This window comes from Phyllostomus discolor, chromosome 2, assembly GCF_004126475.2.
Source record: "Phyllostomus discolor isolate MPI-MPIP mPhyDis1 chromosome 2, mPhyDis1.pri.v3, whole genome shotgun sequence".
Lineage (NCBI taxonomy): Eukaryota > Metazoa > Chordata > Mammalia > Chiroptera > Phyllostomidae > Phyllostomus > Phyllostomus discolor.
This window is the reverse complement of record NC_040904.2, coordinates 176,996,426-177,272,819: the sequence shown is the minus strand read 5'-3', so window position 1 is coordinate 177,272,819 and position 276,394 is coordinate 176,996,426. Positions and strand designations below refer to the sequence as shown.

General features: G+C 41.7%; 2 protein-coding genes, 1 long non-coding RNA gene and 2 pseudogenes across 8 annotated transcripts; 3 read left to right on the top strand and 2 right to left on the bottom strand.

Annotated features, from left to right (window-relative positions):
* Positions 1 to 44,119: 44,119 nt before the first annotated feature.
* Positions 44,120 to 212,134, bottom strand: DENND5B (DENN domain containing 5B). Of its 4 annotated transcripts, XM_036019194.1 has the most exons (24): positions 211,654 to 212,134; positions 140,212 to 140,277; positions 137,248 to 137,357; positions 128,401 to 129,067; positions 107,105 to 107,292; positions 101,705 to 102,241; positions 98,820 to 99,051; positions 94,828 to 94,978; positions 87,425 to 87,518; positions 86,495 to 86,605; positions 82,945 to 83,076; positions 81,556 to 81,708; positions 80,573 to 80,651; positions 71,488 to 71,569; positions 62,737 to 62,865; positions 62,037 to 62,158; positions 58,924 to 59,069; positions 57,325 to 57,443; positions 56,117 to 56,304; positions 52,838 to 52,920; positions 52,500 to 52,626; positions 50,423 to 50,597; positions 45,670 to 48,925; positions 44,120 to 45,637 (listed from the first exon to the last, which is right to left on the bottom strand). In XM_036019194.1, exons 1-23 carry the CDS (start codon positions 211,778 to 211,780, stop codon positions 48,742 to 48,744), a joined length of 4,002 nt encoding a protein of 1,333 aa, XP_035875087.1. In that variant the 5' UTR covers positions 211,781 to 212,134; the 3' UTR covers positions 44,120 to 45,637; positions 45,670 to 48,741. The 4 variants fall into 4 exon arrangements, with proteins under 4 accessions (XP_035875087.1, XP_035875086.1, XP_028387687.1 ...); XM_036019193.1 differs by lacking the exon at positions 86,495 to 86,605 and having other exon boundaries at positions 211,654 to 211,780; XM_028531886.2 differs by lacking the exons at positions 44,120 to 45,637; positions 86,495 to 86,605 and having other exon boundaries at positions 47,863 to 48,925; positions 211,654 to 212,132.
* On the bottom strand, positions 88,048 to 90,588 carry LOC118499110. Its single transcript, XR_004901628.1, has 3 exons — positions 89,493 to 90,588; positions 89,327 to 89,329; positions 88,048 to 88,061 (listed from the first exon to the last, which is right to left on the bottom strand). It is a non-coding gene; the product is annotated as an uncharacterized LOC118499110 (long non-coding RNA).
* On the top strand, positions 115,080 to 119,959 carry LOC114512882 (annotated as a pseudogene).
* Positions 188,529 to 190,132, top strand: LOC118499109 (annotated as a pseudogene).
* A 55,396-nt stretch (positions 212,135 to 267,530) lies between the features above and the next one.
* Positions 267,531 to 274,664, top strand: ETFBKMT (electron transfer flavoprotein subunit beta lysine methyltransferase). 3 transcript variants are annotated; one of them, XM_028533420.2, is made up of 4 exons: positions 267,531 to 267,745; positions 269,154 to 269,579; positions 272,320 to 272,450; positions 273,250 to 274,664. In XM_028533420.2, the coding sequence occupies exons 2-4, from the start codon at positions 269,254 to 269,256 to the stop codon at positions 273,591 to 273,593; spliced, it is 801 nt and encodes a 266-aa protein (XP_028389221.1). In that variant the 5' UTR covers positions 267,531 to 267,745; positions 269,154 to 269,253; the 3' UTR covers positions 273,594 to 274,664. The 3 variants fall into 3 exon arrangements, with proteins under 3 accessions (XP_028389221.1, XP_035875085.1, XP_035875084.1); XM_036019192.1 differs by lacking the exon at positions 267,531 to 267,745 and adding an exon at positions 267,757 to 268,276; XM_036019191.1 differs by lacking the exon at positions 267,531 to 267,745 and adding an exon at positions 268,571 to 268,837.
* The last annotated feature ends 1,730 nt before the right edge of the window (positions 274,665 to 276,394 follow it).

The window sequence follows — 276,394 nt, the reverse complement described above, 5'->3', positions numbered from 1 at the left end:
CTTAGAAAAAGTAAAATTACTGATAACAAAAGTAATTTTATTTTAAGAAGGACATTGACAAACTAGAATGAGTTCACAGGAGAGTAAATCAGAATGATGAAAGAAGCTAGAAACCACAACATAAAAGCAATAATTAAAGAAGGGGCTGTGTTTTGATTGAGCAAGAGAGCAGTCTTTGACTATCTGAAGGACCATCATTAGGAGAGTGAATGGGCTTGTTCTTTTTTATGCTAAGGAGCCAAATTAGTCTTGAAAATCAAGAGAATGTAGATTCTTGCTAAACACCAGAAAAATGTCTAAAAATTACAAACAGTCCAAGGATGATTCAGGATACTTCAGAAGGCAACTTCCCATCACTAATGATGATATTCACAAAACTAAAACCAAGAATTTTATTTTAATAAATTACATCATTTACAATATAAAGCTTGTACCTCTAAATTCCCATTGAATGCTACGAATCTGTGATTCTAAGGGATAAATGAATGGTAAACAACAAATGCCTCAAATTCAGAAGAAGGATTTATACCTGTGGCTGGAGAGGTTAGAACTATCTTTTTAAAAAAGATAGAATTTAAGCTTGGACATGAATTCATTTGCTCACTCAACAAATACTTAGTATCTACTAGTTGCCAGGCTCTGATAATAAAATAATAGCAATGCAGAAACAGTTTCTCACTCAATGTGGGAGGCTGGCATTCCAAAGAACCATACAAATATAATTACGGACTGTGAGAAATAAAAGAAAAAACGTCGTATGAACCTGTCCATGTATGGCAGAGGGATCTGATCTAATCTGGAGGTAAGAAAAAGCATCTCTGAGGAAAGGAAGTTGAATTATCGATTAGATGGAGATTTGGAGGGTGGAGAGAGCATTGAACAAGTAGTAACTTCAGAAACAAGTTCTTTGTAACAGCCAAGTACTTGGGAGTGGTGGGAAAGGATATAACTAAGAAAGAAAAAGGTTTTTGGTTGAATAAAAGTCATACATGAATCCCGATTGAGGTAAAAAAAATGGTGTCAGGTGTTGGGTACCAACATAAAACAGGATTTAAGCCCTCTGATTTTGCAAGTACCTACAATGAGTTAAAAGTAGCTGCACACCAAAAATACTCCAGAGGCAAAACCCACGGTTGGATTATAATTGATTTAATCAATGTGTGTTTCTTCCATGAAAATTTGTTTTTCTAAATGTTAATAAGAAATTGATCCACAGCCATAGAATCCACTTCCTGGAAGAACCCCTGTTCTAGTTATTCAAATCATTACTGAAGGCAAGCATGCCACATCATCAACACCTGAATCAGTGAACAAGCAGACACATAATGCAGAAAGTCAAAGAAACCTGCTGGGTTGCCATTTCTAAGAACTTTGAATACAAAATATCCAGGAATCTAGAAGAATTTAGTATTTTGCTTACAGTTAATTTAAAAACCTTTTAATATATACTTTTTAAGAATTTGAATTTTTTAAAAGATATTATTTGTTTATTTTTAGAGAGAGAGGTAGGGAGAGAGAAGTGTCCATGTGTGATCGGTTGCCTGTCTCACACCCCCAACCAGGGACCTGGACTGCAACCCAGGCATGTGCCCTAAATGGGAATTGAACCGGCAACCTCTCAGTTTGCAGGCTGGCACTGCACCCACTGAGCCACACCAGCCAGGGCAGAATTTGAATACTTTACATGAATTTTTAAAAGTAGAATGAATTCTCACAGCTTAGATCAGCAAAGAAGAGGTATTGGTTTCAATATTTCACATGGTACAGCCATTAATAGTTTATCTAGGTATATTATTAATATAGCATTGCTTTAGTTTCCAGAAATGGAAATATAAAGAAAAGCAGACAAAACAGAAGTAATCAATGTACCATACTACATTTGTGGCAATTGTTAGAGAAGTTGGTATTATCAGAGAGTATAACATATTGCATACTATCTAACACGTAAGGTTTGGTATCTGAACATAATTCAAATGTCTTTGTAGGAATAGAACTAAGAAACATATCCTCAGGTTTGTTGAAATTAGGAAAGGATGTTGAAAATTAAAATGCTACTGTAATGCCAATCATATAATCTATACTTAAACTAATAATTTACAAAATAAGATTTTGCGGAAGAGAATACAAGACTCCAACTATTTTCAGAAGCTATTTCTGAAAAAATATGCATTCTTCAAAACTTTACCTCCCATCAGTTTTTTAAATCAGAGCAAAGAATGCCATTTTTGCCAGAATGAATTTCATATATTAAATAATTGTTTTGTCCAAATTCTTGATTTGGGGAACTGAAATAAACCAAACACATTCCTCTTAACATTTATGGTAACAAATGTTATATTGTCAAAAGAAAAAAATGTATCAACTTTTTCCTATTTTAAGCATGTCATGAATATTAGTTTAAAAGGATATGGTAATTAAAACATGAAATTAAAAATTTATGTAAATAATGTTTTAGTCCTGGAGTGAGGCAACTCAAAAGACTAAAAAAATTAATAAATTTAACTACATAAAATTTAAAAATTTATTCATAGGGAAAAATATCACATAGTCAAAGATAGAAAGTTGAACTGAAAAAATCTTGCAGAATATAAAGATAATTTCTTAATATGAGTAAAAACATGAAAAGTTAATTCACCAAAATGTAAATGGATAAGCATATAGAAAGATGCTATATAAGATTGCTTATTTATAAATTTTATAACTTTATTAATAATTTTAATTTAAATAGAAGCAACCACTTTTTATCTAGATTTGATTGTAAATAAATTTATTTGATAATATCTAGAGTTGGTGACCATGTAGGAAAAGAGAAACTCTAATACTCTATTATTGGGAGTATAAATTATTCATTCCATTAAGATACCAGTTTGGCATTATCTACTGAAATGTAAAACTTTTTGTTTGGTTCCACTCTGGGGATTTCCCCTAAGATATTGTACATTCACACAGGGCACATGAGGTATGTGTATGCGGATATTCATTTTGGCATTATTTGCAATGGAAATAACCCAAGTGTCCATCAATAGGGAACTGGTTAAATAAATGGAGCTTCCATAAAATGGAATTCTATACTGAACAAGAATTGAGTTGCTTTATATATACTGACATGGAAAGATATTAACACTCTAATTAGTGGCTAAAAAGCAATTACCAGAACAGTAAGTATGATTTTATCTGAGGGGCAAAAAGGAAGTGCATTTGTACATGCATAAAATGTGGTTGCAAGATGTACTCCGGTATTAATCACCATTACTTCTAAGGATAAAAGTGAAAAAGTGGGAGGAGTGATTTTTATATTATATAATTTTTATATAATGTTTTTCATTAAAGTTTTATGAGCATCAATTACCTTTATATAATAATACAAAATATATTAAAGTAGAAAAATACCTATTAAAACACATGAAGCACATTAGGAATACAAGCAACATTACTAAAAGAAAATGTGTTAGTATAAGTTTAACAAACGAATTACTGAAGTAACAGCTTCTATGACTCAAAATCTATGCATGGTTTGGCTTTAAAGCTTCCAAAATATTTTCTATCGTACATGCATATAAATGGCTATAAAACCATGCAGTTCATAAAAGCTCTAATTTCTTCTGCCTGGAATTCCCATCCCCCTCATCTCTGAATGTTTAAACCCTACCCATCTTTCAAGTCATGATTCAAATGCCAGCTTAGGTTCAGACATAACAATCATTTATTGATTGCCAGCTCTGGATCTAGGTAGCATTACTCCATGTGCTTCCACATGCTTTATCTCCCTTCATTGTTTAAAATCTTCACAATAATCCTGTGACATAGGAGTGAGTCTTTCTCATTTGCATATGAAAAAATGGGCCTTAGCAGTTGTGAGGCTTATTCGGTGTCATGGGTGTCAGAGTAAGTAGTGGAGGTGAGAGAAGAAAGCAGGTCTCTTGAGTCCAAATTCCAAATTCATTCCACTTTATTCCTCCAAGGGTTTTCCCCTGATTTCTCAAACAGAAAGTAATATTTTCCTCCTCTCCACTCTACCAACACTTTGTCAGTGCATCGTAAGGTGCACATCAGTTTATGCTTTATGTTTAAGTTACTCATGCACAGCCTTCTGTCTCTGAGTGATGAGGAGACCTAAATCGAATAGTTTTAAGCCTTGGAGGACATGAATATCACCCATGAATTTTTTCCCCAATTTTCTTTTATTGTGGTAAAACACAAAGTTTATTATCTTAATAATTTTAAGGGTACAGTTCAGTGGTATTAAATATATTCATAAGGTTGTGTACCCCTTACCACTCACTTCTACAACTCTTTCCATATTAAAAAACTGAAACTCTATACCCATTAAACAATAACTCCCGTTCTCCCCTCCCCCTAGCAATTAGCCTTCTACTTTCTGTCTTTATAATGTCGACTACTTTAAGAACCTCATATAAGTGGAATCATACAGTATTTGTCATTTTGTGATTGGCTTATTTTACTTAGTGTAATGTCCTCAAGGTTCATTCACATTGTAGCATATGTTAGAATTCTTTTCTTTTTTAAGGCTGAATAATATTGCATTGTATATATGTCACATTTTGCTTCATCCATTGATAACACTAAGATTGCTTCCACGTTTTTACAACCGCGAATAATGCTGCTATGAACATGAGTATACAAATATCTCTATAAGGCCCTTTTTTTCTATTCTTTTGGGTATGTACCCAGGAGTAGAATTGATTAATCATATGATATTCTCTTTTTAATTTTTTGAGGAACTACCATACTGTTTCCCACAGGAACTATACCATTTTGCATTCCCACCAATGGTATACAGGGTTCCAGTTTCTCTACATCCTCACCAATATTTGTTACTTTCCCACATTTTTGCTATTAACCATACTAATGGTTGTGAGGTGGTATCTCAATCTAGTTTCGATTTGCTTTTTTGCTGAAGATTAGTGAGGCTGAGCATCTTTTCATGTGCTTACTGGCCATTTGTATATTTTCTTTGGAAAAAATGTCTACTCAAGTCCTTTGCCCATTTTTTAATCAGATTGTTTATTTATTTATTTATTTAGTAGTTGAGTTTTAGAAGATATATATATATATATATATATATATATGGTGCATTTTAGTCCGTTGTCAGATATATAATTTGCAAATATTTTCTCCCATTCTTTGGGATGCCTTTTTATTCACATAATATTGTCTTTTGATGCAGGATGTTTTAATTTTTATGAAGTCCATTTTGCCTATTTTTCTTTTGTTGCTTGTGCCTTTAATGTTGTATCCATGATCATTGCTACATTCAATGGCATGAAACTTTTGCCCTGTTTTCTTCTAAGAGTTTCATAGTTTTAGGTCATACATGTAAGTCTTTGATCCATTTTGAGTTACATTTTGTATATGGTATTTGATAAGGGTCTAACATCATTCTTTTGCATGTGGATATCCTGTTTTCCCAACACCATTTGTTGCAAAGATTGTCCTTTCCCCATTAAATGGTCTTGGTGGTACTCTTGTCAAAAATCACTTGACCATACATGCCAAGTTTATATCTGGGTTCTCAATACTTTTTCATTGGTGACTGTCTTTATTTCCATACCACACTGTTTTGATTGCTGTGGCTCTGTAGTAAGTTTTGAAATCAGGAAGGGTAAGTACTCCAGCTTTGTTCTTTTTCAGGAGTCTTTTGGCTATTTGGGGTCCCTTATGATTCCATATGAATTGTAGGATGGGTTTTTCTATTTCTGAGAAAAAAAGTTATTGGGATTTTGATATAGATTGAATTGAATTTGTAGACCACTTTGGGTAGTATTGACATGTTAACAATATTGTCTTCCAATTAATGATTATAGGACACATTTCCATTTATTTATGCCCCCTTTAATTTCTTTCAGCAATGTCTTACAGTTTTTATTGTATAAGACTTTCACTTCACTGGTTAACTTAATTCCTATGTATTTTATTCTTTTTGATGCTATTTTATGTGGAATTATTTTCATCACTTCCTTTTCAGTCTGTTTATTGTTGGTGTGTAGAAATGTAACTGGTCTTGTGGTTTCATTTTTATATCTTGTTACCTTGATGATTTTATTAGTTTGAATAGTTATTTCTGTGGAATCTTTAGGGTTTTCTACATATTGGATCATACCATCTGTGATGAGGTTCAAGACATGCTACCCCAAAATACGCCACTGTGGCTTAATGAAATTTTAAACTAAAGAGTTTAAGAAAATTGCAGAAACCAGAAGATTATTCTTATTTTCTCCCCATACCCTTCTCTCCTGAAACAGGTCATAAAATTCTCATGTGAGTGATGTCCTCCCTATACTCATAGGAAAGGGGCAAACTTATGTCCAAGATAGGGATAAAGTGATGCCAAGAAGAATCCAACCAAAGAGAACTTGATGATTTTCATTCCATTTACTATGCTTCATATTCTTTGACCTATCAAATTTCTTCACAACTGTCCACTCTTCATCAAACCTGGCATAAAAATACTCAGGTTTAACTGTTTCTTTGGGTCTTCATTGCCTTATGAAAGCTCTGATGTTTGTAAAACTTAAGTAAATCTCTTTGCTTTTCTCCTGTTAATCTATTTTGTCCATTTAATTTTCAGATGCAGCCGGGGACTCTAAGAAGGTTGAGGGAAATCTTTTCCTCCCCTAATCTGTGAATGAAGATAATTTTACTTCTTCATCTCCAATTTGGATTTATTTTATTTCCTTTTCTTGCTTATTTTGTCTAGCTAAAACTTCCAGTACTGTGGGGTCTTTTTAAATTTATTTTTTAAATTATATTTTATTGTTTATGCTATTACAGTTGTCCCAATTTTACCCCCTTTGCCTGCCTCCACCCAGCCCCCATGACCACTCCCTCAGGCAATCCCCCCACCATTGTTCATGTCCATGGGTCATGCATTTATTTTCTTTGGCTACTCTATTCTGATGCTTTACTTTACATCCATGATTATTTTCTAACTACCAATTTGTACTTCTTAATTCCTTTACCTTTTTTGCCCATTCCCTTAACCCCCCTCCCATCTGTCAACCATCAAAACATTCTCTGTATTTATGACTCTGTTTCTGTTTTGATTGTTTGTTTTTTAGATTCAATTGTTTTTTTTAAAGATTTTATTTATTTATTTTTAGAGGGGAAGGGAGGGAGAAAGAGAGGGAGAGAAACATCAATGTGATTGCCTCTTGCACACCCTCCTAGGGACCTGGACTGCAGCCCAGACATGTGCCCTGACCAGGAATCAAACTGGCAACCTTTTAATTCACAGGCCAGGACTCAACCCACTGAGCCACACCAGCCAGGGCTCATTTGTTGATAGATATGTATATATTGTCATTTTATTGTTCATATTTTTTAAAAGATTTTTTTTTTAGAGAGGGGGGAAGTTTAGGGGAGAAACATTGATGTTCGAGAGAAGCATCCATCCATTACCTCTCGTGTGCCCCTAACCAGGGAACTGGCCTATGGCCCAGGCATGTACCCTGACTGGGAATCAAATTGGTGACCCTTCTATTTGTAGGCCAGCACTCAACCCACTGAGCCACACAACCCAGGGCATATTATTCATAACATATGAACAACAGAGGCTTTAACATTTCTTATAATACTGATTTGGTGGTGGTGAACTCTTTTAGCTTTTTCTTGTCTGGGAAGCTCTTCATCTACCCTTGGATTCTAAATGATAGCTTTGCTGGGTAGAGTGACCTTGGTTGTAGGTCCTAGCTTTTCATCACTCTGAATATTTCCTGCCAATCCATTCTAGCCTGCAAAGTTTCTTTTGAGAAATCAGCTGACAGTCTTATGGGTGCTCCTTTGTAGATAACTAAGTGTTTTTCTCTTGCTGCTTTTAAGAGTGTTTGCATTTAACCTTTGGCATCTTGGAGTGGGCCTCTTTGGCTTCATCTTGTTTGGGACTCTCTGTGCTTCCTGAATTTGTATGTGTATTTCCTTCTCTACATTAGGGAAGTTTTCTGCCATTATTTTTTCAAATAGGTTTATAATTTCTTGTTCTCTCTCTTCTTCTTCTGGCACCCCCATGATGTGAATATTGGTGTGCCTGAAATTGTCCCAAAGGCTCCTTATACTATCCTTATTTTTTTATTCTTTTTTCTTTTTTTCTTGCTGTTTTCATTGGTTGTTTTTTTCTTCCTTATGTTCCAAATCACCGATTTGATTCTCAGCTTCATCTACTCTACTCTTGATTCCCTGCAAATTGTTCTTTATTTCACTTAATGTTTCCTTTGTTTCTGACTGAATCTTTTGTATGCTGTTGAAGTCCTCACTAAGTTAATTGAGCATCCTTATAACCACTGTTTTGTACTCTGCATCTAGTAGATCACTTGTCTCCATTTTGTTTAGTCCTTTTTCTGAAGTTTTATTCTCTTACATTTGGGCCACTTTTCTTCCCCCACCTCCTCAATTTGGCAGCCTTCCTGGGTTTGTGTCTATGTATTAGGTAGAACTGCTACATCTCTCAAGCTTGGTAGAGTGGCCTAATGTAGTAGGTATCCTGTAGGGCAGTGGTCCCCAAACTTTTTGGCACCAGGGACTGGTTTTATGGAAGACAATTTTTCCATGAACCATGGAATCATTAATCATTAATAATTTTTACAAATCTAAATTTAGAATAAAAGTGGCCTCTTATTCTAAAGAAAAGAAAGTTCAAGTGATAGGGTGATAGGGACACTGTGAGGGTCAGGTGGCATAAACCCCAAGGGTATAGCGGACAATTAGAGTGGTAGGTGAAACAACTGAGACACAAAGGTGTGATCAAACACCCCTTTGATGTTGACCTAGAAACAGCTATAAGAAATGAGGAGAATATGCACTGACCTGTGTGGCTCAGTCGGTTGGGTGTCATCCAGCAAAGCAAAAGATCACCAGTTCAATTCCTCGTTGAGGTGCATGCCTAAGTTGCAGGTTCGGTCCCCAGTTGGGGCACATATGAGAGGCAACCAATCAATGTTCCTCTCGTACATCAATGTTCCGCTCCCTCTCTCTCTCCCTTCCTTCCTCTCTCTCTAAAATTATATATAAATAAAATCTGTTTTAAAAAATGAGAACCGGTTTATTAGGTCATTTCCTCAGGCTATACATTGTCCTTTTATGATGGTTCTGCTCTTTCTCTTCCTTTGAAAGACACCCTTGTCCTAGCTGGTGGGGCTCAATTGGTTGGATCATTGTCCTGTAGACCAAAAAGTTGCTGGTTTGAGTCCTGCTCAGGACATATACCCATGTTATGAGAAGGCAACTGATCATTGTTTCTCTCTCTCTCATTCTCTCTCTCTTTAATTAAAAAAAGAAAGAAAGAAAAGAACAACTTTAAAAGAAAGAAAGAGCCCTGGCTGGCGTAGCTCAGTGGATTGAGCGCGGGTTGTGAACCAAAACATTTCAGGTTCGATTCCCAGTCAGGGCACATGCCTGGGTTGCAGGCCACAGCCCCCAGCAACCACACATTGATGTTTCTCTCTCCCTCTCTCTCCCTCCCTTCCCTCTCTAAAGATAAATTAATTAAATATTAAAAAGAAAGAAAGAAAGGAAGAGCCCTGGTTGGTGTTGCTCAGTGGATTGAGCACTGGCCTGTGAACCAAGGGGTCATTGGTTTGATCCCCAATCAGGGCATGTGCCTGAGTTGTGGGCCAGGTCCCCGGTGAGGGGGTGCACCGGGGACCTGGCCCACACGTTGATGTTTCTCCCCCTCTCTTTCTCCCTCTCTAAAAATAAATAAATAAAATCTTTAAAAAATAAAAGAAAGAAACCCATCCTTATTCTATCCAGACAACCCATGCACAAAAGTGTTTATGCTATGCTGGAAGAATAAAGAGTCTGCCTTGGCTCTTCCCCATTCCCCCAAACCTGTAAGGCTGCAAAAGAAGACTAGATCATGCTGACAATGCTCTGAAAAAGGAAGCATTTGTCTAAAATGAGGAAGGGCCTTCAGGACACCTCACTAGGAATGTGGTTGAACAGGACTGACGACATATGCACCATAAAATATGGTGTTTCTTACCCAAGGAATTACCTTTTAAGGGAGCCCATTCTGTCAATCTCTGCGTGTTAGCCAGATACTTTTACAATAACAACAAAAAGAAATCTGTCTGTCTATATGTATGTGTGTACGATTACCCGATGCCTCATTTTTCTCAATCTTTTACATTAACTATCAGCATAAGAATTTAGAAACCTTGTTGGAATTTGTGGTAATTAGATTTGCCCTAAAATGGGCCACTTTATTGCACAGAGATGATAGAGCTGGCCCAAAGTTATTAGAGTATATACTTGAGTAGTTTTTCATAAAGTTGATAATAATGATTAATAATAAATATCTTTGTGTGCATAATCTGCTATATGCTAAGGATACACAGTGTTACAAAATATACTTCCTTACCCTTAATGGGCTTCCAGCTCCATGAGGGAGACACAACAGTTACATAAAAATTAAATACCCAAATATTCAAAATAAAGTGATGAGATCTGTATTAAATGAAATATACTCACCGCTATTGCTGTGGGAGTTCAGATGCTCTGTGCCCTTAAGGAGCTTGTAAGGGGATCCAGCAAGTAAATAAATAATTTCAGTATAATATGACAAAGTATGCACAAGGTACTAAGGGAGCACAAAGCTGGATTATTTAGCAGCTGGGTGTTCAGAGAAAGCTTGGAGAAAATGCTGCCTGAGTGGATCTGGAAGGACAGATATGAGGTTGACAGGCGAACAAACAGGGACAGGGCTTTCCAAGCTGCATGAACAGCAGAAGCAAAAACCCGTCAATGGGGAGAAGCACGCCACGTCGAAGCAACACGCAGAATCACTACAGTGGTAAGTGCGTGGCTGAGACTTACAGGGCACCAGTCTGGTCAGGGCGTGGAAGCCCATGAGCCATGTTAATGAAGAGCTTGGACTTAGGTGGGGGGAGACTATGGGAATCGTAAAAAGCATGTATGCAGTGGAGTGACATGATTAAATTCATATTTTTAGGTATCTGATTCTAGGTGCAGTATGGATAGAAAGGAAGTAAGACTGGAGGCAGACTGATGATCAATCACCTAAGATTATAATGCTATATAGTTTGGGCAAAAAGTCCTTAAGGGCCATAACTAGATAAGAATGAACAGAAGAGGACAGATTTGGGAGATTTCAAGGAAAGAAAACAACAAGTGCTTGGTTATTGACTGAATGATGAGGAGAGCACAAAGTCTAGGTAAGTCCCATTTTTCTAATTTGGATGGTGATCACATGAACTGAGATTGAGAGAACTGGGAAAGGAACAAGTTTAGAGAGGAAGATGATTCAATCTGATTTGAAGAAGGGAAGGGAGAAAGAGTAGAAGCTAGAGAGGGAGGAGAGAAGAAAGCTTTCTGGCCCTGACCTGTGTGGCTCAGTCGGCTGGGTATATTCTGGCAAAGTAAATGGTACTGGTTTGATTCCCACTTAGGGCCCATGCCTGGGTTGCAGGTTTGGTTTCTGGTCAGGGCACAACCACGAGGCAACAAATCAAAGTTTGTCTCTCTCATCGATGTTTCTATCCCTGTCTTTATCCCTCCCTTCCTCCCTCTCTAAAAGTAAATAAAATCTTTTTTTAAAGAAAGAAGATGTAATGCAAAGAGAGGATGTTGGAGAGAGAGTGGTTTAAACGATTAACCATGCTTGGTTGGAGGCAAGGAAACCACAAAGATGGGGCGATGTGGTAGGCTGAATAATGACCCTTAAAGATATCCTAGTCCACAGAACCTGTGAGGTTACTGTACCGGCACAGGGGACTTTGTGGATGAGATTAAATTAAGGGTTTTGAGATGGAGAGATTATCCTGGATTATCTGGGCGGACCCTAAATGTCATCACAAGTGCTCTTATCAGAGGGAGGCAGAGAGATTTTACCACAGGAGAGAGAGAGAGAGAGAGAGGGAGAGAGAGAGAGAGAGAGAGAGAGAGAGAGAGAGAGAGAGAGAGAGAGAGAGAGAGAGAGGGAGAGAGAGGGGAGACCACACAACAAGAACAGACAAGAACAGAAGCAGAGACTGGAGTGATGCACTTGGAAGGTGGGAAAGGATCCACAAGCCCAGGAATACAGGTGGCCACTAGGAACTGAAAAAGGCAAGTTACCAGGTTCTCCCTCAGAGCCTGCAGAAGGAACCAGCCCTGCTCACATCTTGACCTTAGCCCAGTGGAACTGATTTTTGACTTCTGACCTCCAGAACTTTAAGAGAATAAACCTGTGTAGTTTTAAGGGAAATTTGTGGTCATTCGTTAAAACAGCAATAGAAAACTAATGCAAGCAGTGAAAGAAGATGTCAGAAAAGCTGGGTCTTGGAAGAACAGCAGGCTGTATATAAGCAAGATGAGGAGACAGGGAAATAAGTGATAAAAAATGCAGATAGGAAGAAAACGACATACACAGCATACTGAGGAACCAGCAGACTGGTTTGCTAGGAAAAAAAAATAATGCTGAAGTGTGAGGCCAAACTGGTGGGGTGAGCCAAAGTGCTGAGGGCCTGGATGCCTTGTTATTGAGGTGGGCCGTGTCCTACAGGCTTTAGGAAGCAACGAAAGGAAGATGAACTTAAAGTTGATTTATAAGATTTTGGAGCAGAAAAACACTTCAAATACTAGCTGTTTCCAATAGCACAAATATTAGATGATAAGATCCTTGATTGAGGATAGTGGCTATGTGTGTGTGTTTAAGGGTTCTCTAGAGAAACAGAAACAATTGGAGAATATATATATGATCTGTCCAGAAGGTATGCAGCCATGTAATATAAAAAATAGAGACATTTACTGAAGAAGATACAAGATACAAGAAATACTGTACATAGGACAATGACACCTCAGTCCCCTTCAAAGTAGGCACCTTGGGACCTCACACAGTTCTCCCAGTCACCATCAGCTGCCCTGTCATATTTTCCTGAATCTCACTGAGGGTCTGAAATCTCTTTCTTTCAAAGATGCTTTTAGTTTTGGAAAAAGCCAGGAGGTCACAGGGCACCAAATATGGGCTGTAGGATGGTCAAGTCACCTAAGTCATCTGATGTTTCACAAAAAAACTTTGCACAAGACATGATGCCTGAGCAGGCACGTTGTTGTGATGAAGCTGCCAATCACCAGTTGCCCATAGCTGCAGCCTTCTGAATCATCTGAATAGTTTCTGTGGAGGAACGGACAAATTTAACACAAGTTTGATGCAGATTCATTGCTCTACTTGCTCAGTCATTTTGAATGCTGCAGCCACATAGTACACATGCTCATTCAATGGCATCTACCATCCCCTGTACTGACTAGTACTCACTAGTACTGACTAGTACAGTGAAGTCATCATTGTTCACACATGCGCATTTCAGTCCACTCTCCTTGGCTGCCCGGTTACATCGATATTGCACAAACTGTTCTTGTTATATTAACAGTGGCTGGACTTTTTCCATACAGATGACACAAATACATAAAATCCATTTTACAGAGGAAGGTTCTTTCTGGCCCTGAGGGAGAATGGAAAACTACTCATACTTGTATAGATTAGTATTATCACAAACATTCTTATCTCCTGTTTATTCTCCTGAAAAACCCATTTATCTTTCCCAAAGATCATTTGTTTTCCCATCAGTACCTTTCTCCCCCAACCCCCACAACCTATTAAGATGGTATATAAGCCCTAAATTCTAACCACGCCTTTGAGTTACTCATGCCTGAGTTCTCCTGCTATAAGCCCGTTGTGTGGGCAAACAAATTTTCTCCCTCCTTTTCATCTGTCTCTGTCAGTTTACTTTGCAGCTCTCATTCACACGACTTGAAAGCGTACAGAAAGGTTTTTCCTCCCCTGCACTTTCAACTGATTGAATGAGGTCCACCCACGTGATCAAAGATAGTCTCCTTTACTCAATTAGTTACAGGTGTTAACCACATCTACAAAACACTTTCACAGCAACACACATTTTGATTAGTAAATAACTGGGTACTAAAGCCTAGAGAAGTTGATACATAAAACTCTCAAGCAAGTGTAAAGAAAAATGGGTAACATCAAGAATAATTAAGAAAACATAAGGATTTGGTGATTATGTTGATGTAAAAACATCAAAACCTGTAAAGAATTTTTTAAAAGATTTTATTTATTTATTTTAGAGAAGGGAAGGGAGGGAAAAAGAGAGGGAGAGAAACATCAATGTCCACATTGCACGAAACCCAGGCATGTGCCCTGACTGGGAATCAAACCAGCGACCCTTTGCTTTGCAGTCTGGTGCTCAATCCACTGAGCCACACCATCCAGGGCACAAAGCCTGTAAAAAAAATTTTTTTTAATTTTATTGATTTTTTTTGAGAGGGGAAAGGATGGAGAATGAGAGGGAGAGAAACATCAATGCGTGGTTGCTTCTTTTGCGCCGCCTACTGGGGACCTGGCCTGCAACCCAGGCATGTGCTCTGACTGGGAATCAAACCAACAACCCTTTGATTAGCAGGCCAGCACTCAATCCACTGAGCCACACCAGCCAGGGCTAGAATTTTTATAATATTTTATTTGAGCCCAACTGATAACAATTCCTGGGAAGCAACATCTCAAATGCTCCAGAGAATGACAGTTTTGCAGTTTCTTTTATGCATTTGAAATTAAGGAGGGAACATAGGACAAAGGTGGGAGAAAGTAAGGCAGGGATTGGATTGCAGGAGAGTTAACAAGGTCTGTGCTCTCTGGAGGGTGGGTATTCCAAGGGTGTGCTTACCTGGATGAACAAAAACAACGGACAGGGCTTGCTTAAGGCAAAATGAAAACTTTCACTAAAAAAAGTTTTAGGCCTGGGGCTTAACTAACCACTGTGACCTGTCCAGTTAGGAATTTATGATCAGCTCATCCTGTGAAGTTACTTTCTGTGGAATTCCTTTTTTATCCATAACTCGGGTATGGAGAAAAAGAAAAGGAGGATTGGAGGTAATGGTTTGCAATTATCCATCTCACCCAAGTCCTACCCTTCACAATGGCAAACATGTTTCTAACAAGTGATTGTGTTTACAGATGCAATGGTGGGGCGATGTAACAAAGGTCTGCAAAGGAATCATCAACAAGGACCTTGGCCCTGCAGGTAAAATGCTTAGGAAAAAGTAATCCCACTGGAAATAGTAACCTGGCTATTATAGAAAGAGCAGTCTGTTCCCTAAGAATTGAATAATCACCTTAGGCAGGAGGAGCAAAAAAGAGCAAGAGCAAAAGAGCGAGGAAATGTTCTGAAACACGAGAGAATTGTCACTTTCCTCCGGGCAGTGACACGCTGACTGGCTAATGCACTTGCTTCAATCAATTGAAATGTAAGCAGCTGGTGCGACCTTGAGCACAGGCTCACAGGCCTCCTTCCTACCTTTGACATAAGCTTTCTTTATCTGGGCTGGTGTTTTCCTGAGTTTCATTCCTATTTTTAGGTTTGGTTTTCTTTTTAAGTGACACATGTGTAGTACTTGTAAATTATAAGCTTGGCGTTTTGGCAACTGTAATAACGAAAACCTGAAGCTTGAAGATTAAAAACCCTGCTTGGCCAGGTTTAAAATTGAGTCTGGATGTACTTCACTTACTTTGTTAGACTGCTAACTTGTTGCCAACAGAAACTTAAAGAAGCACTCTCTGCAATTAATACATTAACTATCATTAATGGCTTTGTTTTCTCCAGACAAGCTAACAGCACAGGCATTAGTCTTTCGTCTTGACAAACTGGTTCTGAGAAATGAAAAGCACGTGATTCTGCAAAGACGACCATCAGGCAGTGAAACTAGCTGCAAAACGCTTTGGCCCCTCCAAGGTGGATTAGAACTTTGAACTTAGAAGCCAATATGACAGACTTTGTTTACTGTGTCCGAAATGACTGGGGACACAAGCTTTTTGGCCTCCAGTCCAGTCACACTCAACGAGCACACCACTTTGCAGGGCCCCTGAGGCACTGAGCCTCCGGCACACCCACAGCCACCCCGTGGTCCAGATCAGCGCTTTGCCCACTCCGAAGAACCCGCTTCCAAACCTCACTCGATTCCTCATAATGCCCTCAGAGTGTCTGTGGTCCCATCTTCCTATATTTCTGCTGCGGGACCATGCTGCTGTAGAGGTTGCGGGGGAAGGGAATTAATATTGGATATTGGTCCCTAAAACACAAACCACCAGGCATTTTATCTACTTTATCTCTTCACTTCCCGCTACCCCTGTGAGCTAAGCATTATTATCATCAGAGCCATTTTATCCCCGAGCAAAAGGAGCTTGAGAGGAATGAGTTAAAGTCTCACAGTGAGTAAGGGATGGAAATGGGACCGTACCCTGCTCCTTTTTGAATCCGAGTATTGCACCTTTAATGAAGCTGCATTACTAATTAATTATCATTTTACCTACTCGGTTTACACAGGATAATTTCCTGAGACAGGGATGCCTCTTCTCAGTTTGTCACAACGTGAGTGTGGAGGAGTGCGACGGCTTACCTGCACAGTGGACATTTCTCAAAACATTTGCTTACTTAGTACAAACACGGGGGAATCAACATGGCTGCTGAACTGTCCTTGCAGCTTCCAAAGCACACTGTTTCTTCCGTTTTAATCTCCCTGCTGCTGCGAGGGAGGGGGTTGGGGGCCAGGCCATGCAGTGGATGGAGCACTGCAGCTGAGGGCCCAGGGAGCCACAGCAGCCTACACCACCTCGTGCTCACTGATGCACAAGGTCCTGAGCTCTGGATAACACAATGACTGTTTGGTTCCCTTCCAACACTGCCAAAAGAGCATCCCACAGCAGCACGGCCGTGCCACTTTCAAAGGGATTTCATATCCATTATCTCATGCCATCTTCAAACACCATCCTCAGCAAAATGAGTTGCGGGAAACTTTTATTCTACCCCTTACTCTGTGAGTTGGAACCAGGAGAGTAATGATATAAGCCTGTTCCTGGTTAATTGCAGGTAATAAATGCGTAATTCCCATCTGATTGTCCACAGGTACCAGATTGCTTCTCAGTCTCATTTTAACTTGTAAGAACATGAGCAGAAATTTGTGGAATGACAGTTGATCTGTGAGAGATTCCCACATGATGAACTCAAGGCACTCACTAGTGCCTTTCAGAGGTAACTCGACATTTGTGCTCAGAAGTAGTCTGCTTCCATTCCTCGGACCCCACCCCTGTTCCTAAAGGCTCCTCATGGCTAAGGAGTGTGCTCAGAATTTCTGCAATACTGAAATTCACCTTCTGCATCAATCTCAGGGCCATAAAACTACATGTGTAAAAATATCCAGCTAGAGCCTCTCTTGAAATTTGGGGTTTAGACGACCCAGGATCTGCCATTTCTTGGCTGTGGAACCTTGTAAATCCCTTAATGGTCACAGTTACTTCACTTCTACATGGAGACAATAACAAAACCTACCTCTTCTTATGAAGATTAAATGAGGTAATATCTATGAAATTAAGATGCTTATTAAAGGTAACTCCTGCACTGAAGGTAATTATTATTAGTTTTCACTAAATGATACTGTGGGGCAAGGATAAATTTTACTGGGTTGTCCCAATCACACCTCTTAGGCCATTGCCTACCAAATAGAGTTGGCACACTGAGAGAGAAAATTTCTCAACAGTATAGTACCTGAGAAAGAGAGCAGTACTTCCCAAAAGACTGAACTAAAAAATCAAAATGCGATTGAACAAACAGAAAGATGTTCTGCACCTTTCAAGATTCTGGCCCACAGTTTAAATGAAGAAAGTGAAAAACATGAACGCAAATGAAGCAGGTTTCTGTCAGAGCAGGAGGAGGAGGAGGGAAGCTTGCTGGTCAGCAGTAACAACAGCAAGGGGAGGAGAGAGCCAGGCGTTGCCCACCGCGGCTCTGTCTTCTCGAGCCTTTTCTGGATCCTGCCTGGTTCGCCCGTGCACTTACATCCCCCTGTGTGGTTGGCATCGTTCCCGTTTGCATTCGGATACGCTCTGGTATCTCCCATCGTTAAGTCCTACCTCTCTTGACCTCACATTCTCTTTCCAGCTGCCATCTCATTTCTTCGGTCCCTATCATGGGGAGAGGTTTTGAAAGCACATCTACACTTCCTGATTGCACTGCCCTCCTCCCGTTCACTCTTCAACCCATCCCCGTCCAGCTCCCCTGAGAAAACTCTTGATGAGGTCATCAAAAGCCTTTCTGTTTGCGAGCTCCAGCAAACACGTTCGATTCCCATCCCACTGGACTTCTCGGCAGCTGATACATGCGACCGGTTAGAACTCCGTCTCTGGGGTCTGTGGCACTACACTCTCTCAGTTTTTCTGCCACTGCTCGTTGTACCTTTTCAGTTTCCTTTGGTGACACATTGGCTTGTGCCCAACAACTAAGAGTGAGGAGTTCCTCCCACCAGAGCCCTCGGCCCTCTTCTCAGGCAGCGTCACCCATCCTATTGTTCCTTCCAGTGATTCACAGACTGACACCGCCAGCCCGCATCTTTCACGTGTCCTGTGAGACTCACATATCCGACTAGTATTTAGTATCTCCACTTGGAAGTCCTACAGGCATCTTACACCTAGCATGTGAAAGCCAGTATCACCCTTTGGTCTTCCTTACCCGTTCTGCAACATCTTTCCTCACTATCCTCACTTTAGTTAATGGTACCACCAACTAGCAGCAGCTCAAGCCAATAACCCGGAAGTCATTCTGGATGCTTCCCTCTCTGTCACCTCCCACGTCAACACCAGGCCTAGTGCCATCAGTTCTACCTGCAACGCATGTCTCACATCCAGAGTCTCCATTATCGCCTAGGCCAAGCTATCATCTCCTCTGAACGAGCACAAACAGTCTCCTAACTGGTCTCTCTTATCTCTCTCGTGCTTCTTCAATTAATTCTTTTTCAAAAAGGTAATTTGGAGCATTAACTAAAATTCTTCAGTGGCTTTCCACTGCAGTTAGGATAGCATCTGGAACCCTGACATAGGGCCTTTGCCTAGCTCTGTGTGCCCTTTTCAAGCCACTCTCTCCCCTCCCTAATTACGCTCCAGCTGCCTCTCTTTCATTTCTAGGCAAGCGCTCTCTGGCTGCAGGCCCTTCGCATACACTGTTTTCTTTGCATGGAGTTCTCTTTCCTTCTCTTGCCTTGTCTTATCATTCCTTTCCCCCATGTACTTGTTGCCTGGCAGACTTATATCCACCTTCAGGTCTCAATATTCTTTCCTCGAAGAAGCCTTACTTAACCTCCCAATCTCAAATAGACCCCTTGCCCTGGCCAGGTAGCTCAGTTGGTTAGAGCATCGTCCAGACACACCAAGGTTGTGGGTTCAACCCCTGATCAGGGCACATACCAAAGTCAACCAATGAATGCATACATCGGTGGGACAACATATCGATGTTTCTTTCTTTCCCCCCACTTCCACTCTCTTTCTCTAAAATCAATAAAAAATAAGATAAAGTAGGTCCCTCATTATACCTAAAACTAATACAAAATAATATTGAATGTAAACTGTAATGAAAAAAGTTAACAAAGAATGTAAAAAAAAGTAAATTAATAAAGTAGGTCCTTCATACTTACTTCTAATAACCTTTCCTTTGTACTATTTACAACAATTTGTAATCATACATTTACCAGTATATTTGTTAAATGCCTTTTTTACCACAGACTGAAAAGCTCCGCTGGAGCAGAAGTCACCTGTCTTTTTTGTATCACTGTACTCATCCTTACTAAAGTGCCTGAGACTGAATAGGCTTAAAAAATATTTGTTGAATGATAAATAAATTAATGTCCTCCTGATAGGCATACTTTATTGTACAAACAAACATTAGAACTTCATGTCAGTAAATATTTCAGTGTACATTATGTAGATTCCCCTTGCTAGGATCCTAGCCTCACCAACTACTCTTTCAATAATTGACTTCTTATTTCTCACTCAAATAGCTTCAGCCCTGGCCAGATAGCTCAGTTGGTTAGAGTGTCATCCCCATATGCCAGGGTTGTGGGTTTGATCCCTGGTCACGGCACACAGAATAATCAACCAATGAATGCATAAATAAGTGGAATGACAAATCGACCTCTCTCTCTTCCTCTCTGTCTAAAATTGAGTTTTCCAGACACGGTAAAGCTAAAGGAGTTCATCATCATCAAGCCATTATTATATGAAATGTTAAAGAGACTTATTTTTTTAAAAAGGATCAAAACTATGAACATGAAAATGGCAATAGCCCTGGTTGGTGTGGCTCAGTGGATTGAGTACTGGCCTGTGAATCAAAGGGTCACTGGTTCAATTCTCAGTCTAGGGCACAAGCCTGGGTTGCAGGAGAGGTTCCCAATAGGGGGTGCGTGAGAGGCAACCACACATTGATGTTGCTCTCCCTCTAAAATAACTAAAATAAAATGGCAATAAATTCACAACTACCAAGCACTGAAAATAAAAAACAAACTAAGTAAATAAGCAGAACAGAAACAGAATCAGATATAGAGATCTTTTGGAGAGTTATCAGTTGGAAGGGAGGAGGGGAAGAAATGGGAGGGAAATGCAAGAATTAAGAAGTACAGATTGGTAGTTACAGAATAGACAGGGGGATGTTAAGAACAGCATAGGAAATGGAGAGCTCAAAGAACTTATAGGTATGACCCATGGACATGAACTAAGGGGGGATTGCTGGAGGGAATGAGGGTACTCAATGGAGGGGGACAAAGGGGGAAAAATAGGGACAACTGTAATAATATAATCAATAAAGTATATTTTAAAAAACCTTACAATTTTATCAATCATAAAAAAATCATATAAATCAATTTTTAAAAATTCAAGTATCTTCGGGTCCCATGAAGGCATAATCAAGTCCAGCTGAGCTTTAACACCAAAATTCGTAACTCAGTGGCTCCCCTGAAGAGTCTCACGCCTCAGCCTCCAGAGTGCCTTCAAGTATGTGTCACAGTCCACTTCTCCACCCAGTTCTTCCGCTCCCCTGGGCAGATGTTATCCTTCCCAAGGGGCCTTCCTCAGGGCTTTCCCAAGAGGTAAAGCCTTCCAGGATCCACTTAAAGCTCTGTCTCATTTGCCTTCACTGTTTGTGTTCCAAGTGATAGAACCTGAGTGTGGGGAGCAGGCCCGAGGCCGTGTTTAGGGCATGGGCAGTAGAGCAATGACTCAGGGGGATGATGCGGCCCCTCGGCATGCACAGTCCAGCGTGGCAAACAGCATGTGCTTATCTGGAGGGGGTAACACCCCCGTCTCAAAGAGCGACCAGTGACCGTCAGAGCCGATGGAAACCAACACAGGCCCCTCAGAGCTGACGTATGCACAGTGTGTGCCTGTTGGGTCAGAGGAAAATAGCATGTGTGTATCCAAAATCAGAAAACCACGTGCACGAGAAATTGTGGAAAATCAACATGACTTTGCAACCAAATGAGCATAAAAGCAGAGAACTTCAGACAGCCCTTCTGACTCTGCCTTGCAAGATGCTGACTGCTTGCTGTTGCCTCCGGGACCCTGACCTGATCTGGACCAGTCTGCACTCTTGGGACTCAGGTTCATTATCCCCCAACTCTCTTGTGCAGTGTTATTGCTGATTGTTTCTGAGTGATTATTATTGTTATTAGGTTAGCGTGGATTTGGATTGAATCTGCATTGATAAAAGCTGGGTCAATAGCACAGTCACCTGTGTTGACTCACTGTCGTCCCCCAGTGCCAGTGTCATCTAGGGCTGGTGGTCATATAGGCAGCCTGGTGCTTTTGCTTCATAAGGCCTGGGTCAGCCGACCTGAGCCTAGACTGAGGGCTGACTTATAGGAAAGACTATATTGCAAAACACTCTCTCACAACACCACCTCAAACTAGTTTGAGCACAAAAGAAGCCTGATTGGTTCTCGTGACCCTGGAAGGGCCAGAACTGAGCCCCGGGGGAATCTAGGAGCAGGCTCTCCCAGCTCGCTGGCGCTCCTTCTCACTCACTGCTCATCTCAGCTCCTCTCCTCCTGTGCCGTAACATTCATTGTCTCTACCGACAGACAAGTTCTTTCCATGTATTGGGTCCATGTATTGGGACCTGCTGCAGCAGGTCCAAGATTTCAAGCCTGAGTTCCGCCTCCCAGAGGGAAAGAGCTTTGTTCTTAGAAAAATCCGAGGGGAGAGTGTTAGTCGGCCAGCCAGCCGCATGCCGTGCTTGGGTGACATTCAGTCCTGTGTGGCCGGGGTGTGGGTTCCCAGGTTTGGAGTGGTAGGGAACACAGTCACGTGCCACTTAACAGCAATGAAAAAATGCATCATTAGGTGATTTTGTTGTTGTGTGAACATCAAAGAGTGCCCTCACACAAACCTAGGTGTTATACCCCCTACACACCTGGGCTCTCTGGTACAGCCTGTCGGTCCCAGGCTACAAGCCTGCACAGCATGTTACTGCACAAAACAACATGAGATTAAATCAGGCATGAGAGAAAATGATGCAATCAAGAGATGCAGTAAATATGAAATGTATGAGGCTGCTGCCTGCAGCATAACACAGCACACGGCAAACTTTTTTTATAGGTAGAAAGAGGGCCCTTTAAAAATAACCATATAAAATGTAGTACAGTAAATACATAAACCAGTAACATAGTCATTTATTATCATTATCAAGTATTATGTACTGCATATAATTGTGGGTTATACTTTTATATGACTGGCAGTGAGTAGGTTTGTTTACACCACATGCCAGCAAACATATGGGCAACGGCTTGGGTTTTGAAGTCACAAGGGCTCCTTCATCACCAGGCATGGGGGTTTTTGGCTCCACTACAGTCTTACAGGACCGCCATCGTAGGTGCTGTTCATCGCTGACCAGAACATTGAGACATACGACTACAACCTCCCACGGGCCAGGAAGAGGGTGGTGCACTACCAGAAGACGGGATAAAAGTGTATGAGGCGACATTAGAATGTCTGCTATCCTACGTTTTATGCAGAAGTAGCGAAGCTGCCTGCCATGGGTTGAATTGCATCCCCCCAAAACATACACTGAAGCCCTGACCCCCAGTACCTTGGGATGCAGAAGAATGCGGATGTTACTAGTTGAGATTGGGTCACACGGGAGCAGGAGCAGGGTGAGCCATTAATCTAATATAACAGGTATCCTTACAGAAAGGAAATACTCAACCCCACTGGTGTGGCTCAGCTGGTTGGGTGTCACCCCACAGAGTGAGAGGTCACCTGCTCGACTCCTGGTCAGGGCACACATCTGGGTGGTGGGTTTGGTGCCAGGTCAGGGCACACACAAAAGGCAGCTGATCAGTGTTTCTCTCTTGCACTGAAGTTTCTGTCCCTCTCTTTCTCCTTCCTTTCTTCTGTCTCTAAAAATAAAATAAAATCTTTAAAAAAATGTTCACAGCCCTTGTTAAGCAGTGGTAAGGTGGGTTTTATTCAGGGGTACTATGGAGACAGGTTAGGGTAGGGGCCCCTGCAGTGGGGTTTTGCAGTAGAAGGGAATGACTGGCCTTGACTTTAAACACAGCCAGGAAAAGTGGGAATTTATATCCAAAGAACAGGGTGGGGTCAGTGGATGGGAAACTCCTAAAAGGAAACAGCAGGGTAAGGAGGGATTTATTGGGAAACTCCCTTAACAGGCCTCTTGCTGAAGGCAGGGCGGGGTGACCAGACATTATCTGAGGGATGGTGGTGGTTGAGGAGCCCAGTAGGATTCTGAAGGTAATCAGATACTGAGGGTAAGGGATTCTGGCTGAAACTGGGTAAGACAAAGGACACAGAACTCCAAAAGTCAAGGCCACCTTTGAGCGCAGAGTTCAGAGGAACCTGGCTGGAGTAGGTCAAGGACAGACTCTTTGTCAGGAAGAACACCATGTGAAGGTGGAGGCAGAGGCTGCGGTGATAACATCTGCAAGCCATGGGATGCCACGGATTCCCAGCTGTCGCAGGAAGCCAGGAGAGAGGCACGGACAGACTCTCCCTCCGTGCTCTCAGAAGTGACCACCCTGCTAACGCCTCGACTGCACACTTCTAGCCTCCAGAATTGTGAGAAGAGAAATTCTATTGTTTTAAGCCACCCAGTTTGTGGAAGTTTGTCAGAGTAGCCCTAGAAAACTAAAATATGGCCCCTTTCCTAACTCTAAATGGCCGTTTATCTCCTGGGCTCAGAATCATATCTACTTTCTCATGAAACCTCCCTGTGTCTTCTGACCAGCTTCTGGCTATATACCTCACTCTGTGGGGGTTCAAAACCTAGTCCCTGCGTCTGGAAGGAGAAAGCGATGCCATCAGATCCACTCCACTGTGCAGGTTCCCCTGTACCCAGCAACCACATGACCCCCAGGGCACATGACCCCGGGAGAGCTTTGGCCCACGCAGGAACACGTTGCTGTGGGCCTCTCTTGCTGACAGGGAGAGAGTTCTCTGACTACCCTGGCTCAATACCCGTTAAGTTGGGCAGGTATGTTTCTCACTGGAAATAAAGAATGTGGCATTCTATTTTATGTGTTCCCATCTTTGCGCTTTGCTAGTGAGTTAGTATCTGAGTCCCGCCAACTGTGGGCTGCTAATTGATTTAAGATTCTGAATCTGCGAAGGTAAAAGCCAAACCTCTTGGGCCTGTCTGGAGGGGCTGTCAGGAGGCCAGGTGACACTTGGCTCCACGACACCACATTGCTCCCGTCCACTGACCTGTCTCCCTGGATGAAATGGACTTTGGTCACAGCACTCTTCCTGCCCATGGACCCCACTCTCAGTCCCACTGGGGAGCAAGGACTAAATGTGGCTGTTGTTCTACTTTATTTCTAAAAGCTGCTCTGATTTTATTTGATCTCTAATTAATTGTTATCCTATAGAAAGTAAAATACTCCCAACAGATGAACTCTACTGTAATTCGGCGGTCATTTCACATTCCCAAGAATACTTGTCCTTGGGCAAATGTGCCCGCACCACTAAGTAGTTGTGAGTGTCTGTCTGCGTGCATGGGTGCTCGGCTCCAAATGAGCTGCTTTTACGACGTGATAACCTTATGCCATATGTTGGGCAAATATCTTGGCCATAATTCACAGGCAACTGACACATTAATAGATCCTCTGCCGTGCTCATTGTGGAGACCGCATTGGCGGCCTTTGTCTACCGCGGGCCTGACGGAGGGGCAGGATTAGCTCACTGACACTGGGAACACAGTTGACGAGGGATTTCGTGAAAACAGAGCCAAACAAATGAGGCTGCTTCCACAGGCACCTGGCTGAATACATTAAACTTGATTGAATCCTCTATTATAAAGATGACAGAAAAGGAGGTAAAATAACGCCTTTCTTAATGAATGTCTTTACAATCATTTACTGTTGAAAACTTGCTATTCCAGGGGAACAGCAACTCTGTAAGACACCTGCAACTGGGTCTCTAAGGCCCTCTGCCAGGATCTGGGTGCCCAGAGGCACTGTGCAAGCTTGCTGCAAGCACAGCCACTGGACAGCGTGTCTTCGAAGCCAGTGCTAGCAAATGGGACCAGTACCCTCTCCCCTTGGTCTGCCCTGGCTCCTGAGTGGCCACATGGGGAGGGCAATTATATGTGCCCAGGGGAGAAAAGACTGACTTGAAGTAACAGTCTTAAAAAAAGAAAAAGACCTATGAGAACAGAGCAAAATAAGTCCAGATTCTACATGGGAGAAGAATATCAAAACAAGGTTTACTTCTAAGCTTGATGTAAATAAACACTGTGTTACTGACTTGGGCATTATCTGTGGGTATCATTTGCTACAAGTGGGCACTACCAGTCAGCATCAGACACCCAAATGCAAAAGTACAAAGGAAAAAGCATTTTTCACTTTGTAAAAACAACCACCCTGCATAGTGTGATTGTAATAGAGCCATGTGTTTCCAAATAGAAGTTCCCATCAACCTGCCCTCGTGCTCTCTTTCCATTGAGAATGCCCACCAACACAGTCCTTCGACAAAGAGAGCAAGGAAGGGTAAACGGGGTAAAAATACAGAGATTAAAGAATGGAGTTGAAATGCACTGACATTAAGTGGTTACCTAGGGGAGAAAGGAGTAACTGAGGTTAGCTTTCACCCATTAGTCAACTGCAGTTGACCAGAGAATCAGCTCCCCACCTAGGCAGATGTGGGGCTGATGTTTGATTTCTGCGTGGGAGCGGGGTGCCCACCCCAAACAGGAAGTGGCCAACGGTCATACAGAGCAGAATAAACAGAGCAGGGAGGCCGGCGCGGGGAGGCAGTGTGTGTGTGTGTGTGTGTGTCTGAGAATGCCTACTGGACCCACCCCAGAACACTGCTATTCCTGCCACTTGCTAAACTGTGTAATTGTTCAACACATTAAGTTTCGTGGGCCCTAGTTTCCTCATTTGTAAAACTAGGGTCATAATAGAAATATCACAAGATTGTTGTATTAATTAAATAAGCCATTTGTGTAAACACAAACATATGAGACACAGTATGCATTTCAAAATATAAAATTCTGTCCTGACAGGTGTGGCTCAGTTGGTTGGAAGTCGTCCTGCAAAGCAAAAGTCACTGGTTTGATTTCCAGTCAGGGTGCCTGCCTGGGTTGTAGGTTCAGTCCTTCCCTCTCTTTCCCCCTCCCTTCTCCTCTCTCTAAATATATATATATACACATTTCTGCAGGATAAGCTGCAATGGCGAAGCAGACAGTTTGGGGAGGGCAGTGGAGCACGGAGGGAAGGTTGTAGAGTGTGGCCAAAGGTGGAAACTGCTACATTCATTGGTTAATAAAATCCTGTCTTCATATAACCATTATAATCACTGCTGGACCTCAACTGGGGCTCTGGCAGACTTTTTATGTCAAGGGCCAGAGAGTACATATTTTGAGTTCTGAAGTTCATACGCTGTCGCCCTGCCCATCCCAGAGAAGCATCCCCAGACAATACGTAAATGAGTGGCGGGGTCCCGATAACACTTTCTGTTTGGACATCGGCATTTGAATTTCATATAGTTTTCACGTGTCACGAAATATTATTCCCCATTTGATTTTTTCAACTATTTAAAACTGTGAAAACAATTCTGAGCTCATGGGCCATAAAAATCAGGGGGGAGGGGTGAACGTGGCCTGTGAGCTGAAGTCGGCCGATCCCCTGTGCTGGACACTGGGCTGTTTCCTTCACATTCAGTATCTCCCTAAGTTCACATATCAACCCGACAAGCTAATGTCAGGAAGGGAACTCGTGTTATGAAAAAGGACACTGACCTTGGAGTCAGCTGTGTGACCTTGGGCAAGTTTCTTGACATTTTTCTGCCTCCATTTTCTCCTCTACTTTGTAGTCTTGTTACAGGATTAAATGAGTTCAGATACACATAAAGCCATCGAACGGTGCCTAACACATTCTGGCACCTCAGATATTAACTGTTAATATCTGCTAACAGTTATTAACTGTTACTTTCCTGAGCATTCAAAATTTTTCTCCAACATTTTAAATGACTGCATAGAATTTCACATAGATTTTCATGATTTATAGTCTCTAATGTTTGTTGGACATTTCATTTGTCCTTTATTTTCTTTCCTCAAAAGGAACTCATAATTATTTTGAGGAAAAAATTTAAAGTGGAGATAAGAAAAAAATAAGGAAAAATTGCTCGTGATGCTATTATCCAGATTATAACTGCTGTTATTGTTACATGTTTTCCAGGTTTATGTTTACCTTTAAATAAAGTTGGGCTTACACTGTGCATGCTGTTCTATAACTTGAATTTTCATGTATGAAAATAACAAAGGGTCTCTTGATCTCTAAGATCCTGGTCTTGAACTCTGGCCCCTGACTTCTATTGCCCCAGTATATCCAGTGCCTTCCTGGTGCCTGACGCCCAGGCTACAGGGAAACTGTGCTGACCATCTGGTCTTCTCAGCAGTGCTTGTCTTGCCAGGAAACTCCAGATTGGCAGCTGGCTCACACATCAGTCCCTTAGGCGTTTGGTTACTGTTAGCTCCCAGGGTGAACCTCAGGGATCACCTCCAAGACAGCAAAATAAGGGACTTGGGGATCTTCAAAGCAAAGAACCTTGGACTTGTGACCTAAATAAATTAACACAGTTGTGTGTGAGCAAGCAAACACTGTCAGCCTCTTCCCTGACATCTTTATTTTGCTTTCTTCAAGTGCCTCACCAATTATTATACATGATGACTGGTATTTATTGGTTTAAATGGCAAACAGTTCTAAGTGGCTCTGGCAGAGGGCAAGTTCAGACATCACGATGGAGACTGGCTGAAAATAGGTGCCCCTTTGGAGTATTATTTGAAAGGCTGACTTTAGTTTTACAAAATGCCAACTTACCTCTCCCTCTGTCAAAATGTTTTTTTATGCTTCCCCTTCCTGTTTGTGCTATCAGGGGGGAGTGTGTAGACCTCAGAACTCAAATTTTGATGGGCTCTTGATTAAACTGCAGTCTACAGAACTATGGTAAAATTTTTTGCACTGCTGAGAAAAGTTGAAATGTTGCTACAATGGGTTTTCTGCAGGTATAGAAACTTCTCTTATTGATTCTAATATCTAAAAGTGTCAACAAAATGTGCCCGTGTCCTCTCCTGGTTACGCTTCAAGTCAGGGCACTAACACACACTAGACCGAAACTTGACTGATTGGAAAGGACCGCTGAAATCCATGACTTGCTATCCTACCACTGTGTCTCCTCTGGGCAATGAGAAGAGAGCTGGGTACATGTAATTCTTAAAGACAAGTGTTTGTTGATCCGGAAAGTTGAGCAATCCGTGCGGGCCCCTCTACCTGCTGCTAATGGCAGAGCACGTGCAGCATGTCAGCCACTGCATTCAGTGTGCTCTCCGTGACGTGGGCACTTCCCTTCCCTCTGTCACAGGGCCGAAGCAGAGGCGCAGAGACCTGAACGCAAATGTGAAAAACACCTTACCACTGGGAGTCCATGCAGGTTCAGACACATCCATTCCTCAGGCATGCGAGCAGCTGCTTTCCAGAGCATTGCCCCGAACGGCAGAGGCAAGAGAGCCAGATGAAAAACCGATAAGACAGTGGTCCCCTAACGTCACCCTCAACCTTCTCCTCCTCTGTCCCCTGCCAAACAAACAAGAAACTTAACGTGGCACTTTGTCAACATTTTAGATATGAAATCTTCTTTTGCTCCAGCTTCTCCAGCCTTTATATTTTCCAAGGGAAAAAATTACAAGGATTGCTCAGGACCTTTTAAAACAAACACACAGAAAGGCCCTGGCCAGATAGCTGAGTTGGTCAGAGTGTCATCCTGATACACCAAGGTTGTGGGTTTGATCCCCAGTCAGGGCACATACAAGAATCAACCGATGAATGCATCAGTAAGTGGAACAACGAATCAATGTTTCTGTCTGTTAAAATAATCAATAAAAATAATACAAAAACACATGACAAGAAATGTTTATTGAACACTCACTACTACATGCCATGCACTGTCATATTTGTGGTTGTTTTAATCTCGGGACCATTGGGGAAAGAGCTCATCAGCAGACCCAGTCCATAGCTAGGGTGGGGCCTAGCATGGCCAGGCAACACAACCAGGGTCAAAAGCCATAATGGCAGAACTCAAATTTGAAAGCAGATTTTGAACTCAAATTTGAAACCTCTGGCCTTCACCTGTCTAGAGCACAGTTGATGGGCATAACCTTCCCAGCAACAGGGAGCTGCCGAGCAGAAAGCAATTGCGGGGGGGGGAAGGACCAAGAGAAAGCTGCTGAGAGTGCTGGAGCAAGGCGGAGAGGACAGGAGCACGCACCATAGGGTGCAATGTGATCTGGAGGCTTTTTTCTCAAAGAGACAGAGGTGTGTTCATACCCTGGCATGTCTCTCAAACATTCATTCATCCTACTTGGGCACAATAGACATGCCGGCAGGTTGTGGCCACGGGGGTGGGGGATTGGGAGCAGGTGGGGGGGACACTGGGGAGGTTGCCACAGTTGTAGTGTACAGCCGGCACAGGGCTGAGGGCTACCAGGCCCTGTGCTGAAGCACAGAAGGGCCACCAGGAGGACACAGCGGCCCTCCCCCTAGCGACGCCCAGGACAGTGAAGCAGGGCCGCAGGACAGTGCTGCTGACCTGTCCTGGGGGAGGTGCCACCAGATACTCCAGGAGCCCCAGGCGGCACCTTACTCAGATCTCAGGATTAGGTCAGAGACGGTGAGTGGCCTATAGGTTGAGTCATCAGAAAATGAAAGCAGCAAGAAGTACTAGAGTACTAGTGCTTTTTTCTTTTTCAGGAACTCCTTGAAGAGCTCTGTTGGCTGGAAATAAGGGTGGAGGAACCGGGCCATTCAAAGGTGGAAGGCTCAGTACTTGGGATGGTTCTGCCTCCCCATCCTTCATACAAAAAAGTCATGCAGTGTAGGGCAGGGGTGTGTGTGAAAGGGGCAAGGAGTGGCTCTACCCACTCTCCTCCCAAGGAAAGGGCAGGGGCCCGAGTGTCCTGAGTGTGTGCACACCTTGTGTGCAATGTGCGTTGCAAGGTGTGTGTGTGTCTGGAGAGGTAGGGGCTGGGAGACTTGGCTGGAGCTGGCCTGTGGACTCTGTGGGAGGAGTAAGATGAGGCCAGTAGCAGAGCAGGGATTCAGTCTTAAGAGGGCAAACGGTGACTTCCTTTCCCTACAGAGCCTACAATCTGGGGGTGCAGAGATATGGACGAATCCCTAATTATAGTGCTCAGGGCAAAGTCCTGGGATGACGGCGGGGTGGGGGGGGGGGACACCATTGGCTCTAAACTCAGAAGCGCACCCAAATTTGGTGTGGAGGATGGGCAGGGGTCCAGAGGTAGTATTGTGTGTCCATTTCCATGTAACAAATTAACGAAAACATAGCTGCTTAAAACAACATATGCTTCATCTCACAGTTTCTTTGCAGTCAGGAATCAAGGTGTTGGCGTAGCAGGCTCCTCCTGCCTGAAGGCTTTCCATCTCAGCTGCAGGCTCAACTGGTGCGGGAGCCCGTTCCAAGCTCCCTCACACAGTAGCTAGTAGATTCAGTTCCTCCAGCTGTGGGCTGCAGGCCCTCCCTCTGTCCCTTGTCACGTGGCCCTTATCACAGGGCAGCTCACCACGTGGCAGCTGGCTTACCACAGAGCAAGCAAGCGAGAGAGAGCCCGAGAAAAGAAGCCACAGTCTTTAGGGAACCTGATGTCAAGAGGGACATCCCCTCACTCTGCACAATCTGTCCTTCAGAATCCCATCAGGAAACCAGTCACACACAAGGACAGGGACACTAGGAGGCAGAAATCCATGGGGCCATCTTGGAGGCTGACTGGAAGAAAGAACGGGAGTCAGCCGGGCAGGAGGGGGCGGGAGGCGGGGAGGGCAGGTGCAGGGACTGCAGCCCTAACTCAGTGTCCCTGAGCAGAGCTCAGTTCCTGTGGGTGGAAGGGCCGCAGGGCCCAGAGGCTGTAAAACCTTCCAGCCTGGATTTGCGAAGGTGGACTTCATCTGGGAGGGATGGAGAGCTAAAGCTGGAAGATAAACTTTAGGATTTGGACTTAGATTATACTGCTGTGGACTGGAGGAAGTCAAAGAGAGGAAGGGGAAGGCCATGGTGGGGGGGGGGTGGATTTTAAACTACAGCAGTGACTAAAGAGGCAAAATGAAGTGTAGCAAAATTAAAGACTAGGATCCATTAGATTTAAGGACTGATGGGATCCCAGTAGCCTCTGGGATCACCAGTGCACAGAATACTGGCTTTAAAAGAACAAATGTGTTACCCCCAGATTTCTGGCCATTCTCTGAGGTAAGGCAAAGGATAAACATGGCAGTGAGGGGAACCCAAGTTTTGCCACCCTGCAGCTACTTTTGGGATATTGATTTTAAGCTGTTTATTATGAAACAAGACTCAGAGGGAGCCGTTGACCCTCCCCCTTCCTGCCCAAGAGATTCAGACAGAGAAAAATGCTTCAGGAAAGAAATTTTAGGATGTGGCCTTAGTCTAATTTGAATTAAGTCAGGTAAACAAGAAGGCTTCAGGCAGGTGCCTGTTGGTGAGGTACCAGCTGTGTCCCATGGTTTCCGAGCCACCCAGCAAAAATTTTTCTGCCCAGTCTGTTGGGCCCTTCCTCTACTACCTGTAAATTGCCCACTCTCACTTCTGAAACCTAACACCACAGCCCCCACTCCCAGCCCCTGCCTTTCTCTCCTTTGTCCAAAAAATGTCTCCATACCCTATGTTGCCCACCCATCTGTGGAATTTTCATGCCTACCTGAATTGCCCACTAGCATGTGTTAAACTTTGATTTTTCTCCTGCCAATCTGTCTCCATTAACTTGTTTGTTAGCCCAGCCAGAACTTAGAAAGTGGGAGGAAAGTATTATTTTTTAGCCCCCAGACGAGAAACTTAAGATTTGAGAAATACTGACTTTGAAGTGCCTTGTGGGACACCCAAGAGTAAATGTTAGCAGGCCATTAAAATGTGGGGATCGGGAGAGCTTCCCAGAGAAACAGTGAGTAATGCAGGTTTGAGAGGCTTAAGCACCCAGATGACAGTTGTGGGGGTGGATGACATGGCCCAGGGTCAGTGTCCCCGAGTGTCCCGACACCCCGAGCAGCGGCAGTGCTGTGAAAGACAATACGAGGAGAAAGACCAACTGTCATTCCTGCAAAAGGAAGCCTGAGACACGCTGCCGGAGAGGAAAACCAGGAATCACGGGAACCGGAGTGAACCCTGGGGAGCTGGAGCAGCGGCACGGAGTGTTCAGCAGGGACCGTGAGCCCAGGGGGGCCGGGGGGGGGGGTGGAGAGGTGGAAAGGGATGGCTTCCGGAAATGCAAAACATCATTTAATATGTCAGAAGTCACAACCGCCACTTCCAAACTCCATTGAAAAACAAACAAAAACACACGCATTTAGACATCAGTGCCCCAAAGTGTAGCAGCAACGTAGGAACCACCTGGGAGGCTTTTGAAAAACACCAGTTCCAGGGTGTGTGTCTTGGCCCCCATGGAGTTAGTCTCCCCAGAGGGAGTCAGGGAAACTGATTTTTCAAAAGTCACCAAGTGATTTTCAAGTGTGATGAGGTTTTGAAATCGTTCACGTAAGCCTCTAAGAACTACTGTTTCATATTTGACTTAAGCTTTTTTTAAAGAAGAATTAAAGTGGCAGAAAATTCAGATTGTTAAATTTCAGGCTTTAATAGGAAATTTAACACAGTCAATAAAACACACTCCCCCGCAAAGTCTAAAAACAACAACTATAAAACACATCCTGTCTGTTTATTATCCAGCAAGTGCTGATGACTGTGAGGAGGCCCATACGTTTGGTTCAGAGTAAATGAGAGCTAGATGCGTAAATGAAACTGTCTGTAAACATTTCCCTGGGTATGGTTTGTAGACGACCCCAGTGGCTACTTGCGATGCCAGGGGACAGTTCCTGGCTCTGGCCAGGCAAGAAGTCCCCGCCGTTTCATGGCCCAGAAGAGGCCTGCGTCACACCTCTTCTCTGGGAAAACGCCAGATCCACCTCCCCGCCACTCCTGGAGCCCGCCTGGAGCCCCGCCCGAGCTGCACCGAGGCCTCCGCTTCCTCACGACTTTCCTTTGTCTCTGGCAGTGTCACTTGGATCCTCAAAAGTCCACTAAGAGCTCCTTCAGGGTCCTCAGGGGCCGCTGCCTCCTATGCTCCGCACAGAACAGCAGCCCCCCCCCCTCACTGGTCTGCCGGGCTGAGAGCAGGCCCCCAGGGACTCACCTCTCATCTTCTGCCAGTATCCTCCCAAGTCCACCACTCCCCCTCCTGCTTCTCCAGGACTTTCAGTTGAAATCATTATCCCACGTCTGCCTTTTCTTGCTGTCCTTAAAGACACGTATGAAGGGTTTTCACTTGGTCGATAACATTTAGTTGTCATCAGGAAATGAAAACAAACACAGGAGAAGCAAGTAAGCCACAGCTCTCCTCCCCGGCTGGGGAGGGGTTGGGGGCCCTCTCTGGTGAGGCTCAGGTGTTTCGGTCTTCAGGTCCAATCGCCCCAAACAGGTGCTCTTTGGTTCCCCCTCACTGGCAGAAGGTGCTTAGTTTCACAGGCCTGCCCCACAGGGGCTCTCTGGGTTTCCATAGTGTTTCTTTAAAATGAGTTCATTCTCCACCTACCACAAAGGGAGGCAAAGAAAATATCAGTTTTATTCTGTCCAGGTGGTAAAAAAGCAAAATAAAAATGAAGCCTGATAATACCCAGCTGGGGCCAGTGTGTGCTGACTCATTTTTCAGCTGCTGGAGGTTTTCTCAATCGAGACCCTTAAATGTGTGCATAGCCTTCAACCCAGTAATCCCAGTTCTAGGAAAATATCCTAAGGAAGTAATCAAGAGATGCAGTCAAGGATTTATGAACAAAGGATATTCATGGCAAAGCCATAATTGAGAAACACTGGAAGGGACTTAACGCGCCTCCCAGGTGTCTCTCCCAGGCTCCATCTCTGTGACGAAGCGGGTGCAGCCAGCCACTCGGGCCTCCAGGTGGCACAAATTCAGTAAGTACCCACTCGGCATTAGGCACTTGGCCGTGTAAACAGAACAGGCACGTCCACAGCACCCCCGGAGATGTACTCACTGAAATTCATGACCTTGTAAAGCCATTTAAAAATTGTACACATGATGTTTTTTTTTCTCGGGGGTGGTGGTGGGGGAAGCAGGTTGCACACAGCACCGCCCCTTTCTCTCATCCCCTGCAAGAAGCAGTCACCAAATCTGTGTCAATTTCCCTTCACTGGCTCTCGGAGGCCGACCTCTTCTTTCCTTTTCAAAAGCAGAGCCTGGGGCTCCGAGGTAACCTGATAACAGCGGAAAGAACAGCAACATGGAAATCTTCCGATTGGTTTCTGGTTCCAGGAAGTTGCACGACTTTGGGCAAATCACGTCACCTCTGGGACTGTTTCTAATCAGAATAATGAAAGAAGGGGCTGGGCCGATCTTTCCGGTTTTCTCAGTCCAGTAATTTTTGGCTGCGTGACAGGACCATCCATAGATGACGGGGTCATAACCCGTGGCTACAGGGAGGGAGCAAGTGTGAGCCCCTGGAGCGTCTGAGCATTTCTGTTACCGGGAGTTCCAGGGCAGAAAAAAAGGCAAGGGGCCATCCACACCGGAGCGGGTGAAAGCATCCGGAGACAGGCAGGCCCGTGGGTGGTGGGGAGGTGGGGAGCCCCGCAGGCTCAGCCCTAGGCCAGCTCCCTGCACCCTGCTTTTCTTCCCCCTTCACAGACTCCAGGCCCCCTGCTGGCTTTGGCAAGCAGGCAATATCCTTCTTCGAGTTACTTAATATTAATAAAGAACAGCTAGCAGTCAGTGGGTGCTTCTAGGCGCAAAACACTGTGGAAGCAATGTACACTTTCCTTGTTTTCTCACAAAACTACAAGGTCCATTCTGCTGTTCTCGTTTTTTAAGGCAAAACGGAGGGCCACGGAGTTTATGGGACGCCACACAGCTAATTGCCAGGCCCAGGGCTCCCCACCTTTATCCTGAGCCGTCCCCCTCTTTCCCAGAAAGGGCTGGGAGACAGTCTCTCACTGCACCCTCCTCCTGCAGCGGATGGCAGGAACCTGAGTCCTCCAGGTAGCCCGGGTTTGCTGGCTGCCAGCTGGGAGGCTGAGAGCAGGAGCTCACATGCACGTAGGTTAGCAGGGCTACGGAAGTTTACAAACGGCTGTAGAATCTACTGGAGCCCCCTCCCCACAGGCCTCGTACCCCATGGTGCCCTTCCTACCCCATGGGCACCCCATGGTGCCCTGGTTCTGAAAATGCAGTCGGGAAGAACAATGTGGGCCCTTTCAGCAAAAGGGAGGGAGCCATTTGCTTCTCTGAGGAGCCCAGTTTGGACTCTGACCCTTGCCGCCAAGATCTGCTTGAGGAGTTTCCCGTGACCTGTTGAAGTCTGCTGGTCCGAAACAATGAGGAGACTTTGACGTTAATGTCCACTTACTCCAGGAATCTCAAAAGCCAGTTTAGTGCCAGGGCTGTGTGGGCTCCCTGGAACGGCACACTGGAGCGTCTGTGTGTGCACGCACAGGTGCATTCTCTCCGGGAGCGTGTTTCATGGCTTTTCCTGGATTCTCCAAGGGGCTTCCGCTGCTCAGAGGTTAAGACCTTCAAGTGACTCGTGCGACTAAGGGGGAACAATGGTGCAAATCCTGTGGAAGAGGAAGAGGGAGGAGGGAAGAAGAAATGACTTAACTAACCGGGAGGTGGGGGTGGTGGAAGGGAAGAGGCGCAGGGAAGACTTCACCAAGGGGCCGGGTTTTGAGGGGGTGACGAGAGGGAGCTAAGGTATCTTGCGCTCTTACTGTGTGCCAGCCTTGTTCCAGACTAAAATGTATGAGCATTCTTTAATTCTTATAACAGCCCTATAAGGTAAATAATAAGATTATCATTCTGGCTTTGCAGATTCACTCATTTAGTAAATAAGTATTGATGCTTGTCACTATGTATTAAGCACTGTTTCCAGAGCTGGGGATACAGCAGTTACCAAAATAAAAAACTCGTCCTTTCATGGAGCTTCCATCCCGGGTTCACAGAAGAGTTAGTTAAGTGATAGACAAGGGCCCTCAGCTGGTAAGCAGCAGAGATTTGAAACCAGGCAGTGTAGCACCAGAAGCTGTTTTTCTTTTTTGAAAGGACTGGATAAAGAGTTTAAACAACTGAAACTAAAAGTATCTGTGCAACCGCAACAAAACACCAAAAATTACAAAGAAAATGAGAAAGTATTTATAATTGTATAGAGCAGATGGAATAGCTTAAAAATGTTTTCAAAATATAAATCCAAAGATGCATATTAAAAATGAAGAAATGGGCAAAGATTACTAAAATAATTAAGAAGAGGAAATATAAATGATCAATGCTGTTGATACTGGCTTCCAGACTTAGCATCAAAACAGTCTGTGGGCCCTGGCCGGGTACCTCATTGGTTAGAGAGTCATCCTGCTAAGCCTGTCAGTGCACAGACAAGAGTGAGTCGGTGAAACAAATGCATACATCGGTGGGACAAATCAATGTCTCTCTCTCTCAAATCAATAAGTAAATTAAAAGAATCTGTTTAGTTACCCAGTAGAAAGGAGCATTACCTTATCGGAGGACAAGGGCAAAGTCTGGATATTTTCTGAGGTTTGAAGACAGGTCGAAGGTAAGTTTTCCAGTGGGGAAGGGGAGTTTGGGTAGGATTGTGTGGGATCATGATGTAATAGTTCAGGATTCATAGACACAGCCAGGACAGGCTTTTAAGGGGAGGAGCTGAAAGAGTCACAATAGCATGCCACAGGGAAACCCAGAAGCTCAAACAGAAGTTGGCTTTCCTCTGGAGGAGGCATTGCTGCGGACCACAGGGTGTGTGTTGCAGGGCTTCAGAACAAGTCTCCCGGAAAATGCCACTTTGGCATGCAGGCTATTTTGAGCTAAAAAGACCAACAAAAGTCAAAAAGACCGAGGAAGAGATTATTACCCTCCCCTTTAAACTACCTAAAAGAATGTGCAGATAGTTGGCCTAGCCCAGGAAGGAAGCTACCTCCGGGGATAACTACGAGAGTGAGGGCTGGGTGTGGAGGGTGGCTGGAGGCAAAAGAGGCAGGACCTGCAGGTCCAAGCCCTCTCCCCGCCCCCATCTCCCTGGCCCCCTGGTCTCTCTGCTCAGCATGGCAACGTTTGTTTAGCAAACATTTGCTCTTTCCATCTCCTGCAAACTGCCTTCCTGGTCTTTGAAGCCCTGGATACCCACTCCCTTCTCAGCCAGAATGGCATATAAAACTATTTTTTTAATTTTTGCCAGACCGACAGTGGATCTCATATTCTTATGGGTTCTTGTGCATACACAATTAAATTGTTTTTTCTCCTGTTAATTTGTTTTATGTTATTTGATTATTAAACCAGGCCAAAGAAAAAATTTTTTTTCTCCCTAGCAGTTTCTTCATACTAGGCATTTCGTCCACTGACCCCTGAACACTGTATATCTGATGTAAGGAAGTTTACTAGTTTTTTTCTTCCTAAGACCTTTTTTTATCATTTTTAAATTTTTTTATTTTAAATTGTTGCAGTACAATTTTCTATCTTTTACTTTCCATCCCAACCCACCCCTAGACATTATTAAATGTTAGAATTTGTCAAGCTTTTTGTATCTGTTGAAATGAGCACCTAATATGCTTTCATTTTTCAGTCTGGAGATGTGGTGAATTTATTGCTTAATTTTTTGAATGTTAAACCAATTTGCATTCCTTGATAAACTCCAATTAGTCATGGCATATTTTTATCACTGGATTTGAATTGATAACATTTTGTTAAGAATTTTGTATTGCCCTGGCTGGTGTGGCTCAGTGGATTGAGTGCCGGCCTGCAAACCCAATGGCCGCCAGTTCAATTACCAGTCAGGGCACATGCCTGGGCTGGGGGCCAGGTTCCTAGCTGGGACATGCGAGAGGCAACCAGTCGATGTTTTCTCACACATTGATGTTCCTCCCTCCCCATCTCTCTGAAATAAATAATTTTAAATTCTTTAAAAATTTTTTTTTCAAAAAGAAGTTTTGTATCTAGGTTCACAAGAGTTGTTGGTCTGTATTTTTCTTGTTATTTGTTTGGTACTGCATCCGGGTAATGCTGGCTCATGGAATGAGTTGGAAGTATTCCCTTGTTAGGGCTGAATTGTGTCCCCTTGAAAGTTGTATGTTGAAGTCCTAATCCTCCAATACTTTAGAATGTGACTGTAGCTGAAGATAGTCTTTTTTTTTTTTAAGATAGAGTCTTTAAAGAAATAATTACGGTAATGTGAGGTCATCAGGATGGGCCCTAATCCAGTATGACTGGGGGTCCATATAAGAGGAGGAGATCAGGACACAGACAGGTACACGGAGAAGATCACGGGCAGGCAGAGAGCAGGCGGCCACGTACAAGCCAAGGGGAGAGGCCGCAGAGAACCAGCCCTGCTGGCACCTTCGTCTCAGACATGTAGGCTCTGAAATTGTGAGAAAATACGTTTCTGTTGTTTAAAGCCTCTAAGGTCTGTGGTGCTGTTGTGACACCCCGGAAAACTAGCATGTACTTCATCAACTTTTGGGTTTGTATAGAATTATATTTCTTCCTTAATTTTGATAGGACTCACCAGTAAAAGATACCTGGGCCTGGAGGATGGATGGATTGATTGACTGTGAGGTTAATTACAATTTAATTTAATAGACACAGGCTGTTTGGGTTATGTTTCTTCTTTTTAAATCCTCACCCAAGGATATGTTCATTGATTTATTTTTAAAATATTTTGTTTGTTTTTAGAGGGATTGGTTGCCTCCTGCACACCCCCACCTGGGGACCTGGTCTGCAACCCAGCTAGGTGCCTTGAACTGGGAATCGAATCGATGACCCTTGGGGTTTGCCGGATGACGCCCAACCCAATAAGCCAACACCGGTCAGAGCTATGTTTTATTGATTTAGGGGGCAGGGAGGAAGGGAGAGAGAGACATCAGGTATGAGAGAAACATTGATCATTTGCCTCTCATACATGCTCCAACAGGGGACTGAACCGGCAACCAACCCTTTGGTGTACAGGACAACGCTCCAACCAAGTGAGCCATCCATCCAGGGCTGCATTTCTTCTTAATTGAGCTTTGGTAGTTTAGGTCTTTAAGAAACATCTATTTCATCTAAGTTGTAACATTTACTGCCAATGAATTGTTCATGATATTCTCATATTATCCTTTAATATTTGTAGGGTCTGTATTTGTATCACGTTTCATTCCTGATGTGGACAATTTGTGCCTTGTCTTTTTTTTCCCCTAATCAATCTAACTACAGTTTCATCTGTTTTATTGCTTTCTCAGAGAACCTGGTTTCATTGATTTTTTTTTTGTTTTCTATTTCATTGATTTCTGCTCTAATCTTTATTATTTTCTGTCTCCTTTTAGTTTCTTAAGGCAGAAATACAGGTCATTGATTTGAGACTTTTTCTAACATAATTTTTAAAATGGTATTAGTTGAGAGAGAGAAAAACATTGATTTGTTGTCTTCCTTATTTAGGCATTCATTGGTTGATTCTTGTGTGTACCCCAACTGGAGATCAAACCCGCCACCATTGGCATGTTGGGACAACACTCTAATGGACTGAGCTACCTGGGTAGTAAGGCTCAAGACTTTTTTCTAACATAGGTGTTTTAGTGCTGTATCTCTTTAAGAGCTGCTTTATATTCATTCCACAAATTTTGACATGCTTTGTTTACACTCAAAATATTTTCTGCTTTCACTTTTGATTCATTTTTGGACCTGTGTGTATTAATAATTTCCAAATATTGGAGATTTTTCAGATACATTTTCATTGATTTCTAATTTAATTCCACTGTGGCCAGAAAACATATTGTGTATGATTGAACTCTCTGGAGACTTGTTTTATGGACACAAATATAATTATTCTTGGTATATGTTCTTTGCGTACTTGGAAAGAATTGTATTCTGCCATTGTTGGATAGTCTATAAATATCGATGAGGTCAAACTGGTTGTGTTTTTCAAGTCCCCTGTGTCTGCTGATTTCCTCTTTATCAACTGCTGAGAAAGGGGTGCTGAAATATCCTACTACAATTAAGGATTTGTCTGTTTCTCATTTATTCCATCAATTTTAGTTCCATGTATTTTGAAGCTCGGCTATTTTTAAATAGGATGTGAGAAACAGGGGAAGTTTTGGGGCATTTAAGAACCCAAGTTACGGATGTCGTGGACCTCGGGATTACGTCATACTGGAGTACAGGGAGCATCTGGCCGGTGTGCGCGCTCTGACTAGTGATTTATTCTCAGGTGCTGCAGCCCAGAGACTGACTGCTCCATCTGGGTGTCCAACCTGTGGCCCTTGGGCCACATGCAGCCCAGGATAGCTGTGAATGCAGCCCAACACAAAATTGCAAATTTACTTAAAACTATGAGATGTTTTGATTATGTGTCACAATATATTTAATGTGTGGCCCAAGACAACTCTTCTTGTAGAGTGGAGCAGAGATGCCAAAAGGTTGGACACCCCTGATAAGTTATGGAATCTATTTTAATTATAGTACAGTCATGATAAAGGATCAAAAGAATTATCAAATATATTAGGTTGAATCATACGGAGCTGTTGACATTAGCCTTTGTTCGACCAGCAGAAACGGTAATTTCTCACAAAGCAAGGATGTCTGTTCTTTACAGTATTGTCTGGAGTAGTGAGACCCTGGGAGCTAACCAGGTGTTTTTCATCGCCACATCATTCAAAACAGGGATGAAATCTAAATGTCGACCAATCATGCCGCATCCATATTGTGAAATTTAATTGTTTTGGGAGGTTATTCAGTAACTCACTCCCTGTGTCCTCACCCAGTTTTAGGACAATCAATTCCATCTATAAATGCTTGCAAACTTCCCAATTTATATCTAAAGTCCAATTGCTCACAAAATCCAGATACATTCAGTTGCGTTCGCACCATTTCCATCCAGATATCCAGTCAACATACGAAATTTAACACACCAAACGGAACCACTGATCTATCTCCAAAGCCTGTTCTCCCCACATCATCACTCACCTCAGTTCACGGAAGTTCTAGCTTCAGCCTTCCAGTCGTTGGGGTCCAAATCCTTGGAGTCGTTCTTGATTCTTCTTTTCACTCATCCCTCACAGTCACTCCAGCAGGAAATTCTCTGGCTTTTGTTTCAACATACACCAGAACCCAAGTCATCAACCCCTTCACTGCTAGCACTGTGGTCGTCTCCCAGATGGCAAAAAGCCTCCTAACCTTTAGCAACTGCACTTACTCAATATTTTAAATTAAAGCCAGTATTTTAAAAGGCAAGTGATGAAAACTGTATACGTCTGGACTGAGTTCAAATGAACATGACAATGTCTGCCCTCAGCCACCGCCTCATGAGGTTCAGACAAATTTGCTCCACCTTATCTCTTCCTCCTGCACTTCCCTACTCCTCTCCTCCGTTTCCTCCTTAACAGAACATAAGGAACTAAACTGTTGGGCGGTTATCAATTTACGGCCTCTCAGCTCCAGATCTACCCTTGATCGCCTGCTCTGCAACATGGAGCTAGACCCTCTCGTAAGTTTCTCCTTTGCCAGCTGGCACAACTGTCAGCTGGGTGCAGTGAAGAGACACCGGAGGAGGGTTTCTTTTCCTGGTTCAGCTCTGCTCCCCTCTGCAGAGTCTTGCAAAGTGCAGTGCCTCATTCCTGTGCTGCTGGGCAGCTAACCTCATGCTGCACCTTGCTGGGTGGCTCTCCTGGTATACAGCACCTCTCCACGGACTTCTTCCCTAGCACCCCCTCCAGTGGCTTTCCAGCAAGCTCTGGGGTATGGCACCTCCCCAGGATGCCTCTCTAGGACCTGAGGGCAGAGCCCAAACACAGGCCAGGAGTGCAGCATCTCCGTAACTTCCTTGCCATCCAGTGGGCAATCGTTGTAACCACTTGAATAAAGCCTGGCTCTCAGCCTCAGGAGGAAGGAACTCTCTGGTTTGTCATGCCTCAGCCCTAGGGTTAGTGGCTGCTTCCCAAATATGCTATTCTTGTACTCTTCTAGTGTTCTTTTTATAAGTGCCGATCACTTATCGGCAAATCCTCCATTATTACAATTTTTTTTATAGTTTGTGATGGTTAATTAAAAAGATTTTATTTATTTTTAGAGAAGAGGGGAAGGGAGAAAGAGAGGGAGAAACACATTGATGTGCAAGAGATACATCGATCAGTTGCCTCTTGCATGTCCCCAGCTGGGAACCTGGCTTGCAACCAAGGCATGTGCCCTGACTGGGAGTCAAATCAGCAACCTTTCGGTTCACAGACCAGCACTCAAACCACTCAACCACACCAGCTAGGGATGTGATGGTTAATTTTATGTGTCCACTTGGTTGGGCCACAATGTCCAGATATTTGGTAAAATATTATTCTGGATGTTGTTGTAAAGATACTTTTTCTTTTTAAATGAAATTAACATTTCTGCCAGTGAATATCGAGTAAAGCAGATTACCCTCCATAATGTGGGGGGCCTCATCCAATCAGTTGAAGGTCTTAATAAAGCAAAGACTGAATTTCTCTGAGCAAGAAATTCTGCTAGCAGATTGCCTTTGGACTTGAACTGCATCTCTTCCCTGGGTCTCCAGCCTGCCCACCACATGGATTTTGGATTACTAAGCTTCCACAATCACTTGAGCCAATTACTTAAATCGAATTTCTCTATATTTGTATACATATGCTACTGGTTCTGTTTCTCTGAAAAGTTCTAATACACAATTCTTTACATTAGAGTACTCCTGTTCAAAATGCTTTGGTTTCTGTCTCTTGATTGGACCCTAACCAATGCACCACTGTTCTCCCCTGAACTACCAAGTCACGCGTGCAACTCGCTACTCAGCCTCTCTACTTGGATGTGTAACAGGCATTCCAAGCTTATGTCTAAAAGCTCTTCATATTCCTCCTGCAAACTTATTTCTCCTATATTTTTTTCCAATCTCAGCTAAAGGCAACTTCATTTTTATTTTATTAATTTTAGGCGGGAGGAGAGAGAGAAACATCAGCCCACTGCTCCGCTCACCCATGCATGCATTGGTTGCTTCTTGTATGTGGCCCGACCAGGGTAAAACCTGCAGCCTTGGTGTAACAGGACGATGCTCCAACCACCTGAACTACCTGGCCAGGGCAGACAACTTCATTTTTAGTGAGACTTTCCCTATCTAACAAACACACTTATAACTGCAGTCCAGCTCCAAGGAGCCCCAACCATACCTTCAATCTCTCTTCTTTGCTTGTTATATTATTACATTACTTATGTACTACTTATTTACCATGTTTATTGTGTAACTCCTCCATTAGAATATAAACTCCATGATGGCAGGCATTTGATGTAGTTGTATGTTTAAACTGATGTATGCCCATAATCTAAAGCAATGCTTAACACATAGTGATAATCAGTGAATCTTTGCCTTCTATTTTCACCAGATTATAATGCTAGTTATTCTTTGAGTGTCTCATTTAAAAAATCCTTCACTTTCCCAAGTTTATAAATATTCTGTATTTTCTCACAAAAATTTTGTTTTGCCTTTTAGGTTGAGGTTAAACCACTAAGAACTGGGTTTTGGTATGATGTGAGTTGGAGACCCATGTCTGTACCCGTACCTACTTCTCAGCCCTTCTGCATAACCAACCAGCTGCCCAGCAGGCTGTGCTTTGACTACTTAATGGTCTTGGTGTTCTCCCTGTACTCTCTGACTTCACTTGCTCTGTCAAACAGTCAGTACTATGATTCTACAATAATGAAGCAAAACAAAGTATCAATCCCACAGTTTTATTGTAAAGAACAAAGCATGAAAAGTCATATTTAAATGTACTCTAAAACCTGAAAACCCCACGTCAGTTCTCATCGTATGTATGCTAAAGTGCTTGATATCACAATACTCTTTAAGTTTCATATTATGTTCAGATGAGGAACAAAAATCCAGTTCTGATGCATTTGTTAATAATACACAGAAAAACAATATAATTTAAATGCAGAAATGCTCATTTGTTAAAAAGATACACAGGGTACATTTATACATGGTTCAAGTATAACATAGAGGATTTTTTCTGTATGTCTAACACCTTCGGTTGATCGACAGCAGGCATTCCTTGCCACACCTCTGCGTCAAGAAGACTCGGTGTCTGGAGTAAAGCACGGAGCCACACAGAACACATTCAGGAGACTGAACCAAGCACGATCCCGTCCCACGTAACCCAAGGATACCCTGGATTCCTGCAAATGAGGCGGATTACTTTTTCAAAGGAGAGAGGTTTTGGTATTTTTCACTCTGGTGTTCATTGCTCAGTGTCACACCTTTCCGGAGTCGATCTTTACTTTGTCCTTGGAGGACGGTGAATCAGTTCTAGAAAGATGTGAAAGGATGAGGTTCTCCTTGAGTTGTTTTGAGCACACTCCACCAACACTCTCCAAAAAGCTTGGAAATCGGTTTGAATGAAGAGATTTAGAAATGTATTTTAATAGGAATAAGGGGCCTCATAGTTTATTATTTGTTTCTGTCTCCTATGCAGCTAAATGGTAATGTGATGAATACTTAACATAAGAAACAGGAACTTCAAAAGACAAAGATGACCCTGAAACAGGGTTCACTTTAAGAAGTAAAGAGGAGCGGAAGACTGCATTCTCAATCCGTGAAGGTGTCTTAATACTGAAACATAAATAGCGAAGGTTCAGATTGTCCTTTCAACACGGTGAAAAGGATGGACTCGTTTCTGTAAACCTCACAGAGAAAACACTCACAGTTCTCAAAATAAAAATCTTCTGAAAAATCATAATTCTTAGCAGAGAGATGTTCATTATTAAGAGTTACACTCCCACTGCTATCAAATAAGTATTTCCCTGGGGATCTGAGGTCCTCGCCTGTTGCCTCAAGTTTCGAAACATCTAGAGGTGTCAACATATGCTACCCATAAACTGTTATGTGTCGCCTCTACCCCTTTCACTTACATTTACATACAATGGTGACTTATTGCCAAAAAAGGAAATATAAGCAATTCAGTATTTCCCCCATATCATTCATAGAGTGGACAGAAGCTCATGAAAATAATTTTTAAAAAAAGCCACGTTAAAGTAAATACCACAGGGTTACAAAAAGTACAAAAATGTGTGAAACATTTAAAATGAATTTTAGAGGGAAATCGTAAACTTTTGCAGGTTTTAGGTCCCTTACACCAAATTCTTGCCCCCAGTGGGAAAGAGGATGGGGAGGGCGGGGAGGCCGTACTTTTTTCCCCCGGTAGCCTGTTTTCCGCCACCTGGAGCCCCACTTTTCTCTATGACCAGTACGACCGACCGGCCGACGGACCAACTGACCGGACCCTGTGCCCCTGTCAATGTCAAGGTGCTAATGAGCCCCAACAGGGTGCAGCTGTGGGGTCTCACGCGTGACACCAACATCAACATGGGGGTGAGGCTGCTGTGCCACAAAGGGTCAGACTAGGAGCTTCAGGCCACTTGAGAAACACCTAAAAAAGGTTTCAAGAAGTACTATTTTTGGCAATGTAATTTTAAAAACAATTTCTTTTTAAGCCATTATTATGCAAAAATACTAGTTATAGTTCCAGGCATTACTTCTAATTTATTTTGAGGGAAAAATGTCAATTACAAAACTGATTTTTATTTATCTTTGAGGTGTGATTATAAAGCCCTGTACTAACTTTAAAAATAAACATAACAGAAAGGATACCTCTTAAATGGATGTGGCCCTTCCCAAGGTCAGCGTGCGTGGAACGCTGTGCACATTTTTCTGAGGATTCTGCTGTTGCCCTGCTCAGAGTCACTGGGTGTTGGCTCAGAGACAGGGAGGAGCCACGCAAGAACTACATCTCATTTCTTTAGAATTGTGTTTCTTGTGTGACTCAAACTCTGCTAGAGTGTCTTTTTTATTCATCGGCTTGGATCCCAGGGGCTGCAGGCCTTTCATGCAGCTCACGAAGAGGTCCTCCCATGCTAGCACGAGGGCTGTTATCACCGCACTGAGATAAACGGGTTCCCAAGGCGACCACTTCAAAGGGCCTGGCGTGGTAGAGGGTGTGTCTCTTTCTCTTGAAATCGGTCACGTCATGGTTACAGTGTAGTTTTACTACACAAAGTGGGATAAAACTTTAGGGATAGTAACTCTCTGTAAGGTCATGGTTTTATTCACAGACCCCACATTGAATTTTCTCCCAGTTTTTTCTACTTGTGAACAATTTGTTAAAGTAAATATTAATCCTCGTAAGTGATTATTAGACACGAATATTAACCCTTATCTCCTGTCTGTATGGGTGAATGTCTGAAGAGCCGAGGGCAGAAAGGCTACTCGGATGAGTGCTCTGCAGGTCGGCCGCGTGCAGCCTCGGGTAACAAAGAAACTGGATTCTAGACTGTGTTGTCCCTGACCAGCTGTGGGAGTACTGAGTCTCTTTATCTGTTAAGTGTTCCCACCTATAAAATGAGAAGGCTGGACTAGACGGCTCAATCTATCTAAGCGGTCCCCCTGGCTGCCCGGAGTGTGTCAGAAGCATGGCCTCATGGAAAGGGCAGTAAGAACAAATCCCTGGATTGGATCCTTCTCTGGTTCCTGATCACTGAAATGCACTAAGGGCCTGGTGTAAAACAGGCTCTCAATGCCTCCCATTATAAGAATTTCTGTGTCCCTGAACAGCCACACCGCCACAGACATGCTTTAGCCTCAAGCAAACCAACCTCTGGTCTCCCAAGTCACCCAGAACCACCGTCTTAAACCCTTTCCATGGTTTCTAAATTCTTCAACCCCTTCCCCTGCTCAAGAATGAAGTCACACACCAGAAGGAGGCGTGCCTTGGCTGCCCTGGCGGAAGAGTTACATGAAGGGAGCGAGGTCCTTGTTTCATGAGTTTCTTCCTGCAGGAAGTCAAGGAAACACGGCTGCTGGCTACAGCCCAGGGTCCTCAGGTGGCACAAGGGTCCTGACAGGCCATGGCTTTGCGTCTTGGCCACAACTGGGAACAAAACCCAGAACTCTGCTCAGGGAATTTCACTGCTAGCAATGTGCAAAAGCCTAATTACAGGACCTCCTGTATGATGAAGACGTAAGGTAACTAGCTAACACCACATTTATTTAACTTTCTCATATAACACCAGACTGGAAAGTTCCTCATAATATTTGGTCTTTGAAAACTGCGCGTCTTGTTTCGCTTGCCTTTCGCCGTCCGTGCCGTCCTGGCTCTCCCCCACCCCTGTGGGCCGCTCGTCTGACATCACCAGCCCTTCTCACAAAGGAACGTAGAGCTTGCCCCCAACACCCAGAAAGGGCTGTTCTTTCTCTCCCCTTCTGTTATTTGCATTATCTTGGTCAACAAATACTTTCACAAAAACATTCCAAGCCACACAGAGCCCTCCTCCTTCTCTGAAATTCCTTCCATTTCCTGAGAGGGGGATGGGCGCTGGAGAGGGGAGGGGGTGTTGGGAACCAAACAAAGGCAGGGTTTATGGTTACCCCTCAGAGGTAAGAGGCCACTGCAGGGTTTAGATGGCCAAATAAAAAGTAGAGGATCACACTGCTGTTTGCAGTTGTTATGACTATGAGGCCAACGCTTTGAAATTCACATCTGCCCAAAGTACCTCAAATTCCAAGAATAAAAATGCTAAGAATGAAGTTAGTCTAGGCTAATCTTTCCGAACTGTAAAGAAGTTATAATCCCACAATTTAACACACTTCTCAAGGCTTTGTGTGTTCTCTTTCCAGTTAAGCCAAGCTCCTGGGGTTCAGTATTTAAAGTATTTGAATTATATCTTCATCCTGTGGCGATAAAATTTTTTTTTCCCAAAAGACTGGAAAAGTGACTCAACTCATATGAATGAAACTATTTGCAACTTAAAAGATACAAGTGAGGACCGCCCCGTACAGTAAGTAGGGCTGCTTACATTCACGATGCAAAGGGCCGCCACCAGGGTGGATGGCTGCGGCACAGCAGTGCATCCTGGGTTCCTGTGTGATACCTGGAGGGAGAAAAGCCCGGCTGGGCTGCCCTCTATTTACACGTTTACTGGCTTCTTCCTGACTAGCACCACTCTTCCCCTCAACTCCCAACGCTTTTAAGCTACTTATTTTAAATCACAGGAATATTCAACCTAAGAAAAGTATCTCATTAGAGTAATATAATTTCTTAAAGAAGATAGCGTATTTACACACATCTAACACATGAAAATACTCTATTTGATACTAAATTCCTGGTTCAAACGAACTACTATACAGCATTTTGCCTTGTCTGTGGCGTGAGGACTGCTCATGTGGGGGGGCGGGCAGGGTGTGCCGCCCCCGTGCAGTGGCCCACTACCTGTCAGACAAGTCCGAATGGGTCCCAGATGGAGAGGTCAGGAGCAGGGGTCTGGACTGAGTGTCTAGCCAGCTGGCCTACACGTCCACTCCTTTGATGAGGGATCCTTCTAAGACTATGGTGAAGTCCTGAATGGTCTGCAGAATGCGGATGAGGGAGTTGACGGTCATGCGGTCCCGCAGGAGGGCACTCTCTTCGTACATTCGGGTGATGGCAGGGCACTCGGCTAACAGCGGAATCCACTGCGGGAGCAGGCGGTCCCTGCGGGCCCAAACAGAAACAAGTCCTGAGTGTGGCTGGCGCCTGGCCCCGCTGCGGAACACGGCACATACACTGGAGTTTCCACGGGGAGGTGCTGGCTTCCTCAGCAGAGAGGAAACCCGAGTCAGGAAACTGGGTATTCACCGGTCAGAAAGGTGCAGTAACGAGACAGCGTGAGCCACTGGGAGTACCCATCACATTCTAAAAGCAGGCCTGGGCAGACTGGCCACGAGGATTCCTGCACATCAAAGAAATTCTCTGTTCTCGTTTTACCACTTTTAAAAAGAGGCAGAGTGAAATTTTGTACTTCCTTTCTTCTGGGGTGTTACCTGAATGTCTGTGGCAGGCATGCAAACTACACTGACCTTCTGGGAAGAAATACTACATTAAATAGTAGGGATTAGCTTTTTCTTTTTTCAAATAACTTACACAAATAACAAGGTAAAGAACAAAATCAAAGCAGAACATTAAGCAGATTTTGTAAACCAAAAGAGGGGCTGCGCTGGCCTAAGAAACCAGAACAGCGGAGACGTGAAAGACGATGGGGATGAGGCTCTGAAGGGACTCTGAGGGCACAGCTGAACCTGGGCCCCTTTCATCAAGAAGAAACTCAGAACTCAGTTCTAGACACCAGTTGTTTCAGGAGGAGGACAAAATCTCAGTCTCCAGTGTTTCTTGATTAAACCCTGACATTAACTGTCACTAAGGACCTAAGACGTCCTTACTGAGCAGCTTTCAACATGCCTTCCGGAACAAAGACCACCGTAACAGGACCATCCTGCACCTCTCCTCGGGGCTCTCCGGTTCAGAAGAAAACGAACAGTGTGCACACACACACACACACACACACACACCTTCTAAAGGTTTGTATGCTTCATTTCTTACAATTCTGAGAGCCATTTTAAGTTTATATAGCTCATATTTGTCATTTTCAAGAAATAAAGGGGTGGGAAATTGTCTTCAAGAGAAAACTATACAGTAAGAATTTTGCAATGTTATTAAATTCACTATGGTGGTGTATGTACACCACACAAGCTCTACACAGTAAACACACGTGTGTGCACAACTATCTACCAACCTACCCACCTATCGTGGGAACCAGGAGACTGCACTGGTTGAGAGCCTGGGCTCTGGAGTGAGACTTGGGGTAAATCTTGGCTCACCTCTTTCTAGCTGTGTGGCCTCGGGGAAATTTGTTAACTTATATGTGCTTCATCTGTTTTCTATTTTCTCCTCTACACAATGAAGATACTGGTTGCTACTTCAACTAGTGGTGATGGTGAACAGTAAGAGGATTCGATGAAATAATGTATATGAAGTACTTAGCACAGTCTTTACCCAATACATAGCAAGTACCCAATAAACAGCAATCTGGTAATGAAACGTGGAATGAAAGAAACCCTGGGGAGAGCTTTGGGAAGGGCATGGTCTGGTTTAACGCTTTCTCTTGTTCAACATGTAAACAAAGACAGTAAAAGTCAACAACTGGCTTTATACCGTGTTCCAAGGCAAACTAAAATCTGGAATTTGCCATCCTTCCCAATGTTCCTGGGTGCAGTATTAATAGCGTTCACATAGTGGCAGAAGGTTTTGCAGGACGATTTCTGAATAAGGACATCATCTTCGCTGTCTAGGATCTGGTCAGTGGTTTCAAAATAAGCAACCGCTTTCTCTGGGGAAGGAAGTCAGAATCACATCACAATATACATCAACACTTCATAATAGAAAGATTAATCACTGGGTTTATTCTTGAGACACGAATGATGTTTTCTTTGTATCACAGCCAGTGCTGAAACCAAAATCATTACTTTATCATTGGTTTCACAATGAATTCCAGAGGTCCCTGGTTCACTGTGGAGTAATATGCTCCTGGGAGTTTAGTTTCTAATTTAGACTGAATTTTAGAAGGCTGGAAAATGTTTACTTCTCTTTAGAATAACTTTAAGAAATGAAAATTGGCAAAAAAGAAGGAAAATAAAAATAGACTCCTCTGTTAAGGCTGGACCCTTGTAGGAGTAAAGCAGCAACACCGTGGTGGCCACAGAGACGATGCCCCGTCCCAGCTACCGAATGGCAGGCTAACACTCTGCAGCAACATCTCTGAAGTGAAACTGAATCAGTTCACCTGAGAAAGAGGGGTGCACACATATCAGAAGCAGGATCGGTAGTCTATGCATTCCAGAAGAAAAAAAATATCATTTCCAGGGTCCTAATCTGTCCCTTTTCCTTCTTTCATACAAAAACTCTAAACAAGATGAAATCGACTACTTTATCTAGGCCTTATTTACAAAACACAAGTGATTAACCACCCCTTTAAAGAAACTGGCAATTCTAGAAGAACTGCATACCAAAGTAAAGAAACAGTTTAGCAAGCTTGAGCAGCACACTCCTGTGGAACTTTCTGTGATGATGGAAATGTCTCCATCTGTAAGGTCCAACAGGCAGCTACAGTAGGGCTGGGTGACGAAGGGAGTGAACTTGACATTTAAATGAAATCGGTGTAAGTTTAAACAGCCACATGTGGCCAGTGGTTACCGCATCGGACAGCACAGAGCTAGAGTCATGCTTCTAAAACATGTTATACGCAAACCGTCCTAAAACAGCTCCCTATCTTATTCAGGGTAACAACCCAGGCCCTCCCAGTGGAGGACTAGAGGGCCCCACCTAACCCGTCTGGCAGTAAACACCCCTCTCCCCAAATATCCTTTCTCTCACCCTCACTCTGCTCAGTCCCCTGACACCCCTGCTCCTCCATGAAGAGGCCAGGTGCACTGCTACCTGGGGCACGTACCCTGGCCCTCCCCACAGCCTGCGTGCTGTCCTCCCACACGTTCCCATGGCTCACTTTTCACTTCCTCACCGTCTTTGTTCAGTGTCGCCTTGTCAACCTTAAGCCTCTAACCACCCCGGTAAAAAGAGCTCTTGCCACTCCATTTCCTCTCACCATGTTCTATTTTTTTTCCAGATATCAGCGATCACCTTCCACCATACTAGATGAACTGCATGTTTGTTATGTTTTTGTGTATTATTTGTCCTCCCTGATTGACCACAGGAATTTGTGTTTTACCTTTTTTAAAAAAAGATTTTATTTATTTTTAGAGAGAGGGGAAGGGAGGGAGAAAGGGAGACAAACACTGACACGCGAGAGGTACATCGATCAGTTGTCTCTTGTTTGCCCCCATCTGGGGGCCTGGCCCACAACCCAGGCATCTGCCCTGACTGGGGATCAAACCGGTGACCTTTGTGTTCGCAGGCTGGCACTCAATCCACTGAGCCTCACCAGGCAGGGCTTGTTTTGTTACAGCTTGATAAGTATCTTGAGCATCTAGACTAGTGTCTGGAATATGGTGGACACTATAAAATTTGTTAACTAAATGAAAAGCAAGGATGGTACTTATTTGATATTTACTAAAAAACAAACAAACAAACAAACAAAAAAACAAAAAAAAAAAACAAACCAAAAACCCAACACAGTCCCTTATCACTAATCCTTGTTTGCTCAATTCCTGGATTTTTGAGTTTTCTAAGAGGCATCTCCATGACCTTATAACAACATCCATCTGCTGAAACTTACCTATGAAGTCCCAGATGAAGACATTCTTGTGGAAGATGCGGGCAGATTTGAACCCGTGGTGGAAAACTTGTTCGAGTGCTGCCACCAGGCCATTCTCCCCACACAGCAGCACCGTGAGGCTTCCTCTCTGTGGGACACAACACACGGGGCCAAGAGTCATCTGCCGCGCCCGCGTTTCAGAAACCCGCTAGAGAACCAAGTGCTGAGGGCAGCTGGGAAGCACGGTTCTGCAGCTACTACCTTACAAATGAGAACTAAAACACCCTGTATTGCCTGGTGTATCATGATTAAAAGTGGTTTCAAAACCCTACTGTGCTAAATTTTACAGCTCATCGTACCTCTTTTTCGGGTTTGTGAAAATGTTTCACAATATTGTTCACGGCTTCTCCGATCCCTTCTTGGATCTGTCCAGCATTGGGTTCTGAAAAATAGTAAACACTGGCTGAATTCTCATGCAACGGAGATAAACCAAAGAATGATGGGTTATCAACTGTGTCCACCTACGCAGGCAACACTCCACCAGCGCAGGCTGGCCTTGCCAGGGGCTCCAAAAACTTGCCTTGGGTCAGTTTGGCCAAATGAGAAGCATCTTGGCACAATGAAAAAGAATCCAAGAGACCCCTAGATTTAAACCCCAGTCTTACCCCAGTAATCTATAACCCTGGTCAAATGTCTCACTCCGAGTTTGACCTTCCTCAATCTAAACAGGGAAAACACACCCCTCATGCATGGGTAACTGGGAAAACTGAGTGAGATATTAGGTGTAAATCTCCTGGCATGGCACCTGTCAAAAGTGCTAGCGTAAGCTTTCTCAAAACAGCACTACCGCATGAAACTGGACTGATTCAGAAGTTGTATAATTGGATAGGATGAGGTGGAACCTATTTTTAAGTTTTAAATCAGCATAATTAAGGTATTGCACACAACAAATTCAACAACTTTAAGTGTGCAATTTGGTGAGCTTTGATAGTGATGCGGCCATGTAACCACCACCACCACCACAATCCTAACACAGAAACTCCCACTACCCCAAAAAGCTCCCTTTGCCCCGAGTCAGCCAGTCCTGTTCCCCAGTTCTCCACCCTGGCAGCTGCGGATCTGCCTTCTAGCACTATTACATTGCCTTTTTTAGAACTTATTATAGAAGGATTCCTATAGTACCTAGTCTTCTGCATCTGGTTTCTCTCACTCAGCAGCATGTTTTGTGATTCACCCACGCTCTTAGATGCATCAACAGTTTGCGCACATTTACCCACAGCTGGGAAGTATCCCCTTGAACAGGCATAGCACAATTTGTTTATCCATTCATCAGCTGTGGACAGTGAGGCTGTGTTCACTTTTTTTTTTAAACATCAATGTGTGGTTGCCTTTAGCACGCCCCCCTACTAGGGACCTGGCCTGCAACCCAGGCGTGTGCCCTGACTGGGAATCAAACTGGCGAGCCTTTGTTTTGCAGGCAGCACTCAATCCACTGAGCCACACCAGCCAGGGTGGGCTGTTTCCATTCTGACTACATGAATGAAGCTGCTACGAACATCTGAGTGCATGCCTCGGTGTAGATATCTGTATTTGTTCCTCTTGGGTAAATATCTAAGAGTAGGACTGTTGGGTCAAGTATATGGTAAATGCATGTATACCTTTGTAAGAAACTGCCAACTGTCTTCCGTTCTACATTCCCACTGGCAGTGTGTGAGCACTCCCCTGCCCTCCATCCTCAGCCACATCCACTTTCCCAGTCTCTCACATCTGATCTGTTCTGGTGGGCGCATGCTGTACGTTTTACTTCTGACTTCAGAAAGGATTTACGGATCAGAGGAATAATTTAAGAAAGAATAGGGGGATTTAAATTTATTTTTATATTTTTAAAGATTTTATTTATTTTTAGAGGGAAAAATAAATTATTTATTTATTTTTAGAGAGAAAATTTTATTTTTAGGGAGAAAGAGAGAGAGAGAGAAACATCAATGTGCGGTTGCTGGGGGCTGTGGCCTGCAAACCAGGCATGTGCCCTGACTGGGCATCGAACCTGCGATCCTTTGGTTTGCAGCCTGTGCTCAATCCACTGAGCTATGCCAGCCAGGGCTGAATTTTTAGATTAATATAATTTTACTACTAAATATATTGCCATGTGTTAACAAATGGACTAGGACTAAAACTAAGGAAATTGCTTTGTTAATAAACTAAGGACCTCTTAGGTGATTTTGTTATTCTACTTACAGTTATTGTCCATAGCTAAAACAAAACCACTTCACTGATAAACTTTTGTAAGTTTCCACTAAATCACACCACCTCTACATTAGTTTTCTGTGGCTCCTGTGACAGAATGCCACAACCTTGGTGGCTTAAAACAGTGTAAATTTATTCTGCCATAGTTCTGCAGGACAGAAGTTGGCATGAGCACGGCCATGCTCCCTCCGGAGGCTCAACGGAAGAACACGCTCCTTGCCTCTCCAAACGGTGGCCGCCAGCGTGCTGTGGCTCCTGGCTGCGTCACTCCAATTTCTGCTTCTGTCTGTACGCCTGTCTCCTCTGTGTCTGATTTCCCGCTGCCTCCCACTTACAAGAATACGTGTGATGGTACTTAGGGCCCACCTGGATAATCCAGGATAATCTCTGTATCTCAAAACCCTTAACTTAATCACACCTTTTCCCAAATAAAATAATATTTACAGATTCTAGGGATTAGGGTCTGATATCCTGGGGAGACATTATTCAGCCTACTAAAGCCCAACTTAGAATTAGGAGTTTACTGTATTAGTAAAAATGGCATGTGAACACAGTATCCTACCCATAGAACTCCTTTATATATAGTGTACCTTGTGTCATCACTTCCATATGAAGCTGCAGGGAGGAGAGGAATTTTTAGAATCTCTCTTAGAATAAGGGGCTCTAGATAGCTAAATGTGGCTATCTGAGAGCACTGTAATACAAAACTGTCCTTATTCCTCTTTTAGGTTTCAGGCAAAATATTTATTCATAATTGAAACAAAGCTTGCATTTGTATTGAATTTTAACATCTAAATTCTTTAGGCTTTTAATTATTTCTGATGTCTTGTCTTATTTTTTTCTCCTCCTTCCCTTTCTAAAGTCCCTTCTCCCAAATTAATTTTGTTTAGCTTTTTTCTTTTTTCTTTTTATTTTTTAAAAAGATTTATTTATTTATTTTTAGAGAGGGACGGGAGGGAGAAAGAGAGAGAGAGAGAAACATCAATGTGCGGTTGCGGGGGGCTGTGGCCTGCAACCCAAGCGTGTGCCCTGGCTGGGAATTAAACCTGCGATCTTCTTTATTTTTAAAAAAATTTATTTATTTATTTTTAGACAGAAGGGAAGGAAAAAAAAAAAAGAGGGAGAGAAACATCAATGTGTGGTTATCTCTTGCACACCCCCCACTGGGAACCTGGCCTGCAACCCAGGCATGTGCCTTGACTGGGAATTGAACTGGTGACCCTTTGGTTCACAGGCCGGCACTCAATCCACTGAACCACCTTAGCCAGGGCAGCTTTCTTTTTTTTAACCTCCCCATTATAATTCATAAATGTGACAGTTTTCTGTGAAATGACCATATGACACCTGCAACATTTGAGACACGTTGAAAAATTAAAAACCCAACTACTTACTGGTGACTTTTCCTGTTAGTGAAGTGATGCTAAGTCTCCTGGCCGTGGTGGGGGACTTCTGCTGGGGGGGCGTCCGGCACTGCTTCACCAGATCCTCATCTGCCGCCGATGCCATCAGCTCTCCAATAAGGATTCTCTCCAGGCTTCCGTCGTCGATGCCCTTCCCCAGCCACCGCCCACAGGGGAACCTAGCAGGACAAAAAACAAAAACAAACAAATAAACAGACAAACACACTCTTCTGAAACACCACTGGTTTACTAGTTTTAATCAAAAATTTAAAAAATGGCACCATGGGTAAAGCCCATCATTTTAATGCCTGTGGGTTGTTTCTTTTAATCATGAAAAATTTCAAACACAGAAAAGTAGAAAGAATAGTATAACAAACACCTATATTCTTATCACCTAGATGTAACATTTTGCTATATGCTTCATTTTTTGTTGAAGTATTTTAAAGTTACATACACTAGCATATTTTACCACAAACACTTCATTTTACTTAAAACACTTCAGTATAAATAAATAACGAAGGCATTCTCTTTTATACATCCTTTATGTAGCTATAGATTGTTATCACATTGAACCTAATTAAAATAATTTAATTATTTTTATCTCATACCTAACATATTAAACTTATGTGCTTCATTCTAGAAAGAATACTCTCAAGAGGCTATAAACTAAGGTCAAACTTAAAAGTTGCAGAAGAGGAGAAGGTCCCCAGAGAGCAGTGTTAGCTCTAACCAGCACAGTCCGAAAGAGCCCTTCCTCTTACTGAACTCGTTTTAAGCTTCTCTTTTTTCTTTTTTTATCAGAGTTACAACAATCTTTTTCAATACAATAAGAAACACCTGTGATCTAAGGATTAGCAGGAAACACAATTTGTTTTTGTAAAGTGTTTTGGGGGCAATTTTGTATCATATAAACCAAACCATTAAATAAAACTGCTCCCAAAACGAAACTAAGATACTGAAGGCAGTGGAAAGGCTTTAGAAGGAAAACAATTCTTAACCTTTTCTTGTTTGAAGAGTCTCAAAACAAGAATTCTGAACTCCTAAGGACATTTACTTACTTGTATGTATGTCCTGTGATTTCATTTCTGACCATGACGCAATCCACCAGCCACTTGGCTAACAGCCCCGAGTTATCGTGCCCAATATGCACAGTGGTCAGCTTCCCCAAGAATTCTGAACTCCTAAGGACATTTACTTACTTGTATGTATGTCCTGTGATTTCATTTCTGACCATGACGCAATCCACCAGCCACTTGGCTAACAGCCCCGAGTTATCGTGCCCGATCTGCACAGTGGTCAGCTTCCCCAAGTTCTGGCACTGCAGGGACAGGACCACAGGTTACTCAGCACCCGATCCTATCCTGCTGCCTTGCAGCTCTACCGAACTTACCCGCAGACAACACACGCTGCATGATGTGTGCCCTGCTATGCCCCAGAGAAGCATATCTGCACCTAGTGCATCCCATCTGATGAGCAAGGAGACAAGTGGACCTTAGCTACCTAATGAGGGGACTGCTAGACGAGAAATGTGAACAGGTGGTAGAAGAACACTGGGGAGGAATGACAATTTCTAACTGGGGAACCCAGAAACATCACACAGACAGCGACTTGTGCCATAAAGCATGAGAAGAATTCCAAGAAGCAGAAAAAGAATACTATTTAGATTCAGTTACAGAGAAATCAGAAAAACAACTGCAGATATTAAAAATCACTGACACAGCTGTTTTTCTGCTTCTAATAAAATACTAAGGTGAAGCTGACCTCAAACTTCACCTACTAGAGGTCTTTGAAGCTGTTTTAAAAAAAGCATAGTTATCAACATCTTTCCTGGCAAGAGAGTGATAATAGGAATAGTAAAAATAAATGCCGATTAAATTCTGATAAAAGATCACAGACCCCAAGCGTCTATGGAAGGCTGGGAAGGTCAGGGCCATGAGTGCTTAAGGCCCCTGACTTCTCCGTATCTCAGTGAGAGGGCGCCTCAGCGACTCAGGTGAGGGAGGAGGCACCTTAAACTAGTGGGGACCTCAGAGATGGAAAGAAGCAGGCGGATGTGACACAGAGTTTGGAAACAGCAATGATGGGACTTACGAGGCAGTTTATGTTCCCTACTTGGAAGTCCAAGAAAGGCTGAGGGTTTTTATCTTTTATATACAGATGGCTGAGAGGTCACTGGACAGACAGGGCCCCAATGAGGGTCTGAGTGGAAAGTGCTGTTCCTAGACCGCACGGGGCACGCGAACGGGATGTCTGGGTAGACCACTGCCTTCCTGGAGCAGGAGCAGGTACTGTCTTCCTCCAGCGGGCCAGGGTCAACCTGCACGCCAGCTCAAACACACAGGAATGCTTCACCAAGTGAGCTCAGAATTACAACACTGAAAGGCATTTTTTACAAAATACTTCAGAAATGTCACCATGTGGTCTAAATGCCGTAAGCATGGATGTCAGCTCTCCTGTCCTGTCCTGTCCTGTTGGACACTGCAGTAAGGAAGAGAACCACTGTGGGGGGAACATTTAGTGCTGAGGCACGGGAATCTTGGAACAGAACCTGGAAAAGGCCCACCGTGCACCATTACAAGTAGAAAAACACAGCTTAACAATGAAAATAGTAACAAAAATACAAAATAAATTTGCATGTTTATGACAAACTTTAGGAATATGATCACAAAAGTGTTCTGGCATGCCTGCATGTTCCTTTATATTATCCAACTTAAGGAAAAATGAAAACTTGCAACTGGAATCCTTGTGCAGAATTACACATGACACTTTCTGCTAAGAAGGGTATAAGCCGAACCTACCTCAAAAGTCATTTCAAGGAGGTTTTTGGGAATCTGCATTACTCCTGTGTCTCCTAGCTCTCCCGACACACAGATCCAGGGGTTCGATGTGATGATGGCATTGCTCAGCTTTTTGATGGGGATGATCACTGACCTATACGGAATCACTGGAAGAAAAAATGCTGAACTTAGTAAAAAATTACAATAAAATTCTCTTGATAAAACAAATCAGTATTAAGAACTGTTTGCTTTCACAGATAATTCACTTTTTATGACCCATGAAGATGGACTTAGACAAAAAGATGAGATCACAACCTCTCCTCGTCTAGAAAACGAGGTCCCGTTTGTAAGCCGTACGTCCCGACACTTGTGGTGGTTTCCCGGCATATACATCACCCGTGTGCAGGGCACGTGTGCATGGTATGCGTGCTAGCACGGTGATGTCCATCACCACTGCAGCTGTAAACAATCCAGGCCTCAGCCCCAGGATACCTGAGGGCACGAACACTAACCGTGCTATATGGCATTTTTGTTGTTTCAACATTTTTATTAATTTTTTACAAGACCGAGTACAAATGAGCAATGGTCCTGGGTAGTTTCATGCGAAAAAGGGTGGATGACTACCCCTTGTGGCTATCTTGGACAATGCTCCAAAGCACTGTACTTCTGAACTTTCCCATCCCAATTTTATAGCTCTTGTAAAGCCAAGAATAACAATGGCGGGCACTCCATTCTGGGCACAACTTGGAAAGCTGTTAAGGTGACTCACGGAGAGGCCCCAGGAAAAGGAGCAAGACCTGGGAAGAGAGCTGCGTGAAACCGGTTCTCCTGAAGGCTCTTCAAAGGCACGCCACTAGATGTCACTGTGCTTCCACCGTCATTTGCTCAAATGGGGAAACACGGTGCAGTTAGATACTACAACCCTCCCTCCATTTTCCTCCAAAAAGTGGGGATGGCTCCAGCACAGGAGCACATTTTTATCCTTCAGGGTCATACATTTTCTTTTTCAAGAAGCAGAGTAGGATATTTTTTGTTGGTATTGTGATTTCTGCTGACCCAGCTACAAGAGGGCATATTAGGAGCTCTCCTCGGAAGCACTGCAGGCCGGATGGAAACGTACACTGGACAAGGCACCCAGACACCGCCCCACAACGGGGCTGCGGTCCAGTGCGTTCTCAGATGAGGAAAACAAACGGGAGAAATGGTTCATTTCCCTAATTTCATGCAGGTGCTGTCTTTATGTTGAGTGGATAACCTCCCTTCCGGCCTTTTTTTTTTTTTTTTTTTTGGCTGAAGGAAAGGAAGGTATCAGAGTTAATGCCATACTTTCATAGTTTAGTAATCACAAGAATCAAATGGTTTTGAAACTGAAAGCAGAAGAGTTAGTGCAAGAGTATTTTAGGGGCCATGGGCCCCTGCAGTTTCTGTCATGGACAGGGTTAGAAAAGCTGCAGAGGAGGCCTACTGGGGCCAGCAGTTCTGCGCCTGCAAAGGGCCGGCAGAGGCTCAACAGTGATTTCTTCAAGTGTAAAAGTAATACTACTACTTGAACTCAGAGTATGTCTTTTATGAAGTACCTCCATTCTTCAAACTGAGTTTCTTACACAAAGAGAAACTGCAGATATAAGGAGGACCTTTTATTTATTTATTTTATTTAATCTTTATTATATACTTTTTCCATTACCATTCAGACCCCTACACCCCACTCCCCCCAGCAATCACCACACTGCTGTCCACGAGTCTTTTGTCCTTTTTTGCTCAATCCCTAGCCCCCAACCTCCCTCCCATTAGCTGTCATCTGCTCTCCCTCTATGTGTCTATCTATACTTTTTGCTTGTTAGTTCAGTTTGTTCATTAGATTCCACATATGAGTGAAATCATATGGTATGCATCTTTCTCTGACTGGCTTATTTCACTTAGCATAATGTTCTCCAGGTTGATCCATACTGATAAGGAGAATCTTAGGAGTCCTATTTCTTCTCTTTGGAAACTGTATATGACATTTTAGCTTCTCATACCTGCAATAAACTAATAAGCTAACAGTAGCTTGACAGATATTATGGGTTGGCCCAATAACCATTTCTACTCCAGTTTTCCCTGTCTGTCTGTGCCGGAGACTGGAAAACACTGCCTGTGCCAGAGACTGTGAAATTTAGTGCTGTTCACCGCTATTTCTTGGAAATTATGATTTCTAGCACAGATTCTGACCTTTGTCCTTGGCATTCCTTCCCTCTCCCCACTGGAGGGTGGGCTGAGACCTTGTGACCATGAGGGTTGCCTAGGAGGACAGGGACAAAGAGCCTGCATCCGCGATGGCACTGCGGGCTGCCTACCTCAAGACTTCTTGTTATGTAAGAAAAATAAAACTACTAATTTGCTTAAACCAATGTTTTGCAAGTTTCTGAAACTTGCAGCTGAACGCAACTCCAAACTGATACAAGTAAAAATTCTCTAAACTAAGGAAAGGGACCTAGTGCTAATAAGAATTAGTAATGGGGAAGAGAATAAATCCTTTAATTTAATTAGCCCATCTCCAAACAGCATTCCTCTCTCTGTGGACCTACACTGTCCATCAAGATCCCGATGTCTTTGTGAATCATCAGAGTTTAATGATGCTCAGTTAGACATTTATTTGTGTCATATACTGATTCTTTGAATTTATGTGCTTTGGATAAGATGTAAGAGTTCTGTTTAGTAAAGCATTCCTTCTCACGTCCACCGCATTTCCCACCGCAGACTGAGTGCACCGGGAGGCACACGCTGAGCCAGAAACTGGCATGCAGAATGTTGCTTTTGGGATCAACCTGACAGGAAGCCAGCAGGCCTGGCTGACCAGCAGCTGAGCCGTGAAGCTGTTGTAATGAAGTGCTCAGCAGATCCCCCGATGAGTTCTGCGCCAGCTCTCTGATCAGTCCCAGAGGCCTCCCCAGGTGAGGCACTCCCCACAGGGCTGGGGCTGAGGGCCGTCTTTCAGCAGCTGGGGACCCAATCCTCACTCTTTCAGGGAGATGGGGTGGGGGCATCCCAGTGCCTAGCTCTCTGTACTATGGTGTGTGTCGCTTTTAAAAATATGAACTCTCATTTCATCAGTCACTGAGCAACTCTTCACTTAAGAGTCAACTCTCCAGACTTACTGATAGTGGTGAACACACTGGTGAAGCAGAAGTAGTCCACAGCATTGAGGGAAAGGAGATGGTAAAGAAACTGTTCTCTCTCTTCTTCGCAACGTAGGAAAGCATAACGCTTATAAAGCTTCCTAGGAAAGAGCAAGACAAGCACAAAACAACAGTATAGTATGTTTTTCATTACGCCTTCCATTAAAAGTAAACGCCTCTACTTACACAAGCTGGGTAGAAACGCTAATCTGGAAAGAACAGACAATTCACAAAAATGAACATATGGACAGCTGACATTTTTAACCTGGTCCATAACGAAGGAAAAACACCCGTGGATCCATTCTGTTTATCACACTAGCAGAGATTTGAAAGCGACACCCACTGTTGACAAGGGCGCGAGGCAATGAATGGCTAGCTATTCTGACGGAAAATTTCTGGAAAGCAATTTGCTGGTAATGCTTATTTTAAACCAGTCAAACCCTGACTCACTGACTTTACAAGAACAGCCTTCTTGCGACCACAGGGTGGTCAGCACATACCATGGGCTACCTAGTAGGGAGGGACAAAGAGCCCGCGTCTACCATGGCACTGTGGACTGCCCATCTTGAGACCTCTCGTTACGTAAGACAAATTAAACTACAGTTTGTCAACTTACGCAATTTTCTTTGTAAGCACACAGGTCCCAGAAAGAGAAATGCCTCAAGAGGCGACCCCTTACCTGGTGAGGGGCTGGTTGGAGAGCAACTGCTTGAGGTGCTGGGACAAGAGCTTCTTTTCTAGAGACAGTCTTATCCACGCCCGGGCTCGCCCAACGTCAGTCTTGATCTCGCTCATGTTCTGAATATGCCTAAGGAATGGTAGCAACAGAAAAGACGTAAATCCTGAGAATGACCTTGAACCGGAAAAAAACTCAGGGGTACAGCACTTTGTACAGGTAGGTTCTTTTATACTTAAGGAAGCAACAAGTCGCACACGATTTACATGGGTTCAGGTTCCACCTGAATCACACGTTTAGTCCCACATCAGAATCACCGTCACAGCACAGGCAGGCAGGCCGGCCGCCTCCGGTGGTAGAGCATTTTACACCCATTTGTTCTTGCAGGTTTTACTATGTTCCTGTTTCAGCTCATAGATACCTGTAAACTGTTACCTGGTTATTCCTGACTCTCAGGAAAATAAAATAAACAGGCTGAATACTCAAGTTTTTATTAAAGATATCTGTTCTACAGTTTCATTAAGTATCTGGCATGACTTTAATCTGCTGAATTATTTGCAAGCAGCCCCAACAACACGTGGAAAATATGAAGTCTTACTTTCTGTGGCATCAGAAGACAAGCTGTATTGTACTGACAAATTCAACATTTAAAAAATCTGAAACACTTGGAAAATTATGTGGCTACAAATAAATACTGTATGGCCAAACCCCTAAGGAGTGTTAGATAGATGGAGAAATCAGTATTCCGTGCAGAGGTCAATGCTATCCCCTGAAGGACTGACTTCATCTTCCTTGTCTATCATCCCCCTAAAGGGGAAGAAGGACTGGCAGGAGGCAAGCCTAAGGGAGGGGCAACTGTAAATCCACTCCAGGGAGTCACTGAAGTCTTTGTGACTGTGACCCACCCTTTCCTTCTTTGACTTTTTTTTGTTGTCTAAAATGACTCATCCTAGCCATAATAAATATTGCAATAAAACCTTCTGTCTGATGATTCTAAGCATTCAGAATAAGGAGCAGCCTTACTCTGCAAAAGGCACACGTGATTCTTTCCCTTTCATCCTTCCCCTCCTCCCTCTTTCCCTCCCTCTCAGTCTTTGGATCTGAAGATTTAGGCCATCACTCCTCAGTGCTGATTTACAATCAAACACTCTTGAAAAACAGGATGTAAAGCATTACATCACACCACACAGGCGCACTGAAGAGGTGGCATAAAAACAAGTCAGAATGAGATTTACGACAGACTTGTTTGATTTCACTTCTAAAGGGCCAATACCATTACGTATGGTCACGAATGGAGAAAGCTGGTGACAAGCAGCGCCCCCTTAGACCCTGGTTCTCACTGGTGGCAGCGGCAGCAGTGAGGCATTTGGCAACCCAAGTGCGAGCCCACTGAACACCACTGGCTGCCCCTCAACCTTGCCGACAGTCCGGCACTGCCAGGCCGGAGCTGACGTGATCCAGGAACACCAAGTGGATTCAAAGTGAATTCACTGAAAACAAATCTATATGAGGGTTAAGCACTTAGGTTGCATAATTTTTCCCTGTGTATCCTTCCTATTCTAAAACAGTAAAATATACTGAAACTAGTTTTATCAGCTGATCTTAAACAAGTATCTGGACACGTGGTAGAAGGTGAAGAATGACAAAGTGGAAAACAACTGTAATTTGAAAAACAATCACGTTTGAGGAAAATGGGAAGACCTGGGGTTCACGAATTGAAACCTATTTTATTTAGGTGGTGACCGGCCTTCCCACCATAAAAACATTTGTGCTAGTTTTCTTCGGGGGGAGGCAGGGGTTTGGGAGAGGAAGGCACCAGACTCTCCTCCTCAAGCCCTTCATGTTGACTGTCACCGGGGAAATTACTCTGCCTAAAATATTGCCTCCTTAATGAAATTCCTCGTTCCAGAACCCTGTAAAGCTCACAGGATATAGGCTGAACTGCTCACTCCTCTTCGGTCTCAGTATTTCTTCCTACTGAAAACGGTACATTCTAGGCAGTTGACTTGTAAGACTGCATTCCATTACTTAACACACTTCCTCTCCACTACCTTCCCAGTTTAAGTCTATTCGTGTTGGAATTCCACCTTCTTCTGAAAAGCTTTCCTTGACCATGACAGCCTTCAATGACCTCTCCAATTTATTAAATTCTATAGTCTAACTTACATTTGTCATGCACTGCCTAGTACTCTTATCATTTTCTCTTGATATACATTTTTCTCAGCCCACCAGGTTCCCTGAGAACATGGACCCAATACTTCTTAGCAGCCCTGCATCCTTCTTTGTACCTTGTAAGACCACACACCTATTACGAGCTCAAAAAAAATCTCTGTTGCTTTGTATATCAATATTTAATTCTATGCTTTTAAAAAAAAAGATTTTATTTATTTATTTTTAGAGAGGAAGGGAGAGAGAAAAAGAGGGATAGACATCAGTGTGCGAGAGATACACTGCTGTCTCTCGCATGCCCCCAACTAGGGACCTGGACTGCAGCCCAAGCATTTGTCCTGACCGGGAATCAAACCAGCAACCTTTTGGTTTGCAGGCTGGCACTCAATCCACTGAGCCACACCAGCTAGGACTAATTCTATGCTTTAAAACGATTTATATGTGTTGTGGTATTAAACTTTAATCCAAATCTAATATTAAACATTTTCTGTGTAGTTATACCATTTTGATCTATTTTTAGTTGGAATAATTTATTATAGGTAATTATAATGGCATTCGGTGTAATATTATATGACTTCCAAAATAAAGCCTGCTAATTCACAGAAAAACATACATGGTATGGTTTAAAGAAATCTACTTGGTTTATTTTTTAACCCTGATACAAAGCTCTCTAATTTAGAAGAGTTTTTATGTACCTTGTCTAATTGGATCACCACAATAACTAGTGAGAGGGAGATCACTGTTTCACTGTGATGAGAACACTGAGACTCTTTCAGACTCAGTGATCCCCCAAGGCCACAGATAACAAGTATTATTCTAGAGGAGCCACCCATTTTCCACCCATCACTCTTACTGGTGCTCACGTTCTTGGAGAAGCAAACTGCAGGCCCCCATGGTGTCCCAGGGCCCGTGCTCCTAATCCCTCAGCTACAACTGATGGGGTAAGAGGCACATGCCTCATCTAAGTGGAGCAATCAGGGTTTGTTTGTTTTCTCCCCCCTCAGAAACTGTGAATTAGTACACTGGAAAACCAAGTTAGCTTTTATAGAGTACTTAAAATAAGAAAGGCTGTTACAGCCAGGGCCTGGGCCAGCCTGTGCACAATAAAGCAGAAAAGGAAGGGAAGGGTGGGGAAGGGAGGAGCGGAGGGGATGTGCTTCCTGTGAGACAGACAGAGACCATTTCCATTCCAGCCACAGTTCTTGGTCTCGGATTCTGGGAGATACCCTTACACGCTCCAAAAAACCGCTGTTTTTGCTGAAGCCAATTTGAATGAGTTCTGTTTCCCCAAACTGAATGATATGTAAGATTGGCAGCACCTAAATAAATTTGAATCTACATTTTCAGAGTCCAAACCTGGTGCTTATTTTACTGTATCACCAGCGAAACACAGTAATATTTAGTAGAGAATGAAAGAATTAACCGATTTTACTATAAGCTCATATTCTATACAGTCATATAAATTTCTCAGAATATTCCTTCCTAGGGTTAACAAAATCACTTATGACCACTCAATTTTAGTGTAGAATAAAACCAGTTACTCATAAGCACACAGGTATACATTATTTATAAAAAGATAAAGCGATTTGCATTTACTCTGAAGGAGTTTATTCCCATCTTTAAATGTAAATAGAATATTTCTACGATTTACCCACATCCTGTTCATTTGTTACATATTCAGATTGTCTGTACTTAGGCTGTAGTACACACCATGTCCTAGATCACACAGTGTTCTTCAATGCCCTGCATCATTATATATTTTACCGTTAAGAATAAAAGACTCTGTCCTGGCCAGATGGCTCAGTTGGGCAGAGCATCAGTTGGCTCAGCGGGTTTGATCCCAGGTGCGCGCATATACCTAGGTGGGGCACGTATAGAAAGCAACTGATCAATGTTTCTCTTTCTCTCCCCCTCCCTTCCTTTCTCTCTAAAATCAATAAACATATCCTTGGGTGAGGATTAAAAAATATATATATGAAAGTCTCAACAGCTAGCTGATATGTGTGTAGCTACTTTGGGAAGAAAATGGCAATAATGGTAATGCCATGATAACATTCCTCTTCCATATGTAGATCATCTGTAGTTACTGACTGTCCCCAGCCTTTCTCTTTGGAACAAAAAATCATTCTACAACTGACAGTGTGGTGATACTTGGCAACTATGAAGGTCTGGGGAATTAGCCTGAGACACTAGCACAAAGAGGCTGATAGCCTTTAGATGTGTCTGCCCGGACTCATTACATCTGCTAAGCAATCTGGGGCTAAGACCCTGGGCAACTGTGAGAACTCAAAGTCCCTAAACTGCCCATGTATTGCCTCAAGAAATAAACATGGGAAGACATGAGGTAACAATAGAGGCAATGTGCCCATAAGAGAGCATGGACTCAGAGGAATATACTACCTAAGCTTTAGAAAATAAGTTTTCAGTGGATTGAGCATGGGCTGCGAACCAAAGTGTCACAGGTTCGATTCCCAGTCAGGGTACATGCCTGGGTTGCAGGCCATGACCCCCAGCAACCGCACATTGATGTTTCCCTCTCTCTCTCTCCCCCTCCCTTCCCTCTCTAAAAATAAATAAATAAAATCTTAAAAAAAAAAAGAAAGAAAGTTTTTCTTTAATTGTCCAGATTTAAAGAAATCAGAGTTTAGAATATTACTTGGGTATTTTTCTTCAAGGGAAAATCTACTACATAAACTATCTAGGTAGCAACTGGGAATTACAATGAAGTACTAGCCAGGAATTTGGAAATAGGGAAATAAACCTTTCCACTGAGAGTTAGACTCTAAAGTAAACATATCAGGAATAAGAAAAACAATGTACTGTATAAAAAGTCATCTCAAAAAGGCAGAAGGGAGCCAAGAAAATAGAGCGACAACCACAGGCAGCATTTCTGCAGGGCTTTTCAGAGGCGACCTCAGTCCCATGAGCATTAAGATCACCAGCGCGGAGCCAGATGGCCCGGCTTCCACATCTCTGCAGCTGTGCACAGGAAGCCTTCTGATTTTAATCTAGCTTCCAGGCAGGCCCTGCCCGTATCAGTGTAAGAATATCAAGTTGTCTGGGTCAGGAAATAATAAATTGGTTAACCAGATTCCTGTGACCGCACCTGTACCTGGTCATGGCAACGAGACAAGAGTAGATGCCCATTATTTTCCCACCTCTCTTAGGTATTTAAGGAAGTCTGTTGGGTTAGTAAAAGTCAGTACCTTAGGGTCTAATTACATTTTGGTTTACTTATGAATTGGTTCTGAGCTTATAAAGCTCAAGTCTCTAGTTACATGGGCCCATAAAGACCTACAGCTTTGCATGCCAAGAGAAACCGGAAGCCATACCCATTAGGATGGCTATCATCCAAAACAAAACAAAACAAAATAAAATTAAACCAAACCCAGAAGACAACAAGTGTTGGTGAGGACATGGAGAAGCTTAACACTTGTGCATTGCTTGTGGGAATGTAAAATGGCACAGCCACTGTAGGAAATAGTATGATGGTTCCTCAAAAAATTAAAAATAGAATTACTATATGGTCAAGCAATTCCGCTTCTGGGTACATACAGAAAAGAACTGAGGCAGAGACTGAAACACTCATATTCACAGCAGCATTCTTCGCAATAGCCAAAAGGTGGAAACGACTCAACTGTCCACTGACAGACAAACGGACAACGAAATGTGGTATATACATATAGTGGGGGACTCTTCAGCCTTAAAAAGGAAGGAAATTCTGACACATCCTAGAACATGGGTGAACCTCAGTAACATTATGCTAAGTAAAATAAACCAGGCGCATAAGGCATGATTCCTCCTACATGAGCTAGCTAGAATAGTCAGATTCACAGAGACAGAAAATAGAGTGGTGGTTACCAGACGCTTGTGGCAGGGGAGAGAATGGGGAGCTATTGCTTAAATGCCTACAAAGTTTCAGTCTGTGGTGACAAGAAAGTTCTGGAGATGGACAGTGGAGATGGACAGTGGAGATGGTTGTACACAGTGCAAATGCCACTGGCTATACCCATAAAAATGATTAAAGTGGTAAATATTATGGTGTGTTGTGTATTTTTACCACAACTTTTTAAAAAGCCATAGAAAAACATAAATGGTAGAACCTAGGTGATGGGTATATAGATGTGTTTACAGTAGAATCTTTTGACTTTGCTGTATTTATTTTTTATTTTTATTATTTTTTAAGATTTTATTTATTTATTTTTAGAGAGAGGAGAAAGGAGGGAGAGGAACAGAGATCAGTTGCCTCTCTCAAGTCCCCAGCTGGGGACCTGGCCCGCAACCCCGGCGTGTGCCCTCACTGTGAATTGAACCGGCAACCTTTCAGTCTGCAGGCTGGTGCTCAATCCACTGAGCCACACCAGCCAGGGCTGACTTCGCTGTCTTTAAATTTTTCTATAATAAAATGTTAGGAAAAAAACCCTGGGAAGTCAGCTTGTCTTTTCTGGGCATTGCCTTTCTACCTTACGGAACATCTTTTGAAAGTAACCAACCAACCAAGTTTTTATTAAAAGCATCTATCATTTGGCCAAAACATCACTTTAGAATTCTCAGGGAGTCTCTCAGACTTTTTTTTTTTATAGAACAGAGTCTGAAGATTAAAAGCCAAAGTAACCCTTAAATGAGAAATCACAGGACATCAATAGTTTAATTGCGTGTCCTGAGCCAATATAGATTATCCACGATTACACTAAACTATATTTAGGCTGATGTGCACCCACCCACTACTGCCAGCCAGGGCAAATGATCAGGACTTCATTCTAAGATCACCATATTACCACGGGGAGGTTAAATTACAGGAAGGCAAGCACAGAAATGTGGGGACCATGATGTAATACAGGTGAGAAAATGTCGGGGCTTAGGCTAGACAGGTCACAGCTCATTCATCTGACTTTCAATGGAGCACGTGAGCACTAGCTGTGCCGAGATTTGTACCTACTTGTCCCTAGGTGACGATAGGCTGTCTACCCTTGCATATCTATAGTAATAACAGCCTTTATACATTTGCTTTGTACCAGGCCTGGTTAAGCATGTTTTATTTTGAAATAATTTACTTATAAAAATGTTGCAAAAGCAATACAGAGTGCTGTAAACCCAGGTTCCCTTAATGTCAACATCTTACATAACCAAACTGTTTTTTTATGCTTCTGTTGAAAAAGCTGGAGATTATTTTCCCCTCAGAGTTATAACTATTCCTTTTATGCTGACCATCAAAAGGAATCATAAGCCACATAAGGACAAATACATTGCATCTACCAAGGAATAATGACTTTTAAGATGTAAGTATATAAACTGTCTCAGATAACAAAAACCAACATTTACTGAACTCTTACTACGAGTTAAATACTTCTTGAAACGTGTAACAATAATAGGCTAGTTCATTTCATTCTCATTACAATCCTGTAAGGTGACTTTTTAAATCTCTGTCTGAGAAAGGGGGAACTGAGGCAAAGAGAAGTGACAAAAACCGCCTGAGGGCACAGAGCTGGTCAGTGGGGAAGCCAGGATGTGCTACCACCACACTATGCTGCCACTCATCCAAGTTATGCTGCTCAGCTGCAATGGCAGACAAATCAAACATTAATAATTAGTATCTCAATATTAATAAAGCAATAAACCATAAAAACTACAAGTGTTATAACATCCACTTTAAATCCACATATTTAAAGAGCTAAGTATTGTACCTGAAATGTTTAAAAGAAAAAAGCCTCTGCCTTCCTCATTCAATAAATTATTTTTTAAGATTTTATTTATTATTAGAGAGGGGAAGGGAGGGAGAAAGAGAGGAGAGAAACATCAATCAGTTGGCTGCCTCTTGCACAACCCCAAATGGGAACCTGGCCTGCAACCCAGGTATGTGCCCTGGTGGGAATCAAACAGGTGACCTTTTGGTTTGAGGGATGACGCCCAACCCACTGAGCCACATTAGTCAGGGCCAATAAATCTTGTTAGATATCCTGATGCCTTCTAATGATTTCTAAGACCAGTAATTGCAAGTGATAATTCTCATATTTGCATTTGCTTCAAATAAAATCTACTTGACATTAGTTTTTCTGCCAAGTAATATTATTTGCAGATTACTTTTTTTTTGAACTGTGTGAGTGGGTAGCAGGTACTTAAGGAAGTTTTAAAACACTGAACAAAAAGCTTCAACTGGCATGGCTCAGTGGGTTGGGTGTTGTGCCACAAACTGAAAAATCACAGGTTCAATACCCTGTCAGGGCACAAGCCTGAGTTGCGGGCCAGGTCTCTGGTTGATGGTATGTGAGGGGCAGCTGATCGATGCTTCTCTTCCTCTCTTTCCTCCTCCCTCCCCTATTCTCTATAAAAAATAAATAAAACCTTAAAAAAAAAAAAGAACAAAAAATTGTAAAATAATTTAGGGATGCTTTAAAATTCTTCTCAGCTGCATTTTCCCTTTGGATTTAATGTCAGGAAAAATATAGTATGAAAGTAAAATAAACAAGGTTTTAAAAAATGTTTTTAAGAATACATAAGCAAAAAATACACATAGACAAAATGATTAGAGTAAAAGCCATTACTATTTCAAAGTTTTCGACATATGCTAGCACACAGAACAAATACCTCATGTCCTGGATAAGGGAGACCCTGAGTGTTGGCAACATAACTCCCGAGTCAGATTTTCTCCTTTCTGGTCCCAGGGCAACTGTGTAGAAAAATATCAGCAAAGTATTAGAAAGATAATAGTAAGAAATAAACATCTTTGTGGTTCACATTCTGTCAATAAATACTTTAAAATTACTTTGATGAGAACAAGTTTTCCAGACAAAAGGAAAGCTCAGGTTCTTTTCCCTCAATGTTGCTACTTTATTAATACTGTAAACCAGCTATTTTCCTTGTAGTTAATCTGGGGCTATGCTTGTAAATTTGAAACGAATCACAATAGCCCACTTTGCAAATAATGCAGTGTGTGCCGAGTTTGGCCGGTCATTTTCTAAAGTTAGTCGTTCTAACTGAACTGGGTAATTACATGAAAGCAATGCCTATATATTAAGCCATTGAGCATGTGAATCATCTCTGGCGTCATGAATTGCAATTTCCCTATATAGCAGGACTTCACAACACTGATGAGATGCCATAGGCATCAGGTTATACCAATCAGCCTGTGGTAGCATTAGTTTCACTATTATGTCGTTTCACTTCGAGACTCAGAACCTACCAACAATATTATGTGAGGATTTACTGTACTCTAAAAGAGTCCTTAAAAAGGAAAATCTAAGAGTTTGGGCTCTCTAGTCTAAGTTTCTACTTTGAAGTTCAGAATCCAAACTATAGTATGTCTATCATGCAAAAATCTAAATGAACATTTGGAAATACATAACATCCATGAGTCTCTTATGAAACCTGAATAGCTAATATTTACAAAAAAAGGAAAAATTATTCTCTTATATATCAATGGCTCGAGCAATCAATGATTTGCTACTGTGCTGTAGCTGGGGCGCCCAATCTCACTTTAAGTGAGATGCTGGGGGGTTCTATACTTTGTGTCTGTTTTCCCATCTGCAAGTGAAAACAAAACGGCAACACCACACTTAACAAATACAGCGAACAACATGGGTTTGAACTGCATGGGTCCACTTACACATGGATTTTCTCCAATAAATACACTGGAAGAATTTTTGGGAGAGTTCCTTACTATTGTGAGGCAATCATACTGATTACATTAGGCTACCATAAAGCAATCGTATTGTTGCTTCATTATCGACATGAAGCATTATACTTGTACATATGTATGAATTTGCTTTTCGCCTTATCTTTCCATGTTTAATGTCTAGTGCATTAGTAACATGTATAACATCTACAGTGCTTTGTATCATGTAAGACAACAGTGATGTAGGTACTAAGATACAGATGGTACATCCTATGAACAGGTGACAAAGTAGTACTCAATACAGTATAGTACTGTTAATGTACTTTCTTACTGTTTTCTTAATACATTTTCTCTTCTCTAGCATACTTCATTATAAGAATATGTATATTATACATACAGCACTCCAGGTATGTACTGACCCTTTTTGTTACTGGTAAGGCTTCCGGGCAACATTAGGCTATTAATTTATTAGTAGTTGAGTTTGGGGGACTCAAGTTATGTGTGGATTTTAGACTACACTGGGGGGCTGGTGCCCCTAACCCCCATGCTGTGCAAGGGACACTGTACATTTATTGATAACATCACAATTTAGGATGTGAGTTTTGCTGTATGTTGAATGGCATTTTCTTAGATTTTGGACCCACCCTACTTCGGGGGGCTGGGATGTAGTATCCGAACACCATCTACCTGACACAGGTGGTGAAGGCAGACAGACAGGAACACTGTGCTGTATCAGCATCTGCATGTTCTGGCACTCGTGGAAGAGGCTGGGCCGACACTTGGCAGGGACAAATGAATACTGGTGGGGCCAGGCCAGCCTAAAGGCAGTTCTCCTGAGGCCTTCTCTACCAGGTGGGTGGCAATAGGCCATTTGTTAGGGCAGTTTTGGGAGGGAGTTTTCAATGGGTCACTGGAAACACCTGTTCATCTTGATACCCAGGAGGTAAAAGACCTGAGGAAACTGTTCCAAAGACTGTGTTGTGTTAGTCTTCCTGTCTGAAGCTACTAGCACTTGAGTGTGCTTTTAGGGAAAGCACATCTCTCTTTTTTTGAAAGAAAGTAAAATACACTCCAGACGACTGGACAGCATGAAAGAGGGAAGCATGAGTGGTAAGAAATAGGTTAAAAGGGGAAACTAAAGATCATGAGGCCCGAGAACAGAGATGAAGCCATAATCAGGAAGGTGGTTAGAGGGAGACATGGAAACAAGAAGGAATCATGTCTCTGGGGGCAGAGAACAAGTGACAGACTCAGTAAGAGAGAAGCCTGTCATTTAAAAAAGCATCCATAGTAAGAGCATCCAGAGGCCTGTGCATGTTCTGGGAATCCTGTTTCGGGATGATACATTCAGCCACCCTTCTCTGATTGACGTTCCTTCAACACGCGACGTACTTTCATGTCTTCGTGCAATTCGATGGTCTTCAGCCTGCCCTTCAGCGCTCTGCATACTTCTCCTTGTTTGTAGCCTCTTTATCACTTCAGACTGAGAGCAGTACAGCTTCATGGTTAAGAAAATGGCTTTTTCAGATCCTGCAGAGGGAACTTAACAGCTCACTGACTTTGAGTGAGTGATTTAAATTCTGTGGTCTGTTTGCTCATCTGCAAATTGGGAACAGTAACAGTATCTACTTTATTCAAATAGATGGAAAGCACTTAGAATAGTGTCTGGCACAAAATAAGCCCTCAATAAATAAACTTTAGCTTTAATTTTGCCTCTGAAGTCTTTCCTGAATATTCTCTCTGCCCTAAGTACACTATTAGGTGTCATTCTCTCTAACAGGACCTGTAAAACCAAACACCTATCGTAAACTTACCACAATTTAACATTCTGTTACTCCTACGATCCTACTCATCTATGCCTCTTGACGCTCGGTCATACCCTGTTTTTAGAATGCCCACAGGGCCTAGCAGAGGCCCCACACAACATACATGCTCAGCAAATACTCACTGAGGAAGATGAGTCTGTTTAGGGCCAGATGGTAGAATCTTAAAAAAGAAGTTAGACATTTACAGGAATCCTAAAGACAGGGGAGGGATTTGAAAAAAAATGATATGCTCGTGAGTAGTTTTCAGTTATTAACTAGAGTGACAGTGTGATGATGTAAAAGACGACGAGAGATGAGCCAGAAGTTCTTCCAAAGGCCAGTGGATGGACTCGGACAGTGGCAGCCAGTGAGCACCATGAGGAGGCACACACGCAGCAGTGGAAAACACAGGACCTCACAACGCCCAGAGGTAAAGGGTAAGCAAGACTCAAGAGTCAAAAGCGGTGTTAACTATGGATATAAAAATGTCTACATTACCCTAATTATAACGACCCTCTGAATTTTTTCAATTTTTAAAAAGATTTTATTTATTTATTTTCAGAGAGGAAAGGGAGGGAAAAAGAGAGAAAGAGAAACATCAATGTCAGGTTGTTGGGGGCCTTGGCCTGCAACCCAGGCATGTGCCCTGACTGGGAATCGAACCCACGACGCCCTGGTTTGCAGCCCGCACCCAACCCACTGAGCCACGCCAGCCAGGGCGGTCCTCTGAATTTTTTAATCTTCATTTTGCAGATGAAGAAACTGGGGCTCAAAGTTGGTAAGGGGCAGGGTGTCCTGATGGCATGTCCAGCGGGCTTCTGGTACATTACAGATGACGTTCTAGTTTCTAAACTCGATGGAGAGCAGGGGGCTGATGCCTTCAAACAAGGTGGAGAGAGAAGACCTGATAAGGACAGGAGGGGATGTGCTGAGATGATGAGTTTGACTTAGGACCTGTTGGGTCTGAGGTCCCAATGGGCCACCCGAATGGATGGGTAGGGACTAGGGCTGGACGCAGAGGTTCGTGGAGAATCTGCTAATGGGGTACTGGGTGATGACACTGCAGCAGGCAACAGTGGTTGTTATGGTTTGAATTATGTCCCCCAAGAGGATGCCGAAGTCCTAACCACCAGTACCTGCAGATCTAACCTTTTAGAAACAGGGTCTTTGTAGATGAAGTTACGATGAGGTCATTGGGATGGGCCCTAGTCCAACATGACTCGTGTCCTTACGAAAAGGGGAAATTTGGACACACAGACAGACATGTGTAGAGAAATGGACAGGCGACGACCCAGGGAGGATGCCATCTACTGGCCATGCAATTCTTGGGACTACCAGAAGCTAGGAGAGAGGCATAGGACAGATTCTCCTTCACAGCCCTCAGTAGGAACCGCCCCTGCTGACACCTTGATTTTGGACTTCTGGCTGCCAGAACCGTGGGACAGTAAACTTCTGTTGTTTGAGACACCTGGTTTGTGGTGCTTTATTACAGCAGCCCCAGGAAACTAACACCCTAGTTTATTAGGGACTTTGGAGGGAGCAGTTCAGAAGGCTGTGAGCAGAAGGCAGGTAAGAGTTAAGAAGGAAAGCCATACTTTTAATCCACAGACGTAAAATCTAAGGTTTCCGTGGAGTCTACTCCAGAAGAGAAATTTATAAACTATTTAAATGTGTACTCCTATTACTGTTCTTAATTCAATATACGTAAATGCAACAGGCCACGTTCTCCTCCAGTAAAACCGTTGTGGATTTCCACTTCGCCACAGGAATCTCTTCTGGGTACCTGCGTGCATCAGTGCTGCTGCAGAGAGGCAGGTGTGCAGAGGGCGGAGGCTGTGCATTATTTTTACAGAGTCATCTACAGTCTAGATGGAGGTAAGCAATTAATAGAAAATTTGGGTTAAGACCAGATGATTGAAGAATGACTCAAAATTCTCAGGCTAGATCCAGAATAACTACTTAAAAGCAGTATTTCTTCCCTTTTGGGCATCCTGCCCTACCTCTTGCCAACTGACTTAAAAATCCATTTAAAGTTTAGTGGAATCTTGCTAAGGATTCAAGGTTTAAGAACACCCATGTCTAAGCTGGCCAGCATTTTTAAAAGTAGACACTTTGGGTGATATGTCAGGAACAGTCCCCTTTCTTAGGATCGGTTACATCCTGAGATCCTGTCTCTGCAGCAGGACTTCAAACTACAGTGTGCAGGGACTTGGTCAAAACTTGACTAGGTCACAATTCAGATCGTCTGAAAGACATGGAGGAACCTCAATGCATATTGCCAAGTGCAAGAAGCCCATCTGAAAAGGCTGTGTACTGTATGACATTCTGGGTAAGGCAAAACTATGGAGACAGTGAAAGGGTCGGTGGTTGTCAGGGGCTAAGGGAGAGGGAGAGATGAACAGACAGAGAGGGCAGAGGATTTTTAGGGCAGTGAAACTATTCTGAATGAAACTATAATGGTGGCTACATGTCATTATAGATTTGTCTAAACTCACAGTTCAACACCAAAAGTGAAGCCTAATGTAAACCATGAATTTTGGGGTGATGATGTATTGGTGCAGGTTCATCAACTGTAAGAAATGTACTACGTTGCACTGGCGCTTGTGGCTCAGTGGTTTGGGCATCATCCTGAAAACCGAAAGGTTGCCAGTTTGATTCATGGTCAGGGCACATGCTGGGTTGTGGGTTTGGACCTCAGTAGGGGCGTGTACAGAAGGTACCCAATTGATGTTTCTGTCCCTTTCTCCCTCTCTTCCCCTCCCCTGTTGGGAACTGCCCTGCCTGGTCTCAGGAGCTGTAACCCCGCCATGTCTAAGGCTGAGTGACCGACCTTTGGACCATAAGCCACTAAGGAGACAAAACTTATCTTCCTGGCAGGGGCGCCACTTCTGCCTCTTTTACTTCACCCTGCCTGGCCCCCAATGCTTGATCAGTTAGCCAATGATGGGTAAGATCTCTCAAGGGAGAGACAACCTAAGACAGGCACAATCACAGGGCCCCCAGGGAAGGACTTGAAGGCTACAGAAAAGGGGTGATGAATCCTTGCCCCTTGGCTTTGGCACAGCCTGAGTCCTCCTTCTGTCTGCAAAAAGTCTCCTAATCTCTTGGCTGCCTTACTTCCCCTGCCTGATTTAAGCTTGAAACAATGCCTTAAGCCTGAAACAATGCTGGATGTGGGTGCCACCCTGTGTTGGAAAGGGTAGGTTCCCTAGGGCGATCAGGCCTAAGAAAGAATACATAAAATCCTGTGAAACCTGCTTTGTTTAGAATGCTTTGAACTAAATGATAAGGGTCCCAGCAGGAAGTGAATTTGTTCCCCAAAGTTCTATGGTCCTTTAGCTATCTGACCCTGACTCAGAATAAGCTCTCAGAGTTCTCTGTATGTTATCTATTATTTGATCCTTACTGCCTGATAATGATTAATGAGCTTTATGTATACAACCTGTATTCCTATGCAAAATGAATTCAATAAAAGCCTCTCAAGGCAAGGGTCGGGGTGCTCTCCTCTTGAAGAGGGGGGCGGAGTTGCTCCGAGGCTTGCTCTCCCCTTTAGAGAGAAGTCGTGCTGTCCCTTTTCCTCCACAGGACTCGGTGGTCCGTGTGAACTTATTTCGTCTCATCCATAATGCCGAGACCCTGCTGGTGTCCACATCATTCCCCCTCAAGAAAAGGGGCAGCGGCGGGGGGACGGGGAGGAGAAGAAACATACCACTTTGGTGGGAGATGTGGATAATGGGGGAGGCAACTCATTGGAGGCAGAGGATATATAGGAAGTCTCTGTATCATCTGCTCATTATTGCTGTGAACGAAGAGCTACTCTAAAATATAAAGTCTGTTAAAAAATTAAGACAGGCTACCCTGCCATGGTCCTCTGGCTGAGACAGGCCTTTCCCAATTTTCAGCAACTGTTACAAAGTCTCTGGCGCCTGACAGGGCCGCTTCTGAAGGAACGGGACCGGCGTGTCACCTGGTCTCCTCCCGGCTCCGGTCAGTGGACCGGCGCTCACCCCCGCTGTGGCTCTCCACGGACTCCGAGGGTCTGTCCTTAACGTGAAAATGCAGTCTGTCTACTGCCATTAATTAGGAAGCCTAACAGTTGGCAAACAAAAGTGTTTCTTTTTGAAAAACAAAACAAAACAAACCACCCTGATTTAAAAGCAGTCAATGTACTCAATGCTCATTTCTATATAATTAGAACACATTGTTTCTCAATAATGAAATATTTTATTTTTATGTGTTTTTACACATATTTCACAGTTACATTTTTAAATCCTAATTTCGTGGGCTGAATCATCAGAAGTGTTAGAGCAGTATTTATAAAACCTCTCTCTGCAAACAGACAATAATTTGATTTCAAAAGCTGCGGGGCTTACACGTACCCTGCCGAGGGTCAGTGAAACAGTGAGCTCCCACTCATTTCTGTCCCACTGGCCCTTCAGCACTTGAGAGTGCAGCTGCGCCAGGCTGTACACACCCTGTGTCTCTTAGCCTCGACTTTAGAGTTCCGCTGGTCCCCAGGGGACTGACCGCAGGCCAGCCGGCCAGCCCAAGTCCTGAGGCTGCTGGTGTGGCCAGGCGCTGCGGGCTCTCCCGGCTGGGCACTCTCACACACCTCATGGGCACCTGCGGCAAAGGCTTCCGCCTCCCTGCCATAACTGAGCTTGGCTTTCCAACCTTTCCTCCTAAAGATGGCTAGTTTTTCCCGAGGAATTTGTTTCTTCTAATTAGGGTAAGCTACTTTGGTCTTATGGGCTGAAAGCTTCCATTTCTACGAACACAATGTTATAGATAGTTTGAGAGCTGAGATCTCAACAGGTCTTGGTCTCAGTCTTTGTAAATATAGTTACATTTTGAGACATTAGAACCATAATACTCTGTTTAGAGGGGCTCCAGGGCAACTTAGTACCAAATTCACATTCCTCGCTGTTTCACTGGACACATTTGAAAACTAGGTTTCCAATGACAGGCGCCCTGTGTAGGCAGTATTGTGCTCTAGCAGCAGCAGGGCGGTGGAAACGGAGTGCTTCGGTCATGTTTGCAAGGCTTCATTTCTTAAGCCGGTGGTCAGTTTATTAGCTACTTTTTTTTCCCCTTACTCATTTCTCATTTTTTTTAAAACCCCACAATTTTAGAAGAGGTTTCCAAATCAGTATAAAACATTCTATCTCTACTAGGCTTTCCACTGTCACTTCTACTTTTTGTGAAACAGATGGCTGTTTTACATACAGAAAATCAAGCTCCTTGTTGTAAAAGAGAAAATACACAGCAGGTAGCGTGACTAGGGACCTCACATAAGTCTAATTAGCTAAAGAAGTCGACACTTCCAACTTAAGTGTCCTATTATAAACTGAAGAAAAAATCTGACTCGAAGATTTTGGAGACATAGATGCATTTTTCCCCCCTGAAAGATTAAGGATGTTTATAAAATTTTTCTTTCAGAAAAAAAATCAGTATATACTTCACCACAATACTGGTGAGAGTAAGGCATATATAGAAAATCCTCACTTAATATTGGCAAGTTCTTAGAAACTGCAACTTCAAGCAAAATTATATCTGACAAAACCCCTTTCATCATGGGCTATAAAGAGTTAAGTACTTACAGCATACTTCTGGTCACAAAAATATCACCAAACTTCTAAACAAAGACCCGAAACACTTCTAATATTAAACAATGAAATATATGTGATTTCAGGAAGATTAATAAAAAACAAGATGATTTTCCAGTCTGCTTATTCTGGTTCAGGGCGGCAGGTGGCTGGAGCCTCTTCCAGCGGCTCAAGGGGTAGTAAGGTGGGAACCCACACCGGACAGGACACCCATCCATCGCAGGTGCACGTACAGCCACATGCACTCACGCTGGGGCAGTGCGGACAGGCCAGTTCACCTCACAGGCACATCTTTGGGATGTGGAGAGAAACCGAGGTTCCTGGAGAAAACCCCACACAGACAGTGGCCGTGGCCAGGAACTGATTTTCCCTTCATTTGATCAACATGACAGTCTTGGCACGGCTACTATTTCTCTCTCCTGTCTTGTGAATGGGGAGACTGAAGATCGAAAAGGTCAAGTGACTTTTCCCTGGCCTCACAGCTAGTAAGCAATAGTGCTGTGCTCCCTGTACTTGACTCCACTACTGACGAGATGGGGCAAGTTTCAGCTTGAGAGAGAGGTAGAGACAAAGCTATATGGTATTAATTCTTCACGTGGTCCAATTCTGCCAATTCTGTAGAAACAATCAAACCAACGAACTCTCACCTGGTGATTCTGCAAGGTGCTCTTGTTTCTCTTCTCTATCCTGAAACTGAATTAAATGTGACCACAAAGCCGACTTCCCCTGAAAGTACAAGGTATATAGAATTTTCATTTTATAAGAAATAATACATCAAAAAAAATAAATTTGCATCAAAAACATTCATGATGAAATGGCCATTTTGAAGGCTGAAGAACCAAGCTCATCCATGTCCAGGTGTGTGACATCCTGAGCGCGTAGTGACTCTCCGTGTAACAAGGGTCACACTCTGCTTCACAGAGAAGACTAGCAACAAACAGCCTGGGGAGCAGCAGCTACTAAGCAAGCGGCCAGAAGCAGAGGTACACAGATTTCTGACTTCGGCTTGGTTGTTACCTAGCTGCATATATTCAGGGCTGTCTATATTAGCTGACACCAGTAGCCATGGAATTAAAAGGCTCTAGCAGCACAGGATGAATTTGTGTGCATCCATATGCAAAATACATTTGATTAGATGGAATGGCAAAGAGGGAAGAAAAGTGGGGCAAGAGGAGAAAGAGAAAAGGGAAAGAAGAAATACACACCCAACTGGGGAAAAAACAAAACAGAGAGGGAGATGAGAGCGACAAAAGCAAAGAAGCCATTTGAATTTTTCCATCCTGAGTGACTAGGCAACTTAAAATGATACAGAACTGTTACTTCTGGCTGACAGACTTTTTTGCTGGACAGTGACAAAAGCAGGCACTTAATGGAATCTACAGGGGACTCAGTCTCTGCAGCGAACGTACTGCTTCACCCTTTCCTGTTTACCAGGAAAGAGCCCCAAACCGCCTCCTAATCATGGGTTGTATTTTCTTTTCCTGGCATTAAAATGCCTGTGGTGCGTTCCTAGTCATCCTGTGACAAAGAAACGTACCCTTTAATTTTTATGATACTCTTTTCTCCTTGCTATGTTTCCCGACAGGGCTCCTAAAGCAGCCATGTCACTGAGGGCTCCTGCGATGGTTACCTGCTTGACCTGCAGGCCGTGGCTCCATATCCTTTCCAGGAGGTCGCAGAGGCTGGCGATCAAGGTGTTCTCCTCCAAGCCCGTTATGTTCGCCTCCCCGTGGCCCAGCTCCACTGCTTCGTGGCCCATCTTCTCCACCAGCATGCGTTTTGTCTGAAAACATCACGCGTGGCCACAAGTGTTATCTCAGCAGTGCGGCCAAAACTCAGCGAGTCCATTACTGGGTCCGGGGACTGGGGTTCCCGAGTCTCGATTTCTAACTGCAGATCTCCAGTCACCTCAGAAAGTGTCTTAATCCCTGTGGTCAATTAACTGGAGTGACATTATGTATACGCTTACTATTTTGTCAGAGAAACAGAGGGTCACTAAAGAGACATTATGATACTGAAGTGTCCTTACATAAATGTTTACGTATGACAATTTTCAGATTACTAACTTGAGTAATATTGAGAGATTACACCAGGCCTAGAAAAGGTGCTGTCAGAATCTAAAACCCTATCTTGCCACCGAGCTAGCCCCACTGCCCCTCGTCTTGGCGTACTCAAGTCTCTGCACTGCCGCAGAAAACACAGTACAAACCAGCAGCTCTGATTTCTTTTTGGAACTCTCTAATTTGTGCGTGAACCAGTATTTTTTTCCTTCTTTCTTTCCTTTTTTATTTCTTGTCTGCTCATGAGTATGCACCAAAAAATGGAAAGGAAATGGAAATCAAGTTTCAGGTAGGTTAATTTACAGTAGTCTTAGCTGCTCTTGTAAAATGTAAAGTGACAGAGAATCTAGTTCCTAGGCAGAGACCTAGTCTATGATTCAGCCCTATCTGTGGATGCTAAAAATAGGGCTTTTATAGAGTACACAGAACAGGTCCTAAAGAAATGACTGTCAAATAAATGAATAAAACTGTTGGCTAAAATGATGTTCCGGGGTTTGTCAATCTGTACTGCCTATCAGAGGGGAGACTAGTGTGTAATATACATGAACCAGCAATCTCCTTCCTTATGTGTACACTCACACATGTATGGGCAGGAATAAAATTCCACACAGATGCACAGACAAATACAAAAAGTGTGCTGCCTTTTGCATAAGGTGACAACATCCCTGACACAATTTCTCGCTGGCTTAATATCTGTTTCTGTTGGAGGGGAAGACAGCAGTTGTTGAAAAGGTGACAAAACTGTGCAGGGCTCCCACGTCACTGATTCTGTGGGCAGCGGAGAACTCATGGAGGTTTACGACCTCAGGAGAAAGCACACAGGGTTTATTGGGGCCTAAACCCTGTGTGCTTCTAGGGAAGCTACAGGCTCAACTGAGGGTGGACTCTGGTCATCTCAGCCTCACACATGGAGTGAGCATGAAGCACACTGCCCCCTTGCATCCATGAGCAATACATACCTTCATTCTGCATTCCTTTAATAAGCCTTCTACAAATTTCCAGTTGGTCTGTGCAATCACTGCGGGAGAGAGGTCTGACAATTTCGGTTGCCTCAGGTTTTTTCCTAAACTTCGTGCTTCTTGCATGTATTTCTAAAAATCAAAGAGCATTTTTAATGCATAGACATCTGACACTCTTCTGACCGATTCAACCTTAAGCAAACAAGTGCAGGAACGGTGTAAGTGTACATGTGCAACAGGAATTCAAGTTTTAGTGTGCCGAAAGACAGAGGACGTTCCTTCTCCCCCCAGCTGTTAACTGCTGTGAAAACAAGCATGTAGAAAGCCCAGCAGGTTAAAACTCATTCAAAATGAGACAGCATTTCAACTAGTTTAGTCTTTTTACTGGGAAGGCCCAAGGTTGTGGTTAGTCAGGATCATGGTTGGAATGACAATATTTGGTGTCTGGATTGCAAATCCAAGGTCCCGCAGGAACCCAGTGATTCTCAGATCACTGGTTTCCGCCACACCTCTCCCCACAGATCAAGAGACTTAACACACTTCTAGCCTCTGGGGCACTGCCATCAACACAACCCTTTCCTCTAATCATGTCATAACAGTAAAATCAGGAGCTCTAGGATCTGGGCACAACTAATTTTATGACCTCAGGTGCATCTGCTTCTTTATAAAATGCGCATAAAACATGCCCAGCCACCTCATAAGAAAGGCTCTGAGATCACTCTCAAAGTATCATGTGCTGCACATGCAGGAGGCCTCTGTGATGTTCACTACATCCCCTCTCTGCTTTCTTCCACAATAAAGAGGAAGTGAAAATGTCCCATTACTCGTGATGGCTCAGGCAGCAGCACAGAAACCCAGTGCGCTGTGCTTGAGCTCTTTGGTTCGTGAATGTTCAGGGGGAAAAAATAGCACTACATGTGATTTGCACAGGACACCTGCTGTCTCTTTCTATGCCACCTGCAAAAGCTCATTCAGGTAGTTTCTGTTTGCATCAGGACCACAGAACAGAACCCCCCAGAAGTCCAAGTATCTCAGAACAATTTTTAGAGAATAACGACTCTAAATTATATAGTAAAACTAGCAGTTTGTTGGAGAGACTGCAAGCCAGCGCGTCCTCCCACAGACACATATGTGAAATCCATCTTGCTATCTTAAGAGGAGAATTTGAAATTGTAAGTGAAGATGTGTAAAATTCTTTGCATTCTTTAAATAAAAGGGTATTCGTACATTTAATACATTTCCCCTCTGCCAAATCTGGTACAATTTTTTTAAAACTCCACTGATTAGGGATTCAGCTAATTAGTTTACTGCTGCTCCCCAACTCTCCTGACAAAATGCCAAATTAACGAAATAATCTGTTTCTATTCCAGTGTAATCATTTTAAGGACAGATTTACAAACCAAACAAACTCCACAAGCATTCAGTGCCCGTAAACTTGCGCATGCCTCTTTCTGCTTCAAATCCTTTTTAGAGGCTCAAACAAAGAGGGAAAACTGAGAATGAGAGAAAACGATCACTACGAGGAAAACTAAAACAGGTCCATTGAAATATCCCCAAGGTTAGTGTTCAAGTAAATAAAAGCAGGAAATGAAGTGTCAGCAACACTAACCTGAGACAGAGGCAGGGACCCTATGTGAGAATTATCTGAGACTTCTATTATTTCAGGTTGTACTAATGTTACTTGGAATATTACAAATCAGAGACAAAAAGTTGATAAAAAACAAATGCTAACTGCTGAGTGCTAATAAGGTTCTATTTCCAACCCTCAGTTCCTCTGTCTCTAGGACTTTTGCAGATACAGAGGGAACCACTACAAGACTCATTCTCAAGAAGAGTTAAGTGTCGAACTTGGCTTAGGAAGAAATGCTGCCTGGAAGGGAAAGCGTGAGGTCAGGCAAGAGGGCACGGAGGACAACTCACTAATTGCACTAACAAGTAAGCCCTCTTTAAAGTTTATGTCCTATTACATAAACGAGAACAAGTTAGAATGGGCTGTGCTTTGAGTGGCCGTAAACACTGAGCACCCAGCCCTATACCTATGCGGCCGGGAGAGTCAGCAGCCAAGACTGAACTCCACAGGGACCACGTGTCACGTCTCCTTCTGAGCAGCTCTGCAGGAGCACAGAATGAGCGACATCCCAGGGACATGCACAGAAAGGACAGGCAAGGCAACACAGGCCCTTCCTCACAGCAAGAAGTAAGGTTGCTTGTGTATACTGCAAAACCAAGGGAGGAGAAAAATACAATTTTCTTTAGGACAGCTGGGGGAAAAGGTATATTTTTAAATGAAAATAGAGAAGAAAGAAAAATCTTTCCCAAGAAAGGGTTTTATAATAAAGCCATTTCACTGCAGAGGGAAGTCACCTTAGCTTTGTTCTGCGATTTCTAATTTGCTTTTCTTTTTTTTTAAAGGTTTTCCATTTTTTCTTTCCTTTTCTTTTTTTTAAAGATTTATTTACTTTCAGAGAGAGGGGAAGGGAGGGAGAAAGAGAGGGAGAGAAACATCAATGTGTGGTTGCCTCTAACACACCACTACTAGGGACCTGGCCTACAACCCAGGCATGTGCCCTGACTGGGAATTGAACCACCAACCCTCTGCTTTGTAGTCTGGTGCTCAATCTACTGAGCTACACTAGCCAGGGCTAATTTCCTCTTCTTCATTTCTGTCAAAGTCAAAAGCAACAAACCACTAGGAAACACCTATGAAAATATATCCTACTAATTAACAATCACTGAACTAACTACTCCTCAGTACAGGCTCTCTCTGAATTTTCTATTAAACATTTTGTTCTTCTAACTGGCACTGAGGTTGTGAAGAGAAGACCATTATAAAAGTAAGTACATTTATGCTAATATCATGATAGGAACAAAATACAACCAATAGTCTCTTGCCCTCAGAAGCAGTTTAGAGCCACCTGGTGTGCGGGGTTACTGGGAAGAGGACAGGCCTGGAAGTCAGGAGTCCTGGGCTGTAGGCCTGGCTCTGCCTTTGTGCATCCTTCTATCTTTGGACAAGTCTCTTGGGGATTTCACAAGTCAGTGAAATCATGTCAAGTTACACAAGATGATCTCAAAGGTTCCTCTTAGCACTAATATTCTGTATTGATGACCTGATAAAATACAGACCAGAAAGGGTAAATAAACTAAAATGCTGTGGAGATAAAACCTAACCAAAAAGCTGACTGAAAATAAATCACTTCTGTGAAATGCTTACATAAAAGTGAGCTTGAATATTTAATATATATCCCTTTGGAAGGAAAATAATTTGCTAAATCTGTTCTCCATCCCCCTACCAATCCCACTGATCAGGAATTGGAATGATCCATTTTACCTGCCAACAGTACAGAATTATTGTGTCAGCACACACCACCACAAAAAGATACCAAACACAAGAGGAAGTGAAGAGCAAAAGGGAGAGGCTGAGAGTTTGCGTCACGGGGTGGTGTGAGGCATTCTGGAGCTATGTGCACTCACACGTGTGGATAAGTCAAGGAACACCAAAGACAAGATTCAGGAACATCTGCAAAGCACCTTCAGGCAAAGAACATACCAGGCAGCACTCAGAGAAGGACTTTTTGGGAAGTCGTGCGGGAGGAGGTGTACCCTGATCCCACTCCCAGAATGCCATGGAGTTCTGACAGACCAAAAGTTCCCCGGAAGGCTAAGAGGACAGAGAAGGCCAACGACAGAAGAGCAAAAGAGAAAAGGATATGGGGGAAAGAGACAAGCAGAACAAGCATGCATATGATAAAGTCACGGCAAAAGAAAAAGGAGAGAAGAAAATACAGTAGCGCAAAAAAAAAAAGAACTACGTATGTTATGCTTTGGTTCTTAAGAAAATATTTAAAATCATATAGGTATGAACACACCAACAAGAAGCAATATATATTTGGAATCATGCTTTCTGCCATACTTCTACACATTTGAGTTTAGAAAATAGTTAAGAGGTTCTGATTGCATTTTTTTGTTTTTGATCACAAGAAATAATCAACTTATTTAAAATTATTCAATATATAATTATTATTTTATTTTCAAGTAGTACATATAATGCATGAGATCTTAATTTAAAAATAACTTTAAGAAACTTTTAAACTGGTTTCAGCAAGACAAAGACAAAATACAGGCAAGTACATCTCAACTTATTAAGTTTAAATTATGCTTGAAATAATGTCTATGCTTCTTATAAATTTTTTTCCCCACAGGAGACATATTGACCAAAGATTTATCTTAAACTTGACCTTGTAATCGTGATACACAGGGAGACTTGTTTTAGATGTACTGAAATTACAAAAATGGAAAAAAAGGTGTTTTCTGCTGTAGGTCAGTACAAAAGGACGACTCTTAAAATATGACGGGACGGTTTTTTAAAAGAACGGGAAAGGGCCCACACGACCATGACCCCTTCGGGCTGAGTGAGCCTCCGTGAGGGCTCCCGCATCCGGGCTCCCGCTTCCGGGCTTCCCAGCCGGGCCGCACTTACCTCCCTCACGTCGCTGTCCAGGCCCACGTGGTCCGGGTGCTGGCGCAGGCGGTCTTTCCTGCGCTGTGTGGTGGCGCTCCGACTTACCCAGCGGCTGAAAAAATAGAAGGGGTAGGTGAAAACCAACCAACCAAAAAAATGCAGTCACTTACCTTTAAAATAGAATGAAGGAACTGTTCAAAACAAAAGACTGACAATACTTGCCTTTTCTTTATTAAATACGTGACAGCTTTACTGAGATGTAATTTACAATCACCCACTTAAACCATGTAATTCAAGGGTGTTTAGTATATTCAGAGATACATAATCATCACCACAATCAATACTTTTTTAAAAAAACTGAGGTTAAAAAATACATACTATCCTCTCTGTAATGATCCTCTCCTTCCCATCCTGCTTGTCCAACAGAGCTCAAAACCCTGGATGGATTCGACCCTCTGCCTTCCTCATCCTCATACCCATGAGGGTTAGTTCTTGATTTCACTCGACTGCCGACAAATCACTTCACCCACCCTTTATCGAATCTCCCAATTCCCGCAAAGACTATTCCGCATCTTTCACTTCAAGTACCTCCACTCAAATGATGACCTACCTTGCCTCCTTCCTCTTGCCCTTAATGATGTACACACACAGACACCTCACCATTCTTCTAATCCCAAAGTATGAAACACACTGGCCAGGGCTCAAAACTGTTCATTCCACCTGGATCCCTGACCAGTTCTCCCTTGCTTTCTTCAGCCTGCTCTACTGGTCACCTCCTTTGCTGTCTTTCCAATTCTTCTTTCCCAACTAAATATTTCCTTTCATCTTACAGGCAGGCTGGTGTCTCTCTTGACTTTATATAGTTATGTCTAAACTCCTTTACTCTTCTCATGTAAAATTCTGAAAGTGAAAAGTGTAGATGTAAGGCCTCTACTTATTTACCTTTGGATTTCAGTTTATCTCATGAAAATGCTCTTGATGAAGCCACTGGCACCCCTACCTGCCACATGCTACAGCTATTATTCATTCAATTCTTGGCTTACTCAAACTCTCTGTTGCATTTAGCGCTGCTGATCACTCCTTGAAACTCCAGCTAGTGTCAACTGCCTCAGCGTCTCCAATGGGTTAAGCTCTCTCACAGTTGAGCCCTTTCCATGAAGTCTTCTCCCAACTTCTATTCCACTTTCAGATAGCTTGGACAGCACACACAAGGTGTTCTGTGATTCTTCCAAATCCAAATTAGCCACCTGTTTTATACTTCCCAATTGTAGTGCTACTTATCATAGTTATTCTTACCTCCACTTTCTATAAAATCCTCTCTAATATAAACTCTTGAAAGGCTTGTAACATGTCTGTCAGATACTTTATTGGCATAATCTATGATGTCACCTGACTCTTCTATAAATACACCTTAAAAAAATAATCACAGATGCTGCCCTGGCCTGTGTGGCTCAGTTGGTTTGGGGTCATCCTGCAAACCAAAAGGTCACAGTTTGATTCCTTGTCAGGGTACATGCCTGGGTTGCGAGTTCAGTCCCCATTCGGGGCACATACAAGAAGCAACTGATCAATGTTTCTCTCACACTGATGTTTCTCTCCCTTTCTTCTTCCTTTCCTTCCCTATCTCTAAAAATAAAAAAATAAAATCTTAAAAAATCACAGATGCAGTCTGACATTCAGGTTTACAGATGTTCATCATGGCAAATATGCAGCAACAGATTTTGTGTTTCCTTTATTCCAAGACACATTTTGGCTTATAAATGTTCCTGAAATTAGGACAGATCTTTAACTCCAAAGTATGCTGAATGCATAATTTTTCCAAAAAGCTCTTGAGTAAATAGCAGATCTTACACCCAGCAGTTATTAAGTAAACATGCTCGAAAAAACCTAACTATTCAACAGCAGGGGGTGCTATACAACACACTGTCACATAATCATTAAAAAAATCAAATTTCTAGTAATATTAATAATAGAGGAGAGTGTTCCTGATACAATAATGAATGAAAAAGCAAGACACAATGCTGTATAAATATTCTAATTTCATAAAAGAGAAGAAAGTGTGAACACGTGCGTCCCCCACCCCCACCCCCAGGATCCACACAATGGGAAAAAAACCCTACCAAATGTTAACATCTCATGATTTGGGCATCATGGGTGGTTTTAAAATTTACCCTCTCATTTTCCAATATTTAAACATTTTGACTAACATGTTTTGTTTTATATTTAACTGTTTAAAAAAAATCCCCCAGGTCTTGACTATTTATTAAAATGAGAAAGCTGCTTCTTTTGTTTCTTACTAAATAATTTATACATGCCTTTGGCCTGAAGCTTCTATATCATCTCATTTCGGTCTGCTAGAGGAACACAAATAATTATAATAACAATAGTAGCAAGAAAAATAGCAGTGGACTCTTTTAAAATAGTTTTTTGTTTTGTTTTGTTTTAAAGGATATAGATAGGTTTGTATCAGGGGAAAAATGTGCAAAGAGAGATCCAGTGAGAGATCTCTGAAGTGGAATTCTGGGGTATGTCCCTAAAGCAAAGAGAGGGTCGATGTAAGACTGTAAAAAGGATATCAAGAAAACGGGGGAAACAGAAAAGACCCAGAAAAAAACACAGTAAGACACTGACAAAGACTTTTGCTTGGCCAATCTACAATCAGCCTCCTGAACCGTCTCCTAGGCCCACCTGTACACATCCTTGTAAAATTCAGTTTTAGTTAAGAACCCTACTAAGTCAGTTTAGAAGAAACCCCCGCCCTCAGGATACGTGAGCTCTCCCATCTGATCTGGTCCCTCGTCCTTCCCCAGCCCCAGGGGACGCCGAACCACTCTGGCCTGCCTTCAGCAAGAGTCCCGTTAGGTCAGTTTAGTCAGGTTCTCCCTAACCCCTAACGTTTCCACGTAGTGGTTTCCCATCCACTGACTCCCACACTCTGCTCCTTGGCTATAAATTCCTCCTTGACCATCATACATTTGGAGTTGAGTCCAACCTCTCTTCCCCACTGCAGAACCCCACTGTGGTGGTCCCTATCACCACGGCCTGTCGGACCATCTTCAACAAGTGTCACGAATGTTTTTTCCTTAACAGCTCTGAAGCAGAATATCAACATCAGCTGATAAAGTTACATACTAACTAAAGGGGAAGCGTAAAATATAAATAGCAAAAAAAAAATGTATAAGACTTGGAGGCCTTGGAAATAGCCTAGGAGCAGTGTAACATAGTAAAATTTGTCCAGGGTTTTAAAAAAATTAGGGCTACTGGGTAGAGTGGTTCAAGTAAGTAGCAAAAACGTGAAACAGAATATAAACACCAGCTAAAGAGTTTACATAATAAAAAGAAGAATACAGCAGAGCATTTGCCTTGGCAGACAAAGCGAAAAAGACTTTAGGTAAAGAAAAGGATAAATATTAACTTAGATAATATAACTAGCATCTTACTATTCACTCTGTGGGACAAAATGCCCTAATTTTATTGTCAAAACAGGTACATGAGTACCCTGGTTGAGTGGCTTGGTTGGAGCATCACCCTGTACATCAAAACGCTGTGGGTTCGATCCCCGGGGAGTGTTAAAGGAGGTAACCGATCAGTGTTTCTCTCTCCCCTCCCTTCTCTCTCTCTAAAATCAGTGGGCATGCCCTCAGCTGAGGATTAAGAAAATAAATAAAATGGAATGCTAACTATGTTACATAAAAACTTAAAAAACAAAACAAAACAGGTAAATGAGCACCTGCTTAAAAAATTACTATGAAGTGCATACATTTCTGGTCTGATTAAATAATTACTGAGTTGGCCAAAAAGTCTGTTTAGTTTTTTTCCATAAAATAAGACATATTTTTCACTTTTATCAATAACTTTATTGATCTGGATATTCTGAGTGTGTTGGCTATCTCCTGTGTGATGTAACAATGATTGTTCTCAATTAATGTATCAATTTAATGGCTGTCAACTTCAACTGGTTTACCTGGCCATGGAGCATCAACCAGCAAGAAATCTCCAGCATGAAACTTTGCAAACCACTTCTGACATGTTTGATCAGTCATAGCACCTTCTGCATATACCGCACAAATCTTTTTTTTTGCTTCAGTTGCATTTTTACTCTTCTTGAAATAATAAAGGATAATATGCCAAAAATGTTGCTTATTTTCTTCCATCTTAAATATTACAATGGCTACACAAAAATTAATCAATTTTAATGTCTTTTAAAAATGCACACCGATATGATAGCTGTCACAATACAGTCTAACAAAATTGTTTCAATTGAAGTTAAAGACAGCTAAGCACTATTATAGCCATCTTAAGGAAAAAAAACCCCAAAAGAACTTTTTGGCCAACCCAATAATTTATTCTTTGCATTATGAAGCCTCATTTATTTTTAAGAAGATTTTATTTTTTTTAAGCCTGGCTGGCGTAGCTCAGTGGATTGAGCGAGGGCTGCGAACCGAAGTGTTGCAGGTTCGATTCCCAGCCAGGGTACATGCTTGTGTGGTAGGCCATGACTCCCAGCAACCGCACATTGATGTTTTTCTCTCTCTCTCTTTCTCCCTCCCTTCCCTCTCTAAAAAATAAATAAAATATAGTCTTTAAAAAAATAAAAAAAAAAAAGATTTAATTTTTTTAGAGAAGGGAGGGGAAGGAGAAGGAGAGAGAGAGAAACATCAGTCAGTTGCCTCTCCCACACCCACAACTGGAGACCCAGCCCACAACCCGGGCATGTGGCCTGACAGAGAATTGAATAGATGACCTTTTGGTTCTCAGGCCGGTAATCAGTCTACTGAGCCACACAGCCAGGGCTAACCCTCATTTACTAAGCATAGTTTTACCAAAGATAATCACGTTTGCTCAATCACTAAAGACTGCTTATTCACTTCTGCCTTGTAAGAAGCACATTAACGCAAACAGTGAATCAACCATTTATATGGGCATGGTTATCAATCCCTTTACCCTACAACTATTTCTGAGATCTTTTTTCTTTCTGACTACAAACTACCTGAAAATATAATGCTTAGGCTCTGTATGCAAATGGAAAACCTTGAGATTATATATAAGATTAAAGGCAAGAACATATGGCAGTAAGACTTAAAATTTAAGATTAAATTTAAATGCTCCTGAGCATTCCCTACTTCCTCTTCTTGCTTTATTTTTCATCACGAATCTTATCACTGTCTGATAGGTTACTTATTTTACATATTAAGTTTCTTTGTTTTTTCTTCCTACTTAGAAGCAGGAATTTTTGTTGTTTTGTTTATTACTAGGCTTCCAGTGAACTAGACCGTGTCTTACATTTAGGAGGGGATCCATAAATATTTGCCAAATAAATGAATGAGCAATCTAATGCTATAAAAAAAATAAACACTATTACAATTAATAGCCTACCTGTATCACAGTGATCCAAACAGGGTCATTGTTTATAATTATAAGAAATAGTGACTGAACTGTTGATGATGGAAAATTCTCATCCACTTCTGAGAAACAGCACATTGTTTCTAGTATCTGACCTGGAAAGTCTGAACCCCAACAGTCAACATCTCTTATAGTAAGTTCAGTGTTTATCAAAGTAGGAGCAGCTCTTCAGTGGAGGGGGAAACTTTGCCAATTAACCACACGCATCACTGTTTCTTTTCTTTCAAAGTCTAGAATTTATCATTATAAATCTCTACCCCACACAATCTCAAGTCACAAAAATTGAAATTTTTCATCACTGTTTTATTAAAAGCACCTTGGGAAATAAAGGGTTAAGTACCAAAAATTCTGCAACATGTAGTTCAGCAGATCATTTGAAAGATCAAAGCATCATACTCTTAAGGCCATCTTTCAAAAATCTTCGTATTAGTTATTTAGTTTGGGCCACTTAGGTCAAAAGGTGTAACTCCACCTTTTTTCATTGCTGTCAAAGACTCTACGCTTGCCTTCTGAGCACTCCGGCGGCTCAGTGCCACTTCCATTCCGTGTGTCCAGTCTGTCCTTCAGGCTCCTGAGCCCACTACTTTGCCACGGCACGGCTTCTTTCCTCCTCCTTCTCTGACTCTCTTAAGATCATGGATGTAGAATGTTACTTTCAGATGAGAAGAGAGGAAGGTGATTCCAACTTGTCCAAAGTTCCTAAGTTGGTTAGTAGTTAAGGATGAACTAAATTCCAGAAATGCTGATTTCCCATTCAAAACAAAGCTCTTTCTAACTTACTGTCTTCCCCATTAATAACCTTTTTTGGCATCTTTTCTTGTAAAACCCCCTTTTTTATTACACACTTGTTAATAAAACACTTGTATTGGCCTAAAATCAAGGAGTCCCCTAAACCCAAATAACTGTTTTCATTTCTAACTATATTCAGATATTTTCCAAATGGAATCATCTTCCATAAAGAATAATAGAGTTTATTTTCAGGTTTGTTTGTTTTGTTTTGTTTTGTTTTTTTGCAATTTTCACACTATATACTTAAAAAAGTATAAAGATGGTATTGTGAGTTGAATTGTGTCCCCCAAAAAGATATGTTGTAGTTTTAACCCTAATACTGTGAATGTGAGCTTATTTAAAAATAGGGCCTTTGCAGATATGATCAAGTTATCCCAACATTACTGGTGTCCTTATAAGAAGAGGAAAATCTGGACACACACCACAGAGATGACAGTCATATGAACAGGAATACAGAGACTGGGGTTATGCTACTGGAAGCCAAGGAACGCCTGGGGCTATCAGAAGGGGAAAGGGACAAGGAAGGGTCCTCCCCTAGAAGCTTCAAAGGGAGCATGACCTTGCCAATACTTTGATTTTTGATTTATAGCTTCCAGAAATGTGTAAATATTTTTTAAAGATTTTACTTATTTTACAGAGAGAGAGGAAGGGAGGAAGAGAGAGGGAGAGAAACATCGATGTGAGAAACACTTATCAGTTGCCTCTCATGCGTGTCCCAACTGGGGAACCAACTTGCAACCCAGGCACGTGCCCTGACCGGGATTAGAACTGGTGACTTTCTCTTTGCGGGACAACGCCCAACCAACTGAGGCATACCCCCGGTCAGGGCAATTTCTGTTTTTAAAGTCATCAAGTTTGCAGTATTTTCTTATGGTAGCCCTAGGAAACTAATACAGGTAGTGAAATAAAACAGATAATGAAAGTACAACTTTTAAAATTCCATTAGGCAGTATCGGTATTATATTTAAACACAGTGATTGAACATAGGCTATTTCTAAGTGCACAGTACCTAAAAAAGAAAAATCTCTAGTGTTTGATTTTTTTTTTACATGATCAAATCAAAAGTCAAATAGAGAGTCAATCCGTATCTCAAATGAATTAATTTGGTCTTCGGAAAAAGTAATCAGACAGGTACGATGTTTAATGGCCAAGCACTACTCCATTAGAGCTGCAGAGCACTGCACCCTCATCATGCCTCAACCAGCTTCTCAAGTCAAGAATGTGCTTACTTGTTATTCGTTGGTCCTGTTGCCAGAACGTCAGACTGTAACTTTGGAAAGAACCCTTGCTCATATTTGCCTTGACCAATTTTCATATCAAGTAGATGTGGGTGGATTGCAGTGTGATCCATTTTCATCAGCCGCTGCTCAATTGACTGGGCTATAAATTAAATTTATAACAAATTAGAGACATTTCATTGGCTAAGCCTTAAAAAATAACACTTCCTCTACTCATGCACCAACAAGGAATTCAATCTTTCTGACACTCTGAATGGATTTTTTACTAAGGCTCTTCAGAGATCAGCATAATGTAAGTACAAAAAGGTTCATTTTAAGCAAATACCAGATAATTACTTTTCACAATATTTCTGTCTTTCTCAAAAGCAGGGCAGTGGGGTTTGAAAAATCTATAATTTAGTATTAAAACAGTTTCCCTTAAGTGGGAAATTCAATATTCTTAATGAAAATGTGTTTCTAAGAACAACAGTAAAGAATATGATGGCAAATACTTCCTGTGAGCTGAAAGACAGGTGAGGAGAAGGGAAAAGCAAGCACAGAAACCTTAACCGTATTAACTTTATTTCGTTGTACAAAGACCCCTTAAATATCTGTGGTTCTTTTTGCAAAAACAAAGAATTTGTAAAACAAGAAATTGTGTGAAGTTTATTCCTTTTAGTGACAATCACATTCTAATTAGTAGGAGTTATTTAGGAGTGTTTATTAGATCAAGAGGAGTAATGCAGAGAAAAATTAAATAAGCAGGCATTTAGAAAATGTCTAGAGGGTAAGAAACTGACCTTTTAAAGAATAAAAGAGGACAAAGTTAAAAGACAGGAATTACTCAACATCCCTATTTTTAAATCGCTGAAATTTAGAGGATGTGGCAAAAACTCAAGAAATAGTGAATTATGTTTCTGGTAAAAAAAAAAATCTGATGCTGAATGTTACTATTAACTGAATTTTCAAGAAGAAACTGAGAATACTTGAGACTGAGAACAGGAGAACAAGCAGTGACTGACTGCAGTTGTGCGATACAGAACACACGGTGGGAACTGCTGATCTTGTGAGTTAAGGGAAGTAAAAAGGCATTTTTATAAATATTTCATCAAATCAGTTTATTTTGCCTCTGTGAACACCAGCAGATTGAGTACTGCTAGGTATTCCCCAAACATGGTTTAAAAATATTTTTTGGGGGGGAGGGGCCTGTCCATGACACATCCTACTGTTGTCAAAAGAACATGCTCGATACCACCTCGTGTGGGATCAGTGCTCCACCCGCACCGGCTGCCTGTGTCTGACGCTGACAGTGCTAGGGAAGCTTTGAGGAAGTCGTAATTACCCTTTGTGACTTAAATTTCTGAGTGCAAAACTGTTCTAATTTTCTTCATAGGAATTGCTCCAAAACTTTTTGAATTTCATTTTATTTTTAATGTGTAACTTGTTATCTTCTCTTGAAACATAATCCATTATGTTCTATGCTGGGGAAAAGGATGCCATGTTTTAATGTGAAATGAGATTTCATTTTCAACAATGCCCCATGGCTCTCCAAAGCCCTATCTACGCTCTCAATGCTTCCTAATATTTATAAAGCACAATTAACAGATGGTTTAGGCAAAATAATGCTTAGATTCATGGCATGGAATTTTCTGAAGTTCCTGCCAATTTTATGTTCCATGAAATACTACAAAATTCCATCTCTATCAATTAGTGCCTTTGTCCTCACAAAGGGAAAAGAGGAAAAGTAGCTTCAGTTTTTCCATTGGATTTAAAATGATAGAGAAATCCATCTGATACTGAGTTATTCTCCTTTAGTTAGGAAGCTTTGTGAAAACAAAAACATAATTCAGTGACTTACTCTTGGGTTTACAGTTAAAACTGCCCTAGGGAACGTAATACAATGTTACTTTTCAGTGATATGCCACCAGTGAATGCCGAACATTCAGAGATCATTAAATGCCTGCTTTGAGAGGTCATGGGGCTGTTGTTACACTTTTAAGGGTTGGTGCCCATGTTCATTTCTGTGATTGGTGAGGGGAAAGAAAACTCCGCATTACTATCAACTTGTTGCGTTTCTGCACAGAAATCACGAGGTTCTGGTGCCGCAATGTCAACAGCAGATCGCCTCTGCCTAAAGAGGTCACCTGTAAATCAAAATTCTTTTCAGTTGCGGGGGGGGGGACCCCAAAAGCAAAACAACCAAAGACAAAAACAATACACAATAAAAACCCAATGTTCACAACAAAACCCCAACCTCTACAGCTATTGCTGGGGGGTGGGGACGATTTTACTGGATAGTAGAAATAACTACACCCTTTGAGGGATAGACAGTTACAGCCATCTGCCTCCTTTTACTTTTTAAAAAAGTCTGGTAAGTTCCTGAGAGACTCCTTACTGCTTTAGCTGAATCTCACATGTGTTAAAACTCTAATAGTACACTTTCTAGAGTATTATATAAGTTCTGCCGTGATAGTGGGAATATTGAATTCCTTGAGAGGCTGAAAGAAACTCTATTTTAATTGTAAGAATTTTCTGGAAGCACACACAGGAATCAGTGCTGAACTCCATTAAAAAATGTGTCAGGAAGGGAGGAATGACACTGGCCCAACAAGGCACTGTACTATTCACGTGGCCGTCAGGGCACTGAGCACCGTGCTACACATACTCTGACAGGCAGAGGCAGTTTCATTCCTTCTCCTCACTCACTCTTCCAGAGTCACAGCGGTAACTGCCACTTCCTGAAGGGCTCCGGGGATCTACCCTCAGGACATACAACAGGACGATGTTCCAACCAGTGACCAGAGACCGCTAAGGCTACATAAATGACATTATTTACATACTTCTTTCCTTAAATACACTACAACTACAGCGGCACAACACCTGTGACTTTGATCTATTTACATAAAGTGAGAAAGACAAGTAACAGAGGCAGAGCCATTTGCTGCTTCCTTTTTCTCCAGAGGAAATACACTGCTTTCAAATAGCCCCTGCATTTGAACAGAAAGAAATCAGAGGGGAGGGCACTCAGGTGGTACATATGTTTGTCTGGCAAAGAAAGAGTTGGGAACCAGGTATGAATGCATAAAATTGTGTGAACTGGTACATTCTACATGTTTATTGAATGCACAGCTAACACCGTAGTCAGGCTTCGGGGGCCAGAAACAGTCACACCGGGTTCACATCACGGCTCCACCAGTCGCTAGCTACCCAATCCTAAGAAAGCGGCTGGACTGCTCAGTTTTTCTCAACTGTAAAATGAGGACAGCTACAAAACAGAAGTAAATGTGCCTACACCCCCCCTTCACCATTAAGAACAAATGCAAAAAGGCATGTAAAACATCTCGTATACTAGTGCAGCACATAGTAAATACTCAGTGAACACTGACTATTAACATGACTATTTAATTAATGGACTACTAGAGCGCATTGCCTGATGAGACTGGCCAAAACTCATAATTATCGGAGGGAAACTGGTGTCCAGGTTGGGAAACCTCTAATTTGAATACAAGAATCCAGAGACGTAATTCCAATAAATAAAGCTATTATAATTAATGGTACCACTAAACAAATAAATATACTATCACAATTATATAAATTAGGCAGCATCTCAGATTTACTATTTTAAATCAATACCTACCTTTCCCTGGATAAAGAGAAAAGAGGCCAGAAGTAAAAAGGCAACATAAGCAGCAAGACAGAAATGAACCTTTTTTTTCCCATCAAGGTAATAAAGAGAGAAAGACAAAAATCATAGCAACCTTGTAGTTACACTCGTTCAGTTTGTTACTGCTTTTCCTCTTCCACAAGAACAGGAATGTCAAGTAGGAATGGGATAGGCATGAACTCACAGAAACAGAAGGACACAAAACTAAAGAAAGCACTATTTCTGGCTACACAGTACAAGGATTAACCATAAAGTGACCATTTTGTGGTTCGTAAGGTCAGCAATGTGCAAAAAATAACCATGACTTTTTAGTTCATTGAAAAACGCATGGCAAATGTACCTGCTTCTTTTAAAGAGCTGCACTTCTGATATATAGACGTCCTCAAGGTGGGCGCCCTTACATTGTACAGTCTGATCTTCTCAATCCGAGAGTCAAAGACTCGAAGCAAAGGCTCTTTCTCCTCCCACTGAGACATAATTTTATTATCGATAAAGGTGGCAAACATCTGTGTTTCAATGAAGCGTGAAAGAAAGGGCAGGTATGGCTCAGGCTGGTCAGACAGAAAGGAAGCCTGTAATGAGATTAATTAAAAAGTTGTTAGTGCAAGGAGATGCATCTCGACACTAAATGATATATCTGAAAATTATCTGTTGCTAAGGTCTTTCTTTTTTTTAATCTTATAACACACAAGACTGACACTTAAAATTCAAAAATCCTTAAAAATGCCCTTTTCCTTACTTTCTTTTAAATTTGTGGAATTTGGGTCACTTAGTTCTTTAGCACTGATCCTATCTTTTAAAACTGATTTACAGTCTGATCCTCGTGACCACTACATAGAACAGAGAGCATCACTAATGAAAGTTGGTGGATCAGTTGCTACAGGATTGTCAGCCCTCTCCACTTAACCATTAAATCTGACCCCATTCCCCAGTGAGCTGTGATTTCTTCTGCTCTATTTTTAGCCTATGCGATATACCTCTAAGTCTTGAGGCAGTGAGGTGGTTAACTGATACAATACTGATATATATATATATATATATATATATATATATATATCAACCTTAAAAACAACATGGAATTTGTCTTTATGGGTGAAATCTTTTTACTCTTCAAGAAGATGTTTCTTCAGGCACCAACACTGAGATTGATGGGTGAGTGTTAATTCAAGATCAAACTCCTTCTAGACCTCTAAGGACGGAGTAGTCTGGGCCTTAACAACTATAAAAAGCATTGCCTGAAAACCCACCAGAGGTAAGCCGAGTCTTTGGAAAATGTGTACAACACATTCGTATTACCAGTTGGTCTGCTGCAGAGAATGATTTAGTATATTGTAATCAGTTTTTAATTCAAAATGTTTGTGTGTGTGTGTGTGTGTGTGGTTCTTCAGATCTATGTGTCTAGCAATTGTAGTTGCCGTTTGGTACTGGCTGAAATTCAGAGGTGAATTACTATTTCAGCTGCTGAGCTGGTTCGGCTTTTCCTTCTTCAGAGTGGATGCAGGAGACGAAAGGGAAAGATGGAAGGGTAACTTCTGACATAAGGTTCCTCTCCTTCCTAAATTCCATTCTGAAATTTAGGAAGCCTTTTAAAAACTTCCTTACAGAAACCCACTTACTCAAGTTAAATGCTTCCATAGTTCAGATGTGTTTACACAAATCCAAAGAGCCAGGAAAAGGTTCACAGTAGTCTCTAGAAATCAGTTCACCTCTTTAAAGGGCATTTTACAAATACACATGAAGCTTACTTTTTATAGAGCAAAAATCTTTTTTTTCTAAATGGGCCAAATGCCTCACTTTTGATATTCAGACCCTTGGGGACTACAAGTTTAAGGTCAGCAAAAACTTGGCTTACAGGACTAATACGTGATAGACCTGTATATTTTCCTGGTGAAAAATTAGATGATTACAAGCCTTTTGGAATGCGACATGAAACTTTCATTTCTCAAGGGATTATATAGAAAGATTTCCATTTACAGTCTGAAGCGACATAAAGATTAAAGAGGAAGAGAGTGCCAGTGCTCGATTTAGATAAGAATTTCAATTGCCCCCAGGGCAAATCATGAGTGTACACAGTAGTTCCAAGCTGAATAGGAAAATAATGGGGAAAAATGGTCAAGCTTAATGAGAAAGGAACCTAAGAGCATGAATACATTTGGAGAACTGAAGGCTTCTGAATGTATTAAGGAAGTTTTCTCAAACATAATGTGCACCAGAACTTAACCGTTCAACATAGTTTATATCCTCAACTTGAAAAAAATATCTGATGAAATCAGAAAATAATCTTTCATACTTCTCACTTGGACAGAGTTTTGTAATTAACATTTATTGTCGGGTGCTCCAAGACTGCAGATTAGGCCCCTATAATGGATTAGCCCCTTTAAGGGGTCTTTAACAACACAAAGATACCATTTAGTGAGAAGTCATGATTCATTCTGATAGCAATAGTCATGCCTCAGTCATCAGAGGCAGGGAACTGAATTATACCCTCGTGACCTGAAAGAGTTAACGCCCAATCCCCTAAGTGCTTTTGTCTAGAGGGGAAATCTGTGATGGATCTGCCAAGAAAAACTGGTAGAACACTTTATAGTACTCCTTAGGAGCTTCAACATCAACAGGACAATCAAAAGCTGGTGCTATTTTCTGTCTTCCTTTCCTCCAAACTGGAACAGAACCTTAGGCTTATAGTCATAAAACCTAATTCATTCATCTTTCTTTTGACCCTATAATGAGATAAAAATCTGGCTTCTAAAACTAAACTGTTTGTTACCTTTACATGAACAAATTGTGATTTTATTGTATTGAAGACAAATATAAAAATAGGATTTACTAGAAAGAAATAGACCTTATTTAACTAGACTTGATCCTAAAATAAGAGTAAATGAAACTTTTACGAGGTCAGATGGTGTTAACAGATTTGAAAAACCTGTGAAATTTGAGTTTCTCTAATTTTTAAATCTAATTTAAAACCTGTGAAATTTGAGTTTCTCTAATTTTCAAAGTATAGAAACTTAAAAATGAGATGATAGGCAATTTAATACACAATTCAATGGCTGGCTTACGAGCTTGCTGGTTTGCTTTCCTGTGAGGTTGTTCTGCCTAGTGTAAAATACGGATAAAGGTCTTAATGGAAGGGAAAGAGGGGAATCTGTGTTTTAAAAAGGTTAACAAAATCAAGTGATATGGTCCACTATGAGCCACAAAAAGGGAAACTATGGTTCTTTTTACTTTGTCAAAGTTCTGCATCTGCTCTCGGTTGGTGAGCCAGGACTCCAAGTCCTGGGCGCTCTGAATCACGAATGCTTCGTAGTCTGCAAACATCTGCGTGAAGCGGTTAGCAAACACTTCTCGGAGCTGCACGTTGAGCTGGTAGTCCCTCAGTTCTGCCTCTTCACACTGCAGTTTCAAATCCTTTTCTTTTTCACTCAGAGAGGCAGAGAGGTCCATTTTCTCCACAGTCACACCGGTCCTCTTGGCCAGAGCCTGGAGGCGGGCTATGGTCTCATTGCCTTTCAGTAACTCATACATGCTGATGTTATTAGCGGAGACATTGCCATTCTTCTTGTCATTGACCAGGTCTTTCAGGACCAGGTTCTTCAGTTTGGTGGCACTCTCACTGCAATGCAGGCTGCCCTCAGGAGGGATCCCAAACTGAAGGAGAACTTCAGAAAGTTCCTGGATAAAATCCACTTTATTGGGGAACTGTGGAAATTCCTCAGGCAACTCGATACAATGGTTATCAATATCCACAAAACACAAATTAGCCTGAAAGAGAAAAAAGAAATACAAAGGTTTTAAAATAAAGGGATTTTAAGTTCTAAAATGTTTTTGCCAACTATCATAAACAAAATCACAAATTACACAGCATTTCATGTTAATCTTCTCAAGGTTAAGAATTTTTTATTCTTTAGAAATAAACCTCTGTTGCCACCAGTATTCCCCACATAAGTATTTTACACCACATTTAATGTAAGCGAATAATTTTCTCTGGGTTTTGTTAACTTATAATAATTGAGACATGCTTCTGTTATATCATACATCAATTATGGCAGCCATTAGGCATTCCTAAATGAGTAAAGGTGCACGGGCTGGTTGTACCTTACAAACAAAGGCACTGGATGAACTTGAACTTTCCATTCCACTGCTCTAACACCATTTGCAATTTAAAAAGAACTGCTAAAATTTAGCAGCTACAGTAATCCCCCAGAAATGGGATGAAACTGGCAAAGAACAATCCGATTCACAGAAAATCCACACATTTTCACTTCATCCAAAATCTGCTTCAACCTCTCGGACAACACAACCACTGCAGATGCCATTAGACACAGGGCAGCGGGCAGAGGGAGGTGGGAGAGGTGGTGCTTAGAGAGCCATAAATGCCTAACCCTCGGATAATTAGGAGGTGACTCAGGCGAGATTTCTGAGTAGAGGGAAAGAGGAGACAGAAATGAGAGGACTTGGTTTTTTGACTTTGCTTATACTGTAGATTTTGAATAAAAAAGATTTTAAAGTATTTTTGAAGTAGACAGGGAAAATTCAAGGGGCCAAGCACCTGCATGAAATTCTGATTATCTCTCAGGTACTTGATTATAGTAGACTCCAAAACAGTATTTCACTTTTACTGTTCAGACCCTCTCAATCTGAACAAGGTTGTCAGGATAAAGGAAGGCTGCTCCCAGACTACTGGAGGGTGGGGTGTACAAAGGCGAAGCCCTCACAGGAAAACTGGCCCTGGCTGCAGTGCATTAGGGATGGAACACACAGCACGGTGTGGAAGTCAACAAACAGAACAGGAAGCTTCCCCTTGTGTTTCCCCATCTCGCCCCCCACTCCAGGGCCCACACCCCACCCCACCTTCCAGGTGAGCAAGTGGAGAATTCACAATGTTCTCTGACCCTGAAAGTCAAGGAAAGGTGAAAGAAAGCAAACAGCTGGATCTCCGTTTTTCTTTTCATGTTAGATAGTGATGAGCACGAGGTATATCAAAGTTCCAAACCAACTTCAATAAAAACTCAGGCATTCCACCACCCAGAAACAGAGAACGACAATGGTTTCTTCAAGGTTGGTATAACCTTTGACTCCAACCCATTACTTCTGCAGATGAAGCTAGTGAAGCCCAAGAAGGTAGGGGACATCCTGCCACCTGTCTCAGATATGCATCCTCAAAGAGCATGGTGGCTCAAGGGATTTTTCCCCTGCAGTTTTCCTCTTCTCCAATGTCAATAGTTTTTTTTAAATAAAAAGCTGAAGTCACAATTTGTTGAAGACATAGTGCTGCCTACAGCTTTCTTTAAATCCACATCTTTATATATGTTTCTACAGTCTCTTTTAGAAAGCAGCACATATTAAAAAGCTTAAGGGGGCAAAAGTAGGTCACCATAATTCAAATGGATGTTTAATATCTTTAAAAATGAGAGAAAAAAATCCACTAAGTTGCTAATCTAAATGGTAATTGGCAACTTCCCACCACTAACATTTTGTACGGTCTCCTTCATTAATGTCTTCCCGCCATCCTTTTCTATACTTTGCTTTCTCCTATGGAATAAAACAATGCATCGGGAAATGTTAAAGCTCGTTATGCTATGTAATCACTGCTGAGCTGAAAGTGCATGACGAGGTGGGTTCCAGCACCAGCTCACACCCCCTATGTCTGCCCAGAAGAGCCCAATTTGGGGCTTTGATTATCACAAAGGTGAAACAGGAAATATGAACTTGTGGTATAAAAATTTATGGAAGAAAAACCAAAAAGTTGTTTTCTAAAACAAGTAAGAACTCCATGCAACAGAGTATTCTGATAAGTCACTTTCTCACTTAACACTTAAATTTTAAATCTATGAGAAGAGCTCAAGAAGTATGAAAAAATACTTGACATCTCAATCAAAGGTTGTTTTAAAACTAAATATTTCTGTACTGTTACTGACTGACAATGCCCAGAAACTTTCATGACATGTAATTACTTCCAATGAAAAGAACAAACATTCCTTCAAAAGGGAACAAACTTGAAACTTAATCATCTCTTCTGCCAAGAGGCCTTCTTCCCATGTCCCTATCCCAGAGGCACTCTGATTTCCTTTGTATATATTGTTAGTTCATTCACTAGTTACTAACATTAACTTTTAGCATGTGTTATTGATAACTGGTAAATTATTTATTCTGAAAAGCAGAAATCACCACTCATTGATCTTGATGTCTCCCAATGTATCCTACACACACAGTGTATGAGGCAACTATTTGCTGAAAGAATGGACAAGGCTCAAAGAGACGTTTCCATTGTGAGGAAACACGTAAGTGCAGGAAGGAGTGGAAGTAGACAGGACTGTGAGGCCAGGGCAGCTCTTCCCCTGCTGGGTGAGGGATCTGGCTTCTCCATGGCAGACGTGAAGTGGGCATAAGCGTAAGCCAGAAGAGAACATTTAAAACATTCCCACGGAATTTCAGGGCGAGATATGGCAAAACCAATTCCTCATTTTTCTCTGGATTTTTTTTTTGTCCACCATTTACTCTAAAGATGAGCAAGAATGGTCAAAAGTGAGGTGTCACAGTATGCAATTACTCCTCGGGGCTGTATCCTTCCACATCACTGACTCCACCCCACGAGAAAACAGCACAACCAATGGCTCCCTGTGCCGATCCTTTGGGAATCATGGGGAAAGTGAGTGGGCGGTTAATTATGAGTCTACGTAGTTACATTAGTCAGCTAACAACTAAAATCATACCTTCTTAAAATAATCATTTCGTAAACATCATTTTCACAACTATTCTAAGAAGCCCTGTAACTACCTTAGCTATTATTTTATTTTACAGTTTTCAGACAAAGGGGTGGTGGTAGTGGTGGCGGTGGTGGTGTTACTAGTTGAGTATATTTAAGTCACTTTTTAAAATGGCTATTTTAATACCTATCTCCTCCAAATTATATGAAGTCGATTACTTCATGTCGTTACAAAATGATACCAGAGCAAAGTGATACACTCTTCTTCTAAAAGTCATATACCAACTTATACTAGCTATGCAGAAGCGCCGGTGTTTTCACAGCTGATTCAAGTAACTTCATATTACTCTACTTTATGAATAGGAAATGGGTAGGTGTATTTATTAAGTAGTATTGACTTCATGAATAAAAATTAGAGAATCACAGACATTACTGTAAGAACTTACGGAATTGTAAAGTTTGTTTTCTTTAGAGTCAGAGGACACACACAGGCATAGAAACAGAAAAATTTCTTGACTCCAGAAAGATGGTATTTTTAAAACCCTCAACTCTTACTACTCATGCAAAATTGAAAGATATTTGTATATCTAAATAAAGAATCTTGTAACATATCATCTGATTAACATACAAATAGACCAGGTACTCAAAAAACTAAAACTTGTCACCGTTTAAGTCTTTAAAACAAAACACATTTGGCTACTTTATTTCTTTTTCCTTGAAAATTTACAGGACCCATGTCTTTGCACTAACAAGATAACTTACAAGAGAAAACAGAAAGTGTTCAGGTAACAGAAAAAAAGAGATGTAACAGGGAGGCAAAAGCAGAGAACATGCACAAGCTCATTAAAGACCAAGACAGTCTGTATGTGTATTTTATATGATCTGAATCAAGCTATTTCCCCCGGAACAAAAATGTTACTTTTGGCAGGAAAATGTTCATTAGAAATTGTTACAGGAATCATTACTGGGTATAATAGCTGCAGCTTAGTGTGTTATTTTAAATTCACTTATTAAAATTAGACTATGGGGGGGGTGAAGCAAAACATAAAGATTTTATTAAGAAATGTGTTAATTAAACAGCTAATAATATAATGTAATTAACCATTTTATGTTTTTAATAGGCCATGGCAGTCTCAGCAATATTTCACTTGAAAGGCTTAACACTGTAATTCTGAGTACCATGAACAACAGCTAGAAACCAGATTCAAAATGCTTTCAAGGATTCCTGTTTATTTTCTTCTTAAACAAGACTTGAAAATACAATACACTGAAGGTATAGTAAACCGAAGATGACCTAAAAGTGAGGGGTTAGAATTTTTATCTCTACCTTCTAGACAAGTTGATATTTAGGAAAAGTTGATAACTAGCCTTATGTCTGAAAACAAAGAATATTAAATATCCCCAGCTTGCTGAAAGATGTCACTTTTCATTTGATGGAGGTCAAAAATCAAGTTCACCTCAATGAATTAAAGGATCTATGTCTCTGAACCAACAAGGTAACTTAAACTAATCTAATAAAAGGGAAAACAAAGTGTTCAGATAACAGCAAAAAAGAGATGTAACAGGGAGGTAAAATCATAATACAATCCTTTTAAAGGATGTTAAAATTGGGCTGCCTCATTTAAGAAACAAAATTTATAATGTGAATGGGGAAAAAGAAATAAAATGTTATTAGAATAATAAAGAAACTAGGTAAGGCCAATATTATCCCATCTTCAAGAATTCATGTTCTGTCAGTGGCTGTCACAGTCGCCACCAGGAGTCAGGGCCCGCATTCTAAGGCTCGGCGCGGCCCTGGACCTCCTTGGAGATTCAGAACACAGAGACCCAGTGTGGACAAAGACAGTTCTATCTAAGGAACATACCCTTGACCTAAATCAACACACAGCAAATGTTTCATCATTCATTACAACTTTTACCTCTTGAGGAAGTTCTAGTTTAGAACGGTCAGTTCCTTCTTTTGACTGAAGGCCCATCAGATAAGGGACAGGAGCATCAAGAAAGTGTAGCAGAGAAGCAGGGAGGATGGGCACATAAACATGCTGCCACTGAAATGGGAACAAGAGGGTGGTGATGCCTTCCGCCACAGTCATCAGGCGTTGGTAATCTGCACAGAACAGGGAAAAACGGAGGGGGAGATTCCAAGTAAAAACATAATCACTGCATTGAGCTTGAAAATATCAATTTCCAAAAAACTCTTGTTCTAATCAATAAAATCTTTCTTTATGACCATACAGAAAACGGGTCATTTTTATCCCACCGTAATGAAAGAGTTCAATGGCTTCATTTGAATGCTTTTAAGAGGGTGTGGGCAGGTGGGAAACATCATCATACTCTGCTTCTGAAATCAAGGGTATGTGAATTTACATTCCCTTCGAACTCGGAGGAAACGAGAAGTAATCAAATGGCTCTCCACACTTCTCCCATTAAAAATGTACCAGAATATCACTACTGATCACTTTTGGTGTACATGTATACCTATACAATTCCCAAATTCAGGGGCTTTTTTCCCCCCTGTATATATGATTATCCTGATTACATCTGTGTTAGCCTTCATTTTACAGGTGTAAGAAACCAGCAGATACATGCTTTCAGAGTCCCATTTTCTTTCTATATTAACCCCCAACTATAGAACTATCAAACCTGGGGACAAGGTGAAAGTTACCAGACAATTAAAGGTTGGGTTTTTTAAAATTGTTTTATTTACACAAACTGATTTATCAAAACTAGAAACTGTCTACAATATTAAAGTGCCCTTCTCCTCAGTTTTGAGATACAGTTGATATGTAACACTGTATTAGTTTTATGTGTACATGATGATTAGATTTATGTGTGCATGTATACACTGCAAAATGATTACTGCAATAGATTTAGTTAATATCTATCACCTCACCTAATTACAAATGAACTATCCTCTTAAACCTCTCTGCCACAGATGCCTTATACAAACATATGCCTGTAATTCCTTGGAGGGAGATGTGTTACAGAAATCAGACCGTTTCTGTTTTTAATTTAGAAAGGTCATATTGTGCATATAGCATGCACATGAATCTAGGGCAGCACCGTGCAATCTAACACATTAATATTTCTGCAGCAAACCATGAGGGTCCCAAGTAGGGCAGGTAACTGAAGAATAAATAGGTTCACTTTGGTTCAGGTGTGGTTTTGCCAATACATGAGTCACAAAAAAGAATGTTTGGTTTTCAGGATTTTTTTTTTTGTATTTGAGAATTAAAGAGACAGGATATTGTAGTTGTAGTAATCTCTCATGGAATTTATTGTGTTCAAAAACAGTAAATCTGGGGGAGTAACACTTTGGAGAGTCTTCTTAAAAAGGTTAAGCATTCATTTGAATGCTTTCAAGAGGGTATGGGTAGGTGGGAAACATCATTATACTCTGCTTCTGAAATCACTGGTATGTGAATTTACATTCCCTTTAAATGTGCAGGAAGCAAGAAGTAATACAATTGCTCTTCACACTTCTCCCATTAAAAATGTACCGGAATTTTGCTACTGATCACTTCCTTATTTGACTCATTATTAAGACAAATCTTAAATGAAAATCTGTTTACAGGAATACTTCTAAAAATCAAATATCAGATGGCCTGAGGTGTGGGTCAGTCACGTGAACTCATGAAGCTGACCCGCTTGCCTGAAGTGGTGATGCGGGAACACAGGAGGCAGACAAACACACAGACAGACAGACAGACACAGACAGATGGACACACTACCCTGTGAAGCTGGGGTGTTGGAAGGGTGGTCAAAGGAGATCAGACAGTTAGTTAGCTACCTATCACCCTCCTAGTAATCAGGCTGATGTCTGAGCTTAGGAGACAAGGGCCTTACATCACAGGTGTGGAGTTAAGGTTGGGGGGCTGATGTGAAACCTCTGAAAGCTGTTTAATGTTCTAGGTTTAGAAACTGTGGTACAGTCAGAACTAACTGCAGCTCCCTTCTGGCACTTGCCCCACAGGCTCTCTCCTCCACTGTGGGCTTCCTATGGGCAGAGCAGTATCTTCTAAAAAATTTTTAAAAATTACTTTTCCACCCTGGCTGGTGTGGCTCAGTAGATTGAGCGCTGGACTACAAAACAGAGGGTCGCTGGTTCGATTTCCAGTCAGGGCACATGCCTGGGCTGCAGGCCAGGTTCCCCAGTGGGGGAGCACAAGAGACAAACACACATTGATGTTTCTCTCCTTCTCTTTCTTCCTCCCTTCCCCTCTGTCTAAAAATAAATAAATAAAATCTTTGGAAAAAAGTTCCTTTCCTGTTACAGTTGACATTCAAAATTCTATTAGTTTCAGGTTCACAGCATAGTGGTTAGACACATCTACAACTTAAGAAGCGATCCCCTCAATAAGTCTAGTACCCACCTGACACCACACACAGTTATTACAATAGTATTTACATTTCCTGTGCTGTACTTTACATCTCATGACTACTATTTTGTAGCTATCCATTTGTACTTCTTAAATCCTTTCCCTTTCCACCCAGCCTCCCCAACCCCCTTCCCAGTCTGACTTCTGTATCTATGGGTCTGTTTTGTCTGTTCGTTTCTAGTTCTTTACATTCCACAGGTAAGTGAAATCATATGGTAATTGTCTTATTCTGTCTGACTTACTTCCTTAGCATAATACCCTCTAGGTCCATCCATAATGTCACAAATCGGTAAGATTTCATTATTTTTTATGGCTAAAAAAGATTCCATTACATACACACACACATACACACACACCTCATTTCTTCTTTACCAACTGTCTACTGATGGACACTTGGGCTGCTTCCATATCTTGGCTATTGTAAATAAAACTGCAATAAACATAGGGATGCATATATATTTTCAAATTTCTTCAGATAGATATCCAGAAGTGAGACTGCTGGATATGGTAGTTTCGTAAATTTTTTGAGGAACCTCCACATTGTCTTCCACAGTGGCTGCACCAATCAATGTGCATTCCCACCAGCAGTGCAGGAGGGCTCCCTCTCTCCACATGCTTGCCCACACTGTTTGCTGACTTTTTGTTATGGCCACTCTGACAAGTGTGAGGTGGTATCTCACTGCAGTGTTGATTTGCATTTTGCAGAGTGGACTTTTTTAATCTCGTTTTGCCCACAAAGCACAGAGCCTAGTTCACAGCCACGGCTGATGAAAATTTACTGACATTTCTGAATGTAACATTTTTCTCCCTTCCCCAAAAAAGAGAGACCTAACAAAACACACACACACACACACACGAGTAGAAAAGTACATAGATAAATAACTATAAAAAGGCCAAATCCGGGGAAATGTCCTTAAGATTCTCTCTGTGTATATTCACTTCAGTCAAGGACTGGAGTCCTCGTAACCACAGCACTCAGTGTACTACTATCTGGCATATAACAGATGCTCAAAAATATTTTTGAATAAATAGGCTTATTCATTTAAGACTGTGTATTTTTGGTTATACACAACTCAAATACACTTGATTAGATTTTGTCCACATGAGATCAAAGCAGCACTAATTTTTCAGCAGGAGAAAACGGTAGCTCCTCAGACAAGAGACTATACACTCAAAATTCACCTTTCCTGAATATTCATATATTCAGTTAATTATGTGCAGGCCCAGGCACAATATAAAGGAAATTCAAACATTCATTTACTAAGCTGCAGATACTGTGTATTATACAGAGAACTGTTACTAAGTGATTCATTCTAACTACGTATAAGGAGATTTTATAGGGATCAAGACTATTGTTTAGAAACAATGAACACATTTTAATGTTTTTCTTCCTGCATATTAAAACTGTAAAGATTTTAAAGGTGAAACAACTCGGGCTTCCTAAGGCCTCTGAAGAGAGTGGGAAGGGCTTTCAGGAAGCTTCCACAGCTTTTTGGAAGTGACGAGAGGATGAAAACGCAACTGTCTCCCCATCAGGGAGACGCAGTTCACGTGTCCCTCCTGAAGTGTGAGAACAGACTCACTGGAAAGTGAGAGAAAGGAAAACATAACTGTATTCACTCCATGTAAGTATTTTATGAGTTGACTGCCTTCAGCAAGTACAGTATGTCCTATATAGATGGACTATCATAAAAATAACTTGACCATTCTTATCTATACTTGCTAACTTTTAAAAATTATTAGTAGTATTACTCTGGGTTTCTATGGAGTTTTGTTGTTATAAAAATAGTTATAGAAGCCCTGGCTGGCATAGCTCAGTGGATTGAGCGTGGGCTGCGAACCAGTGTCACAGGTTTGATTCCCAGTCAGGGCACATGCCTGGGTTGCAGGCCATGGCCCCCAGCAACCGCACATTGGTGTTTCTCTCTCTCTCTCCTTCTCCCTCCCTTCCCTCTCTAAAAATGAATAAACAAAATCTAAAATAAAAACTTAAAAAAATAGTTACAGAAATAAACTATTATCAGTTTTTTGGGAGGTACTGTTAATTAAAAATTAGCATTCTATGACAATCACTTCCTTAAAGGTTAATGTTTGTGACTCAGCTAGCTTCTTAAAAAAAAAACACCTAAAATCTAGGTTTTGAAAAAGAATTATATTTTTTACAATAATAAATGGGAGGAACAAACTACTTAATAATCCTTAAGTAATTTAAAGTAAAGGAACAGTCATAGTCTACCTTGCCTATCTCAAACTTCCAAATACCATTTTTTTTTTTAAGGAAAAGGAGTAAGAATATTCATTTGGTTAAGCTATACTTAGTTTTCTGGTCAAGACGACAGCACAGGTAAATGTGGTACTTGCATTCCCTCACAATCACATCGAAATTACAACTAAACTACAGAATAACCATCATTCAGAACTGCCTGAAATCTGGCTGAACGGAAGTCCTCCAACTAGGGATTTAAAGAAGTCACACTGAGACTGATAGAAGGGGTGGAGATGCAGAATGGGATGGTCCCAAACCCACGTGTGGAGGATAAAAATCGGCAAGGGTATCTCAGCTGCAGAAAGTCCCCTCTGGTGACCGAGGGTTCCCAGCCCCACATTACACCTTCCGGCACAAGATTCCAGTGCCACCAAGTCCCTATAACTTCTGGCTGTAAAAACTAGCAGGGATCGTAGATGAGCAAGGAGGGCTCATGGAATCCCAGGCAGTTCCTCATAAAAGGCCTACCCACGGACTTACTCACAGACTCATTCTTTCTGAGCTCCAGTGCTAGGGCAGCAGCTCGAAAGGCACCAGGGACATTTGGGGAGAAAGTGAATTGTTTGACCTCAGGGCAAGAGCTGTAGGGGCAGCATTCTCCCAGACAGAACTGCTGGCAGAGGCCAGTGTTCCTTTGCCGAACCCTTGCCCCACAGAGCCAGCAGGAGGGCACAGCATCTGAGTCTCTAACAATCTAGCCAAGGCTCTGTTCCCCAAGACCCCACCCCATGCAACTTTTGGGCCCAGCAAGGCTATTTCCAGTGGCTTTTCCATACGAATGGCCTGTCTTGGCTCAAGCTGCAGACTTTCCTAAAATCTCTTAAATAAGCAGCATCTGGTTCAGTCTGCCCTATATCTCCTACTAAGTGGCCCCAAGCCTGGCACTAGTGGTAGCTGGCCTCGATTCACAGCTTGGCCTCTCCTGGGCACCTGTAAGCTCAACACACATAGCAGCCACCTGCAAATTGTTTTGTAGCTCACATCTGGAAGTCCCAAGCAAGACACAGGCAGTGGATAACCTTGGCCTACACCTCCTGGGATGCCCCAGAGCCAGCACACCTGGAAGACAGCTTCAGACCACACTGAAGCACCACCCAACCATTGTCACAAGCAACATACTCAAGGGGCAGGCTCAGCATGCACCAGAGCCCTGCTGAAGTGTCCTGCTCCATCAGTGAGCCCCTACACTGCCAATCCTCCACAGTGATCCCAGTCCTTGAAGCCCATTGAACAGGGGTTAAATCTCTCCCACTGACATGCCAATCAAAGCTCAACTACAACAGGAGGAGGTACACAGTCCACATGGGGTGGATGCTGGTTTGCACTGGGATTGCCCAGTTTCGGTAAATGGGGAGGCTGTGCCAGCAGACCCTATAGGACACCTACTACAGTAGGCCACTCTACCAAGCCCGGGTCACATAACCACGGTACCTAATACACAGAAACCACACAGGGTAAAAGCAAAAATTAAGAGAGAACAGGTCTCCAGTGAAAGAAGAAAAAGAACTAAATGAAATGAAGGTAAACAAATTAAGAGATAGAGTTCAAAACAAAGGTTATAAGGATGCTCAAGAACTTAGAATTTCAAGAGCACCAAAGCAGATATGAAAACTATAAAAAAGAATTATTCAGAAATGAAAGATACACTACCTAAAATGAAGAGTAATTTATAGGAAATCAACAGCAGTGAAGATGAAGCCTAGACTCAAATCAGCGATTTGGGAGATAAGGAAAAAAAGCACCCGATCAAAATAGTAAAAAGAATCCAAAAATAGGATAATGCAAGAAGCCTCTGGGACAACTTCAAACAAAAAAAATTGCATACAAATGTTTGTATACAAACATACAAACACCTTGGGGGTGCTGGGAAGAAAGAGAGAAAGCAAGAAACTGAAAACCTATTTTAAAAAGTAATTACAGAAAACTTCCCCAACCTGGTGAAGAAATCAGACATACAAATCCAGGAAACGCAGAGTCCCAAGAGATGAAGAGCAAGGATCTGTTGGGAACCGCCCTGCCTGGTTTCAGAAGCTGTAACCCCTTGTGTAAGGCTGAATAAAAGGACACTGGGACCATAAGCCACTAAGGAGACAAAGCTTATCTCTCTGGCAGGAGCATGCCCCCTACCCCATTTTACTTCACCCTGCTTGGCCCTGGGTGGATGACTGGTTAGCCAATGATGGGTTAGATTCCTAAAAGGATGGATGACCTAAGACAGGCACAGTCATGAAGGGGCCCTCAGGGAAGGACTTGGGGGGCTATAGAAAAAGGAGGTGGTGGACCCTCGCCCCTTGGCTTTGACAAAGCTTGAGTCCTCATTCTGTCTGTAAGAAGTCTAATCTCTTGGCTGCCTTTCTTCCCCTGCCTGACTTAAGCCTGAAACAATGCTGGAGGTAGGTGTGGCCCTGTGCTGGAAAGGGCAGGTTCCCCAAGGGCGATCAGGCCTAAGAAAGAATGCATAAAACCCTGTGAAACCTACTTTGCTAAGAATACCCTCAATTTAAATGATAAGGGTCCAAGCACAGAATGAGTTTATTTCCCCAAAGTTTTATGGCCCTTTAGCTATCTGACCCTGACTCAGAATAAGCCCTCAGAGTTCTTTGTATATTATCTATTGTTTGATCCTTACTGCCTGACAATGATTGATGAGCTTTACTTGTATTCCTATGCAAATTAAACCCAATAAAAGCCCATTGAGGAACAGGCTCCTGGCCCTTCTCCTTTGAGAGGTTGGCCACCTTTCCTCCCCAAGCAGAACATGTCTTAGTGGACTTATTCTCATCTGTGGTGCCTGCAGAGCTCCCCCCACAAGGATCTACAACCTAGATTACTATACCCAGCAAAGGTATCATTTAGAATTGAAGGACAGATAAAGAGAGTCCCAGACAAGGAAAAGCTAAAGTAGTTCAACACCAAACCAGTATTATATGAAATGTTAAAGGGTCTTGTTTAAGGAAAAGAAAAAAAAATAAAAAATATGAATAATGGCAAGTAGAAATCTATCAACAATTGAATCTGAAAAATAAAATAAATGAACAAGCAGAACATAAACAGTCTCATAGATACAGAGAACATGTTGACAGTTGCCGGGTGGGAGGGGGCTCGGAGGGATGGGTGAACACGATGACGGAATTAAGAAGTACAAAGTGATAAAAACAAAACAGTCATGGGGGTGTAAAGTACAACATAGGGAATATAATCAATAACATTCTAATAACTATGTATGGTGTCAGATGGGTGCAGGATTTATTGGGATGATCACTTAGTAAGTTATATAATGTTTCATCAGTGGGTGTACCTCTGAAACTGATATAATATTGTATGTTAACTAATTGAAAAATAAAAAATGACTTAAATAAGATAAACTTAGCAATCATTCATTCTGTCAATGCTCTTCAATCAAAAATCCCAAGACCACACCTGTATTTGAATAGCTGGGTTTATTGTTCATTGCAGAGAAGAAGAATGCACAGCCTGGGGAAATATGAGATGTCTTAGTAAGAGGGTTTAGAGAGGCTCTATTACAGGATTTGGGCTTTGTTGGATAATTTTGGCCAGGCATAAGGAAGTAGAGACCTGCTTTGAATTGGATGCTGTCAGAAACCCAGGCAGTTCTATCACTGGGTATCTCAATAGAGCTGATCTGCAGGAAGGGCAGACTGAAGTGGGGTAAAGCTGTGACTGGTAAGGAAGGGAAGCAGCAGTTACTAACTTAGCGAGAGAGGAGGATGTCTGGTATTTTGTGTGCTTCACAGTGACCACGCTTGAAGTGGATGTGCTTGGGGGACTGTTTATATTCTGTAGCTATCATGTGACCGGTTTGCAGTAACAGTGAGATGTAGCTGCGAGAGCTAAATCAGCTCCTGGTTGTCAGGGACTGCTTTTTTTTATTTCTTTCTTGATTGTAAGTCAGACACAGGTGAAAGGCTTGGGGTTTGAAGCAGTCAGTTCCTGTGCCAGTGATCTATTTACTGCCTCTCAGCTCCAAATTTACTCAGCACATGATGTGGGACCATGGACTGGACTATAAGCACTTCTTCTGCAGGGAGCACAGCGTCACGCTTCAGCAGTACACAGCACCAGAGAGACAGTGCAGGAAGAAGGGGCTTCTCACTTCAGGTGTGCAGTGTTTTGTTTGTTCTTGCTCGTGTTGCACGGTTGATCAGTAGTGCGGATATGTGAAGACATCTGGTGGTACACTTTTCCAGCCACATGCCTGAGGTAAGCAGTCTCAGTGATGGGCCAGTGGTCATCTTCACATGACTCTCCTAACACAGGTATTGTTGCACACTCAGCTCTCACACTCACACTGGTGCCCTGACAACTTCTGTATGCCTATCTATTCACCACCCACAGCTCCCCTGGGCCTTCGAGGTCTGTCTTCTACTGGCCTGGTGACTGAGGACTAGCTCAGGCCCAGCAACCCACAGACCTTCTCCACCATCTAGTGACCTGCAGTCACACCTCCCTCAATGAGGAATGACCCTCAGTCTTGGGAAGTGGGGCCCCCACTCCAACTTCGTCCTTCCTAGGGTATCCTTTAGAGTTTCCTTCATGTCTTTACAGTTACTTTCCTAGTGTAGCTTAATAACTCTTCATATTACACTCCGTTGTTTAAATTATTGTGTAGTTTAATCTGTCTCCTGACTGGACCTAGGCTGAAAGGCAGAGGGTTTTAAGTAGTCAGATCAAACCTGTAACAGCTTAGCTACCGTATTTACAGTTGATGGAAAAAACATTCAATCTCATAGAAAACACAAATTCTTAAATAATGGAAACTAGCACCCCGGGCTATTTGCTTGCTTTGACAAGGGAAAACCTACACATGGGAAGTAAAAGTCAATTTTCCCTTCTCCTACTAGACACTGCAACACTGAAAGGCTGACACATAGGGCTTATTTTTCCCTCACCACAGATAGAGATCTTCTTGTATAAAGCTAGAACCCAAGGAGGGTAAAAATCTCAAGGAAAAGAGATCAAGAAAGGAAAAAAAGAACTTTACCACCAAGGAAAGCTGTCTGTCCTGGTCTAACTCTGGGAAGAAAAGGAAAAAAAAGCCTCTCTGAGAATTCCTGTTTCCTGAGATTCGATCTGTCATCCCTTGGTCAGCTATCTTTCAAGTATGTCCGGAGCCCAAACTCATGCTACCTGTGTGGCCCGAGGAAACATTGAGTCGAGTATTCTGACTTCAAGTGACGCCGTGTCGCCGGCGAACTCAGCTGCCAGGTGAAAGAAAACATAAAGCCTTCACGGCGGAACAGATCCTCAAGACACAACCAACCAGATACTGAAAATTACCCGAGACAGAATATAAACTATGCATGCTTTATGTTTAAGGAAATTAAAGGAAAAATTAAGGAATAAAACTGTTAACAGGGTCACTGAAATTAAAATGTTGAAGGAAGGGTTAGCTACAAATTAGACACAGGTAACAAAGAGAATGGGAGACAGATACGGAGAAATCTCCCCAAACGTAGCAGAGACAGGGACAGAAGAACAGGCTGAGAGAGGTGGGAGACTGAGCAAGATTTACATGCTTAACTTCTCTTTCAGAAAGATTTTTTTAAAAAGATGAATGGAAGTAGTATTTTTAAAAAATGGTTGAGAATTTTCCAAAATCGGTAAAAGGAGTTAGATTTTTAAAAATGCAATGACTCACAAGCAGGACGAATAAAGAAATCCTCATCTAGATAAATCACAGTCAAAATACAGGACACCAAAGACAAAGAGAAAATCTTATATACAGCCAGAGTGAAAAGACAAATATTTGGCTAAGGAATGACAGATAGAGTTATTGTGACATGATTTCTCAGCAGCGAAACTGAAAACTGGAAGATTTGTCGAATATTATTGTCCAAGTGCTAGGAGAAAAAACTAACCTAGAATTTAATACAATACAACCATCTTTCAAAAATAAGGACAGAGCCCCAGCTGGTAGGCTCAGTGGACTAAGTGCTGGCCTGAAAACCAAAGGGCTGCCAGTTGATTCCCAGACAGGACACATGCCTGGGTTGCGTGGGCCAGGTCCCCAGTTGGAGGCACATGAGAGGCAACCACACATTGATATTTCTCTCTCTCTCTCTTTCTCCCTCCTTTCCTCTCTCTGAAAATAAATAAAATCTTTTAAAAAATTAAAAAATAAGGACAAAATAAACACAATTTCAGATGAACAAAATCTAATAGAGAATGCCATCTCACTTAAGAACTTCTAAGAATAAACTTTAGAAAGAAGACTGATCGCAGAAGAAATACCTACAATATGAAATGTTAATTATCCAATAATTACAATGATGGGTGAATTTTAATAAAACGAAGTATATAAAATAAAATGTCTAAGTTGAGGGATTATCAAAATCCTGAACATAAGCTTTCTATAGTATCTGTATTTTACAGATTCTGGTTAATATAAGACTAACATGAGATGATATGTTAATATCTCAAAATTTACCATTAAGAAAAAGAAACTGAGCACATAACATCTACACTAAAAGGAAAAGCTGCAATGATAAAAAAAAAAATTTTCAATTATCTCAAAGACAGGAAAACGAAAAAAGGAGAAAAGCAGGACAAATAGTTAAAACAAATCAAAATTAAAATTTTAGAACTGAGTAGTGGAAATATCAGATACTAAGACTTGTGGAGTGAAGCTAACAAAAACCTCAAATGACTAAGATGCTAAGTTTAGGCAGTGTATGTGTAAAGTAATATGCCCAAAGGAAGTAGGAAACGAAACCAGAAATTAATAAATAGAAAACAAAGGTACAATAGAAAGTACCAACAAAGGTAAAAGTTATTTAAAAAGAGAATATGACTGACACCCCTTTAGGTAAGAAAAATCAAGGGGAAAAGAAAGTAGTAATAAGCAGTATTAGGAATGAAAAGGGGGATTAAACTACAGACATAGCAGAGATTGAGAAGATAGGGATATATTAAGACTTTATGTCAATAAACTGAAAGTTTAAGAAAATTATTCCTATATATGGTGTGTGTAGGGGAACTTATTGTGATCATTTTGCAGTGCATAAAATCATCTTAGGCTATATACCTGATACTAATATGTTATATGTCAATTATACCTCAGTAAAAATAAATTAAAACGTATAAAACAGGTCTGCGCTTCGGCAGCCCTGGAGCCGTCAGGTGCTCAGGGGAACAGGGCAGCGTGGGGTCCCAGTCCCTGTGCTAACCAGCAGCTACAGCCACGGGTAAAAGCCCTGTGCTCTTCAGCTTCTCCGGGTTGTCCCGTCCCACAGCCCTCGTCGGTGCCCCACAGCACTTGCTAGGAGCTGCTCACCCAGAAGTTCCTCAGCCTGTAAGGGGACCAGCCGACCTGCCAGAAAATTCATGGTGCAGCTACTCGCTTGCTAAATAGTGGGGCAAGTCTGTGGGCCTGCCCAAGGGTTTCACGGTGAGCAAGCAGGGCAAGGCGTACCTTGCTGCTGCAGATCCGGCTCACTCCCCCGGGAAATCTTACATCTTCAAGCGCTGTGTTTCTCTGCTGTGATATGCAGGGAAGGTTCAGACCAGCCATCGAGTATTTGGGGGAAATTATCATTGTGAAACAAAGATTGTTACAAGGGGCTCAGATTTTAGGAATTCCAGTGATTGTAATGGAACAGTATCACAAAGGTCTTGGAAACACCATTCAAGAAATTGTTTTGACAGGTGTAAAACTGGTACTAACAAAGACCAAGTTTTCAATGGTATTACCAGAAGTAGCAGTGGCATTAGCAGAGATTCCTGGAATTAGGGGTTTTGTGTTAGTTGGAAGAGAAACACCCAAAAAACACTCTGGAGCTAGCAGTCCGAGGTATTGAGGTTCATATTGTTTGCTGCCACCACATCCAGAAGCATGGTGGACAGGGTGTTTGATCTCCAGCATCTTGCTCAAACCGGGATCACAGTGACTACTAGCAAGGTTGTTCTGCTACAGCTGAGGGCTGATAAACACCATCCAAAATTCAAGGAAATTCAGAACCTAGTTAAGGTGAGTGCTACAGAGTTGGATCTGCTCTCCAAAGTACAGACATCTGCAGGACTGGTGTCCTGGGTTGCGGGCCAGGTCCCCAGCTGGGGGCGTGGGAGATGCAACGAATGGACTGATGTATCTCTTGCACATTGATGTTTCTCTCTCTTTCTCCCTCCCTTCCCCTCTCCCTAAAAATAAATAAATAAAAAAGAAATCAGGTGAAGAAACTAAATATTGATAGGAAAAGAAAAGGTAAGTGCCAAGAAATTCGATCCAGCAGGGTATCTTTAGATGGTTATTAAGAAATGGGATGAATAAAACAAACAGTAATGTGATTGAAACAAAGGTCTTAACCTAGCACTTCTGTGTAAGATTGGGTAAACCAAAGGGGACCCTGATGGTCCCCATACTATAAAAGGTCCCTAAACAAATTTGGTCCAGTTTGGAGAAATTTAAAACATGGGCAAGGCAAAGAGTACAATGAGAAATCCTACCCGGGGTAGTCTTGGCCGAGTACTCAAAGACAAAAGGGCCAGGGTCTTTTGGCTCAACCCCCTGTAAGGGGACCCGAAACCTAATGCACATAAGTGGGTAAAATAGTCAGGGGTACAGATGCTGGACCCCTTGATCACTGAGCCTCACACACTGCAGTGCCCCAAACTCTTGGGTGAAGTCTTAATGCAGGCTACAATTAGACTGACAGAGTAGAAAATTGTCAAGGTTGGTAGGACTAGGGTGGAAGTTTGGGTGAAAACTGGTATGTTTAAATAGACTGTGTGTGAATGTGTTATGGGAATGGATTGGGGAACACCTCCCCCAGAAGTAAAACACAAGGCATGTACATCACCCTTCAAGCAGTATTAACTGGACTTGCTGCATGGAAATAAGACCTCCTGGGCTCACAGTATAGAAAAGAAGCCAAACTTTGTTCAGTAGCCCCATGGGTAGCACAGTTTGGGGTTTATGGCGAAAGCCTGTGAGCGCCTCTCAGTGACAACTTTTGGGCTGTTGGACTAGAGATTTGTTTGCCCTTTGAGAGGCAATTACTAGCTTGCAGTTGAACATTAATCTAAACTGCCCCTATGCCTGAAAGATATAAAATAATCTTGAAACCTGAAATACCCATGATGTCTTGGATGACATCAGAAAAACACTCTAATGAGAGAAGGTGGTGCTCAGAAGAGTCATGTAATAAATGGAAATGGTTTACACTGGAAACCTGTTGCAAGGGGAGTGCAAGGAGATACAACCAGGAGCCTCTTTTCCCACAGGACTGTCTCTGGAACTGAGTGACGGGCTGCTAGGGTCTAGCATCACTTGGACCGTGCCCCATACACACTTCTCAAATGGCCAACAAAGAGCTGTTTGGTTTATAAACAACAGTTCCAAGGTAAAAGGACAATATCCTGGTTGGACAGTCCACACTTGATCAAGGAAGGTAAAAACAGAGCAGCTCTATGGGCTGATTAGCAGGCTGCTTTCCTAGCAGTGATGGAAGAACTGAACAATGTTAAAAGCACACGTTTGGTTTTTTTTTACTGACTCACGGGCAATGGAAAACTGGACTTCTAAAAGGACGCCTTATAAGGGAGGCTCAGCCCTATGGAAAGCACTCTGGTAATGTACAGGGCACAGTGAAGTAGGACATGCTGTTGTCCATCATAAGAACCCCCTTCCAGGTTCTGGAGGTGAGTGCAACATCCAAGTGCACCTGTTGGAGGGGCCACCTGGGTCCATGAAATGAGGGGACATGGGGGTCTGCAGCATGCAGAGATGAGTGTAGTCCAGATAGACTCCTCTTATATCCTCTTAGGCACAAAATGCCAACAACTCTTTTGTCTGCCAGCAAGAAAGACAGAGGCTGCAGAGAGTTGTGAAGAAGATTCCCTGAGGAAAGCACCCCACCCTCAGCAGGCAAGTGTCTTATACTGGATCAATGCCAGCAGCCCTGGGTGGGGGGGCAGGGGGCACTATAAATGAGCCCTAACAGGAATAGACACTCACTCTGCATTAGCTGTGCATCTTTGGTGGTAGATGCAATTGCTCAAAATACCATGAGGGGACTGAAACAAGACACTCTACCAATCTGGGTGGGTGAGTTACATTTCTTCAGAGGACGGGATGCACTGTGCACTTCACAGCATACAGTATCCAACAGTGGGCAAAGAGATATCACACCAAGTAGACATATCATGTTGCTCATCCTCCTCAGAGTAATGGTTTAACAGAGAACTGGAACAGCCAGTTGAAATATCTGCTCTCTAAAATGGGTGCAGATAAAGGCATGAAGGGCTGACCCACATGCCTTCATGAGTCATGTTCACAACTCGACATGGAGGTGCTTAAGGGCGGCTCCCCACTAGATAGATTCCTTTGTTCTTCCGGTGCATCTGGGGAGACGGCATAGAGACGGATGCTGATATGACAACCAGAGTCTTTATTTTCCTCCTCATACTACCTCGACCTTCTCTTTCCACCCTGATGCAGGACCAGGACTACAACTGCCAGAAAGCAGAGATGATTCCTAAGCAAGAAACGGCAACTCTACTATTAAACCTTTACATCCAAATTCCTAAGGGCCTGACTGACCTGCCTTCACACTATCTGGCAAAATTGGAGTTAGCAGTGAATGCAGTTGTACTGCTAAGTGGTAAAAACAGCCCACTAGTCCTGTACCCATGTAACCTCACCCTACATGAATGGTGATGAAATGAAGGGGTGGTACTTGCTAGACCAATATTGCTGCTTCCAATTTAAACCAACTGGCTGCACCTAATAACCCTTCCAAAGGTAAAAATGTTTGTTTGGGTATACATGGAAAGAAGGTAGGATAGTAGCTGAGGGTAAAGGAATAAACAAATGAATTGTATAATAAGGTAAATCCCACATTACATTAACACCTTGAAAGAGGCTCAGAGCAAGAAATGACACTCTTAGCTCAATATACCAGATGCCTTGAAAGGGCGAAGCCATACATTGCTGAGACCATCCCTGCTCTTGGAACCTGACAAAGTCAAAAAGAAACCTGCAAACCTCAGGGGCCTCGCCCTGGAAGACATTTTCATACAACAGGATGATGAAATGAACTAATTATTAATGACCGAATAAGACTAGTAACATGCCAGCATCTTGTAACTGTTAGGATTCTTTTGCTACAAGGATCCCTAGTCAAAGACCAGGGGGTAGCCTGTGGTATAATAAAAAATATTTGGTCTTTGTCCTCAGTCGATGATGATGGTGGTGGTGATGGAAAAGGAATGGAGAAGGAAGAGAAATAGAAAAATCAAACAAACCATTAAGGAACCTGAACTGTCACTAACATCTTCCCACAGACCCGTTTCCAGTCAGGTTTTCTCATGTAGTCACGGAACAAAGCAGTCCGACCTTCAACACACTGTTCCCCATGTTATCTTCCAGAGGAAAACGGGGCACCTTCTAACTCTTTCTGTGACTCGAGAATGACCTCAATACCAAAAACCAGACAAGATACTACAAGCAATGAAAATTACAAGCCAAATCATTAAAAAACACAGATGCAAAAAATTCTATTAAAAATATTAGAAATCAAGCATATATTGATATGGTAATAATACATTATTGCACGACTATAAGGATAAAATGTGGATTTTTCACCTTACTAAATGATTAAAAAGAGAAAAATATGATCATCTTACTTTATACACAGAGCATTCAATAAAATACAACACAGAGACACGATTTTTTAAGACTCTGAAGAAACTAGAAATAAAAGGAACTTCTTTAACCTGGTATGAGGCTACTTCCCAGAAACACTAAAAGCATTCTTGTTAAGGTCAGGAAAAAGACAAGAATGTCTGCTACTGTGAATCTCACTCTATACTGTACTGCAGAGCCGGCGTTACAAAGCAAGACAGAGAAATAAATGTGACAAAGATTGGAACAGAAGCAACAAAACTGTCATTATTTGCACATTATTATCTACTTTACTATGATAAAACCTTACTAACAGACATTAAAGGAGATCCTTAGAAATGGAGGCATGTATCATTTTCATGGAAGAGGAGACTCAATATTTTAAGTGTTAATTGTCCCCAAATTGAATTCAATAAAAGGATGGTGAAGAGAATTGTCCTATCAGATACCAAGACCTACTGTAAAGCTACAGTAATTAACACAGTGTGATTTAGTGCTGAGACAGAAAGACGCCCTCACATACGGGAACCTAAACATAGCCCGAAGGGACACTGCAGATCAGAGGGAGGAAGGACGGTCTACTCACTAACTAGCACTCACAGAACTAGTTATAGATACTTCTAAAACATTAAATTTGATCTCTTCCTTACAACATAAACAAAAATCAATTTCTGATGTATAAATTAAGGCATTAAATACTAAAGGTAGTTTTAAAAGATTTAGAAAAAAATGTAGAATATTTTTATGATCTCAGAATAGAGAAGTATTTCTTAAATAAAGTGAGGTTAAAATCACAAATTTTAAAAATTGATAAACTGAAATTCATGAATATTAACAGTATTTTAATCCATGAAATGATCCCTGAGAGAAAATAAAGAGCCACAAACTCAAAAAAACGTTACACATAAACTGACAAAGGATTAGTTTCTTGAATACACAAAAAAATCACCTAGAAAATGTCGTAATAGTGAGATTCCATTATCACAAAATAAAGCTAACAGTATAAAAATATTGGCCAAAGCTGCTCATATTCTCCCGTGTTTAAGATACAGATCATGGGAACCTACTTTCTGCCATCAAAATATCAAGTATGCTTTTACGATTTATAAACTCCATAACCAATAAGCTATGACATTCAGTTGAGCATGATCAGCAACTTGTGAACAGAAGACTCCCAACTTTTTAAAGAAAAAATCTCAAGCAGCTTCTACTTTCTGACAAGGTTGTTCCACGCACAACTCACAGAGGGAGGGGGAGGAGGACTGGGTAAGGCAGAGGCGGGCAGTGCAGTGCCGGCTGTGGGTAGCTGCTCATTTCCATAGTGAAGAGTCAACCGGAGATGTTCCTGAGACTTTAATTATTGGTATCAAAAGTTAGACACTGGTGTTGAAATTCTCCTACTTCTTATTCCTCCACTATTCCTTTGAAAAGAGGATCGCATTCCAATCTTCCCTGTCATGTGGTCCAGGTATTTCCAGGCTGCAGAAGAAAGTGCTCTTTTCTGATTTGGGGTACCAGAAAAAAGGTTTGACCTCCTGGGTGCATTTTCTAGCTAAAATTTCTAGCTAGTTAACATAGCAAAGTGATTGTGATGTATATGCTCTCTAAATAACAGACTGAATCTGTTTAAATGGGCTGTGACTAGAATTTCAAATCACTCTAGAAAGACAATTTCTTCATTGAAATCCATCTACCTTGATTCACTTTCAGATTTCATGGTAATTTTTTAGCACCTGCAGTATTTCAAAATTTTATGGCATAGCTTTATCAGTGAACAAGAAGTGAAGTATCAGATATTATTAAAACCCCCTAACACAGTCAGGGAGAATGAAGAAGGGCACCAGAGTACAAATCAACATAATGATTTTTTTATTTCATTCATTTAAATGAAATGTCTTTCTGTAATGGGAAAGACACTGTCAATGTTAAAACTTGCATTTACAGAGCTTTCATTTTTTTACTCTATAATTACTTAGCGTGGTACCTTTACAATAGATGTGCAGAGTGAGCTTATAAAAATATTGAGACAGATACAGAAAGGTTAAGTGCAGTGCCCAAGACAGTTAAAACAGCGGTTAAGTGCTCTGTGGAAACACTCACCTGAGTCCTATATTTAGCTCCACCACATTATGTAATAGCTGTGCGATCTTGGACAGATTACTAAGCTTCCCTGAGCCTCCATTTCCTCCTGGATAAAACACTGATATCAGCACTAACTCACTGTTGAGAGGATTAGAGGTAGGGATAAGTAACCAAAGCATACAAGGCATTTTTATAGTATGATTCCTAACATAGAGTGATTACAGTAAATAATTATAAAATTATTCTGAGACTTTTTTGTATAACACAAATATGCACACACACATACATATTTCTATAATCTCAGGAATCACTGTTGTTCTTGACATGTTACCAAAAAAAAGAAATTGAGTACAAAAACATGCTCATAAATAATCACTCTTCACTTGAAACTGAAATAAACAGATATATATTAATCAACTATGAACTTTCAACAGGCTCCCATTAGCCAGCTGTGACAAGGTAATTAAACAGAGCAGAAAGATGAGCGCCCAGGACAGACCACAAGCAATGAGACATACAGTGAGTGCTATTTAAAACAGAAAATGTCAGCCCTGGCTGGCGTAGCTCAGTGGATTGAGCGCGGGCTGGGAACCAAAGTGTCCCAGGTTCAATTCCCAGCCAGGGTACATTCCTGGGTTGCAGGCCATAACCCCCAGCAACCGCACATTGATGTGTGTGTGTGTGTGTGTCTCTCCCCCCCCCTTCCCTCCCTAAAAATAAATAAATAAAATCTTTTAAAAAATAAATAAATAAATAAATAAAACAGAAAATGTCATAATGGAAGGTTTTTTCTTAAAAAACAAACAAACAAACATGACATTCAGTAAAAGAGAACATTTATTAGGTTCTCAATCTTGAATAAGGGTTAAAGTTACTTTAAATACAGTAATATATTTAACCCTCATAATTCAAAATATCATAATTTATAGATGATTAGGTAGGACTAGTAAAACTAATAATTGCAATGACACTGGATATCATGTTATAGTCAGCCAATTATGCCCAAAGTATTCTGCACATGTTTTCTTAGTCTTCACAGTCAGTGATGAGGAGGAGGAATTAAAAAACAAACAAACCCTGTTATCCCTACAGACATGAACTGAAGATTATGTAACTTGTCCATGGTTCTGGTCAATAAGTGACAGAGCAGAGATCTGAATCCAGAATTGTTATGACTTCAAAAACCAATATTCTTCCAGGCAGAACATCAGGACATTGAACTAAATGACCCTGCAGATGCCTTGTGTATCTAGGATCTAAAATTCTCTTTCCTAGTGGGTGAATACAGCTGAGGGTATTAAGCTCCAAGCCCCTGCCCCTTTCAGCAACTCTCCAGGCCTACCCACCCACTTCAGAGAATAAAGCAAGAAAGGAAGAAATAGAAAGGAGGGAAGAGTTAAATCTTTCAAATACAAAGGGGTGATCTGCAAGTAATGATGAGCTCTAAGAAAGTAAGAGCTCAAGGAAAGGAAAGAACTTAGACTGGCCATTAGAGAAGAATTTCCTGACAATAAGCATTGAAACACTGGAACTCATTATCCAAGAACATTATGGAGAATAAACCAAAGAAAATACAGCCTCGTGAAGGGCTGTCAACACACAAATAGTGTCAACATACGCACAAGATGGGTAAGTACAAATATAGCCTACTTGGCTCAGTCTCACTTATAGCTTAAAATAGAAAAGAAAAAAATGAAAAGTGGTAAAATAAGCCCAAGAGCAGCAGTCAGGAGATCACACTATGATTCTGCCAGCCTGAATTAAGTTAGCAAAATGCTAACCCAAATATTTGTGCCTCATTTCTCAGAGGACTCATCAATGCACAGGTACTGTTTTATACTTTCCTTCAATTCATTATCCATTAAGAAACAACATTTATTTCCTCTGCAGAGTCATATTCATACTAGTAAAATAAAACCCAAATTTTGTTAATTTTTTAAGTACATGTTGGGAGAACTCTGAATGAAAAATAACATCAAGATAAATTCCTTCTGGGGTTAAAAACAAAAGGGAAAAAACCCCACACAAACCTGGTGGCACTGTTAAGACTAGCGGAGTTGTATTTGTGTCAGGGCTATATCCCTCCTCTCACCCACAGGCAAAGGCTCAGAGTCAAGTGCCCTAGGACAGCCAGCGATCTTCAACAGTGCGCCACAAGACTAAAAGACGCAACACCTGACTATTTAGTCAGGGCACTGACCGCTTCCCTTGGACTGTCAAATAAAAAGATGATGGAGGCCAACACAAAAACAGCCGTGTGGTGTGAATAATCAAAATTATACTTATTTGTTTTGTTAGATCAGCAAAAAATACATATGTTTTGGTGTGCCAGAGAATTTTAGGAATTACTTTGTGTGTGCCATGAGGTGAAAAGGGTTGAAAATAGCTGCCTTAGGAAGCTGCAGGGTTCTAACAATTTCGCTTCTCCCTTTCGATGTCAGCTGAGTTTTGATGTGAACCTTTTCTAATCTGTAAAAAAAGAGAAGTCTACACGTTCCTGGTAGCAACAGGATTCTCTTTACTCTCATTATGAAAAGAAACATTTCTTTTAGGATAATTACGGATTATCAGGAAAGGGAGGGATTTTTCCACTAAAAATAAATAGACTCAAGTAAGCCAAGCTGGCACTGCTTCTGTATTCTTTCCTGTTTTTCTCTGCCGTCACCGCCACCCTAGAGAGATGCAGTGTGTCAGCCTCTGGTCCCACCTACACCTGCTCCTTTCACCCAAACCAGAAAAAACTTCTGACCATTAATAATTTAGCTCTAATAATATACCCCATGGAAATAGAGCAGTAGAGCTTAAGTCCTTGTTTCTAGGAGACTTAAAAATCTAGGGCAGACCTACCTTGTGAGTAGAGAAGGATCTGCATCTCTAAAAGAACACAGGTGAACACCTGCACCAGGTTCTCCAATCCCAGGAACTCGAAGGCCTCTCGAAGAGGATAATCGGAGAGGGGGAGTTCACTGGGCCCAGGCCTCTGGCAGATGATGGGTTCGTAAACACCATAAAATTTCAGTGATCTCCCTGGAGGTGGAAGGGGCACTTCATAGAGAATATTATGGATGTAGCTCTCCAGTGGCAAGGGTGGTGGCTGCTGTGAGGTAACTGCCTTGTAAAGCTGGATAAGGAATTTCTTGCAGGCCTGCATGAAGGGCAGTGGTGTGATCAAACATATACTTTTGGAAACATACAGGGTGTCCCTGCTGATGTCATAGGAGTTGTATCGCTGGAGTTTCAAAAGGGAAGTTGTGTCTCCCTCGTCGATGCTGCTCGCCAGCGAGTCCATGCTGCAGGAGGAGGAGGCGCAGACACTGCTGTAATGCTCCGCATTGTGCATCTGGTAGAGCGTCTGCATGGCCGTGCAGATCTGCTTACTTGTAACTTCTTCATAAAAAGTGAGAACAAAACCGTAGGTACGAGAACCATCTTCCCGGGTAATTATAAACGAGTGGAACTGAGGGTCTCTACTGTCAGTTTGTGTTCTGAAAGACAGCCCTTTCGGCATGCACAGCTGTGGAGGAAGGGGGAAAAGCATGAGAATGCAGTCCACCACGAATAACCTCAAACCAGAAAAGAAGCTTGTGAACCTCTATCCAAGCTTGTGATCTTCAGCAAGTCACCTAACTTCTCTGAGCCCCAGTTTCTTCATCTCCAATATTTGCTACATCAGTGACTTGACGACAATCTATGCAAGGGCACCTGACAAATATTTAATATTTAAGTACTATTTTTGGAGTTATGTGATGTTTCGAAAGAATAGGGAAATAGGTAAAGGCTTATTTGACAAATAGAAAAAAAGTTAAATACAAAATACTACGTTATTTTCTCTATTTTGAGCAGTATGATACTTCTTCATCCTTGAAAAATAAACCAAAGGTGGAATGTTTTTTTGATTTACTGACGCAGAAGGGTAGAAACCAGACATTTTAGATTATCTTCAGTAGACTCAGGGGTGCTCAACCTTTTGGCATCTCTGGGCTACATGGAAAGAAGAGTCATCTTGGGCCACACATTAAAAACACTGTGACAAGTAATCACAAAAAAAATCTCAACGTTTTGAGATTTTGCATTGGGCTGCATTCATTGCCATCCTGAGCTGCACGTGGCCTGCAGGCTGCAGGCTGGACACCCCCACAAGGTCTGGGGAACTGGCTAGGATTCAGTCAAGTCTGGGAATAAAATTACTCGAGGAGTTAAAGATGTTATATTTAAGACACTTAAAATGCATAGGAAATTAGAATTGATTCTTTGAGACTCTTCTAAAAATAGTTTAAAAGAAATAAAACAAATTCCAGAAAATTTGAAATATACTAACAGAAACAAAATTTATAATTCAACTACCCTAACATGATCATTATTTTTATATATTTTTTATTTTTATATTACAATATGCTTTCTGCATAGTAATAATTTTACCATGCATTATTACATTACACCCCCCTCCCCTGCCCCCAGAGTTGATCATTGATCTGGTGTAAAACTAAGAGATTCTCCCAAATCCATCCTCACATTACCAAGAAAGCACTTTACAATTTACCTTGAAAGTTACACACACTTTAATCAAACTGTACACTAATTGCTTTCATCAGCCAAGCCCTTGATGGCGACACAAGCTGAGACAGACAGACACAGTCCTGGATCCTTTGGAGCTTCCAGTCCAGTAAGAATGACAGATGATTAAAAATTATAAACTATAAAGTATTGGAAATACTATAATAGGGTAAATACAGGCTTGTTATAAGAAAAACATAGCGTAAAAACATACATGAGAAAAGGCGAGCTACCAGGAATAAAAATGAAGAAAATCCAAGCAGCAAGCTGAGCGGAAGTGTAGGTCTTAGATGAGGAGAGGCAGCGAGGACACGTGCAAAGCCCAGGAGACAGAACACAAGGGCCAGAGGAAGCGCGACTCATCGCGGGTGGGGAACAGGATGTAAGGTGGAGGGAGGAGAGAGAGAATGCAGGAGAAATAATTAGGGGCTTGGTCACGTAGGGCCTTGATGAGTCATGTCAGAAGTCTCAGGAGGAGGACGGTGGGAAGCCTCGGGAGGGTTTCTGGCAGGAGAGGGACAGAACCGGGCATGCCATTCAGCTTTATCAACCTTCCTGCACTGAAGGACAGTGGTCTTCAAAGGGGTCCCAAGGAGGCATCATGAATGCCTCAGGGCCTTGGGGTCCTCTTTGACTTCTCTCTCTCTTTTTCAAGATTTTATTTATTTATTCATTTTTAGAGAGGGAAGGGAGGGAGAAAGAAAGAGAGAGAGGAACATCAATGTGAGGTTACTGGGGGCCGTGGCCTGCAACCCAGGCATGTGCCCTGACTGGGAATCGAACCTGCGACGCTTTGGTTTGCAGCCCGTGCTCAATCCACTGAGCTACGCCAGCCAGGGCTTTGGCTTCTCTTTTTCTCCCTCTAACCCTTCTAACCCATCCTCCCTCCTCCCATCTAACCCTTTGTCGATGGGTTAGAACCCATTATCTAACCCATCAACAAAGACCATCAGTTCTAGCTTCAAAAATATATTCAGAAACAAATGACTTCATTCTACCTTCATTCTTACCTCTCTAATCTAAGTCATACTCCTCTCTAGCATGATAGCCAGTCTCCTGCTTTTGCCTTTGTTCCCCCTAATCTAGTCCCCCTGTGTAGCCAAAGGGACCCTTAAAAAACGTAAGTTAGATCTTGTCACCTTCTCAAAACCCTCCAATGGCCTCTCATCTCCCTAAAAGCTGAAATCACTCTTGCTCTATGCTAAACTCAGACTTGTTGAGCATGGTGCACGACACATACTATTTGTTGAATGAATGAATGAATGAATGAACGAACGAACAAGAAAACAAACAAAAATAAAAGCTGGGGGTTACAGGATCAGACTAAATTCATCTCTTGATTCAGCCTGTAGTTTATCTTTTTACATCCAGTGGGCAATAAAGAAACGATGACTCCAAAGTCAACATAAAGATTAAATTTAATCGATAGGCTTTCCTGACACCACAGACCACAAGATAACAGCTTGAACTCTTTTTGAACAGCTGCCAAATAGTCCCTTAAGGGTTTGTAGCTTTCTTGAGCATGCACTCAAACATTTACAGGGAAACCTTGCCAAAAGTTGTGTTCGAAGTAAAGAATGACTTTCTAGACTACAGACAACAGATATAAGAATTCTTAAATTCTCTTCCTACAAGTCAAAAATAGTAAAACTTGTATTTCTAATCTGAGAATCATGGACTGGAAGATTGCTTTGTCATTTTTAGAAGTAAGAATTGTTCAATTAATCACCAGGTTTACTTTTTAGAAAACCCACAGCATTCAACAATCTCTTGTGGCCCCTACTGCTGCCATTCACTAACAACAGCTACCCCCTGAACATTGAAAGGGTAGTGGAAGGTGGTAGTTAGGAATGGCGTTTTTGAGGAAAGCATGTTTAAAATGAAATCTGAAGGATCAGAAAGAAGAATTCACTATGTGAAGAAGAGCCTCCCAAGAGAAGCGACAGCACAGGCAGAAGCTTCAGTGTGAGGAGTGGGAAGGACAGGAGCAAGAGGCCACCTGGACAGTTTCTGTACAAGAGCCCGGGTGAGAGAGCATGGTGTCTAGACTATGATGGGTGTGTGGAAAGGGAGAGAAGTAGACAGATAACTGATTGTGTGTCTGCGGGGTGGGGGAGGCGCAGGTGAGAAAATGAGAACTTTCATGGAAGACACTACAGTTTTGACTCAGGCAACCAGATAAGATGGTTGTACTGACCACGGTCGGTGGAAAGATTGTGAACTCAGCTTGGACATGCTGAGTTTGAGATGCCAATGTGAGAGTCTAGCTGTAATGTTCAGAAAACAAGTGGGCTTCCCCAGTAATGACTGGATTAGAATCCCATTCCTATGATTTTATAGTGAGACATAAACCTGGGTCAAAAATCAGTGCTTACTCTCATTCTAATGTCAAGCCTATTAATGTAACTAAGGATTATCCATTTCAAATTCCCGCCATGTCTGAAATATATATAGCACCTTTTTCCTTTGAATCTTGCAAGATGGGCCTCTGAATAGGCTTTCTCCAGCCAATGCTTTACCCTTTACTCTTTGCTCACCATTCCATTCCACCCTTCTTCATGATCAAAGTAAAATGTAAATTGTAAACTTACAGCTTTATAGATTGTAAAGAGCTGTATAATAGTTATTGCTCTTTTAATTCCTGGAAACACCACATATCAGGTATTTCATTTAGGACAGATATACAAAACAAACCTTGCTTAATAGGTAGTGGCCATATTTTCTTCCTGCCAACTCCCAAGTTTACTACATTCCTAAGGATAAGATTATCTATCAGAACGTTACATAAACAGCCATGGATGCCAAGGTACATTCTCAAAGAGATCTGAAATGTAGGCAAAGGCAGGGAAGCTTCAGCTCTATTTGCAATATTTTGTTTCATTTAAGAGGAAAGGTATGGATCTGAAGCAATTTGTCAATGGTGACATATGTTAGTTCTAGGTGGGTATAAGATTGTTTGTTGTATTGTTCTCTGTTTTATAATACTTCGATTTTTTTCTCATAAAAACTCTGAATCAGTAACTAAGAGATATAAAAAGCAATTAATTCACAGATAATTTCACCTGTCACTTTTATCTATTTTCTATTATATTTGCATTGCACTCATACACATGAAATTTTTTATTTCATAAAGTTCACTGCTTTGGGGTACTGTTTCTGTGTGAAATTAGTGACTTTTATTTCAAAGCCCCACTGTTGCTTTTTAGAGGAATGACTGATGTTACAGAAGGTGGTGACTCACTGGAATGGGGTTTTGCTAACAGCAAGAACAAAGCTTTATACCTTTAGGTGGGAATAAATTATAGCTTCATACAAATGCACTTACAATAAATCAAAGAGGAAATTAAGGGCAGTAAATCTATGACCCGAATGCAGACTAATTTGATGGGATGCTTTTTAGAGATTTTCAAGGACTGCCAGAAAATCCTTTTAGATTTGCAGCAATAAACGAAATGCTGTGCCATGCTTCACCATCAAAACACATGCCTATGTGAGGCAAGGGGTAAAGAAAATATCAAAGATAGAGCAAGAAAATGGAAACTAACTTTAAAAAGGAATGTTCTGCAGATGGAGGCAAAAGCTATCACAAATATCACACTTTTTAAAGCCATTTAAATGATTAAAAGAAAGAAAACACATGGAGTGTGGTATTTGGTTCCAAATGTCAGTGGGTTCACATTATTGTTCAGACCCTCCTTTTGGACACCATTCTGATTCCTCACAGAATGATTTATACTTCAAAATATCTTACTAATTTAAGAGATTAAGTGTTAAAATCTACTTGCATTCCCATCCATTTTCCCACTGCTTCATTTTGACACTACTTTCTTTAATAGTTTTCCTTTAATTTGCTGTGTTAAGCAGCTGATAAATTATTTTTTTATCACTGCTGTGTGTTGACTATTTTAGTCAGAAACTTGTCTGTGTTTCTCTAAATCTCATGAATATAACAGTTGCGTTCTACTCACTACCTGTAGTTTTGTCTTCAAAGGTGAGGCGGGGCTCCACAGTACTAACTTCCAGCAAAACGGCATCTCTGATCACTTTGGTGTTGGGAGGCGGTTTAGAGAAGTAACCACCCTGTGCTCTGCACTGGATCAAAGTCAAGGTGCCAAGTGGCTTAGGCATCTCCCCTTAGAAAAGTTAGCATGCTATTTCCTCACTGGTGCACAGGTTTACTGTGGTATAGGAATACCAGTGGATCAAGATAGAGGCGTAGGTAAACATGGCTCACCTGCTCGCACAACCACAGCAAAAATTACAGCTAAACTACAAAACAACTATCACCCACAATAATCAGGAAATCGACCTGTATGGAAGTCCAACAACCAAAGAATTAAAGTACTAACACTCATCAAGATGGGCAGGAAGGGCAGAGACATGGATTCATAGTGAGTGCTCCCTCACCCACGTGTGGTGGATAAAAATCACAAGGGGCACCTCGAGAGCAAGGGATCCAGCCCAGGGTTCCAGTGCCAGGAAGATAAGTCCCCATAATTCCTGGCTGTAAAATTCAGTGGTGGTTGGGACAGCAGAAGAAAATGCAGGATTCCTAGGTGTCTCCTCTTAAAGGGTCCACAATGGACTTAAGACTTCTGCAGACTAATTCCTTTGGGGATCCAGCACCCGGGCAGTAGCTGGAAAGGCACCAGTGACACATGGGGAGAAACTGAAGTGTCTGGCACCAGGGCAAGTGCTGGGGGACAGCTTCCTCCCAGACAAAACTCCAGCAGCCAGGCAGCAGCAATTGTCCCTTTTCTGAGCCCTCTCTGACACAGAGCCACAGAATGGCAACACCATATCTGAGATTCCATCAACCTGGTTCACACAGGTTGCCCCACCTAAGGAATCATCTAAGGCTCTGCCCTATCCAAGTAAGGGGTGTGCTTTTCTGCAATAGGCCATGCTACTAAGACAGGGAATCAAAGCTGCTCTACCTAACACATAGAAACAAACACAAGGAAGCTGCCAAAATGAAGAGACAAAGAAATATGGCCCAAATAAAACTCCAGAAAAAGAACTAATCAAAATAGAGATAAGGAATCTATTAGACACAGAATTCAAAACACTGGTTATTAGGATGCTCCAGGAACTCACTGACTAATTCAATGGCATAAAAAGACCCAGGCAGAAATGAAGGTTACACTGAGTGAAATAAAGAAAACTTCACAGGGAATCAACAGTAAACTGGATGAAGCCAAGAATCAAATCAATGATTTGGAACATAGGGAAGAAGAAAACATTCAATCAGAACAGCAAGAAGAAAAAAAAGAGAGAAAGAAGACAGACAAAGGAGCCTCTGGGCCAACTTCAAATGTATCAACATTCTAATCATAGGGGTGCCAGAAGAAGAGAAAGCCCAAGAAACTGGAAATCTATTTGAAAAAATAATGAAAGAAAACATCCCCATTTTGGTGAAGGAAATAGACATACAAGTCCAGGAAGCACAGAGAGTCCCAAATAAGACACAAAGAGGACCACTCCAAGACACATCATAATTAAAATGCCAAAGGTTAAGATAAAGAGAGAATCTTAAAAGCAGCAAGAGAAAAGCAGAGTTACCTACAAAGGAGTTCCCATAAGGCTGTCAGTTGATTTCTCTAAAGAAACTTTGCGGGCTACAAGGGACTGGAAAAGAGTGTTCAAAGAGATGAAAAACAAGGACCTACAACCTGGATTACACTATCCAACAAAGCTATCATTTGGAATGGAAGGACAGGTAAAGTGCTTCCCAGACAAGGTAAAGCTAAAGGAGTTCATCATCACAAAGCCCTTATTATATGAAATGTTAAAGGGATTTACTTAAGAAAAAGATCAAAACGGTGAGCATTAAAATGGCAATAAATTCATAATTATCAACAATTGAATCTAAAAAACTAAGCAAATAAGCTGAACAGAAACAGAATCATAGATATGGAGATCATTTGCAGGGTTATCAGTTGGGAGGGGGAAAGGGAGAATGGGTGGAAAGGTACAGGGGACTAAGAAGGACAAATGGGTAGTTACAGAATAGGCAGGGGGATGTTAAGAACAGTGCAAGAAATGGAGAAGCCAAAGAGTTTACATGCATGATCCACAGACATGAACTAATGGAGGGGAGTGCTGGAGGGAAGGGGGGGTACTGGGTGGAGAGGGGGCAAAAGGGGAACTTTTGGGGCAACTATAATAGCATAATCAATTAAATGTATTTTTAAAAAAAGAAATACCAAAAAGGTACAATGTTATCCATACCATTTTGGTGCAAGTCAAAACTTTTCTTTGGGGGAGATAGCATGCTAGTAGGCCAAAAGTGAGCTAGAGGGGAAAATGGTCTGAATCTAACCTCTGAGACTCCCTGCACAACTCTGGGAAAGCAATTTACCCTCTATAGAATGAGTTAAGAGTACTTACTGGGTACATGTGAGCATGTATGTGAATGGAACACCCATGAGGTATCTAGCAGGCATCCATACTGATCAGTCTTAGTCCAACTTTAATCGTTTCTATACTGATCATTCCTGATCCCTAATTTGCTCACTTTGGGGCCCCTTACTTTTATAATGATGGAGTTCATTAGGTCCAAAATATTATTCAGGCTTCTAAACAGGACCCTCCCTAAATGATCTGAAAACATGACCTACTTATGTCCAAGAATCTCTAAAGGACTTACAATCACTACTGGTAATTCATTACATTAATTCAAATTTCTTATAAACAAATTCCTACTGCCTAAATGCTATACATGACTTCCTTTTCCTATTTGTGATTATGATAAATTACAGGCCCATCATATGACATTCCTTGAAATATGAAAACTATAATCATACTCCTTCCACCAGGATTCTTTCCAGGAAAACAAAGTAATATCACTGTTTATCAAAGCCATCTATGTATTAATTAATACAAACTCACAACACAGCTTAATAGTAGGAAAAGAAATGAGCTTAGAGGGTCTGTTGTATATGCTTATTTGCCATGCGGGCCATAGGCAAGTCACTAAAACCTTCTGAGTTTCAGCTTTTACATCTGTAAATGAGGATATACTCATATAAAACTATAAAGGATTAAATTAAATGAAATAATGCAGGAAACTCAAAATAGTCACTATTATCATCTTAATAAAATAGAAAGACGACTAAGGAGGAAAAGAAAAACACATACCATGTTCACCGCATCTTGATCAAAAGGGTTCCATTCTATATTCTGAGGATAGTGGGCCAGAACCTTGGATTTGAATGTTCTTCTCAAAGGACTCTGGTCAAAGTTTTCACCTATAACAAATAATTAACAATTAGTTAATATCTAGATTTTTTCGAAAGCACATCATAGTTTTATTTTTATTTTGTAGCTACATTAGTTGATAATGTTGAAATCTAATTCGACTTCTACCTCCAACAGTTTACACTGTAAAATTTTCAACGGACAACAGAAAAAGAACTGTTTATTAAGAGGTCTGCATTTAAGAATTTAGAATTTGAACTTTACTTGGCTAAGACAACCGATACTAAAAATCAGATATGATAAAATAATCCTTGCTGTAACCTAATTTTATTGTCCTCACTCCGATATGTGGTGATAAAAATATCTACTTGGGAACATTTATTTCATTAAAGAAGCATCCTGAATTAAGCTGATCACACCTCTTGTGATCCCAAAATTTTGTACATGGTACAATGCTCAAAGGAGGCAACGGACTTAAATTTTCACAGAACTCCCTGATAAATGTGACTGCATTTCCAAGCTTTTACCAGTAACAGAATTAACAGAATTGGAAACATCATGACTGAGCTGTCTGGTTTAGTAAACAAAACACATTAAACACACGAAACTCTGAAAAGAAACTATGTATTCCAAGCCAAATTCATAACCTGTCAAAATGTAGAAAGGAGAGTAGGCTACACTTTATTATATGTAAGAAAATTTAATAATAGCTGTCAGCTCAGCTCTTTATCTCCTTGACCAAATTAACCCTCATGAGACCTGTTACCTACAAAAGCTTTAGTTTCATAAAATATTTTAATGTGGATGGATCTTAAATTCTCAATGCCAGAAAGTTGAGGTTAAGGAATTAGAAGACCTTGGAGCAAAATTATTCTGTCTACTGTGTTTTTTGTATTTTTTAAGCTTACTTTTTAAGTGGCAAACATGACCTGTTATATCAAAAGATAAATCTGCCATTTACCAGTATTTATTTGTACAAGTAAAAATATCTTAAAGCAATTTATGAGTCACATTTGGACATATAGTCAGACTCAGTTTCCATTTTTTGGTAAAAATACAAAAAAATGAATATTAAAACATCTTTTAAGTACAAAACTTAATAGATCACAGAAGGAGGGAAAAAATCACACTCTAAAGTCTTGTTGGAGAATGCAATATAAAATACACAGGAACTTTTTTGAATAAAGGCACATTATTTAAATAGATTTGCTGTAAGTAACCTACTGTTTCTAATTTAAGCCCTTGGCTAAGGATCACTTTCCTTTGGGTTCCTCTTACTTGTTTCGGCAAGCATTTCATCTCTGTACCTTTCTACCCCAGATTTCCATCTTCTGAGAGATGGGTAGCTTTCACTTCTAGAAGAAAAATGCCAAAGGCATCCCTAGAGAATGTTCATCACTTTTTGCACAATGCTTCCAGGGTGTGTAAACATCAAAAAGTCAATGGAAAAACGTGAAGCTGACCGTGAATTAATGTGTCTGAAGAAAAGAGTTAGGGTTCAGAGCGGTTCATTTCAAGAAGGGCGAATGACATCTTTAGGCTCATACTGGGTTCTCATGCAAACACTAAGATTTTTAGATTGGTCACGTCTTCATTAAAAAGAAAATGTTTACTTTTTACTTCACTTCAAGCCAGAGAAAAAAAATTTTAAAAAGCTCCCTCCTGTTTCTAAAGGTCCATCTGCTGACCGTGCTATGGACACGGCAACAGGACATCCTCAGAAAACACACAGCCGTCAAGAAACCCCTTCACCCACCCGCAAACACCCAAAATGCTTGTGTTTATTATCCAGAAATGTAAATAAAATATGAAACACCACGGGGCAGAAGAAACAGCACATACACAGGATATAAAACTCCTGGAAACACTTACCTTTTAATGAACTCCTGCCTGAGTTCGGTTAAAATAGTAACAGTATCTTCATTCATACATCAAGTTATTAATGGGACAGGAGATAAATCAGAAAATTCATGACAGTGCCATTTTCAATATAATTGTTCTCTTAACTAAGGAATACCACACCCTCTTGAGGCCCAATTAGTCACCAGAAGAGAGAGAAAGAAAACCACCTCCAGAGAGAAAAAAATTTCACAAAAACAGAACCCAAAAAAGCCCATGACACAGAAACACAAATCTAACAAAAGGAAAACAGAACCACCACCACTTCTGATTAGACTGCTAAAAAGGGGGCAGAGGGCGGGCTGCAACAGGAAAGATCATTGCTATACACACAGCTGTCTTGGCAAATATTATTTTGAAGGAAATTAGGGTAAGAAACAACCATGTAGAGATTGCAGTAACACTGTTAGGGATTTGAAAATGAGTGGATGCAGCTACTCCGACTGGTACATGCCAGAGAACTGGAGATGCGAGATGGGCAAACAACCTTATTTTCTCATTCTGAGTCCATGTTTCATAAACCTCTCACTCAGACTAGGACTTAGCAGGAGATTTAAATCAGTTTAAGAATCTGGATTCCCAGGAATTGGAAATTATATATAAGCATCCTTTACTTAACTTAAAATTCATCTTTCAAACACTATCCTGAAAAGAACAAGGATTATAAATTTGTGCAAATATTAATATCCCCCACTACAACTACACTAGAGTTTATTTCAAGTAATACTGTCAAGTAACCTCCCACTAAATCTAAGCTGCAATGAAGTCTTGCCTTCTAAGAAAATAGGACATATCTGCCAAGAGAGCTTAAAGAAAGGCTCATGAATAATTTTTTTCAAGGCTTGAAGCAAATGCTGTCTTTAGGAAAATTAAAATGCACATGAGAGAACAGAAATACAAAACAATACCTATATTTTGCCTGAGCAAAGCTGAATAAAGAAACAATTATGATGGGCGTGGGTGAATTAGAATAATGATTTCTAACACCTCGACTTTTGTTGTTACCTGAGGTCGTATTTGCAGCACCTTGGCTCTTGCCATGACGATCTGCTTCTAGCCATTGGTACAAAACTACATAATGTAACAGAAACAAAAAAGCTTTATGAACAAATAAACAAACAAAAAAGCAAAAAATTGACTTTGAAGAATGGAAAATGAGAATAAAAAGTTAAACAAAAGCAATTAAACATGAGACATTACCATCACTGGAATGTAACACCAATAGCAGGCAGCTTACAAGCTATTAGCAATAAGAAAGCCAAGAGAATGGGTTACGCATTTAACTGTAGTAAGTGAAATGTTATTCAAACATTGCAACAGTTATTTAATGGGGGCAAAGCACACACATTCTTAATGCTAATTTGAAGAGAAATATCAGGAGAAAGCTAAAGTTTCTATAGTCAGATATAACACAATGATAGTAAGACTAAATTAAACAATTATATCCCAACCTATCAGAATGTCTGAAGTCCAGAAAAACCGACTCCCTGGTAAGTATGCAAGTGACAGAACTCTCATCAATTGCTGGTGGAAATGCAAAATGGTATAAACACTCTGGAAGGCAGTTTGGCAATTTCTTACAAGGCTAAACATAGTCTCATCATATGATTTTTACAGCCCCAGTACAATCTGGAGAAAAACATCAGACAGATTCCAAGAGGAGGAATCTATAATGCACCTCATGGATACTTGTCGAAATTGTCATGGTCATCAACAACAAGGGAAGTCTGGGAAACTGTCACAGCCAAGAGGAGCCAAAGGAGACGTGACAACCGAACGCATGTAAGTGGTATATCGGATGGGACCCTCCAATCAGCAAAGGACATAAAATAAGCAGAGAAAGAACATAAAGCAACCACAAAGGACATCTGAATAGAGTACAGACTTTAGTTAACAAAAATGTATCAAAAATCATCCATTAATTGTAATACGCATCAGTCTGCTGGAAGATGTTAATGCATAAGGAAAACTATATGTGTGGATGGTGCTGGGTGATCATGAGAACACTATTATCTTCTCCATGTTTCTGTTCATCTAAGACTGCTCTAAAAATTACATTCCAATATTATAAATAGTCTACCTTTTGTAAATTACTGTGCAAGCACAAGCTGAAGTTTACTCTACATCAAGACTCCACTTAATCAACTATCCTCAAGCATTATTATGTTTTAAAAGTTGTTATTTATTTATTTTTAGAGAGAGGGGAAGGGAGGGAGAACAAGTGGGAGAGAAGTTGGTTGCCTCTTGCCTGTCCCCAACTGGGAGCCTGGTTTATACCCCTGGCATGCGTCCTGACTTTCGCAGGCTGGTGCTCAACCCATTGAGACACACCATCAGGGCTAACAACTTAAGCATTGTCAACTAACAAGTGCCAACGTTTGGAGGAAAGTTTATTATAGTGAAGACCAGGCTACTAAAAAATTCACACCAGAGCTCTGTAGCTTAGCGGCATTGATTAGTGTTAAAACTTCTGGATGTCTTTTATGGGTTTCCTAAATATCTACAACTTTTAGACATCTTTAAAGAGATGTCAGCCATGGCTAGTGTGGCTCAGTGGACAGAGTGCTGGCCTGCGCATCAAAGGCTTGCTGACTGCATTCCCAGTCAGGGCACATGCCTGGGTTGCAGGCCACAGCCCCAGCTGGGGGTGTATGAGAAACAACTGATCGATGTATCTCTTGCGTATTTCTCTCCCTCTTCTCTTCCTCACTCCCTTCCCCTCTCTCTAAAAATAAATAAAAAAATATTTCAAAAAGAGAGAGAGAGAGATGTCAGAGTCTCCTTTAAAGAATCAAATAACCATAATACAGGGTCTTAAATGGCCAAGGAAAGTTGCCTATAGAATTCTTAAACTGATGGAATAAAGAAACCAATTCATTATAAATGACTAAAAGCACCTTGAAGTCACCAAGTAAGTTATTTGGATCTTTAGGGACAGCCAGAACTATGAACTGATGACCATCATCAGAGACAGAGGCCCAAAGCAGACCTCTGAACAGCCTCCCACACACGCAGTGTGTAATGTCCCTGGCTAGGGCTGCCCCAGTGGGCACAGGAGTCAGTATGCACCTCCAGGACACTGCACACTTCAGGGAGGCAAACAATCGTTACAATTTGCACTAGCATGAAAGAATTCAAGAAGGAGACTGCACTCATTAAATATACAGTACAGTATTTCCGCTTTCTAGTTTGCATAGGTAACAACTACTCACTAGAGTAGCAGCAGAGTGTAGTAGTATTAGAACATGACTCCGAAATGTCCCCATCTGGAAAAGCAAGTGTCAACTTTACAAATGATGCTAAATATCTCTCACAAAAATGAGACACAAGTAGGGAAACTAATCCACTAACTGGTCTAACAATTCTGCCAAGCTCTTATCTAAAGTATGCCCTGCCCTGACGAAGGTGAACACTCTTGGCTGTGTTCAGGGTATTCCTAGGAATATTTACCAGTACATTTCCAAGTACTTCGAAGAGTGTTTGTTTCTGATTTCATCAGAGAAAAAAGCAAATGTAAGTCACTCCAGGTCAATTTACTCTGACCAGTTACACGGAGAACTGTACATAAGCAATGGTGCTAAAACACAGGGAACATAGCTCTGGTCACGGTGGCTGGGAGCATGAGATCTGGCCTCGTGCCTCCTCCATGCTTCCTCTCCATTAACACTAGGACTAAGGACCCCATCCCCCGCTCCAAGCCACTGTTAAGGATCTCTACAGCCTGTGCATGAGGTTTTGGGTAGAGGGGAATTGGTGAGATTTGTGAGCCTTGGAGCAATTTCTCAGCCTGGGAGGCCCTGTTAAATATTTCTTCACTCATCTCCTCTCTGAGCCTTCTCACTCCAGGGCCCCAGCTGAGTTCCCTCCCTCATTACCCACTTCCACCACAGACTACTTCTGACCAGGGTGTTTCTCTGCAAAACAAGCCAAGTCCACAGTATTTCCCCATCCTCCTGTGGCTGACAGACACCGCAGAAGTCTAGGTGTTTTAAAGTTTGCCGATAGGAACAATGAAAACAGATGGAAAGTTTTAAAAGGTAATTAATTTCTTCTGCTCTGTCCCTTTTACGTTTTGTTCCTTTTCTCTCTAAAAGGAAAGTTAAAACACACAATACAACACAACACAACACACACACAGGTACTAAATGGACACAGCATTCACAGAAAAAAAGTCTTCCTCAGCCCTTTGATAAAGGTGAGGGGAAGAAATGGAGAACTCTGGATGCTGCCCATGAAGTCCTCGCTGAGGAAAAGGAAAAGGAAGGATGCTCGTGGTGGTGAAGTAACTCCTCTGTCTCCCAGGCCCATCCCCACAGGTTTCCAACTGTCTCCAAAGACTCGGCCTGAACTGGCAGGAGCTGCAGCTGGGAGAGGAACTACTGAGCAGCAGGCAGCCCTGTAAAACAGGCTGAACAGGGAAAGAGAGAGCGGTGGGCCGGGGGTGTAGCTACAGGTTAGAAACTAAAAGGAGGGGCACGGCTGTGATGTTCGCCTGTACACAGGGACTGTGTTTCCATCACAGTGAGCTGTCCTCTTCAAAGCACATCCCCCTAGGAGGCACAGTTATCATTTATTCTGATGACTCCACCACTACTTAAATCTTCTCTGAGCAGGTGACATATAAGTAGAGAACTGTAGTAGAGAACGAAGTAATAATTATCATCACAGCTAACACACAGAATTTACTATACGGCGGTGTTAGTCTGAGTGCTTTACATATATCAACCCATTTCATCCTCATAATCACTCTAGAACTAGGTACTATTATTATTCTTGGATATGGAAACTGAACCACAATAAGGTTAACTACCTTGTCCAAGGTTAGACAACTAGAAAACTCAAACCTAAGCAGCCCGATTCCAGAGTTTGTGCTCGTAATTCTATGTATGAGGTTATCTCAGGAAAGAGTATTTCAGGCAGAGGAAATAGCAAGTGCAGAATCCCTGAGGCAGGAAAGAGCTTGTCACAGCTGAGATTCAGCAAGGAGGCCAGCACACTGCTGTATCTGGGTGAGGTGGCAGAAGATGAGGCTGGAGAGGAAACCAGGGGCCAGATAAAACAGGTTGCCTTGTACGCAGTGGTAAGAACTTTCGACTTTATGCTAAGTTGTCATGGGAAGTAACTGGAGCGTTTTAAACAGAACAGACTGTAGTGGGTAAGAGTGAAATCAAAGAAACCAATGAGGAAGCCTCTGCAATAATCTAGGCAAGAGATGATGGCAGTATGGATTCGGGAAACAGAGTTAGGGTGGTGAGAAGTAATAAGATTCTAAATCATTTTGAAGGCATAAAAGACATGATTTGCTGACAGATTAGGCGTAGAGAAAGAAGCTGTCAAGAAGGACGTAATTTTGGTGTGAGCATTGGATAAACAGTGTAATTACCTATTCACTGAAAAGAGGAACAATGGAAGAGGAGGGTGTTTAGGGGTGGGCAGTCAGGGGCTGGAATAGGAATTCAGTTTGAATATGTTAAGTCTGAGACACCTATTAGATATCCAAGTGAAAAAAATTTTTTTAAAGAGAGGGAGAGAAATATAAGTGTGTGGTTGCCTCTCACATGGCCCCTACTGGGGACATGGCCCGCAACCCAGGCATGTGCCCTGACCTAGAATGAACCAGCAACCCTTCGGTTCACAGCCCACGCTCAATCCACTGAGCTACACCAGCCAGGGCTCCGAGTAAAATTTTTGAGTAAGCATTTAGATACATGAATTTAAAATTTAGAGGGTCCCTAACCAGTACGGCTCAGTTGGTTGGGCATTGTCCTTCAAAGCAAAAAGTCATGGGTCTGATTCCCAGTCGGGGCACAAATGAGAGGCAAACATTTGATGTTTCTCACATGAATGTTTCTCTCCCTCTCGTTCTTCATTCCTTCCCCTCTCTCTAAAAATAAATAAATGTTTAAAATTCGGGGATAAAGTCAGAAATTCAGCGGTGAATATCACATAGATGGTATTTAACATCACAGGGTGGGATAAGATCACCTAGTTAATGAACATAGATGAAGACAGGAAGGCCGGTCGGAGCCCTAAGGAGACTCACATAACAGTAAGAGGTTGGGAAGAGGATGAGGAGCTGGTACAATGGTAAATGAGAAAGAGCAGCCAGGAAGGGAAAAAACAGAAGCATGGCCATCATGGAAGGCAAGTGAAGGAAACAGTTTAACAAGGAGGGAGCAGACAGCATGGAAAACACTGTGACCTTGACAAAGAGGTTTCTGTGGAATGCCGGGGGGTGAAGACCTGTGTGGGGCTGTTCCAAGACAGAGTATAAGAGAGGAAGGAGAGGCAGAGAGTGTAAATAGCTCTTCTGAAAGGTTTTTCTGGAAAGATGAGAAATGAGTAATATTGGAGAAAAATATGGCGTGGAGGGAAGAGTTTGGGGTGTGTTTTTTTAAAGATAGGAGATACTGACTGATCCATGTAAATTTCCAGGAACTCAGGACAAAGATCAGTCAAATTCTAACTAGGCACTGTGCATCCTACCACCAAGGGCAGAACACAACAGCAGATTGTTTACTTGCAAATATTACCTTATAATGAATCTAGCATCTACAGTCCTCTGATTATGAGAAATAAACAAAGCATGTTGCTCCTAATCCATGCCTGTCATACTATCCCTTTTGTAGAAAAAAACATGAAACAAGAAAAAAACTTTTAAAAGTCATTGAAGTAGTATAACTGGTATCATAAAATTCTCTAAGAGGAAAGGTTCCATAGTTTTTTAGGTTAATGATCAAATAAATACCATGTGTTCATCGGTGCTTACGAAATGATTTTTATTACTCTGAAGAATATATAAGTAATTTTCAAAAATTAATTATAGCCAAGAAAACAAGGTTGTAGGTCTGGCTAAAAGGCCTGGGAGTCTAATAACATGGGACAAATCACAATTTCTTCTAAGCAAAGGTTCCTGCATATATAACATATGAGTTATTTTACTACTGTAATAAAGTAATAACAGTAGTAGTAAAAGTATTAGTAATATTAGATATCTATCTTTTATGACATTCATTTATCCAATTATTTATGGTAGAGTATATTAATGTTATTATTGATACTGCATTTTTATCATACATAAAACAAATCTCCTATTGCTAAAGAATTCATTCTCTGCTAAGCCATCTGTTGCCTTCAGGAGCAAAAGAAAGTCACCTACCAATAAAATATTTATATTTGACAAATAATACTATAGAGCTAGAGTTCTAAGATGATTCAAACTGAGACTTTTCTGCTGCATGACTCAAGGAAGCAGTTATTTGCTATAAAAGACCTTTCCCTCCATTTCCATTCATTACTTTTTGCTGACAATACTCTCACCAAATTTATAAATATATATACATATGCATATAGGGAGTCAGAAACACAAGGAACTCAGTTGAGTTTACATAGGGATACCAATTAATGTACTCAAGAAAACCACTTCCTTGTGTATGTTTCCTCTTACCCTTCTCAAAAAAAAAACCAAACCAACAAAGCTCTCTAAAAGAAAGATATAAATTACAAAGTAGGGAAGGGGGTACATCTATTTCACTAATGCTCCTACTTCATGGTCTATGCAGTTATTCTAACACAAGCAAAAGAGGACAAAAACAGCCTCTAAGTCTCTCTGCATTAGTGCGACTTTTAATTTTAATGTAAAAATCTAAAGAACAGTAAGGGCTTTAAGACTTATCACTCAAGGGGAACTGAGGAGGAATTGCAGTCTGCGCAAGCTCCCACAACCCTGCCAAGTCGGGGTCAACGCCTTCCAAGTCCAGACGGAGAGAATGAAACTCAAGAGAGGCTGAGGAATTCCCCCAAAGCCACGCCACTGGGAAACAGCAGAACTGGGAAGAAGCCAGGACCAGTCGCCTGGGAGCCCCGTCTCCTCACCCCGGGGACCTGCCCACAGGACGCAGCACAGCAGCCACAGGGGAACCTCTCCGGCCAGCAGGAGTGAGGGAAAACTCTCAGGCACCTCAGCATCCCCTCCCAGAACTGGATTAGCCTCTCCAGGAGCACCAGCACTGAGCAGTGGAGGGTCTAATTCAAAGTAAAAATAGCTTGAAAGCATAAAGCTAAGAACCGACATGCACGGGGTCCAGCACAAATAAAGCCCCCCCCTTTTTATTACAAATCATAAGCATATACTTCTGTAACATAACAATATCACACTCAAGCACACCATGTGACATTTTAGGTGAACTGTTCGAATTAAAACTATAAATTATTACACCCATATTATTACTCTACCAACCACACTCAAGCAGGTGTTACTTCTGCCAGACCCTGTATAATAAAAGTAGAAGAGCTTCTTTCTTAAAAAAAAAAATTGTTTTCCCCAGTTCTCACTCTACTTGGCCTTTCTGTAACGTTTAACACTGCAATCTCCTGGTTCCCTTGTGTTCTGTGAAACCAGTCTCTCCAAGTTCTTGTACCTCAGTGATCACTGCAAGAGTCTCTCTGCTATAGTACGTGTTTGTCTTATTCCTCTGCCAGACAAAGGTATTCTGAGATGGTTACCCATGAGTAAGGTCATACCCTTGTCAGTAAAGGGTACTGTCTCTCTTGAAGAAAGCAGACATTCCCATTGTCAATCGCCTTGAGAAAATATATCTTATGACATGAAAAGAAAATATGGAAGATGGAACTTAGACCAATAGGAAGGTGGTCTTTCCTCTCTCTAGACCTGACTCCCTTGAACCCACACTCCCAGCAGCCCAGAGAAGCTGATGGCACTCCTCACCAGTGGGAGGAAGAGAGTCTTTGCCATGTGGAGGCAGGTCCTGGTGTCAACAAGGAGGCAATCCTCCCCCTGGGAAAGACCACAGCTCTGCACAGGGCCCTAAAGGACCATCTGATTCCAAGAGCAACAAAGGCAGCCACACACATATTTTCCTAAACTGGTTATGTTACTTTCCATTTATGATTTCCTTTTGTTATTTGTAAGAATTTTGTGAAGTCTCACACTCTCAGCTGTAAGAAACAAGAGCCAGCACAGTCGAGAAAGAGAGAGGGGCATTCCCCCAAACCAGTATAGTGGTAGCAGCAATGACTGTTGAGACCCCCAAGGGGGAACAAGATTTGGAGTTGGGAAGTTCTCCCATATCCAAGTTGGTATTTTCTCTTTTCTACTAATTCTCATGGACTGGGCAGTTATTAAGGGGGCTGGCTGGCACTCACCTCCAAGGGTTTCTCTTTTTCTACTGTTCCCTACATATTTGTCTGCCACTGGGCTCTGGCTGCTCATTGGCTCTTACTCTGCACACTCCAGCAGCTTACACTACCACCTATATCAATGACTTCCAAATATACACTTTAGGCTGATCACTCATCTCTCCAGGTCAACATTTCCAAGTGCCTACTGGAAATCTTTACCACATGCTGTTAAAATCAAAGTATCCTAAACTAAACTCCTTATATGTCTCTCAGGCTGCCTCTTCTTCCTCTGTTTCTTGTGCCCATTAATAATACCAAGACCCACCCAACTCCAAACCTGGAATTTACTCACCCTTCTCTTCAAAAAGACTGAGGAAAGTCAAATGGAATGAAAGAAGTCCCTTTGAGCACACCAAGTGTTTTCTGTAATAAGGAGGATTCAGTATTCTCATAGTGTGGAGAATGAACCTTAGCTTCTCTGTTGCTGGAGCATTAATACAGTATGACTAAGTCATAAGTGACTTTGGGTAAGCTACATCTTTCTGTGTTTTCCAGAAAGAGAAGTGGCAATGATGTGTAAACTTATGTCATAAATATTAGAAAGTTTTTTTCAAAATCCTCCTCCAAATGTTAGGAAAAGTGAGCATGACAGCGAGTATGTTTAACAGCATTCCTGACTCACGGTCAGTTCACCATTTGCTTGTATCAATTTTTCATTAAAAAAAAAAAAAAATCCACCAAACTATTCAGAAACACAAATCTATTTTTAGGTACTCACTTGCAGTTGGAAGAAATACCCTATTGCTACTAATGCAAGTCAACAGAAGCGGTATTTCCAACAAATATTGTAAAAGCCAGCAGAAGGTATTTGTGCACATGTGTGGGTGTGTGTCTGAGTAGAAGATGATCCTAGATAAACGATGATCCACGCATCATTATCACCCCAAGTCCACAGTTACAATAGGGTTCGTGCTCGGTGATGTAGAGGCTAACAGTGTTGACAAATGTGTAATTGAACTGTAGTACGGTACAGAATAGTTTCACTAACCTAAAAATAGTGTGTGCTCTGCCTATTCATCTCTCCTCTCTAACCCCTGGCAACCCTTATCTTTTTAAATGTCTCCATAGTTTTGCCTTCCCCAGAAGGGCGTGTGGTTGGAATCATACAGTATAGTCTTTTCAGGTTGGCTTCTTTTATTTAGCTATATGCATTTAGGCTTCCTCTATGTCTCTTTGTGGCTTATAGCTCATTTCTGTTAAACACTGAATAATACTGCATTGTCTAGATGTACGACAGTTTATCCATTTACCTACTGAAGGTTGCCTTGGTTGCTTCCAAATGATGACAGTTATGAATAAAGCTGCTAGAAACATCCCTGTGTAGGTATTTGTGTGGATATAAGTTTTCAACTTCTCTGGCCCTGGCCAGGTGGCTCAGTGGGTTGGAACCTCGTTCCGTACACCACAATGTTGCAAGTTTGAGCCAGCCAGGGCACGTACCTGGGCTGCAGGTTTGAGTCCCAGATGGATGCATACCAGAGGCAACCAAATGACGTTTCTCCCTCATATCGATGTCTGTCTGTCTCTCTCTTCTTTCTCTCTCCTCCCCTTCCTCAATCTCTAAGATCCATAAACATATCATCAGGTGAGGATAAAAAGAAGTTTTCAACTCCTCTGGATAATATCAAGGAGAGTAACTGATGGACTGTATGGTGAAATACGTTTAGTTTTGTAAGAAATTGTCATGCCGTCTTCCAGAGTCACTGCACCATTTTGCTTTCCCACTGGCAATAAATGACAGTTCTTCAGTGTTTACTTTTAATGACTATTAATTTACTCAGATATTATATCTCTGTTGTCAGCTTCGACACCGGTGGCTGTTGTCGTTACAGTGATTTCTGAGTCATCTAACACATGACTCTATTGACTATCAGAGGCTACATATACCTCATGCAGGCCTGCAGAATGGTCTCTCTACTTTTACAAATATGTGATGAGTCCTAACAATGAATCTTAACTATTATTTTGAAGTCTGAGTAATCAGGGATACAGACATCTCAGGAATGAATATTTATATATTTACCTACATGGCAGTAAAAATGGTCTTATCTGTAGGATACAAAATGAGTTTTCTTTTTAAAAATTATTATTTATTGATTTTGAGAGAAAAAGAAACACTGATTTGTTGTTCCACTCATTTTTGCATTCACTGGTTGATTCTTTTATGTTCCCAGACTGGGGATAGAACCAGCAACCCTTGCATATCGGAATGATGTTCTAATCAACTGAGCTACTACGCCAGGGTCAGAATGAGTTTTCTCAATCAAGAACCACAAATTCTTGGACTCACAATAGGAAGAATTCTCAGAGACCAAAAAGGAATCACTTCCAACACCCCACCTGGTAACCTGTCCAGCTCGATGAGTAGTGCAACCATTCACCCAGCAGCTCAGGTCAAGTAGCTGGAGTCATCCTCGACCACTCTTTCCCTTCTACTCCCCACATGTAGTCACTACCTTCATCCTATTGACTGAAACCGGTATTTTTCTTAAATCTATCCAACTGTCTCCATACCTGCTGCCATTGCACCAGTCTAGTCCAATGTCATCTCCCATCTGAATTATGACAAATGTCATCACCTTTTTACTGCCTCCAGGCTTACTCCTGCCAATTCCTACTCCATAAAGCAGCCAAGAAATCTTTCTAAATACAAATCTGATGTTACTCCACTTCAAAACCCTTCCACACTGCTTCACTATTCTAAGGACAAATCTCAAATTCCTTAACAAAGCTTCAAAATTTTTCACAATCTAACAGCGTATGCTTTAGCCCTTCTTGTAGAATTTTCCATATCCTGTGTATTCTGCACTCCAGCCATGCAGAAATCACTAGCTGTTCACCATATGTACTATGCTCTCTCAAATTGGCTGACTTTTACATATGCTGTTCTTTCTGCCATAAATATTTCTTCTAGCATTGCCACACCACCCCCCATCCCACCTGCAAATTCTTGGCCATCCTTCAAATCTAAGTTTATAGGAATTTCTGCTGGAAAAGTCTGCTGCTCTATGAGAGTCAGAGTGGCATCTTGTTCACCAATGAACCCCAGAGCCTACACAGAAACCACTTACTAATTAATTAGATAAGTATGAACACAGGATTGCTACCGACTGTGTAAAGATTTTTATCTTGCATGTACAAATTCTAGGATAATACTTCTATAGTGGAATGAAGGTCAGTTAATAAGCATTTATGATTTTCAATTATAATTACAATAAAATTCCAAATTGAAATAAACATTACTATTATTGTAAAAATGTTTCTTTTACAATATGATATAGAAATAGCTGAGAAATAAAAATGGAAGATGCATTATGGATTTTGTTCTCCTGCAAGACCATTCCAGATACTTACAGTAATTTTGCAGATATACTTACATGGTGGATCGATTTTATAAATAAATAAATAACATTTTAATAAATATTTGTTAAAGACTTCAGGCCAAGACAGAGGCATAGGTAGAAATGCTTGGTTTCCTTGCACAACCAAAAGAAGGTTCTAGTTGTTAAAAACAAGAAAATGAACTAGAACGGCCAGAAAATCAAACTGCATCCAGCAACCTAGGAGTTAAAGAAACATTCATCCAGACTGGTAGGAGGGCGGAGACCAGGGGCAGAGAGGACACATGGCAAGGCAGTGGACCACGTGGGTGAGGTGGGGTGCTGGCTGGCCAGAGGGTCCAACATTCCCACACAGATAAGTCAGGAAGAACAACAGGGGAGTGAGAGAGACCACACAATCCAGGGTTTCAGCACAGGAAAATGAAGACTCAAAACCTCTGGCTGTAAAAACCTGTGAGGTGGCAGAAACTCCCAGTCTCATAGGACAGTCCATTGGAGAGGCCCATAGGGTCCTAGAACATACACAAACCCACCCACCTGGGAATCAGCACCTGAAAGGCCACAATCCACTTGTGGGAAGTCAGGGAAGTGACAGAAAGTGGGGTGAGAGCCAAACAAGCAGCAATGTTCCCTCTCTGACCCCTCCCCCACAGACAGTGCCACAACACAGCCAAGAGGATTTCCCCGCCTGGTGAATACCTAAGGCTCTGCCCCTTACATGTAGCAGGTGCGCTGAGACAAAGAAATATGGCCCAAATGAAAGAACAGATCAAAGCTCCAGAAAAAGAACTAAGCAACAAAAAGATAGCCAACCTATCAGATAGAGAATTCAAAACACTGGTAATCAGTATGCTCACAGAAATGACTGGGTTCAGTCACAAAATGAAAGAAGAATGAAGGCTACACAAAGCAAAATAAAAGAAAGTGTACAGGGAACCAACAGTGAAGGGAAGGAAACTGGGACTCAAATCAATGATTTGGAGCAAGAGGAAGAAATAAACATCCAACTGGAACGAAATGAAGAAACAAGAATTCCAAAAAAATGAGGAGAGGCTTAGGGATCTCTGGGACAATTTAAAGCACTTTAACATCACAATCATAGGGGTACCAGAAGGAGAAGAGGAAGAGCAAGAGATGGAAAACTCACTTGAAAAAATAATGAAAGAGAACTTCCCCAATCTAGCAAAGGAAATAGACTTTCAGGAACTCCAGGAAGCTCAGAGAGTCCCAAAGAAATTGGACCCAAGGGGGAACACAACAAGGCACATCATCATTACATTACCCAAGATTAAAGATAAAGAGAGACTCTTAAAAGCAGCAAGAGAAAAGGACACAGTTACCTACAAAGAAGTTCCCATAAGACTATCAGCTGATTTCTCAGAAGATACCTTACAGGCAAGAAGTATTCAAAGTCATGAAAAGCAAGGACCTACATCCAACATTACTCCATCCAGCAAAGCAGTCATGAAGAATGGAAGGGCAGATAAAGTGTTCCCCAGGTAAGGTCAAGTTAAAGGAGTTCATCATCACCAAGTCCTTATTATATGAAATGTTAAAGGGACTTATCTAAGAAATAGAAGATCAAAACTATGAACAGTAAAATGACAACAAACTCACAACTATCAACAACTGAACCTAAAAAACAAACAAACAAAAAAAAAAAACAAGCACACAACTAGAATGGGAACAGAATCACAGAAATGGAGATCACATGGAGGGATATCAGTGGGGAGGGGGGAGAGGGAAAATGGGGGGAAAAGGTACAGGGAATAAGAAGCATAATTGGTAGGCACAAAATAGGGGGAAGTTAAGAATAGTATAGCAAAAAGAGAAGCCAAAGAACTTATATGTACGACCCATGGACAGAAACTAAGGCGAGGAACAGGGGGAATGCTAGAGGGTGGGAGGGTGCAGGGATGAGGGGGAGAAAAGGGAGAAAAAATTGGGACAACTGTAATAGCACAATCAATAAAATATACTTTTAAAAATAAATGTTAAATTGTACTTCTGTGAGAAAATACAAGGATTCAAATTCTTTTAGAATAAGTATTTTTCAAATTTTTTATTGTGGTAAAATACATGTAACATAAAATTTACCATCTTAACTACCTTTAAGTGTATACTTCTACTGATTGTATACAGAAGTATACACATTCGTAATGTGCAACTATCATCACCATCCACCTCCATAACTTTCATCTTGTAAGACTGAAACCCCACACCCACTAACAGTTACTCCCCATTCCCTCCTCTCCCTAACCTCTGGCAGCCACCGTTCTACTGTCCTTCTAATTTTGAGTACCTCACAGGAGAATCATACAGTGTCTCTTTGTGACTGGGTTTATTTCACTTAGCATAATGTTCTCAAAGCTTATTCACGTCGCAGCATACTGAAAAATGTCATTTCTTTTAAAGCTGAACAATATCCCATTGTATGGATAAACCACCCTCTGCTTGTCCATTCTCCCATCACTGGACACCTGGGTTGCTTCCGTGTTATCGCTATCACGAGAAATGCTGCTATGAACACTGGTGCACACGTGTATCTTCAAGATTCTGCTCTCAGTTTTTCTTGGCACATACCCAGAACTGGAACTGCTGGGTCATGTGGTAATTCTACTTTTAATTTTTTGAGGACTCCAGACTGCTTTCCACAGTGGCTGCACCATTTTACATTCTAACCAACAGTGCACAGGGGTTCCAATTTTCCCACGTTCTCACCAACATCTGTTGTTTTCTATTCTATTAATAGTAGTCATCCTAGTTAATGGGTGTGAGATGCTTTTAGGATGAGTTTAAAAGGCCTTTCCATTTTGTATAAATGAGTCAAGAAAAATCCAACAAATTCAGACTTTGTTCAATTATATTTAAAAGCAGTAAATTGTGATCAACAAGACTATGTTACATAGAAATACTTTTTGCACTAAGATTAAACTTATGTATTCACTAGAACGGAATATTGCTGGTAGTGAACAGACTGTTCAAAATTCTATATTGTTAACAAACAAATACATTCAGTTCTTTTTATGAGCTTAAGCATATTAGAAATATAGAAAAATTATTAGTAATGGTCTTCCCTCACTGGTTATAGACAAAATTCTTGGGAAGGTAATAATTCAAGCTGGCAAACAGAAACAATTATACCACAAAAGAGAAGCCATACAGTACATTTTTTAAAAGAATTTAAATATATGTATCAAAGCCACTCTTTCAGAAAAACAAGGCTTATGCTTTTTTTTTTTTAATCTTCACCTGAGGATATGTTTTTCTCTATTCATTTATTTTAGAGAGAGAGGAAGGGGGAGGTATAAAGTGGGGGTGGGAAGAGAGAAATATTGATGTGAGAGAGAAACTTCAATTGGTAGCCTCCTATATATGCTCTGACCAGGGATCAAACCTGCAACCTTGGTATATGCCCTGACTGGGGATCAAACCTGCAACCTTGATATGTGCCCTGACTGGGGATCAAACCTGCAACCTTTCACTGTAAAGGATGACCCTCCAACCAACCAAACCACTGGGCCGGGGCAGATTATGCTTATTTTTCACATAGAAACAATAGTGTGAAAACTATGTTTACAGGTTAGTTAGCCTTCTTTATTGTGCAGTATTCCTCAACTCATGTCTTTTTATAAGTGACTAAAATGTCTTTTATTTATATTCATTTCCTGTAATGATATACAACATAATTTCAATTTCTGTGTATTTCTCATTTCTAAAAGATGTAGGACCCTGGCTGGTGTGGCTCAGTGGACTGAGTGCCAGCCTGCGAACGAAAAAGTCACTGGTTCCATTCCCAGTCAGGACACATACCTGGGTTGCAGGTCAGGTCCCCATTTGGGGGCATGCAAGAAGCAGCCCATCCAATGTATCTCTCATATATCGATGTTTTTCTCCCTCTTTTTCTCCCTCCTTTTCTCCCTCCTTTCCCCTCTCTCTAAAAATAAAACACAGGGACTTCCGGCCAAGATGGAGGCATAGGTAGACACACTGTGCCTCCTCGCACAACCAAGATAGGGACAACAGCAGTTTACAAACAGAATAACAACCAGAACTGACAGAAAATTGAACTGCATGGAAGTCGAAGCACCAAGGAGTTAAAATAGACACATTCATCCAAACCAGTAGGAAGGGCAGAGTCAGGCAGCCAGGCGCGGGTCCCGGAGTGGACAGCAGAGAGTAAGAGAGCAATTATACCACAAAAGAGAAGCCATACAGTACATTTTTGTACTGAGTTGGAACCAGAGTTGGAACCAGGCAAGTAAGGCATCCAGGGTGCAAAAGACCGCAGCTGGCAGACCCCAGCTGAGAGGTGGCAAACAGCAAACCAGCGAGGTGGGAATTGTGAAGCAAGGCACTGTGCGCAACCCAGGATCACAGCGCTGGGAAACAGAGCCTCAGGACATTGACTGAAAACACCCATGGGGGTGCAGGGGGAGACTGCCAGCCTCACAGGAGAGGTCCTTGTAAAGTCCCACAGGGTGCACAAGCCCACCCACACGGGAATCAGCACCAGAGGGGCCCAGTTTGCTCGGGGGAAGCAGTGGAAGGGACTGAGGTCCCACGGAGAACGGAGCAAGCGCCATTAGTCCCCCTCAGACCCTACCCCCACATACAGTGTCACAACCCAGATACTGGGGTGCCCCGCCCTGGTGAACACCTAAGGCTCCGCCCCTCATACACAACAGGCGTGACCAGACCAAAGGAGGGGGGAAAAAGATGGCTCAAGCAGAACTGAAAGTCCCAGAACCAGTACTTTTAAGCAACCGAGACTGAGAGATAGCCAGCCTATCAGATGCACAGTTCAAAGCACTGGTGATCAGAATGCTCACAGAATTGGTTCATTTTGGTCGCAAATTAAATGAACAAATGCAGGCTACGATAAGAGAAATGAAGGAAAATGCACAGGGAACCAATATTGATGGGAAGAAAACTGGGATTCAAATAATAGAGTGGACCAGAAGGAAGAAAGAAACAACCAAACAGAAAAGAATGGAGATATAAGAATTCAAAAAAATGAGGAGAAGCTTAGGAACTTCCAGGACATCTTTAAACGTTCCAACATCCGAATTATAGGGGTACCAGAAGGAGAAGAGGAAGAGCAACAAGTGGAAAACTTATCTGAACAAATAATGAAGGAGAACTTCCCCATTCTGGCAAAGGAAATAGACTTCCAGGAAGTCCAGGAAGCTCAAAGAGTCCCAAAGAAGTTGGACCCAAGAAGGAACATACCAAGGCACATCATAATTACATTAGCCAAGGTAAAAATGAAGGAGAGAATCCTAGAAGCAGCAAGAGATAAGGGGGCAGTAACCTACAAAGAGTTCCCATCAGATTGTCAGCTGATTTCTCAAAAGAGACCTTACAGGCAAGAAGGGGCTGGAAAGAACTATTCCAAGTCATGAAAGACAAGGACCTACATCCAAGATTGCTCTATCCAGCCAAGCTTCCACTTAGAATGGAAGGGCAGATAAAGTGATTCTCAGATAAGGTCAAGTTAAAGGAGTTCATCATCACCAAGCCCTTATTTTATTTAACCCTTTATTTAAGCCCTTATTGAAATGTTAAAGGGACTTATCTAAGAAAAAGAAGATAAAAAAACATGTATAGTAAAATGACAGCAAACTCACACATATTAACCACCACACCTAAAACAAAAACAAAGGCAAACTAAGCAAACAACTAGAACAGGAACAGACCCACAGAAATGGACAACACATGGAGAGTTAGCAACAGGGGAGTGGGGGCGGGGGGAAGGTACAGAGAATAAGTAGCATAGATGGTAGGTAGAAAATAGACAGGGGGAGGGGAAGAGTATTATGGGAAATGTAGAAGCTAAAGAACTTATGACACAAGGACATGACCTAAAGGGGGGGAATGTGGGAGGGAGAAGGTGTGCAGGGTGGAGGGGAATGAAGGGGGGTAATGGGACAACTGTAATAGCATAATCAATAAAATATATTAAAAAATACACAAAATCTTTAAAAAAGATGTTCAGCACAAGCCATGAAGAAGCTTTGGTCTTTTTTATTTTGTCCACTTCTTCATTAATTTGATCTTTCATATGGATGATGAGTCACTTTTCAGTTCCTTGGTTCCAAAAAAATATACTATTTGTGTGTTCCATGACAGTCTGGTAAAATAACTGATTGCCATGAACATCTGCCTACTCAATTGCTGGCTATCGACTTGTAGATTATTTTAGTTTTCCTTTGTCTCTTGTGGAACTCATCCTTCACTGTGCCTTTCTGTCTTAGGCTGTCTCCTCTGTGTTTGCTTTTCTTTCCCCTTTTTCTTCCCTACCTCTCCTTCTTAGCCTCAGCAATTTACTCTGCCCATGCAGGCTGGTGGAGCTGTGGGGGCCGTGGGGAGGGAAGGGCGGAGCTCCTTCCCTCAATCCAGCTCTGCCTGCATTGTTGGGATGAGAAGCCTGGGTTCCCAAGAGAACCTGTGGGCAGGCTCTGCCATGGGAGTACTGAGAAGAGGGCAGGGAAAGGGAGGCTGGCTACTGAAGCTTGGGGAGTCACACGTCTTAGGCTCCAGGTTCCCCCATTACATAATTTATCTTACCTCCTATTCTAGACTGGAGGTCCCTCTACCAGAGATGACTCTATAAACACATAAAATCTGATTCAAATATTTTAGAAAATGACCCTGCATTAATGAGTAATTCACAACACACTAGACTCATATAGTCTTTAAAAGATTATGCAGTCCATTCATCCTCCTTCCCCACTTACCACAAACAGATCTTTCAAGTGGCTTTTAATTGAGCTTTTAGCACAGTACACTACCTTCCCTTCTCAAACTAACTTAAAATCACCCGAATTACATACTCACAGCATCATACTCAACTAGCAGAGCTAGTTTTCTATTTCTCTCTTTTTATCTGCTTTGCTCTGTGCTTTGCTTATTTAACCTTGTCTTGATAAACAAGAAAATGGTCCGCATCTGACAGACCCTAGCTGCAGCAACTGCAGCTGCTCTGCAGGCAAACCAATTCTGTGCACTCTTTATCCTGGCAGGCAGCCCTAACCTAGAATCGTTTGGGGACTAATAAGCATTAAACCTGTGTCAGAAAGGTTGCTGAGAGCAGGCACAGAGCAAGGCCAGGCAGCAAGGCTGTTCCAGAGAGGGACTGGGACAATCGCAGCAGCTGCGCCCCAACCAAGGCGCTGCGCTCGTGAGGCCCTGGAAGCTGGGCGCTGCTTCTTCTCTGGGCCTTGGCACTTCTCTAGAAATGACTTGGAACGAGGACTGGGAAGAAAAGAAATGCACCAAATTTGCTACTGAGATGATGGGTGCTTGGTGACTAGCCAGAAAAACTTACTTCAGATGGTAGCAAAATGGGAAAGAAATCAATGCATCCTTGGCCACTCTCTGTAGCTGAAAACTGTGTGGTTTTCCCTGGGGTATCTACTGAGTTAGACGGCATGATTTCCTACAGGATGAACCTGAGGTACAAGAAATGGGAGATATGCCTAATAAGACCCAGAGTATATATAAACAACTCTAACCCTGTCTAAAAACTTTGTTAAAGAATGAATTCTTTAACATCAAATAGAGGGGTTTGTTTGTCAAACTGACCTGCTGGATTCAGTCTACATCTTTAGTGTGTCCCATTCGTTTTGTATAGAACTTGAATGAAACTGAAGTGTACTCCATCTTTCAATCCTGTTAGCTAAATAAACACTGTTTAATAACTTCACAAGTGTCCACCCCGAAGAAGGCCACTCGGCTTCCCTAAACCCTGCCAGATCTGTGGGGCTGGTCCGAAAGCCAAAAAAAGGGCAGTCCACTTTGATCACAGTAATTCTTGAATATATGGCTGCTTTCTGTGAATCTGTGCACGTAATTCTCATTAAATAACTAGCAAGTCAGTAGCTATAACAGATGTACATGTAGAGACTGAGCTTTATATAATAGCTTAAGATAGAGTTCATATACACTAACATTCACCCTTTTAAAGTACACAACTCAGTGCTTTTTCATATATTCAGTGTGCAACCATCACCTCTGTCCAATTACAGAACATTTCATCCCCCAAAAGAAACCCTGTACTCACTAGTAGACAGAACTTTTGATATAGCAGCCACCTCTATTTGCTAGGAGTGTTTTGTTACCTGTACAGGCATTTCTTGTCCTCTGTCAACTGGAACAACGCAAAAAATAAAAAATAAAAAAAAAATAGAGTGTTCAGACTATGCCTACAAAGTCTCAAAAACTGTTTTTCAATCTTATCCATGAAGCAGCTTGGGAACTTGCATTGCAAAAATAATTTATTTGCAGAAGAGTGAATAAACACTATTCAACTTACAGGTTTCAAAGCATATTTGACCTCATCTGCAAAAGCCACTTTCTGGCAGATATTCGGTACTGAGGCTCTTATTAACAAAGTTAGCTGTAAGATTACATCAAACTGTTCAACCTTGTTTCCCAATGATATGAAGACAATTTTGCATTATTGCAGACACCTATTATAAATGAAACTGAAACACTGTGTAGTCAAATGGGTAGCATAAAAGGCAGGTGACTACATTTGCAGGCAGGTGACTGAAATGAATTTAGTCTGCAATGAAAAAAAGGGAACTATAATGTGAGCTATATATGTAATTTAAGATTTTCTAGTAGACACATTTTTAAAATAGTAAAAAGAAACTGGGAAATTAATTGTAATGATATACTGTATTTAACTCAACGTATCCAAAACATTGCTTCACCTTGTATCATCAATATACAAAAATTGTACTGAGATACCAAGTCTTCGAAATGTGGTGTTTTACACCTACAGCACAATGCATTCTGGAACAGTGAAGTTTCAAGTGCTCAACAGCCACATGTGGCTAAGTGGCTGTGACATCAAGCAAGACAGTCTCAGATTACTGAAGGTTCTTTTTCAATGCATCATAACCAATGTCCTTAGGTTAGGTACTCATCATCTCTTGTCCAGAGTATTCCACTGGCTCCTAACCAGTCTCCTTACCAATCCAACCTCTATACTACTGCCACCCAAATCATCTTTTCCTAATATGCTATTGTGCTAGTATGGTCATTACAGTCCCCTGCATAAAATCCCTCACTGGTTCTTTATGGCTGAATAAAAATCCAAATTCCTTAGCTTTTAACATAAAACTTGTATTTGGCCTGTGACTACTTCTCCAGTTCTACATCCTACTTTTCCTCTTCTCTCCCATGTTAGCTACAGTAAGTTACTTGCAGTCATATTTTTACCCCTTTCTGCCTTTACAAGTGTTTTCTCAGAGTTTAAGACATCCTCCCTTCAACCCTCAACAATTTAACAAACATCTGCTCCTACTTCAGTATTAACACTATTTATGAAAGTTTCCCTATTTCCCACCAGAGAAAAGAAAGCTAGATGCATTCCTCCAAACTCCCTTTGACAGCACCTGTCACATTCTGCGGTGGAGTCAGTTTTTATGCAGATTTGGCTCCAATGTGACCGTGTCAGGCTAAAACCAGCCAATTCCCTTTGGAACACCTTGGGAAAGCAAGGCCATCTTGGGAACTGAAATCTGCTGTACTCTGCAGTCCTAAATGCATCTTCCTCTGGGAATCAGGCAGATCTCCGCCTCAGAGATGAGGAAAATGTCAATGAAGTTATGACTGTATGAAATTTTAATTAGTAAGGTTGCTAACATTTTCCTTAGTGTATCTCATAATCATCAGGACTCCTTTTCCAACTATGGGTTTAAAAAAGGAGGGGGGGTACCATATCAAAGGAGGTTATTTTTCTCTTAAATCTTCTTGCTTCCATTCTCTCATTCTCATCATTGAGATAGTGCTGGAATGGTCTATTCTTCTAGACAGACTGTTTCTTTTTCCTTCCTCCCCCATCCCTCCACCACTTTTTAGGTCAAGGGAAATGGTAGTTAATTCTTGAGACTGTTGCAGGTGTGTGAGGGAGAGTATAGAAAAAAAATTTAAAGCCTCTTTAAGTCTCTAAAAACTTACTGTATCTGTCCAGTTCTTATTTGATCCCAGTAAAGCACCAGTGACAAAAATACCCAAATGCCTTCCCATTTTTAGGGAGAAGAGAGCAGGGGCCGCATGCAGCCTGCAACACCCAGTTTGTGAGGGTGACCTCAGCCCTTAGGCCAACTTGTGCATCAGTCACTCTGCACATGTGGAAAAGGACCAGCAGAGGCTGATGGATGGCCACAGTCTCCACTTCCAGGGAAAGGGCTGTTCTCAGGTCTGTAATGGGTCTGTGAAAGTCCTAGGACTTGGAGTTTGGGGACCAACACGGCGGATTACCTGAGGACGCTTACCATCTCTAGAAGAAGAGGGAAGGTAAGCCACAAGTGATCTACTGCAATTCTGGAGAACTTAGGAAGCTGGCAGGAGGCAAGGAGGAGGCTGCTTAGCGTAGGCCATCCTGCTGCTGACCGGGCACTGGCAATTCAGTGGGCATGCACTGGCCCCAGAGCGTCATTCCACCAAAGATATGTTGCTTCTGAGATAATGCTTGGACATCTTATTAGTCTGCTTTGCAATAATTTTATTGCTCTTCATTCCTGTGAAAGTAAATTCTTCCTTCAAAAAGTATGAAGAGTTGTGCAAATTGTGAATGTAGTAATGTCACTAAACTGTATACTTTAAAATGGTCTGTGGTTACCTTTGTTATGTGAATTTTTGCAACTCAATTTAAAAAACAAAAATACTACAGGGTCACTAAAGCCATTACAGTTTCCTTCCCTGTGAGCACATGACTCTTGTGGTCCCACAGTGCTGCCCAGGATCGGATCTGGAGCCCTCAGACTGCTGAGATGGGCTGAGAGAAGAGCACGTCATGTCCATGCACTGAGCTCCTGGGGTGTGATGAAGCTCATCTTGTTCGTCACTAAAGTGGCATCACATTCTTTCTGGCATATTAAAAGAAATGAATCCTAATTAACATCTGTAATAACTCAGTAAGCCTTCTTGCTATCTTTTAAGTGAAAACTACTGTGAGTTTTTAAATCTCCAATTTTGTATTGTTTCTTAGAAACACTGCTGGCAGAATGTATGAGGTAAGGAATAAACAAATGCATGGAATAAAAAAAGAATTGGGCCCTGGCTGGCATAACTCAGTGGATTGAGCGCGGGCTGGGAACCAAAGTGTCCCAGGTTCGATTCCCAGCCAGGGTACATTCCTGGGTTGCAGGCCATAACCCCCAGCAACCGCACATTGATGTTTCTCTCTCTCTCTCTCCCTCCCTTCCTTCTCTCTCTAAAAAATAAATAAATAAAATCTTAAAAAAAGAAAAAAGAATTGGAAAGAAGCTGCGCAATACACACAGGACTGACTTTTAAATTACATATTTTTTAATGAAATTATCTTTTATTAGAAAATTCTAAGCATCTATTCCCCTGTGGTAAAATGTTACAAAAAGAAATGGCCACCAAAATGTCTTCCCTTCCCTCTGTGTGCATGCCACCCCTCCACCAAGAGGAGGGGTCTGTTTTCCTGCCCTAAATCTGAGCTGGCCGGGTCTACTGTGCTTTAGCTGGTAGAGTGTGACAGGAGTGTCACTGTGCCAGTTCTAGGCCTAGTCCTTAAAAGCCTGGGCAACTCCTGGTTTTTTTTTTCCTGTCTCTCTCTCTCTTAAAATATAATCACCATTTAAAGAAGCTTGGGCTAAACTACTGAATAACAATGAGATGACATGGAGAAGCAGAAGAGTCCAGCCTGCCCCTGGTTATGACAGCCACCCAAGTCGAGTGAGAGAAGCCATCCTGGACATCGGGCCACACTGGTGACACGCTGCCTGCCCCCACCACCCGCCCCCAGTGAACACTATGTGAAGCAGAGTAACTGCCTGGCTGACCCAGAGAACTACAAGAAATAATAAATCACTGGTGACTTAAGCCACCATGAAGTAGTTTGTTACACAGCAGTGGTCACTGATAAATTCCACATAACCCCTAACTGATGTTCTTCTAGAACCCTAGATTTAAAATTGGAATTAAATTTTAGTCAATAATAAATTGACTAATCACTCTGATTCCCTCAAGATCTTGAAACCTCTAAATTGAGTATTTTCTTACTGTCAAAACCAAAAGTCCTTATCTGACAAAGTTTTTAACCAGAATAAAGAATTCCTATAAATCAGTAACAAGAAAGACAACCCATTTTTTAAAATTGATTTTGAGACACAACACAGAGAGAGAAACGCTGATTCGTGGCTCTCTACTCATTTATGCATCTGTTGGTTCACTTTTGTATGTGTCCTGACTGGGGATCAAACCTGAAACCTTGGTGCATTGTGACAATGCTTTAACCAACTGAGCTACTAGGTCATGGCAAACAACCCATATTTTAATGATTAAAAGATCTGAACAAGAGAATAAAGAAGATATATACAAATAGCCAATAAGCAAATGAAAGAGTACTTAACATCCTGAGTCATCAGATAAAATACAAATTAAAATCACCTGAGACACCACTTTGCACCCACTAGATTGATGAAAATTAAAAAGACTTACAATAACCCCCTGGCCAGGTGCTCAGTTGGTTGGAGCATCGTCCCATACACCAAAAGGTTGCAGGTTTGATCCCCAGGCAGGGCACATACCTAGGTTACAGGTTCAATCCCCAATTGGGGCATGTACAGGAGGCAACTGATTGATGTTTTTCTCTCACATCAATGTTTCTCATTCTCTCTAAAAAAAATTCAGTAAACATATTCTTGGGTAAGAATTAAAAATGAAAAGAAAGCTTACGATTCCAATAACAAGTGTTGGTGAGCTTCTGGACCAACTAAACTCTCACACTTCGCTGGTAGGAGTATAAAATGGTAATACCAATTTAGACAAGTGTCAGGCAGTTTCTTATAAAATTAAACATATATCTAACTCGTAACACCTACGATTCTCCTTAGAAAGCATAGTCACAAAACTATTTGTACAAGAAAGGCAGCTCTGCACATGATAGCAAAAAAACTGGAAACTCAAATAATGTCTATCAAAAAGCAAAAGGATATACAAATTGTGGTACATTCATTTAATGGAATACAACTGAGTAATACAAAGCAATAAACTACTGATGCACACAACTACATGGATGAATAGTAGTAACATTTGGTTGAGTAAAAGAGCCAAACAAAAGATTCCATATAAAGTTCAAGAACAAATCTATGGTTCTTTCAGGTGGAACCACCATCTCCCAGTAATTTGTCAGTATGACAAACAGGGAAACAGGAGAGTAGGTACCCGTGCTCTCTAGGCCTTTTAGAAAACATGGGGTTGTTCCTTTGGCCACATATGTGTGAATCTATAAAAAAGGTGATATTATAGACATCAAGGGAATGGGTAGTGTTGAAAAGGAATATCCCACAAATGAACTTCTGGCCAAAATGGAGGCATAGGTAGGCATACTTTGCCTCCTTGCACAACAAAAAGAAGGAAAACAACAAATTTAAAAACATAAATTAACCAGCCAAAACTGCCAAAAAATTGAGCTGTATGGAAGTCCAACAACCAAGGAGTTAAAGAAGAAATATTCATTCATACTGGTAGGAGGGGCAGAGACAGGTAGAAGAGCAGAGGCAGGCAGGCAGCCAGGGTGGAGAGGACACATGGCAGGGCAGCAGCTGGCAGACCAGGTGGTCCCACGTTTGCATGGAGATAAATCGGGAGGAACAACTGGGGAGTGAGACAGATTGCACAACCCAGAGCTCCAGTGCAGGAAACTAAAGCCTCAAGAAATCTCTGGCTGTAAAAACCTGTGGGAGTTGCAGCAAACAGAGAAACTCTCAGCCTCACAGGTAAGTCTGTTGGACAGACCCACAAGATCCTAGAATGTACACAAACCTACTCACCTGGGAATGGGCACCAGAAGGGCCCAGTTTGTTTGTGGGTAGCAAAGGAAGTAGCGAAAGCCAGCAGAGAGCTAAGCAATGGCACTGTTCCCACTGACCCCTCCCCCACATATAGCACCGCAGTGCAGCTGCCCCACCCTAGTGAATACCTAAGACTCTGCTTCTTACAATGTAACAGGTGCACCCAGACAAAGAAATATGGCTCAAATGAAAGAACAGATCAAAGCTCCAAAAACAGAACTACGTGGTGAAGAGATAGCCAACCTATCAGATGCACAGTTCAAAACATTGGTAATCAGAATGCTCACAGAAATTGTTGAGCCTGGTCTCAAAATGGAGGAAAAAGTGAAGGCTATGAAAAGTAAAATAAAGAAAAATATACAGGGAACCAATAGTAAATGGAAGGAAATCGGGACCCAAATCAATGATTTGGGGCATAAGGAAGAAACAAACATTCAACCAGAACAGAATAAAGAAATAAGAATTCGAAAAAATGAGGAGGCTTAGGAACCTCCAGGACAACTTTAAACGTTCCAACATCCAAGTCTTATTAGGGGTTGACAGAAAGAGAAGAGGAAGAGCAAGAAATGGAAAACTTATTTGAAAAAATAATGAAGGAGAACTGCCCTAATCTGTCAAAGGAAATAAGACTTCCAGGAAGTCCAGGAAGTTCAGAGAGTCCCAAAGAAGTTGGACTCAAGAGGGAATACACCAAGGCACATCATAATTGCATTACCCAAGATTAAAGACAAAGAGAAGCTCTTAAAAGCAGCAAGAGAAAAGGACATAGTTACCTACAAAGGAGTTCCCATAAGACTATCAGCTGATTTCTCAAAAGATACCTTGCAGTCAAGAAGTATTCAAAGTCATGAAAGGCAAGAACCTACATCCAAGATTACTCTATCCAGCAAAGCTATCATTTAGAATGGGAGGGCAGATAAAGTGCTCCCCAGGTAAGGTCAAGTTAAAGGAGTTCATCATCACCAAGTCCTTATTATATGAAATGTTAAAGGGACTTATTTAAGAAAAAGAAGATGATCAAATATGAACAGTAAAATGACAACAAACTCACAACTATCAACAACTGAACCTAAAAAACAAAAACAAAAAACTAAGCAAACAACTAGAACAGGAACAAAATCACAGAAATGGAGATGACATGGAGGGTTATCAGTGTGGTGGAGGGAGAATGGGGGAAAAGATACAGTAAGTAAGAAGCATAAATGGTAGGTACAGAACAGAGAGGGGCAGGTTAAGAATAGTATAGGAAATGGAGAAGCCAAAGAAATTATATGTATGACCCATAGATGTGAACTAAGGGGGGGTTGGAGATACTGGTGATAGAGCAGGGTGCAGGGTGGAGGGGAATAAAGGGGAAGAAAAAAATGGGACAACTGTAAAAGCATAATCAATAAAATACACATAAAAAAAAGAATATTCCACAAATGTTACCATGGCAAAACTGGAAGAAATCCACCTGAAGAAAACAGAGGAGGTACATGAGCAACTAAGCTTTTTGGAAGTTAGGTAAAGAGATAAACTATTTTATAGGTATGTATCATAGGTTTAGGATAAATAAATAGATCATTAATTAAGCCCTATTGACATAATAAATTAATAAGGTAGTTTAATAACCATGGTATCTGAACCAAAATACTTTTGTTTTATGAAATTTTTGTAAAACAAAAAACAATTCCTCAAGTAGGTTCTTGGCTTTGTAAGGACTCAAGAGATTTTCCACCCTTTAACAAATATTTATTGAACAGCTTATGTAAACAAGATACCTGCTAAGTGCTATAGAAGATATGAGGCAGTGAAGACCCAAAAATCCATATTTCTATAGGACTATCTCCTAGTTATATCTCACAGAACTCATTTATTATAATATAAATATGGATTATATATCGTATGTAGGAGTATAACGACATCTTCACTCAGTAAATTCAACAAACATTACTGTACTATCAGTAATCTGATGCCAGATTAATTCACACAACCATCTGTACACCTAGTGAATTAAGGAATTAGAACTTTTTACATCTTTATGATTTATCAAACACCAGTCCATCAAAAATTCTGGACTACAAGAATACTATTAAAATTTTTTTATTGTAATAAGATAAAATATGTTTCCCACCAAACTTAAAAATTGTATGGGGAATTAAGAAATTTTTATTTTTCAGCCCTGGCTGGCATAGCTCAGTGGATTGAGCACGGGCTGGGAACCAAAGTGTCCCAGGTTCGATTCCCAGCCAGGGTACATTCCTGGGTTGCAGGCTATAACCCCCAGCAACCACACATTGATTTTTCTCTATCTCCCTCCCTTCCCTCTCTAAAAAATAAATAAATAAATAAATAAATAAAATTTTTTTAAAAAAAGAAATTAATAAAAAAAGAGAAATTTTTATTTTTCTTTAAGGTCATAATACCTACATAACTTATATGACAAATGACTGATAAAGAATATTACTGCTCTGGAAGACTGATGTAAGAGGTTAGTATTCACAGGACCTGGATTAGGATGAATTTTAGAGTTTGTCTAAACAGACTGATCTCATACCTCATACAAAATTTTACACTTTTACATCCCTAAAATAAGTCATTAAACTTGTTCCAGTGACTCATGAAATTACATTGTATTTTTTAAATGGTATTAATAATTTAAAAAAATTTAAGATGCAATCTACTTTCCTATAACATCCTCTCTAGTCCCAGTTCAACTCTCCAGAACTACAGAAGTCCACATTCTGTTCTACGTGACCAAGCCTCAAATTTTCAAAATTGGCCGATATATTCCATAACTTCTTCTAAGGATGCATACTCTGTTCATTTTAACATTTCTCAAGAAACAGGAAAGAACCTTCACCATTCTATTCCATATTCCCTGGATTCAGTAATTTTAAAAATGCAACAATCACCGACTGTCTGGCATTAATATTCTTTATTACAAGCACTAGAGAGGCAGCAGTGAATGAAAGACAGACAGTTCTGTGAGACATGGTCTCTGTCTCACAGAATTAACATTTAGGGGATGTTCTACAGTTAATCATTGTGTATCTTAAAACCTATCTTGCAGTCAATTCATTTTTTATAGGGAATATGTAATTATATGCTAAGTATATACTAGGAACCATGCATAATAACAACAAGGGAGTACAGTGTTGACCTCAAAGAGTATAAGACCCCAAAAGGAAAACTAATGAGTAGACAATTGCATAGCAGTGAGCTAACTGTCATAAAAGAGGCATCTACACAGTGCTTGGAGAACACAGTGGAAGAGTACTTAACTTGGCATATACAGTCGAAGCTTTCCTAACCAATTTCTTCAACTACTAACCTGAAATGAACTAATCCTTCCTGTAATCCTAGGGTTACTAATCCCCTGTAAAACACAAAGGCTGGTATCTGTGTTTGGCTGGAAATGCCGATGGCCAGTAGCTCTTCTGCTTCCACTACCTGAATTTGCTTGCCACAGACCTATTCCCAATCTGTTTATGCAGTTGTACATCATGCTGAATTCATAATTTAATTTATTAAGTAAACCCATGAAAATACAATTATGAAAAAAACTATAATTTCTATGAAAATGAAGTTGAATATGGATTGGGTTGGCCAAAAAGTCCATTACATTTTTCCATAAAAAATACATTTTGCATTTTTCACCAATAACTTAATTGATTTGCATATTTTGAGTATGTCAGCTATCTCTCGCTATCGGCTTCTAGTGGTAGAGGCCAGAGGTGCTGCTAAACATCTTCCAATGTATAACGCAGCCCCACAGCAAAGAATTATTTGGTCAAAATATCACAGTATGAAGAAACTTCACAAACCATTTTTGACACATTCGATAAGTCATAGCACCTTCTCCATACATTGCGCAAATCTTTTTTTGCATTTCACTTCCATTTTTACCTTTCTTGAAATAATAAAGCATAATATGCTAAAATGTCACATCTTTTCTTCCATCTTCATAACTAAAATGGCTGCACAAAAATTTACCAATTTTGCTAAGTTTTTTTTAATGCATACTGATAATACAGCTGTCACAATGTAATCTAACAAAATTGTTTTGAATGAAGTTAAAGACAACTAAGCACCACTAGAGTCATCATATGAAAAAAAACCTAACAGCTTTTTGGTCAACCCAATATATAGGCATGTTGCTAAAATAAATAAATAAATAAAACAGCTGTCCAATTAGATATAGAAAGAGTAAAAATCAGGGTAGAAAAATCATAAAAATCTCAAAGGACTTTACAATCAGATATCTTTGAAATGGCTTTAAATTCTCACTCCACTGTAAAGAAATGGAAACTAAAAATCATAGATGATTCATTACCTGTGGGGTTTACATAAGAAACATCACAAAAAAATTATGGTCAGCAGATCCCTATTCAAAGGAAAAGTCTTGGTGCTAAAACAAAAGATTTATGAAACAAAGGTGTGTATGTATGTTTTCAGAGAAAATGTTTCTAATACGCATGCAACTTTTCTTTATAGTTTATCAGACTTTTTGATTAACTGGTACCAACTACATTGGAAAAAAATAACTTTACCTACAAGAGTCCTAAAAAGAGAAACAAGGAGGCCAAGAAGGATTTCATGCTGCTGCTGTGTGAAGGGAGACTGAGGATTAAAATTTAAGTTGGAAAAGGTGAGAGCTGAAAGGGGCCATGACCCAAGCCAATAAAATCAGCAACAGCACGAACAAAGTAGATCTGATTTGTTTACTGACCCCTAAAATGCTGGGATAAAGACAGTCTCTAACAAGACTTTTTTACTGGTACAAAATAATCCCCACTAATAGATAAGCTCCATGAAAAGCAGGGAGCTTGTCTGTTTTTGCTCACTGGTCCACTCCTCTCACTAATGGGGCCTAGAAGCCCTGGAATGAAGTAAGCCCTCAGTAATTCTTACGTAAGGTTGAATGAGTCTATCAAATGAGCTAACCACAACACTATCTGACATTTACAAAAGAAGAAATATCCTTGAAATTTGAGCAATGTAGGCCTAAGATAAGCAGAAGACAGTGTGAGTTGACCCATCAAAAAATAAACTTAGAGACCCGAACAGTTTTCCGGAGTCCTCTCTCTCACGCCCTTCCTCTAGGGACCCTACTCTCTCCTTTTACTGTCTCATCCTTCTCAGGCCTCTGTCCCTGTTCTCTTAAGACACAGTGCTCCCTTCCCTTTCCCTTTCTTCGTCTATTAAAATTCTATGCCTCTAAAGAAGGTATATAAATGGATAATGAGCACATGAAAAGATGCTTAACATCATTAGTCATCAGGGAAATGAGAATGGAAACCACAATGAGATGCCACTTCACACTCACTAGGATTAGACTAAACTGAAAGGAAAAAAACCCCCAGTAACTCATCATGTTGACTAGCAGTATGTGAAGAAACTGGAACCCTCATACATTCATTGCTGGTGAGGATGTCAATGGTACAGCTGCCCTGGAAAATAGACAACTCCTCAACCCAAGAGTACTGAGAACACGTCCAGACAAAAATTTGTACATGAATATTCACAGCAGCATTACTCCCAATAGCCAAAAACTGGAAACACCCATATGTCCATCAAGTAATGAACGGAAAAACAAAATGTAGTATTTTCATACAATGGAATTGTATTTGTCAATAAAATGGAATGAAGAACGGTATGTACTACAACATGCACGAACTTTTAAAATATCAAGCTGAGTGAAAGAAGTCAGACACTTATTGTATGATTCCATTTCTTTTTAATCTCACCTGAGGATATATTCATTGATCCTACCAAGAGAGGAAGGGAAGGAGAGACAGAGGGAGAGAGAAAACATTGATGTCAGAAAGAAACATGGGTCGGCTGCTCCCCACAAGCCACACACCCTGACTGAGGATCAAACCCACAATCTAGGTATGTGCCCTGACCAGGAATTGAACCCACAACCTCTTGGTATATGGAAGATGCTCCAATCAACTGAGCCACCCAGCCAGGGCTTATGATTCCATTTACATGGAATGTCCAGAAGAGGCAAATCTATAGAGATAGAAAGTAGAGCTGCAGTTGCCAGGGACTGAGGGGAGGAGAGAATAGGGAGTCGACATAGGTATACGGTTTTGTTTGAGGGATGATGAAAGTGTTCTGAAGTTGATTATAGTGGTTTCAAAACTGTGAATATACACTCTGAAAATACACGAACAGCCAATGAATTTGTTCACTTTAAATGGTACATTTGGTATGTGTACTGTATCTCAATTAAGCTTTTATTTATTTTTAGAGAAAGGGGATGGGAGAAAGAGAGGAAGAGAAACATCTATTGGTTGCCTCTCACACACCCCCAACTGAGGACCTGTCCTGCAACCCAGGCATGTGCCCTGACTGGGAATCGAACCAGTGACCTTTAGTTTGCAGGCCATTACTCAATCCATTGAGCCACACCAGCCAGAGCATCAATTAAGCTGTTTTTAAAAAGTTCTGCACATACTTTAAGGGCAAGTTCAAATGTGATCCTCCCCCATTTCTCACCTCCCCCAGTCAAAACGAATACTCTCTATGCTATCAAACCCATTGTACTATTCTCTGTTAGTTAACATATAATCTGTATTAGAACCCACTCCACTAAACCATAAAAAACCTCTTATTCTTATTTGCATCCACATTGCCATGACCTAACAGTGCATACTCACAGTAGGTACTCAAGTATCTGTACTGTAACACAAAATTAGTTACCCTCAAAGACTGATGTAGGCAGGTAACATGAATGAAATCAAATTCATTTTGTAAAATCTACCTATGAAAAAAGATACAAATAGTTAAGAGTTATTCTAGGATTCACCTCTTTGAATGATAACATGTCTCAAGAGGGTCAGGAAGTTCTGGTGGCAGAAGAGAATGGACTAGACATACTCTGCATCTAACCCAGAAAATATGTCAAATCCTATAACCATCTTGTCTCAAGTTCAACCATGTGTAACTGTGCAGAAACTTCATTTCTCTAATATGACCTTTTCTCCTTCTTTCCTTCTGATTCAAACTGGCCTCATCCAGCACCCTGACTCACCTGCCCCCATTCTCCCTTATGTGACCTCTCCCTTAATCATTAAGCCCTCAGGACAATGAGGTTCTGGTTGGCATCAAATAACCTCAGAAAACAAAGCCTCTGGTCTACTGACCACAGAGACAGAGTTTTGGTCAAACTACACCTAACATCTAGGCCTCAGCTGTGTTTTAGCACCAGGCTGAGAAAAGCAGGGAAACCAGACAAAGCGATGCCACGGGCTGACATCAGGGCCAGCCGTACTGATAACTACCCCTACCCTATCACTGACCAATCAGCAGAAACTACAACTATGACCATGACCCTCACTCCCTTGATCACCACGATTAATGACTTTTCCTCCATATGATCCTCCTTTGAAAGCCATCAGGGAGCCAGGTCTTTGAGCATTAGCTCACCTGTGACTCCGGGCATAGGCCACTTCCTGAAAATAAACCCTTCCTTTCTTTGCTGGAAGATCCTATTCATGTCTTACTGGGCTTAGCTGCACGCAGACAAACAGACCCGTGGTCCAGTAACAAACACATGCCCTATGGCTACATACTAGTGCTACAGAGTTTTACTATCTTTCTTTCCTTCAGAAATAGTCTCTTGCTTAAATAATGTACAAGTTACAAGTGTTTACACAAGCTAGTATTCTTAGGAAACATTTAGTCTTTTAATAATCAGTCTCTCCACAGATTACAGGACACTAATGAGACATAATCAAATGTAATGTGGTACCCTGGAGAGGCCAGTGACACAGAAAAAGGACGGATGTGAGAAAATCAGTTAAATCCAAATACAGTGTATAGTTTAGTCAGCAGTATTATTCCAATGTTAGTTTCTTAGTTTTGATAAAGGTACCCCGGATATGTGGAGTGTTAACATCTGGAGAGCTGGGTGAAGGGTATACAAGAACTCTGTACTATCTTTGGAATTTTTCTGCAAATCTGAAGTTATTTCTAAATAAAGTGCTTTTTTTCTTTTTTAAGCAGAGACTCTAATGTTGCAAAATGTTATCAACAGGTGAATCTAGCAGGAAGGGTTTACAGGGTTTTTAAAAATATTTTATTTATTTATATTTAGAGAAAGGGGAAAAGAAAGAGAAATAGAGGGAGAGAAACATCAATGTGGGGCTGCCTCTCACACGCCCCCAACTGGGGACCTGGCCCACAACCCAGGCGTGTGCCCTGACTGGGAATTGAACAGGAAACCCTTTAGTTCACAGGCCAGCACCCAATGCACTGAGCCACACACCAGCCAGGGTGGTTTATGGCTGTTTATTAACCACTCCTTCAACTTTTCTGTGGATTTGATGTTTTTCAAAGTAAGAATTTATAGGAAAAAAAAAACAATTTTAAAAAACTATGTACTGAGGGAGTGGAGCAGGGCGAAGGCAGAAGCAGAAGATGATGGAAGCTGCAATCTAGGCAAGAGATGACAGTGACCCTGACCAGGGTGGGTATAGGAACCTGGGCCCAGGAACTGAAAAATATCAAGTGCCCAGGACGGCAAGTGAAGACCAGGAGACTAGAAAGAACACAAGAGCATCACCACTCCTCCACTCCCTACTCAAAAATGCAAAGGTTGCTGCTTTTATCTCCCTTCTAACTGCTTGCCTAAACTACTGACAGGCATGTGCTATTGGTCAAGGTTTGACCGCCACAGGACCTTGCTTGGGAGGCACTAATGAGCAGTCCGCCATCTTGCCCCCACCGTGGAGGTGGGCACACAGTCACCAGGCACGGCAGCTGGAGAAGCAAGTCAACAAACCCTGAAACGGAAAATTCTGCAAACCTACCTTTTTCCAAAAGCTCGCCCCTGAAAGCCAGCCCACTTTGTCCCCAGCTTACAAAAGCAGCCAAGCTCCAAACCAGTACAGAGGACCTTCCTTTCCTCTGTGCTGCCTCCCTGGTGCTTGAGCATAAGCTTAACAAAATCTGTCTGGAGATTTCTCCGGGGTTCCCTCTGGATTTCAATCTCGGGGAACCCAAGAACCCCAATGCTGGTAACAGAAGCAGTGGAGTTAGTGAGATGTAGTTGGATTCTGGATATATTTAAAAGGTTGAGGCAACAATTACTAATAGACTAAATGTGGAATCTGACAGAAAGAAAGGAATCAGGAATAACACCAAGGCTTTTGAGAGATGGACAATCAACTAAAAAGGGTAAGATTACTTCTGGGGAGAAATAATAGGAATCCAGTTTTACACATATTGATTTTAAGACACTAATTCAAAATGGAGATGCAAAGAAATTAGTTACACAATGAAGTCTGAATTCCAGGAGAAAGGTCCGGCCTAGAGACAGAAACTTAGCACTCAGCAGGGGAGTTTGCTAGTGGAGCACATCAACGTCAGGACAGCGGAGTAGATCACCAAAGAAGATGGTGTCAGCAACGTATGAAATCACAAGGTGATGGACATCAGGACAGAGAAGAACTAGAGAAAACCTGATAACCTCAGTCATCCTAAGGATGAATGGACCTAGCATTTATTTAAAAACATTGCAACCCCTAAAGAAGCCCAGACTACTTAAAGGTCTTCAAAGATTTTCTGGTTCCCCCACATTTTAAAATATATACAGCCAGTCAAAGGCAGATCCAGAATCCCTGCAATGGGGGGCTTTGGACCAAGATTCCACTTAAGCATTCCACAACAGCATTTAAGACCCACAAAAAGAATTAAACAACCATCACTCAAGAAAATATACTTTAAAAAAGGCCCAACAAAAAATTATGTAAGTTTTTAAAAAGAATCTCTCATGTTACATTTTAAAAAGACAAAATAATAAAAACAAGTATAGCTAGCTATATTTGCCATATCAGTAACTATCGCTTTGAATTCTTTTCTTCAAAAAATCACTTAGCATAACTATCCCTCCTGTTTTATTATTTCTTCCAAATAGAGGCTCTAGAACTTCGGTGTTATGCAAATAAAGTACTATAGCACTGCAGTTCAATTTCAATGAAACTGAACACAATGGGACACGTTATCCTGAATGGAAATAGACTAATAATATATCTAAGGAGAAGCAACAGTTCTTACAAACAATAAATGGGTAAGTTTCAGGATATTTGTGAAAAGTCTGAAATTGTACACACCATCTTGAATGCACATACATTTTTCTTTCTAAAGAAGGTTCAAACATTTTATTACATTCTGAACGGGATCTATGATTTCACCATAGTTGAAACTTTCAAGTTTAAAAATTAACATTGCTAGAGATCTGAAAGTCAAACCACAAACTATGTCAGACTTGAGAAAAAATGAATTTTTAAGCAACAGAATACATGTTCACACCTTGAAAAGCAATTACATTGGTGATAAGAGAGGAAATTGGTCAAGTTCAAGCTTTAAGTCCAGACACGATAAAAAGCCTTTAATGAGAACATGCTTCAAAAGAATTCTCTAAACAGAATAAGTATATTTACTTCTGAAAGCTTTAAACCTTAGAGCAATACAAGCCTCAGACCTTAAATCTAAGTTGCTACTGTCAGTTACCAATGAGGTGATTCACTAATTCCTTCTGCTTCTAATAATCAGCCAAAATTCATCTATTTTACTCCAGGCATTTTTTAAGGCTTTTAAGTTTTTAAAAATGGGTAAAACTGAGGAAGGTCCTCAGTTCAATGGGTAAGACACAAAAGGGAAGGAGAGGCAGAGACAGATTTAATCCTTATTTTCTATTTGGTTCAGTTTATTCAGTATTCAAAGAAACTCATGCTTTCCTGAATTAAAAAAAAAAAAATCCTGATACATTTAAGAGCAGACATAAAAGCTGCCCAAAAGTCCTCAGTTCTACACCACAGTGCCACTAATATTATCATTATGTGGTAAGAACTGTTCTTCTCACTTCATTTGCATTAGTTCACTTAATCCCTGTGTGTGTGTGTATACATATTTTCGGTTTGGTTTTGTCCTTAAGGACTACAGTAAACTTGTCTCTTTTTTTTAATGGGAACTGTGGGGGGTTTTTTTTCTAATTTTATTTTAATCATTGTTCAAGTACAGTTTTCTGTCCTTTACTCCCATCCCAGTCTACCCACCCTAAACTTGTCTTTAAGTACTGTGATTTTTGTGAGCTTTAAACTCCCTGGAATGGCAAGAATTACCAGTATCATACTCCCATTCTCCCCCAAATTTCACTTTGGGGTTTGATTCAGACGTATGACTTCCACAAGAGCCTTCCAGGTTCTGAGTCCTGGCATCAGAGCTAATGCAGGTCTGGACTAAAGGTCCTATGAGGCTCTGTTCGACCTGGGATTGCATTCTTTCCAGGGCAAATACAAGAATCTTATTCAGCTCAAAACGTACTCAAATACTGGATGGACCCTGCAGCCGTCTTGGTCTCCCCAGCTCAAAATGACTCCCTATCTCCATTCTACTCACCGTAACAGACAACCTGGATCTGGCCTAAAAGTAACGTCAAAGTTGGACACTACTTCTAGACTACCTATCTGGGGACTCTGAAGGTCTTCACCTAGACCTGACAAGGAATTGTTTCACTCGGGTAATATTTACAAAACAATGTATAATAATGAAAAGTAGTATTTTACAATGTTCAGTGAATAAACGGGTTAAAAGAATATATAAGGTAGAAAAAAAAGTATATCAAAGCACATTAAACACTGAAAGGAAAAACAGTGAAATGATAATAATGGTTGTGGGTGAGAATAATGCTTCTGAAATATTTTACTTTTTTCTTTATTTTCTAGTTTTGATAACCAGACATTAATTTGTGCTTTCAAAATATTCTCAAAATATAAACTATATGTAAGTTGGATATAGCTAATCCACATAGGTTAGCTTTTTGTTAGAGTGTATTTATTTATCCCGTATCACAATATTATTTCCTGCCCTGACTGGGGTGGCTTAGCTGCACACTGCGCTGCAAAGCAGAAGGTCTCAGGTTTGATTCCCCATCAGGGCACACTCCTGTGTTGAGGGTTCGCCCCCAGTGGGCATGTGTGCGATGGGCAATGTTTCTGTCTCACGTTGATGTTTCACTTCTCTCTTTCTCCCCCTTCCCTTCCCCTCTCTCTAAAAATAAATAAATAAAATCTTTTTTAAAATGCTATTTCCTGAACAGTGTCATTCTATAACTGTTTTGAACATTTTCCCAAATTCTTCCCAAAACAAAGCTTTCTGCGCTTTCTCCATTTTACGTGTGTTCAATTCCTGAAAAATACACATTTAGTTAGAGTCAAATTTTTGTTTCATAGACTGTAAAACCACTCTGGATTTAAAAGCATCAATATAACTCCACATCTAAAATCTCCTGTAGTAGCAGGAAATATTTGTGACAGATGCACTTCCTGTCCCCTATTTTAAGTAGCTTCATCCTATTCAAAAAAATGGTAATATTTGATTGATATATTCAACACAGCAACCACGATCTATTCTGAGGTTACAGTTTGCAAAGTGAATTTCCAAAAATATCACTAACACATTTGAGTTTAGTTGGCATAGACACATCTGCAATGTTTAACAGAAACAAACAGCCGAAGTCTCGCACATACAGAATGGCAGCTGAGTTTCTCTCTTTGCAGCAAAATGTGCTTCATTAGACATCATGCTTTTTTCCTTCAAAGAGTTTCTCCCAGGTCACTGCCATCTTGCACCCTATGAGACAAGTCAGCATTGAAAAACCAGTGTCTGAAGCAGAGAGAGGGAGATGAAGAGGGAGAATAAACATACACATACATAAATAGCTCAGTCTGTGACCCTGGCAGATTCACATTTCTTGGTCTTGTGTGTTTCAGTTTTCTAAAATACATTTTCAAACACACACTTAAAGATAGAAAATAAGGGAAAAGTATAATGAACCCTTCTGTACTCATCACTCTGCTTCAACAACTACCAATACTTGGTTATTCTCATTTTATCTACTCCCCTCCCAATTTTTTAAAGGGAAACAGTGAATGCTGGAATATTTGTTTTTTATAATGATCTTATTTGTTTATTTTTAGAGAGAGGGAAAGGGAAGGAGAAAGAGAAGAAGAGAAACATTGATGTGAGAAAAAAACATCAATTGGCTGCCTCTTGTACATACCCCGACTGACCTGTAACCCAGGCATGAGCCTTGACTGGGAATTGAACTACTGACCTTTCACTTTGTGGGATGACACCCGACCAACTCAGCCACAATGGTTAGGATGTGCTGGAATATTTTAGGACCAATCTTAGACATTATCAGACAAAAAAATTCTCACTAGCAAACTTTCAAAAAATATTTTTAAATGTTAAAGTATTTAAAACTTAATGTCTAGAGTAGTTTAACACAGAATAAGACTTTTAGAACTAGAAGGAAACACAGATACCTACTTCCTTGCGATTCTAATTGTGACACCCCAGCCAGCAGCACTAGCACTACCCAAGAGCCTGTTAGAAATGCAGAATCTCAGGCCCAGCCCAGATCTACTGAAGCAGACTCTGCATTTTAACAAGATACCCAGGCCAGGGCATGTTCATCAAAGTCTGCAAAACAAAGCTGAGAAAACTGAAGCCTAGAAAGGTTAAGCAGCTCTCCCAGTAGCAGTAAAACCCTGAATATCTGCTTCTGAGAACAGGTTTTCCCTTACATAATACACTGCCTCTCTACAAACCTGATTCCAATCACAAGACCCTCTTAGGCATTCACATCTTTCTGGAAACTAATTCAATTAACAAGGTAAGTGAATTTCCCATATAACTTTTTTTAATTCATGAGAGCCTGACATTTTCCCAAATACTATATTATATGCTTCGGCAGACCCGTAAATTAATCAAACCCCTTCCTTCTTTGTGTAAAAGGATAGACCTTTTCAGCAAGAGTACCTTCAAGAGGACCAATTAAATTAATTAAATGCTATGTATTTTTTCCAAAGGTCAGTTTGATAGTCTCCATATGGATGGAATATATTATTGGGTGCAGCTGAAAACTTGGGCCTTTTAACATAGAATCAATAAATACTGTCCTGAAAGCCAAGCTCATTTTCTAATTGTGGCTTCACTAAGAAAGTTCAGAAATGATTTAAAACATGCTGTTCACTCCTATCGGCAATGAAAACCACGTCCCTGTCACATTAAAAAGGCACTGCCTTTTTTCTTAATTTCAAGAAGAGAATTATGATTTTTTAAGGAAAATTATATATGAAACCTAAGATTATTAAACTTCTTTTAAGAGACAAAATATTTTACTTATGATATATACTTATTTTTTAAGAAAATGAATGTCTTTGGTCATATGGAAATCCATGAGAGGGCCATTCTTAATTTTCAGAAGAGAGCTCTATGACATATGGGAATTCCAGAAACTTTGCAGAACACTAGTAAGAAACCTATTGTTTACAGAATAGAGATTCTAAATCTTTCAGTGGGGTGTCTTTTCTTAACAAAATACACACTGGAGGGTTAAAAAAAAAACACGTCAAAACCAGTAATATTCCTTCAAGAATACTGGCAGAAAAACAAACCAGCACAGCCTTTGTGGAGGGAAGTCTGGCAATATGCATTAAAAATAAAGTAGGCATGCTGCTTAACTCTGTAGTTCCCTCTTAGAAATGTCACCTAAGAAAAGAAATCACTTCACATGTCAGCAAAGATTTTCCTAGTTGAAAGTTCTGTGCAATACTGTTTACAATAAAAATTTCTAAACAACCTAAGATCCTACAGGGAGACAATATGTAAATAAGGGTATACCATAAAGTACATGGTGTTCTACTAAAAAATTAATATATAGCACCCATTTATTACAAAAAAACTCTCAGCAAAGTGGGAGTAGAGGGAGCATACCTCAACATAATAAAGGCCACATTTGAGATACCTACAGCCAACAGCATACTCAACAGGCACAAACTAAAAACCTTCCCACTATGATCAGGAACAAAACAAAGATGTCCACTTTTACCACTTCTATTCAACATGGTATTGGAAGTCCTTGTCACAGCAATCAGATACACACACACACACAAAAAGAAATAAAAGGCATCCAAATTGGAAAGGAGGAAGTAAAACTGTCACTGTTTGCAGATGACATGATAGTGTATATATAAAATCCTAGAGACTCTACCAAAAAACTACTCGACCTAGTAGGTGAATCTGGCAAAACAGCAGGATTCAAAGTCAATATTCAGAAATCAAGGGCATTTTTTTACACCAACAATGAAATATCAGAATCAGAAATCAGGAAAAAAATCCCATTTGCTATAGCAACAAGAAAAATAAAGTACCTAGGAATAAACCTTACAAAGGAGGTAAAAGACCTGTACTCAGAAAACTACACAACGCTGAAAATACTGCCTTTTGTCCCACAATTTCACTGCTGGGATTACATCCTAAGAATCCTGAAACACCAATTCAAAAGAACCTATGCAGCCCAATGTTCACAGCAGCATTATTTTACAATAGCCAAGTGCTGGAAACAGCCTACGTGCCCATCAGTAAATGAGTGAATCAAAAAAAACTGTGGTACATTTACACAATGGAATACTATGCAGCAGAAAGAAAGAAGGAACTCCTACCCTTCACAACAGCATGGATGGATCTGGAGAGCATTATGCTAAGTGAAGCAAGGCAGGTGGTGAAAGACAAATACCATATGATCTCACCTATAAGTGGAACCTAATCAACAAAACGAGCAAGCAAAATATAACCAGAGACATTGGTTATATAATAAAGAACAGACAGACAGTAACTGGAGAGATGCTCCCCACTTTTGCCACATCAAAAGCAGTGCAGGGGGAAGCTGATCCCAAGTCTACCAACCCTCAAACCAGGCCAAACCACACAGCCTGGACTCAGGAGCAGTCACTGTCATAATCATCTAGCTCTAGACACACTCAGACACAGCCTGTCTTAAAGTAATATTGAAGCATATCACAGCCCACAACATTTTATTGTTCTTTTCAGTAACTCCTCATACAGGACTGTTCTAAATTTCCTTATATGCGATACACCAATATCAACAGCGCTTCCCTGCCTCTTCCCCCCTACTCCCCCGGCCCCGGGGTTGGAGCAGAAGGCAACTGCATTGGTGACACTTCCTAGTAACGTGAGCTCTCAGTTTTCCCATCAAAGATTACTGCAGTGAAACCGAAAGAACAACAAAAAAAGAAAACTGAACCCCAGCTTTCCGATCTATACAGACAACTGTACTTGAACAATAATTTTTTTTAAAAAGACAGACCTCCAGGGTCTAAAGAAAACTTTCCCTGGATCTCCTAAAATTTAGATGTGAGACCCAATAAAAACTTCCTTTCCTTGTCTTTTCGTTTGTGCCTAAGTGTCACAACTTTTTTTTATAAGGTTTACTGTGACCTTACAAACAGAACTGGAGATTTCATTAAAATTTCTCTGAATCCATTATTCTATCAATAAAACAAGAAAAATACTTGTACTGATGGAGAAAGCACATTTTGCACAATACTCTAAATCAACTCTCTGTCCCTGAAGAATTGGTTTAATTACAGCAGTAAAACCCAAACACAAATCAATCTAAGGACTAGGAATTGACTATGCATCCACTTAGCAACTGGAAGTTTATTTTAGTATTTAAAACTGTGGTTCTTCAAACCAGACACCTCATGAATACAGTCTGATATTGATTTTTTTTTTTTACTAACAAATGCAACTAACACAATTTCATTCCTCATTAGGAATGATTTAAGAGTCTTCTGACTGCCAATTCACTCAGCATTATTGAAGTATTACCTGTATGGAGAGAAAAAGTATCCCTTCAAATATCAGTCATTCAATCACCAAATGCACCTTAATGCAATGGTAAATATGTCACTTGAAACAAAAGTTTTAACCACAGGCAAAAAATAAAAAGCAACCTTTCTACCATCCCAATACTGATAATCCTTATTACTAAAGGAAGGGGGGGAAATCAGTCTCCAACCTATTTTAAGCAAACCCTTCCATTAGTAGAGGAAATGAAGTGATGGCAAATCAAGCTACCCACCGTAAGTTACTTCCCCTCAACATACCAACTTTAAAGATGAATCTAGGAATTGGGAACACAACATGGAAAAAGAAGAAAGCAGGACACAGTTTCCTTAGCCACATTATAGTTCAGTATCAGTTCCATTAACCTAATTGAAAGTACCAACAAGAGTTTTCCATCAGCCAGATCGGCTACCTTCTGCAATTCACTATGATGCACTGCTTAAGCACATAAAGTTGCTGAAACACAAATATTTTGAAATTATCTCAGGCAAGGAGACAAAACACAAGAAAAAAATTAAAAGCCTAGTATGTCCAACATCTAGTCATTTTCAAAATTTATAATAATATATTGTTAGCAGTAAGGATATTTTCTACCTATATTTTTGTTTCAATGTTGAGGTTAATAAAAATAGAATAGAAATGTAAGAACCTGACAGCATTTATTAATATCTGTTTAGCAAACAGACACTTGAAGCTTAATGAGGGATTACAAACTTCAATGAAATAGTGAAAGAACAAAATCCAAAGATGTCAATCCACCACGAAAAGGGTCAGCTATGTGTTCACTCTGACCTTGAGCTTACTACCAAATGGAAAAATTTAAGAACTGTACAAAGGAAGGAAAGGGGGAAGAAAAGAGATATTCTGAATGCTGCTGCCTTCCTTCTTTACTATCCTATTCTTTACAAAATACTCATAATGTTTTCCCTAGAATGTTTTAATGTCCTATTGACCAGTCTTACTGTCAGAGTGTTTATGAGCTATATATTTGGCCCTTTTCCTGTTCCCCCTCTACATCCTCTCCCTTGGTCATCTTATCCAGCCTTAAGAATTTAAACTATGAGTAATTTATAATTCCAGCTCTGTCTTTTCTCCTAACCCCAAAGCCATACATCTAATCACTTTCTTGACTATGATACCTAATAGGCACCCCAAACTCAGCATGTCCAAAAATTAATTCTGCACTACCCCCACCTCCAACCCAGGCACCCCCCAGTCTTCCCCACAGAAACTGACGGCAACTCCATTTTTCAGGTTGCTCAAGTCAAAACTTTGGGAGTCGTGCTCAATTTCTCCCTTTTACTCACATTCCGTATTTGGTAATGAAATCCTATTGCTTCGATTTTCCACATACAGTATATCCAGACGCTGATCATATCTCACCATCCATTCTGAGCTACCACGATCTCTGACCTAGATTGCGGCAAGCTTCCTAATGGATTTCCCTGCTTCTGTCCTTGTACCCTTACAGTTTCATCTCCGCACAGCTGCCAGATGATCCTTTAAAGCTAAGTCAGAGGGCTTACCTCTCTTCAAACCCCGAAATGGCTACTCATCTCCCTTGGAGTTAGAACCAAAGCCCTTTCAGTGCAATGGGGCCCTTTTATGTTCTGGCCTCTTGAGATATTTTTCCCCCACTCTGCCCCCCCTCCCCACCATCTTTCCCCTGTTCACTCCCCTAGGCTCCTCAGGGTTAAGTCATCAGAGAACCACTGAGGCCCCACTGAGGGCTTTCCCCCAGCCTGATTGTTCTCTTAGCCTGGAAGGCACTTACCCCAAATATCTACTTGCCTAACTCTCTAACTTCCTTTAAACCTTTGTTCAAAGGTCACTTTCTCTGTCCACCCTATTTAATATAGCAACCAGCCCCTTCCCCACTTAAAAAATAAAAAGGAGTTTACCTTTGGTGAACTTACCTCACCTAGCAAAAACTGTGGAAGAAAGTACTAGAACTAGAGGAAATATATTCTCATGAGAAAACGAAATAGGAGATTAGCTGAAAACTTTTGTTAAGACCCCAGTCATGTTTAGGGACTTGAAAAGAGAACTCAATATGCAAAGGATAAAGAAAAGAGATCAGTTACCAAAAAGGACCTATATTCAGAGGCCCTATTTGAGTAACAAATATACAGTTGTTACACATTATGTAAGAGTCTCAGAGGAAAGGACAAAATTTAAAGCATAGCAAAGTATTTCCTTACCCATGCACAGCAAAAGAGAAACAGCAAGGAAATATATGCCAATTCTAAGTATATGTAAATAAATAACAATTTCTGCTCCATATACCTGTGCCAGTTTGTCTCTAAGAGGCTTATCTGAGATTTGATGTTCAGCTTTAAAAACAAGAACGAAAAACTCATCATTTTGAAATCTGATTAGCCAACATCTACTTCCTAAATTTATAGTTTCAGTTTTTTTAAAAGGATACCTAAAACTCCAATATGTTTAGGAAAACCTACAGAGACAAACAGAAAAACTTGTCATTTAAAATGGGAATGAGCCCTGGCTGATGCAGGTCAGTGGACTGAGTAACTGGCCTGCAAACCAAAGGGTCACTGGTTCGATTCCTAGCCAGGGCATATGCCTGGGCTGTGGGTCAGGTTCCCAGTAGGGAACTCACAAGAGGCAACCACACACTGATGTTTCTCTCCCACTCTTTCTCCCTCCCTTCCCTGTCTAAAATTAAATAAATAAAATCTTTTTAAAAAAAATGACTGGAAATTTTTTAAAATACAAATAAATAAAAGGGGCATGAAAAATCAACAATTTATTCAAACATGTAACAAGTGTCAGGCCCATGACAGGAGCTATTATGACGTCAAGAGTGTATTAACTACAGTCAAAATGAGGTACAAATAAACATACAAGCTTTGTTGTTGTTTTTTTTCTTTTTAACATATTTATCAATTACATTGATAATGGCTACACATTCTGGAAGTTTTCCCACTCAACCCATGTACCATGAGCATCTGTTACGTACATGGCACTGTACTAGGTGCTGAGGGGTTCTAAAGGTGAACAGGTTATTTTTATTGTTTCCGAAGTACCCCAGACACTGCATATTCTCTCTTTTATCAACCCAACAACTTCATGAGTTAAACACAACCCTGCTTTAGAGATGATAAACTAAGGCTCAGAATGTTTAAAAGGCAAGACTAACAAGTGGCAGATTTAATCTGTGCACTTCAGAAACTCCAGAACCCATGTTCTTTACTACACTGGTACACTGGTACTCGTTAACCCGTTCAGAAGCATGGCGAGCAAGCAATGATTGATGAAGCATTTTCTCTTGTGGGATGGCACTGTGACTCATACAAGTTCTAGCAAGTGTGATGAATGGTGAGCAAGCACCAAGTGCTGAAACTTTTTTTCTTGTCAAAATTCAACGACTACCAGGTTTGACGGGTTCTGAAGCCAACGAGTACCAAGGCACCACTGTATTATGGTTTCCCTCAAGCAGCTTCAAGTCTATAGAGCAGAAAGAGGGGCTTAGAAATAATGTTAATACACATGGCCAGCCAGCCCCACATCTTTAGTGCCCAAAAGTCTACGTGATAAATAAAAATAGCAAATTAAGTACCTACAGGTAAAAAGTACACACATTTTTTAAAAGATTTTACTTATTTATTTTAGACAGAGGGGAAGGGAGAGAAAGGGAGGGAAACATCAATGTGTGGTTGCCTCTCGCACACCCTCTACTGGGGACCTGACCTGACCCCCAACCCAGGCATATGCCCTGAGTGGGAATTGAACCAGAAACCCTTCAGTTTGCAGGTTAGTGTTCAATCCACTGAGCCTCTCCAGCCAGGGCAAAAGTGCAAACATTTTATACTACAGAATTACTCCCTAAAGGACAAATTTAATTTTAAATAAATAACTGGCCTGTAGTTGTATGTGCTTTAGTTAATGATAGCAATTTTGTAAGAAAATGAAAATAGATAAAAGCCACTAACTGACCAATTCCCAGCTTCTTTCTTTCTACTCTAAAAAAAGCTGCTCTGTAATACCTTCAGTTTACTTACCTCAGTGACAAGACTTCTAATTCTGTTCAGTTCATTCACTTCCTAACACATGGGGACAGTCAGGTGACTTTCAGTACAGCACGAAACTAAATAGCATTTCAAGTGTTTACCTAGAAACTGTTTTCTGAATATGTATGTAGAAAAGGCTTCTTTCTGTCTCCAAGTAAAACAACTTTTTTGCACATTAAGCCACACAAAGCTTCCTAAGACAGATGGGCAGCCTGCATAGCCTGCAAATCCTTTGTTTAAAAGGTGGCAAATAAAGTCAGCCAGGTTTCTGGGAAGCATTGACCCCAATAAAGCCATTCTGTTTCTTCATCTTGTAAAACCAGAGCAGACAAAGGAGGCAAAGCTAAAAGAGGAGAAACCAAAGGAAGATTACACTCCAACACTAAAATCTGCATCACAGGCTTGGGGTGGTGAACACACAATGCAATATACAGATGAAGTATTATGGAATGGTACACCTGAAATCTTTATAATTTTATTAACCAATGTCATCCCAATAGATTCAATAGAAGCTTAAAAAACCAAAACCCATATCATAAAAATCCACGGCACAAACAGCCCCTATTGTTCAACACTACTGTCACATTGTAAACCTACAAAAATGAAAAGACTGACCCCACTCAGTGTTTGAAATCTTAATCTATCACTCAACAAGGTACAATCTCAGCAGTTGGTATAAACACACACTGCCAACCTCCTTTAAGAAAGAAAAATAGGAGGGTTCTCTTCCCATGTAAAACAGGGAACTAATGAAAGAAAATCAGATATGAATGTTGAAGATATTACTAAAAGTGCGAAGTTTCTTCTTAAAACTAAAGTAGAAATAACTAGGTGAATGTCAAATTACTATTCAGTAAAAAAGCACAAGCTCTAAGAGAAATTTATAAGATCAATTTTCAAAACTCTTGGTTCTGAGTGCTAAATAATAATCCTAATATCAGTGATCTGAAATAAAGAAGTTAATTTTAAAACATAAAAGGATTACTTATGATTTCCTATGATCTACATACCAAATGATTTCAAGAAACCTCTGAGAAATTAATAAGAAACTTAGCAAATGCCTTTTATTAATAAAAATGTTTAAGTTTACTAATATTATCTCTCTAAATCAAAAATAAAATAAAATATAAAAATAAAATTTCTTTAATGGAAATTAAGGGTACTGCTTAATGATCAGAGGAGATTCATAATTCAAAGATGTCTAAACTATTACAGCTACTTTAAAGCATAAACTTTAGTGGATTACTTTTACTCATTGTTCTCAAATCCTACACTGATTTGCCCCACACCTTATTTTGCAAGAGAATTTTTGAACATACACAAACTTTTCCTTGTCTGCCTTTTCTTTATTGATTACATCCACAGAAACAAGGAAACAAAAAACAAAGGGCACAGCCCACTGCAACTCCAGATCGGCTACCGGAAGACGAAAATATGTGAGGATCTAATGGAAACAAGGCAGGGACTGTTGGAGCCCATGAATATTTCAGAAGAATAATGAAAAAGTGTGCCAGATGGGTTCGCTTGCAGCTGGCTAACAACTAAATTTCTGACCAAAGCCAAATGCTTCCTTACATAATTTATCAAGCACTTTTCAGTTCCTTCCACTACCACCCTTTTCAATATTCTTTTATTTTCCTTTTTAAAAGAGCAATACCACCATAACTTCTCTTTCAAAGAGGGACTTTTATAAAAAAAAAAAATTAGAAAAGAACACCTGTGTGCCCCATATTGCTGAGTCTGAAGCATGAACCAAGGTGTTATTACTGAAGCAAAAATGGAAAAAGGCAATGCTACAAATGCCTAACCATTCTTTTTTTTTTTAAACAAAGTAGTTTAAAATAAACACTAATTGCCAAAGGTTAGCAACATAAATACAAATCAACTCTGCTCATCCTTACCATAGCACACAGGTCTCTGCCCACCTCTCTACTACCTGCCAACATCCTACCCTATATTCCAGATACAAAAGCAGCTAATCTTACTTGTATTCTTAAGTTCTTTTAACAATTAAAAATAACAGTCCTGGCTGGTGTGGCTCAGTGGATTGAGTGCTGGCCTGTGAACCAAATGGTCGCTGGTTCGATTCCCAGTCAGGGTACATGCCTGGGTTGTGGGCCAGAACCCCAGTGGGGGGTGCATGAGAGGCAACCACACATTCATGTTTCTCTACCTGTCTCCCTCCCTTCCCCTCTGTCTAAAAATAAATAAATAAAACCTTTAAATAATCACCATCATCACTGTCATCACGTAACACTCGACTACCTACTATGTGCCAAGCACTGGTCTAAGCATTTGACCTGCAAAACCCAAGAGGAGATAGAGTACTATTATTATTATTATTATTATTAGGTAAACAGAATTTAAGTAACCTGCCCAAAGCAATCTGGCTTCAGAGCCTGCACACAAACTCTGTAACAATGCCTCCCTAAAATAGATCTGTATTATTTATTCCAGGACAGGTTGCATCAAAACCCTGAACACTACTACAGTTTTGGTACACTCTATTTCAAATCCTTGCTGAAGATTTTAAGTGCGAAATCACAAGTTTAGAAGCTTTCATTTAACAATGCCAAAATCAGGGTGGCAGCCAGCCTCCAAGATGGCCCTCAGTGATCCCTGCCTCCTGGTACTCACGGCCTTGTGCAGTTCCTTCTCCCAGTGTACTAGCCCTGGGTCTGTGTAACCACTAGCATAAAGCAGATATGGCAGTGTGCCACTTCTGAGATTAGGTTATTTAAAAAAAAAATACAGTTTCCATTATGTGCCTCCTATACCCACACCTCCACCATAATCACTTGCTCTGAGGGAAGCCAGTGGCTATGTCATTAGGGCATACGGGTGACTTATGAGGAGCCCCAAGTGCTAAGGAACACAGGCCTGTTAGCAAACACTCAAGTGAGCTGGGAAGTGGATTCTTCAGCCACAGTTGGGCCAGGCCCTCAGGTAACTGCAACCTTATGAGAGTGAGACTGAGCCAGAACCGCTTAGCTAAGCTGCTCCTGGATTCCTGTCACTTGGAAAGTATGCAAGATAAACGCTTGTTTTGAGTGTTGTATTTTAAGATAATCTGTTCCACAGAAGTAGTAAACTAATACAATCAAGCAGCCCTGTTTAATGGTGTTAAAAGAGCGAGCCTCCTGATTCCAGAAGTAGCAAGGCTTAGTGAGGTCTTTGTCAGCATCCACTATGGTGTCCCATGGCCAAAAAGTGTGGAGGGTAAGGGTGCAGCCCATCAACCTCATCTGTGCAAAACAGACCTCAGATTCAGGTGTGGCTTTATAAGCAAGTGCATATGCAGACAGAGGGCTGTATTACTGGGTTTGGTGAATATATGAACCTTGTATTCAATGATGCAGAAGAGAGTCATTCTAAAACAAAGCCAAGAAAACAACTAGGTCAGATCATGCTAAAAGGAGATAATATTACTCTGCTCCAAAGTGTCTCCAACTAGAAATATGTAATGAACTGAAAAACTGTTGAAAACACAATTTGTATTTTTTAGGTAACCTTTGTTCAGAGTGTAGTTATTAAATATTTACTCATATTGCTTTGATTACCCTTATGTTGTTACCAGATGACAATAAAGGCTGTGGGATTGTTTTTACTTAAAAAATGGAAGGAAAGAAGAAAGGAAGGGAGGAAGGGAGGGAGGGGAAGGCTTCTAAGATTTCTAAATTTCCAAGTTGGACTAACATTCATGCTTTTAGTAATTACTTACTTTCTCAAAATCTATGTTGATATAACTCTGAAAATGTTAAAAGCACACACAAGGCCCTGGCCGGGTAGCTTTCTTGGTTAGAGCATCATCCTGATCCACCAAGGTTGGAATTTGACTCCCAGTCAAGACACATAAAAGAATAAACCAACAGATGCAGAGGTGAGTAGAATAACTGATGTCTCTCTCTCTCTAAAAAAATCAGTAAAAATTTTTAAAAATTAAAAAACAAAGCACACATAAGATTTACCTTTTGATTTAATTATTGCATTTGGTTAATGAGAGACTAAGATGGTCATATTATTTATTAATACATAAACTGATTACAACAGGGATCTGAAGATTAAATAGAAAATCAAAACTCATTTTTTAAAAAGCATACATAAAAGAACCCTTATTTTTAGAGAGACATTCTAAAACATTATGAATAAAATGACAAGAAATCTGGAATTTGTCTCAAAATAATTCTTTTGTGGTAGGTGGGCATGAGGATGGAGTAAGAATTGACGGTAAGTGCAAATCAGTTGATGGGCACATGAGGGTTCACTATATTATTCTCTCTAGTGTACGTGTGAAATTTTCCACATCTGAAAGGGTTTCTTTGCTTAATTTCTAAGCAGACAAAACAAAACATACTCTACACTGGATAATTTCCTACTGTCCCACCATACTGCATCCAAACTTCCACTCAGCATAGCAAGACTCCATAAAGTCAAGGTCATGTCACATAATTTATAAAAATGCACCTTACCAAAGAAAAAGGTTAATTAAACCCAATCATATATTTTGTATTTCTTTAGATAATAAAGCATTTTCTTTTTGATAGAGAGAGAAGGAGACAGAGAGAGAGAGAGGGAGACAGAGAGAGAGAGAGAGAGAGAGAGACTGATTTATTGTTCTACTTGTACATTCATTGGTTGCTTCTTGTATGTGCCCTGACTGGGGATTAAACCCACAACCTTGGCATATTGGGACAATGCTCTTACCAACTGAGCTACCTGGCCAGGGCCAATAAAGCATTTTTTTTAAGTAAACCTTGTTTTTTAAATATATTTCATTGATTATGCTATTACAGTTGTCCCATTACCCCCCTTCATTCCCCTCCACCCTGCTCCTTCCCACCCACATTCCCCCCCTTTAGTTCATGTCCGTGTCATAAATTCTTTAGCTTCTACATTTCCCATACTACTCTTCCCCTCCCCGTCTATTTTCTACCTACCATCTATGCTACTTATTCTCTGTACCTTCCACCCCCCCGTCGATTGCCCTGTTGCTAAACCTCCATGTGATCTCCATTTCTGTTAAAGTAAAACTTCTATTAATGTAACATGTGTAGTTGCCCTTGTGGCTGATTTTCAGCTATTAAAAGAAAAGATTGTATCTACTGAGTCCTTTTACGTTAATGTTGGTGAGTCCTCCTGAACAACTCCTAATGTCTTACTCGAGTGCCTTTGCTTAACTACACGTAGGTAATCTATTTCTTTTTTTGTCTTTTTAATCTGTTCTTAATTTTCTTAAAAAAAAAAAGATTTTCTTTATTTATTTCTAGACAGAGTGGAAGGGAGTGAGAAAGAGAGGAGGAGAAGCATCAACATGTGGTTGCCTCTCATGTGCTCCCGACTGGGGAGCCAGCCCATAACTCAGGCATGTGCCCTGACTGGGAATTGAACTGGAGACCCTTTGGTCCCAGGCCCGTGCTCAATCCACTGAGCTACATTAGCCAGGGCAGGTAATCTATTTCTGAAACAGTTGGGCAACCAACAAAATCTGTAATTCTAATGTGTACAAAAGCCCAAAGTTGGTCCTATTTTCATTCAAAATGTGATTTAGGTTAATGTATAATGGGTTTATTATTGTTCTTTTAAAGTATAAGTGCCCTGCTTCACATCAAAGAGGTGAGCTGTTTTACATATGACAACAATTTAATTCCTCTGTAGTGAAAGGGGCCTGGATCTGGACCCCAAAGAACTCTCCTTCTGGTTCTAATTCTGACTCTAGCAACTGAAGCAACTCATTTACATCTTTGAACCTGACAGTCAACGGCAAACTAGAAGCTGTATATCTACAAACAAGAAATATAATGTGAATACCTTAATTACTGTTAATAAAGTGAAAAAGCAATAACATGGATAAAGAAATACAGCAAAGCTCAAAGGTAAGAGTGTACTCTAACAGTAATAAGAAACATGCCATGGAACACAGAGAATGTCTGTGGAAGTCTGAGCAAGAAAGTGGCAACTATGGTTCTGTTCTGGGGAAAGGAACTAGATGGCTGGGGAGAGAGATGAGGCATATTTTTAAAAATTTTTTTGTACTGAGGACTTCCGGCCAAGATGGAGGCATAGGTAGACATACTGTGCCTCCTCGCACAACCAAGATAGGGACAACAACAATTTACAAACAGAATAACAACCAGAACTGACAGAAAATTGAACTGTATGTAAGTCAAACAACCAAGGAGTTAAAATAGACACATTCATCCAAACCAGTAGGAAGGGCAGAGTCGGGCAGCCAGGCGTGGGTCCTGGCGTGGAGAGCAGAGAATAAGAGAGCAGAGAGTTGGAACCAGGCAAGTAAGGCATCCAGGGTACAAAAGAGCGCAGCTGGCAGACCCCAGCCGAGAGGTGGCAAACGGCAAACCAGCGAGGCGGGAATTGTGAAGCAAGGCACTGTGCGCAACCCAGGATCACAGCGCTGGGAAACAGAGCCTCAGGACATTGACTGAAAACACCCATGGGGGTGCAGGGGGAGACTGCCAGCCTCACAGGAGAGGTCCTTGTAAAGTCCCACAGGGTGCACAAGCCCACCCACACGGGAATCAGCACCAGAGGGGCCCAGTTTGCTCGGGGGAAGCAGTGGAAGGGACTGAGGCCCCACGGAGAACGGAGCAAGCGCCATTAGTCCCCCTCAGACCCTACCCCCACATACAGTGTCACAACCCAGATACTGGGGTGCCCTGCCCTGGTGAACACCTAAGGCTCCGCCCCTCATATACAACAGGCGTGACCGTCTGGAGAAAAAAGATGGCTCAAACAGAATTGAAAGTCCCAGAACCAGTACTTTTAAGCAACCAAGACTGATAGCCAGCCTATCAGATGCACAGTTCAAAGCACTGGTGATCAGAATGCTCACAGAATTGGTTCATTTTGGTCGCAAATTAGATGAACAAATGCAGGCTATGATAAGAGAAATGAAGGAAAATGCACAGGGAACCAACAGTGATGGGAAGGAAACGGACTCAAAACAATAGAGTGGATCAGAAGGAAGAAAGAAACAACCAAACAGAAAAGAATAAAGAAATAAGAATTTTTAAAAATGAGGAGAAGCTTAGGAACCTCCAGGACATCTTTAAATGTTCCAACATCTGAATTATAGGGGTACCAGAAGGAGAAGAGGAAGAGCAACAAGTGGAAAACTTATCTGAACAAATAATGAAGGAGAACTTCCCCATTCTGGCAATGGAAATAGACTTCCAGGAAGTCCAGGAAGCTCAGAGAGTCCCAAAGAAGCTGGATCCAAGAATGAATACACCAAGGCACATCATCATTACATTAGCCAAGGTAAAAATGAAGGAGAGAATCCTAAAAGCAGCAAGAGATAAGCAGACAGTAACCTAAAAAGGAGTTCCCATCAGACTGTCAGCTGATTTCTCAAAAGAGACCTTACAGGCAAGAAGGGGCTGGAAAGAACTATTCCAAGTCATGAAAGGCAAGGACCTACATCCAAGATTGCTCTATCCAGCCAAGCTTTCACTTAGAATGGAAGGGCAGATAAAGTGCTTCTCAGATAAGGTCAAGTTAAAGGAGTTCATCATCACCAAGCCCTTATTTTATAAAATGTTAAAGGGACTTATCTAAGAAAAAGATAAAAAAACATGTATAGTAAAATGACAGAAAACTCACAATTATTAACAACCACACCTAAAACAAAACCAAAAGCAAACTAAGCAAACAACTAGAACATGAACAGAACCACAGAAATGAACAACACATGGAGAGTTAGCAACAGGGGAGTGGGAGGAGGAGAAAGGGGGGGAAGGTACAGAGAATAAGTAGCATAGATGGTAGGTAGAAAATAGACAGGGGGAGGGGAAGAGTATTATGGGAAATGTAGAAGCTAAAAAACTTATGACACAAGGACACGACCTAAAGGGGGGGAATGTGGGAGGGAGAGGGTATGCAGGGTAGAGGGGAATGAAAGGGGGTAATGGGACAACTGTAATAGCATAATCAATAAAATATATTTTAAAAAATTTTTGTATCTTCTGAAAACGATACCACATGAATGCATTACCTATTTTTTAAAAAATGGACAGAATTAGCCTTCAGTTAAAGGAAAAAAATTTTAAAAAGGCCCCAACCCCAGAGGATTGTCTTTGAGTATCTAAAGGAGATTTACAGCAACACATTACATGCCATCAAAGTGCCTGAGACTGAATCAAATCAACTGTGTTTAACAAGCATGTAGCTGATGTTTACTGAGCAATTACATCCCGCCAGGCTCTACAGTAAGCACTACCGTGCACTATTAGCCAGGTTACTAGCCGAAATACCACTATCAGCGTTGTGATATATTACCATCAGCCAGCTCAAATACAGAGTTGTAGAGTGGTACCAGGTAACCTGAACATTCTAGGTGGGAATGCCTAGCACCCAGTGCAAGCACCAGCACAAACTGGTCAGAGTTGTCTGCTGTACAAACTCCCAAATGCTAAAGAGCATATGGTTCACTGCCTCCTGGCTGAAGAACAGAGATGTATTCTAAATGTACTGGTAAAGCCTGCCACAAAAACAACTGTATGTTTTAACCACAAATTGAAGCACCACAGTAAAAGGTAAAATTACTTACTGATTAATTCCCAACAAATTATCATAACTCAAAAATAAGTCTCAGCTTGTATCCTGGGCAGTTTCCATATTTTTCTTCATTATGGTATTTTTATACATCATGTCTAAAAAATAGGTTTAAATTTATAGGCACAAAGAATAAACTAGTATGTACACATTCTTGGTCCCCTTAAAAAAGGAAGAGAGGGAGGGAGGAAGGGGGAAAGCAAAGAGAAAGAACACATGAATTATGTCTATAACCAGAGGTAAGTGTGATATTATGGAAAGAATACAGAACTGTGCATCTGAAGCCTTGAATTCAAGTTCCAGCTCCACTGCTAGCTTGCACACGCATCCTGTAACACAGTTAATCACTACCGTCATGACAAGATATGGAAGAAATGGTTTTAGTCCTCCCTGCTATAATGGAAAATAAAGCCACACCAGCACCATCACTACCACAAACTCAAAATTAACCTACCACCCATCTTCTGGCACTTGTTTGCTCCTGAGTTGCTTCCTTCTATGAATGCCACTACCAGATGCCTGTCGCCTGGGCCCATAATCTCAGTCCTGTGTGCCCCATCTCCCCTTTAATTTCACATACAGTAAGGCCATCAAGTTCCACTCATCTAATGTCTATCCTTCTCTTAGATCCACCCCCTCTTCTTTACTCCCTCTGACACTACCCTAATTCAGGCCCTCTCTCCAGTTTGTTTTACAGAATATCCTAACTGGTTTCCCCTGCTTCTAGTCTCTTCCCAGTTTAACCCCATTCTATACCCCTCATCCAGAGGGATATTCCTAAACCACAGCTGGGAGCATGCCATTCCCTGTTCAAAACCTTGAGAGGCTCTTTTCTGTCTTTCAAAGGGCCCTCTTCATAGTCTAGCCTTCCCAGTAGCCACTTCCCTTTTCCACTGTGAAGCAGCCCTGTAGTTTTTATCGCAAATTGGTCTCTAAACAGTCGCTTTAATCCCATCTTCCTTGCCATACTAATGGCTGGAGGATGGGGCCCCAGGGAAGGGTGACCCTAAAGTGGTCTAATCATAACAATGACCCAGATTTCTGTTTCATGCCCTGAGTGGGGAGTGGATGAGGAGTTAAATCTCTGCTGGGGAAGGTGTGTTATGCAAATGGGAAGCCTCAGCTACCGCTACCCCTGTACTACCGTGAAGTAAGCGGCCCCAAGAGGAAGTCAACATGGGACAGACAGAGCACAAACACAGAACTGCAGTGAAATAGAGCTCGAGGTCTGTTCCAGTTGCAACTCAATGCCCCTCCACCCCCCAAAGCACCTGCTATGTGAACCAGCCCAATTCCTTTATTTCTTCGGTCCTCTTTGACCTGTAACAAGCATTCTGACAGCAAAATCCTTGTAAAGCTGAATTCAACCTCGCTTCCCAACTCCTCTCCTACTCCATGAAATGCTTAAAGCAGGAGAGTCTACTTTTCTCTTTTAAATGTGTAACATATGCACCTGGTCCCCAAAACAAAAAGGGTGGAAGCAGAGATCTGGACACAGATAATGAATGATTTGCCCCTCAACCTTTTTTGTGATTAGGTTCTCCAACAACTTTTTATAGAATCAGTGCCATTCACAGTGCCCAGAGCAACTGAAAAATAAGCAAACAGAAACAAAAATGCAAATTATACCTCTCCAGGTAAGAACTAACTCGAGTTTTGCTTTGTTTACTCAAAAAAAATTTAGAATGCACTGTCATCACAAAAGTCATATTCTTATTTGTACATTAATAGGTTTAAAGAAAATGAGAGAAGAGCATCTGTCCTCGTATAGTTTTCCCAATTACTGTGACAAATATCCCTTCTTTGGCATCTTAAGGTCTTTATTTTGGCTGGGTGGTTTAAACATGAAGCTCATGATAAGCGTGTTTTAGGAGAAAAGTAATTTACAGAAGAATTCCAAAGGCACCAACAGCCAAAACGTGCAAGACAATTAAAAGACTGTGCCTGTTCTATTATTCGGCTACATGAAAAGGGAAACTTCAGGCATTCTCTGCATTCTCTGCAGCCAGTGCCAGCCCTGACCATGAAATGTTTACACAGCCCCTACAAGGGAGACAGGAAGGGAGCCTTGAGGGACAAGCGTCAGATCTGCTCTGGCTTCTAGATTCAGCCTCTCTCCAGTATTATGCTCTCCCAGCAATCTGAAAGAAGACAACCAGATCTTCCATCAGAGGTTTCTTAAACCACCTCAACATATTTCCCTTCTGCTACTGAAGATGAACCAATCAGATTCCCAGTAAGACGAAGATCGAGGGTTCTCATGTTTGTCACTGAACTGCCTGCCTCTTTTGCTTATGACCTCTTTCCTGCCTCCCCATCTCATTTGGCACCAGTGCTTTCCCCTTTCTTTTCCATAATGAAAAAAGAAATGTTAAGAGGTTATTTCAGCTTTAAACTCCTGAGATTCAAAGCTACTCTTTCTCTTCCATTTCACTTTAAATACTGATAGTATAGAGGATTTGGGTTTAAAAAATAAGTTCCATGTACCAAGGATTTAATTTGTATCCCTCAAAATAAACACCTGAGGTAGACAACTCTATTTTATTCATTCAGCCTTTCAATCAACAATTACAGAGGTCTTTACAGATGTTGTATACTAACTAAATCATGGCAAAGATTTGGACCCCCTGCAAAAAAGTCTTATTGTGTTTCCTGGGCTGTTGCTCAGCTCATTTAACCACAATGCCTCAGTAAGATAAATGGTCACCCTGGCTTCTGATCAGTGACCAAAAATTGAAACTTAAATTCCTCCCTTTGGCATAATAGGTGATTGTTGTTTTCTTTGCAATCCTGCACTGTCCAGTTTTTAAACTAACCATATATTATTAGTTTTTTAATTTAAACACAATTTTTTCAAAAAGCAGTTTTTAAATTTTATCTATCCTTACTCCTGGTAGAAAATTCAGTAGCAGGAAAGTACCATGGAAACCAAAGTCCTAAGGGTTCATTATTATAAATCCTCCAACAGTGCATAAACAGACATTCTTCAGAAAGTCCTATTGGTTGGCTGGAGCATCATCCTGTGCACCAAAAGGTTGTGGGTTAGATTCCTGGTCAGGGCACACACCTAGGTTGCAGTTCGTTCCCCAGTCCAATTGCCAGTGGAGGTGCGTACAGGAGGGAACAAATGGATGTTTCTTCTCTCATATCGATGTTTCTCTCTTCTACGTGCTCATTCTCTCTCCCTCTCTCCCCCCCTCCAAAATCAATAAATGTATCTTCTGGTGAGGACCGAATGAATGAATCAATGAATGAATTAATGAATGAATCCTACTAAAATGTCTGAAACAACACAAATGCTTAGTTTTCTAGGTAAACTTGAGGACAGCATGCTAAATCAATCAATCAATCAATCAATCAATCACATAATCCCCAAACCCTTATTTTGATACGACCTGTTTCCAAAAAAAATTAACCCAAAACGCCAAAAATAAAACAAAAAACCCCACTCTTACAGGAACCACTAACAAGTAGCAAAAGTAAATGAGTTCATCTCGTCTTGTCTGTCCCTGGTTCTTTTCCAACTACATTTTAGGCATCTGATAAGGTGTCTAAAAAAGTGACTGTTATAAAATAAGCAAGTTAAGGTATTGATTCTCTCTGAAAATATTTCATTTGTTGCTCTTGCATGACACACTCTGAATCCAGATTTTAACTTCTCATACCTAAAGGGGCAACAATGGGGAATAAACAGTTGGGTCTCTCTTAAGTTCCCTTATCCTGGAAAGCTCTAATTTTCAGCCTTCTCTCTAAATGAGCAACATGACTTTACAATGTCTGACTCCAAAGGAAAAACATACTTAATCATACACACACCCACAAAACTTGAAAGTTCCTATTATAAAATATAGATACTTTAGACAGTATTAAGAAAAACAGAACAATGTAAAGAAAAAAATTTACAAAACTCATGCCCACAATTAAATCTGAATGTTCTCCTCAATTCTAAGAACATCTTTTAAGGAAGATTAAACCTTTATGTTGCTGCGTAAGGAAACCTGGGTAGACTGGAGAAAACTCAAAGGCCTATAATCTCATCACAAAGCACCAGGGTCAAAAGGTACAGGTCAGGGAACAGGGTACAAAATAGTTCCCACACTTGAGAGGAGACTGTATCTCATTATTTCGGTAGACGTTCAAAAACTATTCAGTTGTGTTTACTAAAATAATATAACCACTTACACTCTCCCTTATGTCCCAAGGCTAACATCAATTTTACGTAAGAATTTCTCTTTTTTTAAGAGTAAGTATTTAAGAAGTTACTTCTTTCTTTCCCTTACATTTGAAAACAAAACAACAAAAAACTGACCTCCCTGTCTCTCACTCAGAGACCCATGTTTCAGCTGTCCCTCAAAGACCGCCTTCCAACAAAATGGACCGACCCGGTCAGCAGAGTTGAGAGGGGCACAGAAATAAACACTAAGTGTGCATACGTGTCCACACACATTTCACAGCAAGGCCTCTGCCCCCTACGGATTTGACAAATTATGTCTACTTCTTGGCCTGATGGCCACATTTTTTAAAAAGCTAAATTTTTACTCCTGCTTAGAAATTTCATTTCAGGGAAGAGTGAACACGATTTGATAAACTCTCTGAAGGTACAACATTTGTGCAGGGGACTCCACAATGACTCTTCTAGAATGCAATTAAACACATAGGGACTCCAGGGCCTAGGGCACTGGTCTGGCTATCCGTACCATTTCTCTGACTCTGACCATAAAGAGCTATTTTCCAAGCAGAGAGAGGGTGAGAGAGAGATGGACAGATTGGAAACGAGGTTTCTGAGTAACCAGTATGGCTTTAATGTTTTGTTTTTCACCACCTTCTACCCACTGTGCAGCCACACTTGAATGCTGTCCCCACCAGCCTCTTCCACCAGGGACGAGAGGTTTACAAGTGGCTCCTAGCAAATGAGACCCCTCGGTCCTTCACTGTGAGGAAGACACAAGGTTTTACCTTCAAGTACATACAGGTTTCGTGTGTTTACTTAAAATCAGACCGTAACTAGGGCTGCCAATGGAAAAATAAGCACTGCCAGACAGGAGTGAGAACAACTAAACAAAATAACCTATTCTAGCAAAGTCACCTCAGTGGTACCAACATTTGTGTTTTAATAAACTGTGAAATCACAGTCATTGTTCTCGTGAACAATGGCACAAAGCAATGAAGTCAAGTACGAAAGCTCACTTCCCTGGAGCTGAGCCAGAATATTTTGAAATCCAGACAAAAGTTTATTTGCTTAAAAAAAGAATACACTTGAGACAGTAGATGGGAAACGTTTTTAAATAGTCTGTTATCTTTCTACCCCAGCCATTTAAATTTCCTTAAACTGAAGAGAAATTAAGCTAGAAAATCAAACAAAACACTGGGGTCCTGAAAGTGCACCATCCATAAGCTCTGAAGCTATAATCTGTTCTAAATTCCTACTGCTCACACTATTCTTATGAAAGTCTGTATCTCATCCTTACGGAAATCCAGTGCATTTGCTGGGGCTGATTCTCATAACAGGGAGGCCGTTCAGTACGAGATGCTCACTCCCCCTCAAAACGACTCATGTCTCATCTGCCTAGAGGGGACAATCCCTTCTTGCTATTTTAGTCCTGATCTACAGAAAAAAAGAAAAAAAGTGATATAAATTTAATATACTGGAAGAACATTGTTGATGTAGCAGAATGCCCCTGTTTTCTCAAAGGACTATCAGGGAAAGATAAGGAAGGAAACTGAAGGGACATTAGAAACAGAAAGTATAAAACCTGAAAAGCTATGGGCAATAAGAAACTCTTCCCAGTTTCTGCTGGGGATGAAGGTAACTGGAGGATTCAATTAGGCATTACAATTTCTTCACTATGAGGTTTTAACAGCACTGGAAATTTTGGCCAAAATACTATTTCTTCTTCCACAGTTTATAGAGAAAAGAGACAACCAAAAGGGCAAATGGGAGGTGGCTTCATGGAGACTAAGGTAAAAAATAGGAGTGATTTTTGAAAAAGAAATAAGGAGAAAAAAAGTACAAAAGCCTGGTCTAAGCAAACTTGTGCCAAACCGTACTGAGGAATGAAGACAATTGGAAACTTAATTTACATATCACTTCCACAATAATGTTTCTTCAAACTATAGAATAATTTCCTGTGTGACATAAATGTCGGTAAGAGTGTGTTGTACCAGAAAAGAGGAAGCCGGGCGGGGCAAAAAAAAGCCCCACAGTCTTCAAAGCAGAAACCTGGGATTCTCCAGGCTTTTTTGCACAATAGAATTACGCAAAACAAGTAGGTTTACAACACAAGGCTTCTGGGATCTAGAAGACAGACTACTTAAAAATATCTTTAAACTAGGCTTCACAGTTTAAAACCTAGAGGTCCACACTGCACCTAAGTTTCGGCATGCTATTTCTCACAGAAGGGTTGAGCTTAAAAGGTTCTATCACCAAAATTCTACCTCACAGTTCTATGGCACTCTCTAGTTTACCAGCTCTTTCCAAGACATCATCACATTTTACACTTGGGAAAAGTATCTAGGAACAGTCTAGATCAGCATTAGTGCTGAAAAACATACTCCCATGTATGTCCTCAAATTATGAACAAATTTTTTAAAAAAAACATACAGGGTAAGGGAGCATATAGACTACTTTTGTAGGCAGGGGTATTCCTAATAGAACACGAACATGTGAAAACTGTTTTATAGGTCGTCAGTAACAGTAGCACAGCAGTAGCCTTAACAAGGTAAGTTTCCCATCATGTATGGGCTTTCCACAATTGCTGGTGTAGTGCATATAATGCCACCACCCTTTTCACTTACAGCCAACAAAAGCACACAGGAATGGAACTGAGTGAGACTGACATCATTTGGGAAGATCTTGAACCCAATCCACTTATTTTAAAAATGTGTATCATTTAGCCCTGGCCAGGTAACTCGGCTGCTTAGAGCATTGTCCCAATACGCCACAGTTGTGGGTTTGAGCCTGGTCAGGGCACATATAAGAACCAATGCATACATAAATAAGTGGAAAAACAAGTCAATGTTTCTCTCTCTCAAATTAATAAATAAATTTTGGAAATGTTTATCATTTACAACCTCAGTATTCGACTGGAGTTAATAATTAACCGGTGACCAGGTTCACAAATGGCAGGCCCACTCACACGCCACCACCAGCAGTTGAGGACAGCTGGCCTGAAGGACATGGAGCGGCTAAGGGCCACTTTGGAGTCAGCCCGGGACGCAGTCCCAGCTTGGGCCTTCACTGTCTGTGTGAGTTAGGGCAACACCCCATGGAACCTGAGCCTCCTCGTCTGTAAAATGAAGAAAATACTGCCTTCCAGTTATTCTGAGGATTAAAAATGACGTTTGTAAGTCGCCAACCACAATTCTTGCCCCAACATGTGTTTGCTGCCTTCACATTTCACCATGTGCTTGAGGGCCATTTCCTGGAGCTACCTCTAACTTAACGGTGCCAATACTAAGTTTGAAAGTCATTTACATGGAGCATTTCAAAAACAGATTTCTGTACCAGTGATGTAGACAAGTTTACACAAGAAACAGTTACAATATCAATTCAGAATAGTAAATAAATGTCATGGATTCTTGGGAAAGATGCAGGAATGTCTAGAAAGCAACTGTTCCATGTTTTGTATCCTCAGGATGTGCTGTCCCAGTAGCATATAAAATACAAACCGTCCATGTTTATTCCTAGAATTCTCACTTCTTACCTCCTCATACTCAGCCAACCATCTCTGCATTCTATTAGAAAAGTAATGTGCAAAAGACAGTCTCCTACTAAAAACTTTTGGAATCTCTGGCTAAAAGGTCATTAGTTGATACCATCTTAAAAAGCCAGGCCTTAGGTGGAATAGAACATTATGTATGGTACAATAAACACAAATGTATGGTACAAAACATAAATGGAAAAACATGTTAATAAACTTTATAGAAACAAAGAAAACTATCCTGGCTGACCATGCATCCAACTGATATAGATGCCCACAAACAAGGAAACTGTGAATGCAATTTCCTGAGATACTCCCACCAAACCACAAATGCAGCTACAAAGGCTCTTTAACACAACCACTTTCTGAAATTCCATAAATACTTCCCACCATTTATGTGCTCATCACTTGGCACTAGTTTATAAATAAATAAGACATGTCATTTGCTTTCAAAAAATCAAAGCCTTAGGCCTGGCCGAGTTTGATCCCGGTCAGGGCACACACAAGAATCAACCAATGAATGCATACATCAGTGTAGCAATACCTCAATGTTTCTTTCTATCTCTCTCCCTTCCTCTCTCTAAAAGTCAATATATTAAAAAAAAAAAAAATCAAAGCCTTGCTGATACCTACATGCCTGCTTGCATAAAGTTGGTAAAGAAAAAAAAGTTTAAGTTTATTTAATCACAGCTTATTTCAAGAGGGAAAGTACAGGTCAATAAATATTATAAACAGAATAAATTTTAGTAGCTCACCACAAAACTGAAAAATACTTATTTAAAAAATTAATCATTCATCCACACTCTTGCTTTTTCATCAATTTCATAAGCTTCTCATTTAAAAAAAAAAAACCCTCTAGCTTCCATTTTGGAGGTTAAAAACCCACACATAAATATACTAACTTTTACTGTCAGTAACAAAAAGAAATGTTATATTTTTGCCCATTTTTAATTATCTCATTCGCTTAGTCAATCTGTACTATTTGAGTCTCTATCATGGGCCAGGCACCACTTCAGGCACTGAGTACACAATCACAAAGGTCCTGCCCTCCGGGACCCAACAATCTACTGAGGAAGATTGGCATTAAAAAGTGAAAGTAAAACCCTGACCAGTGTGCCTCAGTTGGCTGGGCGTTGTCCTGCTAAGTGCAAGGTCACAGGTTCAATTCCAGGTCAGGGCATGTGCCTGGGTTGCAGATTTGGTCCCTGGTTGGAGCCAGTAAAAGAGGCAACCAATGAAAGTTTCTCTCTCACATCATGTTTCTCTCCCTTTCTTTCTCCCTCCCTTCACCTCTCTCTAAAGTAAATACATAAAATCTTTAAAAATAGTAATATTTTTTATGTTGATGATATGTTAAAATATCCTATATGCATAAATAAAGCATATCACTAAAAGCAATGTCTGTTTCTTTTTACCTTTTTAAATGTAGCTACAAGAAAATGTTAAATAACAGATTTGTCTCACACTTTATATTTTATGGATGATGCTGGTCCAGAAAAAGAGGATTCCAGGGAGAGAATGGAAGATGCACAGGCCATGAGCCAGGAAGGAGGCAGATGTGTTTATAAACCTGTAAAGAATCCAATATAGCTGGAAAAAGTGACCTGGTCAGAAAAGGTTGGAAAGGCAGGCAGAGACAAGACCATGAAGAGCTTTGTAAACCACAGACTAAATATTTGTGCCCACCCCCAATTCCTATGTTGGAATTTAATCCCCAGTGTGGTGGTGGTGGTATTGGGAGGAGGGGCCTTTGAGAAGAAGGTGCTCAGGGTGCAGCCCTCCTGAATGGGATCCGTGCCCTTATAAAAGAGACTCCAGAGAGCACCCTCACTCCTTCCACAGAAGAAGGTCATCTGTGAACCAGGAAAGGGGCCTCTCCAGACACCAGATTTGCAAGGACCTTGACCTTGAACTTTCCAGCCTCCAGTACTGTGAGAAATAAATTTCTGTTGTTTATAAGCCATGGGTCTATGGGTGGCAGGCAGCTCAAACAAACTAAGATACAGGGTAAAGCTTGAATCTTAATCCAAATATGAAAGAAGCTAACGAAGAATTTAAAACAGAAAAAAATTATTCTAAGATCTCTTCAGCTATTTTGTGGAGAACTGCTGGAATATTTAGAGATTATCTAATGTGGTAATTCCAAAGAGGGGGCCCTGGGTCCCTAAAAGTGCATGTAGGTAATAATTGAGAGTCCATGAACTGATATTAATATTTTTAAAAGCTTATTAAAAGGTATACCTTTCCTGTAAGGGGAACTGCACAAACTAAATTATTTTTTTCCTTTCATTGTGGCAGAAATTATAATCACTAGATTCATCCTTATATGGTATATGTGGAGTATGTTAGTCCTCATATTTTATGTCATTCAGGATTAATTTTTTTAACTGATACATTTCACTTATTTATTCAAAGACGATGTCAGGCCGGTGGAGGGGAGGGCTGGTATGTCTGGAATTCAGCCATCTCACCTAACCCCTTCGGGACAGATGGAAACACCGAGGCCCACAGCTGTCCTAAGGGACAAACCAGGACTGCGTGTCCACTCTACCTGCTGAACTCACTGCCCTGCCAGCCCTGGTTCCACAAGCAATCATGCATTCCCCTTAAAGACTGTAAACTTATCTAAGGAGAGTAACAATTTAAGATAAAACCCTGTAAGGAAAGCAAAGAGGTTAAAAAAATTTAAAGTGGTATTTGTAGTTAATGTAATAAATGCCTTATATTTATATAGTAACATCTAACTTTCACAAATACTCATAAAAACAAAAGTAGTTTTCTGATGAATAAATGAAGTGTGGCCCTAAGAAGAGACAAGTGAGGTCAAGCCACAGTCTCCCTCTTAGTTATCTCTCCCATACAGAGGAGTTAAAAGACAACCTCGCTTGATTACAAAGTCATCCATACACAGGTCCCATATTGGCAGACTTTACAGCCTGCGTAACGCAATGGACATCAGTACAGGGGCAGCAGAGGCAGGGGTTACGGGCATGGATGGATCCCGTCAGACAGACTTTGCAGTCTAGGTTTCTCACTAATTGTATGAGCCTGGGTTAAACTCCCTAGCCTTGGTTTCCTCTTCTGTAAAACAAAGAAAATAGTGCCACCTCCTACCATTGTTTTCAGGATTAAACGAGGTAATAACTATGATGCATTTATCACAGTTGCCAGCATGTAGAAAGCACTGAATGTTAGTCATTTTATTATTGCTATTTCATTGAAGATTCTTACAGAATGGTGGCTCAAACATTTTATATTGAATAAATAGTCCAAAGTGTAAGGGCTAGTTATGGCTTTACCAAAACAAAATGTAGGTCATTATCAATCAAAAATGTTCAGGATCTGAAGGTGTGGTACTTACTTCCTCAAGTACCTCAAGTAGGAACTGTCTCCTCCAGCAAATTACAGAAGAGGAAAATGTTTTCGCCTGAATGAAGCTTCGTAGAAATAACTAACAATGATTGTATTCTAGACATTTACTTTTATTGCTCCAAGAGTGTCCGTGACCAGCAGTGGAAATACAAGCAACAGGATACACTCAGAAATTAGTCACTGCACCTTAGCAGCAGGTATTACTTGTACTCACCCAGCCTCCTTTATCTCTTCTTGTCCCCTTTCTTTCCCATCTCTATTTTCTCCTCCTCCAAAAACACTGCATGCCCTGCGTCCCACATTTCCCCTTCCTCTCTTCTCATCATCCTCCGCTAGCTGGCTCGCTCCTGCACTAACAAGTGGGGCAGGCGCCTGGGCCCCGAGGCTTTCATACAGGGCCAATTTCACGGGAAGGAGCTGTCGTCCCAGTGGATGTTAAAAATCGAGTTATCACTACACCACAGCAACTAGACCTTGAATTTTCTTTGGCCTCATTAGAATGGAGGCTGATCTTTGCACTACTCCTTCCCTAGCCCCAGCTGCCAGGCCAGGCCTTCCAAACTCTCAAACACAATCTATTCGGGGCCAAAGATGTCAACGAAGCTAACAACTGAGGCAATACCAACGGCAGTCAGGTCAGGGCCACTCCCACCGCACCCACGCCTGTACACCTGGCCATTACTTTTAAAAAACAAGTCTTGACCATGACACTCAGTCTGGAACAAGAGTAAGCCTGAAATGCTTGCTGAACTCAAGTCAAACTCATCTTTTTCCTGAAATAAAATAACTATGGCCCTGGCTGGATAGATCACATGGGTAAAATGCTGTCCTGATTAAGCCAAGGTTGTGGGGTTTGATCTCTAGTCAGGGTATATACAAGAAGCAACCAAAGAATGCATAAATAAGTGGTACAACCAACTGATGTTTCTCTCTCTCTGTCTCCCCCCACCACTTCTTCTCTCTCTCTAAAACCAATAAATAAAAATTGAAAAAAACAAAACACCTATAAAGCCTAGCGTACTAGAACAACCCAGACTCTAGTCTAGTGCCTGCTGCTTGTCAATGAGCTGAGAGGGCAAGGACCCTTGCTTTCTTCCATGCATGATGATACTGTCAGTCTCAAATTTTGTATCTGAATTTAGACCCTGGTCTCCACTGCCTCTGAGCAATTCTGGAAACCACACCCAAGATAACCAAAGCTAAAAATAAATAGCTAGAGGCACCAAGGAAGAGAACTAAACAAAAGCCTGTGGCAGGAATCCCACCCATCCCACTCTGTATTATTAAGGCCAAATCCAGACTCCCAAGGGAATGCTTTAAGAATGTCCTGGTCACAATAGAATTTGTTGACTCATATGTAAACTTTAGATTCATTCGCTTATTAAACGCTAGGTATAAGACACTATGACAGACAAAGACAAATCCCCTCATGGGGATCTGCATATTTATATTACTTAAAGGTCTAATTATGTCCTTCATTTTTCCATTGCCTAAAAGATTTGTTGTACATCAAGCCACATAAATTCCTATAGTTAGGCCTTGGAGGAAATGAGCCATAAAAGAAAATTTCAAAATGATGTCTGCCTTCCTTCATGTCAACTAATTCCAGCCACTTACTTCTATTTATTCCTCTTTTTTATGCAATAAAGAATCAGTTTGAAACTTTTTTGTATCTTTAACATTTTAAGGAAATTTAAACATGTCTGCATCAACATTTAAAGGGCATTTTTGTTTATAGTTAAGTGTATCTTGAAAATATACCATGAATAAAAGAAGCACAACAGCTAAGATGTGCCAGAGAAACAACAATGGGTAGCACCGGTGTATCTGTATGTGTACACACATGCATACACACGTGTCTACTGTGGGTCTCTCCCAGTAATTCCTAGGTCCTCCATAAAAAAAATATTTTTACTTACATATTCAAATTATTGTTAGCTGTTAAAAGATCTATTTGAGATGAAAGAAATCTTTTCCATTGTTGGTAATGCTGGGCTTTATTGTGAGTAATGTCTGAATAACAACTTAAAGTCCTGATAACTTTAACATAAGGTCTTAGTCTATTTATTACTTCATCATATGGTTTGTGTCCTTAATTTTATTTCAGTGTCCCACCACTTGCAGAGTATAAATTCTAGGAACATGCATACATTAAGAAAAAGCCCACAAAGCAACTGGTAGAATTTGTTTGATAACAGTCAACTAAGACCTTCTATAGGCAGGGTGACAACTTGCTAAGATACAGTATGATAAAAATAGGTCCGTTCCAGAGAAGTAAAATAGAAACTGTCATTACCTTTGAAATTAATGCAGCAAAACAGAAACAACCTTCTGACTAATTCGTCTACCTCACTAGCCTTCTTTCTTCATCCCCACATGTAGCTCTGTGGAACAGTCAAAAAAATGTTGATGGGGAACATGATACTACGTCCTCCTGTTTTCCTCTCATGTCACTGGCCACACTTTTTGTTCTTAATTGATTTTAGAGAGAAAAAGAAGAATGGGAAGAATGGGGGTGGGGGAGAAGGTCAGGCAGGGGGTAAGAGACGGACAGCAGACATATGTTGATTTGCTGTTCCACTTATTTATGCATTCCTTGGTTGCTTCTTATATGTGTCCTGACCCAGGATAGAACCCACAACCTTGGTATATAAGGACAATGTTCTAACCAACTGAGCTACCCAGCCAGGGCAAGTGGCCACACTTGTTAATCTCCTTAGTAATGTCTCCTCTTCATCCTCCCCACCTCTGAATGTTGGAATGTCTCCAGGACTCAATCCTTGAACCTGTTCTCTTTACTGTCTATCTACACTGATTTCCTGGGTGATGTTACCCAATTTCATGACTTTCAACTTATAACTAAACAAAAATTGAGACCCCATGTAAGAAGTCCTGCCTACTAGATATCTCCATCTAAATGTCTAATGGGCACCTAAAATTAATATGTCCAAAACTGAACTAATCTTCCCTAGCCTGCTTCTCCATCTGTCTTCCTATTTCAGTAAATAGAGATGCTTATCATTTAGGCTGAAACTCTTGGAGTCATCTTTGATTACTTTCTTTTATTATGAACACACTACCCAGCTCATCAGCAAGTCCTGCTGGCTCTACCTTCAAAATATACCCAGCTCATCACCATTTCATTGCTACTGCCTTGTTCCAATCCATCAACACCTCTCACCTCAAATAGTGAAAAAGAGCCTCCTACCTGGTCTGTCTCTATCCTTGCCCCTGACACAGTCTAATCAACACAGCAGCCACAGAGGTCCTTTTAGAGGATGCATCAGATCTCATGACACTACTCAAAACCTTCCAGTGGTTTCCTTAAGAATTGTCTATGATGCCCTACACAATCTCTCCCACTTTTTCTCTGTGGTCGTATCCACTACTATTCATCACCCTCACTCAGCTCCAACCATCCTTGCTGTTGCCTGCATAAACTAGGCACTATAGCAACTCAGGTCTTTGCAGGTGCTTCTTACTCTGCCTGTAACGCTGTTCCCCAAGACAGTCCATGTGGCTTGCTGCCTTAAATCCTTCAGAGCTCTGTTCAAATGCCAACTTATCCCCAAGGCCTTCCCTACCATCTTATTTAAAATTGCAACCAACCACCTCCCCCCTATTCTGTTGGCACCTGGCCTAGTCTCATTTCCCTGCTTTATTTTTCCTCATAGCAAGCATTAACATCTGGCAAACCACATATTTTCATTATTTGGTTACACTAGAATGTCAACACTAAAATGGCAGGGATTCTTGACTGCTTTGTTCACAGCTGTCCCCAGTGCCTAGAACACACCTAGAAAAAAAAATCAGCACCTAAAGGCTTTCAGAAGCCTTTCATTCAACTATTTGTTGATACTGAAATATTACCAGGCAAAATTGTTACTTCAAAACACCAAGTATTATGAGGAACAGAAATCTCAATCGCCCACACTCACACATAGTATTGCCAACAGAAAAGTCAGTTCATACCCTAAAAAAGGCATTTAAATTAATTCTTTACTGTTTAATTTTGTTAAAGCCTTAGGACTATGCCTAAGGAGTCCCAAGCCATACCTACAGGTTTTTGTTTTAGCTTTACTAGGAATATAGACCTGAAATGAAGGGGGAGGAAAAAAAATACAGACTTTTCCTCCCATCAGTCGCCACTGACAGAAGACCTCCAAGGGACCTGGTGCCACAAATGTTTAGGGGAAAAGTGATTCTAGAAAATAAAATAATCCTTTCAACAGTCCCCAAAGAGGAATCTCTCCAAATGCCTCTGCAGACATTTGTTTTCCTAACTTTACATCCCTTAACAAAGGCCTTCTTAACAGGTAAGTGAAATCGAGGTTGAAGAAACATGATACAAAATTATACATACAGAAAAATGGGTACTCAACTCATCCTTTTTCAAAAAAAAATTGAAACTACACTTAAAGAGTTTTTGTGGAAATGTTTTGCTGTGAAACTGACTTAAATGAAAAGATACTCATCTAAGACGTGGGTTAATGGGTACCATATCTTCAGACTGAACAGTTTTGCTTACTATTTTTTATTATTTAATATATTATTCCCAGCCCCCACCCACCCAACCAAAAGGAAACACACACACACACACACACACACACACACTGGTGCAATCAGTAAGGAATGCTCTGTCCAAAGGAAGCTGTTCTGAAAGGCTATGACCTAAGTGTTTAACACTGACACAGATAAAGTTCGGGCGGTAGATGTCACTTGTCTCATCCATAAAAAAAAAAAAAAAAATCAAGATTCAGATTCAAGAAGGCAAGCAGAAAGAAACAGGCATGAAAAATGAATCAGTCGTTTCTACCTCAACACTGCGCAATCGCCCCCCAGCCCCCCAAATCCTTTAACGGCCCTTTTCTTAGCGTCGGTTGCCCAGCTCAGCCCTGCACTGCGCCATCTAATGAGTCCAGATGAGTGACCAGAGCCCCTCTAGGAAAACCCAGGCAGTGACACAAGGAGCGCCCAACACAGAGGAAAATATCCAACTACTAAAACTCGGGAACAGTATACAGTGTCAACAAAGTGTGGTGCCGGTCCCAGGCGTTCAAAGGTCCTCGCTAGCTCCGTGACACTGCCAAATCGATAGGATTCCAAAAGGTGACTCGACTATCATCGCAGAAGCTAGGAACAGCCAGGGATGAAGTCCGACTAGCGTTCCGCCCCGCGCTCGCCCCACAGCCGGGAGGTCTCCGACGCCCCCTCCCCCAAGAGGACCAGAGCGTCGCGTCACGTGCCGGGGCTGAAACTTCGCGGCCGGTGCGCTGAGGGTGGGTGGGGGGTGGGATACGCGGGATCGCAGCAAGGCCCAGGAGTTAGCGTGCCCAGTGACTCACTAGCCGCCTACCCCTGCAGCTACCGAGGAAGGGGCTGCTGTGCCCGTCAGGGCCATGCCCTCAGGGCCACTTCTGCGCCTGCCCCCCGCGCCCATTATTAACAACACTGAGCCTGGAGGCAAAGCCTCCGGCGGGCGTCCTGCGCGGCGCGGCATCCGCGGCTTGGAAGCGCACCCAGCACGCGGAATAAATAACAATGTCATTAAATAGGCGCCCTAGCGCCGGTCCGGCCGAGGAGCGGGCGCCCCCGGGAGCTGACTTTGTCTGGAGCCTGCACCCCGCCTCCCGCGCGTCCCCGCGGGGACCCCCGCGCCGCCGCAGCCCGGCCTTACCAGCCAGCTCGTCGGGCTCCAGCCCGCTGTCCGCGTCGATCCCGCACAGCACGAAGTAGTGCGCGAAGCGGCAGGCGGCCTGGGAGGAGCCCGAGCCCGGGCCGGGGGCCGCGCCGCTCCCGCTCATCCCGGCCCCGCTGCTCCTGCCGCCGCCGCCACCGCCGGGGAAGGCTCACTGCCGCGGCTGCCGCTCAGGCTGCGGTCTCCGCGCGCCCGTCCTAGGGCGACACCGGCGCGCCCATGGCCGTACTGCCGCCGCTCGTCACCGCAGCCACGCTCCTCGCGCGGCGCCGGGGAAGCGGCCGCGAGCTCGCTCCCGGTCAGTCCGGCTCCCGGTCCCGGTGGGGGAAGGGCGCGGAGGGGGAGTGTCGGCGGAAGAGGCTCACGCCCGCCGCAGCTGCGCCAGCCAGCCGTGAGCCCGGCGTCTAGCGCCCGCCGGTCAGCTGAGCGGCGCTCGGGCTGTGGGAGCGCAGGGAGGGCGGGGAGCCCGAGACCCGCCGTGGGGCGGGAGAACGGAGACGCGGGGGAGGCGGCGCGCGCGAGCAGCACGCGTTTCGGCCGTGCGCGCACGCGCCCAGCGGGCTCGCGGGAAGCGCCAGGCGCGGTCGGAATGCGTGCCCGCCAGACGGGGTTGCGGCGCTAGGGCTGGCCACGGGCACACACACCGTCGCCTCCAGCGCCGCGCCGGCCAATTAAAGGATTAGCCTCAGAGCAGGATTCTATCTTCTAAATAGATGCTGCCTATTCAGTTTTGGGCACGGTTAACAGCCACTCTGAGATTATTTCCCACAGCGGTCTGGACCATCAACATCTTTCAAACTGTGACAGGAGCAGTTGTCAGTCTCATTTTAAGATCCTAGTCCTTGACTCCTTACCCTGGCCTTCACTCCCATTCACCAGCAATCCCTCTCAGTGAATTGGTGACAACTCAGAGGAGGACCTGGGATGGGGAGGGAGGACAACTCAATATCCTCAAAGCATTGAGATTTCTAAAAGGACTACCATACCCAGCTTCTCCTCCTCACTCCCCCGCTACCCTAACCCCCGCCAATTCCGTAATTTATCCTGACATTTTCCAGGTCAGTGTAAAATAGTCTAGGCGCTCCAGTTCCCTGGCTCTGTACTAGTTTGATATTATCAGCTCTCGATCAGAGACTGATAAGGCAAAAGGAATTCGACCCTGAACTCTGCTCCTCACAAGGCCAAGGCTTACTTACCTGCTATTTCCTCTATCCATTCTTCAGAAGGAGCACACCAAGTTCTTAGTCCTTCGAAAGGTGAAAAACTGAATGCATTACATCTCCACATTGTTGTCTCTTCCACACCACTCCCTCCTCTCTTCTTTCAGGATCTTGGTATAAGATGGGATGGGGTGGGATGGGTGGCGTCATGAACACCACTGTAGACACACACAAGCAAACCTTCCAGGGAAGTGAAGAGAACAAACCTCAATTCTTTGACCAAATAATGTTCTTCCCAGAAGATATGTATTCATGCATACCATCATTTACTGTAGTTTCTATCCTCCTTTCTCTTCAATTTTCAAATGTAAGAAAAATCAAGAAATCGGGATGAGCTACGGCCCGGATAATTGATCTTTAGCTTCTACTGCACTCTGCCCCTTTCCTTCAAAACACTTATAGTGACTTTTCCTGTGTCTGTCTTCATCAGCTGTATTAGTGAGTCGAAATCACTTGTTTTGTTTAAGGAGTCATGCCCTGTGCTTCATCATATCTCTAATATCTAGCAGAACCCTGGTCCCACGTGGCTCCTCAACTTACATGTTTTTAAAGATTTTATTTATTTATCTTTAGAGAGAGGGGAAGGAAGGGAGGAAAAGAAGCAGAGAAACATCCAACAGTTGCCTCTGGCACTCCTCCAGCAAGGACCTTCCCCAAAACCCAGGCATGTGCCCTGAGCGGGAATCCAAATGACGAACTTTCGGTTTGCGTAACATATATGAATATATGCTAATTTGTTCTTACTCAGTTATTGCATTTCCTCATATAGAGGGTACTGAAATGTGTAAAACAATTTCACTAATAAAAAGGGGAGGGAGTGACTGGATATATATGTGTTTCTCCTATTTTTGTTGGTAGCTTCTTACAGAATGTTTGTTAGATTCTAGACTAATCAAACAATGCACAATAAGAAATTAATTTACTGTTTGCACTAACCAAGAGATACGCCATTTTTTGTTCATTTGAAAGTAACTGATTCATGAGCTTGAAGGTTCCACATTAATATTTTTAATGTGGTGAAATAGAATAAAGCCCAAACAGAATGTATTGAATTATGACATATAAATCTCTTTAAAATTGACAAAAATCTCTAAAATCTTTCCTAAAGGTTTCAAGAACAGAGTCACACATTACAAGATTACACAGTTATTTGAAAGTATCAGGGTACGTTTCTAATTATCACTTCAGAATGACACTGTGTAGGTATATTCTGCGTTAAGCTGCAATGTAACAGTTGAAAAGATAATCAAGAATTACCTATACATCATTACATACATGTCTTTCTCCTGCATAGAGACAGAAATAAATTACCTTAGTGACCACAAATGAGGTGAAATAAATTTTCAAAATATTTAAATTGTGATGAGGAGGAAAGAGATCATATCCTCATCTCATGCTAAAATATAACCTTTGTCAAAACCTGTTCTTCAGGAGAAAAATGGGGACAACTTCCCTCCTGTAATTAAGCAACAATAAATTAAAGAAAAAAAAATATGCTTCACCTCTCTCATGCCATCCACACATGCACACAAACCGGAGAGAAGCATGGCTAAAGTAACTATTCAGAGCTTCAGAGATTGAGAGGGCCACGTTTTCCTCGTGGCCATTCACTGCATGCCACCAGCTTAGCAGTGCTATCAATTTCCACTCCCCTGCCTCCCACAGGCAGCAGCACTGGCTGGGCTCAGCTCCTCTAAGTCACGCCCTTGGGTTAAGGTTTTACCACAGTCTGTCAAAGGTAGCAGATAGCTGCTCAGATACTTGGAGTATTGTCTTCCATTCTGCTGTTGTTCCTTGTGCATTTGCTGCCCAAATTGAATGGAGAATTTACTGGAGTGGAGACATTAATCCCAATTTTAACTCCTAGATAGCACAAAACATGACAAATAATCACAATTCTGAAAAAAGGAAATCTTGAGTGACATTTTCTTCTGCCAGGGTTTTAGGTTTCCGGAAAAATCTTACTGCAGCAAAAGGTTATTTGGAAAAATCAATAATCATACTCCCTTATAGTTTCAGAGAAAGGGTCAATTTATGCCAGTAAGCATTTGGTACAAAACAGATGACTCACAATTTTGCATAAATCTGTTTCTGCCTCACACAATAAGTCTCATATTATCCCCCTAAAACCTCCTTTGTATAAGTCATTGTGCTGTGCTTTGAGCACATGAAACTAAAAGACATGATCCTTCTTCTTCAGGAGTTTATAATCTAGTAGGAAGGAAACTATTTTTCAAACATAATTAAAATAGCCCTGGCTGGTGTGGCTCTGCGAACCAAAGGTTTGCCAGTTCGATTGAGTGCTGGTCTGCGAACCAAAGGTTTGCCAGTTCGATTCCCAGCCAGGGCACATGCCTGGGTTGTGAGCCAGGTTCCCAGTGAGGGGTATGCAAGAGGCAACCACACATTGATGCTTCTCCCTCTCCCTTCCCCTCTCTCTAAAAATAAATTAAATTGTTGGGGACCGCCCTGCCTGGTATCAGAAGCTGTAGCCCCGGCCAAGGCTAAGGCTGAGGGAGTGGCCTTGGACCGTAAGTCAGCTAGGAGACAAGAGCTTATCTCCCTGGCAGGAGCACTGCTTCTGCTGCTTCATTCATAACTGAACCCCAATGCTTGGTCAGCTAGCCAATGACAGGTAAGATTCCCCGAGGGGGAAACGACCTAAGACCGGCACAATCATGTAGGAGCCCCCAAGAAAGGACTTTGGGGGCTAGAGTAAAAGGGGGTGATGGACCCTCACTCCTCGGCTTTGACATAGCCTGAGTCCTCATCGTCTGGGAGAAAATCTCCTTATCCCTTGGCTGCCTCACTTCCCTTGCTCCACCTAAGCCTGAAACAATGACAGGGTGGTACAGCTCTGTGCTGAAAAGGGCGGGTTCCCCAGGTGATCAGGCCTAAGAAAGAATATGTAAAATCCTGTGAAACCTGCTTTGTTTAGAATGCTCTCAGTTGAATGATAAGGGTCCAAGGAAGAAGTAAGTTTGTTCCTTAAAGTTTTACAGGACTAAAATAGGTCATCAGACTTCCTTGTTATCTGTTGTTTGACCCTTACTTCCTAGCAATAAGTAATGAGCTTTTACCTGAATTCTTATTCAAACAAAACCAATAAAAAGTCTCTCCGGAGGGGGAATGAGGCACTCTCCCCACCAGAGAGAGGGTGGCCATGGCACCCTCCAGGAGAGAGGGTGGCCAAAGGTGCTCCCCATGTGAGGAGTGGCCCTTGTGTTCCTATTCCCCCACAGGACCTGGTTGTCTCTGTGTATGTTTTTAGCATGTTTCGACGAGCATCCGCAGCCAAGATGGATACTGCTGGCCAGTATCTTCCACATTAAATATTTAAAAATATAATTAAAATTCCAAAAAGAGATGATAAAAATAAAATGTAGTATATTCCACGTGGCAAGTTCAGAAAGTGATAATTGGATTTAGTGAGCAGAGATATCAAATCTTGTTAAGAAATCCAGTTAGATACTACAAAAGTGCTAATATTTGAGAAGGGCCTCATAAAAGGAATAAGATTTTATCCGGTATGGATGGGAAGGCAGACATTCCAGGCACAGAAGAAATGAGTGGGGTATGGAAGGTGCGTAGAAGACAGCAGTTCATTTGGAGCCCCAGCATTAAAAGCCTTGAATGCCAGGCAAGTAGGGTTGACTCACTTTCTTTTACTCTTATACCTACCTTGCTGGTACCTGAAAGCTAGTCTTAGCTAGCTTTGAGCTTAACATAGAATATTTGAGATCAAATAAATACCTAAGTCTTACAGAATTTTGGCGACACATACATTGTTAGTGAACTAGAAGCAAAGCATAAAAGACCAGATTATAGGATATCTTAAAGTCCCTTTCAATTTTAATGTCTATAAACCTACGAAATCTCTTTACTTGAGTTTAGTAACCTTTCCCCCATACGCTACTTATAACTTCTTTTCAGAGATCCACTTTGGAATTTGATTATTTTTTCTTTTTATAATGAAAAAAATTTTAAATATACAGGAAGACTAAAATAATGAATGCCTACATACACATCACCTAATTTTAATATCAACCTTTTGCCATTTTCATTTCACCCATTTGTTTTTTACTAAAGTATTGGAAAATAAGTAAGGCATAATGTTTGTCAACATTTTGATTATGCCTCTGTCTTATCTAAAGTTACACATGAATTTTTTTGACTGTCTCAATTAAATCTCCAGACTCTCTTTTCTCTTTACTGCACATAAAATGTCCAACATTAGTTCCTATTCATCATCTAGCCCTATTCTCTCACACTCTTTTTTCCAATAATCCATAGCAGATTCATATATGTCATGGTTTTCTCAGTACTGCCTCCATCTTTCCAAAACCCACTTCCTTTCATCCCACCCAAATTGTTCTCTCAGGAGCTACAATGATATGCTGCAACTTCTCTCTCTCTCACACACACACACACACACACACACACAGAGTTGACTGGTCTAAAAGAAGGCTAATGGCCCAGGCTGGGCCAGTGAACAATTTCCCATTGATCTTGGACTTGGGTCTCGAAGAGTTCAGGTGGTCTCTCTGCAGGTGGACAGCTCTGTTAGCTGAAAAGCCCAGGAAATATCAGTGTCCACCTTTCTACCATATGAGGAAAGAGAGGAGAATAAGGCTGACACACCGCAGAACAGAGAGGACAATTGGAGCAACCATTCTCCATTGTTATCATGAATTTTACTTATGTTCCTAAACTAATTTAAACTGGGGTTCTGGCACTTGCCACCAAAATGTGATTGGTAAGTGCAGTTTGGCCTGGGGCATAGCAGTAGGAAGATTGGGAAAACCTGCAGACTCCCTCCGACTTAAAGGTATAAAGACCACTCTGAACACTTACCTGCTACCACATTTAAAACTTAAAAGAGAAGCTGTAATTCTGTGTATGTTTTCAAGATCTCTCTATAGTTATAAATAAATACATAAACCTGTAAAAACTAACTGTACTTATCTTTCTACTTACTGAGACAATAGCAAACCTATATTAAAAATATAACGAAGTTTTTTTCTCCTGTTGGTAGATTGTACTTTGTGTTCAAAAATCTTAATGTTACATTGTTTGCAATACATGTATCTGACAAAAGACTTTTATATAGAATATTTTAAAGCCCTGGCTGGCATAGCTCAGTGGATTGAGCGCAGGCTGCAAACCAATTGTCGCAGGTTTGATTCCCAGTCAGGGTACATGCCTGGGTTGCAGGCCATGACCCCCAGCAACCGCACATTGATATTTCTCTCTCTTTCTCCCTCCCTTCCGTCTCTAAAAAAATAAATAAATAAAAAATCTTTTAAAAAGAATTTTAAAAGAAGAGTATTTTAAATTCTTGACTGAGGATATTTTTAAAAACAATTTTATTTATTTTTATTTCTAGAGAAAGCTAAAGGGAGGGAGAGGGAGAGAAATACTGATCAGCTGCTTCTCTCCAAACCATGGACGTGGCCTGCAACCCAGGCATGTGACCTGACTGGGAATCAAACTGGTGACCTTTTGGTTCGCAGGATGACACCCAATCCAATGAGCCACACCAGTCAGGGCCCAAGGACATGTTTTTATTGATTTTAGAGAGAGAGAAAGGAAGAGTAGAAAGAAACATCAATGGGTTGCCTCCCATACACACCCCAACAAGGGATTGAACCTGCAACCAGGTATGTGCTTGACCAGGAATCAAACCCACAACCCTTTTGATGTACAGGAATGACACTCCATTCAACTGAGCCACCTGGTCAGGGCTAAAGAACTCTTAAAACTCAGTTAGACAACCCCATTTTTAAATGGACAAAATATCTGAACAAACACTTCACAAATGAAAATATATGAATGGCCAAGCAGTACAGGAAAAGATGCCTAACATCACTGTTTCAAGAGATAGATGGAAAAGACCAGGGATGACTAAATCACGAGCAGATAGCACTTCCTAGGCTCTACAATGGCTAAAAATTAAAAGTCTGACAATACCAAGTGTTGGAGAAGATGGTTATATTGCTGGTGGGAATGCAAAATGACACAATTTGGAAAACAATTTGGTAGTTTCTTGTAAAGTTAAACATATGCTCACCAAATGTCCAGGCAAATTCCACCTGTACATGTCTCCCAGGAGAAATTGAAACATATGAGGCTCATGGGTCCAGGGGATTAAAAAAAATTGAGACATATGACCACAAAAGACTTGTTCCCACAAATGTTCATAGCTGCTTTGTTCATAAAAAGCCCAAAGTAGAAATGACCTATGCCAGGTATCTATTTATTGTCTCTCAGACTTGAACCTACCTTCTCTGTCCTGCTCTGTGATAGTGGAGCTGGAGCCTGCGAGCATTTCTCGCCTGCCTGCTGGCACAATGTCGGGCTTTATCAAAGTGAGGGCACTGGAGGGACACGACAAAGTGGTATTGGCAGGAAGGCATTGCCCTTCTGGGTTCTGGTCCTTCTCCCATATTTTTACCCAGCACAGGTACTAACACCTGGTAGCACTCACCTCTGCAGCCCCCTCTGGCCAGTTCCAACCAGTCTCAGGCCTTGTCCTTCCCACCCTCAGGCTGCTAGTGGAGGCCAGCTCCAAACTGCCTGAACTGTCTGGAGGCTGCAGGCCACCTATGGGCCAGCTCTAGCTTGTGTCCTTTGGCAAGTCCCTTCATCACAGACAAGCACGTCGTGCATTCCAATGGTCGCCATGCACTCTTCAAAGAAGTCTGAGCCAAAGCCTGTGAGGGGCGGGGCACACTCTTCCAAGTCTTTGGTTCCTTCAGGGATCACTCTCCCTCAGCCCACTTGTTACTTCTAGACCCTCATTTACCCTTTTATGTCATTAACCACCTTTTACTTGTTACTAAGTATATTGAATTTTCCTGTTCAAGTGAATGGTTTCTGTCTCCTGACTGACATATAACCTAGGTGTCCATCCCCAGGTAAATGGATAAATAAATTGGCATACATGTACCCTGGAATACTACTCAGCAGCAAAGAAGAATAAACTTCTCAGAAAACTAAAAATGGAACTGCCTTTTGACTCAGGATTATACCCTAAGAGCCCTGAAACACCAATCCAAAAGAACCTATGCACCCCAAAGTTCATAGCAGCACAATTTACAATAGCCAAGTGCTGGAAGCAACCTAGATGCCCATCAGTAAATGAATGGATCAAAAAACTATGGTACATTTATACAATGGAATTCTATGCAGTAGAGAGAAAGAAGGAGCTTGCTCCCACCCTTTATGACAGCATGGATAGAACTAGAGAGCATTATGTTAAGTGAAATAAGCCAGGTGGTGAGGGACAAATACCATATGATCTGACCTTTAACTGGAACATAATCCACAAAAACAAAAAAGAAATAACCAGAGACATTGAAATTAAGAACAATCTAACAATAGCCAAGGGGAGGGGGTGGAGACAGTGGGGAGACAGGTTTTCAGAAACTACTATAAAGGACACATGGACAAAACCAAGGGGGAGGGTGGAAGCAAGGGAGGGAGGTGTGTTTGGCTGGGGTGGCAGGGAGTGGTAGGGAGAAAATGCAGACAACTGTAATTGAACAACAATAAAGTAATTAAAAAAAAGAATGAACTTCTGATACATGCAACCAGGTGATGACTGTCAAAAATTATGCTGAGCAGGAAGATATTAGGTGCAAAAAAGTCCATAGTGTGTTATTTATGAGAAGTTCCAGGACAGAAAGCAGATCAGCGGCATCCTGGGGCCGGGTGGGGGTCAAAGTATAGAGAATTGACTACAAAAGTGCACAAGTGACCTTTCTAGAGTTTAAAAAAAATTGGATGTCTTGATGATGGTAGTGATTTCACAGATACATATATTTGTCAAAAAGCTTTGAATTGTGCTCTTAGAATGCGTGCATTAAAATATATGTAAATTATACCTCAATGAAATGTACTGGAGAAGAAAAAAAACAGCCCTGCAAACCAAAGGGTTCACAAAAAAACAGCCCTGGATTGAGTGCCAGCCTGTGTCACCAGTTTGATTTCCAGTCAGGGCACATGCCTGAGTTGCAGGCCAGGTCCCTAGTAGGGACATGCAAGAGGTGACTACACATTGATGTTTTTCTTTCTCTTTGCCTCCCTCCCTTCCCCGTCTCTAAAAATAAATAAAATATTTTTAAATAGAAAAAAAAAAAACAAAAAAGTCCATTAAAATTTTTTTAATTAAATTTATTTTTTAGAGAGAGGGGAAGGGAGGGAGAAAGAGAGGGAGAAAAACATCTGTGAGTGACAGAAACATTGATCTGTTGCTTATCACAAGCCCTGATCTGGCCCACGATCCAGGTACGTGCCCTGAGTGAGAATCAAACTGGTGATCTTTTGGTGTGCAGGCCAATGCTCAACCTACTGAGCCACACTAGCCAGGGCAAATTATGTCCATTTTTAATGGCATCTTATGTTTCAAAACTTTACAGTTTCTAAAAGTCTACTACTTATCTTTGTTGATTGACAAAACTTGATTCAAATTCTTACAAAAATCTTGTCCAATGTTCATTTGCTCAGCTGGCTTGTCTTGAGGCCATTTGGTCTGCTGGTGAGGAGGATGGCCTTCAGCGTCACATGGCCGGGCTTCAAACCTCACTTCTCACCTCTAAGACAACCTGCTTAATGTTACTAAGCTTTACGTTCCTTGTTCATACAGTCAGGACCAAAAAAGGGTCATTGTGAAGTTTAGAGGAGATAAAAGATATATGGTTAGCATAGTGCCTGGCACACAGACAGTCTCGAGTACATGTGAGGTATTGTTTTTATGAGTCAAGCGTTGAGCTACATAGCTGAACATACAATATCTCGTGATTTGACTTTTAGCAGAAGTTATGGGATTGGAAAACCAGTGCTTGGGTATTACTATAAATATTTGAAGTTCTTCATCAAAATTCCAAGAGATCCACGCAGCTAGGTAGCTCATTTGGTTGGAACGTCGTCCCAACACAACAAGGTTGTAGGTTTGATGTCCAATCAGGGCACATACGAGAAGCAACTAATGAATGCATGAGTAAGTGGAACAGCAAATCAGTGTCAGTCTCTCTCTAGCTCTGGAATCAATTTTTTAAAATTCCAAGAGGTCTAGTGTTGCTTGGATAGCACCTCAGAACACAGCAGGACATGGTCCGTTACAATCAGACAGGGCAAGTGAGAGTATCTGACCCTCACCCCAGACCAGCTCAAGGAAACGTGATAAACACTGGGGAGTGGGGCTGGGAATAACCCAGAATTTGTCCTGGTGCCAATTGTAGAGGTTGGCTTTGGCAGCCAAATTTGGCATGAAGAAAGGCCACAATATTTAGATGGCATCTAGACAGTCAGCTAAAGGGGTCATAAGATTTATTTCTTGCAAAAGGTGGCAGAAGAAAGGCTCTAATGCAGGTAACCTTCAGAAGTCTGGGCAAGCAGTCAGCCTCAGGAGGTCATAGGAGTCACATGGTAGTCCTTTTGGATTAAGAGGTGAAGTTAGTTGGTTGAACTATGTCCTCGAAAAAGATTTGTCCAAGACCTAATCCCTGGCACTTGTGAATGTAACCTTATTTGGAAATGGGGTCTTTGCTGATATAATGAAGTTAAAGATTTCAAGATGAGGTCCTCTGGATTTAGGAGGGGCCCTAAATCCTATCCTGGTGTCCTGATAAGAGAAAGGAAGATCTGAGATGCCGAGACACACAGAGGGAAAGGTCATGTGAGGACAGAGGCAGAGACTGGAGTGATGCTCCTACAAGCCAAGGAATGCCAAGAGTCACCTGCAGACACCAGAAACTAGGAGAGAGCCATAGAATGGACTCTCCCTCATGGCTCTACAAGGAACCAACCCTGGGGACACTTTGATTTTGACCTCCTGGCCTTCAGAACTGAGAAAATAAATTTTTGGTTTTTTAAGCCACCAAGTTTGTGTTAATATGTTGCCTCAGCTCTAGGAAACTGACACAGAGGGGAAGGGGCAAGGGCCCAATCTGAAAAAGGAACTGGAGGCCTAGGTAGATTACCAAAGTTGGATCCATGGGTAGGACTCAGGGTTCATCAAAGGAAAGTAATGTTTGCACGTAAAAGAGGACCCAGTTTTGAAAACCTAGTCACAATGACAAATTCTAAGTAGAAAACATAGGGACTAGATTTGACAGAAGTCTAGACTTGAAGCAGAAAATGGGGCAAGGGGAGGCCTGAAAAATTATATGCAGGTGTTTCCACCTCTGGGAAAGAAAAGCCCTAAAGAGGCCAGAACCTGAAACAGTGCAGCATTGGATTTTAAAAGACCACTAAACAATGACTTCGCTCTATTCCAAGATGAGAATGAGTTCAGAAGACATAGAACACCAAGAGATGAGGAAGAAAATACAGACTCTACTGATACAGCCGATTAGAAGAGAGAAATTATTTCTGGGGGAAAAATGAGTTGCTGCAATACTCCATGTCCCTCCAGCCTCCTCTTCTGTCAGGCCCTGGCGCGGCACACAGAGGGGAATATGTATGTCAGGACGCAGAGCATCCACATTTATCCTGGTGTCACTGTTCCATAGAAGTTCCACGTTGAAAGAAGACGGATGAATCTCCCCTGCTTGTAACCTTTGATGGGGTAAGCAGGAGGTGAAGGAGGGGTCCAGAGTACAAGAGCAATGGAAGTCCCTCCATGTGGAAGCTTGAGGCAAGAAGATAGGAAGTTCCTCCCCCAAAGGTGGGGGTTTACACAGAATCAGTTCCCCTTCTCCTTCTTTGTGAAGCATTCAAGTTGTTTGACATTGGCCTTACTCTTAGCTCCAGGGTGCAGCTTTGCGAACCTATGTCCCTTGTAAGAGTTACTGATGTGAGGGTGGACAATTGCCCTAAATGGTTGGTTAGTGTGAGGTCCAGGACTTGTGAGTGACACTGGGGGGCAGAAACGCCCCCTTCCTGCACTGGATGTAAATGAGGAAGGACACCTCCTTGTCCTTAGCCCTACCAGGAAAGCCAGGTCAAGAATGAAGCCAATATGCAGAACGGGGCTGAGCCAAGACAAACTGTAAAAAGCAGATTATATCATAGACTCTGGATCAAGTCTCACAAGAAGCCCGCTGATATCTCGAATTTGTCAGTTAATGTGAGCCAATACATTCCGTTTATCATTTCAGCCAGTTTGAGTTATTTTCTTTTACTTGACTCTAAAAGTGCACCTTCAGATTAAGGGGGCTGATCTCTAAATGTCCTTCCATTTAAACAAATTATATTCTAACTCAAAGGGGAAGGAAATATATAATTCCATATCCTGGACAAAACAATCCCAGCGCTGTCTCTCCTGAAGGAGATGACAACGGTCTGCCACAGGGGCCTCAGGCAGCAAGGAAGGGCCAGAGCAGTCTTCTTAGGAAGACATTTTCCTTGGTTGGCTGGGTTCCTGTTCCCTAAACCAAGATAGGCAATATAAAAACAGCTATTAAAATACAGATTTTCTAAATCAAAATTTAGACATTTATACCCTTCGATTCATCAGTGCTGGTCCTCAGAATCTCTCTTACAGAAATACACAGGTGAGGGGTACGTGCACAGTAATGTTCCCTGAAACAGTGTTTGTGATCATCAAGAAGCGGACACAGTCCTGTTTCTACCAGGAGGAAATGACTGTATAAATTCTGTGCGATGCAATGGTAAGAATAAGGCAGCACTGGTGGAGAAAATATATCTAATATAGTTGAATGGAAAAAATCAAGAAAGAAAAGCATATAACATAGAATAGGATCCTATTGTTTGTGTTAAAGTAAACTATATACATACGTTGTGCCTAAAAATGAAAGGTTTCTACTTTTTATTTTTCATATCTCTGTACTTCAAAAATTTTGTACAACAGGCATCTATTGCTTTTTGTAATTCAAAACCTTTCTTTCTTAAGTGTGTATACATGTACAGTATTTTTCTGTGAGAAGAGATTATCAACATTGTGAATCATGATTATTATATAAATAACTGAAACTTGTAACTATTTTGTTGACTTATTCTTGACACTAATTCAAATGACTATACATATGCAAATATACACATGCATGCATGATCATTCATTATTTAAAAATTCTTATTATGTGCCTACTATAGGCCAGGCAGCATTCTAGAAATATGCCAGTGACTGAAAATCCTACAGGAAATCGTGCTGCATATATGTAGATCAACATAGTCTCAAAAATGTAAGTAACTGTACATTTGAAGATGAAGCAAAATATGTATGTTTATGTATGTATCATTTTCAATCATCAAAAAATTTAATTTGGCTATAAGTTAATGAACTTGATTTCATTTTATGAATTTGTCATCTTTCTCAATTTCATCCAAAAACCTAATGGTTGAAAGCACTGAACTGATCTGAGTATATTTTATATGCAGCATTTTTAGGCCCTGACCACACGGCAGAATTTGAACCTGAGTTCTCAATTTTAGACCTTACATACGATTTCTAATACCACCTTCAAATCACAGAAATCTCACTCATTTATTCCCTCCCACTCTAAGTTCAGAGGCATTTGTAATTAGCCCTACACAATTTACGACTGCAATGTTAATTAATTCAGGTGTATAAATCTCTTGTTCCAACTTGTGCAGCCGAGAGCTTCTGGAGGTCAGGAACTGTTTTCCTCTTTCATTACATTCACAGATCACATGGGTTATTTTTTCAGAAAATTGATTGACTAAATATATCCCTCAGCTTCTTCAACTAAGAGCTTTCATTTAAGCTAAAAATAGAACACAGATCCTCTGTGCTTTTCAGTCATAATCAATATTACTATTCATGAGGCAATTACTTTAACTTTAGCCATTTAGACATAACCCCATTATTAAATTAGGCTTGAAATCTTAGAAAGAAATTTTAGGATATTTAGTCACCTCACCTTACTTCTAAGCAACTGTCTCCCAAGCTTAGAGCCACTTCCATAGGCATCCTTTTTTAGGGAGCAATCTTAGCTTACATAGTAGCTTTTGAAATACACTGTGGAAAGTACCTATTAGGGGTTAAGAAAACTATGGACTCTATCTCTCTTTTGTTTAAAGAATTCTTCTCCTATGACTCTGTCCTTGAACTTCAGAGTCCAACAATAATGAAAGGTATTAAAAGAGATGCTGGGAGAAAAGCCAATTTAATTGTACTATCCTGAATAATTGTTTCTGAATTCCTGCTTGCTCATTGCAGTTTTCTTTTTTCCTTCTTTTTTTATTTTTGGCAGGAAAAATATTAATATCAGATTCCAACAATCTTCAAACAAGTAAAAATTGTAATCTGGTTGGGGCCTATTTAAAGTAGCAGAATCCAAGGCAACACAAGAGCCTTAATTTTAGATTTGCAGGTTATTAAGTAAATGTAGGGAAAAAAAATTACCGCGTGGTGAAGAGCCAGGAGCATGAAACAACCATCTCAAATCTGTATTCCCACAGCCCTGGCTGGGTCACTCGGTTGGTTGGAGCATCGTTCCCATACACCGAGGCTGCAAGTTCATTCCCCAGTGGGAGCACATACAAGAGGCAACCAATGAATGCATAAATCAGTGGTACATCAAATCCATGTTTCTCTCTCTCTCAAAGCAATAATGAAAAAATGTATACTCCCATTTCTTCAAGATTTGAGATGGATAAAATAATTCCAAATCTCAGTATGTAGCTGCTCTGTCCTTAAATTTAGTTAAGTTTAACTCTTCATCATTTCACAAAATTGTTGACTGTGTAGGCTTATAAAAATCCAAATTCCTTGTCTTTGTTACGGCTGCTATAGCAATAGACCGACTGGGTGGCTTAAACAGTGGAAATTCTCACAGTTCTGAAGACTGGAAAGCCCAGGATCCAGGGGCAAGCAGATTGGGTGCCTGGTGAGGGCGCTCTTTCTGGTTGGCAGAAAGTCCTCTTTTGTCATGTCCTCACATGGGGGCAGGGGTGGAGGCGATGAGAGGAACGTGTTTATATGTATAATTTATAGCTAGAAATGTTAAATATTGGGTAGCCAGCTTTTCAACATGGTTGGGTAAAAAGTGAGTTTTGGAGACTCCTCTAAGACAAAGCATGGCCAGATTATAATAAAGAATGAAGTCGATAACAGAATTAAAGTCCCCCCCCAAAATAAATTACTGAAAAATGGAAAGCTTGCTAAATTAACATCTGAATTTGACCCTAAAATATCTGTCTTATCTAGAAATGTGTTTTCAAATGTTATCACTGGCTACAGGCAGGCAGTAGCTCCACAAAGATAGCAATTAATGTGACAGCACTTGACTGTTGAGACCAAATTAGGGGTAATTATTTACTCTCATTGCTATAATTGGAAATGTACATGAGGCACCCAGAAGCTACTATAAAGGGTGCTGTGGATAAATACACATTACTTTTTATATTAATCTTGAAATGCACAATTTTACAAAAATGTTTTTAAAAAACAAACAAACTCTAAAGCAAGTGAAATACTGAAAACAATTTAGTCTTATATCCTGTGTATTCTTTTTTGAATAGTGGCCATAGTCTACAAACACCAAATCAATATTTAACTCTTTTTCTTGAACCATTGTTATGGAAATTCCCAAGCATACACAAAGTAGAAAGAATAGATTAATGGTACCTATGTATCTGTACCTGGTTTAACATTTATCATCATATGGTCAATCTTGTTTCATTTATAACTCTATTGTCCCTACATTCCTGCCACACTAGATTATTTAAAATCAACTGTCAGATATCATAACATATCATTACACCAGAAAACACTATAGTTTGGAGGGGGGTATAAGGGGACTAAGTGGTAATGGAAAAAATATAATAAATATTGTATATTTTTAAAAAATAAAATACTGTAGTTTAACTATATTTTCATGTACTGTTTTGTGTTGAAATTATGTTCAAATGAATATATCTTATAAATCACATCCCACATTTGATAGATTGGTTGATCTATTGGTTTTATCGGAGGATTAGAAATGAAGCCACTTGATTGTTTGCGAGTTAAGAAACAGCCAAACTGGACTCTAACCTCTTTGCTTTTGACAGTAATTTCCCTGAGAAACATTTTGCCATCCTCTTTCCTAACGCCATGGCTGATTGTTGCACTCACTGTTAAAATACTAAAATTCTTCTTATAACATGAAACTAGTGTTTCCACCCACCTTCTCCTCACACCCAACCCCTGGCTTCCCTAGCCCTGGGCCAAAGGAGTGCTGGGCTCTGGTGGGCAACTCTGCTGGCACTCTAGTGGGTGATGCTTGGTGCCCATTTGGTCCCCTCACACTGGTTGGCCAGCCTGCTATCCCACAGATAACCTTGTGTCTTCTGTGGCAACTGTGGCTTCCACAGGGTAACAAAGCAAGTGTTAAATATTTTAAGTAACTCCTTTACCTAAGTCCCTTCATTATTTCCTGTTGTTTGGGAGTTTGGGTGAATTTAATTAGGGCTACAGGGGTGAATGTGGACTTTAGAATCAGGTTTGGTTCAGATCAGAATCCATCACCTGTGTTCTAAGTAAACCGTAAAATGACAATATTAATATCTAACTCAGGCCCTGGCCGATGTGGCTCAGTGGATTGACTGCTGCCCTGCGAACCAAAGAGTCACTGCTTTGATTCCCAATCAGGGCACATGCCTGGGTTGCGGGTTAAGTCCCCAACAAGGCGAACGTGAGTGGCAACTGCACACTGATGTTTGTCTCCCTCTCTTCCTCCCTCCCTTCCTCCCTCCCTTCCTCTCTCCAAAATAAAGAAATAAATCTTTAAAAATATATATATATAACTCAATCTCTGGCCATAGTGGATTGAGCACTGGCCTGTGAACCAAAAGGTCACCAGTTCAACTCCTGGTCGGGGCACATGCCTGGGTTGTGGACCAGGTCCCAGCTGGAGGTATGTGAGAGGCAGCTGATTGTTGTTTCTTTCCTTTTCTTTCTCCCTCCCTTCCCCTCTCCCTGGAACTAAATAAATAAATAAAATTTTAAAAATAATATCTAACTTAAAAAAATTCTAACTCATTGAATCAGTTGGAGGATTGAATGAGATCATCTTTCAATGTCTAAATGTCTGCATTTCTTTTATTTTAAGATTTTATTTATTTATTTTTAAGGAGAGGGAAAGGGAGGGAGAAGGAGAGGGATAGAAACATCAATGTGTGGTTGCCTCTTCAGCGCCCCCCACCGGGGATCTGGCCCGCAACCCAGGCATGTGCCTTAACTGGGAATCAAACCAGTGACCTTTTGGTTCAAAGGCCAGCACTCAATCCACTGAGCCATGTCAGCCAGGGCTAAATGTCTGAATTTCTGATACGGGACTTGATTTTCTCTACAATCCTCCTCCTCGCACAGTTCTCCTTGTACCAGCCCAGGACACCACCATTCATGTTTGCTGAGGCCCCAAACCAGAATTCACTCTTGATTTTTTTTTTCTTTCCCTTACCACTAACATCTAACCCCACAGCAAGGGGGTCAGCCTTCAAAAAGATCTTAAATCCAACCACTGTGTACCACCTCCATCGCTGCCATCCCGGTTTAGCCATCCTCAAACTTTTAGTTTCAGGATCCCTCTGCACTCTGAAACCGCTGTGGACTCCAAGGACCATTGTTTATGTGGGTTGTATTAACATTTATCATCAGTATTTGAAATCAGAGCTGAAACACATTTAAAATATTTATGTATTCATTAAAAAGTAATGAGCCCATAGCATAATGATATAAATAATATATATGTATTTTAAAGTAATCGCATTTTCCTCACAAAATTTAAAAAGAAGAGTGGCATTGCTTTGTTTTCCTTTTTTTTTTCTTTTTTCTTTTTCTTTGGGCTGATCTCCTTAATGTCTGGCTTTAAAAAGGGGTTGGGTTTTCGTAACTACTTCTGCATTCAGCCTGCTGGCGTATCACATGTTGTGTGGCCTCTGGAAAACGCTATTGAATACTCGTGAAAGAATGAGAATAAGAAAGGCATATAAGGTCCTACTGTCATTATAAATATAGTTTGGACCCACTAGGTTCAGTCTCAGGGATTCCAAGAGTCCCCCAGACCATAATTTTTAACATTTTTAAAAAATTGAGACATAATTTACATATCCAAAACTTTATCCATTTAAGGTATACTGTCCCATGTTTTCAGTATGTTCACAAAGTGGTGCAAAATTGGCATTACCCAACTCCAGAACATTTTTGTCACTCCATATCAGTCATGACACATTCATTGTTCCTCATACCAGCACCTGGTAACCACTAATCTACTTTCTTATTCCATAGATTTGCCAGTTCTGGACACTTCATAAAAACTGAATCATACAATGTGTGGTCTTTTCTGTCTGGCTTCTTTTATTTAGCTTAATATTTCAAAAATTCTTTCATGTTGTAGCATGTATCAGTACTTCATTTATTGTATGGCTGAATAATATTCCATTGCATGGGTATATTGCATCGTATTTATTCATCAGTTGATGGACATTTGGGTTGTTTTTACTTTTTGGCCATTAGCAGTAAGGTCGCTGTGAACCTGAGTGGTATGGGCATGAGTTTTCAATTCTGTCAGGCGTACCCCCCAGGAGTAGAACTGCTAGGCTGTGTGATAGCTCCGTGTTCAGCTCTTTGAGGAACCACCAAGCTGGTGAGACCACAGTGAGAGCTGCCTCTATAAGTCTGAGCCATTCTCACTCACTTCCTGGATTATGGCAAGAGTTGCCTAACTAGTACCTCTGATGCCTGGGAAGTTTTTACCAGGGTGGTCTGCTGCCTGGGTAGTTTTCATTCCATGCCTTCCAGAACCATCTTTTTGAGAGCTCACATTACAGCATATCACTCCATTATGTAAAACACTCCCATGGTTTCCCATTACACATAGAATAAAATCCAAACTCCATGGATTTTACACATGGATTTTACACATGGATTTTAGGGCCACTAAACATGGTCTAGTGCCTGCCTACCTCTGTGACTGCATTTCCTCCCCATTCTACCCCTCACCCAGGCTTCTGCTTTTCAGACCTGCCAAGCCCTTCCAACTTCAGAGCCTTTTAACTTATCCGCTCCCTCTGGAACTTGCTGACTTCTAATTTTGGGGCAGTTGGCTCCTTGCAGATCATTCAGATCTCAACTTGAATGGAACATCCTTAGAAGGGACATTTTCTGACCTTCTAATCTAGAATAACCACACCACTCTCGTTAAGCATTCTTTATCTTAGCTCTATTTTATTCAGAGTAAACATTATTTACTTATTTGTTTAATTGTTAATTTTAAGCATATATCCAGTTTCTAGAACAGACACACAGTAGGTATTCAATAAATATTTTGGAATGAGTGCATTAAAAAAAGCAAAGTCTCCTGAGGCTCCAGATAGCTATTGTGGATTATCCACAATGTGTTTGGGACACATTATCCCGAAACTCAGTGATTTAAAACAACTGTTTTTTTTTTTTTAAGATTTTATTTATTTATTTTTAGAGAGGGAAGGGAGGGAGAAAGAGAGAGAGAAACATCAATGTGCAGTTGCTGGGGGCCATGGCCTGCAACACAGGCATGTGCCCTGCCTGGGAATCGAACCTGCCATGCTTTGGTTCGCAGCCCATGCTCAATCCACTGAGCTATGCCAGCCAGGGTAAAACAACTGTTTACTGTGGCTGGGTTCTGCTGAGGGATTTTTCTATAGGTCTTGCAAGTGGTCACTCATGTAGCTGTAATTAGCTGGCAGATTGACTAAAGGCTGGGCTCAGCTGGCTCTCCCTCTCCCTCCCGACCTGGCCTCTGCATGGTCACTACAGCAAAGTAGCTGATTTCTTACACAAGCCTGCCCTGGCTGGTGTGGCTCAGTGGACAGGATTGAGCGCAGTCCTCCAAAACAAGGGGTCGCTGGTTCAATTCCCAGTCAGGGTATATGTCTGGGTTTCGGGTCAGGTCTACACTAGGGGGTACGCGAGAGACAGCCACACACTGATGTTTCTCTCTCTCTCTCTCCCTCCCCTCCCCTCTAAAAATAAATAAAATCTTAAAAAAAAAAACATAAGCCTAGAACTAGCACAGCATCACCTCTACCATTTTCTATTAGTCAACAGCCAGCCCAGATTCAAGGGACTACATAGGGGCACAAGTACCAACAACAGTGTTTCATGGGGATGGGTCACCAGGAGGTAACCAAGGAAATCGCCCAACACACCACACGAAGGTTCAGTATGTTTTACCTATTGTTATCAGGACTCACTGGCAGCTGGAGATTGCAAATTATGTCATCTTTCCCAATGTACAGTTGTATGAACAGGAGTAGGAAAAAGCTTATGAGTTATTCTGAGTATAGAACTCTTTGCTGCAACTTGATAAAAAGCGCACACCTAGATATGGAAATATTTTATTAGAGACTCTTCGTAGCTATATTTGTTACAATGGAATTCGAATGGAATTCTAACCCAGGGAGCACAGTACAGGAATTAAGTAGGACTCTGAGGCCAGACTGCATGGGCTGAGTCCTGACTAGGTTGCTTACCAGCTGGTAATCGTGCACAAGTTTCTTAGTCTCTGTGCTTCTGTCCTCATCTGTAAAATGAGCTTGGTGGTAATAGGAGCTACATAGTGGATTACTGAGAATGAAGTTTGTTCATAGCTATAAAATACAGGATAATGCCACATAATGACTGGTAGGTAAACATTTGTTTAAAAAAACACCAATCTCAGGAAAAAATATGGAAACATTAATTCTAATAACATCAGTAGCTGCTTTTATAAACTAGTAGTTAGACTTTTTTTTTTACTTGCCAAAAGGCAACTGAACTAAATCAAAATAATTTACCAGGACGTTATCTAAAACCTTCCTTCTTCCAAGTCTTCTCTAATCATTAACTATATAACCACAACTAGTGGTCATGTCAACTAACCAGGTTGTTCTTTTTACAAATTCCTTTTTACAATTATTCTGATTATTTAATCAGAATTTCTTAAGACTTTGAGCTTTAGTGTACTTTCTTTCACATTCCTTAATAACTCCTTTAAAAAGCACCCCCCCTCCAAAAACACCCCATGATAATGACTGCTAAGATAAAGTAATATTGGAAAGCAATGCCTGTTCAAAGGTTGGGTTTGATTGTGAAGGGCTGAAGGTCACCCATAGCTGTGAGTGTCATAGTCCCAGGAGGGCTGGTCCTTGGTCTTTAGGACCCAGGGCAAATTCAAGGCTATTTGCTTGCTGTTCGATCAGGATAGACTCTTCCTCTTCACCTCCACGCAGAGGCCCCAGGCAAACTGAGGCTGTGAACAGGGGCTCGGAGTTAATCTAGTTCTCACTAGAGCATTCCGGGATAAATTTCCAGGCCAAATTCCAGCAACAATTTTAGAAACCATGGATAAGATGGAATCATTATGAAAAAGATTAAAATATCACCTTATGCTTATGTGTCATAGTAGCTTTTTAAAGTATTTTCAGTGTTATATCATGAACAGTCTTAGGCATGGAGCAAGACGAATACAATTCACTATTGCTTCCGTGACAATCAGCATTCCAAAGATGAGGGGTCAAAGCAGAAGGTCAATTATAAATCAGAGTATCCGTGGATCCTTGGACCTGGCGGTCTGGTCAAACCTGAGTGAATTACAGAGACAGCTCGGGTTCCCTTCGTTTCCCCTGCGCTTGTTTAGTATAAGTGTCTGCCAAGTTCTGAGCACTGACAAAGCTTTACTTCTCTTATTTTCTCCTAATTTCCATTTTTTGTGAAGCTATAACAATAAAGAGGGAAATGGAAGGCATGCATAATCTTACCACCTTAATGCAATTATCTTCATTTCTATATATCCCTCCTGCCCCCAGACTTTGTCTGAATGCATGCAGGTTTTCACATAATTATCATCTTAGGGCGCATGATTTTAATTTTACTTTTTCCTTTTATAGCAACATTTGCTCACGTTGTTTCATAATCTTCTTAATTATTGTGGCTTCTTCACATTTCTGGGAGTTGGAACATGGGTGCTATTATGCGGCAATTTACTTAGTCATTTATCTATTAGTAGACATGCAGTTTGTTTCCGCTTTCGTTGTTGCTGCTGTTACAAAAGTTGTAATGAACTTCTCTGATTTCATACTTTCAAACTGTGAGTGTCACAGTCCCAGGAGGGCTGGTCCTTGGTCTTTAGGACCCAGGGCAAATTCAAGGCTATTCTTGTGCATCATTTCCATGCTATACATTCCTAAGAGGAAGGTATGGTCTGTGGCAGATGGGACGTTCTCTAGAAGACCGCAACAGTATCTCCTCTGATCTCATCGCTCTTTGGCAATGTGACCTTTGCACTCCCCCTTGAACCTGGGTGAGTCTTGTGACTGATTCAACCAATAATATTTGGCAATAGTCACACTGCATCTATTTAAAAGGTAAAACCCTGAAGTGGCCTGGTAACATCTACTTCCTGTTTCTACAGGGTGCCTGTATTTTGAGCCCACTGTGCGGTGAGAAACTGCAGCCGCATGAAGAAGCCCTGAGGTCTGAGGCCCCAGGTGGACGACAAGAAAATCCCAGGGGCACTGAGCTACCAGATGTGTGAGCAAACATGCCACTTGGACGTGTAGCATCTAGACCTCTCCGCCCCACGTGAAGCCAGGCTGGCAAACTGCCCAGTCCAGGCCTTTCCAAATTCCTCACCCACAGAACCACATCCAAAATAAATGGTTGTAATAAGCCACAGGGTTTTGTGATAGTTACTTAATAATGAGGTATTTGGAACAAGGGTAAAAAATTAAATGTTTTCCCAAAATACTGGCAAAAGCAATTCTAGCAGATTTGAATCAGTTCATACCATTTGCAGGGTCTTGAAAATTCTATGCTTTTCAAGGTGCAAGGCTTTAGAAGGATTTTGCTCTCTGTACTGGTTCTACGTTTCTTCACTTAAGGGACAGCAACAGTCTTCAACTCTGGAGGGATTTTTACTTCTGGCTCACTTCTCAGAAGGTGACCACTTACTGTGGGAGTCCTCCACTAATTATTCATCCTCATTATCTCCAGTTTTCTTCCTTTTTCCTTCTTGCTCCCCCCAACTTTAAGCCCTGCTCATCTTCATACAAAAAATAATATCTACCATTTACCCACTTTGAATGGAAACACATGAAGTTCTTTGAAGTCACCTGGAGGAAGAAACCAAGGACTGAAATGTGTGTGGATACCTGCATGGTACACTGAAGACCAGCACATGCTTGTGGGGGAGAAAGAAGTTTTCCTCTCCCCTCTGGGTTCTTCTAGCTGGTCTACTAATCAAATTCTAGAGAGAATATAACCAAATTTACTACCTATGTTCATAATGGAACCTCACATACAGAAGAGGTTCAGAGACACAAAGGTAAAATGAAGTTTATGTGACATCCTGAGCTCAGCAGGAGGCGAGGCACCCTGAGGCCTCAGAGAGGAGGAGGGACACTCGCAGGATGACAGACGAGCAGATGTTCAGTTTGCCCTGCCCTGTAGATAGACCGTAAAGTTATTTCTAGTGATTACTATCATTGTGGTCAAGGTTCCAAATGTAAAAGTTTTCTTGAACTCACAGGGTCTCGGTTGCCTTCAGCTCATAATAATTCACAGGCCAAAGTGGCATATCTTGGGGAGGTCTGTTCTGAAGCCCTTCAGTTGATTCATAAATTCACCTGTCCTGTGCACCTATCCTGTGATAGTAGTACCGATCCCCCCAGGTAGGACTCGGAGTATCTGGCGATAGAAACCAACTCAAAGTGGATCCGAGTGAATGGGAATTGACTGGCACAGGGCATCGAGCACTGGATTCGGCGGAGGCCTGACTCAGGGCTCAAACCACGCGCAGAAGACACGGAGTCCTCCGCTTGCCGGCCGACTCTGCTTTCTTCTGTGTGCTGTTGGTCTCCGGCTCCGAGTTGTTGGTTGAAGCAGCAGCTCCAGCCTCACTGTCTGTTAGGTTCAATGAGAGGGAGAGAAACATTCTTCCAGGGAGTCGCCACGAGTCCTGGAATCCAACAGTTGGACCATCTTGGATCTTGCGCCCATTTCTGAAGCGGTCACCGTGACGGTGGGGGGCGGGGGACTGGTGGGAGTGGGGGGTATGTGCTGACTGGCTGAGGTTGGGCCACATGTTCCATCCCTGCGCAGAGTCAGTGTCACGGGAAGCACAGGACAGAGAGGGGGCAAGGGAAGTGGGAGTCCTCTGTCCGAGATGTAGCCGCAAACAACACATCCCCTCGTCTTCCCCTGGCACTTCGAAGGGATTCTCTGCGGACATAACGGTGTCACTGAGAGTCGCAGTGCACAGCCTTGTTGACTAAATATTCCGCTCACGCCACCACTATTTCATCAGTGGCAGTCCCTATAAGAGTGTTATGGCTTTACCCATGGTTCATACTCAGCTTTCCTTTTTTTTTTTTTTTTTGCCCTGCATGCAAGGATATTTCTAAGTGCTTCTTTGTTTCTCCTTGGAGGTGCCACAAACTACCCTTCCCTACTGCAAGAAGCAGCCTCTAGGCGCAGGAAAGAGGCCAACAGATGAAAAGTGACTTCTTTTCGTCCACTCCTGGGAAAATGCATAATTAGAATCTTCCAAGATGTAAAGAAAAAGGGCTAGAGCTGGATTTCCCAATGTGGAATGACAGTACTTTAGCATGAAAGAGGTAGATTAGACAACTCCCTCAAGTCCCTTCCAGTTCCAGGACACCACAATTCACTTTCTTTCTCTCAGAACAGGCAGTTTGGGGGTTCATTTTTAAGAAGGGGAGAAGGCATTGGCTTGGGGAGAGAGGAGCCTCTTCAGGACAGAGGGAAGGCGCTGGGCAGGGAGGGCAAGTTGGAGGGAAAGATGTTGCACCCAGGCCCCAATTGTCCTTACTGTCAACTAGCTGCTGCTCCCCGATCCCCACGTGGATGCTGAGCATTTCCCCAGATCCCCAGAATGAGTACCAATCACCAGCATGTCCTTGATAGCTCTGTTCTCTTGGGTCTGCGAAGGGAAAGCAAACCAGAGCTTGCTGGCTCAGAGCCTGGCAGGAATGTTTAATGACAGTGTCCATCGGGGTGGGGGCGGTCACCGCTCAGGGGCAAATGCAGACCCAGGCTGGCTCCCAGCACACAGAGCAGGTGGTAGGGACTACAGGACCACAGGCAACACAAAGAAGAGGAAGAAAAAAGAGGGAAGGTGTTCTAGGAGCAAACTGGCTTAGAAAGCCCCGTCACGCAAGCAAAATGCTTGAATTTATTTAAGGGAAGCAGAGTAGGAACACAGGAAACCACTGGGTCTGCCCGGACAGGCGGGGAGCTCTGCAGTGAAGCAGGCCACCGAGCAGCCCTTCAGTGCCGAGCCCGAGGCTGACGCTGGCGGGCCAGACAGAGAGCTAGGCTGTCAATAGGGGCTAAACTAAAATGCGGCCTCAACATCTGTGCTGATGTTGCTTCATTTAAGTGTTATTCTTCTTGATTCACTTGTAAGTCAGAAGAAATGCAAGAGCTACGCAACAAGTATGTTCCCAACAGTCCAGTTTGGCAAGGAAGGTACCCGTGAACAAGCCCTGGCCCTCTGCCTTGGGGACCTGCACCTCTGCATAAGACTCCAGAACCTCTCAGGTCCCATTCAAGCCCAAATTTCATCTTTTATCTGAAACATGACATTTTGAGAAACAGAAAACATGTAATTTGCAACCTGATAATGTTGAATTTTACCTGAGTGAGTCCAGTGAGCCTGGAAAACAGTAACAGGGAGTAAGGAGTCTCCCGACCCTTGGTGTTCCGGCAAAGGGCCCACCGTGAAGACCCACCCTCTCCCACAGGATTTAGAAAGGACTCGCCCTCGCTTACCTGTCACTAGACTAGACCCACACCCCTCAAAAAATCCCTGTCTTTGCTTCATAAATGAACTGCTTGCCCTTCTGATCAGTTCCAACAATATCCCGTCAACCAGACTATGGTTAAGTTTCTCTTCCTCTGGGCCCTGAGCTGTGACCCACCCTGCCCTTAGCCTGAGCCAGCACACAGTCCCTCTAGAATAGCCTGGCCTCAGGGCCCAGCATTCTCTGGCCCACCATCTAGTAGTTCAGGCCACTCATTCATTCCACTCCCCTACACCTGATTCTCCCCAGCCTTGTTTATTCTCATCTACGACAGAAGAACTCTTTGCCTCACTCTTGAGATGCGTGCAGACCTTCAGGTCACGGCATTCTCCTATTGCAATAGTTCCTCTCCCCCCATTGCAATAATCTGTTTGACTAGAAGTCTCTTCTTACTAGGTCTGGAATATTCTTTAAAAATTCGACAAACCAGAAGTGAAAGACAACCCATTAGCTCTTTTCCTGAGCTCCTTCTATCAATTCAAGTTTCATGGAAGTCAAATCGTGTTTGATTCTTCAGCCCTGTGGCTGGGTTTCCAGAGCCCAGGGTGGTTTACCTAGAGAAGGGTAAGTGATAAACAGGGCAGATAGTGTAAACTAAATGATGATTATGCAACAGGCACTGTTTTACATATCTTATCTCACTTAAGTAACATGGTTTCCAAAACAAGTCCTCGTTTTAGCTGTGTTAGGAATGAGGAAACAGGCACAGAGAAGCTAAGTAACTTACTCAAGGTCACACAGCCGGTGAGTGGCAGAGCTGGCAGGCAGAGTCAGGGTTGTCCGAGGCCTTGCTTGGGAATTTAATCACCGCACCAGGGCTTTTCTGAGGGATGGCTTCCTGGGGGTGCTCCTGCTGGCAACTGCTCCTTCCTATCTGTGGATGGGAAGCAGATGAAAAGAAAAAAGTCTCTGACAACTGTCAGCAGGAGACTGGTTTAACACCCACCAAACGCAAACCATCTCAGACAAGATCAGGCACGTTCAGGGTGGTATGGCTGTAGATGCCAACCCATTTCACAGAACAGCGAGGTCTAGTGGGGGCCCTCTGCCCACGTGGCATTCACGCCTTTAGCACAGAAACAAGAATGCTGGGTGAACCTCAGAAATGGCCGAACATTCCCCTCTCCTGGCTAACAGGAGCAACTGCTGCTGCTTCACCAATGAGAGTTTTGGCTGGACCCCATTCCTGCCGGCTCCTCAATAAAAACTCAGTCTCCAAATTACCCCCTCTCTGACAGCACCCACTTCAGAGGAATCCTCTTTCTGCCAAACCCTTCTCAAAATCATCTAACAGAAACCCAAATCCTATCATAACCCCCTTCTTGTTTCCTCTTTTCTAAATGCCACGAAGCTCCCCAAGGTTTAAAGTCATGCTTGCTTTATTTAAACTGGTGGACTGGCCCTGGCTGGTGTAGCTCAGTGAATTGAGCACGGGCTATGAGTCAAAGGGTTGCTGGCTTGATTCCCAGTCAGGGCACGTGCCTGGGTTGCGGGCTAGGTCCCCAGTGGGGGGCACACAAGAGGCAACCACACACTGATGTTTCTCTCTCCCTTCCCCTCGCTCTAAAAATAAATAAATAGCATTGAAAAATAAATAAATAAATAAACTGGCGGCCTGGTGTAGTTGAGAACTAAATTGGATGCTTTCTTATACTCCCCCTGGTGGTTATGCCTTATAATAGCAGGAGCTTCAACAGGGGCTGCATTTACATTCATATATAGGCACATATTTAGTAGGTAATAGTAAACATTTTTCTGTGTTGATGTGTTTCAGATTCATTGTTATTGTATTTAATCCTTGCAGGGGAGGCAAAATTTTACCTTTACCCTCTTACCCTTTTCTGGACCTGAGAATTAAATTGACATAAGACAGATTAACAGGAGAAAAGCATATCAATTTACTTAATATAGGTTTTATGTGACATGGGAGCCCTTGTAGAGAAATGAAGACCCAAAGCAGTGGCAAACCTGAAATGCTGTTACACTAGGTTGAACAAGGAAAGGCTAGAGGAAGATACAAATTATTTTGTCAAGATCTGTTTGTACAAAGTTCCCTCACCTTCAACTTCCTACCCTCAATAACAAGAAGTTTGCTTTCATCCTGGCATAGGAAGGGCATCTTCCATATAGGGATTTTGTCTACTGCTTTTCGGGAAGAAAAGGGGGACAGTCAGAACACCCTTCTTGCACCTGCTGTGTTTTTAAATGCCTTTAGCTCAAAATAATCCGTATGCCAAAGGGGCCTATTTGGGGCGGACGTATTCTGCCACCCTTCCTCTCCACAACAATTTTTGAGGCTGGTGCCATTCTTAATCCGTTTACAGATGAGGAGCTGGACTCACAGAGGAGATGACTAAATTGTTGAAGTTGTACCACTGGTAAATAACAGAGCCAGATTTGGAACTCCAGCTGTATGGTGTCTCAAACTCTCAATCACAATATTGCACTGCCTCCCACTGGCAGGCTCAGTACCATCTCCACTGCTCTTTGGTTTGCGAACCGCAGGGGTTGCGGGGACTACACGCATGCTCTGTGTAGATAATGCAGCGTGGCTCGCGAGACGGCCGAGTCTGGTAGCTGAGCCTGGGCGGTCCCGAGCTCCCCTGTGGTAATAAACAACAACGGTAAACACAAGACGGGCTGCTAGCTTGACGCTACCTATGCAGGCCGTCTCCGCCTTTCTGCGTTGCCAAAACCTGGGGTGGATTTCCCAATGACCCCGCAAGATTAACTTAACTGTCTTGGTTTGTCATTTGGGTAAAATTAAATCTGGGTAAGAATGAAATCTATTCCATCACAATCACTTCCTTGCCTCATTTCTGGCCCCTAGATGGGTTCTCCAAATTCTGTTTCAATTCATCGATAGTGAGAGTCCATTGGTCATCCATTTGACATCAGTTGGATCTCACTGTATGTGCCCCCTCACCCCGCCCCCTGTCTTGCTTTCATCTGTGAAATGAGGATAATCCTGGCCCTATTCCTTCGGAAAACTGTGAGGATTGTATTAGAGGACATAAAAGTGAAAGCACTTTAGAAACTGGGAAGCACTTCAAGTCAGCATGTCTGACTTGTGCCCCATGCATTTCTCTCTGCACTGTGAAGGTGGATGACTAGCTCTTAGCATTAATTATTAAGAAACAATTAATGAAAGTGCCCAGACATGACTAATGCTTTCTAAATAATGTACAGCCAACACAGACTCTTCCTCTTTAACACCCCACCCCCCCCGCACCGCTCTCCCTTTTTTTAGATTTTTTTTTGTTATGTTCACCCAAGAGCGCTTTTTTTTCATTGCTTTTAGACAGAGAGGAAGGGAGAGGGAGAAGCATCAGTGCAAGAGAGAAACATCAATTGATTGCCTCCTGTACATGCCTAGACTGGGGATCAAACCCACAACCAAGGTATGTGCCCTGACCAGAACTCAAACCCACAACCTTTTGGTTACAGGACAACAGTCCAACCAACTGAGCCACACTGCCCAGGGCTTCCTCTATAACCCCTTTCTATGAATATCTGTTTGTAATATCTTAATGACAGAATGCTACCCTTCTCTACTAATGTAAGTGCATTCCCTCCTAGGGAATATGGAGCAATGACAGAAAAGCTGCATTAGATGCCTGACACCCAGTAGGCCTTCATATATCTATTCAAAGAATAAAATGGAAAACTGGTCCCAGTCCAGCCCTATTAAATGTTGATGCATTTACATTTATTGCACTTTCCATATGCTTCAACTTTTCTCCTCTTAAGGTGAAGAAAATAATGCCTGCCATCTTCTTACCTTTCAGAGGTGTCCTGAGATTGAGATGACATATGAAGCATTTTATCTCAATATGTAGACTTAAGATATGTTTATGTATGTATTTCCCTTTAAGGCCCGCATTAGTGAGACAAGGTTATCATCACCAGCATGTCACCAAGGCATCAAGAGAAATGGAGTTGGCAGTCTTTGGGTCTGGGGGGTGAGCAGGGGTGGGCAGCCTGAAAGGCAGGGGAATGACTGGGCAAAGTGTGAGGAGAAACAGCTGGAGCTCATGACAGGGGAGCAGCATTCAGAGTTCGGGAGGTCTTGGAAAGGACGTAGAACCTAGTCAATATTGGGAAGAGGATAAAAGACAAAGGGCTCCTCAAAGTCAGCCCCATTGGACAGAGGCCTGTCAATCAACGAGAGTGAGCTCACAAACAGGTTACTGTTGGCAGTCCTAAGGCCAGAGTTATTGTATCTGCCTTCACTTATTGTGTCTGTGCCGGAATGGCTTCCCACATTTTGCTGACACAGGGAGCCGGAGGCTCACTTTGGCACTTAGGAGAAGTGGTCACCATCCAATCAGTCAGTGTCGATTGCAGCTGTTCTGTGTTGTAAGCCTGCATCCGCAGCCCCCTCTGCAGCAACAGTGAGTCATCCTTGCAAGTGAAACAAACACTGACACGTTCCTGTGTGCATGATCCACCGCGGGCAAATCCTGTGAGTGGTGTTACAGGAAACAACACATCAGGGGAGCAGGATAAATGCTCAAGTTGGCAATTTCCATACGTGGTTTCGGATAATGCTGTTAACCTTGCTGGTATATCTGAATGTTACATTACTCAAATGGTACTGATGAGTGTTCCTTCATGCTTCCTCAGTGTTTGAATATTCGCTATAGGCTACAGTTCCTTGAAACACTACCAAACTTAATAGTTATTAATCGTTCAACAAGTTTGTTTTGGATACCCAAAACAGTGAATAAAGGGTAGGAAGAATGTTGGCGGTATTTTAAGAAGACTTACTGTTTCTGGAATTCTTGGGAATTCTAATTTCTCATTTATTAACCCAAGGGTTAATATCTGCCAGAATTTGGGAACATTAGTGTCTTTGTGGTGTATGGGACAGTTAAGGCTCTGCGACTGTGCGGAAGCCAGACCCTACGAGTGGTGGCAGGTTCTAACCGTGACACAGTCTGAGTCTACAGACGGGAAGTGGGGGAGGAGCGGGGTCGGCGTTCTTTCATCTGTGGAGAGTGGTTCATAGTTAGAATAATCTTCCAGATCAAGTGAAATCTCATGTAGATTAAAATACTTATGTGGGTTAAAATGTATTTGATAATGCCACAAAGGTGCAAAAGTTTTATTTCATTTCTACCTGTTATTAGAAATTTTACAGAATACAAGAAAGTGGGGTTGAAATGGAAAGATATTTAGAGAAATAAATAATAATGAATGGTTGTGGCACAGCCGATTGTGTTCAACAGGCCATTTCATTTTCCTTTTGAGCACAGAGGAAGACTACGTGGCATGACTCCGTGGCACGCAACGCCTCTCTCTTTCAGGCTGGCCCCCTCCCCAGCTGCAGAGTTGGAAGTGAAGGTTCCGAGATGCTGAACACACATGATAGGAAGAACTCCAGCCCCTGAATTTGCTGCCTAGAGAACAGCAGCCCTGGTGAACCCTCTGATTGACCAGCATGACGGACAAACAAAACTTTACAGGGTTAAGACACTGAGAGTTCAGGGATTGTTTGTTACCCAGCACAGCCTATCCTGTCCTAACAGCATGCTGCTACTTCCTTATTCTTCTTTGGAGTGGGGGATACCATCCTGGGAGGAACACCATGTGGGATGTACAGTGTGGTAAGTGACTGTAAAATAAGTCATATGCATATTCCAGCACATACAAGCCATTATAGGAAACTATCCCTCACACTTGGAAGTAATGTACCTGCTGAGAAACCAACCAAGAAAGCCGACATTTAATAGCGTAGGCTGCCTGCTGTCTGTTGAAATAACCTCAAGAGCCCAAGAGCTCTGTTCATTAACCCATGAGCCTCCATTATTACAGTGATGCCCCATTTGTTCATTAGGATTTAATAAATTGCAATGTGTTGTTCTTTGTATCAATCTCTTGGGAATTTGGTAGTGTAAGACTCAGTCATCGTGCTCTGCCCAAGCGGGCTTTCAGGTAGTGATAAAGAGAATGAAACGCTGGAATGTGAGGTCCCCACTAGCTTTCTACCCCCCAGGAAGGATTTCTGTAGCGGTGTAGGCTTACCAGCCGACCTTTCTCATGCAGCCCAGTTGTCCTTTATGTGGTTTAAAGTAATTCAGACCCTTACAAAAGAGATTGTTAGCAAGAGAGAGCTGAAAGGGAGAAGCGAACTACTGAACAACAAGGGAAGGACTGCAAGCCCCGGCTGGAGTGGCTCAGTGGACTGAGCATCCCGGAGAGAAGGGAGACGTCCAGGCCAGTCAGGGCAGGAGCCTGGGTTGGGGCTGGGTCCCCAGTTAGGGGCGAGCAAGAGACAACAAATCCTTATAGCTCACACATTGATGTTTCTCTCCCTGTTTTCTCTTTCTCCCTCCCTTCCCCTCTCTCTAAAAGTAAAAAAGAAAGAGACAGAGACTGAGAGACAAAGATGGAGAGGCAGAGAGAGCACACAGGGGCCCCCAGCCCTGAGGCAGCAACACTCCCTGTGCCCATGGCAGACAGCGCGGTGGGAACCCGGTGCAGCTGAACGGAGGCCGTTTTCTTGATTGAGGGTTTGGCTTAGTCCAGAATGGGACTCCTGTCTTGACGTAATAGCACCTATGCAAATAAATGTAAGTGCGGCTGTTTCATTTAAGTACTTATAAAAATCTAAGGTCAGATTCTTAAATTTGTGTATCAGAGTAGGTAAAGATTAGATAATCTACTTCGGCAGATAAAAGCTACTGGGGCCATATCAGAACTGGAATCATTCCCTTGAGAGAATGGAGAAGTGAATGTCGCCCTCAAGACTGCATTTAAAATCATGCCCACAAGGTGCCCTGACCGGGGTGGCTCAGTTGATGGGTGCCGTCCGCAAAAGGAAAGGTCGCCAGTTTGATTCCGGATCGGGGGCATGCTTGGGTTGCAGTCAGGATGCATGCTCTGTCCCAGTCAGGACGTATGTGAGAGGCAACCAATCCATATTTCTTTCCTTCTCTTTCTTCCTCCCATCCCCCATCTCTAAAAATAAATAAATAAACATCTTTCCAAAAATAAAGGCATGTATATACAGTATATTAGTGACACAGCAAACACCTAACTACATCCTGCATCTGTGGGGGTCTCTAGGTTACAATACCAATTTGCAAATGTCCCAGATTTAATGAATGCTGAATGAATGTATTAAACAACAGGTTGTTTTTTCCTTGTTCATACAGCGCTCAAAACAGCCGTCCCCCACTTTTAGAGCCCCTAGCTCGGCAGTTATGAGCTGATGGTGCCCCCTGCTGGCCAATAAGGGGCACCACCGGTTATGTGCCTCCTGGCTTTGCACTGGCGGAGCCTTTACTCTGGTACCTATGCACAGCATTTCTGAAAATCGAAAGAAAGAAAGTTGGACTATGTACTCTGCTTGAATGTACATGTCGGTTCTCATTTCTAGAGAATCGAAATGGATAACCAAATTTTAAATTTTATTTCGCAATCTTCAAATACATATTTCTAATACAATACTGGGCACATAGTCTGTCCTTTTCCTTCACAGCTGGACCAGCAGACAGTCGACGGAGACTCGGGGTGTTCCCTCTGAGAGTCATCACTGTCTCGACTGTGTTCTATTAATAGGGTTTGCGTACGCTATTTAAAATTTTTCTATCATTTTTAAATTAAAATAAGGGAAAACAGAGTAAGGTATTAAATTGCATGAGCAAACCATGCTGAACAAAGATGACCCACGGGCAGGAGCCTGCCGGGCACCAGCGTCCACCCTGAAGGAGTGCAGGTGTGAAACATGCAGTGGTTGAAGATGCGAAAGTCAGTGGCTGTTACAAAATTTTTTTCTTTTTCTTTTTCCTTTTCATCCATTTTAAATCCACCTGTTTTTATTCAAGTGTCAATTTCAAGATAAGAAAAAAATCAACTGATTATATTTTTAATCACTATTCCATTTATTTTCTGTATTACAATCGAATGACCTTCAATTGGCTTTTAAACTGCCAACTCACAAGTCCTAAGTGAAGCGCAGCTTGAAGAGCCATTTGTTCGATGGCCTGGGAACCAAGCGTCACGTGTTACAATGTTTCTGTGTAAAGATACAACCCAACCTCCCACCGAAAAAGGAAAACCCAGCCTAAGAGAAAAAGGATATACTCCAACTTTTGAAATAATGAACAGATGAGGACTTCCTGTGCTAAGTTCATAAAACTTCTAGCTGGTTTGACTCAGGCAGGAACACGGTATTTATTGATTGTTTAAAGAACAATAATTGTTATTATAAACACTCAGTGAATGTTTTCTACACTCCAGGCTGTGCTGTAAGAAGCTTGTACTCACTGGCTCACGACACAGGTGCCTCTGGCTGCCTCGGTTTACGCACAAGGACACGGGAGCACAGAGAGGTTTTGTCCCTTAATAAGCCTATATAGAACTTTTAAGTGGTGGAACAGTTTTAATTTGGAACCACTGTATTCTGCTGTTTTACAGAATTTATTGTGTAACATAGACATGTTTTGAAGCCTCAGTGACCTACTAGGATTCTATTAAAGCTCCTCAAAGGTGGGCACCAAGTCTTAGTTGTTTTTGTTTCTCTCACCGTGTCAGCTCCTACTGGATTCTCAGTAGTCATTGACAGCTGAGCTGATTGGGAGTACCTGTCTCTAATGGTGATCATTGTCCATCATACACAAGGTTTCTATGTTCCCAACATGCCCCGAAGGACATTCCTTAGCAAATGTGAAAAATATCAGCCGTGCTGGTGTGGTTCAGTGGACTGAATGCCAGTCCATGAACCAACAATATCAACACCATAAGTGTTGATGTAATCAGATGAGCCTCCAGGGCTGCCAGCTGGGAGACAGTCCATGCAGCCTGCAGCAGAACTTGGCCAGGTCAAGGGGCACCTTACACCTGAGGCACCTGCTTTGTCCTGGTCCCACCCATTCTACCAGCAGCCTCCCACTACAAAATACATAGTGGGGCCAGGGACACTGTGCGTGATGTGAGCTCTTGTTAAAGTAGCAGACCCAAAAAGAGGGGGCCGACGTTCTTGGGTTTCTCTTTCCTTGGAGTCTTTCGCTAGAGGCTGGCGTGGGAGCAGGGGTGGTGGGAGACCCCAGATGCTGTGTCTAACATGTCGGGGCCCGCTCACCTCCTCCCTGGCGCAGCTGCTAACATAACATGTGAGGCTGTGTCTGTTGCAGCCAGCAGCTGTCCAAGCAGGCTGTCCCAGGAGAGCCATTTTGCTGTAACCAGAGACTACTAATGGAAAGGACAACAGAGAGATGAAGTGTAGGGGGCACATTACAGAGGGAAGTTGTGAGCCAGACAAACCTGCCTCGGCATCCAGGTTCTGCTACTGCCAGGCCTGTGTGAATGTGGGCAAGTTAGTTACTTAGGCTGCTTGGCCTCAGTTTCTGTTTACTGCACTGGAGATGAGAATAACAATCTACCTTGCACGGTTGTTGCGAGAAGTAAATGAGGTGATGTGAATAACGAGCCTGCCGTACAATCACAGTCGATAAATATTGTTTTATTTTCCCCTGAACTCCCTTCCTGTACTTCTGGCACATGAGAAAAATAATTGGTAGAAATAGGCTGAGTGCAAGGGGAGAAAATAGACTAATCTCTCCCGGATGACATTTTTATATGGATAAAGATCTTTGCCTCTGCAAATATACGCAGCACTTAGCACCTGTAGGATATTATGATATTTCTCCTGCTGCTCTTCCAGCTCCTGAGGGTCACTGTGGACCCAGCGTTGGGGACAGACTTTGTGCAGTGCTGCCCGTCTCCCCAGCTCTCAGAGGCAGGCATGATTGAACAGACAGGAGTCCAGCGATCTTCAGACGTCGCAGAGAAAATCGAGCCTTTGCGTGCAGGACGTTAATGTTTCCTTGCCATTCCGGAACTGAGGTTGCACGGGCTGCTGTGTGGGTTAAATGAACTACTTCACATCGAGGATGACATGAAGGTTACATGCAGTCCAATCGTGTGCCGCTGTAATAACGACGTCTTCGTCTACGACGGCCGCACAGACAGCAGTGGTCCCGTGAAATTCTGATGGCACTGGAGATTTTCTGTCACCTGCTGGCATCACAGCCATCATAATAACATGAGGGTGGCAGCATTACTCATAGCTATCAATGTAAGTATATACAGACATAGTTTTGGACAGCTGTACGTGTGTTTTAAGCAAAGCGATATTACAAAAGAATTGAAAACTTAAAAAGAATTTAACTTTATAAAGTAAAAAAAAGTTACAATAAGCTAAGGTTAACCTATTATTGAAGAAAGAATATTATTTCTTAAAAAAAAAAATGTCGTGTAGCCAGCCCTGGCTGTTGTGGCTCAGTGGATGGAGTGGATTGAGTGACTTGCTGGTTCAATTCCCAGTCGGGACACGTGCCTGGGTTGCAGGCCAGGTCCCCAGTAGGGGGTGTGCAAGTGGCAACCACACACTGATATTTCTCTCCCTCTCTTTCTCCTTCCCTTCCCCCTCTCTAAAAAAATAAATCAGTGTAGCCCAAGCGTACAGTGTTTATAAAGCCTACAGCGGTGTACAGTGGTGTCCTAGGCCTCCCCACGTACTCACCACTCACTCACGGACTCCCTTAGAGCGACTCCCAGTCCTGCCAGTGGCATCATGGTAAGTGCCCTGCACAGCTGCACCATGTTTATTTTTTATACTGCAGTACTTTTACTATGTTTTCTCTATGTTTAGACACACAAGGACTTACCACTGTGCTACAGTTGCCTACAGTACCCAGTACAGTACCATGTTGTACAGGCTGGCCGCGTAGGAGCAGTAAGCTCTAACACACAGCCCAGTTGTGCAGTAGGCTGCACTGTCTGGTTGGTGTAGTGTGCTCTCAGACATTCACACGAGCATGAAATCGCCTAACAACGAGTTTCTCAGAATGTATCCCTGTCACTAAGCAGCCCTTGGCTACACGCGGATGACACCAGGTCATGACGGTGCCATTACTATTAACAGTGACTAATTATTGACTTGGATACCTAAATCTATCTGATGGAGACAGAGCAAGTTGGTGAGAATAACTGGGCTATCTTTCCACCTTTAAAAAAATTAAAAGATTTTATTTATTTATTTTTTAGAGGGAGGGGAAGGGAGGAAGAAAGAAAGGGAGAGAAACATCAATGTGTGGTTGCCTCTTGCATGCCCCTACTGGGGACCTGGCCCACAACCCAGGCATGTGTCCTAACTGGGAATCAAACCAGTGACCTTTTGTTCGAGGGCCGGTGCTCAATCCACTGAGCCACACCAGCCAGGGCTCTTTCTACCTATTTATAGCACATAATAAAATCCAGAGTTGTTTGAGCTTGGTAATGAAAATGCTTTTTGGTCACCCTACTGATACACCTTACTGTGTGTACTTTATTTTCAAAGGCCATTCACATGTTGGCAGCCATTGAACTGCTCTCTTTATTTTGTTCCTCCTCTGATCACACCTCCACGATGACTCCCAGTCAAAATTCCCAGTGCAATCCAAGCTTCTCAGCCTGGCAATCAAGACCCCCACCAGCCGGCCCCACCCTGTCTTCCTTCCTCTCCCTGGCACCTGCGAATGCTCCCCTCCAGCCAGACTGGACCCTTTACTTTCTCCAGCATGAACCTGTAAATTCTCGATTTTCACTCTGTGTTTGAAATATTTGAACTGTCTTTCTCCTTTCTCACTACTGAGTCTGAATTCTTAAGGGCTGAGGGAATATAACCTGGTCTTTACATGTACAGCTCTGGAAACAGGCAGCCTGGGCTTGTCGTTCCAGCCCCAGTGAAAATTATTTATGAGATTTTAAGCATGTCACTTAAACTCCTGGGCCTCCATGTCTCTACCTGCAAAGCAGAAGTCTTCTAGCACCTACCTTCTAGGCTTCCTTTTTTAAAAAGATTTTACTTTTAGAGAGAGGGGAAGAGAGGGAGAAAGAGAAGTGGAGAAAGAGAAGGAGGGAAACATCAATGTATGAGAGATACATCAAATGGTTGCCTCTCCTATGCCCCCAACTGGGGGGACCTGGACCTCAACCCAGACATGTGCCCCATCTGGGAATCAAACTGGCAAACTTTCGGTTCACAGACCGGCGCTCAACCCACTGAGCCACACCAGGCAGGGTGGGACTTATTTTGAAGCTTACAGGAGACAGTTTATATCAAGGACTTAGAACCCTACCTGGGGGGAAGTATGTGCCCAGTAAGTGTTAGCTGTTGTTGCTCATATGGCCTTCTTGGACCTGAGCCTTTTCTGACCAACCTGTTCCACCACAATCACTGTTTTTTTTCTAAATTCATGTATTCTCTGCCACTTCTTTGCCATATATTCATCCATTCCACAAATATTTGTCGAATGCTTGTCACGTGCCACAAAATGTTCTATAAACAGAGCAAAGTCCCTGTCCTCGTGGAGGTTATATTCTGGGTGGAAGGGAGGAGACAGGCAGTGGACAGGTACACCTGTGAGACGAGTTGTATGTCAGCTACCAATGAATGTGATAAAAAAAATCCAGCGGGGGATTGGGAATGCCGGGATGGGCGTGGTGGCGACTCCCAGAAAAGGACACATGCGAGCAGAGCCCTGGAAGAAACCAAGGAGAGCCCTGGCTGCCTGGGAAAGGGGGAAGGGGCCGTGCCAATGCTTGCTTAGATCGTGGGAGGAGCAGCAAGGCCACGACGACTAAATCCTCGAGAGGGCGAGAGAGCGAGTGCTGGGGGTAGTTACCGAATAGTCACGGGGAGGTAGAGCACAGCATAAAAAATACAGTCAATAATATTGGGATAACTATGTGTGGTGCCAGGTGGGTACTGGAAATATCAGGGGGAACACTTTGGAAAGTATGTGACTGTCTAACCACTGTGCTGCACCCCTAAATCTAACACAAGTGACGTGGAATGTAAAACGAAAACTGTTGGGGATGCGATCGACAGGTAGTGAGGGTCTTAAAGGTCATGGCAATGACTTCCACTTTTTTCTCAGAGGAAAGTGGTTTATACAGATGTATCTTTTTTTCCCCTGGGAACTGTCTCCACCAATTCACCTCTGTATCTTTAGCTTCTCCCTTTCTCTCTCTCTCTCTTTTTACTTTTCCTCAATATAGAGCAAATTGAAGAGCCACTAAGAACTTAAGGCTCTTGTCTCCGGCTGTACCCCTCCTCCAGTGGGCGCACTATTTCTGACCTTCCACTGCTGCAGGAAGCTCCTTGAAAAGTCGCGTGGGATGTGCTTCCTCCGCCTTCCTGCTGCAACAGGGCTCCGCTGAAACTGCCCCGCTAGAGGTCACCGTTAGACCCGCACACGTGTCTCTTCCTTGGCCTCTGCACAGCATTTGGAACTGTTGACTCCCCTTCTCCTTAGTGTGTAGGACACAACTCTTTGACATTTTCTTCCCACTTCTCTCTCCTTTCGTTTGCAGCCGCCTGTGAGTTAGGACAGGTTGGCTGCTCTGTGACGTCATCTAGAGCCCAGGTTTTCTCTCAGGCGTGGTTCAGTGGTCCCTCCTCTGGGTCACCAAGTGGTGCCAAAACCCCTGGTAGGTGATATTCGTACCCACCAGGATGGGGTCCCATACATCTCATGCCATTTTGCAGGTGAGGCCTTCCCTGACTTCTCTCTATAAAATATGATTGTAACTCGACCCATTTTCTCTATTCCTATTATTGTGCTTTTTCTTCTTAGAAATTATCAATAGCTGATATATGTATTTTTTTCTTTATCATCTGCCTCTTCCCACTGTAAAGTAGACTCCATGAGGGCAAGGATTTTGTCCTTAGCTGTACCTGCACAGGCTTGGCACCTGGTGGGCACAGAGGCCCCGTTTGCTGGAAGAACAAATGAATCTTATTTCCCAGCCCTGGGTTACATGAGCACCCATCACTGTCAAAGGGGGAAAAGACAGCTATGAGTGGCTTGAACAGGTCGTGATTCACTCTTAGAGCTGAGTACCTTGCTGCCCAAAATTAAAAAAGAGGATCATTACTGGGTGAGCAACCAACCAACAGCGACATACGACTTTGGCCAGGTTTTCATTTATCTGTCTTTTCATTCAGTGTCAGTATTCCTCGGGTTCCTCCTGTGGCAGTGTTCTCTTTATACCACATTCTTCTCGGGTGATTCCACCCACTTCCTGATTATCATTCACTTTGCGATGCTGCCAAATGTGTGTTTCTAACCCAGGTCTCTCTCTCGGGCCCCAGGCCTGTACTAGGGTGGCCAGCTGTCCTGCTCTGCCTGGGACTCTACTGGTTTTTTTGTTATCACTGACAACCCCATATGTAAAGACCTCCAGCCCCCACCCCAGGCAAACCAGGGTGATGGGTCTCCCTACAGGCTGTCCACACAATGTCTACCTCAGAACCTTCTTGAACTCCAGAAAGTATATCCTAGTGTCTCTAGAACTTTTCATAATTCCAGAGTCCCATAGTTCAATCAAACTCATTATAAACTCAAATTTATACCTTCTATCCAAAATACATTCCTTTTCTTATACTTTTCCCATGGGGGAGTATTACCACTATGCATATAGTACTTCACATCGCAAATGCAGGTGTCATCAGCAAAGGAAAGTGTCTACTGTACATTTGCCTTAGTTCTCTGCAAAATGTTTGATTTTTACAAAAATTTGAGAAGGTTTGATAGAGTCTGTTGCTCAGGTAGCAAAGCAGGGGGTGGGGAAAGGCGCTGGCATGCTCCATAGAGTCGCCTCATTAACCTAAACTCGGGAATGGTTGAAAAGGACTTGTTATAAATAACAGAAGATGCACCTATCACCCAGGAAATTCCAAAGGTTTTAGAAGTTTTGTGCCAGGAGCTAGGGACAAAGACCAAATATATATATTTTAAATATACCACAGGTCTGAGGGCCCTAACAGTGAAAAGATATTGGCACATTACTACTAGTCATCAATAATCAGTCTAGCCTGTCATCCTTATTCTGTGAAAAGGACTCCCAGAGCGAAGCCACTCAGGTTCGCAGGATTCTATCCGATCTCGTCAGAAATGCTCTAAAAAATATATGGCTTCACTGTTTCAAGCATTTGATAAGCTGAGCTAAGAGATAATATAATATTACCTTTTCATACTAATATAATAACTGTATATTATTTAAGGAATAATATAGTAAACTGAGTCTCTTGAGGTATTAATGTAATATTGGAGTCTCTTTTTTTCGTAACTTATTTATTCACTCCTTTACCCTCAGCTACTCTTCCTCCTTCTCTCTACTGATACCCAAACTTCTCCAGGTTGGAAGGGACGCTAGAGTTGGCCGTTGTGCTAGTCTGCAAGGCGGACAGCGACACTAGTTAGCAAGGGCCTCCCCCGGTGCACACCAGACACATGGGTCCCGGAACTGGGGGCTGCATCATCACGAGCTATACATCCGCATCCCTGTTTGCCCCAGTTTTGCTGTTTGGGGTGAAGGAACAACCTGAACTGGGAAGAAGACCAAGTAAGTATTTTTTTTAATTATAACGAAGTCTTTTAACAAACTTTTGTGAAAAATCTTTCTTAAAGGTTCAGAGGATATCTCTGGAATATGCCCCATCTGTCTGAATCACAGTCCTGGGAAAACTATGAAGATAAAACATTGATATGAGCCAAAATCCTTATGTCCTTTTCAAGCCTCTACAAATGGATTTAATTCGTCTTCCTCCTCGCAAGGTGGTAAACACGCCCTCACTACTCTGTCTTCTGGCTGGGGAGGAGCCTGCTCCTGGGGAACAACTGCTCTGACGGTGGAGGAGAAACTTAGTTTGTCTGTTTCCCACTTGGGGAAAACCCCCCTCATCTGTGTAGTGGTAAAGGAACCCAATTTACTGAAAAGTAATTAAGGAACTCTCTTCGGTTCTGTCACCATAACCTTAGCTGCCCTACATGTGCACAGTCCTTAGAGAAAATGGAAAGAATAAATATTAACTTGAGGGACCACCAGAGGTATTTAACTTCAGTGGCAGTTGCCTGAGGGGTCCTTCCTGAATCACCATCTGAAAGTCTGATTAAGACGAAGATAAAGAAACAGAGCTGTCCTGGAGGAGATCAAGACGTCAAATGAGCACAAGAATGAAGGAGCCTTAGAGCTGGAATGCAGAATAGAATGGCTTTCAAATTGTGTTTAAGGTGGGGTGGGAGAGGGGGCAGAAAACTGTACTTGAAAAACAATAAAAACATTTTTTTAATTGTTTAAAAAATTTTTTTTAAATTGTTTAAGGGCCATTGTCTGCTAAACTTTTGGGCTGCTAGTCATTTGTGTTCCTTGTAAAACAGATTCCAGGGTTCCATCCCAAACCTACTCAGTCAGCATCTCCCAGCGAGGGCCTGGGAACTGGAATTTAATCAAGTGGCTTAGGTGTTTCTTCCCCCCAGTGGAGTTGGGAATACATTGTTCTAAAACCGTGTTTGTAAACAATAGCAGCACTTGGAGCTTTTGAAACTTGACAGCTTCCAGATTCTGCTCTGAAGATTCTGCACCTAAACCTGTAGTGGGGGGTGTGATTGTGTAATTTAAAAAGATGATACATATTCACAGCATTGCCTTCTACAGGAGGCTCCTGAAAAATGTAGACCCTGGGGCACCATCTTGACCTGAACCTGCAACAACTGACTTTTATCCAATTTCCACGAGGTGATGGGTGTGCATGTGAAGGTCTGTGGGACACCGTCATGGGGCACTGAGAGGTGCAGGTATCTCGAATCTGGTTCCCAGTGTAGTACAAGTGCAGGCTCGCTTCAGGGGGGCAGCCCGAGGCACCTGTGAAGGGGAGCCCACTATGCCTTCTCGGGTTCTGGGTGATATTGCACTTGCAAAGCAGTTTTCTGCTGATGAGGAAGTTGGGAATAGGCAAAGGTGCAGTGATGCTTTGGAAGTGGGAGTAAGCAAGTTTGGGGGTCAGTCTTTAGGGGCTACAATATGGCTGGAAGGAATGTTGTGCACAGGTCTTGAGACTGTATTTGCACACTGTTTCTCCTTAGGGTGTATGCTTATCTGAAGCTGCTAGAAAGGGGTCATGGTCGATGATGCTCTGGCTAGCCTTGGGATCCCAACGGCTCTTTGGCAGACCACTCTGTCTCCCTAGATCTTAATCTTGACCTCTGTAAATACAAAGGACTTTGGCCAGAGACAAGTCCCTCTCAGCTCTAAGACTGGCAACAGCGAACGAGGAATTTTTTTTTGCATTGAAAATTAAAAACAAGTTCACTTTTCATGTTTCATTTGTAATACTACATTTATTTAAAACAAAAATGACCGGCTTTGGAATTTGACTCACTTGTTTGCTGTCCTAGATTTTGTTTGTATGATTTCATATCAGTCATCTAGGTAAAGAACATCTAATCCCTTTCTGATCTTTACAGGGAACAAAGGAATCTGCAGTTTTCCAAGTGCTTCCTCTGGGGCAAGAATAAATTCTTCAAATAAGTCTCATAATTCTCTAGGGGAAAAAATGTAGGATGTTGTGAAAAGACATGAAGAGCACCCAAATAGGAGCAAACAAGGAATGCGTTCAGACTTGGCATTACGGCAAGGGAGTTGGCCAGCATCACTCTGCGTTTGGCAGAGACTCAGAAGGGAGTGGGGCGTCTCCAGGTGTGCTGTGATGGGAGGTTTCCGGTACAGGAAGCATCTGTGCTTGCTAGAAGTAGGGTGTCTTATGAGGTTGTTTGGGGAGCGTATCTTTCTTTCTCTGTTTGGTCCTCAGTTGGAAGTGGGGCAAATATTAGGGAAGCTGGCAGTCATGGACCTCCTCTGAGTGCTGTGAGCTCATTGCTGTGAGGCTGTGGTTTGCTTTCTGGGCCTGGCTGCTGCAGGTGCCTGGTTGCTGGACCACTGTGGTTCAGAGTTCTGTTGTCACACATGCTGGTTATTGTCGGTGTAGTCAGTGTCTCGGTATGAAATTGTTGGAAAAAAGGTAACAATTTTTTTTGTTTCTAAGAATAGCTCCTATATTTCACAAGCCACATTTAAAATATATTTTGAAGCATAGAAAACATATTCTAGAGCTAGTCTATTCTAAAGCATTTTGCTTTTAAAAGATACAAGAAGCCATGCCTACTGAAGACCAAGTTTCCAATCCATTATCTACTCAGAGTGTGATCAGCTTGATCAATAGGTAAGTGTGTGTATGTGGCGGTGGGGGGGGGGGGGCAATAAAATGAATCCTGGCTATTAAAAATCCTCTCTCTCTTAATAATGTACCTAGGCATACCAGACTTCCAAATTTAGAACTTAATTAATAAGGCTTCTTCTATGGCTTATCAGATAATTAATTCATTAATTAGTTAATTAAAGGGTAAAATCATTACTCCCATGTATAAGAGAAATAAACATGTGTTAAAGATTTTTAAAAACTCACTAAGGAGGAGCCCTGGCCAGGAGTTCAGTTGGTTAGAGCATTGTCCTGATTTGCCAGTGTTGTGGGTTCGATCTCTGGTTCGATCTCTAGTCGGGGGCACATACAGGAAGCAGCCAATGAACGCATAAATAAGTGGAACAACAACTAGATGTCTCTCTCTCTCTAAAAAAAATTTTTTCTTAAACCTCATCGAGGAAACCGGTTGGAAAAACCAAAGTGGAGGTCACCGTTTGTTACACCCGTAAGTCAATCATCTGCAAGCCACGTAACCTGACCTTCAACTGTCCCGATTTCCCCAAAATACTCACTTCGACCATAACAAAAAAAAAAACTCAAGCTTTCTTCAAGTCAGCGTTCCTATGCAGCTTCCTAGCCAATCAGCCGCGAACAAGGAGTTTATGTAATGCGTCATCAGACAAGGGGTCAAGCCCTGAGTGGATCTGCCTCGGGCCAGCTGTAGTGTGTGGGGTCTTGACTTCATGTAGGAGAGATTTCATAATGCGAGTACAGTAACCATGAGGGTACCTTATTAAAGCTGGGGCAGTGGAACAAGGAAGGGCTTAGCATAGAAGAAGCAATAGGGGAGCCTAGGCGGTGCTGCCTTAGCTCACTGGGAAGTCAGAGAAAAGAGGGATTTGGGGACAGGTTCAGATTGGCCTGGGACAAGCTGCCAGCTGCCCCATTGCCTTAGCGTTCAGGAGAAGTGTGCCTGTAGAGGAAGAAGTGATGGGGCGGGGGCAGGGGCGGGAGGAGAGGAAAGGAATGGCACCAGCTGTTCCCCAGAGGGAGGGCTCAGAGGTGATGGGTCCTTTGTCTTGGGGCTTTCTCTCTCTCACAAGCGGGAATCCTAGGGGAGGTCTCAGGGGAGGGTTGCAGCAGAATATTCATCAGTTCTCCAGGTTTGCTCTTTTGGGGTCGTGGTCTTTTCTGATTGGTCAGTGCAGTTGGTCTAGGTGTCACCCACCTGGTTTTGCTGCTTTTCTGGGCCTGGAGCTGAAATACAGCTGAGGACTCCATGTTATCTCCTGGGAGGAAAGGTTACCCTGGGGGTGAGGTCCTTGTTTTCCCAGTTTTGCCCCCTGCCAAGCAGTCAGAGCCTTCGCCCTGGTGACCATTTGCACCTGGCTGCAAGTAGCTGGGCCACTGTGTTCAGCTGTGTGTCTCAGATTACCTATTCCACTCACCAAGGAATGTTCCTAGCTTCTTACTGTTCCGTCTCAATGCAGCCACTCTACTGGGAACTTAAGGTCTAGTAACCAATCACAACGGAAAACAGTGAACTTCCTCATTCCTGCTTTATAAACTGGGCTGTAATTGCTGAAAGATGAACTTCTTACTGCTTTTGGTTCTGAAATCTCCCAGTTTGTCAAGTGTGTTTCTTCATCAATATAATATTCATAGTAAGTGAAGCTCTCTGAATTTCCTTTTGACACTGGTAAGCTGGTCCAGCCAGTTCAAAGAAGATGCCAACAGATTCATTTGCAGATCAGGAATATTGAAATGAATTGGTAAATGGAGCAAAAGTAGCTTCTATTTCTACAGAGCAGGGGAGAAGAGCTTTGGACAGGACAGAATTTGCATGCTGATAGTCAGGATTCACGAAGGATTGCTATTAGCTCACTAGGAGTTACAAAAGTGTAAAACAGTTCCCAGAGAACCAGAGTCAGGTGACCCAGAGGGCGAATGTTAGTTAAACAATGCATCCACTGAAGCGTGCACCCATCAGTCACTGCACTTTAAGAATTCTGAGCATTGTGCCCTGGCTGGCATAGCTCAGTGGATTGAGCGCGGGCTTCGAACCAAAGTGTCGCAGGTTCGATTCCCAGTCAGGGTACATGCCTGGGTTGCAGGCCATGACCCCCAGCAACCGCACATTGATGTTTCTCTCTCTATCTCCCTCCTTTCCTTCTCTAAAAATAAATAAATAAAATCTTTAAAAAATTCTGAGCATATTAAGTAAGTGTTCATGGAGAAAATAAAAACCCAGGAAAATTTCTAATCAGTTACATAAATTTTTAAAAGTTTTCACATGATTTTTATCCCCAAGCTATAGAAGACTGATGATGTTTGAATGTACCACACAGCCATAAGGGCATAAAATTTTTTTCAAAAACTATAAACAAATTTTTAGGGAAAAGTTATGGTAAGTCCTTTTATTTTCAAAAAATTTTTAAAAGATTTTATTTATTTATTTTTAGAGAGAGGGGAAGGGAGAGAGAAAGAGAGGGAGACAAAAGGGAGAAACATAGATCAGTTGCCTTCTGGACATGCCCCAGCTGGGGACAAAACCACAACCTGGGCATGTACCCTGACCGGGAACTGAACCAGTGACCTTACATTTTGTAGGATGATGCCCAACCAACTGAGCCACACTGACTAAGGCAAGTTTTTTATTTCATTTTTTAATGTTTCAATCATAGTTGACATTCAATATTATGTTTGTTTCAGGTGCACAGCATCGTGGTTAAACATTTCTATCACTTTCGAAGTGATCCTCCCTGTAAGTCTAGTACCCATCTGTCACCACACATAGTTATTACAGTATTATTGACTACATTCCCTATGCTGTACTTGACATCTCTGATAAGTTCTAATTACTATAACTATCAGTGTGATATCGGTTCAGAATGGAAAAATCTGAACTGGGTTTAATAGCATTCCTAAAATATCCTTTCTTTCCCTCTCAAGAAAGACTTCAAAATTCAAGTCAGAGAGAGTGTTCTCTGTGTTATCAAGGGTTAATAACTTTAAATTCATTCTAATGGATTTATTTTAGATTAAATAATTCATTCATTCAACAAATATTCACCGGTCTCTTAGTATGAGCATTGCTTCTAATGTGTAGGAAACAAAGCAATAAAATGGATAACATCCCAGCCTTCAATAGCATGTGGAAATAAGTCATAGGATAAGGCAAATCAAACACCCCAATGAGCCCTGGCTGGTGTGGTTCAGTTGTTGAGTGCCGGCCTGTGAATCAAAGGGTCACCGGTTTGATTCCCAGTCAGGGCACATGCCTGGGTTGCAAGTCAGGTCCACAGTAGGGGTTGTGCAAGAGGCAACCACACATTGATGTTTCTCTCCCTCTCTTTCTACCTCCCTTCCCCTCTCTAAAAGTAAATAAATAAATAAAATCTTAAAAAAAAAAAAACAGCCCTGGCTAGTGTAGCTCAGTAGATTGAGCGCGGGCTGAGAATCAAAGCATCGCAGGTTCGATTCCCAGTCAGGGCACATGCCTGAGTTGCAGGCCACAGCCCCCAGCAACCGCACATTGATGTTTTTCTCTCTCTCTCCCTTTCTCCCTCCCTTCCCTCTCTAAAAATAAATAAATAAAATCTTAAAAAAAACAAACCCCCAAACCCTGCAATGAGATGATACCACCACACACCCCCTAGAATGGCTAAATTAGAAATGCCTGGCACCAGAGTTCAAGAGGTGGAGCTCTTACACACAGCTGGTGGGAATGTTAACATGCTGTAACCATTCTGAAACTGTCTGGTGGTTTCTTATGAAGTTAAACATATATCTACCCTACAGTCCAGCGATTTCACTCCTTGCTATTTTCCCAAGAAAACATATGAGCTCTACCAGAATGTTCATAGCAGCTTTATAGCTTTATTTAGAATGACCCCAACGTGAAAACAACACAAATGTCAATGAACAGAGAAGTAGGTGGAGCGAAGTATGTTCATACAATGGAATCCACTGAATAACCAAAAGGAGTATCCATACAGGGAACAACAGGGCTGAATTTCAAAAACACTATGCTGGGCAAAAGAAGTCAGATGCAAAAGAGTACACACTGCATAATTCCATTTATATGAAATTCTAGAACAGGTAAGACTAACCTGTGGTGACAAAAATCAAAACAGTGGTTGCCTAGAGGAGGTGGGCAGATAGCTGAAACTGGTGGGGCGTGGACAGGGAGGATCTTTCTGGAGCCATGGGAATGCTCTGTACCTCTGTAAGTGTGGTTACAAACATGCATACATTTATCAAAACTCTCATCAGACAAATCGCTTAAGAGGTGTGCGCATTTCAGTATATGTGAATAGATCTCAAAAGAAAAAAAAAAAGAAACAAATCCCTGTCTTTATGGCACGTCCCTGTCCTCATGAGAGTTCAATAGGCAAAACAAGAGTGGAGGGTCTGTGGAGAAAAGCAGAGCAGGGAGAGGAAGGGCTGGAACTGTAAACAAGGTGGTCAGACCTGTTGAGATGGTAGCATTTGAATAAATGCTTAAAGGCGATGAGGGGTAAAAATCTTCAATGACACTAGAAAACCGAATTCAGCAGCATGTTAAAAGGGTTGTACATCATGACTAAGTGAAATTATTCCTGGGAGGCAAGGATGATTCAACATATGCAAATTCACCAGCATAATAACAGCATGAAGGGGAAAATACTACATGGTCATCTCGATTGATGCAGAAAAAGCACTGGACAAAATTGAAGGGGATGAGGGGACTTGTGTGTGCATCTGAGGAAAGACCATCTAGGCTGGCTGTAGAGCCAAGTGTAAAACACTCTGGAGCAGGAAACAGCCAGGTGTGTTTGTGAAACACTAAGACAGTGGGCCCAGGGTGTTTGAAAAGTTGTCGGGGGTGGGGGAATAGTAGGGGTAGAAGTCAGAGAGGTGATGGGTATAATTGGAGGTTTTTCCAGTGGAAGATCAACATGACCTGCCTTCCTTTTAAAAGGATCCCTCTGGCTTTTCTGTTGAGAGTAGACCACAGGGAGCAGGGGTAGAAATACAGAGGTTAGTTAGGAGCCTGTTACAGTGATGGAGGCTGAGGTGATGGTGGCTTGTAGAGGGAGGCAGTATAGGTGGTGAGCAGTGGGATTCTGAATATATGGTGAAGGCAGTGTCTATAAGATTTGCTGGTGGATTAATTGTGGAGTGTGTGTGTGTGTGTGTGTGTGTGTGTGTGTAAGAGAGAGATACAGAGAATGTGTCACAAATGATACCAAATCTTTCTTAAACATCAGGCCTTAACTATTAACAACGATAAGTATTTACACCCTATCTTAAAAACAAGCATTCCACTGTATACCTGAAACTAATACAAAATAACATCGAATGTAAATGGTAGAAAATATACAAATTTAAAGAAAAACAAGTATTGCCAGTTTGTGGTTACATTAAGGGTGAGAATCTTTGCTCTTTATATGTAACTAAATCTATTTTACAGTTTCACTTTTATTTTTAGTTTGGCTTTTTTATTTTTTATGTTTTTATATTGTATTGATTATGCTATTACAGTTGCTCTGATTTTTCCCCCTTTGTCCCACCTCCACCCAGCACCCCCCACACCCTCAGGCAATCCCCACACCATTGTTCATGTCCATGGGTCATGCATATAAGTTCTTTGGCTACTCCATTTCCTACACTGTATAGTACATCCCCATGGCTATTCTGTAACTACCTATTTGTACTTCTTAATCCCCTCACCTCTTCACCCATTCCCCCACACCTCCCTTCCTATATGTCAACCATCAAAATACTCTCTGTATCCATGATTCTGTCTCTGTTCTTCTTGTTTGCTTAGTTTGCTTTTTAGATTCAGTTGTTGATAGATAATGTATTTTTTGCCATTTTATTGTTTATTGTTTTGATCTTCTTTTTCTTAAGTAAGTCCCTTTAACCTTTCATATAACGATGATTTGGTGATGAATAATTCCTTTAGTTTTTTCTTGTCTGGGAAGATCTTCATCTGTGCTTCAATTCTAAATGATAACTTTGTTGGGTAGAGTAATCTTGGCTGTAGGTCCCTGATTTTCCTGACTTTGGATATTTCTTGCCAATCCCTGCTAGCCTGCAACGTTTCTTTTGGGAAATCAGCTGATAGTCTTATGGGAACTCCCCTGTAGGTAACTAACTGCTTTTCTCTTGCTGCTTTTAAGATTCTCCCTTTATCTTTAGTCTTTGGCATTTTAATTATGATGCGTCTTAGAGTGGGCCTCTTTGTATCCATCTTGTTTGGGACTCTATGTGCTTCCTGGACTTGTATGTCTATTTCCTTCATCAAATGTAGGAAGTTTTCTGTCATTGTTTTTTTCAAACAGATTTCCAATTTCTTGCTTTTTTTTCTTCTCCTTGTGGCACACCTATGATGCAAATGTTGGAACAGTTGAAGTTGTCCCAGAGTCTGCTTATACTATCCTCATTTCTTTTGGATTCTTCTTCTTCTTCTTGTTCTGATTGGTTGTTTTTTTACTTCCTTAAAAGAAAGCAAAATACATGTTCCATCATATCAAATCACATATCAAATCCATGATATGATGTTCCGTATCATTGATTTGATTCTTGGCTTCATCTACTCTACTGTCGTTTTCCTATAAATTGTTCTTTACTTTGATTAGTGTACCCTTCATTTCTGACTGGGTCATTTTTATGCTGTTGAGGTTCTAAGTTCCTTGAGCATCCTTATAGCCAGTGTTTTGAACTCTGCATCTGATGGATTGCTTATCTCCATTTCATTTAGCTCTTTTTCTGGAGTTTTGATCTCTTCTTTCATTTGGGCCATATTTCTTTGTCTACTCATTTTGGCAGCCTCCCTGTGTTTGTTTCTATGTATTAGGTAGAGCTGCTTTGACTCTGTGTCTTAGTAGTGTGGTCTCATGTAGTAGGTGTCTTATAGGGCCCAGTGGCACAGCCTCTCCTATCACCCAAGCAGGGTATTCAGGTATACCTTTAGTGTGTGCTAAATACATGCTCCTCTTTTAGTTGAACTTTGGTTGCTGTTGGCAGATCAATGGGAGGGATTTACCAAAGCCATTCGGTGGCAAGTACTGGCTGTGACCACAGACCACCAACTTCCACCCTCCTTGGAGGATCAGCTATGCAGGGACAGGGTGGTGGTACTCCTGTATGGTCTGCGGCTATCCACTGGGTGCACTGACCCTGGAATTTCCCAGGTGGTGCAGGCCAAGGTCAACCCCCACCGGTGTTTTCCTCAGAGCCACTCTGCCTGAGCTATAAAGCAACCTGAGATGGCTGCTACTTGTGCTGGGCTTAAAGATTCCCAGGCAAAGCCAAGCTGTGAATCTAGGCTGGCTGCTGCTAATGCTGGACCCGAGGCTCACTGAGGCCAGCTGTTGCTTATTTGAGAGGATTTAGGACATCATGAAGCAGAAGCCAAGACCAGCCATACATATGAAAAAGCAGCTTGGGTGGGTCCTTAAGTTGTGTGGGCCAGAGTCTCTGGGGATCTCCAAGGCAGGTCAAATAGTGTTAACCAGGTTGACGGAGTCTAGGATGTGGCACCAGCTTGCTGGCTTGGTCAGGGTAGGGTTTAGAAAAGGTACAGTGGCCTCTGCTCTCCTTCATGCCAGGCACTTCAGTTTCTCCCTGTATACCACTCGTGCCTTTCAAGCTGCTACGCTGGTGCTGGAGCTCATATGGAGGGAGTCTGAGTAAGTGGGTCCATACGTGAGTTCTTTAGGGGGAACTGTTTGGGCCTCCAGAAGTTTTTTCCACTGACTTAATCCCTGCTGGTATTTGTAGCCAGAAGTTGAGGGGACAGATCTTATTGGCACTAGAATCCTGGGCTGGGGGACCTGGTCTGGGGCTGGGACTCCTCGCTCCTGAAATATCCCTCCTGAGTTTTTATCCACCTCAAGTGAGTGAGGGACCTGCCCATCCCATGTCTGCCAACCTCCTGCCAGTCTGGAATGATGTGGTTTCTTTAATTCCGTAGTTGTCAGACTTCCATTCATCTCGATTTCTGACGGTACTGAGAAATGGCTGTTCTATATTTTAGTTGTAGTTTTGAAGCGGTTGTGTGAAGAGGTGAGCCAAGTCTGCCTGCGCCACTATCATGATTGGAAGTACACTTTTTAAAAACCATTTTAACGGATACAGCTGGACAATACTAAGCTAAATTATCGCTAGATGGCACTATAGCTTTAGTTCATTGAAGGTTTCAATTCTCAGTGGGAGCGCAGTATCTTTTATAGCAAACTGATCTCAAAGAGCCAGCAATCAGCATTTTTAGGCATGAGCATTTTTAGGAGCCTGGGTTTAGAAGTTTGCCTAGTGACTAATTAGAAGATTGTTAACCTCCAATAGTAGATAAGAAACCAATAAAAGGAAACGTACAGCAGTCACACAGACATGGTGCTACAGATTTGTTGCAAGGGGAGTTTGGTGGAGAGAGAAAGCCAGAAAGAAGCTGAAGCTCTAAAAAACCCAAAACCACAAATGATTTGAAAGTCTGAAGAGAAACACATTCTGGGATTTCAGGGCAAGTCATGGTTGCTTGGGTGCAGTTTATCTGTTGGTTGCCTTTCCAAGCTGATCTGAAAACTAACTGAAGTGGCAATATTTTATTAGGAATCTATTTACAATTTTAGTTTAGTGTCCAGTTCTTTCCATCCCTGCTGCAATTGCCTTAGTTGTGATCCTCATTATTGCTTGGAGTGTCATGCTATCCTCGAACTTGTGGTCTCCTGTCTTAGGTCCTGCCTCTCTCTAAACTGTTTGCCACCTGCAGCTTCAATGTTTTTCGCAAACTCAAGCTGAAACCTGATCTTCAGCATCCAGTCTTGCCCCTTAACCAACACTATCTCTGCATTTCTAATAATAATAATCAAAGTAATAGGGCACTTACCAAGCATTTACTATATGCTAGTAACTTGTGCTTAAACACTTTACTTTTGTCTTATTAATTCTCTAATATATTATCATTATTATCAACACTTTACAGATGAGAAAACTGACTGTAGGGGAGGAAAAAGTTTCCTCTACCCTCATATGTTCAGTGTCTGGGACACAGGAATTACACTGACAAAAGATCAATGAGGGAAAAAACAGAATTTACACATGCAACACACATACATGTGGGAGAATTCAGTGATGAGTAACTCAAAGGGGTGGTTAGAATTTGAGGCTTATGCATCTAACTTAGTAGGTAACAGGGAAGGGGAGAAAGGGCATGTATGGGAATGACTTTTTAGAAAGATAAATGGAGAAAAAGACAGATTCTCCTTTAGGAGAATAGATGGGAGATAGTCTGGTGAAGATGTCTGTTTAGGTGTGGTGTCTACTTTTCAAATCAAGAAGACAAGAGTTGCTCCCAGAAAGGAGGATTATGACAACTGAGTTCTTTCCAGAGTCCCTGCTTTAGGCAAATGAGGGATTTCAGGAACTCCACTGACCTCAGGCCAAAAGAATTCTTATGCCCAAATAGGAAGGTTTAATAATGTACCTGAGGTCATACATCTAATTAAAACAAAACCAAAAACAAACACTTTGCTGGTCTAGCTCAGTGGGTTGACTGCAGGCTGCAAACCAAAGGATCACTGGTTCAATTCCCAGTCAGGGCACATGCCTGGTTGCAAGCCGGGCCCCCAGTAGTGGGCACGTGAGTAGCAACCACACATTAATATTTCTCTTCCTTTATTTCTCCTTCCCTTCCCTCTAAAAATAAATAAATTAAATTCAAAAAATTTTAAAAAGCTATTTAAACACAAATTTGAGTATGAAATAAATTTTTTTTTTGACTTGCACTTGCAAGAAAGATCTGTTTTCAGAGAACCAGCTCTCTGATCAAAAATACAGGCTGATAGTTAAAAGCAAAAATCATGTGGGGGAGGAACTTTCCTTTTCACTCAAGGTTCTTCACAAGACAGGTTAGCAAAAGGAAATAACAATTTAATACATACATAAGAATGGAAACTTCACATATATAACAGAGTCATACATAACTTCGCATAGATAACAGACTTGGGTCTCTACCCAACCTCCTCAGGAGGTTCAGGGATAGAGAGGAAACTTGGGCATACAAGACGTGTGAGTGAGGGATGAGGTGAGGGGCCTTGGGGGCTTCAGGAGGCCACTGCAGGTTAAGAACAACAGACCTTTAGCAAATAGAAGTTTGCCTGCCCTATAGATAGGTCAAAAGAAATTATCTCTGTTAATCCCTTATAGACAAGGCCTCTGATTCAAATTCTTCTAGGTAGTTAAGAAGTTTTTCTTGAGCCTGTGGCTGATGTTACCTTTAGCTCAGAACAGTCTGCATACCACAGAGGCACACCTCGGGGTGATTCCTTCTGGGCCACCACAATCGCAAGGTCAGAGACAGTGCCAATTGTTATCAGATGGTAAGTCTGCTTGGTTGTATTTAGGTCAATTTTGATAAAAGCAATTAAAAATTTCTTTCAATTAAAAAACAGCAACATTTAACACCAAACAATACCAGAAAACGGAGGTGTCTGTTTTTTTCTGGCTTATCTGGGACTATAGGAATGTAAGGCCTTTTCTGAACTGTAAGAATGTAAATTTCAGAAAAGACCGTTTGAACTGCAGTATAAAGTGTGGGTTAGAAGAAGGCAGGATTGGAGAGAGAGCCCAGTTAGAGGACTTCAGGCAAGCTCTCACTAGGCAGAAATAAGGCAATGGGCGGTGGTATAGGGAGGGGGGGTGGAAAGAAGTGAATCAAAGCTAAAGTCTAAAACTAGGAAGGGAAGGAAAGGATCTAGCAATCTCTTTAGCCTAGTTCCAAGTTTTGGATAAGGTCTCTTTGCATTCTTAAATTCATCTGCAGTGATGATCATCAAAATTTTCACTGGAAATATTAGCCCTGCCTCCTCTCTCTGGCTTCTTGGGTGATGATTGGGATGTTCTTGCCATTCACTGGAATACAACACAAGCTGGTTAGAAACAATTCTTAGACAAATTGATCTTGGACATGTATTACAGTTTATTGTTTGCAAGAGAATTGGTGAGTGTATGGAGTTGAGGAGTTATAGTTGAGAAAACAAAGGTTTACGTAAGCAGTTAATTTTAAAAAAAGCAGCTAGTACATTAATGACTATAGTTTTATTCACAGGCATAGAAACACCATACTAGTAATTATAGAGCAAATGAAAGCAGAATACTGTGAAATGCCAGGTGTGTAGCCTATCAGAAATAAATATGCTATATTCATCTAAGAAGCTGATGGTGGGGATGTACCTTGCACTGTTCATAGGAATAACAGTTTCATTTCTGTTTACCAGGTTCCAGTTTACAGAAGCAGCAGAAACCCCACCTCTAAAGAAGGCAGAAGGAGAGAACCCAAGCAACAAGCTTTAGTTTTGAAAGGACAGCTGCCAAACTACCATGTTAGAAGAAAAAACATGGTTTCACTAGTTCTTGGTTTGAGACCACTCCCCCCCCCCCTCCTTTGGCACACGTGGAGCAGGTTTTAACTGTGGTCAGGTGAGATGGTGAATTAATTTTGGAATATGTTGAGTTGAGGGACCAGTGGGATATCTGAGTCTGGTTGGAAGGTGGATATCTGGGTCCAGAACTTGACTGATTTAAGTTGCAAGAAGGTTTATATTGTACATTTATTAGCATTAATTATAAAAGGGAGGCTTACATTATTATTTAGTTGCAGTTCAACGTAAGTATCATAAAGAGTGAACACTCTATGTTACAAAGCACTCTATGCCCAGTGCATAGAAGTGTGATTGGCTCCATATGTTATAAATGGTTTAATAACGAATATTTTAGAAATCAGAACGTGACATCTCTTTACAAAGCGAGGTCAGAGCGCCCTCTGGTTTCGCCCCTCCCTGCCCCTTTAAGAAAGCGCTGGAAAGGCTGGAGAAAGCGCTGCTGGGAAGGAGGGCGGAGCCTGCCTGCTGTCCGTCTGCTGCACATTCTGCTCTGCACCAGGCTCCTGCTTGTGAAGCCGGACCCACGCACAGTTGTAAGAAAAAAAAAAAAATGCGAGTGCGTGAAAAGACGCGTAAGAGCAAGTGACAGACACGCCCTGTGCTTTAGCTTCCCTGGGCGGTGTTAGCAAAGCCAGGTAAGGCGAAAAGGAAGACTGTACCCGTCCCTTTAAGATCGATTCCTGTCCTCTTTGGAGAAAAATACCCGGTCACAAACATTTTCGGGATTTTCCCACTTTATCCCGTCTTATTTCCTGATCAGTTAATAACTATACTAAGTATCCTCCGCATAAGCACATATTCACAACCGATTGGCGCTGGGTGGGCGGGGCAGACGTCCGTCTGGAGGACACGGTGTCAAAACCAAGATCACCTAACAATTAGCCCAATGGGGTGTCAGGACCTTAGAGACCTGGGCTGTTCCCAGGGCTTGAACACGAGATAACTAACACCCACTGAAGTGGCCTGACAAGCATCGTGTCCTGCCCGGATGTTTGTTTGTTCTAAGAGAGAGGGGGGAAGGAAGGGAGACAGGGAGAGACGCGATGTGAGAGAGAAACATGATCGTTGCCTCTCCTAGCCGCCAGGGTTGAGAAGCAGTCTCCGCTTGGCCTGTTACCCTGCAGTCAGCCTGCATCGCTCATTTATCATCACCCGTCTGCCTCCGGGTAGGCATCTGAGTTGTGGGCCCCTACTCTAAATACTTAGGTGGGGCAGTCTTAATATTTAATAAGACTTATTAATAGTTAATAAGGTCCCAAACCACTTTGTGTACAATGTATGTTTCAACTGCTGTTCCACGTTCCTACTTTTTCTTTTCAAGGTTTTTCTCTTAGAACAAGTCTTTTCAACCCAGGCTTGGTAAAGATGAATCATCACATATTTATAGAAGGAGATTTGGGAGTTGATAGTCTTTTATTACAATGAAATCTCCAAAGTTTTGTGTGTGTGTGTGTGTGTGTGTGTGTGTGTGTTTTTAAGGGAAAAGCCTGAATCTTGTTTACATAGATGTTTTACGCCATGACAATCATTATTGAAAAGGAGTGTGGCCGGTCAGTGTAATCCATATACCTCTGCCTACACAGAATTCTGGTTTGTTAGCCTCCACAACTCGTGACTCAATTCGCAAAGGCAAAAGCTGTTTGCCTGTTAATCGCGTTATCCCAGCACTAGAATCTAAGCTTCCCAGACTTTTGTTCACAGTTGCCAGGCACCATGCCTGCTTAAAGGTAAGTGATTGAATGTATAAAAAAAAACTTTAAAGGTATACCTTATCTTACGTAACAAGCATTGTTTCTGAAGATTTCTCTCAAAATCAAATGCTTGTATATTTGTTTGAAATTATTATAAAAGGATTCTGTTGTGAAAAGGCATGCTTTTAAAAGATTGGATTTTCCTAAATGGATGCACCAGTGCTTTGATCTGAATGAACTTGTTCTTGTGGATCATCTGCTACAGAGCTTATAGTGTAATGTTTTCTTACCATATAGTAGGATTTAGAAGTGTTATGAGCCTTGGAATTTTCAGCACTGTTTCTGTTTTTAGAGATTTAGAGATTCCAGTTGACATCAAGTACTTTGCCTGTAAGGAGTAGAGCAGCTCTTATCAACAGCAGTGACCGAACCTGTGTTTTGGAAGAGGACTGATGGCTTTGAGCCCAGGTTGGAGAGCATTTGCGCTGCTTCCAGGGACCCACTGTGGTGTCTTTCGGAAGGCCCCGAGAAGCAGTTGTCTTTCCTCATTTCCTTGGGGCCACTGCCCCTGGAGAGGCACGGGAAGCTCTTTGGACCCCGAGATGAAAGCGTTCCTGGAGGAGAACACTGAAGTCACCAGCAGTGGCAGTCTCACTCCCGAAATCCGGTTGCGGCTTTTGACCCCCAGATGCAAGTTCTGGTGGGAAAGAGCTGACCTGTGGCCCCACAGCGATCCCTACTGGGCAATCTACTGGCCAGGAGGCCAAGCCCTATCTAGGTACTGCCCTAGCTGAAACGGGAACCTGAAAGGATAGTGCCTCTCTCTTTTCAGCGCCCTCCAGCTCTGCATTCTCCCTGCCATTCACAAAGAAACAGAGAAAAACCCAACATTCCTCTTGTTTTCTTAATTTAGAGCAGTTTAAGAATTTTTTTAAAATTTTGGCTTCCTTTGTTACATAGTTTTACTCCAAGCTTATCAAGGTATTTATCCCAATACAGATCTTTCTGCAAGAGAAATCCTAGGGTCAGCTGTCAAGCCTGGCGATAGCTATAAATATGCAGATCTTACACTGTTCTCAGGTTCATAGTTCATAATGTATGGCCAGTGCACAGCTCCCAGATGGAACCTACAGCCCCAGTCCTTCAGCTTTCCTTGTTTAATCCTAAAAATGTTGCTCCTTAAGCCTCACACCCCCTCCATCATTGCCTCTTCTCAGTTTCCCAAAGAACAAGAGATGTGAGTGAGTGAATAGGCTCAAGGGAATTCTCCTCTCTAGTGGTTTGCTGACAGCTCAGGTGAACTCACGACTTGAATCTGCATTTTTAAGCTCCCTCCCTCCAGCTTTCCACACTGCAAAGGTCTTTAGGACATTTTCTCACACATTCACACTATGCTTTTTATTAAAACACAGCTGCTGAAACAAAGGTAGGAACTCTTAGCTTTCAATCTAGCCTTTGCTCTTAGACTGGTAAATGATTTCCTCTGTTTATGCTTTGAGGTTACAGAACTGTGAAACAAAAAGGATAAGGACTTCTCTTTCACAGGAGTTAATGCTGTATGTAATTTAAAAATAAGTTTATTGATTTGAGAAATAGAAACAGTGAATGGTTGCCTCCCATATGTACTCTGACCAGGGACTGAACCTGCAACCTTTTGATGTAGAGGATGATGCTCCAACCAACTGAGCCACACTGGCCAGGGCTGTATAGTTTTACATGCAAAATAAATGCAAACATAGAACTTTTTGGAGAATACTGAGGACTGGGAAGCTTTTCAGGTGGTATCAAACAATATCAATTTTCTGACTGTTGTGTTGCTAAATTTTCAAGCTTTCCTGCTCACATCATATTTAAAAAGTACTGACATTATAAGTGACTGTTTTCTATGAAAGTTACTGTTTATCAACTCCAAATAGACAATCAAATTTCTTAAGAGACTGCCTGAATCAGGGAATACAAACTGTTGACCCACAAATGTATGTTGTTTGGCTTTTACTTAATTGTGATGAAAAAAAAAAAAGTTGCTGCCTAGGCGTTTTACAATGTGATAACCCTGCTTAAACCCCGAGTCTGGGCATTTTTATAAGGACACAGTTTAGGATGCCTGCTTTAAGTTCCTGCTTTGCCTTTCCCAGGGTACCCTTTAAAATAACCACTTAGAGTTAAGCCCTTGAAGAGTTAGCGACCTCTGCCCCAAGTTATCTGGGACAGAGGACTGCCCTTCCCCCAGCTCATTGTGCCCCTTTGCTGCTGGGATCTGGAAGTAATAAATCTTATGATTCTATTTCCTTTGTGGGTGTTTTGAAACTGTGCCTTCAATCAAAATGCCCTCATGGTTTTCACCTTCCTAAAGTGGAAGCTTGTATTTAGAGGGAGCTAGCTACCTGCTTTTTCGGTGCAGGTGGCTTGTGCGCCTTCATTTAGCAGGCCCTCCCTCACCTGTATGTTCTTAGTTCAACACATCAGCCCTGGTGTCTCAGCACACTTGCAAACTTAAAAAAAAAATCAGTTGCCAGCAAAAATATGCATTGGCTTGAGAAACAGGAATAATCTCTGATAACATGGAATTTCTGTGGCAACAATTGGCGGAAGAGGGGTAGCAGCTGTCCCTTTAGACGGGGCATGTACACAACTACCATACTATAGTCCTGCTCTTTTTTATTATTCCAACACTAAGATCAAGTGTCAATTGAAATTCATTATCTCAGTGTTTCCCCACTCATCTTCACTTGTTTGGTAACTACTTAGCCATGGTCTAAATTCTTCGGTTGAACTGGACTTTGATGGTACCTTACTAGAGAGGTCATTATAAGACAATTCAACAGTCGGTAAAACCACTCTGATGAACAATCAAAAGGAGATGGTGGGGCCTGGCTCGGTGGGTCGGGTGGTTGGAGCATCGTCCTGTACACCAAAAAGGCTGTGGGTTCCATCTCCGGTCAGGGCACATACCCAGATTGCAGGTTCGATCCCCGGTTGGGGTGCTTATGGGAGGCAGCTGATCGATGTTTCTCTATCACATCAGTGTTTCTCCTTCTCCCTCCCTTCCTCTCTCCCTAATACCAATAAATATATACCCTTGGGTGAGGATCAAAAGGAAAAAGAGAAAGATGGTGGATTTTGGATCTGGTGTACTGAGTCCTGATTATAATAGTATTTTGTCAGTCTGTATTCTTGGTTCTTGGAAGTTTCTGGATCATAGTGAGTGCTCAATACTTTTAAACAGTGGACTTGAAGAGCCTGATCAGTCAGTGGTGTGGAACTGCTCTTCACACCTGCTGAAGAGAAATCAAATGACCGGGTCCTCTGTCTGCCACCTTTGACTAGCTCTCAAGGTCAGTATTTTGTCTCACTCTAGTCAGGCCAAACTTGCTAAGGGTGGACGAGGTTCTTCTGCTAAGTTTTACTATTTCTTTGTCTATTTCTTACTATTACTGAACCCAAAGTAATTATTTTGTTGGACAGCTCTTGCTGAGTTTCTCCCATCTCTTAGATAATCCCCTTTCTTTCTAATTTAGGTATCTTTTGGATAATCCTGATGTTGTCAGAGGAAAATCTGTGTTAGATCTTGGGAGTGGATGTGGAGCTACAGCTATCGCTGCCAAGATGAGTAGGGCATGCAGGATCCTGGCCAATGACATAGACCCTAGTAAGGATTTCATATTTAAAACTATGTAAAGCTCATCCTCTTTCCCTTCCAGGATAAATATCTGCAGATGCCTCAACATGATAGCTTGTACCCATGTGCATTTTATGATACAATATTGTGAACTTACAGTCAGCGGGACATTATCTGTGGGAATTCAGGGAGGCATGAGTTGACAGTGCATTTTCCCCCAGGATTAGTATTTGTGTGTCGGATATCTCCAAGTGATAGCAACCTGAGAACACTTACTGTTACTTCTGGGCTAGGAATTTATTGAAATATTTGGTTGAGTTCATTTGATCCCAAACCCAAGTGAGGATGGGTCTGTGTCTTTGAGGGCGATTTTGTTTTATTAGAAGCCAAGCTGAAACAGATAAGTTTTAATTTTATCTGATTTCCTCCCAGTCCTCCCTTTCACCAAGGATCTAGTCCTTGAAAATCCTTGAACAGGGGACTCAGTTTTAACTTACCACCTTGCTCAAGCACAAGGCTTGTCTCCCTGGCTCCTGTAACACATCAACCCTTGTGGTTATTGAGATCTGCAAATGTTCCTTCAAATCCCAACATTTCCAGGTATATTGTATTATTTCTTTTGTATTTGAGATATCCATTCATATATTTGAAAATCTCAGTAAATAGCTTACACTGGCATACACTCTAGGCCTCCTTACCTAAAAACATCTTTCAAGAAAAAAGGGAAGAAACATTGTTAGGAGATTTTCTAAATTATTGATACTTAAATTAATCAATAGGGAATTAAAACAGCCTAGTATATACCCATTCATCATGTGCTCTTTTAAAGTTGCAGGAGTGGCTATCACACTAAATTGTGAATTGAACCAACTGAATCCTTTCCCCATTTTAACCAAAAATGTTTTGGATTTGGAACAAGATAAGTGGGACCTTATTGTGCTTGGAGATATGTTTTATGATGAAGACCTTGCAGACAGTCTTCACCGATGGCTGAAGGGCTGCTTTTGGACCCACAGAACTCAAGTACTGATTGGTGACCCTGGCCGACCCCAGTTCAGAGGACACAGCATTCAGCATCAGCTGCACAAGGTAGTGGAATATTCCCTTCCAGAAGCTACGAGGCAGGAAAACAATGGACTGACAACAAGCACAGTGTGGGAATTCCAGCCCTGAGTTGTCCAACTGCTTCCAAGTACGGATGTAGCTATGTTTGGGCTTAACCCTAAAAGACTCTCCAGTTTGAAGAATGCAGTTCCTATTAAATGGCAAATGTTTCCAAAATATGAAGGTTTCAAGTTTTGTCATGTAACTAGTTCTGCATTATGCCAAATATATAAATCTGTATCTGGAATTTCTTTCTCGTTTTACTGCTCTAGGAATATAATTATAGAAGGCAATATGCAACTGGCAGCAACATGTAATTTAAGTTGTGGAGAGAATTTGATATTGTAGCAGAGTCTGTTTCTGGAGTTAAGGCAAAACTATATGATGTGTTATTTAATTAAACAAACAAAATGCAAAATATAGAAGAATATATTATTTAGTACATAATAGGGACTAAATCTGACAACCATGGATAAAAAAATATGTTAAAATTTCCTGCCTACTCTGTACTGACAACTTATGCCTCTTAGAAATTGGATATGCCCCTGCTACATGTCTCAGATTTTGAGGATCCTATGTATCAATAAAAAACACTGTGATGTAAGTGAGAAACAACGTGAAGAAGAATGCGTGTAGTATTCCGCTCTGTAAAAAAGATGTACGTATATATTGAGGAAAAGAATGAAGATAGGGAAAATACAAAATGGAGTCACTTTAACCAAGCTGCTAAATTATTAACATTATAAAGTTTGAGGCATAAGGAAATGTGTTTTTTTTTTCTTGTCTTAACATCCCTGGGAACTTAAACTTTTGAACTTTCCAGGCCCATGTCAATGTCCAGACATTTATTTACCTTTGAATAACCATCTGACTACCCCCTAAAGGACTCGGGATGTGCCCAGGCCGCCTGGTGCCCATCCTCCAGACCCCCTGGCATCCATCATCCAGACCTCTGACATTGGCTGGTAACCACCCCAGACCAATCCTACGGCTGAGAATGCAGGGCTGATGATTCTCAAGGACATGGCTTTTACTATAAGAACGCTTAACTCTTCTTTGGAATACTTCTGAAGGTTTTTGCCTAGCTGTATTTCCAGTTTGCAGACTCTAAGACCCTTGAATAAATTTTTGTCATTTTTTCTAGCAAAGCCTCCAGAATCTTTTTAAGTCTGTATGTATGTGTATAAAATACATATTTGCTTGCTGTATACATAGAATACCCCTGGAAAGATAAATTAGAAACTGGTAATGGTGATTGTCTTCTGAGAGGACACCAGATAGCTGGTGGACTGGGGTGGGAGGGAGACCTAGTTTTTACCTTTGGGTCTTATAATTTTGTACTAATTGTATGTTCTGTATTTTCTGTGCCTTAATTTAAAACTGCTATAAACACCACCACTGTATACATTACAAGTATAAAACGTAGCCTAGTAGTGCATTGTGTATCTATATATCTATCTCCACACTATAAACACACCACATTTATAAAGTAGTGAATAGTAAGGACAAAAATAGAGCTGACTATGTAAATCCTTCCTCTAACCAGTGTAAGAAATTTACCACCCCATACTTTCCTTTTTTTTCCTATATCAGAGTTAAAATAAGAAGCCTTTAAGAAAGTACCACCGAGACAGGCTCCCGGCACAAGAAATGCTGAACTTGGGGGCAGTTTAAGCATAGGCCACTTCGGGGGACTTGATGATTGTAGAAGAGTAATACATTCCATTTGAAAAGTAAGGCCCGTGCTGTTTACTTCACAAGGGGGAACCAGCAGAGCTGCGGGATACAACCTCTGTAAGGAGAGGTTTTGTATTTACTCATTCTTATACATTTCTGAGTGCACTTTTTGAGAGAGAAAGTTCATAGGTAGAGAGCAGTATTCGGGAAATGTGATATCGTGGTATATAAATATATATTTGGTTTTTCAGGTGTCCAAAATACATTTCTCAGACATATTTGGTCTTCATCCACAATGCCTGGCTCATAACTGCCCAAACCTTTGGAATTTCCTGGAATAAGATCGATGACACGTCTTTTATTATAAATCTGGTCCCTTATTCTCAGTTCCTGAGAACAGAACCATAAAGATGAAAAGGTGTCTTGTTATCATCACTGGGTTTATGTTAATGAATGTGACTTTTGCAAAGCACATGAGAATGGGGGCTGGCTGCCATGAACCAGCCTTGAATAGAGGGTTGGAGCCTTCCGCCCCACACCTATCTTCTAGGGAGGTGCAAGCAACTAGAGGTTGAATCAATCACCAGTAATTAATGAATAAATCAATCTTGCCAAGTAATGAGTCCTCCATAAAAATCTCCAAGGCCCTGGATGGGTGGCTCAGTTGCTTGGAGTGTTCTCCCATACACCAAAAGGTTGTGGGTCTGATCCCTGGTCACGGCACATACCTGGGTTGCGAATTTGATCCAGGGTGCTTACAGGAGGCAACAGATCTGTTTTTCTCTCACAATGACATTTCTCTCTGTCCTCCTTCCTCTTTCTCTCTAATGTCAATAAATATATCCTCAGGTGAGGATTAAAAATAAAAACCACAGGGAGGGGATTCGGAGAGCTTCTGGAAGCCTTCCAACCTGTCACCGCTCCGGGCGCAAGCTCCATGAGGAGAGAAGGCTCCTTTGTGACCTCTCCCTATGTATCTCTTCATCAGGCTGTTGATTCTTAGCCTTGACTATTCTTCATAACAAATTGGTAATCTAGTGAGTAAACAGGTTTTCCTGAGTTCTGTGAGCCCTTCTAGGAAATTAATCCAACCCAGAGAAGGGGTCCTGGGAACCTCCAGTTTGTAGCCAGTTGGTCAGAAGCACAGGCAACAACCGGCAGCAGGTGTCTGAAGTGTATGTGTGGGGGAAGGG

Excerpts from the sequence above, each read along its gene's own strand:
- ETFBKMT (XM_028533420.2), top strand. The coding sequence starts at position 269,254 with ATGGCTTTGAGCCCAGGTTGGAGAGCATTTGCGCTGCTTCCAGGGACC. Across the intron at positions 269,580-272,319 it reads GGAGGCCAAGCCCTATCTAG|GTATCTTTTGGATAATCCTG; the intron begins GTACTGCCCTAG and ends TTTCTAATTTAG. Across the intron at positions 272,451-273,249 it reads GGCCAATGACATAGACCCTA|TTGCAGGAGTGGCTATCACA; the intron begins GTAAGGATTTCA and ends GCTCTTTTAAAG.
- DENND5B (XM_036019194.1), bottom strand. The coding sequence starts at position 211,780 with ATGAGCGGGAGCGGCGCGGCCCCCGGCCCGGGCTCGGGCTCCTCCCAG. Across the intron at positions 129,068-137,247 it reads ATCAAGATGCGGTGAACATG|CTGTGCATGCCGAAAGGGCT; the intron begins GTATGTGTTTTT and ends CTTCCTCCACAG. Across the intron at positions 52,627-52,837 it reads TTCACAAACCCGAAAAAGAG|AGAGGAAGCCTCACGGTGCT; the intron begins GTACGATGAGCT and ends TGTGTCCCACAG.